General features: G+C 38.6%; 2 protein-coding genes and 1 long non-coding RNA gene across 4 annotated transcripts; 2 read left to right on the forward strand and 1 right to left on the reverse strand.

Annotated features, from left to right (window-relative positions):
• Positions 1 to 102,503: 102,503 nt before the first annotated feature.
• On the reverse strand, positions 102,504 to 159,850 carry GASK1B (golgi associated kinase 1B). Of its 2 annotated transcripts, none has more exons than XM_066279808.1 (5): positions 159,716 to 159,850; positions 157,326 to 158,353; positions 137,489 to 137,703; positions 109,783 to 110,009; positions 102,504 to 105,113 (listed from the first exon to the last, which is right to left on the reverse strand). In XM_066279808.1, the coding sequence occupies exons 2-5, from the start codon at positions 158,233 to 158,235 to the stop codon at positions 104,906 to 104,908; spliced, it is 1,560 nt and encodes a 519-aa protein (XP_066135905.1). In that variant the 5' UTR covers positions 158,236 to 158,353; positions 159,716 to 159,850; the 3' UTR covers positions 102,504 to 104,905. The 2 variants fall into 2 exon arrangements, with proteins under 2 accessions (XP_066135905.1, XP_066135915.1); XM_066279818.1 differs by lacking the exon at positions 159,716 to 159,850 and adding an exon at positions 159,170 to 159,326.
• On the forward strand, positions 157,772 to 160,490 carry LOC136337900 (uncharacterized). The gene is made up of 3 exons (XR_010731894.1): positions 157,772 to 157,906; positions 159,739 to 159,794; positions 160,051 to 160,490. It is a non-coding gene; the product is annotated as an uncharacterized lncRNA (long non-coding RNA).
• Positions 160,491 to 173,329: 12,839 nt separating this feature from the next.
• TMEM144 (transmembrane protein 144) lies at positions 173,330 to 234,050 on the forward strand. Its single transcript, XM_066252688.1, is given in 17 exon segments — positions 173,330 to 173,407; positions 183,122 to 183,265; positions 188,824 to 188,988; positions 192,727 to 192,846; positions 192,848 to 192,899; positions 194,999 to 195,121; positions 196,977 to 197,076; positions 199,088 to 199,168; positions 201,916 to 201,997; positions 212,129 to 212,203; positions 213,108 to 213,220; positions 214,061 to 214,096; positions 214,098 to 214,171; positions 216,912 to 217,031; positions 218,551 to 218,648; positions 222,545 to 222,598; positions 233,955 to 234,050. Coding segments are annotated over 17 exon segments (1,611 nt in total).
• Positions 234,051 to 288,358: the final 54,308 nt, after the last annotated feature.

The following is a 288,358-nucleotide window of genomic DNA, read 5'->3' on the forward strand; positions in this document are numbered from 1 at the left end:
ACAAAGAAGTTTGTGTTTGTCTCCTCGCCCTACCGCAGAGCTGAGAACTCTACCAAAACTTAATCATCATTTCTCCCAAATCTGTGGTAGATATTATCATTTTATAATTGAGATAGTTGACATAAAACATAGTCACAACTTGCCCAATAATACAGTCAACATTTTCAGCAAAGCTGAAGTTAGAATAAAAATCTCAAAAACCCAGAGTATATATTTAGGGTATTTAAACTTATAATAATACCCAAGTTATAAAAATTAAAATGGAGCCAAAACACCCAGACCTATGATCGCAATACACAGAAAACTGATCAATGATTTATATTTCATGATCTGTCTAGATTATATATTCCATCTTTTAGACACTGTGTGTGTCATTCACCATAAAATACCAGTATAGCATGGTACTTTGAACTGAGATGGCACTAGATAAATAGTTGAATCAATGTTGGAAATATTAAATAAAATCATGGGGTATGATTAAAGAAACCACATTTATTCCTGGCTTGTTTTTCTTTTACTTAATAAGGTTATTAGGAGAATAGATTCTAGAATCAGACTGTACACCACTACCAAGTTATCTTTGTTGCTCAGTTTCCCTATCTGGACAATGGCATAAAAACATCAAACTAATTCATGGAATATTTTTTGAGAATTAAGTGAGAAAATTCAATTTAGCCTCTTAGGTTAGTGTTAAATACATTGTAATAACTTATTAACTCTTCACTATTATGGAAATTTCCACTTCATACTGGTGAATAGCTGGGTTTTTGTTTAAACTTATGCTAAATGTACCAATCATCAATAGATATAAAGAATGGCCTGACCAGGCAGTGGTGCAGTGGATAGAGCATCAGACTGGGATGTGGAGGACCCAGGTTTGAGACCCCGAGGTCGCCAGCTTGAGAGCGGGCTCAACTGGTTTGAGCAAAGCTCACCAGCTTGGACCCAAGGTCACTGGTTCCAGCAAGGGGTTACAAGGTCTGCTGTAGCCCCCTGGTCAAGGCACATATGAGAAAGCAATCAATGAACAACAAAGGTGCTGCAACGAAGAAGTGATGCTTCTCATCTCTCTCCCTTCCTATCTGTCTCTGACTCTACCTGTCCCTCTGTCTGACTCTCTGTCTCTGTAAAAAAAAAAGAAAAAAACGAGAGATATAAAGAATGGAAATCACGTTGGAGAATATCACACAAAATATTTTCATCATAAAACAAATAAAGGACTTCACTATTATTTAGAAAATAATTTTTATAAGTGTCTAATATACATTTCATCCAGATAAGGGGCTTACTAGGTAAATGGGAGTTTCTTATTATCTTGCTCTTTTGTTCTAAGACAGGAAATTAAAGGTATGCCATATTTCAATGTTGCATATCTTTAAGGAAAATACTTGAAATTCAGCCTTCAATCCTATGACACCCATACTAGATCAAGTCCCATAATTTATTCACTACCCCTGAGTAGAACATCTATCTACTCCTCACTGTATGTTCCTCGTAAAAAATTTCACTGCCTTTTTCCTACTTTTGCTCTCTTTTGTCAATTTCATCTGCTGTAGTGTTGCAACTGGATCTAGGGGTTTTATTTTTGTTGATGGTAGTACTTTTTGAAATAGTTTCTGGCCTGACCTGCAGTGGCACCGTGGTCAGGTGGACCTGGTGCGTCGACCTGGAACACTTAGGTCAATAGTTCGAAAACCCAGGCTTGCCCGGTCAAGGCACTTATGGGAGTTGATGCTTCCTGCTTTACCACCCCCCTCCTCTTTTTAAAAAGATGTGTCTTTTAAAAAAAAGAAAAGAAACTATTTCTTTTTCTTTTCTCACTATCCTTTTACTCTCCTCTCTCCTTGAGCTAAGAAATAAAAGTACCCAGTTATACACAAGAGTCTTGCTTTGCAAGAAGAATTTTGCATTTAATCTATGTATATGACTTCCATAATTATTTGCTCTGAAGAATCTTCTTTAAAGTTTCATTTAGGAATAATCCAATATTCTCAGACATTCTCTGGTCACTGGCAGTATTTGCCATCCATCTTTAAGTGAGTAATTCCCTTGTCAAAGGCTTAGTCTCTCAGTTAATTCTATACAGTGCATCATTATTTATTTTCTCCACAATACTTTGGAATCACACCAAATAAATCATGCATTGTGGTAAGTCTTGTGTCTGGTGAAATAAATGGACATGAGGCTTTAGAGTGGCATGCCCTAGGAATCAAGGTCCTTATGATTGGATATACTTATCTTACTTGTTCAGGAGCTGACATGGGGGTAGTAACTGGAAGGGAGCATCATAATATCACAGAGGATAAATGCACTTACTTCCATTGAAAAGAGTTCTTCCTGAAGAGGGTAGTTACTTATTTGGAAAGATCTGAACTGCTCTCTTGATACAGAGAGTTTATACAGCTGTTGAGCAGTAACTTTGGTTTTTCTAGACAATCCTTCTGACCATGTTAAAGATACAAAGGACACGTTAACTCTAAAACTACTACACTGGCTCAGGTAAATATCATATTATGGATAATAATGGTATCAAGGGAATCACAGAGAATTCTTCTCTCTTCAAAAGATTAGATGGGACCTGACCAAGTGGTGGTGAAGTAGATAGAGCATCAGCCCAGGCTTTAGCCCAAAGTTTACTGGCTTGAAGCCCAAGGTCATTGACTTGAGCAAAGGGTCACTGGCTCAGCTGAAGCCCCCTGGTCACCAAGGCATATACAAGAAAGCAATCAATGAACAACTAAGGTGCCGCAATCATGAGTTGATGCTTCTCATCTCTCTCCCTTCCTGTCTGTCTGTCTGTCTGTGTCTTTCTTTCTCTCTCTCACTAAAAAATAAAAATAAAAAATAAAAAATAACATGTGGAGCTGCTTTGGAAAATATAGTTTAGAAATAACTTTTTATGCCATGATATATGTTTATGTTACAGTTATATATGCATAAGTGGAATACAAGTATGATTTATAATCACTATGACATTCTCATAATTATGCAAGTAAATCATACACATTGGAAAAGTATAGAAAGAAATAAAAAATTCTCTGGAAAATAAGATCAATTTGGGGTGACTTTTTTTCTTTCTTTTACTTTTTTATATTTCCAAATTTTCTACAATGAGTATTAATTCTTTTTATAATTGAAAAAATAAAACACTTAAAATATTTTAAATATTGTCATAACATAAAATAGCACTTTCTTCCTATTATCCTTTATTGAGTTTTCATTTAAGTTCTCTTGTTCTTTTCTCTCCATAACTTGTTTATTGTTTCAGATAATGAACATCAAAATATTACTGAATTAAAATTAGTTGAACTAATCTGCATGCTCTTAAATTATTATTATTATTATTATTATTAGTGGGGGGGAGAGATACACAGAGAGAGACATAGGCAGGATAGGAGAGAGATGAAAAATATTAGCTTGTAGTTGTTCACTGATTGCTTCTCATAGTTGCTTAGACCAGGGGTCTCCAGCCAAGCCAGTGACCCACTGCTCAAGCCAGAGACCTCGGGCTCAAGACAGCGGCCTTAGGCTCAATCTAGCAACATTAGGTTTCAAAGCAGTGACCATGAGGTCATGTCTATTATCCCGCAATCAAGCCAGTGACCTCAGGCTCAAGACAGCAGCCTTAGGCTCAATCTAGCAACATTAGGTTTCAAAGCAGTAACCATGAGGTCATGTCTATTATTCCGCATTCAAGCCAGTGACACACTCAAGCATGCTCAAGTCGGCGAGCCTGCACTCAAGTCAGGGACCTCGGGGTTTCGAATCTGAGTCCACAGCATTCCAGACTGATGTTCTGTCCACTGTACCACCACCTGGTCAGGCTGCATTCTCTTAAAAATTTTAATGAGAATTGAATAATTGGAACACTAGCCCATAACGTAGTTAGAAATATGAAAGAGGTGCCAGAACATCTGGAAAGAAAAGAATCACATCTTTGACACCTGCTATCTGGGTGACCCTAGGCAAGTTACTTAGCCTCCCTGTGTTTTATTTCCTCATATTGTAAAGGGATATGTAAGGTATTTTTCCCCGCCGAGAAGGAAGGAATGGGCCGAGCCGCAAAGTGTGTAATAATAAACGGCTTTATTGAGTACAGAGCGCACACCCCGCCCGGCAAGGTTCCCTGGCCCCGAGAAAAGAAACATGGAGGTCAGGGAAGTTGCACGGATTAAACCGGGTAGGAGATATTTAAAGGGTCCCTCTAGGGAAGTGGAGCTACTATGACATGGTGAAATTTCACTGGCTGGCAGACGATCGCTTCTTTCCAAATGGTTCCTGGGAAGCTTCCTTTGGCGGGCTTGATTGTGGGCGGTCCTAGCCAAAGTGGGCGGGTCTGAGTTCCTACGTGAACATCCCTCTATCCACCGACCTTACAGGATATATTAACAGAATTCATCTCACAGTTTGGTATAAGATTAAATGAGTTAGTCAGTGTAAATATAAATATTTAGGACAGTGACTCACACATAGTAAGTTCTATATAAGTGTTTGTACTAGTCTAAATTTCAGTGGACCTTTCCATATTGGCTCTCTAACTATATAAATAATGATCGTTTCATCTTAGTTTCTAGTGTTTCCAATAGATTCCATGATGGCAGAGAACTTACTGGTCTTATTTACTCCTGCTTTCATAGTACTATCCATACTTGACAACCAGTAGGCACTCTAGAAATATTTGCTGTCTTCATGGAAAGGAAGAATTAACACAATTTAAGTGTCCATACTACCCAAAGTAAACTATAGATTCAATGCAATTCCTATCAATATACCAATGGTGTATTTTACAGAATTAGAACAAATACTTCAAAATTTTATATGGAAGCACAAAAGACCAGGAATAGCCATAGCAGTCTTGAGAAGTAGAAACAATGTTGAAGAAATCATGCTACCTGATATCAAAATATACTACAAGGCCACAGTAACCAAAACATCTTGGTACTGGTATACAAAACAGACATATAGCTCAATGGAACAGAAGAGAGGGCCCAGAAATAAACCCACGCCTTTAAAGTCAATTAATATTTGATAAAGGAGGCCAAAACATACAATGGGATAATGATAGTCTATTCAATAATTGGTTTGGGGAAAATTGGAAAGATACATGCAAAAAAAAGGAAACCAGATCACCTTCTTACACCATACACAAGAATAAGCTCAAAATGGATTAAAGACTTAAATATTAAACTGGAAACCATAAAAATCCTAGAGGAAAATATAGAATGTAAAATCTCGGACATTTCTCGAGGCAATATTTTTTCTGATATATATCCTCTGGCAAGGGAAATAAAAGAATAAATCTGTAATGAATATTATTGTCTTGAAGCTGTGTCTAAAAATGACATTTGATGTAATCAGTTTTTAAAACTCTCAAGGTGGCCTCCTTTTTGCTAAGAGCAACTAAAAAGTGTTTCAGTTGAACTATTTTGTGGACTCCTTATGCATTTCAAGTGAGATTCTGTTGTTCTTTAAGGACCTTGCATTCTTTCCTGATAGAAAGCTTTTGCTGAATCTAAGGAAAGGGTCATGTTTTCTGAATGGGATCCACATGTGTTTACCATCTGACTTTTGTCTGTGCTGCTTTCAAAGTCCATGTATTGAAGGATGGTAGGAGTCTCTCCAGGCCTCGAGAAGAACTCACACTGAGGAGTTCCACTGGCCAGATCCCCTGACTATGAGTCATAGTCAGAACAGTGTTTGAGAATAACTTTACAAGGTATTAAAAGCACAAAAGTTTAATGACTGTCCCAAAATGGTCTGGAATTGCAAGTGCTCGCAAGAATCCACGGATGTTGTTTCATTCCATGCATTTGAAATCTAGGCACATGTGAGGGGCAGGTGTCATTTTCTTATGCTTGTGAGGATCATTTATAACTGAGTATGAGAGTAGGTTTGAAGCTCATATGTGCCTCTTAATCATGTTTAATACTTCTTAGTAAACTTTATTTTTATATCATTAAGTATATTTTAACCCTTGGATCCAGTTCAGATTGTTGAGATCTTTTCAGTTCTGATTTAGTACAATTACAGGATTGGGAGGATTTTAAAAATATTTAAGAGGTTCTATAAGCCTGTGGCTGGAAATGAATCATGGAACTATTTTTCATCTTGTCAGTCGTCGACATCATGCTTAAAGAATTCTTACAGAAAAACAAATGCTTATTCAGAGAGCATTAGCCATTCCATCCTCTGATATCAAAAGTCAAAGAAGTAGTCCTGAGAAAGAGAGTTTAAGAAGATTCAATTACCACTTCTCGAAGACAGGCATGTGTAAAATTCATTAATAATCAGGATGTTCACATCTCACAGAGATAGCTCTAAAACAGGAGCTCTAACGACCCTCACACCCTGGCCCAAAGAAGCATTAATCCAGGACCCCCAAAAATGTTAAGATTATAAAGATATTACTATGGGATTTTATCTAGCATAAAAGAGTTGTAAGTCTGAGCAGAGTGATTTGCTGTACTGTTGTTGACTTCTAGATATTCTGAGGAAAAGCTGTAAGATTTAGTGGTCAACAAGTCTTTATTCACAACTAGTCCAATATTTCTACAGCTTTAGCTGCCCTTTAGCATTAGCTGGGGAGCCTTTATAAATCTGTTTACTCAGGTCAAATCCCAAACCAATGAAATCAGTCTCCCTAGAAGTGAAAACCCAGGGATCAGTACTTAAAAAAAAAAAACAAAAACAAACAAAAAAAAAAAACCTTTATATAAAAGTCAAGGTTTAGAACCACTGCTCTGGTTATATTCTAGTGGTATGACCCAGTATAGGAGCTACCTTTGGGCATGTTGATAAGGGGCGGGTGACTCTTGAGCATTTACTATTAACACATTGGCACCTCTTTAAGTGTTTTTCCTGTGGTAACACTTAATCCATCCTAATGCGTAGAAACTATTATTATCACCATCATTTTACAGTTGAGGAAACTAAGGAAGAGGTCATACTACGAGGCTTGGTGGGGTGGTAATTCGAATCCACCATTACAAAATGGTATCTACTTAACAACTATGTTTAAGTTCATATAATATAACAAGCACAGTGTCAAAATGCTTGTTGGAGTCTCCATATGCTTAATTCAATAAACAAGGAGATGCCGTATACCAAAAACCACCTAATTTTCAGCAACTGCTTCACCATGTGTGCTGGAATGACACATGAAAAAAGTTATGTTTCCCTCAACAGTATCTTGGAAGAATTGATAATACTAACTAAACTAATAGATAAAACCAACTAAAGATGACAAAAATTCTATTTCCATTGATTTATGTCTGGCTTCTAGAACGTCAGCAAAGTAGAATAACAGAAATTGTGGTTTCAGCAACATTGAACCAGGCTGTTGTATTATTCACACATATTCAGCACCCAGATGAACAATGCTCAAGGAACAGAATTTATAAGAACAGAGAATAAATATCACAGTGTAATTTACAATTGCTCTAACCTTCTATAAATGGGGTACTGTTTAAAAGATGCCCTTTGCAGGGGTATTTGCAGGGTATTTCCAGGGGTAAGGTGGCTACAGGTAAAATGACCTCATTTATGTGCAGAACAAAAAACACATCCCCTCATCCTACATACTGATGACTTCCTGCTCTCACAAAAAGGGAAGGTGTAAGAAGACCAATAAAGACAAACTTCATTTTAAGCCATTGCTTACATAAAGAGTGTTTTCTACATTTAAAAGAATCCCATAGGCTGAAAAGCAATGGGTTGAAAAGCTCAAATATGATACATTCTTCTCTTTTATCTAGGGATGAACAAGCCAATTTACACCCCAATCTGAATAAAAATAACCTTATATAAGAAAATGTCAGGAAATTAATAAATGTGAGGTGAAAACAAACTCATTTTTCTATCCAGTGACCACCTAGAAGGGTTATTGCAGAACCACTCAAAAGAGCTAATGCCACTTTCAAAAACTTTCATTATCCGCTGTAAATCTATAACAAGATCTTCATTTCTTTAGCTGTTTTTCCATTAAAAATAATGTGTTTCTGAAGGAGTTAAATGTATATCACTAATAGTCACTGATAGTTCAGTGTGACTTAATGATTTAAGAGTAAGGATTTTTAGGAAAGAGAACATTCGGGTCCTGAGACCCGGAAATGATGGGAAGAAGAGCTAGTATTCAGAACAGGAGAAAGAGAGTGAGAGCGTGCAAACTTTGGGAATGCCAAGGCAAACCGCAGCCATTTCACAAGTTTATCTTGGAATCAGGTCAATAAGGAAACAGAAATATCTGAGAAGGAAACTAGAAAAAATAGTGTTTTTCTTTTGATAACACTTGATAATATGCATTTTCAAAGGCTAATTAAGACTATGAAATTTATAATATGCAAAGAGAGTAAAGAAATTTTAATAATAGGTAGTGTATTACTGACCAAAATTTGAAAATGAGCATATTAACATCCTTTAAAAATAAATAGAAAATAAAAGAAAGAGAAAGAGAAGAATTCAGATCCTTATCACCATTCATTGTTGTCATCCTTATGATCATTTGAGAGATAAGGTGCTTCTAACAAACAAACAAAATACAGACAGTCTCACTGATGGAGAGAAGACTGACAGCTGTTGGGGTGGTTAGGAGGCTAAGTAGGGAAAGGTGGAAGGATTAAGAAAAAAAGAAATGAAAGAGAAAACCTCAGGGACATGGAAAATAAATTAAAAATAAAATAAAATATCAACTCCCTAAAGAAAAGTAGTGTGGTCACATAAGGTAAGATTGAAAATAAGAACTACATTGAAATAAACAAAAAAGCCACTGACCATACTAAAGTGCAGAGAATTCACACTACAAAATATAGGAAAACTCAACCATGCATGAAAATTAGATCAAAATAATGAGGTTTACAGAAGTAGAGAACACAAAAATATATATATATATAATTATCTCCAAATGATAGAAATATTCAAATATATTGAAGATACTTTACACATAATATAAAGATAACTTCAAATAGTCTTCTGTTAAAGGAAAATATTGCTGATTGTAGTAACTACTAATTCAGAAAGTAATGTGTCGACCTTTTGCTGTCAATTTCATTTATGAAATTCAGATTCATTTTCTCCAAGAGAGAAGGAAATAAAGAAAGAGAAGTTAGAATTATAACTCTCACAGATTAAAGAAAATTAATACCTGGCAATAAACATAAAGAGGAAAATAATGTCAACTCTAGAAATTAAGCATATCATTCTTAAGATAATAAATGTAATCTGATATTACAAATAATTGTACTCTTTTCATTTATTGAGGAAACCTTTCAAGAAATAAATTTGAGAAAGGGTGGAAAATTTGTCATATCAGTTACTAGTTCTATAAAAAGAATCGCTCAAAAACTTAGTGGCATTAAAACAATAATAAGACTATTATTTCTCATGATTTCAATTTGTTAGGAATCCATAAATAGGTTGGTTGGGCAGATGTGGTTCAAAGTCTCTCATGACCTTGTGGTCAGATTGTAGATAAAAATGGAGCTGCTGAGGGCTGTCCAACCATATCTGTCTCTTCGCATACTATGATGTCTTTTCCGTGTGATCACCTCAGATGGGACGTCTGGGCTCCCTTACAGCATGGGGGCCTCACGGCAGTGGAAGGGTGACTTATACTGTGACTCCAGGGTAAGTGTTTCAGTAAGCAAGGCGGAAGTTGACTCCTCTTTTATGACCTGATCTTGGAAGTCAGCTAACAAAACTTATGTCAAACTTTATTAGTCGAAATAGCCTCAGCAGTCTTCTCTGTTTCAACGCATGAGATAAAAATCTAATCTCTAAATGGAAAGCATATGGAAGACGTTGTAAGAAGACCGTGTGGGAAGGGAGATGGTGTTATGACTGTCTTTGGAATGTACAGTCTGTCACAACAGTCTCTTCCATCCCACATGATCTTCCCACAATATGTCTTTCATACCCCTTCCCTTGGGAGGATAGATTTATATCGCATGCAGGTTTATTTTTATTTTACTAGATTATAGCAACAATAAAGACAATAATACAATAATAAAAAAATAACAAAGTATCTCAGTTAATCTTATTACTCCATTTTATTGTTGCAAAAATTGAGCTTCAGAGTCTACTTGGCATGCTCAAAATCACACTTCAAATAGCATAGCCAACATTTAAACATAGATTGGCTTCAAATTCCAGGTGCTTTCCATTACACGACATCATTGCACAATTACTTTAACCCTAAAATAAACAATCACCCTCTTCAATCCAGTTCATCACTGAATTCTTACTTGTAAAGATGATTTCTCAATAGCATTTTCAAGTGGAAAATTAGCACTAACCACACACCCCCACACACATACCAAAAAAAAAAAAAAAAAAAAAGAGGTACGGAAAATGTTCAGCTTGGCTCCATAAACAGTGTACTACATCTGCAAAAATTAAACCCTTGCTCGCCCATTAATACTGTCCTACAGATAATTTAACTTTACCCATATCATTTTCACATTTCATATCAGTTGTTACAATTTTGTGTTTATTTTATGTCATCTAAATGTCAGGTTTCTCACTCTTCACAGACAACTAAGTCTCCAATTTAAAGTAGAAAATATTGTCAGGTATAATTTCAGTTTTTTCCAATTCCTTTCCCTCCATGTTAAGTTTATCTTGAACCATTTTTATCTCTTTTCAATCTATTCCTACTGTGTCCAAAGCTAATTCTTTTCCCTGTACTCTGGATTCCCTCCCTTCCTCTCTGCTCTATATTTTCTTTCTTAATTATGTCCACTTATTTTACCCTCTACCTCCCTCTCATTGGTTCATTCGCTTTTAAAAACAAGCTTCATTCCTTATCCCAGGAAATACAGTCCTTCTCTGGACTGTTCCCCTCTCATTTCAGCTACTTCCTATCCCAGTTTCTTTCGAGTCTACACTGCTTATCAGAATGGTTTACGTTGGATAGGCTCATGTTATTATCTCCTACTCTATAACTTATTTTGGTCTGGTTTCAGCCTCTCATTTCCTTCAAGCTATTCTTTCAACATAGCGCTTTTTTTTTTTTTGTATTTTTCCGAAGCTGGAAAGGGGATGCAGTCAGGCAGACTCCCGCATGCGCCTGACCGGGATCCACCCGGCACGCCCACCAGGGGGCGATGCTCTGCCCATCTTGGGGTGTCGCTCTGCCGCAATCAGAGCCATTCTAGCACCTGAGGCAGAGGCCATGGAGCCATCCCCAGCGCCCGGGCCATCTTTGCTCCAATGGAGCCTTGGCTGCGGGAGGGGAAGAGAGAGACAGACAGAAAGGAGAGGGGGAGGGGTGGAGAAGCAGATGGGCGCGCTTCTCCTGTGTGACCTGGCCGGGAATCGAACCCGGGACTCCTGCACACCAGGCCGATGCTCTACCACTGAGCCAACCGGCCAGGGCTCAACATAGCACTTTAATACAACTAACTCTATGACTAGAGGTAAGATCATAGCATAAGTAACTATTGTAGTAGATGTCCTTCTCATAGTATTCATCCAAAAGTTAGTATTTGTCATGCGTAAAGATTTGGCTTCATGAGCTCCTCATTACACTCCTTTATTTCCTTTCCTTTTGGTATATACTCAGAAGTTGAATGGCTGGATCACAGGGTAGTTCTCCTTTTAATTTCTTGAGGAACCACCATACTGTTTTCCATGCTGGCTATACTAGTGTATGTTCCCACCAACAGTGCACAAGGGTCCATTTTCTCCACATCCTCACCAGCATTTGTTAGCTCTTTTTTTTTTTTTTATAAATGCCATTCTAACAGGTACAAGGTGATATTGTTTGGTGGTTTTGATTTGCATTTGGTTAGTAATGTTTAAGCACCTTTTCATGGACCTGATGGTCATTTATATGAAAAAAAATGTGTATTTAGATACTTTGCATATTTTTTATTTGGTTTATTGCTCAAATAATGAGGGTTACTGGGGAGAGTAGTGCAGGTTCCCAAGCATGTCTGAAAATGTCTTGGAAGGCAACAGGAAAAAGAGACTGGCTAGCTTGTACTCTAATGAGCCAAGTGCTGGGGTGAGAGGTCCAGCAGGCAGATCAGGGCTGTGTCTTTTAAACTGCCTGCTGGTGCCTAAGGAGAGAAAAAAACTAAATTTTCCTATCAGCTTGCCCATATGCAGGGAAGAAAAGGAAGAAGAGTGATAGGGCTTGAAAGTGGTCAGCAGTCAAATATCATCTGTAGTGTCAGATTTTTATCACAGTCCAGTATACTGAATTTTTTTTTTTTTTTTTTTTTTAATAATTTTATTTTTTTAATGGGGAAGAATTACACTTAAGGAGAATCTTATTTTTGGAGATTGTCAATGCTAAGATAATAAAGGATTTATATAGGGCTGACAATATTGTCTTCTTGAGAGTCTGCGACTATATTCTTGAATGGTGAGACATCATAGAAACATCCAATTATCTCAATTCCTAGATTAAACATAATTGGTCTCAAATGCAGAATCTTGAAGAAATATTATAATTTGCTTTGTACAGCAGCTAATACAATATTACTGTTGGGAGAATTAAATGGTAACTAAGTCGGTAAGATTTTTACCACTATTTCAGTTCCAAATCAGATAAATCCACAATGAGTTGAAAAAATAAATACACATAAATGTGAACTGGGTTTCAATCACATAAAAGCAATCTGAATAATTCAGAAATGCACTAAAAGGGAACTTTAAGTTTGATAGTTCTCAGATGTCAGTTTAAAGGGAACATTGCCCTTTCAATACCTATTTCATAATGTTTTTGAATTATTGCTTATTTTACATAATATTTCTTTTGCATGAGAAAATACACCTTTGTCCTGTAATTTTATCTGACTGGCTAAAACCTCCATGTCAAGGAGTACCAGTCAGTGCCCAGTGTACTTCCTTCTGAAAAAAAAGAAAACACAGATACATCAGAAATGACACCTGTGGCCCTGACCGGTTGGCTCAGTGGTAGAGCATCGGCCTGGCGTGCAGGAGTCCCGGGTTCGATTCCCGGCCAGGGCACACAGGAGAAGTGCCCATCTGCTTCTCCACCCCTCCCCCTCTCCTTCCTCTCTGTCTCTCTCTTCCCCTCCCAGAGCCGAGGCTCCATTGGAGCAAAGTTGTCCCGGGTGCTGAGGATGGCTCTGTGGCCTCTGCCTTAGGCGCTAGAGTGGCTCTGGTTGCAACAGAGCAACACCCCAGATGGGCAGAGCATCGCCCCCTGGTGGGCGTGCCAGGTGGATCCTGGTTGGGCACATGCGGGAGTCTGTCTGACTGCCTCCCCGTTTCCAACTTCAGAAAAATACAAAAAAATAATAATAATAAAATAAAATAAAAAAGAAATGACACCTGCTAAATACTAAATTTGAACAAATACATGTCTTTAAAACTGTTTCTATAGTTCTACCTTTGAAAAAAGTTCTAAATTTGAATATTAAGGCTAAGCCCTACCTGATTGACTCAGCAGTAGAGCGTCGGCCTGGCATGTGAACATCCCAGGTCTGATTCCCGGTCAGGGCACACAGAAGAAGAGAACATCTGCTTATCCTCCCCTCTCCCTTTCCCTTCTCTGTCTCTCTCTCTCTCTTCCCCTCACACAGCCATGGCTTGGTTGAAGCAAGTTGGCCCAGGCTCTGAGGATAGATAGCTTCATGGCCTCACCTAAGGCACTAAAATAGCTTGGTTGCCAAGCAATGGAGCAATGCCCCAGATGGGCAGAGCATCACCCTATAGCAGGCTTGCCTGTTGGAAACTGCAAGGTGACAGGGTCCTTGTGGTTTAGATTTTTTGGGATCAGAGGTGTGGGAGATTGGCAGAGAGCAGACAGGCTGCCCATTCACCTACCTCACTTACCTCATTAAGTTGGTAAAGGCTAAGATTTCCCCCACACCTCCATGTTAGCTGTAATGACGAATTGTTTCTACTCCTCCTATCCCCCATGTCCCTCAGAGAGACTGGAGGCAGTTTTCTTTTTATCCTTTGTTTTGTGAAGTTAAGATATTATGTATGGTGGGGATTTTCTGCACTTGGGAGAATTCTCAGGTTGCCTTTGAAATGTGACTTTGTATCAGAGATATCTTTGATTTGCTAATGACTTTATTCTGCTCTATAAATAAAGCAGTTTGGGGGTGGAGACTGGCTCTTGAAGCTAAAGGCATTGCAGAGGCCTCCAATCCCATTCTTTTTCTCTCTGAGTTTATTTCTCATTCTGCACCATTCTCACTCAGGACCTGGACAATTACTAGCCACATTGGTCTATGGCACTTGCCAGGTGGATCCCACTCAGGGGACATGCAGGAGTCTATCTGCCTTCTCGCTTTTCACTTAAGAAAAAAATTTTTAAATATTTAAAAATAACAAATATTAAGGCTGAATAAATGTTAAACTATGTCTGTCTGAAATTCTAGAATTGAAGGAGATTGGAATAAAAATTGACCATAGTATAAAACTGCATACTTAGTAGAAAATAGCATACTTGGATCTAGTTAGCTTATCTCTATGATCTTCTGTATTTCTCTCTCTCTCTACATATATAATATATATATATTATATATGTTTCTCTCTATATATAAATATATATATATATTTTTACAGAGGGACAAATAGGGATGGACAGATAGGGACAGACAGACAGGGAGAGAAATGAGAAGCATCAACTCTTCATTGTGGCATCTTAGTTGTTCATTGATAGCTTGTTCATTGATTGTTGCTTTCTCATGTGTGCCTTGACTGGGGCTCCAGTAGAGTGAGTGACCTCTTGTTTAAGCCAGCGACTTTGGGCTTAAGCCAGGCACCTTGGGCTTCAAGCCAGGGACCTTGGGCTTCAAGCCAGTGACCTTTGGACTTAAGCCAGCAACCATGGGGTCATGTCTATGATCCCACGCTCAAGCCAATGACCCCATGCTCCAGCTGGTGAGCCCTTGCTTGAGCCAGATGAGCTTGTGCTCAAGCCAGCGACCTCGGGGTTTTGAATCTGGGTCATCCACGTCCCAGTCCAACACTCTATCCACTGTGCCGCCTCCTGGTCAGTCTGTATTTCTCAATATTTTTAATGAGGATTAAATCAAGCATGTGTGTACTATGTCAGTAAAACTACTTGGTGCACCACTCCCCACCTACCCAATCTTTGTGATAGATCAAAATCACTTAGGTAGAAAGGCCTGACTTTTCTGACCCAATATTTCCAATGTCATTACACAGATGGTTCTCAGGAAAGTTAACAGTTTAAGGCTGTGTCTCTGTGTGACTAACACATCTCCTGTGTTGTCTTAAAGCAATCATTCAGTCCAATCACATGTGACTAAAAGAGCATCAGTGTACATAGAATACTCCAGTACACTGCAAACTGAGATGGCACAAACCAGCCCTAACAAATCTCCAGACCACTATTATTTTAAATAAGTTAAAGAAAAAATTCTCACCATATGAACACTTTGGCTAGACGTTCCCATAAGAATGTAGATCTCAACTTAATTTTCTTTATTTTTACTTAATTTTCAATTTATACTTTTAATGAAAGGTACATTTAAAGATCCAGTTTTTCTCTGCATATATTTTATTGCAAAAAATATACCTAGTGCTGTTTATTTACTGCTGCTTATTATCATTTTTATACTTTTTTTTTATTCTTCATGGTCTGGCAGTGTGGCTACTTAACCTTTACAGAGAGACCTAGAATGGTTCTTTGTTTTGTTTTTAGTCACTGCGAAGGAAGGGAAGAGATAAAAAGCAAGATGTGTGCATCTGTGACTAATCACTGAAACTATTATAAAACTGAATGCAATAAAGTGATTATAGCTTATCTGTAATCCTGCAAAAATGACAAAACTAAAGGTAAATAAGAAGTTTAATAAACCTCCTTAATAAATACCCATTATTAAAATTTTTTCTTGTATGTTCTCGGTAAAGAAACTGTACAAAATACTTAAGAAAAAAAGTTAAATCATATAATCCTATTGCCCAGAAATATCTACTTTTAACATTTTGGAATTTTACTTCTAATAAATAACAGTTTTAATGTGAGTGTGAGAGTGTATTCCTTAGAACATTGCTTAAAGCTGTATCTGTATATAAAGATAAACATACAAATAGAAGGAAGCAGTTAGCCTTAATTTTACATAGTGTTAGGCTATATTTCTCCGTGCTATAAATTTCCATCAAAATTACTAATATAATGTGACTATATAATATCCTATATTATAAATATGCTATAATTTATTTACTCTTATCTTATTATTATACATTTAGTTTATGTCCATGGAGGGGATGAAATGTCATTATCATAAATAGTATTTCAATGATCATACTTGTATATAAAGATTTGCACTAATTTCTAAATATTATCTTTAGATATGAGAACTGTTTTATGAGTCATGGTATTTTGCCATTACATTCACATATAAATTTCCTAACAAATGAGTTGCGCCAATTTAGAGTCCTGTAAGCAGTCTATCATAATGTTCTTTCTTAATATTTTTAAATTCTGTGTTCATTTGGTCAAAATCAAATGAGTTTGCTTCAAGCAAGCAATTGTAATTCTTCAATTTTGCTAAATAGGCAGAAGATCACACACAGAAAAGCAAACATCAAAAGAACAGTTCCTGCTTCCTTCTTTCATGGTGATGCCCAAGGCATATCTTTTGTGTTTGCATCTTTAACTTGAGTAGGAAACATACATCTTGCATGAGAACAGGAGTCATCATTTTTCTCTGACATCCCCTGCATCTTTTAAAGCCCTTACTCTGCATAATAGATGTGCCCACTTACACAAGTACAATGAAATTTGATGAATTGTGCAAAAGCATTCTTTTGTGGGGAAAGAGTGACACACATGTCTTTGGAATGTAAGGAATTTGACCCTAAGTAGACAGGAGTCACACTCTGTACAAATAGTCCTCTATGGCAGCAACTTTCATCAACTTGAACTATTATGTTCATTTTAAAGGGATAACGAAAAGAATTGCTAAAATTTTCATATGCTTTCATTACAGGATGGGAAGATGTTCATGAAGCAAGACTGGGTGTTGAAATTACAAATTCAACATCGTGACAAGAATTCCAAGTCCAGATTCTGCCCTCTTGACAACAGGACAGCTTTTTGACCTTTGACTTTTAACAAATTGTGGTTAAGTGAAACATTATCTGGAAATCCTCCAGTTAACATCTGCATGATACTGCAGCTATGTTAAAAAAAAAAAAAAAGGAAAGATACAAAAATATAAAAATCATTTGATCAAAATCATTTCAATTTTGTGAAATGGCTTGAGACACCTATTATATAATACAGGGGTCCCCAAACTTTTCACACAGGGGGCTAGTTCATTGTACCTCAGACCATTGGAGGGCCGGACTATAAAAAAAACCATGAGCAAATCCCTATGCACAACTGCACATATTTTATTTTAAAGTAAAAAAAAACAAAATGGGAACAAATACAATATTTAAATTAAAGAACAAGTAAATTTAAATCAACAAACTGACCAGTATTTCAATGGGAACTATACTCCTCTCACTGACCACCAATGAAAGAGGTGCTCCTTCCGGAAGTGCGTTGAGGGCCGGATAAATGGCCTCAGAGGGCCGCATGCAGCCCGCGGGCCGTAGTTTGGAGACCCCTGATAATACATTACTGGCCTGACCTGTGGTGGCGCAGTGGATAAAGTGTCGACCTGGAAATGCTGAGGTCACCGGTTCGAAACCCTGGGCTTGCCTGGTCAAGGCACATATGGGAGTTGATGCTTCCTGCTCCTCCCCCTTCTCTCTCTCTGTTTCTCTCTCTCTCCCTCTCTCTCTCCTTTCTAAAATGAAAAAATAAAATAAAATTTTAAAAAGTGTAAAAATCTGAAAAAAAGTTTAAAAAAATAATAATAATACATTACTTATAAAAGTTCACTAGTCAACCATAGACAGATTACACAGAAATATAAATAAGAATAATAAAGACTAAACACATTTTTTAAAAAGTAGATCTGATGCATATATGTTCCCTGATAATAAGCACAAAATTCTGTGTCATATGCATCAAAAAGATAATATAATAGGTAATAAAAGAAACCTCAAAAATCCAAAATATAAAAATAATACAAAAAACATTTCTTAATCATAATAGAATAAATCCATAAATTGAACCAAAGAAAAAATAAAAATTCATTACATTTGGAAACAATTTTATTTATTTGCATTTTCAAAATTCAAATATTGTCATAAAAAGCTTTTAGATCAAAAAAGAACTGTGAATAAAAAATTCAAAATATCCAGAAAGCAATGATAATGACGATACTATATATTTCAGATATAAATCATAAAAAAATGAGAGGCCCTGGCCGGTTGGATCAGCGGTAGAGCGTTGGCCTGGCGTGCGGGGAACCCGGGTTCGATTCTCGGCCAGGGAACATAGGAAAAGCACCCATTTGCTTCTCCACCCCCCACCCCCTCCTTCCTCTCTGTCTCTCTCTTCCCCTCCCGCAGCCAGGGCTCCATTGGAGCAAAGATGGCCCAGGTGCTGGGGATGGCTCCTTGGACTCTGCCCCAGGCACTAGAGCGGCTCTGGTCGCGGCAAAGCGACGCCCGGGAGGGGCAGAGCATCACCCCCTGGTGGCAGAGCGTAGCCCCTGGTGGGCGTGCCGGATGGATCCCAGTCGGGCGCATGTGGGAGTCTGTCTGTCTCTCCCCGTTTCCAGCTTCAGAAAAGAAAAAAAAATTAAAAATAAAAAAAATAAAAAATAAATGAGAAAATATAGAAATAAAAGCAAAAATGAATGAATCAGAATACAAAATGGGAATAAATATATGAAATACAAACTAGTAACAAAATTAATTAATTATAATAAAACACTAAAGGTAATAAAAATTAAGGCTGTTTTTTTAAATCAATAAACTGGATCAAAACTTTAGCTATTACGATTAAGAAAAAAATGAAGGAAGAAAGCTATGTGCACAAGAAAAGAGAGGACAATACCAATAATAAGCATACAAGGAAAGTAATTTTTTTCCCTTTTGTAATCAGAAAAAAGTATTTTTTTATTATTTTAATTTGTGTTTACATAGATTCAAGTGTCCCACCAAATATATCTCCCCCCACCCCCTTATTCCCCTTAGGTCCCCCCATGTCCCCTGCCCCCAATGCCTTCCCCCCTTCCCTCCTAGATTTGCTGTCCTGTTTTCTATAGCACTGTGTTATGCATATATAATTTCATTAATCTCTTTTCCTTCTCTGATCCCATCTTCTCTTCTACTTTCCCTCTGGTCCCTTTGATCCTACCTCTGCCTCTGTTTCATTGCTCAGTTCACATTGTTCATTGGATTCCTTAAATGAGTGAGGTCATATGGTATTTTTCTTTCTCTGTCTGGCTTATTTCACTTAACATAATAGTTTCCAGGTCCATCCATGTTGTTGCAAAAGTAAGATTTCCTTCTTCCTCATGGCTGCGTAGTATTCCATTGTGTATATATGCCACTGCTTTTTAATCCACTCATCCACTGACAGACACTTGGGCTGTTGCCAGATTTTGGCTATTGTAAACAATGCTACTATAAACATGGGGGTGCATTTCTTCTTTTGAATCAGTGATTTGGTTTTCATCGGATATATTTCTAAAAGTGGGATAGTTGGGTCAAAGGGCAATTCCATTTTTTTTGATGAATCTCATACTGTTTTCCACAGTAGCTGCACCAGTCTGCATTCCCACCAGCAGTGCAGGAGGGTTCTCTTTTCTCCACACTCTTTCCAGCACTTATTATGTGTTGTTTTGTGAATAAGCACCATTCTGACAGATGTGAGGTGGTATCTCATTGTGGTTTTAATTTGCATTTCTCTAATGATTAGTGATATTGAACATTTTTTCATCTGCCTATTGGCCATCTGTATGCCCTCTTTGGAGAAGTGTCTATTCATTTCTTCTGCCCATTTTTTGATTGGATTGTTTATCTTCCTGGTGTTGAGTTTTACAAGTTCTTTATAAAATTTGGTTATTAACCCCTTATCAGACGTATTGGTGAATACATTCTCCCATTGTGTGGGTTGTCTTTTTATTTTGTTAATGGTGTCTTTTGCTGTGCAAAAGCTTTTTAGTTTTCATATAATCCCATTTATTCATTCTGTCCTTTATTTCACTTGCCTGTGGAGATAAATCAGCAAAAATATTGCTACGAGAGATATTGGAGAGTTTATTGCCTATGTTTTCTTCTAAATTTTTATTGTTTCATGACTTACATTTAAGTCTTTTATCCATTTCGAGTTTAAATTTGTGAATGGTGTAAATTGGTGATCCAGTTTCATTTTTTTGCAAATACCTGTCCAATTTTCCCAACATCATTTGTCACATGGACTGTCTTTAGTCCTTGTACACTCTTACCTCCTTTGTCAAATATCAATTGTCCATATAGGTGGTGGTTTATTTCTGGGTTCTCTGTTCTGTTCTATTGATCTATATGCGTGTTCTTATGCCAGTACCAGGTTGTTTTGAGCACAATGGCCTGTAGTATTACTTGATATCAAGAAGTGTGATACCTCCCACTTTATTCTTCTTTTTCAAGATTGCTGAGCTATTTGTGTTCTTTTTTGGTTCCATGTAAGTTTTTGGAATATTTGTTCTGTATCTTTGAAGTATATCATTGGTATTTTAATAGGAACTACATTGAATTTATTGATTGCTTTGAATAATATAGACATTATAATGATATTTAGTCTTCCTATTCATGAACATGGTATATGCTTCCACTTCTTTGTATCTTCCTTGATTTCCTTTAACAATGTTTTATAATTTTCTGAGTACAACTCTTTAACCTCTTTGGTTAAATTTACTCCTAGGTACTTTATCTTTTTGTTGCAATAGTGAAGGGGATCATTTTCTTAATTTCTCTTTCAGACAGTTCATTGTTGGTGTATAAAAATGCCACTGATTTCTGAATATTGATTTTATATCCTGCCACCTTGCTGAATTCATTTATCAGGTCCAGTAGCTTTTTTTTTTTATTTTTTAAAATTTTTTATTTATTCATTTTAGAGAGGAGGGGGAGTGAGAGAGAGAGAGACAGTAGAGACAGAGAGAGAGAAGGGGGGAGGAGCTGGAAGCATCAACTCCCATATATGCCTTGACCAGGCAAGCCCAGGGTTTCGAACCGGCGACCTCAACATTTCCAGGTCGACACTTTACCCACTGCGCCACCACAGGTCAGGCCCAGTAGCTTTTTTGACCAGACTTTAGGGTTTTCTATGTACAGTATCATATCATCAGCAAATAATGATAGTTTTACTTCTTCTTTCCCAATTTGGATGGCTTTTATTTCTTCTTCTTGTTTGATTGCTGTGGCTAGGACTTCCAGAACTATGTTGAATAAGAGTGGTGAAAGGGGCACCCTTGCCTTGTTTCTGATCTTAAGGGGATTTCTTTTAATTTTTGCCCATTGATTATGATGTTGGCTTTGAGTTTGTCATAGATGGCCTTTATCATTTTGAGGTATGATTTATCTTCACTTTGCTGAGAGTTTTGATCATAAATGGGTGCTGGATTTGATCAAAAGCTTTTCCTGCATCTATTGATACCATCATGTGATTTTTATCCCTTCTTTTGTTTATGTGTTGAATTACATTGATTGATTTGTGGATATTGTACCAGCCTTGTCTCCCTAGGATAAATCCCATCTGATTATGATGTATGATTTTTTTCATGTATTGCTGCATACGGTTTGCTAATATTTTGTTGAGAATTTTAGCATCTAAGATCATCAGGGATATTGGTCTATAGTGTTCTTTCCTTGTAGTGTCTTTGCCTGGTTTTGGAATCAGTATTATGCTTGCCTCATAAAAGGAGTTTGGAAGTCTTCCCTCCCTTGAATTTTTTGAAATAGCTTGTGAAGGATAGGAATTAGTTCTTTGAATATTTAGTAAAATTTTCCAGTGAAGCCATCTGGCCCAGGACTTTTGTTTGTTGGGAGTTTTTTGGTAACTGTTTCAATCTTATTTGATGAAATCGGTCTGTTTAGGTTTTCTGATTCTTCTATATTGATTTTTAAAAGATTATATGTTTCAAGGAATTTGTCCATGTTGCCTAAGTTGTTTAATTTTTTGGAATACAGTTCTTCATAGTATTTTCTTACAATCCTTTGAATTTCTGCCTTGTCAGTTACTTCTCCTCTCTCATTTCTAATTTTATTTATTTGAGTCTTCTCTTTTTCTTGGTGAGTCTGCTTAAAGGTTCATCAATTTTGTTTACCTTTCCAAAGAACTAGCTCTTGGTTTCATTGATCTCTGTATTGCTTTTTTAGCCTCTATGTCATTTATTTTCCCTCTGATCTTTATTATTTCCTTCCTTCTACTTCCTTTGGGTTTTACTTGCTGTTCTTTTTCTAGTTCTTTTAGATGCAGGGTTAAATTGTATATCTGAGCTTTCTTTAGCTTCTTAAGACATGCCTGTAGTGCTATGAACTTTCCTCTCAGGACTGCTTTTGCTGTGTCCCATAAATTTTGAGTTGTTGTATGTTCGTTTTCATTTGTTTCAAGGAAATTTTTTATTTCTTCCTTGATCTCATTGTTGACCCATTCATTATTTAATAACATGCTATTTAGTTTCCAAGTGTTTGAGTGTTTTTTCAGTTTTTCTATTGTTGATTTTTAGTTTCATGCCATTGTGATCTGAGAAGATGCTTGATATGACTTCAATCTTCTTAAATTTGTTGAGACTCATTTTGTATCCTAGCATGTGGTCTATCCTAAAGAATGTGCCATGAGCACTTGAAAAGAATGTATATTCTGCTACTTTAGGGTAAAGGGTTCTAAAGATATCTATTAAATCCAGTTGATCTAGTGTGTCCTTTAAGGCTGCTGTTTCTTTGTTAATTTTCTTTCTTGAGGCTCTATCCAGTGATGTTAGTGGGGTATTAAAATCCCCTACTATTATAGCATTGCTGTTGATAAACAACTATATGTCAATAATAACCTTAAATGTAAATGGATTAAATAATGGATTAAATGCTCCAGTCAAAAGACATTGGGTAGCTGCATGGATAAGAAAACAGGACCCGTACATATGCTGTCTACAGGAGACCCACCTCAAAACAAAAAATACACATAGACTGAAAGTAAAGGGACGGAAAAAAATATTTTATGCAAATGGAAATGAAAAATAAGCTGGGGTAGCAATACTTACATCGACAAAATAGACTTTAAAACAAAGTCTTTATTAAGGGATAAAGAAGGTCGACTACATAATGATAAAAGGGAGCAATCCAACAGGAAGATATAACCATTATAAATATCTACACACCTAATATAGGAGCACCTAAATACATAAAGCAGATTTTGATGGATATAAAGGGTGAGATCAACAGCAATACTATAATAGTAGGGGATTTCAATACCCTACTAACATCACTAGCTAGATCCTCAAGAAAGAAAATTAACAAAGAAACAGCAGACTTAAAGGACACACTAGATAACTTGATTTAATAAATATCTTCAGAACCTTTCACCCTAAAGCAGCAGAATATACATTTTTTAAGGAGAGTAATTTTAAAATATTAAAAGATTACTTTTATAACTCAAAACAAAATAAATTTAAAATTTGGATAAAATAAGTATTTTCCAGAAAAATATAACTTACCAAAGTTAGTCATAGAGTCTACATAAAACCCTAAAAAATCTAAATGTTAGCTATTAAAGATGTAGCCCCCAAAATAAATAAACTAGTCCTAACAGTTTCACAGAAAAGTTTTTCTAAACTTTAAAACCACTAATTAAAATTAAACTGTTCTGGCCCTGGCCAGTTGGCTCAGCGGTAGAGCGTCGGCCTGGCGTGCAGGGGACCCGGGTTTGATTCCCGGCCAGGGCACATAGGAGAAGCGCCCATTTGCTTCTCCACCACCCCCCTTCTTCCTCTCTGTCTCTCTCTTCCCCTCCCGCAGCCAAGGTTCCATTGGAGCAAAAGATGGCCCGGGCGCTGGGGATGGCTCCTTGGCCTCTGCCCCAGGCGCTAGAGTGGCTCTGGTCGCGGCAAAGAGACGCCCTGGAGGGGCAGAGCATCGCCCCCTGGTGGGCAGAGCGTCGCCCCTGGTGGGCGTGCCGGGTGGATCCCGGGTCGGGCACATGCGGGAGTCTGTCTGACTGTCTCTCCCCATTTCCAGCTTAAAATGAAAAAAAAAAAAAATTAAACTATTCTACAGCATATTATGTAACAAGACTGCAAAATATTTTAAGAAAATGTGAGTTATATTGATATTAGAACATCAAAAAGACTGCAGAAAAATTAGCAAAAAAAATGCTGATCAATTTTTACTGTTTAAGAAATTCCTAAATAAAATAGTAGCAAGCCCATCTAGCAGCATATTCACATAACAATGCATCAAAATCAAGTGGAATTTATCCCAGGCATAAAACGATGGATGAATATTAGAAAGTCTTTTATTACATTTTAATTCTTTTTATAGATCTAATGCAAAAAATATACTATGTGATCATTATCCTGGACACTAAAATGGTATTTGCTAAATTCTACACTATTTTTTATTTACAGTTAAAAAAAGAAACACAAAAAATAAAAATCAATGAAATACTCACTAACACACACATGGGCATCATTATATCAAGCCTGAAAACCAGCATAGAAATTGAGAAATAGCACTAAGGGCAGAAACAAGATGAGAATGCTCACTGTCACCATGACTAATGAACAAGGTGCTAGAGGTAAAAGCCACTGCAATTATGTTAAAAAAAAAAACAAACAAAAAAACCAAAACACTATTTTTAATAGTTTAAAAATATGAAATAATAAAGTGAAATTAATATACATTTCCAATGATATAATTGTACAATAGGAAAAAATTCAAGAAAAGTTACAAATGGAAGAAAAATAACTGCAAAGCATTAAACCATCGAAGTATTAAAGAAAATATGAATGTATTTTTTTATAACATTGAAGTGGAAGGAAGGCCTTTCTAATCATGGCATAAAGTACACAGATCATTAAAGTAAGATTCCTAAAACTATCAGTGAGATTTTTTAAATGCCACTATAAGAAATATGCATCACAAGGTATCATAAGCAAAAGGGAAAATCTAAAAATAAAAATAAACTTTACTGTGGACATAGTGTAATATCCCAAATATGTAAATTTAAAATCAAGAAGAAAAAGGCCAACAAGTCAACAGAAAAATAAGCAAAGTCATAAACTGTTCATTAAAAATCAAATAAAAATATTACCTGAGGAATAAAAATTGTGCAGCCTTATTCATCATAAATGAAATCTTAATTACAATATAATAATATATTTTCTTTATCACAGTGGTTGAAATCTAAAATGTTTGACAATATACTTTGTTGCTGAGTTATATAAATAAAGCATTCTTGGTGGGAATATAAACTTACTTGACCCTGTGAAGGGCAATTTAATAAAATCTAACAAAATTTAAAATGCACTTACCCTTATATGCAGCAATTCTTCTAATAGAAATTTATTCTGCTGGAACACCTGAAATGATTTACATACAAGGTTATTTTCTTGCAGTACTTTTCGTTAGCAAAAGTTCCAGTTACAACTGGTCATATCCATTTAAAGGGGACTCATTAAATATGGTGTAATTACATATGTGAAGATTTTTTTAAAAGATTAAAGAAAGTTTCTATACCCTGACATAGAAAAATCCCTAAGATTTATAGTTATGTTAAAAAAACATATTCAAATGACATAAGTGTTATATCTTTCTGTGGGAAATAACAATATATATTTTCATAGAGAAACACTGGTAGGTTACACAAGAACATAATAAAACATAGTTCTGCAAGGGTGGCCAGGGACAGAAGTGAGTGGTGATGGCTAGATATCTGAATGCATATATTTCGCCTGGCCTGTGGTGGTGCAGTGGATAGAGCATTGACCTAGAACACTGAGGTCACCTGTTTGAAACCTGATGAAGTCACATATGACAAGCAACCAATGAACAACTAAAGTGAAGCAACTGTAAGTTGATACTTCTCATTCCCCACCTTCTCTGTAAAATCAATAAATATTTTTAAATGCATATATTTGTATATTTCATTTGGATTTTTTAATTCTACACTACAAACTGAAAATTTTTAAATTCAATAGATATAAAATATTTTCCCAAACTACAGAATATTATATAATAGAGAGCCTGCATAGCAGGGAATCATTGAATATTTTATTAAGAGAATAAATGATAAGAATAAAAATTATCTTTCACATAAACAAATGGAATTAAAAAAAAGAAATAGTAATAGAGTAAGAGTAATACAGTGGTGACATGAAATAGAGATGAGGAAGGGGAAAATTCCACTTGACTTTTATGTTCACACCTTTTATTTTTATTTTAGGTTAATTTTAAGTATAGTATTCATTGTCTTATCAGTGAGCATTGCATGTGAGTGCCAAAGGAGTTCCTCTTAAGTAATGCTTTATTAAACTAAAAGCATTACATCCTCTTATAAATAGATTTTGCATGATTCTTTGAGATATTATTTGAATATATATATATGTTTATATATATATGCAAGTACATTAAGGGCTTTATTCGAAGAAAATTTGAGGCAGAGAGCACTATTACGTAACTTGGAGTTTCCAATCAGGATAAAACTAATTGGAAAATTTTTAATTATTTTCCAAGAGTTGTATATCTGTTCAACTAGGCTACACATTTAAAATTTATTTCATCTTCATTTTTCATGTGATGCCTTAAGAGAATGTTAGAAATGTGTTTCATTTTTCAGGCTGGCACTATGTATGTGTGTATGTAGAGATAAGAATTATTGTATTTTTATTACTAATACTAAAAAATTTTACCCACCATAGAAAAAGTAAATTTCAGGCAGTATAATACAGTTTGAGTGAAAGATTCAAATAGTAAATAGACACTTTTGAGAAGACGAAGAATTTCACTGGTACATCATCTCAATTATGAATCTCTGCATGGGGTTAGCTTCAGTAAGCAGTTCCCAACTGAGCTTTAATCAACAAATTCAATAACTGCTAAGTGTGTCCAGCCAGGTGGGGATGGCTCTGGCTGCAGACGGAATGAGTCTGTTCTACAGACAGCACACTCTGCCCGAAGCATAGCAGTAGATATGGCAAGCAGTTAACATTCAGACCACAAAATACGTGAGTGTGTGAGGAGTGCAAGAGTAGACGGCCCTCCATGTGTTGCCCAGCAGGATGTTGTAAGGTGGTGGGCAATGGGGAAAGGTCACGTGAGACACCAGACCCAGAACCCCCCACACTCATGCACACCAAAAGAAACTTACCAGGAGTCCTTGGGAAAAGAGCGGCTATCTGTCAGCCAGTGAGATTTTGCCACGTCATATTAGCTCGACTACTTTACAGACCTTTTAAATATTCCTGACATGGTTTTATCCATGCAGCTTCCCAGGCCTCTGCCCCCAGGACCAGGGAACATCATCCAGGAAGTACTCTGTACTAAATAAAGCTTTTACTTATCCACACTTTGTGGCTACACCCCTTCCTTCTACCTCGCAGGGGAAAAATACCTTACAGATGTCCTGTCCACTGTATGGGCAAGAAGTTGGCTGTGTGACTCCCGTTCTTCCCCTATCTCACCAGGGATGTTTATCCTGAATCTGATCAGTCATTGTAAATTGAGTACATGCAAGGCAAATCATTTTTTATATCCAGAAATCTCTGCATCAAGAGGTGCCACACCTACTTATGAACCTCAGCCCCTGAGGAGATCATGCTATAAAGTACCGTTTCACCAGGTTTACGTAGGGACACCAAGTCCAATGAGTTTTAAGGAGTTTTATTAAAGGAGGAAATTTAATATGCCGGTTGCATATGGCTAACACAGGGCAAAAGCTAACCCAAATCATGTGCTCAGCATGTAGCCCTGAAGCAGGTTATATACCTTTGATTGCACACAGGTCGGTGGGAAAAGGGGGTGGAGGAATGATGACACATATACATTAGCAAGCTTATAACACTCGTCTATAGGATTTATACACAAAAATTTCTACATATTAAAACTTATAAGGTAACACCATAGCGAAAATGTTGTTCTACATATTAAAAGATATTTCCAAATTTTCTAGTGTTTATTTGCCATTCCTTTGTTTAGAGGTATATACAGATATTGATTGACTTACAACCTATGCAACTTATGACCATTCAACTTTACGACCACAATCGCTAGCCAAGACTGCTCCGCATCTGGCAGCGCAAGCGTTGCCCAGCTGGGTATACGACAGTGCGGACCAGCTTCCGGCAGCACTACCATCTCCGCGTGCATCATTTCAACTGTTATCCCAGACCCGGTACAGCAATTTGTGTTTTGTGTCTTGGATATTTTTCATAAAACCCCTCCCAAGATGTCTACCAAGAGGAAATTGTCTTTGTCTACACCTCAGGCTGCCAAGAAGGAAAGAAAGGCCATCAATCTCAACACAAAAATGAGTGCGGGCTCATCTGACTTGAGCATGGGTTCACCAGCTTGAGTGCAGGGGCACTGTCTTGAGCATGGGATCATAGACATGACTCCATGGTTGCTGATTTGAGCCCAAGGTCACTGGCTTGAGTAAGGGGCCACTCGCTCTGCTGTAACCCCGTGGTCAAGGCACATATGAGAAAGTAATCAATGAACATGTACAAAGGAGGAAAAAAAGTGAATATGATTGCACATGTTTATGAAAAAACTAACTCCAATTACCCCAACTGATGCCTCAGATGATGACATCAACGATCTGCAGCCAAGCACCAGCGGTCAATAAAATGTTTTGTACATGTTTATATATTTTGATATGTTTTGCAATTGGGAAAATGTTTCCTATAGTATTTTTTACACCTGTATTTTGTATTTTTGTATACACCTGTATTTTGTAATTTTGTATGTTTTTCAAATATTAAACCAGTTGTACTGGTAATGCAGTGTTTTACTTAAACCTGACAAATGTAAAAATAAAAAACAAAATGGTATAGAGATGATACAAATGTCATAAAATGAACAAAGAAAATTATGATATATAACAATAATGAAAGAAAATTATGATAAAATATGACTTAAAGATTTTTATAACATCATTTCACAGTAGTGTACATATAGCCTACTCAATTTACGACCAAATTGTGTTACGACTGGTCTGTCGGAACCAATCCTGGTTGTAAATTGAGCACTAGCTGTACATCAATCACACCTTTTTCAGGAGTGAAGGGGGAATTCACATGGCTCCAGGAGATTAAGCACCTGCAAATGGCCCATTAAAGAAGAAAGAAAAAGGAAAAACGGCTTGCTTTATCTCTCCCTAGCATCCCCACACCTGGCTAGGTGTTTACCCTGTTTCTCACAGAGGTGGGGGAGGGGAATCTAAGTCTCCCCAGCACAAAATCTCTTTATAATACAATGCTGTTGTCTGTCCTGAGTTGGTGCAAATCACACACAAGTATAAAAATCATATTTATAAAATCTCTCTGTATACCTAGCCTAAATTATAAAATGTCCTTTTAAGCTTCCTGGTAAGAAGGGTTTCCTACACAGTATGTCTCTGCAAGCTAGGAAACTTTCACATTCCTTTACTTTACTCCCTACAGAAAGGAGAAGACAAGAAACCTGACTTTAAAACATCAATATTAATTTTTCAATTCTTTGGTACCTTACCAGAACCACTGCACATCAGCAGAGACCTGAGCTTGACACTGTGATGGGTCTGGCTCTTGGACTGTTTCCCTTAGAGAAGTACTGGATTTTTAATATTGATCATTATCAACTTTATCCCGCATGTGCACAGAAAGTGGATGTATTCTGAATCAGGACAGACCATCATTACGTCACGTAAAAAGCAAATAATGACATTGTGGTCCCTCACACTCTGATTCTGTGATTTTCACCCTAGGGGTGACACAAGGAAAGCCAGCTAAAAGGTTGTATTTATACAAACCTCAAAGTCTGTATCTCCAAAGGAATGGAGAACAATGGATTTTTCTCTGTTTATATCCAATAGCCAGATAGCTGTCCATAGTCCCTCGAGTGGAGAAGAAAAGAAAACAAACAAACAAACAAAAAAGCTCCTTTTGACAGGCAGAGGCAAGGATTCTGGATTCTCACCCTAAACTTTTGGAATGTAAACACAATCTTTCCAAAGGACAGATAAACACTGGGTGTCACATGCTTTTGTGACCTAGAGTTGTTGCCAAGGTCTGGATTTCACAGACTTGGAATGTAAATACCTAGGAAGAGAGTTCTCCAGTCTATCTGGCACCTAAGGGCTTAACCTAGGGACCTCAACCAAATGGCCACAAATCTAATTTTCATATGTGAAGAGTAAAACGCTTCCAATGAAAGTAAAAGCAAACATTTCCTATCTTTATGCCTTATACATTTATGTCTTATACATGTCTTTATGTCTAATACATTTCCCTGTATCAGAAGGCTTTTTATAGAAGAACTGAAAAATGTAAAGTTTTATTACCTTACAAGACAGAGAAAGTATATTTTAACCAGTGGTAGTCAACCTAGTCCCTACTGCCCACTAGTGGGAGTTCCAGCTTTCATGGTGGGTGGTAGCGGAGCAACCAAAGTATAAATAAAAAGATAGATTTAACTATAGTAAGTTGTTTTATAAAAATTTATTCTGCCAAACTTAGCAAAAATCCAACATAAAGTACTTGGTAAGTAATTATTATTATATTCTTTAACTTGCTGTAACTCTGCTTTATAAATTTTATAAAGTAAAGTTACTTCCCTACTTTTTAAATCACCATTACTGTGGAACTGGTGGGCGGTTAGAAAATTTTACTACTAACAGAGATACAAAAGTGGGCAGTAGGTATAAAAAAGGTTGACTACCCCTGATTTTTAACCCTTTGAGTCTTAGGTTTCATTTCTTTAACCCTGCCAGCATGAGTTTCATTTCAGGGCTTGAGGCAGGTGACCAACCACAAAAGAATGTCCGATGAAGTCATGGACGGTTGAAACTGCTGACGATTGAAAATGCACCAACATCCATAATTGGTGAAAAGCACACCTGCACCCAGCGACAGCAATAGCCAGTCAGCAAATGCCCCGCTACCGTTCTTACTTCCCTATCCTTACCCTTAAAAAGTGGCCTAAAGACTGTAGCCGCTGCTGCTCTCCCTTAGGAGACAGCCAGACAGGTTTCCTTTCATTAAAGCTTTTACATGGGTCTTTCGGACTTCGTTTGATTCTATCATTGAGTAGTGAGTTTTTTTTCATGCTCGCTGACCCCCGGGGAGTGAGTTTTTTCTCAAAAAATGTAATTATTTACAGTTACAGTTTTACTAACTTAAAATCATGTTTGTGTTTGATAATCAATTTATGGAAACAAGAAGAACATACATTTGCCTTTTTTAATGTTGCCTTACACATTTTTAAAATAAAAATTTTTGTTATCTGAATGGTCATGAGGCACAAGGATGTACATGAACATTCGTGCTACTCAAAGGATTAATGCAACACGAATAATAAACTCAATATTTGTGACTGATATTCTAGGCAGTAGTAATCAATAGTATTGTTCATTAATATTTTATTATCACTTCTTATTCTCCTCTTCCAATCATACGGTAAAATTGTGCTTAAATGCCCCTTGAAGCTAGGCAGAATCATGTGACTATGTCAGCCAATGATTTAGAAGTGGCAGAATTTTGTGTTGTTTGCAGGTAGAAAGTTTGAAAAACCAGAGCACTATGATGTCTTTTGTAAATGGGAGACACTTTGACACCTGGCATCCCTGTGTGAGGACAATGTGGCACAGAGTCTAAAGATAATCCATAAAGCAAATAAAGAATGAGCAGAAAACTAAACTCTTTTGATATGTTAAATCACTGAGATACTGTGGTTGGTTGTGATATATACACACACAAAGTAATTGAAAACTGCTATTGATCTAAACTTCTAGAAGCTGATGTGCTTTGACCTACTTTCTCCGCTGAGATACATCACTCCCTCCCCATAAGTGGCATGAAATGCTGCACTATTTAATATTTCTGATTGCATCTCTGGTGTCAGCAACAACCCAAAGAGGCTAATCCATTTCCCATCAAAATAAAATAGATATTAAAGCTAACAAGATTTGAATTCTGTGACAACCCTATGTCAACTGATTTTCATTATATGTATACACACACACACACACACACACGAAGTAAAAGTTAACTTTTTTGCAAGAAATTTGCTAGGTTTAAGAAAATCAACCTTAGTTCATGTGCATGTGAAATTTGATACCAAACATTATCTTTAGCTTACTTAGGTAAATGGGAATTGATTTCAACATACCAGAGAGTGAATCTGAAGAGCCCATGTAACACAGCTGGCCGTTGAACAAGGCAGGAGTTAAGGGCACAGAACACACGCATTCAAAAATCTGGGTGTAACTCTGACTTCCCAAAAATTCAGCCCTCCCTGGGTATCCACCAGGCACGAGTTCCAGGAGACCCACAGGTCCTTGGCTGCCCAAGCCCCTTACATAACATGGCATTGAAGAATGCATACAAATCCGCTCTTCCCATCCGCAGATTCTCAACCTCTGAGAAAAACTATGTTTTCCATCCCACTTTGCTTGAATCTGCAAATGCGAAACGTAGGATAGGGAGAGCCATGTAATTGGGCAGAAAAAAAAATCCACATATTAAGTGGACCCACACAGTTCTGACCTGTGTTATTCAAGGGTCAACAGGATTTCTTTGGCTTTTTAATGTTCTGTAAACATGGTCATTTCAAAAGAATGGTTTTAAATATTTTAGGGGTAAAAAGTTTTTCAACTTCATGTCAAGATTCTACTTATTCACAAAGTTAACTCTTCTTCATTGGGTTTTCATCTGTGAGGTTCATTTACTTTCTTGTGACGTCCTATTGGTAATTAATGATAAGAAACCTTTTAACTGTCTGTGATATGCTTACATTTTAAACTTTGAGTGCAGAGTTTGTGCAGGGAGAAGGAAGGAGATGGGGAACATAGGTGTATAAGTCTGGTGAGCTAGAAACCTTTGATTCTAGGAAACTCGGATAAGTCAGTAGCTTTGTGAGCACTGAATGTGAGTGGGTTTTGGAGCCCAGTGTGTGTTTTTACTTGCCCACCGGGTGCAAGCTAGGATTAAAGAAGATGGCTCATCAGTTTTTGGCTCCGTTTTTCTTTACCGACTGTCCGAATCCAATGCGAACGAACATTGGCCAGGTTGCTGTGATAGTGGCCATAGCTTCTGGCTTTACATTTGGCGTAGTCTGTGGCAGGATTCGATACAAATCGGTATGGAGCCACTACCACCTTTGAGTGGTGGGGTAGAGGGCTGGCTAGTGTTATGGTTCCCCATGGCTGTCCTTTTGGGAACCATGGGCTGGCTGACTTTTACAGCCATGCGTGAGGAAACTGAGAGCTCTGTGGAAGAGGCTGCCTGGGACCTGCCTACCGAGCAGTGGAAGGAGCTGGAGCAAACGTGGGAAAAACAGATGCTGACCCTGGAGCTGGAGGAAGCGCTGGAGGAGGAGGCCGACCAGGTTTGCGAGATTTACTTGGAAAAGGAGAAGCTGCTGGAGAAGGATTTACGGGTTCGTGAGTTGCAGATTGCCCTGGACATTGTGGAGAGCCAGCAGGGGCAGGAGGCCGGAGCTGAGGCTGAAGCTGAGGCTGAGGCTGAGGCCAGGTCTGGAGCTGCAAGATCTGCTGAGCAGAAGGTGGCAGCGGTCCAGGACTCGAGCCTGGCAGTTGGAGCTGGTGTTTTCAGTTCCTGTTTGGATGATAAGGAGAATTGGGCTGGAGTTGCAATCTGCAGTCTCCATAAAATGGGAGCCCAGCTGGAAGCGGCACCTACTACGGCCCTAGTAGGTCTGCAATTTTGGGACATAGGGCTGGACAAGCTTGCCGGAGCAGAGATGGAAATGCTGACTGCCATTGCCACGTGCCCCTCTTTGGGACAGTGTAAGACCTGCCAGGATGGTAGGGATGAGGGGGGTGGCTGAGGTCTCATGTGCATGGACTGATTTCCTGGACTACGACCGGAGTGGGCATTGGCTCCTTTGTTGGATGGACTTACGGATTACGGATTTTGGACAATGTGAAATACCCTAATGGGGGTAGGGGGTGGCTTTTCTGGAAGCACTCCCCTGCCCCGGGAAGCTTTTCCGGTGGCTAGAAAAAGGCCGAGGACATTTTGCGCTTTGGGCAAAGTGCTCAGAGAATTTTGAAATGTACCTTTGTAATTGTTGAAACTGTATGATTTGTGCTGTTATAATTTGTGTAATGTGCCTAATTTCCTTGCCCAGGGATGCTGGTGATATAAATTGTGAGTAGTAAAGTGAGCATAGGGGTGGATTGTTGGGCAGATAAAATGTATTATGCTCACTTTGTTAAGGATGACGTTGCCCACGTGGAGGCCATTGCCCAGGTGATATTAATGTGTGTTGGGGGCTGGCTGTGGGCAGGCAGGGTCCTTGTGGCCTAGGGCTTGGTTTTGGGACTGGGCCTTTCCCACCCTTTTTAATGTGGGGTGGTGCAATCTCATCATGCCTCAGATAAGTAACTTTATATTAGAGACTTCCCTATTTTGTATATTGGATTAAGGGTTTGGATTTCTACACTATAAAATAGGGGCAGAATGGAAGCTTACTCTCTTGGTTCCTGAGATTATCATTAGAGGAGAGAGCAGAAAGAGGCCATGTGACCAGGAGAAGCAGCCAAGATGGTGGAGTGTTGAGTGAGAGGTCAGTTTGTGCAGAGTTTGTGCAGGGAGAAGGAAGGAGATGGGGAACATAGGTGTATAAGTCTGGTGAGCTAGAAACCTTTGATTCTAGGAAACTCGGATAAGTCAGTATCTTTGTGAGCACTGAATGTGAGTGGGTTTTGGAGCCCAGTGTGTGTTTTTACTTGCCTGCCAAGTGCAAGCTAGAATTAAAGAAGATGGCTCATCAGTTTTTGGCTCCGTTGCTTCTTTACCGACTGATCAAATCCAATGCCAACCTGCATGGGCCAGGCTTCTGTAATAGTGGCCGTGGCTTCTGGCTTTACACCACCCAATGTGGAAATCACAAATTTACATTCCTTACTCTTCTTTAACAATCATCTGCATAACAGCGTATTCTAAGCTCCCGTAGTAATGTTCATTCTGTCCATAGGTGAAAAAAATTTGATGGAACTATGTTTGTAATATTTATTTATTCCTGTAAAACTTATTATACCTTTGATGAAATACTACATTTTAATTCCCTCACGTTTGTTACTTCAGTAAACAAACATATTAGGTAAGAGAAAAAGTGCCAAACAACCAGGGGGTGACAACTTGTATTGTTTTAGACAGGTATTATTTCATATTTTTTCATTAACATTTTAAAACTCGTTTTTATAACAGAATCTAGTTTTGTGTACGTTTTTTATTATTCTTATTTAAGTATTAAGAGCATGAAATAATGAACTACCTTTCAGTATATCGAGGGGTTTTTTACACTTAAAATGGTCATTAGGGAAGAGAACCAGTTGTTAAATGATTTAAATCCTACCACTGCTATGATCCAATTATCTTTGACTACTATCTGATTAATGCTCCCTTGAAATTCCGAAACCCTTATCTACCCTTTTCTTCTCCTTATAAAAAAATTGGCTAGGGATAGGGGTTGAGAGGACTTGGAACATAACTCGTCTTTCCAGTTTGCTGGTCATCTGGATAAAGCACCCATAAAGATTCAATCTCTGCCTCTACTTATTTGCTGAATTGGTGACAGGCAGCATGAACGGTTTCAATGACACACTCGAACTGGAATCCAGGAAATAAATGTAGTGATAAGTTGAATTTCTCATTTTATAATCTCAAATTTAATACCAATGTTTTTAATTTAAAGAAACAGTTGTGCTTCAGAGAACAACAGATAATTGTTCATTTTATATCTGAATTACAGTGTAGAAAAATGGATAAATTACTATCTTTAAGATTATGACATTAAAGGGCTTGAGATTAAATGTGTATACAAAGTAGGCAATTAATTATACAATTTTAACACAAAAAAAGAAATGCCCATTATTGAATTTGAGCGTAAAGTGTCTGGGAGGCCTCCATGTATAATGTCACTGTCCACCTTGCTGTGCATTTTCTTGTTTTGTTTGCATTAAGTGAAAGAAACCAGAACTTATTTCTGATGGCTAAGCAAGCAAGTTTTGTTACTTTTACCTTCATCCATAAAAAATATATGTATATTATTTGAGATCTTGTTTAAGTTTTGATTAATCTTTTCAAAATTATTGTTTTCCTAAAATTATTTATTTTCTGAATACATCTGCAGAGTCTGAAAAACTAACTTCATTAAAGGTTAATAAGACACAAAAAGAATAAAATATTTATACCTAGAATTATATTTAATAAAAAAAGTTTTCTAAAAACCGATAGACCAAACCGATAGTTTTTGTATTTTAAGTTGGCTTTTCTTATTAAAGCTTACATAGATCAAAATATATATAAGAGGCAAGAAAAACTGTTAAGAAATAGAACTGGTCAAAGATGTATCCATTGCTCTGGCCAGTTGGCTCAGTGGTAGAGTGTCAGCCCAGCATGCGGAAGTCCTGGGTTTGATTTCTGGCCAGGGCACATAGGAGAAGCACCCATCTGCTTCTTCCCCCTTCCCCCTCTCCCTTCTCTCTATCTCTCTCTTCCCCTCCTGCAGCCAAGTTTCCATTGTAGAAAAGTTGGCCTGGGGCGCTGAGGATGGCTCCATAGTCTCCGCCTCAGGCGCTAGAATGGCTCCAGTTGCAAAAGAGCAACATTCCAGATGGGCAGAGCATCGCCCCCTAGTGGGCATGCCAGGTGAATCCCGGTCAGGAATATGCGGGTGTCTGTCTCTCTTCCTCCCTGATTCTCACTTCAGAAAAATGCAAGAAAAAAAATGTATCTATTATCAGAGATGCAAACTTGGGAAAATTGAACTTTTATTTTTAATACTATTTATTACAACTTTTTAAACATTTAATGCAAGTCAAGACCAATTTATTTTCACAGGTATATTTAGAGGTAAATTAAGATTTAAAGATATTGAGTGGGACACTTGAAACCATGTCAACACAATAAATTAAAAATTAAAATAAAAAAAGATTTAGGAATATTATGATATTAAATTTTTCCAGTGTTTACTTCTATTTTCAATCACTAAATAAATCATGTCCTGAATTATCTGAATAAATAATTGATATTTCTGAATTCTTTTGTTTTTGTCTAGATCAGTGCTATGCTTTTTTTCAGTGTTTTCATTTTTCTTTACTCAAATCTAATTGAACCAACTCTCAGTGAACCTATAGGCTACTCTGTTGATAAAAAAGGTGCTATACATTGATAATTTAAAAATAATGTATCGAATTACATAAATATGCTTTTTTACATAAAAGAAATTCATTTTGGGAATAACATTGACGTTTTTAATATGGACATCATTTTGAATTTTGAAATAATGTAGCTCAGACCAAACTGTAGGAGACTGAATTGGTGTTTGCCATCTAAAGATCATGGATCTTGTACTGTGGGTGACTGGAGAAGGGAGACTGATAGATGCCACCACCTCGTTGGTTCAAAAAAAGAGGCCCTGGCCGGCTGGCTCAGCGATAGAGCGTCGGCCTGGCGTGCGGGGAACCCGGGTTCGATTCCCAGCCAGGGCACATAGGAGAAGCGCCCATTTGCTTCTCCACACCCCCCTCCTTCCTCTCTGTCTCTCTCTTCCCCTCCCGCAGCCAAGGCTCCATTGGAGCAAAGATGGCCCGAGTGCTGGGGATGGCTCCTTGGCCTCTGCCCCAGGCGCTAGAGTGGCTCTGGTGGCAGCAGAGCGACGCCCCAGAGGGGCAGAGCATCGCCCCCTGGTGGGCAGAGCGTCGCCCCTGGTGGGCGTGCCGGGTGGATCCCGGTCGGGCGCATGTGGGAGTCTGTCTGACTGTCTCTCCCCGTTTCCAGCTTCAGAAAAATACAAAAAAAGGAAAAAAAAAAGAAAAGAGATAAAACCCTTCAGTTCCATTATGAGGCTGGGAATGACAGAAGAAATTGGAAAATACCATAGTAGAAAAATTTTGTTATATATATGTATAGTTGTCAAAAATCTACAAAGACAACAGTTTTAAATTCTAAATCATTTATAACAATTAGTACACAATTGGCTAAATATGTAATTTGGAATCACTTAACCTCTGGACCTGTGTTACATCATCAGAAATTAAACAAAAAAATCATAATACTTTAAGTAGTTGTTTGGACAAATGATCAATTCTTTTTTTTTTTTTTTTTTTTTTTTTTTGCATCTGATCTTTGACTTTTTAATGCACAAAGAAACAAAAGAGTTTGTGTTGTTTTGGGGGGTTTTTCCCCCTTATTATCTAAACTGTCATTTTTTTTTTTTTAAACTCAGTAAAGTGAGTAAGAACAGATCTCAACTTTCCCAACCCTGGTTCCCACATCATCTCTTGGGAAAGAGTTTCCTCCCTCACTTCAGTGTTCAATGAATCAAGTCCTCGCCAAGGGCCTTGGAATTCAAGCCGAAGTTATGTAATGATGCTCTGAGGTTTTGGCTCTGAGGAAGAAAGCAGGAATTTTAAGAGTTTTGACATATTGCATATCATTTTTGTCTTAGGTCTACCGTAAGTTAAAAAAAAAAAAAACTATTTAGAAAAAACTTTCCCAGATACCCTGGTAGCATTGAGATCTCTGGTAAGGGACTTGAAAGGAGCTCTCACAGCCCTGGCCAGTTGGCTCAGCCGTAGAGCCTCCACCGGCGGCATGTGGAAGTCCCAGGTTTGATTTCTGGTCAGGGCACACAGGAGAAGCAATCATCTGCTTCTCCACTCCTCCCCTTCCCCATCTCTCTCTCTCTCTCTCTCTCTCTCTCTCTCTCTCTTTCTCTCTCACTCTTCCCCTCTGCAGCGATGGCTGGAATGGAGTAAAGTTGGCCCTGGGCACTGAGGATTGCTCCACGGCCTTGCCTCATGCCTAAAATAGCTCAGTTGCCAAGTAATGGAGCAGCAGCCCCAGATGGGCAGAGTGTTCATGGATAGGAAGCTTGCCGGGTGGATCCCAGTGGGGGCACATGCGGGAGTCTGTCTCACTGCCTCCCACCTCTCACTTTAAAATAAAAAAAAAAAAGGAGTACTCACCCCCCAACCTAATCCCTGAGCTGTTCTCATGACGCCTGTATTAAAGAGCATCAGGAGGGGGAGAACTATAAGGTAACCCAGCACTTTTGCATTCCAGGAAGCTGAGATCTGCTAGGACCCCAATTCCTCACAACATTGCAAAAATGGTACCTCTCAACCTTCTGAGGGACCTTGAATATTTTAAGTTATTTCTGTTGGCATCATATAGCACAAAATAGAAGGTCTATAATAGGAAAATAAAATAGTTCTGTCCTCTCTTCACCTCGTTTCCTCACTACTTCCCAAACTAACAGCAGAACAATGTTAGTGATATTTCAGAAAAGGAATGTGACAGGGCCTGTTTCATTTTAAAACAGTAGCTGTTGAAGCTATTTCCTTTGACTAAGCATCATGGCTATCTTACATTCCTTCCAAAAAAGAGAGGCTAATATTGTTTGTTTGCTTTTTTCAATCTACTAAATTACATCTCTGAAAAGAATTTATTGCCACCCTGGCTGTAGAAAGGTCTGAAATAGTGCCTGGCATTCAGAATCGGTTAATAAATGTGCATTTTATAAAAGATTACAGAAACTATTAAACTTATTCGAAAAACAAAAATCCACCTTTAATAGTTTCTATATGCTTTAAACCAGTGGTCCCCAACCTTTTTTGGGCCACAGACCGGTTTAATGTCAGAAAATATTTTCACGTACTGGCCTTTAGGGTGGGATGGATAAATGTATCACGTGACCGAGGAAAGTATCAAGAGTGAGTCTTAGATGTAACAGAGGGAATCTGGTCATTTTTAAAAAATAAAACATCGTTCAGACTTAGATATAAATAAAATGGAAATAACGTAAGTTATTTATTCTTTCTCTGCGGATCGATACCAAATGGCCCACGGACTGGTACTAGTCTACGGCCCCGGGGATTGGGGACCACTGCTTTAAACCATTGCAATCCTAAACCTGGGTCTCCATCCATGTCATCTGGAGACTTAAAAAACAGTATCATGTTTTGCTTTAAGCAAATGACCTCTGCCTTCATCTTCAGGCAAAGTCAACTCTGCTATCCACAGAGCTGAGAGAAAGAGCTGTTGAGTCAAGGCTTTACAATATCATAGGAATTTTACATCAACAAAAGAATATGAAAATATGACATATTTGGCTGCTAATCAGTGTGATAAAAGTATATATGACTTACATGGTAACTCTTTCCTAAAAGTTGTCTTTAAATCCTATAGGAAATTAAGATATTTTTAAATAAAAGCTTGCTTATTATACAAATTTTTCATCTTATATATAATTATAATAAAATAAATGGGATACTATTGCAAATAATTTGTTTAGGAATAAAATGTGAGCTTATGTAAAGACCTTATAAGAAACCACGGTTATTATAAACATGAATACGTGAGCAATTCAATCATTTTTATCTGTCAAATCTAATCCCTGAGGATAAAGTAACAGGTTACAGCATAAAGCAATGAGTGACTGATGAAAATATACCTTACTTTGAATTACATTTCATAAATAATTAACTGAATATCAACATTAACAATTTTACCAAGATAAATAAATATATAAATGAGGGACAAAGAACATACAATGAAAGGTTTGGTACACTGTGCTCCTATTTCTCAGGATAGCACTGATGACAAAAGTCTCCCCATGTTATTTCAGAGCCTCCTAGAGGTCGGAGAGTGCTCCATGTGCTGACTGGTGTCAAGGACAATAAGCAGTTATCTCTGTGATGTGATTCAAGGATGCCAGGCACACTAGGATGCCCTTCCAAACTTTCCACATGGGCTAACTGATGCCTGACATTGCAGAATGCTTTATCCCTCAGATAAGAGGTTCTATACAGGAGTGTCCTTCTTAAGTGTTTTCAAATACTCTATTTAAAAACACAGATGTCGCCCTGGCCGGTTGGCTCAGCGGTAGAGCGTCGGCCTAGCGTGCGGAAGACCCGGTGTTCGATTCCCGGCCAGGGCACATAGGAGAAGCGCCCATTTGCTTCTCCACCCCTCTGCCGCGCCTTCCTCTCTGTCTCTCTCTTCCCCTCCCGCAGCCAAGGCTCCATTGGAGCAAAGATGGCCCGGGCGCTGGGGATGGCTCTGTGGCCTCTGCCCCAGGCGCTAGAGTGGCTCTGGTCGCAACATGGCGACTCCCAGGATGGGCAGAGCATCGCCCCCTGGTGGGCGTGCCGGGTGGATCCCGGTCGGGCGCATGCGGGAGTCTGTCTGACTGCCTCTCCCTGTTTCCAGCTTCAGAAAAATGCAAAAAAAAAAAAAATAATAAAAAAAATAAATAAAAACACAGATGTCCAGGCCACACCCAGAATTGCTAAATCAGAATATTTGAAGATTGGATAAAGTATATGTGAAAACTTTGATCTCTACTAAATACTATTTCCTCTCCCCACCCCAACACACTCCTGGCAGAGTTCTCAGTTGTCATTTTCAAGTATTTGTGTTTTAGTATGAATTATCTGAAAGAAGGTGTGGAGAGGTAAAGAGGAGGAGAGCCCATCACTCTAATTGTGGAAAGACCAAAGTACAAATTTCAGAAAAGGGTGGATTTAATTTCATGCCTTAGATCTAGCAGAAGCTTATGAGAAAATAAGATTTAAGCGGACTGAACAAAACGAACAAGCCCTCAGCTTATTTTATTTCTACAAAGTAATTCTAAAGCAGTAAATTTCTATAATAGTTTGAAAGATTTTAAAAAATTTACAAACTAGAAGAAAAATAAAAGTCAACTGGAAAAATTACCAAAACTCCCCTTACCCACAAGTAGACACAATAATATGAAGAGATAAATAATAGTTTATAGTACTTAACAGTATTTATAAAACAATACGATATTTTATAGTATTTACAAAGCACCTTTTAGATATACTGTGTCATTTAAGCATCAGAACAAGCCTATTGTTCTGTAGGATTTGGTGTAAGCAGATGGTGATTAATGTTATTTTACAGATGCAGAAACTCAAAGAAGTGGCTTTGCCAAGTCCTGTCACCAGGACTCAAGAATCTATACTTGCATCTGTTTGCCTAATGTTAAATAGCCCACTTACTAAATCACAGAGTTCCCTGCAAAATATATAGAATTTGATGGATTAAGGCACAATTCCTGTCCTTGTAACCTAACTATTAAAATATATGAGCAATGTATTTGTCAAAGGAAAAACATTCTTCTTGGGTTCCTCATCAAACCCTTGAGGGTCCTCTTGCTAACTGCTACTTTGGTAGGCTCCAAATCTTTCTTCCTGACATGGAGAATGTTTGGATGCTCTTCTGAAACTCATTGGCATTGCAAGAGGCTGGGGACTGTGTCATGTCTTCTCCACTGTTCCCATGTCATTATAGCATAGGGAATATCTGACTCACATTGGTGTTCTAAACAGAATTGAGACACTAGTGGCTTCCAATCTTGGATTTTCAAATTTATCTTGATAGTTCCATTATCTGCAATCTATATTTTGCCAAGATAAGATCAAGGTCAACATTTAATGTTTGACTCTCCTTTTCCTGCTCCAGTGTCTGTCTCTCCCTCTTTCATTTTTATCAGTCTAGCAACATATCTATTGACGGTGTTGATCTTTACAGAGAACTAACTCTTAGTTTAATTGATTTTCTCTAATGTTTTTCTTGTTTCTCTTTTGTTGATTTCCACCTTGATTTTATTATTTTCATCTTCCTCTTATTGGCATTGGCTTTGCTGCTCTTGTTTTCCTAGCTTTTTAATGTGGAAGCTGACATTATTGATTTTAGATTTTTCTTCCTTTCTAATATAAGTGTTTAAAGTTATAAATTGTCCTCTAACCACAGACTTCTTACTGTTGTTTATTTCCAATTTAATTCTATTGTGGTTGAAAAACATACTTATGATTTCAATCTGTTTGAAGCTATTGAAACTTGTTTTATTCCTCTATAAGGTCAATCCTGGATAATGAGTCATATGCCCTGAAGAGAATGTGGATTCTGTTGTTGGGTGAAAAGTTTTCTATTTGTCAGGCCATGTGGGTGACAGGATTATTCAAGTCTTCTGTATTCTTACTGCTTTTTTTTTGCTAGTTGCCTCATCAGTTACAGCAAAAGGAATATTGAAATCTCCAACTGTAATTCTTGAGTTGTCTATTTTTATTATAATTATGTAAGATTTTGCTTAATTTATTTAGTGTCTAAGTGCATTCACAGCTGCTAAATCTTCTTTTTTCTTTTTATTTTATTATATTTTTTTAGGTAAGAGGAGGACATATAGTGAGGCAGATACCTGCATGTGCCCAGACCGGGATCTACCTGGCAATCCCATCTGGTACTGATGCTCAAGTACCAAGCTATTTTTAGTGCCTGAGGCTGATGCACTCCAATGGAGCTATCCTCAGCATCTAGAGCCAGGCTCGAACCAATCGAGCTACTGGCTGTGGGAAGGTAAGAGGGAGAGAAGGGGGAGAGGGAAAGGGGAGAAGCAAATGATCACTTCTCTTATATGCCATGACTGAGAATCAAATCTGGGACATCTTTATGCCTTGCCAACATTCTATCCACTGAGCCACCAGCCAGGGCCTAAATCTTCTTGATGTATTGGAAAAGTTCCTTTCTGTCTTAGTAATATTGTCTTAAAGTCTACTTTGATACTAACACAGCTACTTCAGGTTATTTATTGTTACTGTGTGAATGGCCTAATTTTTTTTCATCTTTACCTTCAACTATTCTTTGGATATAAAATATTTCTCTTATAGAAAATATAGTGTTAGATCTTGCTTTGTAATTTGGCAATCTGTGCCTTCTCATTTGAGTGTTTAGTCTACTTATATTTAAAATCATTATTGTTAAGGTTGGACTTACATTTTGCTGTTTTTTCATATTTTTTGTTTCTCTTTTACTGCCTTCATCTGTTATAGACAAACATTTTTAGTTTACCACATTAGTTTTTTAATGTTTAGTTTTATGCACACACATGCACATAATATTTAATTTTCCATTGACCTTATTTTTCCATATCAACACTTTATATCATTGAATTGTGCCATTTGAATTTTATTTATTTATTTATTTAATTTTAGTATTGATTTTAGAGAGAAAGTGAAAGGAGAGAGAAAGATATGAACACTGGTCTGTTCCTGTGCCTGCCCTGACCGGGGATCAAACTGGCAACCTCTGTGTTTCAGAGCAATGCTCTAACCATCCGCGCTCTCTGGCCAGTGCAGGATCCTGCCATTTGGTTTCCATTGTTTTTAGTAAGAAATCAGTTGTTAATCACATTATTGCAATTCATTCTTGCAAGATTTTATTTTATTTTATTTTATTTTTTTTGCCTGTAGCTTTCAGTGGATTGTTTTGGTGTTTATCTTACATAGGTTTCATTGCATTTCTGGAATCCATGGGATTCTATTTTTTATCACATCTGGCAAGATTTTAGCCATATTTCTTCATTTTCTTTTATTTGTTTATTTTTCTATCTCCTCATTGGAAATAGAAGATAACTGGAATTTATAGTTGGAATTCACGGCATTGTGAAACAGTGCTCCGAGCCTCTCTTCATTTCTCTTCCATCTCTTCTCTGGTCTTTAAATTGCTATGTTCATACATACAAATGCTAACTCACACTCATGGGGATTTCTTTTTTTCTTTTTTACAGAGACAGAGAGAGAGTCAGAGAGAGGGATAGACAGGGACAGACAGACAGGAATGGAGAGATGAGAAGTATCTATCATTAGTTTTTCGTTGCGCTTTGCAACGCCTTAATTGTTCATTGATTGCTTTCTCATACAAAAAGCAGACTGAGTAACCCCTTGCTCGAGCCAGCGACCTTGGGCTCAAGCTGGTGAGCTTGAGGGTCTCCAACCTGGGTCTTCCGCATCCCAGTCCGGCGCTCTATCCACTGCGCCACCGCCTGGTTAGACATCATGGGGATTTCTTCTGCCAGATCACTCTGCCGTGGATGCCCTTATTTCCATTACTGTGACTCAGCAGGAGCCACGCTTCCCCATTTCTTTGCATGTCCGAGGATTTTTGTCTGAAAATGTACAGTTTAGATTATGTGTTGGAGCCACTTTGGACTTTTTCTTTTCTTTCTTTCCATTTTTTCTTTTTTCCTTGGAAGGTTATTGGACATTTCTTTAAATCTTTGTCTGGTTTTAAAATTCAGAATCTATCTGCTCCATCGTGCGAGGTTACCAATGCCTCTGCCGTGGGTTTTCGTTCTTATGTTTATATTTTTAGCCTGACTTCCTTGGTGCTGCCTCCTGTAGCTGCCAGAGAGGTTAGCTAACGCTTTGGACAGAGGTTTTGCTTAAACATCTTGAACATGTAAGGTTTCCACTCTCTCTGCTCATTTGTCTTGTGTGGTTTGAGAAATTCATTCAGTTTCACCCTGTTCTCGAGTCTTCCTAGGCTTGCTCTTTCTTTGTTTTGTGTTGTTTTGCTGGGCTCTGTTGGGTCCCCTGAACATGCAGAGGTTCCCGTCAGCCAGTGAGCATGTGGACAGCTTATCTCAGCACTTCTATGGCTTTTTATTTCCAGAATCTCCCCATGAAATGTCTGGCTGGAAGGTTTTTCCTGCCCATTCCCAAATGAGTCCATTACCTCAATTAATCAACACAGAAGGGGTTTTTGCCTCCTAGCCTGAATTGAGTCAGTCTGGCCCATTGGCAGCAAAGTCACAGGGTTTTGTACCCAGCCACAGTTTGTAAAATGAGACCTCTTGTCACACAGGCAAAGACTGGGGAGGTGAGCAGTTCCAGGGAGGTGGCCAGAGACTCCTGCTGTCCTGACTCAGTGTGCTCACAGGTTTTTAAGAATTAATGTTTCTCAAATAGTAATAGGCTTTTGTTCACCTCCCAGTGCCTTAAATGATTGTTTTGGACACTTTGCCCCATTTCTACTATTTTTTTGTAGAGATAAATTATCAAGCTATTCAGAAAACTATTACCCCATTGATATGTCAATTCTGCAAAAGAAAAAATCATAAAAAAAAAAAAATGCCACTGGTTTCCAGGCACTTAGGGTGAAGAGAAGTCCTGACTACAAAGGGGGTACAGGGAAAGTTACTGGGGTGATGGAAATATCCTTATCCTCTCCTTGGTTTGGTTACATGAATATAAGTATTTGTCAGAATTCATGAAATTGCACACTAAAAAAGGGTGAATTTTACCATGGGTAATTGATACCTTACAAAATCTGGCTTTACAATAATAATATAATCTGTGGAGTAAGACTACTCAAGTTCAGTTCCCAGTTCTGCCTGTGAATATCTATGTGACCTGGATCAAGCTACTTAACCTCTGTTTCTTATCTCATCATTACCAAATAAGTATAATAATTGCATTAGTTTCCTATCACTGCCAGAACAAATTACCACAAACCTAGTGGCTTATAACAACACAAATTTATTACCGTATCATTTATTATTAGTTCAAAAGTCCAAAATAGATCTCACCAGGCTAGAATTAAAAAGTGTTGATGTGGCTGTGTCCTTTCTGGAGCTCTAGAGAAAAATCTGTTTCCTTGCCTTTTATAGCTTCTAGAAGCTTACCTGCATTCCTTGGCTGTACCCTTCCTGTGTCTGCAACACAACGCGTGAGCAGGACCTCTTTAAATCTCTCTCTGACTCTGACTTTCTGCCTTTCTCTTTCACATTTAAAGAATGTTGATTATATTGGGTCCACCTGGATATTCCAATATAATCTCCACCCTGTAATAGCTGATTAGAATCCTTCGCTCCATCTGAAACCATTCCCCTTGCCATGTAATAGAATATATTCACAGGTTCTGGGGGTTAAGAACTGGACCACTTTGGGATGCTAGCACGGTTATATGGGTTGTGAAGAGAAAACCTAGAACAATACTAGCACACAACAAATACTACATTAGTTCTATCATTATAATCATTATTACTATTCAGCTCCTTATATTGGGGTCAGTCGTGGAGTAAGTAGGGAGTGCGGGGAGGGAGGCAATGCACAGATGAACACAATCCTCAGTGAAACTGAATGTGAAATAAACAACATCAAAATGTTCACCCAAAGACGAATTGTCATTTAGCCCTGTATCCCTCCGCCTTTTTGTCCAAATGTCAAACCTATGCATCACCAACTCGCAATACAAGTCAGCCAACTAACTGTGTGAAGGAGATCAAGTTTTAAATCCTATCTAATTTCCTGATTCTCAGGCTATCACTGAGATGAATAAAATGACTGTGTATTATGAAAAATGGGCTTCTCAGAATTCCTATAAAACTCAATTTCACTACTTTTTTATGAATCCATAGACATACACAGCCTCCAGCACTGTGGGGTCTTTGTTACACCATAGCAGGATACGTCATTCCCAAGCTCGTGGGTGCGTGTAGACTGGGACAGGAGCAATCTGGTTGTATTTTTTCAAATATCTGTTTAAAATAAAAGTCATTATTCTCAGTCTATGGATATATAAACCATGTAAGAGAACATTAATGATTCATACCCAGAACCTTTGTTTATTTACTGCTACATGATTGGTGTTCCATGCAATAAAAAGACTTTATTTTCTCAGATAGAAAAATACATTTTTTCCATGTATGTATTTGGTACCTTATCATGTTAAGTAAAAATGTTTTTATTTAGTAATTGTAAAGAGCCACTCCAGAGTAACTAAAGTACTTTAAAGCTATTTTGTTTCAGTAAAATCAAGCATTAAAATGGTATTTAGCATATGGAAATAACTGATGAAAGAAATGCAAGTTTATACTAGGGTAGCAAAATTTGATTGAACTTGTGTAATACAACTGAAGGGCTGCTCAGAGGAAAACCTATAGTTTTAAATATCACATTAATGCACAAAATAAGAAAATGAATGAATAAGGCATTTGTCTTAAGAGATTATAATAACAAAATAAACTATGGCAAGTAAATGGAAGGGATTAATAAATATGTAAACAGACTCTGACTGATTAAAATTATTAAATTAGTAGAATAAAAATAAATATAAAAATTGTTTTCTCAGCCTGACAGGCAGTGGCGAGGGATAGAGCATCGGACTAGGATGCAGAGGATCCAGGTTCAAGACCCCGGGGTCACCAGCTTGAGCGCGGGCTCATCTGGTTTGAGCAAAGCTCACCAGCTTGAACCCAAGGTCGCTGGCTCCAACAAGGAGTTACTCGGTCTGCTGAAGTCTCGTGGTCAAGGCACATATGAGAAAGCAATCAATGAACAACTAAGGTGTTGCAACGCGCAATGAAAAACTAATGATTGATGCTTCTCATCTCTCTCCAGTCTTGTCTGTCTGTCCCTGTCTATCCCTCTCTGACTCACTCTCTGTCTCTGTAAAATAAATAAATAAATAAATAAAATTTAAAAGAAATTGTTTTCTCATCTTGTGGACAAGTCCTGCTAGGGGTGGAACTACGGAGACACAAACACCCAACTCCGGGGACCAGGTTCAGTGATGCAGATTCACTTAATTCAGGAAGTAAACTAGCTTATATACACAGGTGCAGCCTATAGGGTGTTGCAGCATGTTCTTCATAGCCAATGGCTGAAAAGATCAAGGAGCTGTGTGGTTGACGCTAAGTCACTTCCTTATAGTGGGCGAGCTCCCTTCCTGGGTATGCCCAGGAGGCTTCTGGGAGTTGGAGTATTCTCACAGCATTGCATCAGCCATAGCTGCTAGGAATGCACTCTGCACTTCACCCACATCATCTGACCAGGTGGTTGCTCAGTGCATAGAATATTGGCCTGAGACACTGAGGACCCACATTTGAGACCCTGAGGTGGCCAGCTGAGCACGAGTTCATCTGTCTTGAGTGTGGGCTCACCAGCTTGAGCGTGGGGTTGCTGGCTTGAGCATAGCTATGATCATAGATATGACCCCATGGTCACTGGCTTAGCCCAAGGTCGCTGGCTTGAACCCAAGGTTGCTGGCTTGAGCAAGGGGTCATTGACTCAGCTGGAGCCCCCGGTCAAGGTACATATAGGAAAGCTATCAATGAACAACTAAAACTCCACAACTACAAGTTGATACTTCTCATCTCTCTCCCTTCCTGTCTGTGTGTCCCTGTTTGTCCTTCACTCTCTCTCTCTCTTTTAAAAAAAAAAAAGTTTTCTCCAAAATACAACAAAATAGGTAAACCATTAATAATTTAATCAAAAAGGATATTTTTGTAGAAATATCTACAGATAGAAAGGACACTAACAGAATCATGAAAGAATGTTCTGTTCATTATTCTGCTCAATGACAATGAGAACTTGTATGAAATAAATTATCTTCTGGATACATACAAATTAACTAAATCTCGAAACACTGTACAGTATTGCCAGACCAATTACTCCAGGGAAAGATAACTAGTTAGCTGACAGACAGCAGTGGAAGGGGAAATTTACATTTTACTGCATATTGTTTCTTTTAAATTTTATACTCTCTTTGCATTATCAATTCAAACAAACAAATAAAATGTGTAGTTAAAGAAAACTTACACCAATAAAATAATTGTCTACTTTCAAATTGGCAATAATTTATTATAGGCTAAATAATTGGCAAAAGTTAAAAATTTAAATATTTAAAAATATTTTGATTGAGGTGACAAATGGTAGAAACCAAAGCAGGACATCCGTGAAAGTCAGAAAGTTTAAAGGTGTTCATGATTTATTTCAAATTTATTTTATATTCAAACTCAGAAATCTTTATTTATGTCTGCAATATTATGTTTTTATAATATTTACTGTATTACAATCCCTGGAAATAAAACATTGGAAATAATGCTTTTGATGAGTCAGGATTTCATTCAGAACTCCGAATAATTAGTCAGATGCTAATAAGCCCTTCTAGAACTTACAGTGACATCTTCTATTTTAAATAGACAAGGATCACTAGATGCTAAAGAGCTCAAACAATTCCTCAGGACAATATGGAATGCACCGTACTGCCGATGTAATGGGAAGCCTTAGTATAAAGAACCTTGTCAATAGAAGAGCCAATTCCAACTCTTGTCTCTCCCTTGAGTATTTTCATTTAGATATTCACTTTAATCTCAAAAGCCATTCACTTAAATTGTCCTTGATATGCCCTTATTCACAACTCTCTGGTACTCTCTCAGACTTCCATCAACTTGCACTCAAAAAAGCTCTGAATCATTAAATTGAGGATAATTTCTTTCTTAAATTTCTCTACAAGCCTCACTTAACTGATAGGAACAGTTTTATCTTACGACAATCCTACAAAAGCTTCATAAGCATAGTCTGTATTTCTAGAGCAGAATCCATAATTAGTAGAGTCATCAAAGATTGCCTTGACTCAGGAATTGAGCATTGACTTACTCTGATCATACCATAATCTTGTCAAGGACAATAATATTCTGCATTCTGAGCTTAAGGAACTATACAGGAATAGCAGAAAGTAAGTGAAAATAATTAAGAACAACTTATTGCAGATATATACTTCCCCAGATCTGGCTACCAGAGAATTAAAATGATTAGACTGACTAATAAATATTCAGCTAAAAAAATCAGCTTATTTACTCTCAAAATGTTAGTAAAGATATTCAAATATTTCTTTGCTTAATGCTTGAGACTGTATTTGCTAACATGGATAGTAACTAGGAATGTGATTAGTATGCCATTTGTAGAATGTCAGGAGACACCTAACTTTGGTAATATTTTCTAAAAGAAATGTTCTTTTTTTTTTTTTTTAGAGAGAGAGAGAGAGAGAGAGAGAGACAGAAGGAAGGAATATTGAGCTCTTTCTGTAGGTCCCCTGACCAGGGATGGAACTGGCAACCTCTGCACTTCAGGACAATACTCCAATTAACAGAGCTATCCGGCCAGTGCTTAGTTTAGTTTTTTGTTTTGTTATGTTTTTTAATTATTTGATTGACTTTTAGAAAGCCAGAGAGAGAAAAGGAGAGAGAGGGGATAGGAAAGGGAAGCATTCATTTGTTGTTCTACTCAGATGTGCATTCATTGATTGCTTCTCTTGTGTGCCCTGACCAGAGATTGAACCCGCAACCTTGTTGTTTGGGGATAACTCTCTAACTGACTGAGTCAACTGGCCAGCTATCAAAAGGAAATACCCTACAGGAAATACTCCCATATGTTTTGTAGATAAAGTTGGAAACACAATGTTATGCCCAACTTTTGCACATAATAAAAACAATAAAAATTTAAACATCCAGATGAACAGGAACTGATCCGTATTGACTTTTTCTGTCACATAGAAGGAAAATGAGGTGAGCTCTACTGTTGTTTGTTTGATTTTTAACTACATGATTCATTTCAGGCATCAGCAAGCTCTTCCTGTAAAGGGCTGGGTGGAAAACATGTTAGGTTTTGTAGGCCACATGGTCTCTGCCACTGGAGTGCAGAAGCCGCCACGGACAGCAGGTAAATGAATGGGCATGATCTTGTTCCAGCAAAATTTTATGTATCAACACAAAAGGCAGGACAGAGTTGGCCTGCACTGTATGTTTGCCTACCCCTGATCTATTTGAGAGAAATAAATGATTCATAAAGGTATAGTGGAAAGCAAACGATAGCTTAAAGTCCCAAATCTCATCAGTTGTGTGCTTTTCGGGACTGAAATGTCATGAATCCTTGAATGCACCCCCATCTGATATGGTTTGACATCACTTACTATGACACATTAATCCTCTCTCCTTTCAGGTTCACATTGGTTATCAATGATAGAATTGCTAGATTAATTTATTTTTCATTTCACAATTTATTTTCTAATCCATTGTAAAGAATTCACAAAGAAAACCATATTGTGTTAGACAATATTCTACAGAATTCCAGTTCTGTTATAAGATAATTATAATGTAAAGGGTAAACAGATGACAAAATAGCTGAAGAAAATTTGAGAGAAGGAAACCCTTTTAACATGGTTAAAGAGATGTATGTTAAATAAATTATTAAATTGGATTTGATTCAATAAGATGAAATAAGATCCCTCAGTGCTCCATGCTTGTATCATTGAATGAATGTTTCAAGATAGCATGCTGAAATGAAAAGAATTAGTATTAACTGTAGAAATTTAACTTTTCTTTTTTTCTTTTTCTCTCTTACAACTTCCTTATTTTAGTTTGAGTCACAAGTGACAAAAGATCCTTAATTCTATCTTTATTTATTTTTTTATTGCCCAGGTTAAGGAAAAGAATCAACAAAAAGAAATTAAATAATTGAACAAAGCTCAATGTCTACATCTTGTATTTTGAATTTTCTTCTTAAGCCCTTCGAATTCTGTTCTCTCTTTTGAGATTATATGTGATACATAGAAAATGTCAAGGTAAGTGGACTGCGAGTGATATATAACAGTAAGGTGACCAATCGTCCTCTTTTAGGGAGAACAGTCCTTCTTTTGTAAGTTCTGTCCTTCCTTGAAAAGTGTCCTCCTTTTTGATATTGGAAGACTAATCTGTAAATGTCAATATTCGATTGAAACAGAGTCAACCCATTGCATGTGATGTGACATATTTGTATTTGACATGATGATTCATCAAGGATCAGTATACTGCAGTGTGACGTGATTATGAGACCCATGTGCTCCACACGGGAGACCTTGAGAGAGCGCGCTATATACCGAGCGCGCAAACAGCTTTATATACTTCTTACTAAAACACGACACGGCACATATGACATTGTAGATTCACGCTTATTTCTTTCTCAGTGAATATTCTATCATAGACAGGTAAGCACAATCCATGTTATATTAATTCATTATCTGTTTAATAATTTCCAAATATGTATAATTTTATTTACAAATATTTTTCTGAAATCCGAGTTTTAAAGTGGAAATCTAACCTCAAACCATATCTATTAATAACGCATTTTGATTAAAGAGTTGCATAAAACAGATGTTTTTTATTTAGAAAATGATAAATACACCCAAATATCACTCCAAATTAGTGGTTTTGTTTGATATTTAGTTACTAAATGAGTATTTTTTTCTTACATTATTAAAAATTAATAGGCATGTAAGCATAATTACAATATAAAATATTACAAATATTTTTATTATGCATTTATCATATTATAGTGCATTATTGTTGCAATGAATAAAATGTTTCTTTTATTTACCATATTGTTTTCTTCAACTTATTTTTGTCCTCCTTTCCATTGTAAAAAAGTTGGTCACCTTATAGTTACAAAGATAAGTTTGTGTTGTTCTAATCTTTTCATTTGTCTACCCTGGTACTTTCCCTATCTATAACAAATAACAATTATTTTGTAATAATTATACAGTTAAAATTTTTTCTCTGTGCCCTGTGTGGCTAATGAACATACCTGAATAATTAAGGAATACTTTGAGAGAATTTTAGGTAACTCATTATATTGATTAATATTTTGTGAGGAGAGACCTTTTAAATATAGCAATAATTATATGACCTATACATTAGATTCAGCCTCTGTTGGTTCTAGACTACTGTGAAATAACTGATTAGCAGTAGAAATTTTAGTCAAACTTATATAACATTTCCAAATACCCATACCATTATTATTATTATTATTATTATTATTATTATTATATTTGACAGAGAAAGAGAGAGAATCAGAGAGAGGGATAGATAGGGACAGACAGACAGGAATGGAGAGAGATGAGAAGCATCGATCATGAGTTTTTCGTTGTGACACCTTAGTTGTTCATTAATTGCTTTCTCATATGTGCCTTGACCGTGGGGCTGCAGCAGAGTGAGTAACCCCTTGCTTGAGCCAGCGACCTTGGGTCCAAGCTGCTGAGCTTTGCTCAAACCAGATGAACCTGCGCTCAAGCTGGCGACCTCGGAGTCCTGAACCTGGGTCCTCTGCATCCCAGTCCGACGCTCTATCCACTGCGCCACCGCCTGGTTAGGCCCCATACCATTATTAACATGCTTTATTCTTTAAAAATCTTTGAAGCAGTTAGAGTAGATAAAAATGTATTCATTTTGCAATGCAGAGATGGGATCTGGGGGCTAAATGATACATATAAAATCAGAAAATTGTTAATGATAGAACCTGAATTAGAATTTAAATGTTCTTCCTTTTTTATTGGATGTATTAGTCTACTAAACTCCACTGCAATGAATAAGTCATGAGATGTGTACACCATAATGTGCACTATACCTGTGAATCTAAACACAGCAAATTGAGGTATCTTCCAGCAGGGTGAGGGGAGGCGGAGGCTCAATTCAAAAAAAGCTAGATTAAGGTACAACATTAAAATCCAGGAACAGAAATGATAGAAACATAGTAAAGATAAAATAGTCTGAGCCAATTTATCTAATAATCTTAAGGACAGAAAAAATGTTTTCAAAACAAGGTTGATTTGGGGTGGTGAACACACAATACAATATACAGATGATGTATTATAAAATAGGACAACTGTAATCTGTATAATTTTATTAATCAATGTCACCTAATAAATTAAACTTTTAAAAAGAGTTGACCAGAATGAGACTGGCCCCAGGCAGGAGGTTGGGACAAGCAGAGGTCTGATCCGTATACTCTGCTTCTCTATGCCCTGCAGAGAGTTGGAGATAGCGTCCTGGCTTCTCTGTAGAGGTATTTAATGAGGCTGTCCTCTCTATCCTTCCTGAAAAATGTGAGGCTTCAATCCTCTCAGGGGAGAAAAGGTAAACTTATTCTCAACTCCTACTGCCTGTTGGGCAAAGGGGCGATCACATTGATTTATACAGGCCACTCAGTTTGACTTGTTTAGGCCAGAGGAGAGGCAAGATGATTTGCTATTGTTTGGGGATTTATTCCTAATAATTAGGAGGGAGCTAGAACATTGCTGAAAAAAGGAAAGGTGTTTAATGATGCCCCTACTAGTCTTCCATGACAAAGTTTTCTAATTTGAAATAGTTGTATCTAGCATATACTCCAGTGCATCTCAACCAAGTTATTACCTTAGTATATGGTCCTTCTTCACCAAATAGAGTAGTTTCACTTGACTGATTAATTTTTGGTTAAACTTAATAACTGCTTTAAAAGATCTGTCAAGCCTGACCTGTGGTGGCACAGTGGATAAAGCATTGTCCTGGATTGCTAGGATCACTGGTTCAAAACCTTGGGCTTGCCTGGTCAAAGTACATATGGAAATTGATGCTTCCTGCTCCACCCTACTTCTCTCTCTCTCTCTCTCTCTCTCTCTCTAAAATGAATAAATAAAGTCTTAAATTTTTTTTTTTTTTTTTTGTATTTTTCTGAAGCTGGAAACGGGGAGAGACAGTCAGACAGACTCCCGCATGCGCCCGACCGGGATCCACCCGGCACGCCCACCAGGGGCGATGCTCTGCCCACCAGGGGGCGATGCTCTGCCCCTCCAGGGTGTCGCTCTGCTGTGACCAGAGCCACTCTAGCGCCTGGGGCAGAGGCCAAGGAGCCCTCCCCAGCGCCCGGGCCATCCTTGCTCCAATGGAGCCTTGGCTGCGGGAGGGGAAGAGAGAGACAGAGAGGAAGGAGGGGAGGGGGGTGGAGAAGCAAATGGGCGCTTCTCCTATGTGCCCTGACCAGGAATTGAACCCGGGTCCCCCGCACGCCAGGCTGACGCTCTACCACTGAGCCAACCGGCCAGGGCTTTAAATTTTTTTTAAAAGATCTTTCAAAAAAGAGTTTTGAGTAAACTTTTGGTCCAATTCTTAACCACTACTCTAAATAGTTTATGTATATTATCTTATTTAATCCTCATGACAAGTTAGGGTTATTATGATTGTGCTAATTTTACAAATGAGGAAACTGAAGCTTAAAAGAAATTAAGTAATTTAAAGTTTTCACAGCTGTTAAGCAGAAGAGCAAGGATTCAAGTCCAAGTCTGTCAAGCTCCAAAAACCAAGGGTTTGCCCATTATTCCACCAGTGGCATTTATTTATTTAGAAAGTCAAGGCTCAAATACAGAAAAAAGAAAGTAATTGCAAGGCAGTGCAGTTGTCAGGTGGCATAGAGAGTACACAATTTCTGAGTTAGAAAAGGTGAGTATGATTAAGAAAGAGGAGTGAGGGGATTATGGAAATTTTGAATCTTGAAAGTTAAGAAACGTACAAGTAGATTGTAACAGTTGGGACACTTGTCACGGGGAAACGTGGAAAGGAGGTAGGATGAAGATACAAAAGAAGACTGAGAAGTAGGAAGACTTAAAGCATGTTCAAGAATAGAAACTAGGCCAGTCAGTGGAAATAAATTAATAAAAATGTACAGCCACATGCATACACATGCAATGCCAAAATACATATGAACAAGTATAACCAAGGTTCCATGCCACAGCAGAAATGTTGTGCCTTACTACCTAGAAAGCATCTGCTTCTCCTATGAGAGTCCATAAAATAATAAACCCTGCTTAGATAAAAACAAAGAAGAGAATGAACAGGCACTGGGCCCTGGCCAGTTGGCTCAGTGGTAGAGCGTCGGCCTGGCGTGCAGGAGTCCAGGTTCGATTCCCAGCCAGGGCACACAGGAGAGGCGCCCATCTGCTTCTCCACCCCTCCCCCTCTCCTTCCTCTATGTCTCTCTCTTCCCCTCCCGCAGCCAAGGCTCCACTAGAGCAAAGTTGGCCATGGCCTCTGCCTCAGGTGCTAGAATGGCTCTGGTTGCAACAGAGCAACGCCGCAGATGGGCAGAGCATTGCCCTCTGGTGGGTTTGCTGGGTGGATTCCAGTCAGGTGCATGTGGCAGTCTCTCTACCTCCATGCTTCTCACTTCTGAAAAAAACAGGCATCAGTGTGATGTAAGGTTGAATATAGAACAATATAAGAATTTATACAAATATTATAATCATAATGAACTATCAATAGATTCCAGTCAGCTACAAGGTAGGAGGTGAAAACAGCAGAGAAAGCATTTGCTTTCCATGTACAACAGGAAACTATAATGTAGAAAAAAACATAATCTGCTCTCCATGGAAAGAGTTGTAACAATAATAGAGGTGTGACTTTTTCCAGAAAAACGTGTGTGTGTGTTTTTCCCTATGACTAGGGATGGATGCTGGACACAGAGCTGTAACTCCCTTTCACATATTACCATATTTCCTCATGTACAAGATCCTCCCATGTGTAAGACGCACCTTAATTTCAGGGCCCGAAAATTGAAAATATGTGTTACATAAAGTTATTGAACTCAAGTTTTATTCATCATAAAATTCATACAACTCTTCATCACTGTCAAAACACCCATCCATTAGCTTCTCTTCATCTGTGTCTGATGATGAATCACTGTCTTCAACAATGAGCATAAAAACAAGCACGAAAGAACGGGAAACACAAGTAAAAAAATCTACAACCACTGTATAAGACGCTCCCAGTTTTTAGACCCCTAATTTAAAAAAAAAAAAAAAGGTGCATCTTATACATGGGGAAATACTGTATATTCTCAGATATCATTCTGGTCCTACAGGGAGAAAATGAAATAAAAATTAATAACATTCTATACAGATACCACGACACACTATTACAAAATAGCTTTGGTAGACCACTTTCTAAAAAAGACTAGACTTAAATAGTCTGCACAGCTACACAGAATCTAAAATCAAGACCATGATGCTCAGGCTTACTTACCTGTTACCCAGGAAGAAGCCTATTAGCATCAGCACTTGTTCACTGCAGGTCTACCTGCACAGGTGCACAGGAGAGAAATGGCTCGGCATGAAAATGATAAAATGAAATGAGAGAGCCATTCATTACCTCAACTTGCAGTCTATTCAGCTCCCTGTGTTTTCTCCACATGGTTTTATGTTCTCACATCGCTCCATGAACCTCTCAACAAGGATCTAAAACCAATACCTCAAACTTAGCAGTTTCACAACCAAACAATTAATCTTTTCATTCCCAAATCTATCCTTTTCTGTTTCCTAGTTCAGATAATGACAGTAATATCCTCCAAGGCTAGAAAACTCAATAGCATCACTGCCTTCTTCTTGTTCATTATCCAAATTCAGATGATGGTAGTTTTTTATGCTTTCTACTCCTCTGGCCTTGACCTTAATTCAAACTTTCAACATCTTTTACCTGGAACATCACAATATACTCCTAGCTTAATTTTCCAATCTCCTGTTGCCCCTTTTATTACCTTCTTCACATAACAACCACAATTGGCTTCCTAAATCTTAGATTTGATAACATTAATTCTCTCTTTTGAAGCCCTTATTGATTTTTCACTGTTTATAACAACTTTGGGGAAATTAGTTTTGACTAGAAGGCTTTCAAATAATGGGAAGGAAGGAAGGAAAAAGAAAGGAAGGGAGGAAGAAAGACATAAGGAAGAATAAAAGTCATGTGGAAGTCCTGGATTCAATTTCTGGTAAAGGCACACAGGAAAAGTTACCGTCTGTTTTTCCACTCCTTCCCCTTTTTTCTCTCTCTTCCTCTCCTGAAGCCAAGTTGGCACTGGGCACTGAGGATGGCACCATGGCCTCACCTCAGGTGCTAAAATAGCTTGGTTGCCGAGCAATGGAGCAGTGGCCCCAGATGTGCAGAGCATCATCCAGTAAGGAGCTTGCAGGTGGATCCTGGTCGGGGTGCATGTGGGTGTCTGTCTCTCTGCTTCCCCACCTCCCACTTAATTAAAAAAAAAGTGTAAAAGTATTTCAAAATCTTCAAAAATATTTTACTTCAAATTTGTCTTTGTATTTTTATTTATATTTATTGGACTTATACTGAAAAACAATCCTATTTAGGGAAATAAGAAAGCTTATATATCTGCTTATTTTTGCAAAAATAAAAAAGGAATAAATCAGAAACTAATATAATTAGTTATGTGCAAGGAGGAAATGTAGATTAGATCAAAATGTTAACTTATCTGAATTTGCTAACTGTACTTTGTGTATGTAAGATAATATCACTGTTCTTAGGGAATGCATAATGTAATATTAACAGATATGCATTCTGTCAAATGGTTCAGATAAAACAAATTATAATAGTGTGTGTGTGTGAGAGAGAGAGAGAGAGAGACGGAGAGACAGAGAAAGAGAGAGAGACAGAGAATATAATAAAGCTAGTTTTGCAAGTATTAAAAAATTGGTCAGTTAAAATCCAAGTCTTTTTTTTCTTGACAGAACATCTGTTACTTCTTGCTGCTGAACTATAAGACATTCCCCCAGTCCTAATATCTATTTCTCATCACTAATGGACTTGGACTCCTGATTATTTCCTGTTTGTTCATCTTTGGTGATGGGAGTCATATGTTTAGCAAGAGATTACTTTTTTGCATATTTTCTATTTGGTAGATGCGTAGCAGATACTTGTTGTTACTGCAATCTATTGTCAGCTTTATTTTGCCTAGTCTCTCATGTACTTGTGAAATGAACATTGCTAGGCTTAAATTTTCTCAAATGTAGAATGAGAACAGTTGAGTAATCATTAGATAATATCTCTAAGCTTTTTTCTTCCCCCCAAAGTCTCTTTTATGTTTTACTTCCTTCCTCTTCCTTTTTAATGCAAATAAAATGTAAACATCTTACCTGCTACATTTCTATATTACTAAGGAAGAAAAAGTAACACATTTGTGTTTATGATTGAGGTGAAGTGAGGTTTGTTGTCATGCTTTTTTCTTTCTATATAATTTCTTAACTGAGCCTAGACTTGAAAGAAATAATTATAACTAGGATTCTAAAAATACCAACTCATGCCTAAGATTGCTTGCATTCTCATAAGTAAAAGGAAATTGCTGAAATAATTGATACGTTGCCAGTCGAATGCTTTTAATTTTTATTATTTCTCAGCACTGGCTTGTTTAGTCATTGTTACACAGCTTGGCCGCTGTACTAATTTGGTATTTGCTAAAAATATTCAGTAGCAGGAAGAAATGATGTGCAGGACAAATGCTTTATAGTCTGCTACAATATATCCAATGGTAACCAATGTTTATCTGTATTGTAAAGCAATGGCTAAATAATGGGGAAAAAAGTAAATATATCTCCTCTTCTTTTTATTTCCCAAGGAGAACATGAAAGGAAAGGAATGCAAATTGCATCTGAGAAGCAGTGTGAGTGGCAGGCCTGTGACCTTTGACAGACCCTGGGTCTAGTTAGAATTCACAGGGTCACCAAGGTTAGATGCCAAAAGGATCAGAGACTTCTAATCCAAGCTGCAACCCTGCCTGCAAACTCCATAGATGAGCGTCTGATTCTTCTTTGCATCAGTAACGCTCATAGATACCCTGCACCATATTTGAGGGCTTACCTTAGAAAGAAAAAATTTAATGTGTAAAATTTTAATCAGAAAAGCAAGAAGGAGAAGCTGATGTTAAACTTCTGGGTCCTTGAGTCTCCATGCCTTATAAACTCGAATGACCTATGTTAGCTCCAGAAGTGCCATCAGGAAGAAGCTGACAGGGATCCAGCAGGAACTAGAAGTAAAATTTACGGGTTGGTCAAGGACCACTGCACCCTCGTAGAGAAGCTGAGGGCAGTGCCAACGTCTCCCTGGACTGCAAGCCTTTGTAAGCCTCTCTCCAGAGGACTTCCTGAAGCAGCTGGCAGACTCAGGGGCGGGGGTCCTGCAGGTGCCCCTCCTGCCCGACTGAGGGGCTGGGAGGATCCCAGCAGGCAAAAGACAGTCCCTTCACTCCAGTCTTCAAACTTCACCTGGACCTTCCACCTCGCTCCATCCCTGAAGGTCAGGCCTTTCCTAAGGAATTTTAACATCTGATTCTTCTTGAGTTGAAGCAGGCCAAGTTCTACTTCCCAGCTGGGGTGTGGGGATTGTATTTTATAAAGTATAAAATTATGTTGACATTTTCAAATAAAATCTGTTACATATTAGATTTATTTGAACAGGCTCTACATTAAAGTGGAAATCATTTTCTTAAAGTCATTTATAACTTACTAATTAAAAATAGTTTTAGTCTGATCTGTGGTGGCACAGTACACAAAGCATCAATCTGAAATGCTGAGGTCACTGGTTCAAAAACCTGGGCTTGCCAGGTCAAAGCACATAAGCAATCAGTGAACAACTGAAGTAAAGCAATTATGAATTAATACTCCTCATTCCCTTCCCCCTTCTTTCTATTCTCTCTCTGTAAAATCAATAAATAAAATCTTTTTAAAATAGTGTTTTTGGGGTTTTTTTGTGCTTTTTTTGTTTGTTTTTTTAACAGAGACAGAGAGAGTCAGAGGGATAGATAGGGACAGACAGGAACGGAGAGAGATGAGAAGCATCAATCATCAATTTTTTGTTGCGACACCTTAGTTGTTCATTGATTGCTCTCTCATATGTGGCTTGACCACAGGCCTTCAGCAGACTGAGTAACCTCTTGCTCGAGCCAGTGACCTTGGGTCCAAGCTGATGAGCTTTTGCTCAAACCAGATGAGCCCACGCTCAAGCTGGCGACCTCAGGGTCTTGAACCTGGGTCCTCTGCATCCCAGTCCGGCACTCTATCCACTGCGCCACCGCCTGGTCAGGCTAAAAATATTTTAATTAATTCATTTAATAAACATGTATTAAGTACTTATTATATGCCAGGTCCAATGTCCACAAGACTAGTATCTGCTCTCAAAAACCTTACAGGTAGGCCCTGGCCGGTTGGCTCAGTGGTAGAGCGTCGGCCTGGCGTGCAGAAGTCCCAGGTTCGATTCCCAGCCAGGGCACACAGGAGAAGCGCCCATCTGCTTCTCCACCCCTCCCCCTCTCCTTCCTCTCTGTCTCTCTCTTCCCCTCCCGCAGCCGAGGCTCCATTGAAGCAAAGATGGCCCGGGCGCTGGGGATGGCTCCTTGGCCTCTGCCCCAGGCACTAGAGTGGCTCTGGCTGAGGCAGAGTGACGCCCCGGAGGGGCAGAGCATCGCCCCCTGGTGGGCAGAGCGTCGCCCCCTGGTGGGCGTGCCAGGTGGATCCTGGTCGGGCCCATGCGGGAGTCTGTCTGACTGTCTCTCCCCGTTTCTAGCTTCAGAAAAATACAAAAAAAAAAACAAAAAACTTACAGGTAAAAAAATTAAGAAAAATTTGGCCTTTAAGTATGATTTAAAAAAATAAAAATAATGTTAATCTATGGTGGTTAAGATTTTTAATGTGCTTTACTGTGAAAGAGAAATGCGTTTAATGATGAAGATGAAAATGCCACAAATATAATTTTAAAATTTTTTTACAAGTAACAAGTGACATTATTCTTCGATATCCATTGAAAATAGCCTCAAAACTATATTAATAATACTGCTTTCTTCTAAACCTTTATTTTAGTATTTTATATACATACATTACAATTTACTGTGCTGCTCTACAAAGAGCTACCATGTTAAAATCAACCATATAATTTCAGGGATCCTCAGGATCAATATGTTAGAATATTACTGTTCTGTAGGAAATATTTTTATTTCCTGCTATATCATCCAGCCAACTTTAATTTCTTAAGAATCAGACATGTAGCTGGTATTGACAATATTGTTAACCTTTCTACATAGACATTCAGGGGAAAATTACCAAGACAGGGTAGGGAAAAGTTAACGTCATTAAATGACTTCTACTCAAACAATATTGTTATTGTCTAAATGCCAAGGTCTTCTTGGAACTGTAAAAGTTTTCAAGATATGAAGCCCTGCTGTTTGTTAACCAATAAGCTGTTCTTGCTCTCTAAAATATTCTGTTTCTTCCCTAGAAATATTATCTTTGAAAAAGAAGTTAGCATTATTCTAAAACTATTACTTAATAAAATTATTTTTCTTAATTGATTTTTAAAGATGGTATAAAAGTACATTGATACTTTTGTAAAAAAAATGTTATATATTAGGCTTACATAGAACAGGCTCTACATTAAGAGTGGAAATAATTTTTTTAAAAGTCAGTTAAAACTCACTGATTAAAAAGTAGCTTTAGGGAGGCCACCCTCATTGATTTAAAAGAATTTATAACTCAATCATGAAATGACAAATAAACCAATTAAAAACCAGTCAAAAAATGTGAAATGGCATTTCTCCAAAAAAGATATATAAATGGTTAATAAACACATGAAATTATTCTCACCCCATCAATCATCAAAGAAATATAAATCAAACCTAGAAGATACCACTACTCTACCCTCACTAGGATGACTATAATCCGAAAGACAGATTATAATGAAGTTTTGCAAGGGTGTGGAGAATTCAAGTTTTTATATACCTTTGTTGGGTACGTAAAACAGTGCAGCCACTGTGGAAAACAGTCTACTAGTTCCTAGAGAAGTTTAAATATTTAGTCACGCTGTGACGAGCAATTCAACTCCAAGGTATCTACCCAGAAAATGAAAACATATGTCCACACAAAACCTTCTATAGAAATTTTCATAGTAGCATTATGTGTAATAGCTAAAATATAGTAATAACTCTATTGGCTATCAATTGAAAGTAGATAGTTAAAATGTAATATATTCATACAATGGAATATTATTCAGCAATAAAAATGGGTGGAGTATCTATACATGCTGTTGTACAATATTGAAAACCTTAAAAATATGCTAAATGAAAGAAGCTAGTCTCAAAATATTATATATTGTAGATTTTATTTATATGAAAGTTCCAGAACAGGCAAACCTACACAGATAGAAGAGTATTGATTGCCTAAGTTCAGAGCTGGGAGTGGGGAGAAATGGTGGATGATTGTTAATGGGTATATGGGTTTCATTTGGAGTGATGAAAAGTTCTAAAAATGGTTACAGTGATTGTTACACAATTCTGTGAGTATACCAAAAACCATTGAACTGTATAATTTAAATAGTTAAATTAAATCTCAATAAACCCATTTTAAAAATATTTGAATTGGCCTGAACAGGTGGTGGCTTAGTGGATAGAGTGTCAACGTGGGACATTGAGGACCCAGGTTCAAAACCCCAACGGTTGCCGGATTGAGCTCAGGGTCACCGGCTTGGGCATGAGATCATTGACGTGACCCCATGGTTGCTGACTTTAGCCCAAAGGTCGCTGGCTTGAGCAAGGGGTCACTAGCTCAGCTGGAGCTCCCCCATTAAGGCACATATGAGAAAGCAATCAATGAACAACTGAGGTAACATAACTATGAGTTGATGTTTCTCACTTCTCCCCTTCCTGTCTGTCCCTCTCTGACTGTCTCTCTGTCGCTCTCTCACACATACTTGTTAAAAAAAAAACTGAATTGTATAAAATGTTCAAAATTATAATTTCCTAGTATATATATTATCTCAAAATAGTTGGAAAAAAATTACTAAATAAATGTGAACATTGGGGTAGCTTTAAAATATGCAAGATTCACTTATTATTAACACATTTATTTAATAAAAACTTTTCTATTAAAAACCTAAAAAATTAATCTCAAATAACAATATTTTCTGAGTGTACACTATTAATTTATCTTCATTTTCCTCTGAATCATTAAATAATTATTAATTTAGCTAAGCCAGATTTGACACAAATTTTTTAAATTTTTATTTATTGATTTTATAAAGAGAAAAAGAGAGAGAGAGAGAGACAATAACATTGATCTTTTCATCTATGTGCCCTGACCAGGAATCAACCCAGCAACCTCTATGTTTCAGGGTGATGCTCTAACCAACCAAGCTATCCAACCAGGGCTGACATAAATTTTTAAATGATGTCATGTATATTATTGGAGCTCTTTGGGAACAAACTTTTAAAATTTTTTACTTAAATGCTAAATTATTAGTGTACCTATTTTCTAATATTAGTGTTAGAACATTACAATTAGAATATTGTTACCAAAAATATTAAAATTTTAGGATAGATGTCTAAATACATACATTAGCAATAATATATGTTAAAAGTATTTTAATAAAAAATAAGGTGAATAAGAGATGTTAATATTTTTAGATACTTGATTGAAATACTTCAGTCCTGCCTCATAACTAAGAATGCCTGCCAACTTTTCTTAATTAAGAGTTTGCTATAAAGAAAAGGATAGATAAATTAATTTCATTCCAAAAATTATTTAACAAATAAGAGAGCATCTTAGCAGATGCAATGTTGAAAGTACATTTGTGTATTTGTAACTGCACTGAATAAAATGCCACCTAGAGAATGATCACTTCTGACACAGATTGTGACAGCTGTTCACTACCACCACAGAACAGAGAGGAAGCAAAGGAATTGCAAAACACAGGTGCAATGAATGAAACAAAAATTAGAAGCATACTGGCAACTAAAGAAATATAAAGTAATTAAACTCAACTGGGCACTGAATCTCAGGCGAAAACAGTTCTCAAATTTTTACACACATAAAAATTGGTCATTCAAAGTTTGCATCATTGACTGACCAGGTGGTGGCGCAGTGGATAGAGTGTTGGCTTGTGATGCTGAGGACCCAGGTTCGAAACCATCAGGTCACCGGCCTGAGTGTGGAATCATAGACATAATCCCATGGTCACTGGCTTAAACCCAAGGTCCCTGGCTTGAGCCCAAGGTTGCTGGCTTCAGCAAGGGGTCACTGGCTTGGTTGGAGCCCCTCACAGTCAAGGCACATATAAGAAAGCAATCAATGAACAACTAAAGTGCTGCAACAACAAGTTGATGCTTCTTATCTCTCTCCCTTCCTGTCTCTGTCTCTCTCTCACACTAAAAAAAAAAAAAAAAAAAAGGACCACACATCACAAACACTTAACTCATGGAGAGTTTCCATGGTGACACAGAAGACCCAAATGAAAACAATTTTTTATAGGTTCTTAACCCACATAAAGGCCAAAACTGTCTAAAATAATGGTTACACTCAAGATATAATGGCTGTAAGCAATTCCATAGAAAAGTAATTTTACTAACAAGAAGGAAATGATAAATCACAGTATTCTACGGCAATATACCACAAATATTAAAACATACACGAGTTGCAATACAAAATAACACTTTCATATTTCTTAAAGTGTAGACTATTTTTATAAAATTGTTGATTCTGTTCTTTTCCTTTTCTATATTAGGTATGTCCCACTGTGGTTGAATAAACCAACATAAGCTGTTGCTATGGTATTTATGTGCTCAGTACACATTCCCTACAGAAGAGTTCATGAAACTAAATTTATAAAGACATTTTTATTTACATGTTTGGCTACACACACAAGGAATAAACGGAGTTATTATTACAGGGCACTGATGAACTGGTATTTGATTCTAGTTACTCTTGACCTGTATTAAATTATAACCACTGCACTTTAGACTCTCCTCCTCTGTCATTTAGTGGAGAGAAAAAATTGCTGTGCTGCTTTGTGCCACCAACACAGCCCTTTCTAGGTGGGGGAATTGCTATAATTAATTTGCTTTATCTTTGGCTTTCTCTAGCTTATCTCCCCTTTCTATCCTGGAAAGAGAAGGCAGAACATAAAGAATGGATTATTTGGGTTGACACACTGTGCAACTCTCTTTACTTCGTGCCTCACCTCTAATCCTTCTGCATAAATTGAGAACTAAAATGCTTCCTAGATTTCCTTGTAGGAGTCCCAGTTACATAATTCTATCTATAAGCAGATAGGATCTAGTAGTTTATTTTACTCTTTCTTGCATTAGTCCCAGAGTGAATAAAACCCAAGGACTAGAATTATAACATTGCTTACCTTTTCCCCTGTCATTATTCTATAATGTTAAATATCATCAGGATGCTCTTTATCCCTAATTAAGTTTATTAAATAAAAGGACAGTGAGTTCAGTTCTGTTAATTATTACTTTGTAAGTATGTATTAAAAATGTTGAGTCTCTTAATATAAAAGCTGTTCAATCATGTAATGAAACATCTTTAACAGAGTTTTTTTTTTTTTTTTTAAAGCAGGCACATTCTAGCCCTGGCTGATTGGCTCAGTGGTAGAGCATCAGCCCAGCGTGTGGATGTCCCAGGTTTGATCCCTGGACAGGGCACACAGGAGAAGCTACCATCTGTTTCTCCCCTTACCACTTCTCTCCTCCATCCCACAGCCATGGCTCAATTGGAGCGAGTTGGCCTTGGGCGCTGAGGATGGTTCCATTGCCTCTGTCTCAGGCACTAAAAAAATGGCTTAGTTGTGGAGCAATGGAGCAACAGCCCGAGATGAGCAGAGCATCGCCTCCTGCTGGCTTGCCGGGTGGATTCTGGTAGGGGCACATGCAGGAGTCTGCTTCTCTGCCTCCCCTCCTCTCATGAAAATTAAAAAAGAAAGAAGAAAGAAAGAAAGAAAGAAAGAAAGAAAGAAAGAAAGAAAGAAAGAAAGAAAGAAAGAAGGAAGGAAGGAAGGAAGGAAGGAAGGAAGGAAGGAAGGAAGGAAGGAAGGAAGGAAGGAAGGAAGAAAGAAAGAAAGAAAGAAAGAAAGAAAGAAAGAAAGAAAGAAAGAAAGAAAGAAAGAAGAAAGAAAGAAAGAAAAAAGAGAAAGCAGATACATTCTTTTAATATTTGTGATAAATTTTTCCATCCAAAAGATGTTTACTGGGCTGATATTATAATCCAAAGATTATTACACTAAAAAGCTATCTAGTGATAGCAAAAGAAGTAGGTTTCCGTGGCAGCAGGGCTGCATTGTCACAATAAGAGTAAAAAGAGAAGTAAAATAGACAAACAAAAACTTCATGAAAGAAAGAAGATGAAAAACAAAACCATGGAAGATGAAAGAGAGGTTCCAATAGTGAGAAGTTAAGATGAACATTATAAAACTCTGGTAGAAGACATAATGTAATTTAGACACTATACTAATTATTAATAACTGCAAGCATTTACTTTTTATTACACATTTTAGGGATTTCCATATGTAAATGTATTTAATCCTTATAACCCACCCTGAGTGACATATGTGCACATTGTGAAGCCCATCACCACAATCAAAATAATGTGTATATCCATCACCTGCAAACTTGTCATTCCCATTTCCATTTCCATTTCCCCTGCCCAGGTAAACATTGAACTGCTTTACGTTAAAACAGACTAGTATAGATTAGATTTCTATAGATTAGTACTACTATAGTTACTATAGATAGAACTAAAGCACCATATGGAATCATATGATTCTAAATGGAATCACAAAGTATACTGCTCACAAAAAGGAGATATTTCAAAATAAATATGAAGCTATGAAATATCCCCTAATTTTTGTGAGCAGTATATTTGCTCTTTTTCTGTTTGGTTTCTTTCCCTCAGCATAGTTATTGTGAAATTCATCCATTTTGATACATGTATAACTAGTTCATTATTTTATTGCTTAGTTGTGTTCTTTAGTATGAATATACTACCACTTGTTTATCTAACCACCTGTTGATATATATTTGGATTATTTCCAGTTTCTGGTTATTATAAATCAAGGTTCTATAAACATTTGTGTAAAAGTCTCTGGGTAATTGCCTAGAAATGTAACAGGTAGATCATATGTTTAACTTTTAAAGATAGAATACTAGACTGCTTTTCCAAAGTGGTTGTATCATACTATATCTTTGGATGTGCCAGTTCTTCCAAATCTTTGCCCACGTTTGGTATGGTCAGTCATTTAAATTTTAGTCATTTTTGCATAGTCTATAGTGACACCATATTGTGGTTTTAATTTTCATTTGTTTAATAGTGAGGGAGCATCTTTTTGTATGCTTATCTCCCTTCTGTGAATCTTCTTTTGTGCAGTGTCTCTTCAGATCTCTTTCCCATTTCTTAAGGGTTAAATTCTTTTAAAAAATTATTTTATAAGTATTGAGTTTTGAGAATTCTTCATATATTCAATATACAGGTCCTTGGATATTCTCTCAGTAAATAGCTTGCCTTTTTATTCTCCTAAGTGTATCTTTTGAAGATCAGATTTTTCAAAGTTTAATGATTTAATTCAAATATATCATTTTACTCTTTTGTGGATTATGCTTTTGGTAATGTATCTAAAATATTTTTATCTAACGCTAGGTCGCAGAGATTTCCTTTTATGTTAACATCTAGAATTAGTACCATTTCAAAATTGACATTTAGGTCTATCATGTATTTTAAGTCAATTTTATATATGGTGAGATATATTATGGATCAAAGTATGTTTTTTTTGTTTTGTTTTTGCATACAGATATTCAATCTTTACAGTTGCTGAAAAGATTATCTTTTTTCCATGAGATTAATCCTTCATCTTTGTAAAAAATTTATTGTTCAAATATGTGTGGGTCGCCTGACCAGGTGGTGGCTCAGTGGATAGAGCGTCGGACTGGGATGCGGAAGGACCCAGGTTCGAGGTCTCCAGCTTGAGTGCAGGCTCATCTGGTTTGAGCAAAGCTCACCAGCTTGGACCCAAGATCGCTGGCTCAAGCAAGGGGTTACTCGGTCTGCTGAAGGCCCACGGTCAAGGCACATATGAGAAAGCAATCAATGAACAACTAAAGTGTCGCAACGCGCAACGAAAAACTAACGATTGGTGCTTCTCATCTCTCCGTTCCTGTCTGTCTGTCCCTATCTGTCCCTCTCTCTGACTCTCTCTGTCTCTGTAAAAAAAAACAAAACAAAACAAAACAAATATGTATGGGTCTATTTCTGAATCCTTCACTCTTTTCATTAATCTACTTGTCAATCTTAGGGGCAATATGACACTACATGATTGCTATAGCTTTATTAAAGGCCTCAAAACCAGTTGGTACTAATCCCTTAAATTTGTTTTTTCAAGATTGTTTAGCTACTCTAAAACCCTTGTACTTCTATACAAATTTTAGAAGCAGTTTGTCAAATTTTACAAAACATCTGCTGAGATTTTGATTAGGACATGCTTTATGAATGAAGATATAATTTATCTTGGTAAATATTCCATGTATAATTGAAAAGAACATAACCTGACCAGGCAGTGGCACAGTGGATAGAGTGTCGAACTGGGACACAGAGGACCCAGGTTCAAAACCCCAAGGTTGCCAGCTTGAGCACAGGGTCATTGGCTTGAGTGTGGGATCATGGACATGATTCCATGGTCACTGGCTTGAGCCCATAAGTCATTGGACTGAAGCCCAAGGTTGCTGGCTTGAGTAAGGAGTCACTCACTCTGCTGTAGCCCTCGGTGAAGGCACATTTGAGAAAGCAATTAATGAACAAGCAATCAACGAACAACTAAAATAACGCAATGAAGAATTGGTGCTTCTTATCTCTCTCTGTTCCTGTATGTCTGTTCCTGTCTTTCCTGTCTATCCCTCTCTCTGACTCTCTCTGTCAAAAAAAAAAAAAAAAAGAAAAGAAAAAAGAAGAGAACATGTATTATTTTGTTGCTGAGTATTTATAAATGACAAATAGATCAAGGTGGTTAATTGTGTTAAGTAATACTCTTGGTGATCTTTCTTTATACTTGTTTTATCATTTACTGAGAGAAGAGTACTGACATTGCTGACTATCAGTGAGGACATTTCTATTTTTCTTTGCAGTTATATCTATTTAGCTTCATGTATTCCAAAGCTCTGTCACTAAGGTCATAAATGTTTATAATTTTTATGTTTTTGAGTATTCCCTATTTGTGGGATAAAAATATTCATCAATTTTGGGGGGAGATGGCCATTATTTTTTCACATACCTTCTTCTTCCCCTCTACTTCTCTTCCTCAGGAACTTGAATTACAGGTACATGAGCTTGCCTGAAAATTTCCTACAACTCACTGATGTTTTTTATTTTTAACACTTTTTGTCTCTGTTTATCATTTTTAGTTGCTGTTACTATGTCTTCAAGTTCACTATTTTTTTTCTGCAATGTATAATCTGCTAATTCAACACAATATATTTTTATGTCGTACATTGTAGCTTTCACCTCTAAGATTTTGCTTTACACCTTTTCTTGTGCCTCTACTGAACACATTGTACAGCTAAAATAGTTATTACGGTTTTAACATTCTTTTTTTCCCCAATTCAAACATTTGTGGCAGTTCCAGGGCAATTTCATTTCCTAATTATTCTTATCATTAATTATGTTTTCTTACATCTTTGCATGTCCGGTAATTTTCAATTTAATAACAAACATGGTGAATTTTGCCTTGTTTGGTGCTTTGTGCAGTTAGGGTACTTGGATATGATGTGTGTTTTTTTGGATCTTGCCTTTCTGATTACTTTTTTTCTTTTTTAAGGCAGATCCAGAGACGTGCTTAGTAGAGCCAGTAATTTCCTAGGGTGGAAAGTTTCTTGAATTATGACTTTTTCTAGTCTGGCTGCTGAAAATGGCAACTATTCCCAGGCCTGTGTGAGTGCCAGTCACGGTCTCCTGTAATCCTGTTGGTTGGTTGTTTTTTCAGCTTGGTATAGTTTTTGTTTTACATGCAAGCACTGATCAGTGCTCCGCTGGTTGCTCAAGGGGGCCGTCTTCAAACCTCTAGGGATCTAACTCTGTAGCTCTCTAGTCTCCATCACTCTGTCCTGATAACTCCAGTCTCCTTGGTCTCCCCAGACCAATCCCCAAACCCAATTCCTCAAGTCAAGGAGCACCGTGGGCTCCACCTGGGTCCCCTCATTCTGTCCTCTCACTGGGGACTGTCCACTGGGGAAGAGGGGGTTTTCAGGGATCACTATGTTTCCGTGACTGATGCTCCATGTCTTGAAAACAGTTTTTCTATACTGTCTGTCTTATTGTTTTTTGTGTTTCTCTGTTATTCTGGTTTCATCAAGGAAGGGGGTCTTTTCCCAGTACCTAATATTGTTTCTTGTGCAAAAGAGGAAGTTCTTAACCTTTTTTTAAAGAAATGAATAAAAGCAAAAAAAATTTTTTTTTTAACTAAAGAAACAAAGACAAAAGCAAAAGAGTTAAAAAGAGAGCAGGGAAGGGCTGCAGAATGTCTTCTTCCTTGCTTGTTTTAATGATGTGCAGTAGCTAATGGACTCGCTTTTGATTTCTGTTGTTATTAATTACCACAAACTAGTGACTCAACACAACATGAATTTATTATTTATAGTTATGTAGGTCAAAAGTCTGACACAGGTCTCAGTGGGTTAAAATCAAAATGTCAGCAGGGTTACATCTTTTAGAAGCGCTAGGAGAGAATCCAGTTCCTTGCTTTTTCCACCTTTAAAGACCACCTAAACTCCATCTCTTGGCTTCCTCACTCTCTACAAAGCCAGCAACATTATAACTCTCTGAACATTCTTCTGTAGTCCTGTCCTCCCTCTGACCACCACAGGGGAAAGATTATCCGTTTGTTGCATCTGATTAAATTATGTTCAAATAGAGGATCTAGGCTATTTTCATCCCCCTCAAGATCTTTAACTTAATTGTATCTGCAAAGTCCTTTTTGTCATGTAAATCAATGATCCCCAACCCGTGGACCGCAGACCGGTACTGGTCCATGGGCCATTTGGTACCAGTCCTCAGAGAAAGAATAAATAACTTACATTATTTCCATTTTATTTATATATATTTAAGTCTGAACAATGTTTTATTTTTAAAAAATGACCAGATTCCCACTGTTACATCCATCTAAGACTCACTCTTGACGCCTGTCTCGGTCATGTGATACATTTATCCGTCCCACCCTAAAGGCCGGTCTGTGAAAATATTTTCTGACATTAAACCAGTCCATGGCCCAAAAAAGGTTGGGGACCACTGATGTAAGGTAAAATATTCAGGCTATCTAAGGATAAGGGGAATGGATAGCTTTTAGAAGATCATTATTATGCTAATATAGATAAGATTTTTGTGACTTAAAATGTAAATTCTGCTCACTGTTAAGCAATAAGAATGACATTTACAGAAATCTTTTTTAAAAACATTTAGTCAAACACAAAATTTTAGGAAAAGAAATTTGCCAGTTTTTGTTTTCTACATAATTAATGAAAAAAAAATGAATAGGGCCGATGGCTTTCTCCACACTTCCTGCTGGTAAGCCCTCTTTTCTCAGCCTATGACACTGGTTTCTTCTCAGTGACCAAGATTAAAATAACAAAGTCTAACATGTGATAATGTGTTCTATATATTTCAGAGTTGAATCATGCTTCTTAGCATTTATTCTAGAGTCTTCTCTAATTGTTTTTTTTTAACTTTGGTTAGTATTATTTCTCAAACCAATTTCATTAGCAATATCAGTAACATAACAATAGCCAATCCTTATTTAACACTTACTGTAAGTCAAGCACCTGATTTAATATGAATATATCCTTTGGTATATGAAGTAGCTTACGATCATTATCCTCATTTTATAAATAAACAAATGAGGCAAAGAGAGGGTAACCTGCCCAATGTTTTAGAGACAGTTTGCTTGAAGGTTGGATAAAAGCTGGGGTGATCTGACTCCAGGATCTGCACTTTTTGTTCCTATTTTTATTACATTTTATGTTGTTAAAAGACAGGACTATGCCTTAATACTTTGTTTACTCCAAAGCACCTAGCAAGTACTAGCACTTAAGCGTATAACACTTGCTTGATTGACTAATATTTATTCCTTTTATGTTTTTAACTATTGATCTATTTACATAGATTCAAAACCCCAAAAGTGTTCCCCTGGTTTAATTGGGAGGTGTGGGAACATGCTGTGAAAACATGCTGAGTGAGGATAACAATTAGAGATAGCGAGGCATCCTAGAGCAAAAGCCCTGAGCGGAAGAGAGTCCAGGGCCCTCTCTGACCCCATAATGAAAACAGTGTGTGCTGGAAACAGTAAAACAGCAGGGTAAGATTCAGCTACAGAAAATATAGTGTGTCCGTAAAGTCACGGTGCACTTTTGACCGGTCACAGGAAAGCAACAAAAGACGATAGAAATGTGAAATCTGCACCAAATAAAAGGAAAACTCTCCTAGTTTCATACCTATTCAGTGTAGTTCGATGTGGGCTCACACACAGATTTTTTAGGGCTCCTTAGGTAGTAGCGTCTACAGACTCGTCACTGACTGATGGCCTACCAGAACGGGATTTCTCCACCAAATTGTCGGTTTCCTTAAACTGCTTATCCCACCGAGTAATGTTATTCCTATGTGGTGGCGCTTCGTTATAAACGCGCCTGTATTCATGTTGTACTTTGGTCATGGATTCGAATTTAGTGAGCCACAGAACACACTGAACTTTCCTCTGTACTGTCCACATCTCGACTGGCATGGCCGTGGGCTGCTCCACTGTATACATGGTGTTACGTAAACATCTGCGCATGCGCACATGCTACCACATCATCCTACAGAAACTGGGAGGGTTTTCCTTTTATTTGGTACAGATTTCACATTTCTGTCGTCTTCTGTTGCTTTCTTGTGACCATGGTCAAAAGTGCACCATGACTTTACGGACACACTGTATTTAGGCTTTCAGAACAGAGATTAGAAATCAGCATGTTCCTTGCAATTGATTTCACCCCCTGAAAACTTTTTTCTGTCTCGAGTTATTTGTACTTGCTAATAAATATCTGAGTGAGACTGGGGACAGGGTTTCAGTTTGCTGACCAGCACTGTTGCCCCACTTGGCCCCTTAGTGCATTTCATCTGGTTTCCAAGTTGTTTTTTGTTGCCGTGACAAGTGTTACCGTGTGAGGAATGGGAAACAAATGATAGGTTTGTTACTCTGAGTAGTCACTCTCTGTGACAGGGAGGAGGTAGCAGGGAATGTAACCTATAACTACCACCACATATTAATACGATAGAAAAATTGTGTCATTTGGTTGTTATGAAAGCTAGTCAGCCTTACTAGGAAGCCTCATTATAGCTCAAAGAGATTTGTTGTTTGCCTTCATAAACATACAAATATATGTATACCTGAATCTGGAATATGGGGCATGATTCCTATCTTTTAATTTGGAAATAGTTAAACTTTGAGATTGTTTTCACTAGAATAGTAGAAAGCAGAGAATCTTTCAAATTACACTCCTTGTTGGTACTGGATATTGTTGTGAATAGCTTTTAAATGTGGTGGTGGCAGGGAAGGGACTCCCTCCCTAGTGCTTAGTGAGAACATTTAGCTCAAGGCTACAATCTTCAGGATCCTCATAATTTTGTTTCTCTCCATTAGGAAGGAAATATTTAACTGACTACCTGAGCTCATTTCCATTCCTGAATGTATTTTATGTCCCTCATCCAAGACAAAATGACTTGGAGAAGTTTCCTACCTAGATTAGTTTCCCAGGGCTGACATACATAACAAAGTATCCCAAACTGTATAAATTAAAACAACAGAAATTTATTTTCTCAAGGTTCTGGAGGCTAGAAGGTTTCATCAGGGTTGGTTCTGTCTGCGGGCTCTGGGAGAGAATCTGTCCCACGCCGCTCTCTCAGTGGCCGGTGACAGCCATCTATCCTTTGTGCTCTTTGGATTGTAGCTGTATCACTCAAATCTCTGCTTCTGTCTTCAGATAGAGTTTTCCCTTGGGTCTGCCTCTGTGTCCACATTTCTGTCTTCTTACAAGCATACTAGTCATATAGATTAAGGTCCACTATTATGACCTTAAATTGATTAAATCTACAAAGATTCTATTTCCAGATAAGATCAAACTTTAAGGTTCTGGAGATTAAGATTTCAAGATATTTTTTGTAGGTCATACAATTGAACCCATAACACCACCCTATGTGTTGAAGAATTTAAAAGTTATGCTAAAAATCACATAAGCCAGGATTCCATTTAGTATCTGGATACTTTACCAAATTCAATGCTTTGGTTTTACTTTGAAAATCATCACCTCCACTATCAAAGCCCTGATAGAAATAGAGGAAAATGCTCAGTTTAAACATTGGTTCTTAAATGTGAAATGTGTAATCCTACCTTCTTCAATGCCATTTATGGAGTGTTTATCAACCATGAAAGCTTGTATTTCTTTTTCTCTTGTATTACCTGCTTACTCCCAAGTTTCTCTGCATTTGATTCAACAGCCACTTAAATCGGCAACTATTTAGTGGCCTCCTATGTGCTTAACACCATGCTAAGAACAGTAAGGCTACCGAAAATGCAACAATATGGTATTAGGAGAGATCAACCATTCCAGCCTTCTCATTGTGCTCAGAGTAGGAAACTAAGACTCAGGAAAGGTTTATTGTTTCTGAAGTTAACCCTCTAGTCTAGTTAGTGACAGAGATATTTTCAAGTACCAACTACATCTAACTTACTCTTATTTCCAAATCATTCCTGTAGGGCGATACCTGTATAACATATCACCCTACATATGCAGTAGTGTCATTTCAGTTTTTTGTTTTCTTTGCTTTCTAACCTGGATTATAGTCAATGTGGAGGAGAGGGCTCCCAATATTGCCTCCAGAAGAGAAATTCTTCCTTCTGCCTTTCACTCTGAGAACGTAGAGTATACTATCATATGACAATATGGCAAACATTCATTATTATTACTCTTTATCTAATTAATAAACCTGCAGAAAAAGCCAAAATCTCTTCCAAGTTCTATGCAGCTGCTTCAACCATCTCAAATGTTTTCTTTATACACTTTTCCTAATTCTCAACATTTCAATTTGTTGAAAAAGCAGGTAAGGGTTTGCTTGGGCAACTGTTCTTGCTAGCTCTGAATACAAAAAAGACAGTTGTACAAAGAACAATCACATTCTTAATCAAATAATGATTTATGCCCCTGAAACTGAGCAATAAAAATTCAGATTGACTTTTTTTTTAAGTTACACCTTTCTACTGCAATTCACTTATCCTTTCTCCAATTTCCATTTTCTGTGCAATCAGAAATCCCAGGCACAATTGTGGCTTTAAACTTGCAGAAATAAATTTTAAAAGGAAGCGTGATTAATTTTGTCTCAACCTTTTTCAAAAATCAGAGAAAATATTTCAAAGTATGCAAGTATGTTTGCAGCATGTAATGTGTTCATTTATTAAGTTAGGTGTCCACCATCAATAAAAAGGGAAGGATTGAGAAGCCACGCAAGAGAAGAAAAGTAATTAATCAAAATTAGAGGTGAAACAATCTGTTTAAACTTATTTTAGCTCAGTTACTAAACCAAATATTTCTCAAGGATATTGCTAACCATAATTTTGATAAAAATTCGACCAAAAATTTTGAACAATCTAATCAATCTACATAAAGTAGCATGGAGCCCATAATTCATATCCTTAACAAAGAGACATGGTAGAGTTTTCTTTCTGGAAATAGCCAGATAATTTTATTTTTAATCTACATAAATTCCACCAAAAATAACTTCGCAGAGACACACGACTTTAGATAAAAGCCAAAATGACTTTAGATAAATTAGTTAAACTTTATAAACCTTCTTCAATTTTCTTATCTGTAAAAGAGAGATAGTAAGTAGTACCTGCTTCACAGATACGTTCCTACAGATGTCCCTCACCCCAAGCTCCTTGGATCTTCTACAATTTGTCAGATGAAGAGGTAACCATAGATGCTTTTGAAGATGACAAGTGGGGTTGTAAACACTACTGCACACAATATCGTTTTTATTCACCTGCAGACAGGGAGCACCTCCTTATCTATCTCCCTGACACATCATACTCCCAATAGTACCCACATTAGCACAAAGCACAAGTAAGCCTGGAGGCAGGGCTACCTGAGAGGTACATTAGCATGGAGAAGTGTGAACAAATAAAGTGCTATCTACTTCCTACAGGGACTTGTGATACCAACCTAAATGAAAAAGCACTATTGAAATACTATTGCTTTGGCCAGGGGTCCCCAAACTTTTTACACAGGGGGCCAGCTCACTGTCCCTCAGACCATTGGAGAGCCGGACTATAAAAAAAACTATGAACAAATCCCTATGCACACTGCACATATCTTATTTTAAAGTAAAAAAACAAAATAGGAGCAAATATAACATTTAAAATAAAGAATAAGTAAATTTAAATCAACAAACTGACCAGTATTTCAATGGGAACTATGCTCCTCTCACTGACCACCAATGAAAGAGGTGCCCCTTCCAGAAGTGCGGTGGGGGCCGGATTAATGGCCTCAGGGGGCCGCATGTGGCCCGTGGGCCGTAGTTTGGAGACCCCTGGCTTTGGCCATAATTCTGAATGTTTTATAAGATCCAATGCAGACAAGCATTAGACTGAAGATCTTATGCAGACATCTCTAGGAGGGAAGGTGAGATGAGACTTTTATGCCCGTCCAAGAAGCAAGTGTATATTTATGAATATTTTTCACTTCTCAAAATAGGGACCATGTTTTATATTACTTTTAAGTGCAAAATACTCTCAATCCCCTAAAATCCTTTTTTGAAAAGCGTTACTTATTTGCAAGAAGTTGAGAAACCGGCGCTCTGTTCTTGGCAAAGAACTTTGGCATTAGCAACTGCAGAACCAGGTGCTTGTCCAGTTATCCAGAGAGAGTAAAAAAATATCCATGGTCGGAGCTATCTGAAAATATCCAGTAAATGACAGATGAAGAAAATGACAGGAAATGAGGGATGAACGAGAAAAGCAGGAACCAATTATTCTGTCAATGACTTACACTGCACTCAGGTGCGTTCAGGAGGGAGGGAAACTCTGTGGCCAGCAGCATTTGTTATGATTCGTTTTTACTATGAGTGCCTCACCTGGAATTATAAAATTTGAGCCAACCTCTTTGTAATCCGGTGAAAGTCCGTACACTTAATTTCAGCTTTGTGAAATGTTGCAGAATTTTCCTCGCTATTCATTCAGATAAAATAATTTTTTAAAGTATGATTAAATCCAAACTCCATTCTACAAACAGAATAGTCACCCTGAGAACCAAGAAACAACAGAAATTTATCTGACGTCAACTTTCTGAAACAAAACAGGATACCTTGGCTGTCAGGAAAGATATCGCTGCAAAGAACAAGGGAAGTCTGTCTCATCTGGACAGAACTCATCTAAAGGACACACCACACAAACGCTGCTCTTTTTCTAGTTTGTTTAGATATTGCTTCCTTGTACTTGGATTTAAGGAATAGGCTAATCCTCAGAAATAAAAAATGAACAGGGTTCCTTGATATCAAGGTTATCAAGGAGCTAAATTAAAATCTATCAAGTAATTATTTACTCTAATTAAAAGTAATTCTGCAGAAGCTTTTTAGAAATTTAATGGTCTGTAAAAATACCAAATAAATGCTCCTTGATCAGCTATTACATGTGGTTTACATGATTCCAGCACTTACTCGTGCTTTTTAGTGCTTATCTGATATTGCGTATGTCAGCTGGGTAATAAGTGTGCAGGTTAATTTCCAGGTTTCAGACCCAGTTTCTGTTCTTGGAGATGAGGATTACACGAACAAGCTTACTAGCCAGGAGAGAAGCACAATTTTTATTTCCTGCTAGTAAATTCCAGGAAGCAAATCTCCTGACCCAGATTCAAGAGTTCCAGGAGGTGGTGCCCCCAGCGGGAAGTTCTAGTTTTCACAGTGAGCACAGTCCCTTTACCTCTCTCCTCCAGAGGCCTGGTGAGTGGAGGGTGTTAGGAGTACACAGGCCCAGGGTCAGAGACAGGAGCTGTTATTGCTTCACTTCTTCATACTTGCCCAGACAAAAGGGGAAGCTCATTTTCTCCAAATTGGCTGAAAAATAATTGGGGATATTCCTAAAATATTAAAGATAACTCAATCTTCAATGAGGAGGCATTTCATAAGTCAAAATGTTTGACACAAATTCAACTAATACTTCAGTCCATATGAATTAATCTCAAGTTAGAAAGCCACTTAGGTCTGACCATGCAGGGGTGCAGTGGATAGAGCACTGACCTGGCACACCTCCCTTTATGACACTGTGGTCCAAACCACCATCGTGGCTCACCAGGACCACTGCGACAGCCTTGAATTGGTCTCCTTGCTTCTGCTTTTTCCCCCATACAGGGCATTCTCCACACATCAATCAGAGTGAGCCTGTTAAAAAGGAAGTTAGGTGATGTCATCCCTGAAATCTTTCAATCTGATAAAAGCCAAAATACTTACAATGGCACACAAGTCCCTAGACCTCCCAGACCTTTGTTACTTTTCTGACCCTATCCTCTGCGAGTAATCCCACACTCCCTTTGCTCCAGTCTCGCTGGCCTTCATGTTCTTCCTAGAACAGAGGGCTGCTGCCACCTCAGGACCTTTGGGACAGATGGGCTCAGTTTGGAAAGTTCCTCTCCCAAATGCGTGTGTAGCTCAGTCCCTTGCTGTGTTCAAGTATTTCCTAATTGTCACCTTCTCATGGAGGTTTTCCCAAATCACTCAATTTAAAATTCCAACCTGCACCTTGACACTCCTGGCCTCCTTTAACTAGCTCTAATTTTGTCCCTGTTCCACTTAAAAACTTTCAACATTCAATGTCATTATTTGTTTTTGTTATCATCTGCCTTTCCTTATAGAATAGGAGCTTCAGGAGGGCAGTAATTAGTACTGTTATTTATCAATTAGTCAGCAAATACTTTTAATTAATATAATAAATGATTAATATGTAAAAATAACACACTACTTACTCATGAAAACCTGGGAAATAGTATCTTACTATGGCCCTGATCACTCTCTATTCTCTCTCTTTTCATTTCGTTCCCCACCACCTGATTTCTCTCATATCAATATTTTTCTTCCAAATAAGTGTCTGGAACGCATGCATCCGCAAAGTTTGGGAACTGCTGATCTAAAAATTTCAAGTCTACCTGACCTGTGGTGGCACAGTGGGTAAAACATCAACCTGGAACACTGAGGTCGCTGGTTCAAAACCCTGGGCTTGCCCTGTCAAGGTACATGCAGGAAGCAACCACTATGAGTTGCTCTTTCTCTCTTTCTCTCTAAAAAATCAATTTAAAAAACATTTTAAATAAATAAAATAAAAATCTACAGTCAAATACACTCTACCCAATAAAGCATTCAACTGTTTCTACTCTAACTTCATCAGGAGAGAATTTATGAATAGCTCTGTTGTGAGAAGTTTCTTTTTTTTTTTTTTTTTAATAAATTTTTATTAATGGTAATGGGATGACATTAATAAATCAGGGTACATATATTCAAAGAAAACATGTCTAGGTTATTTTGTCATCAAATTATGTTGCAAACCCCTCGCCCAAAGTCAGATTGTCCTCCGTCACCCTCTATCTAGTTCTCTGTGCCCCTCCCCCTCCCCCTAACTCTCTCCCTCCCTCCCTCCCATGTCCTCCCTCCCCCCCCACCCTTGGTAACCACCACACTCTTGTCCATGTCTCTTAGTCTCATTTTTATGTTCCACCAATGTATGGAATCATGTAGTTCTTGTTTTTTTCTGATTTACTTATTTCACTCCTTATAATGTTATCAAGATCCCTCCATTTTGCTGTAAATGATCCGATGTCATCATTTCTTATGGCTGAGTAGTATTCCATAGTGTATATGTGCCACATCTTCTTTATCCAGTCTTCTATTGAAGGGCTTTTTGGTTGTTTCCATGTCTTGGCCACTGTGAACAGTGCTGCAATGAACATGGGGCTACATGTGTCTTCACGTATCAATGTTTCTGAGGTTTTGGGGTATATACCCAGTAGAGGGATTGCTGGGTCATAAGGTAGTTCTATTTGCAGTTTTTTGAGGAACCACCATACTTTCCTCCATAATGGTTGTACTACTTTACAGTCCCACCAACAGTGAATGAGGGTTCCTTTTTCTCCACAACCTCTCCAACATTTGCTATTACCTGTCTTGTTGATAATAGCTAATCTAAAAGGAGTGAGGTGGTATCTCATTGTAGTTTTGATTTGCATTTCTCTAATAACTAATGAAGCTGAGCATCTTTTCATATATCTGTTGGCCATTTGTATTTCTTCCTGGGAGAAGTGTCTGTTCATGTCCTCTTCCCATTTTTTTATTGGATTGTTTTTTTGTTTGTTGTTGAGTTTTATGAGTTCTTTGTAAATTTTGGATATTAGGCCCTTATCTGAGCTGTCGTTTGAAAATATCAGTTCCCATATAGTTGGCTGTCTGTTTATTTTGATATCAGTTTCTCTTGCTGAGCAAAAACTTTTAATTCTGATGTAGTCCCATTCATTTATCTTTGCCTTCACTTCTCTTGCCATTGGAGTCAAGTTCATAAAATGTTCTTTAAAACCCAGGTCCATGATTTTAGTACCTATGTCTTCTTCCATGTACTTTATTGTTTCAGGTCTTATATTTAGGTCTTTGATCCATTTTGAATTAATTTTAGTACACGGGGACAGGCTGTAGTCAAGTTTCATTCTTTTGCATGTGGCTTTCCAGTTTTCCCAACACCATTTGTTGAAGAGGCTTTCTTTTCTCCATTGTGTGTTGTTGGCCCCTTTATCAAAGATTATTTGACCATATATATGTGGTTTTATTTCTGGGCTTTCTATTCTGTTCCATTGGTCTGAGTGTCTATTTTTCTGCCAATACCATGCTGTTTTGATTATCGTGGCCCTATAATATAGTTTAAAGTCAGGTATTGTAATGCCCCCAGCTTCATTCTTTTCCTTAGGATTGTTTTGGCTATTCGGGGTTTTTTATAGTTCCATATAAATCTGATGATTTTTTGTTCCATTTCTTTAAAAAATCTCATAGGGATTTTGATGGGAATTGCATTAAATTTGTATATTGCTTTGGGTAATATGGCCATTTTGATTATATTTATTCTTCCTATCCAAGAACAAGGAATATTTTTCCATCTCATTGTATCTTTTTCGATTTCCCTTAACAATGCTTTGTAAATTTCATTATATAGGTCCTTTACGTTCTTTGTTATGTTTATTCCTAGGTATTTTATTTTTTTTGTTGCAATCGTGAAGGGGATTATTTTTTTGAGTTCGTTTTCTAATATTTCATTGTTGGCATATAGAAAGGCTATGGACTTTTGTATGTTAATTTTGTATCCTGCGACCTTACTGTATTGGTTTATTGTTTCTAATAATCTTTTTGTGGAGTCCTTCGGGTTTTCGATGTATAGGATCATATCATCAGCAAAAAGTGATAGCTTTACTTCTTCTTTTCCGATATGGATGCCTTTTATTTCTTTGTCTTGTCTGATTGCTCTGGCCAGAACTTCTAGCACCACGTTGAATAAGAGTGGAGAGAGTGGACAACCCTGTCTTGTTCCTGATTTAAGGTAGAAAGTCCTCAGTTTTATGCCGTTTAATAGAATGTTGGCTGATGGTTTATCATATATGGCCTTTATCATGTTGAGATATTTTCCTTCTATACCCATTTTGTTGAGAGTCTTAAACATAAAATTGTGTTGTATTTTATCAAAAGCCTTTTCTGCATCTATTGATAAGATCATGTGGTTTTTGTTCTTTGTTTTGTTGATATGGTGTATTACGTTAACCATTTTGCGTATGTTGAACCATCCTTGAGATTCTGGGATGAATCCCACTTGATCATGATGTATTATTTTTTTAATATGTTGTTGTATTCGGTTTGCCAGTATTTTGTTTAGTATTTTAGCATCTGTATTCATTAGAGATATTGGTCTGTAGTTTTCTTTCTTTGTGCCATCCTTGCCAGGTTTTGGTATGAGGGTTATGTTGGCCTCATAAAATGTGTTTGGAAGTATTGCTTCTTCTTCAATTTTTTGGAAGACTTTGAGTAGAATAGGAACCAAGTCTTCTTTGAATGTTTGATAGAATTCACTAGTATAACCGTCTGGGCCTGGACTTTTATTTTTGGGGAGATTTTTAATAGTTTTTTCTATTTCCTCCCTGCTGATTGGTCTGTTTAGGCTTTCTGCTTCTTCATGACTCAGTCTAGGAAAGTTGTATTGTTCTAGGAATTTATCCATTTCTTCTAGATTGTTGTATTTGGTGGCATATAATTTTTCATAGTATTCTACAATAATTCTTTGTATTTCTATGATGTCTGTGGTGATCTCTCCTCTTTCATTTTGGATTTTATTTATTTGAGTCCTGTGTCTTTTTTCCTTGGTGAGTCTTGCCAAGGGTTTGTCAATTTTGTTTATCTTTTCAAAGAACCAGCTCCTTGTTTTATTGATTTTTTCTATAGTTTTTCTGTTCTCTATTTCATTTATTTCTGCTCTGATTTTTATTGTCTCCTTTCTTCGGCTGGTTTTGGGTTGTCTTTGTTCTTCTTTTTCTAGTTCCTTAAGGTGTGAAGTTAAGTGGTTTACTTCGGCTCTCTCTTGTTTGTTCATATAGGCCTGAAGTGATATGAACTTTCCTCTTATTACTGCTTTTGCTGCATCCCAGAGATTCTGCTATGTCGTATTTTCATTTTCATTTGTCTGTATATATCTTTTGATTTCTGCGCTTATTTCTTCTTTGACCCATTCATTTTTTAGAAGTATGTTGTTTAGTTTCCACATTTTTGTGGGTTTTTCCCCCTCTTTTTTGCAGTTGAATTCTAGTTTCAAGGCTTTATGATCAGAAAATATGCTTGGTACAATTTCAATTTTTCTAAATTTGCTGATATTGTCTTTGTGGCCCAACATATGGTCAATTCTTGAGAATGTTCCATGTACACTAGAGAAAAATGTATACTCTGTCGCTTTGGGATGAAGTGTCCTGTAGATGTCTATCATATCCAGTTGTTCTAGTATTTCGTTTAAGGCCACTATATCTTTATTGATTCTCTGTTTGGATGACCGATCTAGAGCTATCAGCGGTGTATTGAGGTCTCCAAGTATGATTGTATTTTTGTTAGTTTTTGTTTTAAGGTCAATAAGTAGCTGTCTTATATATTTTGGTGCTCCTTGGTTTGGTGCATATATATTAAGGATTGTTATGTCTTCTTGATTCAACTTCCCCTTAATCATTATGAAATGACCATTTTTGTCTCTGAGTACTTTTTCTGTCTTGTAGTCAGCATTATTAGATATGAGTATTGCTACACCTGCTTTTTTTTGGGTGTTGTTTGCTTGGAGTATTGTTTTCCAGCCTTTCACTTTGAATTTGTTTTTATCCTTGTTGCTTAGATGTGTTTCTTGTAGGCAGCATACAGTTGGATTTTTTTTTTAATCCATTCTGCTACTCTGTGCCTTTTTATTGGTAAGTTTAGTCCATTTACATTTAGTGTAATTATTGACACTTGTGGGTTCCCTACTGTCATTTTATAAATTGCTTTCTGTTAGTTTTGTATCTAGTTTGATTCTTCTCTTTTGTTTATCTATCATTTGTTTTTGTTTGTTCGTGTTCCATACTTCTTTCCTCTGTTGCTAACTTTTTTAAGTCAAGTGTTTTTGTGGTGGTTTTTTTAAGGGTGGTTACCATTAAGTAATGAAAAGGGTACCTACCATATTCATTGTAGTATCCTATCTTATAAGTATTTCTGCACTTCATCATCCTTTGCTACTGTTAATCTCCATCCTCTCCCCCCTTTTTTTCCTTTGTTGTCACAGTTTAAGTTTGGTTTTATTGTGTTCTTGGTGGAGCTGTTACTTGTGGTGTTGTTTTCTTTTGTTCTTTGAATCTGGTTGGAAAACCCCCCTTAGTATTTCCTGGAGTGGGGGCTTTCTGTTGATAAATTCTCTCATCTTTTCTGTATTTGTGAATGTTTTTATATCTCCTTCATACTTGAAGGATAGCTTTGAGGGGTATAGTATTCTTGGCTGAAAGTTCCTCTCTTTCAGGGCTTTAAATATTGGGGTCCACTCTCTTCTAGCTTGTAGAGTTTCTGCTGAGAAATCTGATGATAATCTAATAGGCCTTCCTTTATATGTTGTACTCTTCTTTTCCCTGGCTGCCTTGAGAATTTTTTCTTTGTCATTGGTTTGTGTCATCTTTATTATGATGTGCCTTGGAGTGGGTTTGTTGGGGTTAAGAAAACTTGGTGTTCTGTTTGCTTCTTGAATTTGAGGCTTTAGTTCCTTCCACAGGCTTGGGAAGTTCTCATCTATTATTTGTTTGAGTATATTCTCCATTCCATTTTCTTTCTCTTCTCCCTCTGATATACCTATTATTCTTATGTTATTCTTTCTGATGGAGTCAGACAATTCCTATAGGGCTTTCTCGTTTTTTATTATTTTTGAGTCTTTCTTCTTCTCTCTGTTGTGCCTCAAGTTGTTTGTCTTCTATTTCACTAATCCTATCTTCAATCTGGGCTGTTCTGTTAGCTAAGCTTGTTACCTTGTTTTTCAGCTCGTGAATTGAGTTTTTCATTTCTGTTTGATTTGTTTTAATAGTTTCAATTTCCTTGGTAATATATTCTTTGTGTTCATTGAGTTGTTTTTTGATCTCCCTATATTGCCTTTCTGTGTTTTCTTGTATATCTCTGAGTATTTTTAAGATTTCTATTTTAAATTCTCTGTCATTTAGCTCCAAGGCTTCCAATATGTTAAGTCTTTTCTCCATAGATTTTTCCACATCTATTTGTGTTACCTCTCTTTCTTTTGTATCCATAATATTCGATTTCCTCTTTCTTATCGGCATCTGAGGGTGGTCTTATTGATAGCACTAATTAGAATTAATAAAGAGTAAAAAGAAAAAAAAAAGGGTAAAACACCCCACAAAAAAAACCAGTAATAATTTATTATTTCCCCCTTTTTTTCTCTCTTCTCTTTCCCTCCTCTCCCCTCATCAGGGAAATATCGTGCCTATAATGGAGGGCCTGATTTGGGGTAAAGAGTTCAAGGGGCAAATAAAAGGGAGTAGGGACCTACTAAATGCAAAAAAAAAAAAAAAAGGAAGAAAATCTTAGACAAGCATAAGATGATTTGCTTGTAAGTGATGGTCAACTAAGAGATATAATGAGAGGGATAAGAGGGAATCAGAAAAAAGGACCAAAAAAGAATAATAAAGAAGAAAAAATAAAAATAATAAGTAAAAATCTGTTGTATTAAGTGGAGCGAAGACTAAATACAATGGAGACCTTGGGTTGGGAGGACCCAAAATGCCACAAAAATAAACAAACAAGAAAAAAAAATAAAAACAAAAGCAAAAAAGAGAAATAAAGCCAAAAAAAAGCCTTGAGTCCCAAATTAACTAATTTGTTCGTGATTGAGGATTATATGGGAGGAAAGTAAAATGAGAAAAGAAAAAACGAATAGAAAGGAAAAAATAAGAAAAAGAGAAAAACGAAGGAAGAAATAAAATAGGAGGAGAAAAAAACAAAATAAAGCAAGACAAAAAAAAAAAAAAACAAAAGAGGAGAGAGTGAGAGTTAAGTGTTTTGGAGTATAACCTTAAAGGAGGGTGAGGATGAAGAAGAAAAATAAAATGCAACACTCATGGGTAGTGTAGTTCAAGAAAGGGGAAGCATAAGATGGGCAGAGAATAGAAGGACCGAGGTGGAGGAAATAAAGGCAAAAAGATAGAAGAAACAAACAACAACAAAAAATTAGTGGATCAAGTTGTAAAGTCTGTGGGTTTTTCTAGATTTTGAGAGGTTAACTTCTTCCTTTTTCTTTTCTCTCCCTCTTCCTAGTCGGTAACTCTGTACCCCAGGCTCTGCCCCTGTGTCACTCTTAGGTAGGGATTTGCAGTTGATGGGATTCTATGGCAATGTCATATAATTGTCTTTAGTCTTGCTGGAAGTAAAGGCTTGTTGGCGTTTGCAGGGTCCAACGATGAGAGAGTTTGCTTTCCTGGATTCTCTCTCCTAGTCCCCCCTTTCTGAATTAGCAGCCTGGTGATCCAGCTATAAGGCTGCAACTGCTTCTGCCTGGGGAGTAAGAGGCTCAAAGAGCTGGGAAATCCCCACTCTATCCCCACTCAGTGCAAGGCTTTGGGAAAGGCTCTGAGAGTCAGGGCCTCCAGTGTAATCCGGTGGGGGTGGGAGTCAATTGTTGTCAAGGTGACTGTTCAGCGCCTATCATTTAGTTGGACCTCTCAACCCAGGCTTTCCACACTTTGTAGCCTGTTTTTGCAGGGAAGAAGAGGCACTAGTCTCTGCTTACGACTAGTGTAGTATAGACCTTATTATCTGCCAAGTCCTTCTTGTTAGCGTTTATCCCTGAATATGGAGGCTCTATCAATCAGAAGTTGCCCCCGCCCCTTTAGCGAGAGGCACTAAAAAATATCATGCCTCTTGTCTTGGATCGCTGAACTGAGAGAGATCTTATCAATTAGAACCGAGGGTGCGCAGATGTCATGGGTTAAGCTAATTTCAGTGATTGGGTCGCAGCTGTGCTTCCGAAGGTATTTTAGGCTGCCTGCGCGCGCCCCTCCCCCAACGCTTGATTGTTAGCTTGAATGGCTGGGTGAGGTGCCCCGCCCACGGAGAGAATCTCCCAAGCCTCTCCCGCTCGCCCCGCCGCTGGCGGCTGGACCGCACCAGGCGCAGGATAATGGAGCCCCCTGGGTGTGCGGGCCAGCAGGGCGCCCTGGGCGCGTGGAATGCCCAAGGCACGCGCGCGAATGGGGCGCTCCGGGCACTGGTGGCCGGCGACCCCCACTCGCAGTGTGCGGGCCGCTGGGAACGTCAGCGGTGCTCAACCGGACCGGGACCGGGCGCGCGCGGCTGCTCCCGGCGGCAGCTCGTGGCGGCTCGTGGCAGCTCGTGGTGGCGGCTCGCGGTTCCCAAGTATATGGGCTGACTCACCGCAGGCGCACTCCCTCGCGCAAGCGTCGCTGCTGCGGTAGCTTCCTCCACACCCTCGTCTTTCAGATTCAAGTGATAACAGTCCTTTTGCTTTCAGTTTGTGTGGAACTCCGGAATGCTCCGAGGATAAATTTTTCTGTTTCTAGTTGATAAATTTGTTGTGATTTAAGGGAGAGCTGTTGGACGCGCTTCTCACGGCGCCATTTCCGTGACGTCACTCGAGAAGTTTCTTAAATTGAACTGAAACTATGCTCCCTATAATTTCCAACCACATGGTCTGTGTTTGCTTTCAAGGCCATGAATATTGTCCTCCTTCTGCATGACATTACTTTAGATATTTGACTATGTAAGTACTTTCCTTTTGTTTCCAAAGTCTTTATTTTTTGCAAAATAGCACCCATTTCTCCTATTAAATGATTTAGAATTTTAAAACACAAAATTTATTCTAAAGCAAATTATAGCACTCAGGCACTGTATTAGTAAGCATATCAAATGCATTATCTCATTTAATTCTCTCAATAATTTAATCAGGCAGGTACTACCATTTTCATTCTCATTTTACAGATGAAGACCCCAGGGTTCAGTAGTTTGGCAACTTGCCCAAAGACACATAGCAAGGAAAATGGACTAGCTGGGATTCAGTGAGAAGCTCTGTGTAGCCCCAGTACTAGATTCTGATCTACTACACTTTGCAGTCTCTTGACAAATTACTAAACAAGTAAAACATTCAATTGCCCATTACCAATTTATAGGCTGCTCAAGTTACTGTTTCAAATGATTCTGGTCACTGTTGTAAACCAGGTTTCATGGTAAAGAAGTTGTTTATATGTTAATTTTTAATTTTGCACTTCTTTCAAAGGGGCTTGTTTTATGCTGGGGTCTACTGACAGGTTAACCTTTCCTTCCAGGGAAGTTTTTTTTTGTTTTGTTTCGTTTTTGTTTTTTGTTTTTGTTTTTGTTTTTTTACAGGGACAAAGAGAGAGAGTCAGATAGTGGGATAGATAGGGACAGACAGACAGGAACGGAGATGAGAAGCATCAATCATCAGTTTTTTGTTGCGACATCGTAGTTGTTCATTAATTGCTTTCTCATATGTGCCATGACCACGGGCCTTCAGCAGACTGAGTAACCCCCCGCTCAAGCCACTGACCTTGGGTTCAAGCTGGTGAGCTTTTTTTTGCTCAAACCAGATGAGCCCATGCTCAAGCTGGCTATCCTGGGGTCTCGAACCTGGGTCCTTCCACATCCCAGTCTGACGCTCTATCCACTGCACCACCGCCTGGTCAGGCCCTTCCAGGGAAGTTTTGTATTAATTATTCTATGCATCCAAGGGTATCACAAAGACTTTTCTATTAATATATCATCTGGGTGATTTTGGTCTTCTCAGGTACTGCAAAGTTAGACTCCAAACCAAAAGAGGACACTGGGTCAGGCTTCTTATTGCTTAGAATAGCCTTCTTCTCAGACAGACAAATATGAGTTTCCCTGTCAAACGCTGAGTCAGAGAGCAGATATTTCACACTTACCTTTCACTGACACTTGGGCTTCATAAAGTCCAGACTTTATGAAAGAATTTTTCATAAAAATAAGTTATATGATATAGATATGCACACAATATGCATACATATTATAAATGAATGTGTATATATGTTATATGCATATTTATAAATATACATGTGTGCATATATAATATATAAATAGTGTATTTATGGGTATATATGTATTAAATGTATACATATGTATATCATATATGCATACATAGTGTATACATATATAGCAATATATTTAATATATTAAATTCATATTTATATATATACTATTTAATATAAATATATTTTATCCATTATAATTTGGTTCTAATCTTGAAAACTAATATTGGAAACAGTGAAATTTTTATGTAACTGTGACACTGGGAACATCTCTCTCACATAGTCATCCAATCCTCTTACACTTTGATTGTTCTGGTCCTGAATAACTTGCTTATTTTTTTTCTGATTCAAGAAGTTCTATACATAATACCAAACTTCTTCACAATAATCAATTTACTCTTTATTTTTTATTTTCAAAAATTCAGGTTTTAAGTGTTCCTCATTTATTTATATTTTATAGCTTTAAGTATTTTGTTACTCCTACCTGAAAACTAGGTGCTTCAAGTCCTTTTTGGAATGACAGGTAAATATATTAATAAAAATAACTCAGTTGTTATACAAATGCATGTCTTCGTATATAGAATGTATGGTGCTCTGTTTTCCATCCATAGTCTCCCATAAAATGGTTTTTTTACTAACCAGTTCTTTGGGAATGACTTCTCTTTCTGATTTCCACATTATGGCAAAGGAATGAATTTGATCGAGTATCTTGGCTTTATAAGAAAGAACATTGTATTCTGAAAAAAAGCACCTCATTTCCCTTAAAAATCTGAAACAAAGTCATGAATTTCATATTACTTTCTGTGTCATGTTCTGACATATCCCATTGGCAATAAACATTGATGCTGCATAATATTTATGATGAGATAATTGCAGGGAGAATCCCAGTGTTCTTTATTTATTTTATTTTTTTTCATTTTTCATTTTTCTGAAGCTGGAAACAGAGAGATACAGTCAGACAGACTCCCGCATGCGCCCGACCGGGATCCACCCGGCACGCCCACCAGGGGCGAGGCTCTGCCCACCAGGGGGCGATGCTCTGCCCACCAGGGGGCGATGCTCTGCCCATCCTGGGCGTCGCCATGTTGCGATCAGAGCCACTCTAGTGCCTGAGGCAGAGGCCACAGAGCCATCCCCAGCGCCCGGGCCATCTTTGCTCCAATGAAGCCTTGGCTGCGGGAGGGGAAGAGAGAGACAGAGAGGAAAGCGCAGCGGAGGGGTGGAGAAGCAAATGGGCGCTTCTACTGTGTGCCCTGGCCGGGATTCGAACCCAGGTCCTCCGCACGCTAGGCCGACGCTCTACCGCTGAGCAAACCGGCCAGGGCCGAATCCCAGTGTTCTTTAAAAAAAACATACAAAAAGAAAAGCTATGTAGACCTATCTATAAAAAAATATGTGTATGTTTCTACCTCTCAATCTCCCACAATCCTCAATATAAAGTTTTGAAACTTTATATAAGCCAACCAAATAGAAACTGAGTTATTGAGCATATATAGGGGACTCAGTAAAAATTTAAGGTTGTTTTTACTCATAACTGGCAACAAGAATGCAAAAAAAAGAGAGTTTTCATCAAATCAATGGTATAAAATTTTATGAAGTCTCACTGTTTGGTTTTGGAAATAAGCTGTCTTATATGATACTAAGTGAAAGTAAATATTTCCCAGCATAGAGCTGGTTTTCTGAGTGTAATTCTGTTCTTTGTGTTTTCAATCTTTTGCTTTAAAACATACTAACTAATCTGTTGACCAAAGCTTTAGTGGCTATTATATCTATTTGCAAACTAGCAAATTCAATTTTCAACATAACAACACAAAGTAAAATGAAGTGGAATGCTGTGATTTTAAAGGGGCTTTGCCCTCTTTTGTTCTGTGAACTTACCAGCTTTCACACCATAGCAGTCTCACAGCCCTTTGTTCAAACTCACAACATTGAATGTAAAGAATGGCTTTACATTGTGATTTTATTACCCGAGGAATCCAAATGCATCAAGAAAAATGTTCATCGAGGCTTGGAACAGAAAGAGGTATTTATTTTACATGTGCCCTATTCTGGGTAACTCAGCACCAAGACAAATGAGTTGAGACTGCAACTGAGAGCTGAAATTCTCTTTGTCTCCTATGAATCATGAAGCCCAACATGAATGTTAGAAACTGATACTGGAGAACATTAAAGATTACCATCTCACATAGCATGAGTACAACCAGACATGAGAGAGATATTGTAAATTTGAGTGGCTTATGCTTATCTCTATCAAATGTCTGTTAGACAATTTATCTGCTTAAACACCTAGCCATGGTTTCTGCAATTTATCTCAGTGTGTATAAGAAATACAAATTATCTCAGAGAAGTAAGTCACTGTGACAGAGTGGAGAGAGCACTAGATGCAGTTGGGAAGGCTGTGTGGCCTAACTGTAACAAGTATAAGTTGTGAAATCCAGTAGATTTGGACACAAATATCAGTATGGTCATTTCCTGGCTGGGTGTTCTTGAACAAATTATTAACTTCTCCATTCTTCCATTTTCTCATTTGTCACACAGTCATCAGGACTGACGTAGATCATATTTTTTAAGTACATTGCACCACAATAAGAACCTGATATGGTATTATTATAAGATTAAGACATTTGCCATATTGTTTTCTATGACAACTCTCTAGCATTCATAGATAATCATTTTTTTTCTTCTTTTCCAAGTGAGAGGAGGGGAGATAGACTCCCTAATGAGCCCCGATCAGGACCAATCCAGCAAACCCCGACTGAGGCCATGCTCTCTCTGCCCATCTGGGGAGAGAGATGCTCGCAACCTAACTATTTTTAGAGCTTGAGGCAGAGGCTCTAAGGAGCCATCCTCAGTGCCCGGGCTGTGCTTGAACCAATAGAGCCACAGCTGTGGGAGGAGAAGGAAAAGAGAAAGAGAAAGAGAGAGAGAGAGAGAGAGAGAGAGAAAGGAGAGGGGGAAGGGTGGAGAAGCAGATGGTTGCTTCTCCTGTGTACCCTGACCAGGAATCAAACCTGGGACATGCATACATGGGGCCGATGCTCTACCACTGAGCAAACCCACCAGGGCCATATATAATAATTTTTAAAGTGTAAATAAAAAATTTATACCAAATGACCCTAAATAATGAGCAGATTTCCAACTGTGTCATTCCAGTTATTACTTGCCTCTGTCTCTATCTCATGCTTTTTCGGTTGATTTAAATAGTGTCCAATTCTTACATAAGAAACTTTCAAAGCATCGAAAGATGAGACAACCAAAAGGTTGGCAAAGGTGTTCAGAAACACCAGGCAATTTAGTTGTCATTAACCAAGGCAGTAGAAACAAACCTATGAATTTCTTGAGAGCAACAATATGGGAAGAAAAAGTGGATAGAGCCTGAGGGGAAGTGGGGGAAGCATGAGAATATAACAGAATATCAAAGCCCCTACTTCTGTGTCCCAGAGAAAGAGGGGAGAAATAAACAACAGTAAAAAGTGGAAAGAACTACTGGAGATTTTACAGAGATGAAATGGATGTATATTGCAGAAAAGTTATTCCAGTTGTCAGAAATTACACTGAAGGGGGTTCTAGGAAAAATAAAATAGAGGTAGTGCTTCTTCCATATACTTAAAAACAAAATGTAAAGAGGAAAAAAGATGACTAATAATGAAGAAAGGGACCTGGGATGTCGAAGGCCTGCCCTTGAAAGGGATTGTGTTGCAACAAAAGGAAGCAGTCTTCGAGAAGATGGCTTCTTGAACTTTGCTGTCTGGTTCCCATCACTCCTCTTCAAAAAGTATCATTGATTTCTTTCAGGGAAGGACATTTTGCCAAATATGCTATTTAAATATTGATTTTAGGACATTTCCTTGATTTGAAAGCACAGTACAAAGATTGGCAAGAATCCAAACTATTTCTTCCTGTGCTCTTTGTTATGATTTATACAGGCAGTTTTTTCTAGCAAAGATAAAATGGAAGAAGACCAGAATGCAAACTGTGTAAAACACACAATTCCTGATAATAAAATGCATTGGCTAGAGCTATTAAGAAGAATATATGAGCTATTACTCAAGAGATTCTGATTATGCACACAAAAATGTCTGAAAAGTAATGTTTCTTTTTTCTTTTTAACAGAAGGGAAGATGAAGGAAACTATATAAAATTAGTTTTTCTTTAGTAAAAAAAATTTTGCTAATGCCGCTGATAACGCTTATATCACATATACACAGATGTTAATTTTTACAGTTTAATGATCAAAGATTTGAATAAAGGAAGCTGCTAAAGATGAATGTACCCTTGTTTCTCTTTCTCTCTCTCTGCTCTATCCCAAGACCTAAAGCAGTGCCTGGCACATAGTTGGCACTTTACAAAGATTTGATACATGAATGAATAAATAAAGCCCTAAAGCAATTAAATTATCAAATAGGTTCTTTAATCATTAACAGCTGAGAGCAAATTGGGCCAGAAAATCCTGAGAAATGGATTTAATTTCATGGTTTTGAGCACTCCAACCTGAGTTCAGAGCCTCAGTCCTGAAAACAGCAAATAACTTGATTTATAATCAACTGTAAAAAGAAATCAATTCTTTAGTAAAAAGGGAAAGCAATCCTGCTCTTTATCTGTATTTCTTCCGTGTGTGTGCGTGTGCGCACGTGTGCGTGTGTGCGCATGTGCGTGTGTGTGTGCGTGCGTGTTTGTGTGTGTCACTCAGGTGAGTTCCTCTGCTTTAGATAGGTCTCTAGAGAACATTACCAGTGTGATGACCTTAGCTAAGGAAAATATATCTGAAGCCCAGAGAAGCCTGTTTTACATAGTGTTTCTAGAATTCCCACAGCAATATTTTTTCAGAGTGGTTAGTTAGTTCCCTTTGAATCTTAATATATGTAATGATCCACAATTATGTATGAAAAATACTTCAGACCTAGACCCATCCTACCTCATTCCGTGATTATCTGATGCCTAAGTAATTTCCAGAGCTTCCTAAATTACTCTCTCGGTCTTCCTCATTCTCTCCCCCATACACACTCCAGTCTACTTTAAGAAACACGAAGTCTGCAAAAATTATTTGATGATTAAGCCATTCGACAAAGAGGTGAATGAGATAAAACAGACAAACAAAACCCTCTGAAATGAGAAAACTCTTATCGATGATGGGCAGGAAACAGATTTAAATATGGAACTGACCACCTGTGATAAAATGGAAGCCAGGAGGTAAATATTAGGAAGATTAACAATGTAAGCATGATGGTAGCATGATGATAAATGTTTTAGAAGTTGGTTTGTGAAGGAGAAGAAATTTAAGAGCATGGGCATCTGTTAGAAAAATAAATCATGATATACCTTTTTTTTTTTTTAGCAAGAGAGAGAGGGGCACAAGGTAGGAACAAACAGACAGACAGGAAGGGAGAAAAATGAGAAGCATCAATTCTTCATTGTGGCACCTTAGTTGTTCATTGATTGCTTTCTCAGATGTGCCTTGGCTGGGGTGGGAGGGCCTCTAGCCAAGCCAGTGACCTTGGGCTTCAAGCCAGTGACCTTTGGGCTCAAGTGACAACCTTGGGGTTTCGAACCTGGGCCCTCTGCATCCCAGGCCAATGCTCTATCTACTGCATCACCACCTGTTCAGGCATAATATACTTTCTAAACATGATAAATGAGAAAATAACCTAATTACCTCAGAAACCAATTTGCAATTTTTGATGTTCCATTTGTTGCAAGTATCAGAAAAACAATCACCTAGATTAAGTTGAAGCAAAAAGATGAGATCAAAAAAGATAATGAACCATTTAAAGGATACCAAGAACTGGAAGAAACCTCTAGAGCAGGGGTCGGGAAACTTTTTGGCTGAGAGAGCCATGAACGCCACATATTTGAAAATGTAGTTCCATGAGAGCCATACAATGACCCATGTACGTTACGCATTATCCAATAAAAATTTGTTGTTGTCCCGGAGGACAGCTGTGATTGGCTCCAGCCACCCGCAACCATGAACATGAGTGATAGGAAATGAATGAATTGTAATACATGAGAATGTTTTACATTTTTAACATTATTATTTTTTTATTAAAGATTTGTCTGCGAGCCAGATGCAGCCATCAAAAGAGCCACATCTGGCTCACGAGCCATAGATTCCCGACCCCTGCTCTAGAGTAACTAACACAAAGGAATCAAAGACATGAGACCTCTGCCTCTTGCCTATCTCTCCATTCATTCACTGCAATTAACTTTCTCCAGCTCACATAGAAGAAAGTCTAACTAAGGTCTCCAGAATTTTACCCATTATGACTGTCCTGGATCTTGGTTTCTTTTCCTCTTCTTCAGTTCTAAAATTCTGAAGCAAGTTTTCTGATTGACTCGTTGAACCTATCAATTGTGTCCTGGAAGCCTAAACCAAAGTAAAATAAGGTGGGGGTGGGTGTTTTCCAGAAAGAATAAAAGGATTACTGGCCAGACAACAATAGAGTCAGGTTATACAACAGTCGTCCCTTGCCATGTCATGGTTCACTTCACCGTCTCACTGTATCACAAATTTTTAACTTGTATATATCTAATTTTGTACTGCAGATTTTTTACTATATCATAGGATTTTGTGGTGTATAGGCATGTTTATATATTTATTATTTTAATTATTTTCCCGGCCTGACCTGTGGTCGCGCAGTGGATAAAGCGTCAACCTAGAATGCTGAGGTTGCCAGTTCAAAACCCTGGGCTTGCCTGGTCAAGGCACATATGGGAGTTGATGCTTCCTGCTTCTCCCTCCCCCTTCTTTCTCTCTCTCTCTCATTCTCTCTCCTCTCTAAAAATTAATAAAAAAGTAATTATTTTCCCAATAAAATAAGCATTTTCTAGCTTAAAAATTTGAAAACAATTAAAAAATATTAATTAAAACACATTAAAAGAATATTAAGTCAAAATAAAGCCTTAAAATATATATAAATAATAAAGAATAGATAAGGTCGCTACTTCAAGATTTTCGCCTATGATTGGCAGTTCTGGAACTTAACCCCGCGATAGATAAGGGGCCACTGCATTTGCCTAAGATATAATCAGATTCACCACCTGTAGCTTTCACCATGTGCTGTAGTTACAATGTTATTTGTCATGTTGTTCAAGATTCCCTACTTGGTGACCCTAGAATCTATGTAAACACAATTAATTAAATAAAATAAATAAAATAAAATAAAGGTAGTTTTTACTTCAGAAAAAAAAAAAAAGTTTCCCTACTTTACAGACTGTGTTTTTTTAGTGAGTTATGACCAGAAGTGCACTTTCAGAACTTTCACTCGGGCACAGAAATGGAAACCTCCAGGCTACCTCACCAGCTTGAGTCTCCAGGTGTCTATGAAAGCAGAGCCCTCTCGCCCAGCTAGGATGGACGGATGCTATGAGAAATCTATTTTTGTTGTTTTAAGCCACTGAGATTTGAGGACATTTTGTTATTGCAGCATGACTTAGCCTACCTTACCGATAGCCCATCCTGTTCTATTTCCCGCTCTGATTCTGCACTCTCATTGGCTGCTAACTATATCATGGGTGAACAATTCCACTCTAATGCTTTCCTACTCTTCTTCCCCTCCTGCTCATAAAGAAACACCTTGCACTTCTTTTGACCCTCTGCCAGAGGAGGTTCCCTCAGGGCCATAGGGGTCCTGATGAGATAATGACTTCTTATCTTCTCAAAGGATGCAGATATTGGACCCTGGGACAGAGGAAGGTAAGCTTCAGATTTCTAAGCACTTTTACCTCCAGCTTCCCCCATAACAAAATTTTTGTCATAATATTTACTTTATCATAAATCCTAGATTTACTTTTCACCTAATTTTTTTTCTTAGAGCCCCAGCATGTCTCTTCCTCTTGACTCACATGTAGCGCCCTCCAATGATCCCTTTCCCCAAGCTACCAGGCCCCTCTGGGCTCTGATTGACGTCATACCATGTGGCAAAGCATTCTAATACAAGGAATTTGACAGAGAAAGTCTTCATAAATTGACTGTGAGAGGACCAAAAAAGTGTTAAAGGTTTACCTCAGGGGTAGTCAACCTTTTTATACCTACCGGCCACTTTTGTATCTCTGTTAGTAGTAAAATTTTCTAACAACCCACCAGTTCCACAGTAATGGTGATTTATAAAGTAGGGAAGTAACTTTACTTAATAAAATTTATAAAGCAGAGTTACAGCAAGTTAAAGCACATAATAATAATTACTTACCAAGTACTTTATGTCAGATTTTCGCTGTTTGGCAGAATAAATCTTTATAAAACAACTTACTATAGTTAAATCTATCTTTTTATTTATACTTTGGTTGCTCTACTACCGCCCACCATGAAAGCTGGAATGCCCACTAGTGGGCAGTAGGGACCAGGTTGACTACCACTGGTTTACCTTTTATGAAAGACTTTCTATCAATGGACAAAAAAGAGTAGTTCTCAACTAGGGCATGATTTTTGCCTCCCAAGGGTTATTTTGTAATTTCTGAAGACATTTTTGGTTGTCACAACTGGAAGGGGTTTTACTACCAGAATCTGGTAGGTAGCCTGGGCTAAAGTCAAGATTTAATTAGGAATTTGTATTTTTAATTAGAAATTTGCTACTCTAGGTACTGCCATGTCACTTGTATTTAAACACAACGTATTATCTCTACTTGCAAATAACAATAAAAGTAGGATGAATGAAATAACACAATGTTAGCAGCAAATAGCACTAACACAATAGGCACCAAAACTCTTAAGATAGTCCTTATTTTAACTGTTACTTGTTATCTGATTTTTAAAAAAAAGAGGACGATTGACTCTCTCTTAGGAGATGCTATAAATTATTTCATCATTCTCTTATGAAAGATCTGAATCTTGAAAACTTAATTGTACTGTATTCTCACAAAGTTAGAAAGCATATCTTAATTATAGCTCATTTTTTTAAAGTACTATGAAGAAAAAAAATGTTGACCTCAATTTTTAATACTCCCGGAGGCCTGAAATGAGAATACAGAACAAGAACTCTTGTTCTCCTAAACAGAAATTGAGCCAATAACACAGGGTACTTTATGAGCCAAACCATGTCTTGTGTCCTGGAGCTAAAGAAAATGTTGGCATTTTGTGCAAATTCACAGCTGTTTCAGTCTCCTTTAGTGACTGGGCCCACTCTCTGAGCCCAGTTTGTCTTTTGAAACACAGCACAGCTAGCTATTCTGCAGCCTGTGATTACAGCCACTGACAAGGGAGAGTTTCTTTATAGTTTAGCTTTTCATCTCAAAAGCTTTAGAAATCTTAACAAGTGCTGCTAAGAAATAGAGTACTATTTTAGAAAGATGATGCATGGAGATTTCTTAATGTGCACATAATTGGGCATATTTTTATCAACAAATTAAATGCAATCGTGAGGGTAAAAAGACACCTTTCTAAACTGAAAAAAAAAATAAATGAACTAATTTGACTATACACAATGCTGTTATAAGAAAGGATTTCTGTGACTTCATTCACTTACCATGTGCATTTTTAGGTTGCAAAACAGAGGCTGCCAACAACCCGTCAGAGGCAGACTCTTCCAGCAGCAAAGCCCTATCCCAGGGGACTAAAGAGCTTAAAAATTAGGGAAGATGCCATGTTTTGACTTAAAACAGCTGTACCTCAATGTGAAAAGGGATCAAAGGTGAAATGAGTCTAGACACTCAATCCTTTGACTAGCCAAAAGAACAGTGAGAAAGGGTTACAGCTATTTCCATAAACGTCAAGGAAATAATTCCACTGGGGAAAGATCATTGTTTTATAAAAAACAGAAGCATAATGTTCATGCCTAGAAAAGCATTGGTAGTAAATCAAATTATTTCATTTAATTGTATACATTAACATTTCTCATACTCTAAGACACTGTATAATAAGTGACTATCTCAGATCTTTTGTATCACCAAAAAAGTTTAAAACCGGGTAACTGATAATCTTTTATAAATTACAGGATGGAAATGAAAATAAACTCAAAGGATTTCATTCTCTAATTAAGTGAGTGGTAGTGAATTTGGATCTGATGGCTGGGCTTAAAATATTCAAGTATTACTAAAGTAAATGGTTCCTCAACTTTTATTGGTATCGCAGTAAATACTCTCAATTTTCTTTGGTTTCTCATTAATTACTTTATTTAAATAAAATTAAATAATTTTAAATTAACTTTAAATATTTTTTAAATTACTTAAATATTTTTTATAGAACCTAAGTTTCCACCTTAGTATAAAAACAAAATTTTTAAATGCATTAGAGGAAGTCTTTCTAAAGTATATGATATTATTTCCTAACTTCTTAAATATCCTGTAAGTCAAAAATCTTAACCTGGAATATCAAAGTCCTTAGAGGAAAGAATTACATGAGTGGCTGTGCAGGGGTCCACAAGCTCTCTGAGATGATGGGCAGAATTTTGTAGTCAGGCTATACTTTTAATCAACTTCTCAAAGTCATTCAGAAGTTACATAAGATAGCACATTATGGACTAATCAGGACATTCATTATGAGCATCTACGATTGTACCATCATGCAGTGATGTCCTCAGGACATATTGAAATGTATAGGTCTATCTGTGCAGCCACACACAAAAAAAGAGACTCCAAACTCTCTTTAAGCAGTAGTAGTCAACAAAAGATAAGAGATACAGTAAAATTCACTGTCAGTAAAAAGTCCTCTAAGTAAGAATTTATTTCAGTCTGACCAGGCAGAGGCACAGTGGATAGAACATCGACCTGGGATGCTGAGGACCCAAATTAGAAATCTCAAAGTAACCAGCTTGAAAGCAGGCTCATCTAGTTTAAGCATGGGGTTGCCAGTTTGAGCATGGGATCATAGACATGACCCCATGGTTGCTGGCTTGAGGCCAAAGGTTGCTGGATTGAAACCCAAGTTCTCTGGCTTGAGCAAGGGATTACTGGCTCAGTTGGAGCCCCCTGGTCAAGGCACATATGAGAAAGCAATCAGTGAAAAGTGCCACAATTACCAGTTGATGCTTCTCGTCTCTCTCCCTTTCTATCTCTGTCTTCTGCTCACTTAAAACAAACAAAAAATAATAATAATCATTTATTTCAGACATTTTTCAAAGAATTTCCTCAACATTATCCACTGAAGCTATACCTTAAAGTCTAATTACATGTCTCAACTGATGACTAACACATTAAGTTACTCGCTAATTTGTACATCCCCATTGCCCAGCCCACAGCATTGCACATAGGAGAGTCTCAATCTACTGTGCAATGTGATTATCAAAAGTTTCATAGTATGAGAAGCTTCCTGGTTTTTTCCACTCCCTTCCAGTACACACAAAAAAATGCCCTAAAATTATTAACACACATAAATATGCCTATGTGAGACCCTGAGGGTTGATTAAACTAGGGTTTTTTTATTTTATTGTTGTAGATAATAAAATTTCTGAGAAGGGTTTGGTTTTTTAACTTTCTAAATCGGTTCCGACACTGGAGATTCTAAATCAATCATTTGCTTAAATTCAGGCAAGTAACTTTGCCTCTTTAAGCTTCAGTTTCTCCATCTAAAAGATAGGGGTTGGACAAGATGCTGATTACATGGTATCTTAAATTATGAAACTATGTTTTGAAACTTTGTTAAAGTAAGTTTTTCAAAAATTTAAAATTATGTCTCCTAAGTAAATAAATTATATGACTTGGCAGTCAAAAGTGTATTACAGCAAAATTTTCAAAATGTCAAACTATAACTCTTACACAATTGTAAAATGAACACATTTTAAAGATTTAATTCAAGTAATTAATTAATGAGACAACCAGTGAAGTGGTAAAATCAGACGTGAAGAAGTGGTAAAAGTATTCTACCAGCCAATTTATATACTCAATGTTAGGATAAGATTGCTTAACTAGATATAAAACTAGTTAATGTCCAACCACGTAATAAACTGTAAAACCATTAGGGTTATCTTTTTCACCAGACAGAAATTGTTTGCACCTCTATAAAAATCTACAAGTTAACCTCTGCTCTACAACAATGTTAACTAGTCCATTCAATACAATATCAAACTCAGCATTGCACTGAAACAAACAAACAAAAAACCTCAAAAACCTTTTCTGGCTATTGCCAAGTATCAGAAAAATTTTCTGACGAGTTGAATGATCTTTCATGATTGAAAGCTCTTAATTCTTGATGATACCATTTAGTTTTTAGACAAAGATCTTGACAATCTTTATTTGACCCATGCACAATTTCTAAAACATATTTTAGACTAGTGCCCTAAATGTGCCTTACTTTGTTCTGTGTTGAGATACGCATTAGAATTTCCTAAGATGGTGCTTAGATGACTCTACATTTAGTATCTTTTATTCACTAGACATAATGTAATGTACATTTAAAGCTACAATGGAGAAAAAACAGGCAATTACACAAGTTCAGAGATTATAAATATTTTGAACATAAGTCAAAGACATTTTATATTTTGAGAAGTTCTACAAATGCTAATAAACTTAATAAATATGTAAGCAGTAAAGAAAACTTTAAACATAATTTTAAGGCTCCCCCAAAGCAGAGAAAGCCAAAAATTATTCTCTTATAGTTTATGATGTCTGTTAACTAATTTGCATACTACCTCAAACAATGCTTTATTTACACTAAGAGAAAGTATATCACCAATAATAATATTAAATATATGCCTATACAAACACAATCAATAAAATTCTTGGCTATTCAATTCAATTGTTTCTTTTATCATGGATAAAGATAGCAAACATTCTTCTATACTTTACTTCTAAAAAGTAACCCATCTACAAAAGAAAAATCATGCATTTTTAATTTCTAATATTTTTATTAGATTTTAAGATAACATTTATTTTGATATCAGCTTAAAGAAAATAAATCACATGAGAACAGCTTTTGTATGTCTACCAAGGCAAATTGTTCTATTTTAAATTTATCAAGTTATAAATAAACCACATAATGTGCTTATGTGAACCAAACCACAGAATAATCTGAGTATGATTGAAAGGCACAGAGTATTATCATTATTTCAGTAAGAGAAATGAAGAGCATTACTTATTAGAATTAAAAGCCTAGCCTTCAGCTATCTATTATTCAAAAATAATACAGCATGAATTATTCACTGAATATAAAACAAAATACATTGTTAAGAAACAAAGGTGACTAAAACTAACATGTGTCCTTGGACCTTTCGTTTAATATTAAGCATTTCAGAATAACCAAGGACAAATTAACAAAGGAAGACCCGAAACACAAAATTAAAGCTCACTTCTAAGAGCCTGGAATTCCCACCACCAATAGCACACATTTAAATGAAGACGGTATATTTCATAAAAATCATATTAAAATGCAAATATGCCACCTTGAGAAGACAAGGTGTAAGGCAGCTTGCCAAAGAGTAATTTTAAGTCAATGGCTCAAAGAAGTATTTGGATCCCCAAACTTTTATTAGGCCAATTTTTTATTACTATAATGATTAATCAGAAGAAAAACAAAAGCAAACTTAAGCCTAAATACAACAGGTAAAAGTGGAGACTCAGGAGCTCCAAAGAACGTGTAGGGCCAGCAGGAGGCACTCAGAGCAATGGAGGGAACCTCAACTGGGAGAATGGTCTGAAGACCAGCTCTCCAAAGCTGTGCTCGGGACATAAGTGTACTAAATAGTGGTAGTTGAATACAAGTCTAAAAACAGCATGATTAAATGATAAAACGATTCCTTTCACCTTGGTCTATCTTCTCCAGTACTTAACATTTTATTTTAACTTTTTGCCTCTATATACTTTTGTATAGATTAGAATTTGTAGACATGTTCCCATTGTTTTTAAAAAGCATTCTTAAATTGTTTTATAATTAAAAACATCTTTAAGTTGTATTTTTAACCTTTTAGAGAAAGGAAATGTCAGCAAATCAGCTTTTAAATAAGGGGTGGCAGTGTATGAATATGAGAGGTAGTAACTTGTTCAAGATCTGAAACCTCTATGAACATCTGTCATACATGCTGACATGGGTGTCTTCCAAGGACATAAAGACCCAACACATAAATACTGTATGTCCACATCCTGCCCCCTAACTAAAATGTTGGTAGAGAGAGTTTGGGGACAATTGTTTAAGGCATAATAATATCCAAATATGCTGTTTTGGTTCTAGTTGTGTGCTTTCTTTGAGGAGATGACCAGAGTCAAGTTTTAATTTATTTTGTTCATATTTCTCATATTGGAATAAGCCAAAAAAAATATTTAAACAGAGTCAATATCTGACCTTATTGTCAATATCTGGGCAATATCAATTAAATCAATTTAAGTATAATTACACAAAACAAATTTAAAGAAATCCACTATTATTAATAAAGTATACAGAAATTATAGTACAACCCTTGTAAAAATAGAAAAACTTTTTAAAAAGGCATCTATTTTTTAAAGGATGCTCTATAAGTACAGTTTCAAATAAGTAAGTTTAAACTTAAAATTGTTTAATTTCTAAGCCACTAGACATAAATTGGACCAAAACTGAGAGAGAAAAACTATCTAATATATAAATTGTCAAATTTGGATAGATTCTACACTGACAACAAAATTAATTTCTTAAAAAGAATGGAAAATGTGATTATCAAATGCTCAGAATCACAGAACTAGCTAATTAATTGTAGATACAACAGAATATAAACAGGTAGATCTGCAAGTAACTCACCATTTTTATTTGAATTATTGTATGCACTGATGCATTTGCTGATCATGGGCCTCAGTTTTCCAATGTAGAGTGCTTCTGGGTAAGGGTGGGGACTGCTCTGTTTTAACAATCAGCAACAACAAAAAATTTCAAGATTCATTCCCATTAATATTTGGTCAGACCAGTGGAACTGGCATAAAATATAATTTATTAAAGGAGTCAGTTTATACTGTTTCACTAAACATGAGAAATGTCTTAACAAAGCTAGCTGGAATAATAATTGCAACCATTCTGTAATTAGATGTTAGACTCACATGACAATGGTAGTAAAATTTATAAACAAATAGTTTTTCAATACATTTTTCAAGCTTTATTAAGTCTGCGTACAGTACTCTGGCCCATCATATACACTTGGTTAAATTCTTTCATTTTATGTATTCATCTACTCTGTCTCACTCCTAAAAAGAGTGGAGGCTTGTGTACTTGATTTAGAAACAATAATGCATAAGTATGTCTAGTAATCTAGCCAGAAGTTCATTTTGTTATTCGTTCATAGGTAGTACTTTGGCCCCATGTGCATTGATGTAGGTGATAAAGATTTTGGCTCTTTGTTCTATTACATCAATAAGCTTTTCAATTCCTGGTCTACCTCCTTGACTCTCCCAATAAACTCTATCAAGAAACAGAGATTGAAGGAGCTTCTGCCGTAAGTGCTGGCTCTTCAAAACAGAAACTGCAGATTCGGGAAACCTGAGAAGATAAAATGACATGATATTTCAGTCTTAGTAACAGTCTGGAAGTGTTATGCCTTACCCAACTGCTCTGCCTTTCATTAATCTGATATAAGTACACTCAAATAGTACCTTGAAAATCAAAACTTTCTGTCACCATCAAGCAGATACTTCCCTTAATAACAATATATTAGAAAAAGTGTTTCAAGAGGACTGGATTTTCTATACCACTGAGAACTGGACATAACTAAAATTTGACCTAAGGTCATTATATGTGGGCAAGAAGAGGCACAAAATTAAAAAGGTCTCTGTTAGCCTGGCCAAAAAATACTTTTCTCAATCTTAAATTCCATCTCACCCACGGAAACCATTTTAATCCGTCATGTAGAAGAGTATTCTCATAGGTGTCAATGTAGGGTTTTATGCAAGAAAATCTGAGAAACTAAATGCTCACAATTTCAGTAATGTTCTCTTCCTGAGTAGAAGTTGTATGACTGAATTTAACGTGAAATAATCCAAAATATATATAATAAAAAGAGAAAGAAATCATTCAAAAATTCCAATTTAATAAAGAATTACCTTTTAGAGTAGTGGTCCCCAACCTTTTTTGGGCCACGGACCAGTTTAATGTCAGAAAATATTTTCACAGACCGACCTTTAGGGTGGGACAGATAAATGTATCACATGACTGAGATAAGCATTAAGAGTGAGTCTTAGACAGATGTAACAGAGGGAATATGGTCATTTTTTAAAAAATAAAACATCGTTCATACTTAAATATAAATAAAACAGAAATAATGTAAGTTATTTATTATTTCTCTGCGGACTGGTACCAAATGGCCCACAGACCGGTACCGGTCCATGGCCCGGGGGTTGGGGACCACTGTTTTAGAGCATCAGCCAGGTGTGTGGATATCTGGGTTCAATTCCTGAGGGCACACAGGAGAAGCAACTATCTGCTTCTCCACCCCTCCCTCTCCCTTTCTCTCTCTCTCTATTGCCCTCTGAAGCCATGGTTCAATTGGTGTGAGCACATCAGTCTGGAAACTGAGGATGGCTTGTGGAGTTTCCGCCTCCAGCAATAATAATAGCTCAGTTGTGAGCATGGGCTCAGACAGGGGTTGTCAGGTGGATCCCAGTCCAGGCCCATGCAGGAGTCTGTCTCTCTATCTCTCCTCCTCTCACTTGAAAATAAAAATAAAAAAAATAAAAGGAAAAAATGGAGGGGGGGAGGGAGGGAGCAAAGGAATGAGGGAGGAAAGGAGAGAGAAGAGAAAGAAAGAAAATGAAAGAAGGAAGGAAGGAAGGAAGGAAGGAAGGAAGGAAGGAAGGAAGGAAGGAAGGGAGGGAGGGAGGGAGGGAGGGAGGGAGGGAGGGAGGGAGGGAGGGAGGGAGGGAGGGAGGGAGGGAGGGAGGGAGGGAGGAAGAGAAAGAGAATTGCCTTTGATTCAGATTATACTTCAGGAATTCTGAGGATCTTGGAGCATTTTATGAGACTGGAATACTAAATTTTTTTCAAATAAATGTAGTAAAACTCAAGTTTTAGAACAAGGGCATCCACAGTGAACCATCTCTCTGGAAAACCTGAGGCCAGTTTAGAAGGGTCCTTCATGAATTACCTTAAGAGTTCATTGTGCTTTCTGGTCTTCATTCAGAAAGTACAAAGCCAGGGGTCTAGCACATACATTGTCTGAAGGACTTCATAAAATTTCTGGTTCAAAATCATAAGTAATGTTTTCCTGAATCAAAACTTTGTCCTTTCCCAGATTTTATCAAAATGCTGATGAAAGAACAGTAAAAATGTTGGGGTTTAATAGTAATTTATACATAAACTTAGTTGTTCTTGAAAAACTGAAACAAGAACATATACTTGTTTTAGTAGTATAGTTTGCCAGAAGTTTCAGGACTTCTAAGCACCTTTTCCAAATTTCTTTTCTTTTTTTTTATTCAGTGAGAGGAGGGAGGGCAGAGAGACAGACTCTCACATGTGCCCTGACCAGGATCCACTCAGCAAGACTAGTAGGGGGCAATGCTTTGCCCATCTGGGGCACTGATCTGCTGCTCAGCAACTAAGCCCTTCTTAGCACCTGAGGCAGAGGCCATGGAGCCATCCTCAGCACCTGGGGCCAACTCGCTGCAATGGAGCCATGGCTACAGGAAGGAAAGAAAAAGAGAGAAGTGAGAGGGGGAGGGGTGTAGAAGCAGATAGGCACTTCTCCTGTGTGCCCTGACTGGGAATTGATCCTGGACATCCACAGGCCAGGCCTATGACATTTTCCAAATTTCATGGAACAAGGTGGGGATGGCATTCAAGGAGAATGAATGCAAGGGACTCAGGTGCTCCGCCTCTCTGATGCTGAAGAAAGACCAAAGGCCGCAGAGCTGGATGTGCTTAATGAGTCTGAGTAAGTGTGGACTTAAATAATGCTGATAAGATGCTCTGAGCTCCCTGAACACAGGTACTATGTAATTAGTGGCCAGGTATTAATTAAGTAAATATTTTCCTCCATAAGTATTAATATCCCATGCAGAAATTTTATGGCCCTTAACTAATTTAGCTGTGACAGAATGCATAAGATCAAGTTGTTTAAAGTCATGATTCTTTTCAGTGATGAATTCTTTTCATAAAAGAAAGTAAGAAGAAATACCTGTCTTGGCATTACATTAATTAATAGGACAACACTATCCATAAATCTGGGATAGCAAAATTTTCATTTTGGCTTTTCAATGTGTAAATTACATATTCAAAACAGACTTAACTTCAAACTCATTGTTCTTCATAATGAACTTAAAGTTCAATCGGACAACAGTGTGGTGATTGCGGGTTGGTGTTGAAGTGGAGGAGGGATTGGGGGGGATAGATAATGATGGATAAAGACTCGACTTTGCCGGCTGAACACACAAATATGGTGTACAGAGACGTGCTATAGAATTGGGCACCTTAAACCTATATAATTATGTTAACCAGTATCATCCCAATACATTCAACTGAACAATTCTAAAAAGCTCAATCACCTTTGAAAGCATAGATAAAACAGTATTTATACATATATGAATGGATGGACTGTATTGTCTTTGCACTCTTAATTCTAAGAGCAAATTTAGGGTTGGGGATTTAAGAAGATCCATAATATCAACTCAGTAAGTAATACCTTAGGTTTATACATTTTCCTACACATAAAATTTCCTTAGTTTAGACACTTAGGAGAGAGAATCTGCCAAATATTATATACATACTTTTAATCCACAAAGAGATATGAGGAATAGGGCAAGACTTGGCAAAACTCGTGAAATTGGGGCTTATGAAACTCGCACAACAAAAGCACTGTCTCTAGTGTTGAAAGTTCACAAAATTCACATTACCAAATCTAGCAAGATCTACTGAAATATGCTCCAGAGCATTATTTCCAAGAGTATTATTTACAGCACACACATTACAAGTTATTGCAGAAAAATTATTGGACTTGGATTCGGAAGACTGGGGCTCTTCCCTCAGTTTTAGACTGACTCATGTGGTTTCCAGCAGTCACTTAGCTTCACACAGCTGTTTAACTATTTTTACTAATGCACTTCTTTATTTTCAAGAATAAAGTCTCAGCCACAGCCCAGTTTCTTAGTCACTCTAATTTCTGACTAAGGTGGGAAAACAATGAAGAATGTCTGTAAATGGAGATTAAAATCTAGCCTCAATCTCCAGAGTGCAGGGGTCGGGAACCTATGGCTCACGAACCAGATGTGGCTCTTTTGATGACTGCATCTGGCTCACAGACAAATCTTTAATAAAAAAAATAATAACGTTAAAAATATAAAACATTCTCATGTATTACAATCCATTCATTTCCTACCACTCATGTTCATGGTTGCAGGTGGCTGGAGCCAATCACAGCTGTCCTCTGGGACAACACCAAATTTTTATTGGATAATGCATAACGTACACGGAGCATTGTATGGCTCGCATGGAATTACATTTTAAAATATGTGGCGTTCATAGCTCTCTCAGCCAAAAAGTTTCCCGACCTCTGCCATAGTGGATTGAATAGCTCGGACTTGACATCAGGGTGTCTGCCACAATTAAGTATCCTACTTTTCTTGATTTCCAATTAGAGGTAGGTTCATGATACTTTTTTCCATAATCTATGTCTGCTAGGATTTCCAAACACTCAAAACCCCTCCCACCTCATTAAAATAGCTGCTGTCCTTTGAGACTGCGTTCATTCTACTTGGCAGATTGGCTCCAATTTTCCACATTTATAAAAGTCTCTTGAATTTATTATGACTTTGGACATCCTGCCATGTCAATATCTGCATGTCTGTTGGCTTCCCTGGTCCATGGCCTAATAACAGAGCCTCTGCCACCTGCTTGTCCCTGTTCTGCCAGTTCCTATTCTAGAAATTCTTTCATGCTTCCAACCTAATCCACATAAATCTTCAGTAAGGGTCAAGCAACATGATGGATGTGAAATGGAGCGGGTACTTTGTAGACTTCATGGTTGGTGACAGTGACACCCTGGCTGCACTCTTGTTCTGTTCCACTCGGGTTTGTTTCCCTCGTTTGGGCCTCCAGTCCCAGATTCAACAACCACAATTCATTTCAAGGATTATAGTCGATCAGACATAGGATGTAAGTTTTCTCAAAACCTGACTACTCATATAATATAAATCTGATGTTATTACATTATCAAACTTACTCTTTGATGCCTTTTAACAATTTGAAGTTTAAGTTATCTTCACTTCTATCAAAGAAACCTTTGTTGTCTATAAAGACCAAATGCCTTGGGTCATGTTTTCTCTGGATAATGTGTGAGAGAGGCATGGAATCTTGGTCGTCACATGTTGGCCTCAGTCCATTCTGTACACAGACATCTTCCTTTCGAGGTCGGAACCCACAGCAATTTGTATCTAAGCGAGTATAAATCTGAAAATGGAAAACAAGAACAAAATCTAAGATGCTGAGTACAAAACAAAACGTGGGGAAGTTAGAGGATATCCAGAGAACTAGTGCTTTCTAAATAGCTGACTTGCCAGAATCTAATGGGACCAAGCTCATTTAATTAAAGGCAACTGTCAGAATAAGTCCAAGGTTCATATCCTTCTGACTCAGCCGTGGTTGTAAGCATTTCCAGCTCCTGCTAACAGCTCCGTTGGCAGGTCATCCAAGTTAGGCAACTCCACCCTTACTATTCAGAGTTCCCACTGACATCACATGTGGATGCACAGCAGGAAGAATCTTGACTCTATTCATGGCAGAAGACAGAAACTGCTACACTTTTACATATCCAGAATACTGTAGATCTTGTTTTCTCCCTAGAGTTGGGGTTACAGAAAGCCTGAGTTATCTCAGTGGCTCCAAAAGTTTACTACATCCCCTAACTTCTCTGGGCTTCTGTATTCTTATGGCTAAACCTGAAATAACATAGAACAAATCTACTGAAAATAATGATGACTAAACACATTACATGCATGGAGCACAGAACTAGATTCTAAATTAAGTGAGCAGTGAACAAAGCTGTTGGACTTATTGGGGTTTCTTATGGGGAAGAGGGCTACTGTCATACAGAAGAGGGTAAACAGAGATATTAGTTAGAAAAGAGAGAGTTGTCGAATTTCCATGTCTTTGGAGCAAGGAAGGAAATAATATTTATTAGTCAGGGTAAATTAAAGCCTGGGCTCAGATATAATATAAATTTAAAGTCAAATCTCTGCTCTCACACTTAGTAGCTCTGTGGCTTTATACAGATTCCTCTATATCACTGACTCAATTTAATTACCTGCATAGTGGGAATGATACTATCCACCTGCACAGTTAGCAGAAAAATTAATGGAAATGTTTGTACACTCTCCAGCCCTGACCCAGGCATCATAGAAGATCTCCATTTAAAAAAAGAAAAACTGAGCCTCAGAAAAGTTAAATAATCTGCTCTGGGTAAAATATTAGTATCAAAGTTAAGATTTAGACACAGTTGTGTTTGTCTCCAAAATTCCATGATTTGCCCCCAATATGTCATGCTAGATCGCTCAAGGCTAGTTGAAGACTGTACATATGCTTATGATTCCAAAGATGGTTAGACACAGACTGTCCCTTTTATTCTTTTGGCACCAATTCTCATTCTTTCTCCTCCTCCTGTGTGTTTGCATATCCGGTAGGACTGGCCACTTTAGGAGGTCAGTTGCTAAAACATGAATGCAGCAAGAACATTACCAAAACTTTGCCTACTTTGAAATCATCAGTCATTCTTCCAACCAAAGTTTATTAAATATCTTCTACTACCGATCAGTGGGCTAGGCACCAAGGCAAAACCTGGCCATGGGCAGCACCTCCCACCGCCACCAATCCCAAAGAAAAATAGTCATTTAATTTTGTCTCACTACCACAGCAACTTTAAAACCTTGGAAAATGGACTTCCTTTCTGTTTTCTGCATTCATGTGGACTTTGTAGCACATGGCATACTTTCAGAAGCAGATATCTTAAGAGAAGTTAGCCCAAGCAAATTTTCTATGATGTTTATGTAAAACCAGTCACATGGAACAGGGGTGGTCAGTGAGCATTTGGACATATCAGAGGGCGCACTTCTGGTCTAGAAACAATCTGTAGCTAAGAGAAGCCTCTGCCAGGATTGGTTCCAGGCAACTGATCCACTGGGGCCATAGTCTACTCAGTGGTTTATCCAAAGGGTCACAAGGCTGACTTCAGGAAACAGGAAGTTCTGACTGCTGTTTCAAATATATTTGTTTCACATGAAGATAGGAGAGTTTCCCAAAAGTCAGCAAGAGTGCCCCAAGCAAATCACTATAAATCAAAAGAAAAAAAGCATAAGTTAGCACTACTAGAAAAATTTATTAAGCCCTTTCTACTCCATTTCATTCATTTTATATAGTACCATGACTGCCTTTGAATGTAAGGAAAAATCAAAATGATATAAAGAGACTGTATCTGACTGTAAATTATTTAAGATCAGGGGTCAGGGAGAACATGAAAAATAACTCCAGTAGCTACTTTTAATCCAATCTCCCTTTTAAAATATATATTAGTTAATAATCCTCAAAGAATTTCTTTACCACCTTCCATCATTTCCATACATTTATATCCAGTTATAATGATATCACACGTGGAGAAAAATAAATATGTTCTATTCAATTTTGACTATAACATCAAGGTCTGTTATGTTGGATATACATGTTTAGAATTTAACCCTTAAGAAGAAATCTACCAATCACTTTCTAATTACTGTTGTAAATCCTAAATTCTTCCTTCATTGTTGATTTCACAGAAGTGGAAAAGGACTAATACATCTATAGCTTTATTTCTGCTGTTTCTACCACACAGCCATGTGAATCATATATATTAATGTCAAATAATAGGCACTTTAGAATTTATGCCCTAGCTTTCTGTATTTCTGTAAATATATACCTTTCTATTTTTAAACTACATAAAAAGCATTAAAAATTAGAGGTGGAAAAGAACAATTTAGGTCATACTTTCATTGGCTTCCCAACATTACATTGTTTCCTACAGGGTATTTTTAAAAGTGCTTCGTCTGATCTAATTTTGAATCACTCAACAGTCTGTGATGATTTCACCACTTCCCCGACAGACTGTTATGCCATTTAAGTCTAACAGACCTTATTATTGAAAACGAATGTGTGTGTTCAACCTAACTTCTCTTGCAGAAAACATTTACCACTCCTTTTATTCAGCGTGTACTTGGTGGGAATGTTTACATGCATTTTGTGTGTGTGTGTGTGTGTGTGTGTGTGTGTGTGTACTCCTACAGATAAAGAATTCAATTAAAATCTGGAACTTACTTTATTTTTCTCATCCTCCAACTATAGTGAATTATGCCTTTGTATTATTGCCCTTGTCTGTTAAGGGCTTAAACAGCTCTTAAATCTTGTTCCCTAGCTCGTCTCAGTATTTTGTTTATAGTCTTCCTTTTGAATTCACATTCAATATACCAAAAATAATTTGTCCACAAAACCATAATCTACTCTTTTTTTCCCTGGTATTTAATTTAAGAGAGTTTACCTATTTTTTAAAGACTAATAAAGCATACTCTAGATAGCTATGAATCTATAATAAGGTTCTAATACCCTTGTTTAGTGAACACATTAAAACAATCACTTCATTTAACTATAGCATGATTAGTACTTTAGTTCATGTCTATGTGTCTATGTTCTTACATAATTATCCTACAGGGAAAATTATTTGAGGGTAAATTTTATCAATGAAGCAATTGTGAATGTTGAGCATCATTACTACAGTTTTTTTCAAATTTACATCTGCTCACTCCTTAAAATAAGGAAAATCTTGCAAAATTGATTTGCTGAATCTGACGGTTACTGCCAACCATTTTCCATAAAATTACTCTTTGCGCTTTTAGGAAAAATACATCTTTTCAATGTTTACCTAACTAAAATTATACTCAGAAAAATACAGGTGTTTCAGCCAAAATTTTTTGTTGGTGAGATATTTTTAGATATAGTGCCTTCTTCTGAAGTTTCTTTTTTAGTTACATTTTCCTTAGTGTTAGTAAGTTTAGCCTGTAGGAAAAGTATCTTACAAGAGACTTATATTATTCTCACAGTGCCTCAACATGAATGCCTCTGCCGTTCTGACTCACTCTCCAAAGCCCCTGAAAAATCTACAGATGTCCAATGACTTTCCACCCTTTTATAAATATCACCCATTCCAGCTGTGTCTTCAAAAAGTGGGCCTATCAAAGCAATTGTGGTAGTTTCTTCAAATGTTCTTTTTCCTAAAAAACAATGTGATTAAATGATTTCAGGCAATACCTGAACAAAGGCAATAAAAAATTCTAAAAGTGCTAACATTAATAATGAAAAACATAATAGAAGTCGTTTATTAAGTGTTTAGTATATGCCAGGAATTATATACTTAATGCTTAACATGTAATATATTATTTAATTCTGATAGAAATGTTAAGGTGCTACTTTCCACGTGTTACCAATAGTCCCATTTGACAAATGAGAAAACTGAGGCACAGAAAGGCTAGTTGACTGAGCCCAGGTAGCTCAGCTCATAAATGACAGAACTCAGGATTCTAACCTAATGTCTGTGACTTCAAAGTCCATGCTCTTATCCATCCTGATTGTTTCTCCCAGGTGTGGCCTCCAAGGAGGCATTGCAAAAATGTAAGTGCATTTGTACAGAATATTAAATGACATTATGTTCAATAAATACTGGTTAAAAGGTTTTGGCAGAAACAGAACTTTAGTGTGAGAGAAAAGCTCATGGAGGAGAGAATGCTACAGTTGGGTTTTAAGAGACAGGGAGTATTAGCTAAAAAATATAGGCAAAGGCCAAAAGGTAGGTAATCAAAAGATATGTTCAGGGAAACTAAAAATACATTAGATCAGTGATTCTCAAATGGTCATGAAAGATCACGTGTTATTTTATTTAATTTTTTTATCTCCCCTGGCCCCACAATCTATGTGGACTGTTGCTTTCTTGAACTAAATAAGTAAGTAAGTAACTAAATAAGATAATGTGTTACTAGAGGATAAAATAGAAAATAACAATACTTTGTTATATTCTATAAACAAAATTGTGAAATTGCTATCAAGTGTTTAATGCTTACTTGTAAATTTTGTACTAAACCTGGACTAGCATGAACAGGCACAGGTCCTTGAATCACATTTTTTGTTTTTTATTTTCTGTTTTGTTTTGTTTTGTTTTTATTTTAGTGAGAGGAGGGGGGGCTAGTGAGACAGACTCCCGCATGCACCCCAACCAGGATCCACCTGGCAACCCCTGTCTGGGGCCGATGCTCTAATCAACTGAGCTATTTTTAGTACCTGAGGCCAATGCTCAGACCAACCAAGCCACTGGCTGCTGCAGAGGAAGAGGGAGAGAAGAAAGGAAAGTTGGGGAGGGAAGCAGATGGTCACTTCTCTGTGTGCCCCAACCAGGAATTGTACCTGGACATCCACACGCCAGGCTAATGCTCTACCACTGAGCCAACCAGACAGGGCTGAATCACACTTTGAATTAGCACAGTACAGGACTCTGACAATGAGGTTAAGGAAAATGTGAAAGTGTGTAGTAGAGCAAAAGGTGAATAAAAATATTTTATGTACAAGAAAAAGCTAGAAAAGGTGATCTGTCTACAAGTTTCAGTCTCATTTCCTCATGCAAAGTTGGAAGAAAGAAATAAGAGGCAAGGTAGCAGGGCATCCCTTGTTTCATGTTCCAGAAATGAAAACTGAGGGAAATTAAGGCCGAATGCAGTTGGAAGCTAAAGACAGAGGTAAATGACAAAGATCTTCTTAACACAGATGATCAATCGCCTTATCCGAACATTTTTCTCATTCAATTGTTTTAGTTAAACTACATAACCCTATGTATTTTTCTACTTTTTATTTTTTTACACTTCTTTAAGGTTCTGAATGAGAGTGAGTATGCGTGTATGTGTTTTCTGTTTGGTAAGTCAGTATCTTAGGATTCTCACCATCTCTTCTCAAGCTATTTGTTTTTGTCATTTAAAAACTGCACCTCTGCCAAAAAAAAAAAATAATTGCATTTCTACAGAGAAAGTTTAAATTATGAAAAAAATACATAATGAATGGAATTTTACAATTCACCATAGAAACTCATCCAATGTCTGGCACACAGTAGACACTTGATCAATGTTTGTTATTGAAAAAACTCCAATGAAAGTTGATATTCACATTGTTATTTGGTACCAAATACTTCAAAATACTGTCTTCTGTTGGGAAGAATCAAACTGAATAATGGTAGCATGTGAAGGTGTGGGTCTTTTTAAAGTAGCATCTAGTGAATGGAGTCGGGGAAAAAATTAGAAAGGAAACAAACAATGAAAAAGCCTGTGCTTGTCATTTGCTCTTGGTTGGCTTCTTTATATGGAGTTAATTTCAGTAACCATGAACCATATCCCATAGAGAGTCTGCCATACACCTTGCATGTAATAGGTATTTGATAAAAACACAAGAAGCATATGTAGCAGAAAGAGGACATTTTTCCTATAATTAGAATTTCTTCTGAAAGTTTCCTTTGAAAACTAATTATCTCATAGGACGACTCATTTATTTTTAGAAAATGTATGGAGAAAATGTCGTATTTTCAGCAATTAATTTATTCCAAAAAGGAAAAACAAAAGCAGTGAGAATCACTACCATTGTCAGCCCCACCCAAGGTACAGAGAAGCTCAAAAACATATGGACTTGTTTATCAGCTAATAACTCTCATTAGAAAATTCTTCTACATGAATTTGTCTGGATGTAAATCAGTGTATGGTGCCATGTTGTCAGAGACACTAGAGTTGGAATCCTGTAGTCTAGTGAATGTGAGAAGGCAAACCAGATCGTAGAGAAGGGCAACTTCAGACAAATCCCACAGTCTCCTTGGACCTTGTTAATACAGACCTAGCCTCTTACGTTCCGAGCTATATAGGACACAAGCGCTCTCACCAGCTTGCACCTGTATCACTTGGAAACTCTCACCTCATTAAACAATAGATTTCATTTCTGCTCTGTGCTGCCATGGTAACAGGTCCCTGTTAAATTAGTATGCACGCAAATGTGACTAGAGGAGCAGCTGCAGAACGATGAGGAGCATAGAATCAGGTTGCAGTACACATCGAACAGTGAGCATAGGCTCCCTTGGGCTTCCTCTGTGCGGAACAGTCATTACCCTATAGCACTGACACTTTGAAATTCCACTTCTAAAAATAGCTATCAGTGTGCACCAATTCAATGCAGAGTCGCTAGTTTCTTCCACAATACTGAACCATAAGTAAAAACAAAGCCGTGTTTCTTTATGTATAAGTAAAAACATTTTAATGGTACAATATATTTAAATCGATTCCTAGAGATGTGGTGTTTAGAACCCATACACTGTGCCTTTGAGTAATTTCAGAAGTCAAACATCTTTCTGCCATTGAAAGATCCTTGAGTCACCAGGCAAGTGACAATCTATTTTTAGAGGAAAAAAAATCACGTTCTATAATTTGCAAAAGAAGAGATGCATGAAAATAGCCTCTGCCAAAGATACACCCACCTTCCCATAAAGATTTATAAAAAGCCCTCAGACTAAGAAAAACATTAATTTTTACATTTTATTCTGATTTATAGAATGGGTTTATATTAAGCATATAATTTAAAACAGGAATAAAATAATCTTAATATAAGTAAAATATTTAAATAATTTCTTTCAATGAAATGAAACACCATTTGTAACGATTTAACATTAAACAGGATTGTAAATAAGCTTATATTGAGGGAACATTGCCATTGAAATCATTTCCCTTGCTTGAACTGATGTATATTAAGTTTTAGTATTCTTATAGAATTTCTATCAATTTCATCTTCCTCAAGAATATAACATTTTGCCTGACCAGGTGGTGGCGCAGTGGATACAGCGTCGGACTAGGATGCGGAAGGACCCAGGTTCGAGACCCCGAGGTCGCCAGCTTGAGCGCGGGCTCATCTGGCTTGAGCAAAAAGCTCACCAGCTTGGACCTAAGGTTGCTGGCTCCAGCAAGGGGTTACTCGGTCTGCTGAAGGCCCACGGTCAAGGCACATATGAGAAAGCAATCGATGAACAACTAAGAAGTTGCAACGCGCAACGAAAAACTAATGATTGATGCTTCTCATCTCTCTCCATTCCTGTCTGTCTGTCCCTGTCTATCTCTGCCTCTGTAAAAAAAAAAAAAAAAAAAAAAAAAAAAAAAAAAAAAAGAATATAACATTTTATTATAAGAAAATAGATAAAAATAAGTAAAGATAAGTTAAATGATTTTACTAAAACACAGTTCTTATAATGATGACAAACATTTTTTCTTGACCAGACTTTAGGCAGGCTCTTGAACCTTCTCCTAGTCCTGTCTGGGTGCTTCCTTATAAAATCTAGTTTCAGCAAGAACCCTGTTAAGTCATTTTAACTAGAACTGCCCCCATCCTAATCACTCAATGTCTAATCAGGTTCCTCACCTTCCACCATCCCCCTGACCTGTATTCAGCAAGAATCTGGTTAGGCCAGCTTACCCAGACCTCCCCTTACCCCTGGTATTTCCTCTTAGTAATTGTCCATCCACTGACCCCTCCTCCTTGGCTTCAAATTCTCACTTGCACATGCTGTGTTCAGAGTTGAGCCTAGGCTCTCTCGACCACTGTAAAATCCCATTGCAGTGGTCCCTATAGCTATTGTAATGGTCATAAGTAAAGTCTGCCTTAACATCTTTAGCAAGTGTCATTCAATTTTTTTTAATATTAGCACAACCTAATATAACATATCAAAAAACTATTTAAACTTTTTTTTCATGAAAATCTATCCTGTTTATAAAAATTTAATTAATTCTAACAAACTATTTTCTGGTTATTTAAAAATAATGCTTGAGAGTGTAATGATGATTGTCAGAGGTGTGGAGTGGGGGAATGGGGAGGTGTTGGTGAAAGGGTAGAAATTTCCAGTTAAAACATGAGTAAGTTCTGAGAATCAGGCTGTAGTTACTAATACTGCTCTAGATATTTGAAATTTGCTAACAGGGCCCTGGCCAGTTGGCTCAGTGGTAGAGCGTCAGCCTGGTGTGCAGGAGTCCTGGGTTCGATTCCCGGCAAGGCACACAGGAGAAGCACCCATCTGCTTCTCCACCCCTCCCCCTCTCCTTCCTCTCTGCCTCTCTCTTCCCCTCCCGCAGCTGAGGCTCCACTGGAGCAAAGATGGCCGTGGAGCTGAGGATGGCTCTGTGGCCTCTGCCTCAGGCACTAGAATGGCTCTGGTTGCAGCAGAGCGACACCCCAGATGGGCAGAGCATCGCCCCCTGCTGGGCGTGCTGGGTGGATCCCGGTCGGGTGCATGCGGGAGTCTGTCTGACTGCCTCCCCGTTTCTAGCTTCGGAAAAATACGGAAAAAGAAAGAAAAAAAAAAAAAGAAATTTGCTAACAGAATAGATCTTAGGCATTCTTACACACACACAAAAAGTACCTATATGAAGTGATAGATGAGCTAATTATATTGATTGTGGTAAATATTTCACAAGGTGTATGTATATCAAATTATCATATTATACACTTTAAATGTATACAATTGTATTTGTCAGTTACACTTCAAAAAAGCTGGGAGAAAATATAAATAAATTCTGCTTTACTAAACTAAACTTTTCAAAGATTACATTTACATGTACATATAGGATTTCACTATTTGAAAAAGATTTGTTGCTATTCTCTTTGGGTTAGCAAATAGCTACAAAATAAAGCCCTGTCTCAACATTACAGAAATAGTTTTGACTTCATTAGCCCCTGAAAGAGCCACAGAAAAGCCATTACCCCAAAGAGTCTCATTCAATCTGACCATAAGTAGTAATATTTTTTAAATTTTTACTTAGTCATTCATCAGAGTCTATAAGCAACAACTTGAATATAATTGAAAAGAATGTAGAATTACTAAAATCCTTATGAACCAGCTCTCAGTTAACCCTCTCAGAGTGAATCTTTATTGGGCAAAATAAACAATAGTTTTTCTTAAAATAAATTTTTTCACTGATTTGAGGTGGGTAAGGGAAAGAGAGAGAGAGAAGAAGAGGGAAGAGAGAAAAAAAGCATCAACTTGTTTCACTTTTCACTTAGTTTTTCCATTTAGTTGTACACACACTGATTACTTCTTAATATTAATTTTTAAAATTTATTCACTTTAGAGAGAGGAGAGAAAAAGAGAGATAGAAGGAGAGAGGAGCAAGAAGCATCAACTCCCATATGTGCCCTGACCAGGCAAGCTCAGGGTTTCCAACCTGCAACCTTAGAATTCCAGGTCGATGCTTTATCCACTGTGCCACCACAGGTCAGGCCATTGATTACTTCTTGTACATGCTCTGACCAGGGGTCAAACCCGTGACCTCTGGCATGCAGGGTCAATGCTTTATTCACTAAGCCACCTGGCCAGGGCCTTAAAATAATTAGATACAAAAATATGTTGAGTCAGATGAATATGCCTGCCCTCTCAGGTAGGTGTTCCTGTGGAAATACTATCGAGTTGACTTTTTCATATTTGCTTTCTGGCAGATTTATCTAAAGAGCCAAATCTTCCCCCTACTGTTTGAATCTCAGACAAACCTTATTCAAGTTTAGCTTAAAATTCTCTATGGTTCAATGGCATAGAATTAATGGGAAACCCAATCCTAAAAGCTAGCTCAAACAATGCATTAAACAATTTTTGAGCCCTGGCCGGTTGGCTCAGCGGTAGAGCGTCGGCCTAGCATGCGGAGGACCCGGGTTCGATTCCCGGCCAGGGCACACAGGAGAAGCGCCCATTTGCTTCTCCACCCCTCCGCCGCGTTTTCCTCTCTGTCTCTCTCTTCCCCTCCCGCAGCCAAGGCTCCATTGGAGCAAAGATGGCCCGGGCGCTGGGGATGGCTCTGTGGCCTCTGCCCCAGGCGCTAGAGTGGCTCTGGTCGCAACATGGCGACGCCCAGGATGGGCAGAGCATCGCCCCCTGGTGGGCAGAGCGTCGCCCCTGGTGGGCGTGCCGGGTGGATCCCGGTCGGGCGCATGCGGGAGTCTGTCTGACTGCCTCTCCCTGTTTCCAGCTTCAGAAAAAAAAAAAAAAACAATTTTTGAGTATCTAAAGGTTGTCTATGGAATCACACAGGACTCCCTCAAGTCCCCAATCCCTCCAGCCCCACTACCTACACAACAAAATTTAGGATTGAAGCATACTAAGTATGATCAATTTCAGCACAGGATTAAAGTTACATGGTAAGGACTGAAATAAGCAAAAATGACATAGAATTAAATAGCATATGCTACACTTTTGATTAATAATTAAATTAGAATTGACCTAGAAAACATTCACATTCAGTTGGTTGTCACTTGGCAATATAAGGTTTATGAATATACATTATTTAACCAGATATTTCCCCCTTTGATCCAAACTAATACAAGAGCAAAAACCTGTTGTCAACCAATTTCCTAACCTATGCTTTATGCAAATGAGGCTTTAGCATAACCAATGCCAGAATAAATGGAAATAACTGTTAGACAGTAAGTGTAAGGAATATACAGGGTGGGCCTGACCTGTGACGGCACAGTGGATAAAGCATCAACCTGGAACTCTGAGGTAACCAGTTCAAATCCCTGGGCTTTCCCGGTCAAGGCAATATAGGAAGCAACTCTTACAAGTAGATGCTTCCCACTTCTCTTTCCTCTTTCTCATTCTTCTACTCTTTCTCTCTCTTTCTCTCTCTCTCCCTCTTTCTCTCCTCTCTCCAAAAATCAATAAATAAAATCTAGATATATATACATACACACACACACAAGGTGGAGCAAAGGAAGGTTTACAGTTATGAGTATGCAAAACATAAGAGTTTATTCTGGTAGTATTATTTATTATTATTTATTTCCCATACAAACTACTGTAAACCTACTTTTGTCCCACCCTATATAAAATTCTAAAGGCTTTTCATTTGGAAGCAGACATCTGAGGAATCTGGATGCTTCTTAACAGGAGGGATATGATTTGAGACACAGAGAACTTTTGAATCTGGCCAGATTTCGGAAAAACATGATGATCTGGTTGTAGAGGCCAGGTAGCTGACAAGCTGTGCCTTTGTGACAAACCAGGGTCAGTGTGGCTAGATCACTTTTTCTCTTGAAAGTTACTTCCATGAAAAATCAAATAAATAACTTAAATTCTGTGAAGTGAGAGAATGTGGCCTCTAAAAGTCAGGTATTCACTAGAGAAATGACACCAAATCTTGAAAGAGAGACTCAGAGGTCCATGCCTTTGTGTATACTTTCTCGATTCTGTTGTATTCTTGCAGATAATTTTTAGCAGCAGAAATACATTCCATTTAAGGGCCATAAAAAGTGAAACTATACTGCTCACAAAAATTAGGGGATATTTAAATATGAATATGAAGTAATAAAAAAAGAAGCATTTGGTTGTTTTTTATTAAACAAGAACATCAGAAAAGTAAACAACAAGTCAAAGAAAGTTGTTTGATTATGCAAATGAGATGCAAAACCAACTTTTATTTCATTGGTGAAAATGCACTGTACAAAAGGCTGAAAGTATTGGAGTATCTGCACGTTCCCTTGTTTTTTGTGAGCAGCATATTTGCCTGTTAAAGTTGAGTCCAATATAATTCTACTATTGGTTTCTTAATATCCCCAAGATTTTGAGAAGGCCTAAAATCTCAGGAAGAAGGTCAATTTCTGCAGGAGGAGGTTTTTACAGACTTTCTAGATCAGACTGTCTTTGGAAGGGAGAATTCTGAAGGAGCCAGCCTGTGTAAATGGGAGGTACTTTATAATCAAAATGGAACTGGTTGTGTGGATCAACCAAGAGGACATCTGGGAAGGAAGGGACTGCTCTGAGAAATAAGAGGACAATAGTTCTCAGGCATGAAAATGACACTGTGTCAGTCAAGAGCCAAGTCACAAAATATCTAATAATGACTGATGGCCACAGATTGATTGGGAATTGTCTAGATAGAACACAGAATTCCCTCAATTCAAGTTTGTTGAATTTAATAAATCCCATAAACAGCATTCAGCATGCTTATAATTCCTAATTTTCTTTATTAAGTAAAATAAAAAGGATTAAGCTATGTTAACAGGAAACATGGAAAAAACAATTATAAAGCAAACTATTTAAATACTTTCTTTAAATACATAGCTTTAAAACACCTATGAAGTCAAATGTTCTGTGGTGTTTGCCACGTTAAGATTCTGGTAGCAATCTAAAAAAATTTCTTGGCTGCTGCCTTGTAGACCTATGTTCTCAGGAATAGAACCCCTGTAATATTCACCTCCCACTACATCCCTATTACTGGCATCACAAAACCACAGCCTGGCTAGACTCTGCCCCACTATAAGTGTTAAAATAGAAGTAATTGTTAAAAATAGGAGTAACAAGTTACATAAAACTATATGTGACCAACTGTACTTACAATATGTAATTTTTATTTTACTTATCTTTTTCTTTTCCAAATGAGAGGAGAGGAGATAGAACATTCCCGCATGTGCCCCGACCAGAATCCACCCAGCAAACCCCATCTGGGGCATGTGTTCTGCCCATCTGGGGACATGCTGGCAACAGAGCTATTTTTAGCACCTGAGGCAGAGGCCATGGAGCCACCCTCAGTGCCCGGGGCTGACGCACTCAAACCAATAGCGCCATGGCTGCAGGAGGAAAAGAAAGTGAGAGAGAGAGAGAGAGAAAGAGAGAAGGGAAGGGGGGGTAGTAGAGAAGCAGATGGTTACTTCCCCTGTGTGCCCTGACTTCCACACGCCAGGCTGATGCTCTACCACTAAGCTAACGAGCCAGGGCCCAATATAAAAAACACAGACAGGCCCTGGCCTGTTGGCTCCGCGGTAGAGCGTTGGCCTGGCGTGCAGGGGACCCGGGTTCGATTCCCAGCCAGGGCACATAGGAGAAGCGCCCATTTGCTTCTCCACCCCCCCCCTCCTTCCTCTCCGTCTCTCTCTTCCCCTCCGGCAGCCGAGGCTCCATTGGAGCAAAGATGGCCCGGGCGCTGGGGATGGCTCCTTGGCCTCTGCCCCAGGCACTGGAGTGGCTCTGGTCGCGGCAAAGCGACGCCCCGGAGGGGCAGAGCATCGCCCACTGGTGGGCAGAGCGTAGCCCCTGGTGGGCGTGCCGGGTGGATCCCGGTCGGGCGCATGTGGGAGTCTGACTGTCTCTCCTTATTTCCAGCTTCAGAAAAAAAACAAAACAAAACAAAAACACAGACATCCCCTTAATATACATGTAAAATTATTTTTGAATTGACTGAAGAGATGCATACTAGTCCCATGAGAGTGATAGCCTCTGGGAGAAAATGCAGGCAGAAGACAAGAAGGGTCAAAAGGGACTTTAACTTATTTTTAATATATTTATATCTTCAAAGTAAATAGTGAAAGCATATATTCCTCAGGAACAATAACAAGATAATTATAGAAGATGGAAACATGATATTATATTAGTCTTTGTTTTTCAGGATTTTATTTTTAACACCACAATAGAGGCTATGAAAACCTTGAGGAACAGAATCTTAACTAGCTTCCCAAATTCTGTAGGCTGAGAACCCTGAAATTAACAAACAACTCCACCATCCATCTATACAAAAAATGACACCCCCTCACCTCAACCTGATTAAATGGCATAGTCATGGAAACTGCCTTACCTGATCTCATGTTTCCCTACAGCACCAACGTCATAATGAGCAGCTCTACAGTACAGAAAATTCAAGAGAGACCTACATGATCTCTACCATTAAAGGCTTGCAGTATTTGGAGATGTATAAAAAAATTAAAGGTATGGCCTGACCAGGAGGTGGCACAGTGGATAGAGTGTCAGTCTGGGACGCTGAGGACCCAGGTTCGAAACTCCAAGGTCACGGGCTTGAGCACGGGATCATAGACATGACCTTATGGTCGCTGGCTTGAGCTGAAGGCCACTAGCTTGAGCAAGGGGTCACTGGCTCAGCTGGAGGCCTCTAGTCAAGACACATATGACAGAGCAATCAATGGACAATTAAGGTGTTTCAGTGAAAAACTGATGCTTCTCATCTTTTTCCTGTCTGTCTGTCCCTGCTTGTCAGTCTCTCCTTTTCTTTTGCAAAAAAAAAAAACCCCAACCCCCCCCCAAAAAAAACTATAGGTATGTTTACATATAAATTCAAGTTCTCATACATGAGTTGGTTCTAGATGATAACTAGGCTGGTCTAGTGAGTACTTGCTATCTGTGAGTGTCTTAGTCCCTCTAGCTGCTATAACAAAATACACAATCTGGGTGACTTCTATAAACAACAGACAGTTCTGGAGGCTGGAAGTCTGAGATCATGGTGCCAGCAGAGGCTGGTTCCAGTGATGTCTCACTTCTGGGTTGTAGGCTTCCCGCTGTGTCCGCACATGGCAGAAGAGCCTAGGCTGCTTCGTGGGATTTCTTTCCAAGGGCACTAATCCCACTCTTGGGGTCTTTGTCCTCGTGACCTAATCACCTTCCAAAGGGCGCACTTCTTACTATTAGGAATTTATGGGAAAAACATACATTTAGATCACAGCAGCCAGGTACCATGGTAAGTACTTCAAGTGCATTATTTCATGTTATTCTCAAAACAAATTTCCAAGGGAAGTATAATCAGTGCTATTTAAGCAATAAAGAGATTAAATATTAGCAGGATCATAAACTTGTCCAAGATTACAGAGCTGACTATTGAAGAAGTTGGGACTTGACCCCAAGTCCTGTTCTATGACATTTTTCTATAAATTTAATATACTAAGGACTTATAGAATTTTTAAAAAAGGAGAATTAATCTGTTTAAATTTATTCCCAGAAGACTTTGCAGAGAGAGGATTAGAGTTGAACTGTGAGGGATGGCTAGCCTGTACATTAGACAGGAAGGTTAGGAGTAGTGTTCCAGCAGTAAGTAGGGCATGTTCAACTGATAGTGAATAGAACAAACTACAAAGGACACACGTACACACACGTACACACACGTACACACATACACCCTGCAGTTAATAAATACACATATCTCCTTATGTATTTGTTAACTCCAGGGTTCTCAGCCTGTGGTACACAATATTGTGTGATACACAAATATGGTATGAGTGAATCGTGACAGATGAGAATAAAAAGGAAGTTAGAAGGCAAAGTTATAGTGTTTCTTATGAGTAATGTGTTGGTTTTATAAAAATATACAAACTGTACCACTAGATAACCGCATGTTATATGAACTGTACTACTAGATAACTAAATAAGAGAGGAGGGAAAATTACTCTATAAAAAAGTATTCCAACTGATAAATGAAGAAGTAATGAAAGAATTAGAATATCACCATTTTTCAATGCCTAGTGAATTAATGGATCAACATTGAAAAAAAGAGCTTTTACTATCATAAGAAGAAGTAGCCAGACATTACGTATCTCCTGGTAGAAAAATATACCACTATCTTTAAAGAAGTCATAAGAAGACAAATTAAATATAAATCTGATCAAGTCTCTAGACCTAACACTAATATAAATAGCATATCGATGACAGAAGGACACATAAAGTTGCCATAGAAGTGCAACCAGCCAAATCCAGAATCTAGAACCTTACAAAACAAGCAATCTGTTTTCTTTAATAAGTAAACTGAAAGGGAAAAAAAGAAAAGCTGATAGTAGAGTTTACAGATTAAAAGACATACCAATTGATCACAAAGTATAGGCTTTATTTGAATATTGATTTAAATAAACTGTGAGATAGATTGATAGAGGATAGATGGATGGAGAGAGAGAGAGACATTTATGAGACAATTAAAAATTTGACCACTGACTGGATGTTTCCCTGGAATTACAGCTGATTTTTCCTTTGGGTATGATAATGGTAATGTGATTGTGTGATTTATGCTCTCCTAATTCACCATACTGAAATATTTGCTGCAAGTTATTGTGGGCATCATAAATAGCTAGGAACAGAGATAAACAGGACTGGTCATGAGTTAATTGCTTTATTTGTATAATAGGTACATGAGGGTCCATTACAAGTATTCTGTCCACTTTTGTATATGCTTAATTTTTAAAGCATTAAGACATTTTAAGTTTATTTTTTAATCAAATGGAAGTCTGAAAATATTTTTTTCAAAAAGCAATATAAAAAAAGTAGGAATGATAAAATCAGCAATAATGTGCACAATATTGAACTTGGGGAAGACTAGAGACAAGGAGATCATTTAGGAGTTTCTTATAACATCTTGACCCATATTGCTAAGAGTCTGATTAGAGTAGTACTAAAAGGAATTTTAAAAAATCTGATTGGGTGATTTTGAGGAACTGTCAAAGTGTAGTACTACTCAAAGATGAGGCACTAAGCAAAAGTAGATTCAAAAGATGACTCAAATTTCAAACCTGGCTGATTTTTAAAATAGTAATGTCATGAATAGAAATAGGTAAGTCAGAATGTTAGGGAATGAGGTGACAAATTTACTTCTAGACATCAAGTTTGAGAGGCTGAAATGGCAACTTGCTATTTAAAGTGCCTTATTATTTAACTACATGTGAATAAATGTGATGTCTTGTGCATTTTCTCCCCAACTTTTAAAAAATAAAGTTCTAAGTTAAAATTCTATAATAAAATAATTAAATAAATAATATAAGTCAATTTTTTTTGGAACTATTATGATAGCCCAAATATTTCTTTAATAAAAATACTTTTTTGGCATATCTTAGTCATTTAATTTATAATTATTTTTTTGGAAAAATCTCTATGTTTTTTAAATTCAGAATCAAATATGTATGCTTCTTTACATCCCTTCCCATCTCTACACAGTTAAGCATATAAAGCAATAAAGACATTGTAGGTGTTTACTAAACACCAAGTTTTCTGACCAATCTGCTCATGTATTGCAAGCAGTACTCAGAAGAAAATGTGGTGTCACAAGATAACTGGAGCCTGACCAGGTGGTGGCTCAATGGATAGAGCGTTGGACTGGGACTCTCAAGAGGACCCAGGTTCAAGACCCCGAGGTAGCCAGCTTGACCTCGGGCTCATCTGGTCTGAGCAAGGCCCGCCAGCTTGAGACCAAAGTCACTGGCTAGAGTAAGGGGTCATTCAGTCTGCTGTAGCACCCCACCCCCACCCCTGGTCAAGGCACATATGAGAAAGCAATCAATGAACAACTAAGGTGCCACAACGAAGAATCGATGCTTCTCATCTCTCTCCCTTCCTGTCTGTCTGTCCCTATCTGTCCCTCTCTCTGACTCTCTCTGTCTCTGTCACAAAATAAAAAAATTTAAAAAAAGATAATTGGAAAGTCTTCAGAGGCGTCATTAAATAAGATAAGCCCTGTACCGTAGCATCATTAATACTGAAAATAATTTTCTTAATTCCACATATGTATAGAAGAAACTATATCACAGTCACACTTCGAAATTCATTTATAACAAAGGGCAACTTTAGTTTATACAATTAAAATTCTGTAGTAATCACAATACATTTCAGTGCTTAGCACATCTATATGTGTGAAGAGTGAGTTTGTCATCTTTTTATTGAATTTATAGAGGGAACAATGATTCACAAAACCATACAGGTTTCAAGTGTACAACTCAACAAAATGCCCAAAGCAAAGTCTCTTTCTTTCCATTCCCATTATGGCCCCTTTGTCTACCTCTACCAACTCTGACTCCCTATCCCAATGGCTATCACCATACTGTTGTCTGGGTTTTTGTTATATTTATATATACATAAACATTATACATATATGTGTACATATACACATGGTTTTTGCTTCATCCCTTCACTTTCTTTCATCCAGTCCTTCAGCTCCCTTCTCTTCTGACAGTTGTCAATCTGTTTCATGTATCTATGCCTCTGTTTCTATTTGCTTCGTCAGTTTATTTTGTTCATTAGTCTCCACATAATAAGTGAGATCATATGGTATTTGTCTTTCTCTAACTGGCTTGTTTCACTTACCATAATCTGCATGTTCATCCATGCTGTCACAAAAGCTAAGGTTTCCTTCTTTTATACAGCTGAGTGATATTCCATTGCACAAATGTACCACAGCTTTATTATGCACTCATCTACTGATGGGCACTTGGGCTGTTTCCAGAACTTGGATATTGTACAATAAATAATGCTGCAATAAACACAGAAGTACAAATACTCTTTCAAATGAGTGTTTTGAGTTTCTTGAGATATATTTCCAGAAGTGGGAATTGCTGGATCATAAGGCAGTTCTGTTTTTTATTTTTTGAGAAAATCTCAACACTGTTTTCTACAGTGGCTGCATCAATCTGCAGTCCCACTAACAGTGCATGAGGCTTCCCTGTTCTCCACATCCTCACCAACACTTGCTGTTTGTTGACTTATTGATGATAGCCATTCTCAGATGTCAGGAGATATCTCATTGTGGTTTTAATTTACAACTGTCTGATGATTAGTGATGTTGAGCTTTTTTTCATATGTCTATGGGCCATCTATATATCCTCTTTGGAGAAGTGTCTATTCAGGCCTTTTGTCCATTTTTTAATTGCATTGTTTGTCTTCTTGGTGTTAAATGTATAAGTTCTTTATATATTTTGGAAATTAACCCCTTATCAGATATATCATTGTCAAATATCTTCTTCCATTCAGTGGGTTGTCTTTTCATTATGTTGATGGTTTCTTTTGCTCCAAAAAAAAATTGTAGTGTGATGTAGCCCATTTGTTTATTTTTTCCTTTGTTTCCCTTGAATGAGGAAATATATTAGAAAAATATTGCTATGAAAAATGCCTAAAATTTTACTACCTTTGTTTTCTTCTAGGGTTTTTATGGTTTCATTACTTAAATTTAACTTTTTAATCCATTTTGAATTTATTTTTGTGTATGGTGTAAATTGGTGGTCTAGTTTAAGTTTTTTGGACATATCTGCCCAATTTTCCCAACACTATTTATTGAATAGACTACCTTTACCTCATTTTATGATCTTGCTTCCTTTGTCAAATATTAGTTGACCGTAAAGATGTGGGTTTATTTCTGGGCTGTCTATTTTGTTCCATTAATCTATATGTCTGTTCTTGTGCCAGTACCAAGCTGTTTTGATTACTATGGCCTTTATAGTTTGATATCAAGTAGTGTGATACCTCCAACTTTGTTCTTCTTTCTTAAAATTGCTGTTGCTATTCAGGGTTATATTGCTCTTAAGTGGTTCCATATAAATTCTTGGATTATTTGTTCTATATTAGTGAGCTATGCCATTGGTATTTTAAGGGGAGTTGCATTGAATCTACATGCCAACCAATATTGCCAAAGCTAATCTCAGACCTTCTTTACTACTTGAAGACAAAACTGTATCTGACTATATCATCCTTCATTGCTTGCTAGCAAATGAACAACAAACTATATCATTTTCTTGCTTGGACATTACCAATAAATAATAGTTAGAGGCTATTTAGATTGGTAATGTACTAATTCTGCAAAACAATAAAACTGACCCAAACTATCTGAAATGCCAGTGTCTGGTACCCTGGATGAATATGCCTTCTCCAATCAGAGTTCTTGCCTGTAAATGATTTTCCTCACTCATCTCTGAATGTTGATCACTGAGCAGAGGTATAAGAGAAGTAAATACTTGGAAGACCCTCATAATCTATCATGGTGGCCATAGTTGGAATCTTTCATTACCTAACCTAAAGAATATTCCTTCAGAAACAAATATTCTTTTACTGAAAAGTAATATTTCCTCATTTAGATTATAGTTAGTTAGAATTTTTAATTAACTATTATATATTAAGTGGAAAAAAATGACACAAAAACTAAAAAGTGGTAGGGAATACATCAAAGATTAACACCTATTATCCTGACCTGTGGTGGTGCAGTGGATAATGCATTGACCTAGAATGCTAAGGTTGCCAGTTTGAAACTCTGAGCTTGCCTAGTCAAGGCACATATGGGAGTTGATACTTCCTGCTCCTCTCCCCTTCTCTTTCTTGCTCTCTCCTTCCTAAAATGAATAAATAAAATCTTTAAAAAAAAAAAAAAAAGAAATACTTTAAAGAAAATTAGCACCTATTAATCTAATTCATTATATTTAGTAATCAAATCATTAGAAACCAGGTAAGAGTTGAAGAGTTAACTGAAGAGAGACAACTATAGGGAAAAAGTCATACCAATTAATTCATATTTGTTTGTTGAATTTATGAACACAGGTTTATTACTCACAGTCATCTGAGAAAAAACTACATTCATGGAACAGGAAGTTTCCACGAGCATCATTTTTCCCACTCTGAATGTTTTCACGCTTTCGGCCCCTTGTTAGAATCCCTCTCTCTGAAACTCTCTTCCTGTCTTTTTTTTCTCTTTAATTTATTGGGATGACATGGTTCTTCCTATCTTTTGTATTCAGCTGATTTTTATAGTAAATGTCACATTCTTTTACATCCAATTCCACAGGAACAAATACCATCCTATTTGTTTCTATAAGATGTTGAACTTAACTCAATTATGACACTGTATATTTTGCTATGATTATCTCTCTTTTCAAGTAGATTTCATAACTCTTGAGGGCAGGGATATGGTCTGATGCATTTTTTTTATCACGAACACTAATCCTGCTCCGTGTCTGAAACAGAGAAGAGCTCAAAATCTGTCAAATCTAAGAGAAAAGAAATATATATATATCTTCTCTTGTTGATGGTGGAAGCAAACATCTCCCAAGATACATCTCTGTTGGTCCTCTCTCTGAAAAAACACCTGAATTTCTCATCAAATAAATACTTAATCTTAGAAAATGTAGGTGCAGTAAGAACTCCACTAAATAGTAAAAACATTAAATATTCTTTATTCATTTAATTTTTTCATTTTCTAAACTTCTGCTTCTCTTTCTTTAACAAACTTTATTTCTTATTACAAGTATACTTTTATTTCTTTCACTTTCAACATTTTTAATTTGACATTTTGTATTTAATATTTTAATATAAGTAGACAGTTTTCTTTGATCAAAAAAAAATGCCCTGGGAAACTATGACATTTTAAGACATTCTGATGCTAATTGAAAGTTTACAAAGTTGAATAAGACAGGGATGGCCACTGAGAGATTCATGGTTTATTAAAAAGACAGGCTAGTCAAAAATAATCAATGTAATATGCTAAGGTCTATAAGTATGAAAGTACATAAGAGTAGGAAAAAATATGATTTGGGAATGACACATTTAATGAATAAAAATAATTATAAAATACTATATTTAATTCTAATACTGATATTTACCTCTACTATTATTTCTAGATGATCGATTTCCTAATTAATATGTAAAACTTACTGAACACCTCCTATGTACCAGGCATGTTCTAAATCCTTTATGTGTATAAAAATATGGAATCCTCTCAATAGAGCTTTACATGAACAATATTATTCCTAATTTTACAGATGAGAAAACTGAGGCAGAAAGGGGTTAATTCTCAATGTTAAAAAAAAAATAGGCTTGAGCAGGTGGTAGCACAGTAAATAGAGCCTAAGATGCTGAGGACCCAGGTTTGAAACCCTGAGGTTGCCTGCTTGAGCACAGGCTCACCAACTTGAGTGTGGGGTCGCTGGCCTGAGTGTGAGATCATAGACATTACTCCATGGTCACTGGCTTGAGCCCAGAGGTCGCTGGCTTGAGCAAGGGTCTCTGGCTCAGCTGTAGCAACACCCATCCCATCAAAGCACATACGGGAAAGCAACAATGAACAACTGAAGTGCCACAACAAAGAACTGATGCTTCTCATCTCTCTCCCTTCTGGGCTCTCACACACACACACACAAAATTAATATTGGCAGCTAAGATTCAAATTTAGAAGGCTGAGTTCTAGAACCTAGTGTCTAACCATTATACAGACTATCTCTGAAATCAAAAAGCAAGATTTCTACATTCTAAATTTTTTTCTGTTATTTTTATATATAATTTTGACAGAAATTTGACCAAACCTTAGACACTAAAATGCTCTCTAGAATACTACTCTTTGTCATCCTAATGGAGATGAATTTTTGTCTATGAAGTTCATACCCCCACGCTTATGAATAAAAGGTTACTTGTGTCTACCACATTTTACAGACCCAGTAAAATGGCATAGCCTTTGTGAATGTACATTTGTTCACTGGGTGAGACAAAAAGAATGTTGTGTGCAGAAAATCAACAACTGGGTTCTGTATTCTTTCACCCTTGCTGTAGAATCATGTAACAAGGAATTTTAGTTTGCTTCAGGCGTAACTTTTCTAAGATTGTTCACAAAGCCACTCAATACACTCCAACACTTTCCCAAACACTATTTAAATAAGGCATGCATTGACTTTAAAGTAAAAATTTCAGTGAAATTAAAGGATTATTATATAAAAGGTTATACTTATGACACTCATGAAAAAGGAACTGTTTATTGATTTATTTGCTCAGTAAACATCTCTATAAATAGTGTATGATGCTAAATACAAGAACTAAAAAGGTCAATTAAGATATGATTTATTAAAAAATGTACAATTTCTCTGGAGTAAAGTCTAAAGTAAGAAAGCAAAATCTAAAGTAAGAAAAATTATTTGAGATATATAGAATTGATTTGATATAGGCAAATTTCATGATACAAGAAATGTTTTTTGGTTTGTTTGTTTGTTTTGAGAGAAGAGCAGAGAGAGAGACAGGAACATCAAGCTGCTCCTGTATGTGCCCTGATCGGGGAATCAAACCAAATGTTTTTATAAATCAATAAGAAAATGTTATAGAATACATTATAAAAGGGCAATGATTTGCATAAATAATTCACAAAAAAGAAATATAAACAATCAATATTTTAAATTATGTCATCTTTAATCTCACTCATATTGAAAGAAATGGAAATATAAGCAAAACCCCATTACCTTCCATAAAATTAGCAAAATTATTAGTTAGTTTTTCACCTCCCAAAATTGGCAAGAAAGAGGGAAACAGGCACTCTTATCCCTTACCAGTGACATTGTAAAATGCTGCAGCCTCTAAAGGAAATTAGCTTTTCATCTGCTGTGCGGCGGGAAGTAAATAAATGTTGGATAATTGAATAAACGTAAGTCCAGTCTCACAGATGCCATCTTCATATGTATAATTTGATAAAATTTTGTAAATACTAAGCCAATTAACTCTTAACATCTTGGCTCATACAGTATGAGTGGACTGAAGGGAGTCACCCAGGTGATAGATGCAAAGGCCTGAACTAAGATGGGAACACGAGCTGTATCTAAGGGGTAGATTTCACTGTGTGGATGCACAGGTATGTATCACAAAGCATCCAGGTGACTCTCAGATTTTTGATTTAGAAAATTGGATGATGGTGGTACCATTCCCCTATAAAATGAAGAGAAGGAAGCATTGTTCAGAAGTTTGTCTCTTAAACTAGAACTCCTGAGTTTGACTCCAAATTCTACTACATTCCAACTATGTGACCCTGCCCAAGTTACATCATTTCTCTTTGTCTAGATTTTCTCAAATCTAAAATAACAATAATAATGTCTACGTCACAGGGCTGACGTGCAGATTAAATAAATTAATATTTTAGTGCTTAGTATCAAGTGCTTAGAAGAGTGACAGAAACAGCAAGTGTTATATGATTGTTAAAATATAAATAGTATTAGCCTGGTGAGGCCATGGTGCAGTGGATAGAGCATCAATCTAGGACACTGAGGACCCAGGCTCAAAACACTGAGGCCAGCAACTTGAGCATGGGTTCATCTTGCTTGAGCGCAGGCTCACCAGTGTGAGCACGGGGTCACCAGCTTGAGTTTGCGATCATAGACATGACACTATAGTCACTGGCTTGAGCCCAAAGGTCGCTGGCTTGAGTTCAATGTTGCTTCTTGAGCAAGGGGTCACTGGTTAAGCTGGAGTGCCCCAGTCAAGGCACATATGAAAAAGCAATCAATGAACAAATAAAGTGTTGCAAGGACAAGTTGATACTTCTCATCTCTCTCCCTTCCTGTCTGTCTGTCCCTATCTGTCCACCATATATTTATATATACAGCATTAACTTAAAGGTTTTAAATATTTGTCTTTGTTGGAAATTCATAATAATAATTCCTGTGCCCATATTTGTGCTCAAGACCACAGACAATGGACACAACGATGATAACAGTTGCTGATGCACTCAGAAGGAGACTGTGACTCAGTGGGAATCTGTTCTTGCTCATTTTCTAATGAACAGAAAAGTGAACAGACATCTTGTAAAAACAACTGTCTTCCTCCATGCGCTATCCGACCTTTTACAGGCAGAATGTATCACTTCTCGCCTAAACAGTTCTGCTTCAGACAAATGGTATATTTAGGATGCTCTAAATATCATATGCAAATTGCTGATCCCATGTCCCTCCTCATGTTTTGCTTTATCCTATCATTTGTAGCCTACAATCCTACTCAAACTCTTCCTCCTTCATTAGCTATTTTATGTCAAAGTGCTCACCTTCCTTTTGACCTCATAACTATAAGGACTTATATTATTTCAGCCAACCAGTCTTACAAGAAGCCATCTTTTGTTTTATACACTATATTTTTCAAACTAATTTTTTTTTAATCAAACTTGGGGTGGGATAATAGGATATAATCTTATACAACTTTGGATGAGATTTAGTCAAAGATTCCAGAATTAAAATAAATATCACTAGAAACAACTTCTAAAAGGGTTTGCCCTCTATCCAATATATATTAGCTCAGCGGTTCTCAACCTGTGTGTCGCGACCCCGGCGGGGTCGAATGACCAAAACACAGGGGTAGCCTTTCCGATGGCTTTAGGTAACCCCTGTGTTTTGGTCGTTCGACCCTCACCGGGGTCATGACACACAGGTTGAGAACCGCTGTATTAGCTCTTATGTTAAGCAGCTACAAACCTCAAGGTCATTCCTTTCTCACAGACTTCACTACCAGGTTCATAGTTTTCCTATCCATTTTCCCCCTAATCATCATCCTTGGAATTTCACCGTCGATGCTGACCACTCCCCAAACATCTGGCTTCATAGTGAGTACCTTTACTTAGAATGTTAGTATAGTACACAGCCTTGGAAGATACAAAGAATACCTTCCTCTGGGATCGAAGACAGATTTGTTTCCTGACCAAGATATTAAGGATACTGTCTCCTTTGAGACAAATTTTAAAACAGGTTTGCTAGCAGTCTCTTATTTAGATCCCAGAGAATCTCACCTCCAGCTTTTAGTAATTTTAAGAACTTGGGTTAGTTACCTAAGATTAGAGTTCTCAACAGTGATACGATGCCACTCGTATGCAGCATTCACCAGAGCCACTCTGTATCACCCCAATGGGACTTGAGGGGCAAAGGACAGTGAAGCTCATGCCACCTGTCCATGAGTAATGTGGTGATTTATGTCTGACTTTGGAGTCTTTTGTGTCTGCTAGCATCCAGGAACATGAGGCTGGCTAACTAGTTAGCTTGCAAGAAAGGTAAGACCTCATTTCTGTTAAGAGTTTTTGATAATAACTTCTTTTTGCCTCAACTTTCCTACCTAAAAAATGGAGAGGGTGTTTAAGGCCAGTCTGAACCTTGGGGCTGGGCTTTTCTACAGTATTTGGTGATTCTCGAATGCCTCCTTGCCAAACCAAATCTCATGGTTTCCAGCTCAGTCTCACTGGTGGCTCAGTATTGACACCTGAAGTCATTCTCTCCTTCTTGCCAGTTTCTTATCTGTAGGCTGTGATTCTGCACTAAACTTGTTTTCTTCCTACATTTTTGTCCCTCTTTAGTTCCTTCCTGAAATATCACAGACACACAAAAAGAGAATGTTTTGCAAATGTCCTAAGACAGTCTTAAATTTCCACAAAATACTAATTTCCCACACAACAACAGAAAACTAGGGGATTTTTTTGTGTAGGAAGGAAAAAGCAGTAATCAGAATGAGGAGGAAGACAAAGTCATGGGATCTTTTTTTTTTTTTTTTTTTTTTTTTTGTATTTTTCTGAAGCTGGAAATGGGGAGAGACCGTCAGACAGAATCCCGCATGCGCCCGACCCGGGATCCACCCGGCAGCGCGCCCACGAGGGGCGATGCTCTGCCCCTCCGGGGCGTCGCTCTGCCGCGACCAGAGCCACTCCAGCGCCTGAGGCAGAGGCCAAGGAGCCAGCGCTTGGGCCATCTCTGCTCCAATGGAGCCTCGGCTGCGGGAGGGGAAGAGAGAGACAGAGAGGAAGGAGGGGAGGGGGGTGGAGAAGCAAATGGGCGCCTCTCCTATGCGCCCTGGCCGGAATCGAACCCGGGTCCCCCGCACGCCAGGCCGACGCTCTACTGCTGAGCCAACCGGCCAGGGCAAGTCATGGGATCTTTATCAAAAGGAGTTGAGTTATAAGAACCCTATAAAATGCTGTCACTCAATTATGCAAGCAGTCAATATTTATTATTCTCCAATGCCTAATCTTCATTAAATATTTGCAAAAGGCTACAGGAAATAAAACAAGGGCAATGGTGGCGGTAAGCTATGTGGCTAAGTGACCACGGAAACACAGTGAGGAATGATGGAAAGAAAATAAACTTTTTCTATTGACAGATCCCAGGGAATCCCAGCTCCAGCTTTTAGTAATTTTAAGGACTTGGGTTAGTTAGTTAGTTACTTAGCCTCACCAAACTTCAATTTACTTACTTCCCAAATGGGGTAAGTCTGCCCACCTCAAAGAATTGTTGATGGGTTATTCCAATAAATTGTATCTATGGTCAGTATAACTATTGCAAGATTGAAATACTAAAGAACTGCTCCTTCAGAAATTAATAAAAGAGCTGAGGGACATTTCTAAATATTTCCCCGAAGGACATAAAATCATATGATGTAGTACTATACTTGCCAAACATAGCATCATAGAACTCTGGCTTCATAAAAATTCAAGGTGCAGAAAGCTCCTTAGTGTTCGACTTATAGAAGTCGGCGTCATTCTTAGAACACCACTTACTTGACTTGATGCACTTACCTGTAACAAGAAGTCGAAGAGGGCCATCTTGGACCACTCGTGGTGATGCACCTCAGTACAGCCCCAGTCAGGTCTGGGGACTCGGCCATGCTGCCAGCACTTCTGTTTTAGCAACTGCTGGTAAGTACCCCAGGTGAGCTTAACAGAGGAGTGGGTCTCATTACTTGTTGGAGATAAAGATGAGTCCCAGAGGATGACAGGACATGGGCGGCCATCTAGGGAATTCGAAAAACAAACAGGCTTTCAGAACACTACTGCTCAGTGCGTACCCTGAGGCAGCCCTACACTCTTCCCCAGTCTCCCTCTCTCACCTGTCAAACGCAAGAGTTTCATTCATTAGATGATACTTTATGATCCCTGTTTTATACCACAATGATGCTTCCTGATAAAAAGTCTTATAAAATGTAAACCTTTTTGCCAGACAGTATAAGAAAAAGAAATTTCAAACAAGACACTTCATAGATGTGGCAACAATTGGCCACTAACCACCACCAACAACGTCCTCTGGTTAATGTGGTTTTATTCCACATCTAAAAGTGGCAACCACAAAAAAAGGAAAGAATCCAGACATTTTTAATTGTCTATTCAAAGTCTGAGTGGAGCTCTCTATTTGTAATAACAACTGTCTGATTTTCTGAGGCTGCATTATGTCAGGAAGAAAAAGAATTTTTAGAAGTCACAGATTTAAAAAGTGAAATTGTATGGTTCACATCAGTCACAAAAAAAGTCTCCAAAAAAAAAAAGAAGCAAGAATGATATTTTCTTTTCTGATAGAAACATTAGTGTCCTTGGAATAGATCATTTACTCAAATATATCCTCACAAAGTATATTTAAGCAAACATCATTTTTTCAACTGCACGTGTATTGATGGTTTTTAAAAAATATCTGTCACTAGAAGTGTATTTGTCTCACTCTTGATAGTTCTGCATAAAAATGACAAGCCTAACTGAAGTCAAAATAAACACGGAAGACCATGATAGGGTGCACTGAATGACACTTCAAGCTTCAAACCAGTAACATTATTCCCAAGCCCCCATTTCTGCCAAATAAAGTCCCAGAAAGATGCTGTTGAGCAGCTGTGCTTATAACTCAAAAGTCAGAAAGATGTTCTTGGGAAAAAGAAAAGTAAGCCACAAAGATCTGAAAAAGACTACTTAACTCATTCTTAGCAGGCCTGGACAAGAGAAGCTTGTGAAATTATGACTGGAATGTCTACACACATCACAGGAATTTTTAAAAGCCCTTTGAAATAACCTAAGAGGTTCGCAAAATGTAACTGTTTTCCCTTTTCTGTCAAAGACTTCCACTTTACCATCTCTCTCGCCTGCCTTCTTGTAGAGTTCTCATCTTTGGTCTTACATACATCTTCTCTAACTACTCTTGAAGCTGGTGTTACAATGACCGCAATAATTTTAACAGCATTCACTTTATCATTCTAATCACCTGTATGCCTGAACAAAAAAACAAAAATACAAAAATACCTTTCTTTCTCCTCTTAGCCTTGAAATTTAAGCCAGGACATGGGAAAAATCCTTTAGAGTGTGAAAAATACGCACAGTCATTGACATACAATTAAAAGAAAGGAACAAAATGTTGAAGAACAGCGTTAACATTAATTACCACCCTCCATTTATTTATTTATTTATTTATTTATTTATTTATTTATTTATTTCTACTTTGTTAAATGATTTCAGGCTACTGAGACCTAATTATCTTTTAGATGTAATATAACTATAATTTTAAGTGTGTGTCCTCCAAATATTACACCAATTAAAATAATAATAATATATTCCAGGCAAGAGCAGTCCATTATGCAGTGGGAGACACACATAGATCAGTGTAACCAAATATGAACAGAAGACACAGCTTTCAAAGGCACGGGTCCTTCAGACTTCCACAGATAAACACAGAGGAGCTCTCCCAGGCTGGGTCTTTGGACACACGGACAGCACTTCGCATCCTCCGTGCTAGGAAGCATTCAAAGGCAGTTGAAACCTAACACTGAAGTTTAACAACACAAGTCAACACCTCAGGCAGACAGGCCAGCACCGTGTTCTCAGCAATTCACTGAAGACCCTCAGAGAAACAAGGAAATTATCTACTTAAATAGTTGAAATGATTAACAACCTTTGGAGAGCTGCCTGTCCTTACCTTTAGAAACATTGGTTTTTTATTTTAAAAGTAATTAGAAGTAAATCTACTCACATTAAGAAATGTGGAAAAACATTAAAATGTATACCTAAGAAAACAAAAATCATCTATAAAGTCCTATCCCAGTAATTGGTTCTGTTATTTGGATGGTTACTTCTGGTATTTTCCCATCCATTTCTTTATCGCCTGAAAGAGAGGTTAAGAAAATTATTTTTCTGTTTTTAGATATTTAAGGAGTATAGCTAATGGTTTGAGCTCAGACTTTGGAATCCAACAGACCTTTTTCAATTCTGGTCACAGTACTTCTTAGCTTTGTAATATTAGACAAGTATGCGACCTCTCCTTGCTCTTTTCTTCTGTAAAATAATGGTGATGATGTACGTTCCAAAAGGACTTTGTTAGGATAAAAGCGTTCACACACTTAAAATTCTTGACCTGGTACCTACCATATATGCATATCCCAGAAAGGTTTTCCTATGATTATTATTGCAGACATACATTGTACAATTACCTAATTCATCAGTCTTCAATGTTATTTGTTTATTGAGCATCTACCATGTACAAAGCACTATTATAGACTTGAATTAATGAATGCTTTTTTTTTATTCCATAAAGCTTACATTTCCACCAGGGGAAAGAAGCAAAAATTATGCAAAGAAAAGAAACTATTTGGGATCATCTTTTATACACAGTTTGTTGCAATTATTTCATCAAATACTATATCACAAGTATTTCTCTGATAATAAAATATTTTTAAGTTGAGTCACTTTAACTAGGATACAGTAATCTACGCCAGTGGTCAGCGAACTTGGTCAAGGGCAAACAGTAAATATTGGAGTCTCTGAGGGCCACATGGCCTCCATTGCAACCATTCTACTGTGCAAGCGCTTGACTGCTATAGCACAGAAGCAGTCAAACACTAGATCAAAACATGGCCTCCATTGTGCTCCAATATTTCAGGTATCATAGTAATATTATTATTCTTATTTTTATTCAACCATATAAAGTTGTAGAAACCATTTGGAGTTTACAGGCCATACAAACACAGGCAGTGGTCCCCGTTCATCCTGCAGACTGCAGTGTATCAACCCCTGATCTCATCTGCAACACACTATATTTCATTTACTACTTCTCTACTTCAGATCGTCACATTATTTTGGATGGTACTTTTTCTATACTATTGTTTAAAAAGTTGTTCTCCAACTGCCAAAGGGAGCTTTCAGCTCAAAGGAATAATTGATTTTCAATTAATATTGTTTTTCTCTACACCCATCCATGTTCCTTGAGGAAAATACTTGGAATACTATCACATAAAGATATCACATCCTGCCCTGCTGGCCACCAGGGTGTCTCAGGAAAAGGAGATTTCCAGACAGCAAGAAAAAGGCAGGGTGAGCAGCCGTTTTCACACAGAGCCGTGGGTGGCTAGGGGGCGTCTTCCTGCAGCAGTGCTTACGGCCTTTGAGATCATAACCGTAGTCAGTATGGCTGCAGACCTCAGAGCCACGAGTACTACTGTGAGAATTCCACTTTTTACAAAACATGGCCATTCAAAGAATTAACTAAACCCAGATACATCTGAAGGGACAGAAAAACAGCCTCTGAAACCAGGGAACTGGTTTAAGCAACTTCCCCTGAAATTGTTCAGAGATGAGGAGCATTCATCCCTCCGCACTCAGGTTTGTCAGCTGGATGCAGTAATGTACTCTCTAGAGAAAGCTTAACAGTGAAGAGAGAAAATTCTAACTGCCAGAGCAGGAAGAAAGCAGGTTTTAAGAGATATGTGGGTATTCGAGTGAATTGAAGGTGATACAGCCATCTTTAAAAATGAGACTTGCCAGTGAAGCTTTTTTTCCCCCAACTCTGAATATTTTCCCTGAATCCTGATGTTCTCCCAAGTCGTCCTTTACTCAAAAGCACAAAGAAGCATTCTTTGGAGAAAATAAATGGGAAAATTCACTGCAAAGAAATGCTACCCACAATCTACCGCGCCTGGATTTATGAAACACCCTTCACTCTGAACAATGGCTGACTGGCTCTGCTGAACCGGAGGTGGATGCTAAGCATGTGGGGAGGAGTTGGGAATGTCTGTCTGTGTTTGTCACGGAGCAAAAATAAATAAAAAATGGACTGAGCACTGAAATCAAAAACCTTTTCTAGGCCCTGGCCGGTTGGCTCAGCGGTAGAGCGTCGGCCTAGCGTGCGGAGGACCCAGGTTCGATTCCCGGCCAGGGCACACAGGAGAAGCGCCCATTTGCTTCTCCACCCCTCCGCCGTGCTTTCCCTCTCTGTCTCTCTCTTCCCCTCCCGCAGCCAAGGCTCCATTGGAGCAAAGAGGGCCCGGGCGCTGGGGATGGCTCTGTGGCCTCTGCCCCAAGCGCTAGAGTGGCTCTGGTCGCAACATGGCAACGCCCAGGATGGGCAGAGCATCGCCCCTGGTGGGCGTGCCGGGTGGATCCCGGTGGGGCGCATGCGGGAGTCTGTCTGACTGTCTCTCCCTGTTTCCAGCTTCAGAAAAAAGAAAAGAAAAAAGAAAAAAAAAAAAAACCTTTTCTACCACATGGGCCAAGTTCCAAGACTCCTTGTGAACAAGGCAAAAAAAGACAGTGACAGTCCAGCTCAGAGCCCTTCATTAAAAACAACTCTGCTCCCTGGCCTGCTAGTTCAGCTGGTTAGAGTGTCATCCGTATGCACCAAGGTTGCATGTTCGATGCCCGGTCAGGGCACATACAGGAATCAACCAATGAATACATAAATAAGTGAAACAACAAATCAATGTTTCTTTCTTACTCTTCCTTTCTCCCTCTCTAAAATCAAATAATATAATTTTTTAAAAAACCCACAGCTTCACAAGAGCTACTAGAGAAAACAAGAGCCAGTCAAATGCAAGGCTTTGTTACAGGGAACAAATTCTGTGGGGTTCCATTGCAACTCCCCAACGTCCTGCAGGAAACCTTATGCTGCAGGCGCTAAGTGATAAAGGCCATTGCTGATGCTGACGGCGCTCCGACGGTAGTGTAGCAGGTGTCCAGCTGTTAGTGATCCCTCAGGTACTATCCGCTCTATTTTTCGGCAGCAGGGTTTTGGCAATTAAAGATATTAGACTAAAGGGTAAAGGAAGGTCAGAGCTCTTGATGTAGAGTGGTTGCATGTAAGGGGGTGAGTTAGAGTGAACCCCAGCAGAACAGGAATGCAGGATTTTGCAATAGACTGAAGGAAAAAGGCACTTTGAAGGATTAGGTGAAATTTTACTTCTGGTCAGGTTTTAAATACTGTTAATTCACTTATTAAAAAAGTAAGTATTGCTCTGGCCAGCTTGCCCAGTGGTAGAGTATCGGCCCGGCGTGTGGAAGGCCCGGGTTTGATTTCCAGCCAGGGCACACAGGAGAAGCACCTATCTGCTTCTCCACCCTTCCCCTTCTCCTTCCTCTAAGAAGGGCTCCATGGCCTCCGCCTCAGGTGCTAGAAGGGCCCCAGATCAGCAGAGCATCGCCCCCTGGTGGGCATGCCGGGTGGATCCCGGTCGGGCGCATGCGGGAGTGTGTCACTCTGCCTCCCTGCTTCTCACATCAGAAACATACAACAACAACAACAAAAAAGCATGTATTTATAATTGCCCTCAAACGGTTCTGTTGGTGCCTGTGTTTCAGATAAAAAGAATTCAGCGTGAGGCAAACTAAAATGGAAGCCTTGAGTTTACTAGAAACAAATAAAGCCTCATGCATAATGACGAGCAAATGAAGTGTTTGCACGTGTAATGAGTGTTTTGAAGGGAACCAATGAAGGCTAAAGCCTGACTCAGCGTAAAGCCAAGAAATGAAGAATCGCGTTGCCCCAGAATAGTGATGTGGTGACGCGCTGGTTAATGGGGAGAAAGAACCTTTGCTGGAAGGGAGCTGAGAGTATGGGGTAGAGAAAGCAGACACAACGTTGATATATTCTTGACTCCATCACTAGTCTCCGCAGACTTGGTCCAAGCCCTTCAGCCACCCTGACAGGGCACTGAGTTCTCTTAGGTGGGAAGAGGACCTTCCAAATCTGTCTGGCGGGGCTGTGTGACACTCCAGTGAAATTCTGAAAATGCAGCTCTGTCAAATATTAAAAAGAGCCAAACGTATGTTCAGATTCTATGACTTAAAAAGGGAGTCGGTGGCAAAGAAGCAGAATCCCACGAATTTTACACATACAGATTCTGAACCTCCAGCTAAGTTCTGGATATAGGACATACATTTCTGGGTGATTTAAAATACCTTTGTTCAAACAACAATAAAAATAACCATAGTTGCTTATCTAATTGTTTTTCCGTTCAGAACTTGTTTTCTCTAGATTGGACTGAGTTAAAATAATCTCCACACTTCCTCAAGCGCTAGCTAAGTGTCAAGCTGAGGGAGCAGGCAAGGAGGGTGTCTTGTGACTTCCTCCACCACAAACTACTTGACCAATCTAAATCATCAGTTATAATTTTAAAACAGTGTCCTTTGTTCTGAACCGTTGACTAATGACAGAAACTTCTGCTTTCTAGGTCTGCCCTGGACTTCCGCTATATAAATGGAAACTCCCAGATGCTTCCTGTCTCGATATTCCATTTAATAAGACAGGAATCAAACTTGACTTCAGAGGGTGGTGATAATATGGTCATCGTGCCAGGCTCCACAAACACTCACGCTTCGCAGACGAAGTCTAGGTCACATCAGGGTGAGCCAGCCCAGGAGAATTCAGTGTTTACTGAAGTAGATGAAGGAACCACGAATTCCTGACCAGAGTGACCTTTGTACAGTGCAAAGCTCATCACTATTCTTCTTTAAAAACCCTTCAATAATTCCCCATTATCAGCAAGATACTGACATCAAACCCACCCACTCTCCACAACTTTATCTTACCTCTCCCTCGCCCACAACCCTCATCTCCTTTTTACAGAACTAGTTGCAGTTTCCTAAGTACATTCTGCCTTCACAAGTTTTTTACACATCTATTTTCCAGCCTTTCTACGCCTACCCATCTCACTCCACCCACAATGACTTTTAAGAACCAATTCTGACATTACCTCTTGCAGCAGTTTTTACAGTCCCCCCACCCCCTTCTACACACACACACACACACACACACACACACACACAGCTAAATTCTTCCCCTCTGTGCCTCCTGAAGGGCCTCCTAAAAATATCTCCAGAGGTCCTTATCATACCCTTGTGGCATGGGCTGCTTAGCTATTGCCTATCCTTCAAGCTGACAGCTCTGTGAAAACAGGGACCAGTTTTTGAATCACATTTGCATCTCCAACTTCTGACGTAATGTCTAAACTGAAGGAAGCAAGCAAATCTTAATTAATGAATGAATGAAATTTTCAGAACATCCCAATTTTCATCTGTAGCCCTTCAATTCTAAGGAACAGGCAATGAGTCATGAATAAAAGTTTGCTTTTGGTGACAGTCTCATAAGCAGTAACTTCACTGTCCCGATTCTAAATGAATTGAGAAGGATTAGAGAGAAATTTGAGAAATAGATGTGTGGATATGCAGAGATCTCCACGCCCTCACTGTACCCAACTTGTGCTCAACAACCCATACTTTGATGTCTCCATTATTCTATGATATACTGGAATGATGAAAACAGGGGTGGTGGAAACACTACTGCCTCCAACCTCCTGACCCCAAATCACTGTCATGAGAAGGGAAACAGTGAAGGCATCATGGCTACATTCAAAAATAAGACCAAAATGCGGTGAGGTAAGCAGGTGACAATCTGGATGGAGGATGAACGGGGAAAGCCCCAGGCCACAGCCACTGGAGGCCAACACGCAGTGTGATGGGCTAATGGCAGACAGTCCACACAGTGATGAGGAATGGGGTCTGGAGTCCTCCCGACCCACATCCACATCCCAGCTCAACTACACACCGCTGTGGGCCTTTCGAGGACACTTGTTACTCTCTAGCCTCGTTTTCCCCACAGAAAAGTCTGTCCAAGAATATCTGAGGTATGGGGCTATTGTAAAATTTAGCACAGTAATGAAATGCCTGGCACTCCACAAATGAGACACTAGCATTATCCACTGTCAAATCCAAGCACTTTCTTTAAATGACAGTTTTAGGTGCCTGTTTACTTAGTTCAGGTAAACATCAGTCTAGAATCCTAGATAAACAAACTAAGAAAACACATCACAAAGAGCCGAGTCTGCTTAAAAATGAGAAAAATGAAAGGTCACATTTACTGAGTGATACTATGTGTTAGGCATTATTATAAATATTTTATACCTATCAACTCAATTTTTATAACCCCTCCGTGAGATAAGCACTATTATCATCATCACTACTTTTACTACCATCATCCTTACTACACTAATGAAGAAATGAGGTACAAAGAGACTAAGTTAATTGTCCTCAGTCACACAGCTGGTAGGACCAGGATTCAAACTCAAAGAGTCTAGATTGCCTGTTGTTATGGGCGGAATTCTGTCCTCCTCAAAATCCACATGTTGAAGCTTAAACCCACAGTACCTTAGAACATAACTGTACTTGGAGATAAGTCCTTTAAAGAGTACAGTTATTAAGTTAAAATGAAGCCATTATGGTGGGCCCTAATTCAATCTGTTGTCCTTATAAGAAGCAATTAGAACACAGAGACACAGAGGAAAGGCCATGTGAGGGCCCAGCGACAAGGTGGCCATCTGCAAGCCAAGGAGAAAGGCCTCAGAAGAAATTAAACATACCAACACTTGGATCTTAAACTCGTAGCCTCCAAAATTGTGAAAAAATAAATTTCTGTTGTGTAAGTTACGCAGTCTGTGGTATTCATGAGCAAACTAATACACCCGTCCATGTTCTTAACTGCAAAGCTGTTTGAATGAAAGACTACAGCTTCTTCCCCATGCAGAGCAGTGCCTCACGCACGGAAAGTAAATGCTATCAATTACAACTGCGTTCGACTAAAATGCCAATGTTTTCCCATTAACGGAGGGAAGTGGGTGGGTCTCGAGGTGGGGGCCACTGTCTAGTCCTTCTGCACCTGTGCTGTCCTTAGGGACAGAGGCACCAATAGATTCAGTTCTAGCCTTGAGACCAGTCTGGTGTTGGGTGAACCCTGAAATCAGCAGCAATGAGGAGATTCTCTCCAGGCCACTGAACTCTCACATGGCCCACGTGTCACCTCCACAGGGGCAAGGATTCTTGATTATTTTTCTCACTAAAACAGTGGCTGGCACAGAGCAGGTGCTCAATAAACATTTCTTAACAGAAGAAGAGATAGAGGTGACAGTGCAGAAGGGAAAAGCGTGTAGCTGAGGTCCATGCATCTTTTATGCTGGGTGTCCCGTTTCAGCTATTTATTACTGTGCCTTCTCTGCCAGCCATATGTGAGAGCAGGGACATGCTGCAGAGGCACGCAGAGAAGGTACCCGGCCGCCTGCTCTGTCTAGGAAGATAGGTAGTGCGCCAACAAGCAGACACAAGAGCAGAGCTGCTTGGAGCAGATGCTCAGAAAACTTTTGTTTGCTGGTGAATGAAAGTACATATTAAGCTGGCCAGCTCTGTTTGATTGTGAAAGAAATACCCTTAAGGCTCTTCTGATTAAAGAACACAATGTGCTTTCAATCAGATTTTTAAGAAATAAAACACTAGGGGGAGGGAGGACGCAATCAGGTCAACACTAGAATCTATGTAAACAAAATAAATTAAATAAAAAGAAATAAATAAAAAGAAATAAAACACTATTCTTGCGCTCGTGAGTAAATATTGTAAGAAAGTTTGTACATATGTCCAAGGTTTCCAGAATATTTAAGTCAGTATGTTTCTAAGTCGTGAGGGCATCTGGGTTACTTTCATAACTGCCTATAAAACGCCTCTGTCCTTACCTGGGAGCCGGAAACAACATGAAATGCACAGATGCCATCCCTCCACCCTGGAAACTGCACCATCACCAGCAACTTACAGTGCTGTGCACACGGACTCTAAAAGAGAGTGGGAAATGTGCAATGTATTTCTCCTGCTTTATAATAATAAAAGGAAGAAATACAAGTTGGAAAATGGTGAGTGACTCAGGACCTACAATGAATTTAAATGGAGGCTAGTGGGATGGCTGCAGTTTGTCACCTACACAGCCTTGACATACAGAATTCCTGGAGCTAGGCTGCCTTAATTCAGCATGACAGCTCTGTGGTAATAAAGCTGCATCCTAAAAATAAAGCCTACATAATGCATCTTCCATGCTGGGCATGAGAAATAGTACAATGCTTAAATGCTACCAGAATGATGTCCCCTGGGATCCATTCACATTACGATGTGGACTGCTAGGGACAGCTTTGACAAAACTGCTAAATTGAAGATCACAGAGGGGAGCTGGGTTTTCTTGTGCTCTTGACTCTTACACAGACACAGTCCACTTTGTCTTGTCTTAGACAAACATTTTAAAATATTTTGTTAAAATAATTATCTAAATGTCTCAGCACCACACAATCTCTGGTGACCTTTGTAATGATTTACAACTTTCGCGAGACTAGTTTGGCAGAAAACATGCTAATATGTTCAGTTACATTTGCATGCTTGTGATTGTTTTTGTTGAAACAAGAAAATCTGGTAATCATTGGTTTGCATTAAAAACTAAAAACGAAACCTTGTAGCAATGTTCAGAGTAGTATGTCAATACTTCCCTTGACTAAAAAATATTACCATTGTTAATGGTAAAAGGAAGTTAAACAGAAATGTTGGCATGGTGGTAAATCAGAAATCACCATGCTCAACTTTGCGTGTCACTATCCCATAATTATGTCAAGTTATATTTGAGAGGTAGTGTGGGTAAAGTAAAACAACATAAGGAGGGTTTTGTATCATACAGAATTGGGTACAAATTCCAGTTCCACTACTTACTAGCTGTGTGTTGTTGGGCAAATTTCATAACTTCTCTGAGCCTCAGGATTGCCATATTTAAAGTATGGCTACATCTGCAGTGTAGGAGTATTAAGTGATTTAATAGAGAAAAGACAATCAAAATGTAGTATAGCCACTAAAGTCTATATAAATTCACAATTGAAGATTTTTATCATTGCAAATATAGATCATTTTTTAAAAAGTCCTTTGATGCTACATTTTAAATCATTTTTGCATTTCCTGCAAAAACATTTATAGGGTGAGACTCTGTTCCAACGATAATTGCAGGATTTTGTTTGTAGTATGGTATCCTGTAGGCACTCCTATGTAATTACAACCTTGCCCTCCCCCAACCAAGTGCAGCCTTGTCATTTTCTGGGTTATCTCTGGGATAATTAACACCTGTCAGAAAACAGTATGGTATACAATACAAAGCCAGTAAGTGCACTAATTTCACATATATTCAAGGAGAATCACCTAGAATTCATTGCGTTATACAATCAAGAACCTGTTTCAGACTAACCTGAGCTCATGGCTTTTGTGTTGATTGGATGACCCAGATCAGTTTTACTAATTTAAAAGAAAAATGAACTTTATAATTGGGACATTTTTGTCTTTGGACTGAATCAACAGAAAGCTTTATCTGAGAGGCCGGGGGCAGGGAGATGTTCCAATCATAGTATTTGATCCCCTTACATCTCCCTTTTCGTCTCGTGTACTCTTTTAACATCCAGCAATTTATATGACTTTGAGTAAGGCATTTAGTACTTTGGGCCTTTAGATCCACATCCACAAAAATGTCTCTCAGAGTGTACCTACCTCGTAGCATTTTTATGAGAAAATGAATGCACAGTACTTAAAACAGTGCCTGGTACATAGTAATATCAATATTATTCTTCCTATGGTTAAGACTGTTGTCTTGTTGAGGAAAAAAGAAAGAAAAAGGTTATCATAGCCTCTGTGTGCCAAGGATTAAATCATCTCTTTCTAGTTATATTAAAAAACTAGCTAAACTTGCTATACTAATAAACTGTGGTGTCGGAGAAAGAAGACATACCATAAGACCCCTTAAAGAATTTGTTGAGGGAAGAAGGTTGATAAAAAGTAGAAAGACTTGGAAGTTACAGACTAAACAACTAACCCACCATATGACCCATGAGCTGCCTTCATATTACTCTTCTGTCATCTCAAAATTGAGATAACAAACTCTACTGCATAGATTTCTTGGAAAGGTGAACTGAGATAAGCCAAATATCTATATTTAACTAACAACACAGACTAGCTACGTTCTTGGTACGAGGCATGAATTTACTTCCACAACATTAATCAAAAGTCAGAGAACAGAAATAACATTTAGATAAGATAACTTACAGGATTTTCTGGCTACCCACTTTCCCAGATATTAAAAAATTTACTCCTAACCAAGACAGAGCATCAGAGAAATATATATCAGAACTAAATCTTATTGTTTGAAAACATGTTATCAAATTACACTACAGTGTGAGGCCAGCAGACCATAATGAGGCTCCTTACAAAAAAAAGCTCTATAAACCTTATTATTTACATTATACAGAATTTGCCAAAAACAGCTTCATTACCTCTACAATAAGCTCTAAACAAAATTCTCCAGGAGAAATCCTAGCCTGGATTTAGGACTAAAATCAGTAGCACTTGTCCTAACTATTGGAAGCTGAAAGCAAGTACAGATTTGCGGTTTAGAGTCAGTGAAACAAGCCAAGAAGGCATTCCTGCATTACTCGAAAATATTTATTGAACAACTACTATGTGCCAGACTCTCCAGTAAGATCTCTAAATGCAACAATAAACAAGACAGGAAATGTCTCTGCCTTCACAAACCTAGAGACTAGTGGGAAGAAACAGATTATTAAACAAGAATTATAATACAAAGTAATGATACAGAAGAGCCAGAAATAAGTGCTGAGTAACCAGATAAGAGCTATCACCTCCTTAGGTGGAAAGGGAGGTGAAAATAAAGCAAAGCTTGCTTGGACAAAAAAGAATAGGAAGACCCTAAATGGAAAAGATACACTTCTGTAGAAATCAGGAGAAAAACGTCAGGAAAGACTAGAAATAGGTGGATGGAGAAAGATAACAAGAACCTAAAATTGTTTGTATATCTCCTCCCATCACCAGAAATGATCTATTTACATACTTTACATCAGCATAATAGTCTACCTAGGTAGAACTACAGCAATGCCTCGGTTTTCATTGACTTCAGTTATCATTGGTTTTAGTTTTCATCGACTTTTTCCGCGAAAAATTTGTCTCAGTTTTCATCAGTTGCCTCGCATTTTGTCGGCCTGCCCACGTGACCTCATTGCTAATTTTTCGAAAACAAAGGGTGACCCACACGTTCTCCTGCTCGGTGTGGCATTGTTTCTCATTGTGTGAGGATCACTCGGTGCATCTAGCCAAACAATTCCACTGTTTTCCTGTGTTTTTGAGCTTTTTTTTATTGATTGTGAGTGCTAATATTACAATTACATGTAAGTGATTACTTAGTATACAGTATTCGGTGAAACGTGTTTATTTTGTGTTTTTCAGTTTCAAAATGTATGTAACGCACATAAGATAAAATCACATGTGCTCAAATCTCATTGTCCCTGTTCAGTATTTATCTTACTGATGTTAACCCTTTCCTTTTAACTTCATCATGGGACCAAAGAAAGTTTCCAGAGCCAGCAGCCCTTCGAAGAAGGAACACCATCTAGTTAAAGAAGAAAATCATTGAAAAATATGAGAGCGGCTTCAAGATTGCTGAAATCGGCCACATGTACAGGAAGTTGCCATCCACGATAAGTTCCATTGTGATGAAAAAGGGAGCAATAAAGAACGCTAATGTAGTGAAAGGCGTGAATGTGCTAACGAAAAAGAGATCACAAACAATTGAAGATGTCAAACAGTTATTACTAATTTGGATCAATCAAAAATAGTTAGATGAAGGCCCTGGCCAGTTGGCTTAGTGGTAGAGCATTGGCCTGGCGTGTGGAAATCCCAGGTTCAATTCCTGGTCAGGGCACACAGGAAAAACGCCCATCTGCTTGTCCATCATTCCCCTTCTCCTTCTTCTCTGTCTCTCTCTTCCCCTCCCACAGCCAAGGCTCCATTGGAGCAAAGTTGGCCCAGGCACTGAGGATGGCTCCATGGCCTCTGCCTCAGATGCTAGAATGGCTCCAGCCACAATGGAGCAATGCCCCAAATGAGCAGAGCATCACCCCCTGGTGGGCATGCCAGGTAGATCCCAGTCAGGCACATGTGGGAGTCTGTCTGACTGCCTCCCCTTCTAACTTTGAAAAAATACAAAACAAACAAAAAAACCCAACAATTTGATGGCAATTCTGTTTCAGAGACTATCATATGTGAAAAGGCCAGACTGTTGTGAGCCAATCTTACTAAGAAAATACTTGGGACGAGTGCTAGAATAATTTAGTGATTTTAAGGCCAGCAGAGGCTGGTACAAAAAATTCAAGAGGCACACTGGCATACACAGTGTTACTAGACACGGTGAAGGTGCAAGTTCAGACAAGTCTGGGGCTGAAAAATTTGTGTCCGAATTCAGATTATGTACAGGCTGAAGGATTCATTCTCCAACAAGTCTTCAACTGTGATGAAACTGGCCTCTTTTTGAAGAAAGTCATTACACAGGAGGAAAAGGCACTGCCAGGACATAAGCCTATGAAAGATAGGCTAACTCTTTTGTTGTGTGGTAATGCTAGTGTGTGGACAAGACCTGCCAGGCGGGGATGAGGATGACGGAGACGCAAAGACTCGACTCTGGGGACCAGGTTTAGTGACGCAGATCCACTTTATTCAGGAAGTAAGCTAGCTTATATACACAGGTTCAGCCTATAGGGTGTTACAGCATATTCTTCAAAGCCAATGGCTAAAAAGATCAGGAAGCTGCGTAGTTGGCACTGAGTCACTTCCTTATAGTGGGCGAGCTCCCTTCCTGGGTGTGCCCAGGAGGGTTCTGGGAGCTGGAGTATTCTCACAGCATTGCATCAGCCACAGCTGCTAGGAATGTGCTCTGCGCTCCACCCACATTTCCCCCTTCTCTTTTAATTAGGGCCAATTGGACTTGATTAATGACAGCTTGCTGCTGTTGTCTCTACGGGCAGGATAATGCCAGGGTGGGGAAAAGCAGCCCAGACTTGGGGGTCCACCTGCATCTGGGAGTTAGCAGTTACTAGAGCACACATAAGCAGGAACAGAGTACCAGGGCCTCGGAGCCCGTCAGGGACAATTCTCTGGGCCTGAGTATCCAAGTCCCAGAAGGGCACATCCTCAATCCAGGGATTGAGACCAAAGAGAATCTCCCAGTAAGTACAGAGATCCTCTTCACAAACTTCAACTTGCCTACTCTGCAATAGGGCATGCAGGGCTCGAGCCTGTGGGGCTCGAGAATGGGGGAGAAGGTTTCCCATTGCAGAGGGTCACTCACTCGTCCCTTGGATACTGGTTAGGTCCCTGTTCGAGGCTCCAGTATGTGGACAAGGCCCACCATGGGTGAAGATGATGGAGACACAGAGACTCAACTCTAGGGACCAGGTTCAGTGACACAGATCCACTTTATTCAGGAAATAAGCTAGCTTATATACACAGGTTCAGCCTATAGGGTGTTACAGCATGTTCTTCAAAGCCAATGGTTAAAAAGATCAGGGAGCTGTGTGGTTGGCACTGAGTCACTTTCTTATAGCGGGCGAGCTCCCTTCCTGGGTGTGCACAGGAGGGTTCCGGGAGCTGAAGTATTCTCAAAGCATTGCATCAGCCATAGCTGTTAAGAATGTGCTCTGCGCTCCACTCACACTAGTGGTGATTGAAAAATGAAGCCCTTACTGGTGTACCATTCAGAACCTCCTCGAGTGTTCAGCAGAAACAATGTGATTAAAAGTAAATCGTGTGTGATGTGGAGGGCAAACAAGAAAGCATGGGTCACGAGGCCAATTTTCAGAGTGGATGAATGAAGTGTTTGGCCCAAGTGTGAAAAAATACCTCCAGGTTAATCAGTTGCCCCTTAAGTGCCTCCTGGTAATGGACAGTGCTCCCGCACAACCTCCAGGTTTGGAAGACACATTGTTGGAGGTGTTCAGTTTTATCACAGTGAAGTTCTGACCCCCTAATACCACACCACTCATCCAGCCCATGGACCAGAATGTCATTTCAAATTCCAAGAAACTGTACACCAAAGCAATGTTTCAAAGGTGCTTTGAGGTGACATCAGATACAGAACTGTCCTTAAGAGAGTTCTGGAAAAAACATTTCAACAATCTCAACTGCATTAGCCTCATAGATAAGGCTGGGCAGGGAGTTCATCCACGATGATGAACTCTGTCTGGAAGAAATTGTGGCCAGGATGTGTGCATGAGAGAGATTTTGAAGGGGTTGAGCCTTCCCTGATGACCCTACACATGTGGTGTAGTCAGTTGTTGATCTGGGGAAGTCCATGGGTCTGGAGGTGAGGGGTGAGGATATGGAAGAACTGGTGGGATGACCACAGTGAAGAACTCACCACTGAAGAGCTGCAAGACCTGCACCTAGAAGAGCAGCAGACAGCAGAGGAAGAAGCTGCTTCAGATGAGGAGGAAGAGTCAGGGGAGAGTGTGCCTTCCTCAGAGATTCAGGACATCTTCTCCATGTGGAGTAAGGGACCGTACAGGAGTTAGTGGAGAAAAATCACCCAGACAAAGCTGTCACAGGCCGTGTCTGCAACTTGTTTAATGATAGTGTCTTGCCCCATTTTGGGAAAATCTTACGAGGTGGCAGAAACAGACCATTTTGGACAGCTTTCTTGTGCAACATGGGTCCATTGACTCTGAAGCTGGTCCTAGTGCCAAAAGACCAAAAAGGGAAGTGACCCCAGATAGTGCCTTGATACCTAAGGGCCTTATGAAGGGGGATTCCCCTTCCAAAACATAATATCTGCACCTCTCTCTACCCTCCGAGCCATCTTCCATACACCAAGAAGAGTCTTCGAAAGGAAAATGCCATGTTAAATGTTTATTCTTTACATTAGTCTTTTACATTCATTTTATATTAATTTCTTATTGTTTTTAGTATTAAACACTACAATTATTCTCTATAAAATGTGTTTTTGATATGTATTTAGGAGTGTCTAGAATGAATTAATTGGATTTACATTGATTTATATGGAAATCATTGCCTCGGTTTTCGTCGGTTTTGGATTTCACCAACTGTTTTCAGACAGATTATTGACGAATACTGAGGTATCACTGTATATTGTGTGGAGTACTCATAAGTATATTTAAATCATTTCATAGACTCTTGAAGAAATTGATTTTATCAATAAAACTAAATAACTAACTCAGAGAAGGTAACAAAGAAAGAACAAAGAAAAATCTGATACTGTTTGAGATCTAATCTCAGATATTTAATTCATCACATTGAGAGTCATCTCAATATATCCTTGTTTGTTTCTTTCCATCATCACTTACTTCTGAAAGGAGGGAGGATCAGGCTAGACTGGGATTATAAACACTTCCTTGAAGTGTGATCAGAAGGTAGCGCAGTAGATAAAGCATCGGCCTGGGATGCTGAGGACCCAGGTTTGAAACCCTGAGGTCATTGGCTTGAGCATGGGCTCATAGACATGACCCAATGGTTACTGGCTTCTTCATTCCTAAAGATGCTGGATATTCCGAGTAGAGAATTAAAGATATAAGAATCCCGATAAAGATTTAAATAATCTGTCAGGAGACCTGGATTTTAGTCCTAGTTCATCATATAAAGAAATGACATGTGAAGCTTGAAGGCTAAGTGAGTAACTCGATAACTTAGTACTTCGTGTGCTTAGTGCAGTGACAGAAATAGCCAATATCTAGTGAAGATTTCCTGTGTGACAAGCATAGGTTCCATGCGCTTTCCATGTATTAACTAACAATAACTTCAAGAGGTAGGTATTATTGTTACTTTCAGCTAAGGAAACTGAGGTAGACAGAGATACTGTGACATTTGCAGGTCACAAGGCTGGTAAATTCAAACACAGTCCAGCTCCAGAGCCCAAGCTCCTACCCACTACTGTATTCTCCCAACTTGCATCCAACGACCATCTCAGGGAAGCTCAAAGGACGTACTAGGATATAGTCCAGCATTCACCTTCTTGGGATCCTATGAGGACATAAAAATGAAGGGCAATATAACAGAACAAGGGTGACCCTATGCCCTGCTTTGCCCAGGACAGCCTTGGGGTATGCCTGCTGTCTCAGTGCCCACCTAAATCTCCCCTTCCTCCAGGGTGTTCCAGTTTGAGTAATAACAAATATAGTCACCCAAACGAGTGGTTAAGAGCTTATGTTCTAAAGTTTGCTGATCCTACACTCCAAATCTATCTTAGCCATTAACATTAGCTGTAGGAGTCAATTACTTTGCCTAAATAAACCTCAATTTTCACATCTACTGAATGAAAATAATAGCAGTGCCCAACTCACAGCATTGTTGTGAGAACCATCAGAGTCAATGCATGTATGAAATACATGAATCAGTATAATGCAGACCAAACGGTGAACCGCCTCAAAAAATTAGCTTCTATCAGCATTTGATTAAAAGTTTGAAAGGCTAACTCACGTTGGCATAATCATGGTAGACTACTTTGTGAACCTGTGACATTAAAATATACCTTTGAATCTGAGGCACTTGGACACGAAGCAGGATCAGTAAGGAATGCCAAATCTTTCTCAGTAAATCACTGGTTCTTCAGGAAGCACCAATTCTAAAATTAAATTAGAATCCCAGCACCAATTCTAAAATTAAATTAGAATCCCAAAGCCACTGGAAATCCAGTTTAGTTCTTAGCCACTCCCAAGAGTTTTAATCCATCCCAGCCCAGACTCCATGGGAATCTCACTAAAATACTAAATTTCATGGTGACAAGGAATAAGGGAATATCCTCTGAGTTCATAATCTCCTTAGAGTCCTTTTTTAGCCCCTGGGGAAATCCTGGATAACCAGTGGCAATTTCTGGGATTCTTCTGCTTTTAAACACAAGCTACTGACCCCCCGTACTTTGTATTCAAATCCTAGAAGAGCCTCCAGACTCAGAGAATATCCTTTATATGGCAAGAGCACGGCCACAGCCCAGCCTCTTTGCCTGCAACGGAAGTGACTGGCTACATACTCACAGCCTGCCAAAACCTTTGTCACCTGAGAGATTCTTGGAAATCAGGCTCAATAAACCACTGTCACAGACTTGAACAACCTATATGGCTAGTTAGGATATATGGTGAGCAAATCACCTATTTTGTTTCGTTTTTTTAGTTCAACAAAGAGGAGTTAAATACATTGTGAAAAATCAAGGGGTTGAATCTAACATGGCCTGGCTCTGAGCTTCTTCAAAGCATTCTAGCTGTGAAAGAAAGATAACCCATTTCCCCCTTACTTTTAAAAACAAACAAACAAAATTTCACTTCTATAGTAATCTATCTAATAATATGCCTGTCAGCAAGATCCCTGCCTCCATCCTGGCTTCCTCTCTTCATCATGCAAATTGCCACTGGCTTTAATTAGATTTAATAAGCCACTGGGAGGTGCAGTAAGGGAAGCGGGGAGCCAAGTTTATACAGTGTAGGCTTACTCGTGCAAGTGCAGTCCAGAATTTCCCTGGAACTCTCATATCCTCCCAAAGCTGGGAAAATAAAGAATGCCAGGCATATGGAAAGACACGCTGCTGCTGCTGCTGTCCAAATGTGAAACGTGGGTGGGGAAAATCATTTAGAAAAAGAGAGTGAGGGAAAGGAGAAAATCAACCCCAATTCCCAACAGCTGCAAATAACAAAGCATATGAAGCTGTTACCTTGGATGAACTCTGATTTCCTGCTCACAGAAGGCAGGGTCCTGTTGAGCCCCAGGATCCTGTCCAGGTGGAAGGCAAACACCTCACTCATGTCCAAAGGCTGCTTGACCAGCCCGCAGGGATTGGAGCCGCAGCCAGGCACAGAGCCAGGGGTGCTCCCCTCCAGCACCAGCAAGTGCGCTTGGCTCTTAGAGGACACTGGCTGGAAGCCCACCACTGCACCATCGGCCAACAAGCGCATTCTGCGGATGTCTTCTTTGCTCAGCCACGAGGGGGCGCTCTCGCTGTAGATCCTGATGTTGCTCTCCCTGGCCTTGGGCTGCTGGAAATCGGAGCCCCCAACTCTCACTTCCGGGGCTGGGATCCATCTCCAGGGCCTTTCCCCAACCCTGGCCAGGTTTCCTCTCTGGACGTACCCAGGCACTTCGGCATCAACCGCCCTTGCAGCCTCCTGCGGCTGAAGGGAGGGTCCGACCAAAGCCTCCTGTCCAGGGGCCAGCGATGCCACTGCATACTTCCTTCTGCGCTTCGGTTTCACAGTGCCACGGATATTGGCGGGCTTGCTTCGCTTAGAACGTAGGGTAATGTACACCACATTGGGCTGCAGGGTGGTTCCATCGTCCTGGGCCTCGGGAGGGGCGAGGGTACCATCCAAGGGTATCTCAGGGAAGGGTGCCTCAGCGGTGTCGCGGCTCTGGTGTGGCCCCTTTCCCGCTGCGGGCTTGTGCTGGAGCGATGCACGCCCCACCTGGCTGACCAGGAAGCCCAGGTAAATGGCGCAGGCAGTGCCCAGCAGGAGGTTCCTCCGGGTCCTTGGACGCCGGCTGCTCCAGAGTTTACACACCCGCGGGACGCACAGGGAGCAGATGAACCAGTTTATGAGCTGCCCTGGCTTGTCTGGACAGGTCATTTCTCTGCCGCATCCACATGGTGAATAGGGTTTAAAGTCTGCAATTGTCTCCTGGTGACATGATGCATGGTTTCCTGAATTCAGCTGTCGCCTATAAACTTAGGTGTCTAAGTGGTCTCTGGTGGGTAGAGGTGGAAGTGAAAGGTTGGTGTGCAGTTAGAAATTTGTGTGACACTCCCCGCAACAAACCCTTTAAACTCCTATCACCCTCCCCAAGGAGAAGTGTGGCTTGTGTCTGAGAATGAATGGAAACAGAGTTAATTGAGTCACAATCTCATACTAGTTCAGTTCTTTTACACAAGTAAAAGAAAAAAGGATTTCCTTTCATAAATATCATCACTAAATGTTTTTTTAATGAAGTTTTAAAAAAATAGAAACAAGATGGATGTATAGATTTGCTATTCCGTTTAAATTAGTGTGAACAAGCCACAAAAATCTAAGAATATTTTATAACTTGTAGTTAGAGTCATTTAATTTGATTCTGAAGGAACAGCATTAAAATTTGACAAATTCAGGCTTTTCCTTTTCAAAATTCAGAAATAATTAAAAATAAGTAATAGATGGTTTTTAAAAATCTATAACTATTCCATATTCATTCTTAAATTTTTTCACTAACTAATGAGTTAATTAAATAACTAACATTCAAATTCAGTCTCTTAATCTAACAGTACAATTTTTTTCGTAACATAGTCCATTATCTCACATTAATAGTTATTATATTATAAAGCCATAAATGCTCATATATCTTGAAAGTAGTTACATTAATTGTCACACACACACACACACACACACACACACATAAACACAATACACAAATCCAACTGCTTTTTATTCCTTTTCTTTCCACCAAAGTCAGCTGAAAGAAAATAAAAGGATTTCTAGCTCTATTTTTTCATATTATTAAAAAGAAGGAGCAGTAAGAAACCTTACTTACACAGCTGGCCCCATGCTTGACTCCAGGAACAATGTAATCCCTGACTCTAATGCAAAGAACTTTTAAAGGCTGAGGCAAGTAAGTAGAACATATTTCATGGTCAAGAGTGTTCCACATTTCAAATATTTCAGCTCGGCTTTAAAAGCTTCCTTGAAAACTACTGATTGCAAAGCAGGGGGAAAAAAGCCAGTTACTTGCAAACTGGCAGTTTTGTAACCCAATTTTAAGACAGATAAAATTTGTTTTTAAAAAACTGTTCAGAAAATAAACTTGAATTTTAAATTCTGAAAAGGCAAATGCCGAAGAGAAGCAGTTTTCATTGAAATAATTTTGTACTTATTTTTAACCCCTGGGAGCCCTCTAGTGTCCTGTTTGGAAACAGACTCAGAATGTCCATCTCGGGGAATTCAAGAGGACGAGAGTGTTTGCTTAGCCACAGAATAAATAAATACCGTATAAAATGAGGAATGCTATCGCCCCAATGCGCTGTCCGTCCCACTTAGCTTGGGGATTAAAGCACTTCGGTTCCCAGGGACTGTGACTCACCTGACCATCTTGGCCGTTTGCAGGGGAACGTTTGTCTCCCACCACTTCTGAGAAGAGAAGGCCTGGAGATTCCAAAAAGGTGAGAAAGGGTTAACACAAATGAGGAAAAAAATAGAACAGTGAGATAAGGGTACACACAGATAGGGAAAGACTTTTGGAGTGTGCAGTTGCATGGAGCAACAGTTCACAAAAAGAAGTCGTGGATTCACTCTGATTGGAGGTTTTTTTAAAAACCTGTGAGTAATTGGCTTAGGTAGTGTGCTTGTCCTGGCACAAAGGCAGGGAGGGGTTGATGACCTCCGGGCCTTCCTTAAACTTCTGCTTTTTGCTTCTAGAGCCAAGAGAATCAGAAGTCAGGCAGGGGACAGAGCTGTTTTCCCCAATGGAAAAGAAGTTTCTGTGGGTAAGAGATCAGAGACGGTATACAACCCTAGATGTGCATTTCACAAAGCAAAAGAGATGGAGGGGCTGGAATATATGGAGAAGAAAAGAATAAACTTCCAAGTCATAAAGTGCCAAACATTATAATAGAACTGTTACATTAACTCTCAAACTTAGACCTCGCTTCCTCTGTAAACGTTCCGCCACATGGAAGAAAGAAAAGGAGCAACTCCAATATTGACTGAGGCCTAGAAGTACCGGCTGATTTGGAATAAACTTCCTAAGAATTCAAGCATCAAAGCAATTTTCTTTGGGCTCCTGCACTCTTAAAGCACACTTTCATAAGCACAGAGTTATTTTCTAGATAATGTGTTAACTTCTTAAAAGGAAACCATGGCAGAGCAGTTTTATTATAACTACCCTAATGTTTTCACATATTGAGAAGAATGAATGACCGGATTCTTCAAAAATTAAAAGGAAGTCCTGGCAGAAGCCAGGTTATAAAACGCTTCTGCTGACTGTTTATAAAGCAGCTTTTTTCTTCTTCTTTTTTTTAGTGGAGAGATGCTTTAAAATATGTAAGAATTGTGTGACTTAGTAAATTTGGTTGACTGCCTCCTCACTTCCCCCCAAATTGTCTCTCTATTAGATGAAGACCAATGCATTGTTTCCCCTTGTAGCCAGGAAAGGTATTAGTGGGAACTGAAGTCTATAATGTTTAGGGAAGAGGCTCCAGAGGAAGAAAGATTTGCTTTAAAGTTTTCCTCCTTCACTGCCTAGTTTTGGTCCCTTATGGAAGGTAATCCGACCTCTCTAATCCTCAATTTTCACCTCTAAGAGAAATAACACCACTGACCCCATCAGTTTCTCTGACGGTTAAATGAGATAGTGGTGATGGAATGATCATCAGGCAGTAGGATTTTATCCTTCTAAAAGGCGCTGGACAATTTAGACCACTAAACTCTTCTGTTTCAGCTGTAAGTGCAGAACGGCTCAATACTCTGCCTCCCACGCCGCCTCCCTGACCACACACACAGAAGCCAGGACAGACACCTGGCCCATGTCATTTTTGGCTTTAGTGTAGAACAACCCAAGCCGCAGTGGTTTTCAGCCTGGGGAGAAGAGTAAAGATTGGATAAAGCCGTCTTGGTTCGTAGGCTTCTTGCAGGAAATCAGAGCAGAGCTACAAATGATCTCTCCTCTCCTCACCTAAGGCATAGTGTGTGTGAGAGAAATAAGGCACAGAGTACATTTAAAGGAAGGAGGGACGTCCTTCACGAGATTAAGTCTGGCACCTTAGAAATGCACTGTGGTTTTAAATAAACACCTTCGAAGTATAAGAGAAGAGGAGTAAAGAAAAACTTGAGGTTTTTTTCTTCGTTTCATTTATAGCTAGTAGTTTTGAGACTCAGTTGTGTCCCCCACTGGGATTCAGACATGTGTGACATATCTGATAGTTGTTAGGGTGCAGAAGCTACACATGCATGTTTTATAAATTGGTGTAGAACCTGGATTAGAAAAAACAGACTGTGTTAATAACACATAGCCTGCCTATCCACCCATACGCACTTCCCCAGCCCGACAGATTCAAGCTGCAGGAAAGAACTCGAGCCAAACACCGACACAGATATTTGTATTATTCTGTGAGATACTGAGGCACCAGCAGCACGGTTTGGATTCCAGAGAAGGATACTGATGCAGGGTCAGGGAGCATGCCGTCCTCCCCACCACTTCCAGGTGTTGTCATTTTGGAAGCACTGGTGAGCAGCACCCCTGGCGTGAACCTCCTGGTGTTCGTGGCAGTGGCGCCGGCAAGCAGCAGCCGCGGGCTCAGCAGAAAGTTACCTTTAAGTAGCTGCACAGACAGAAAACATCCACTCGTGTGTGGTAACAAGAAACGACTGGGTTGTGGTATGTGAATGACAAGCCCTGGCATCCCAATGACACAACGGAGTGCTTTTGAGAGGTGCAGGAGGTCTTGTTTTATGAAATCGAGAACAAGAGCCAGCGCAATTTGAGTCACTCCCACTAAAAGGTGCTTGGTATCCATAGGCTGTTGAGACTGGAGAAAAATGTAGCTTACACCGCCACTCAACATTTATTAAAGACCCACTAAATGCCAGTCACGAAAGCTGCGTTCTCTGAGCATATGCAGTGTCTGAGACACTGCTTGGCTCAGTAATGTTTCAATAAATATTGGCTGAATAAATAAACAAATAAAAATATTGAGACGATAAAGCACAATCCCTAGACCAATGGTCCTCAAAGCGGGGCCCCAGCCCAGCAGTATGGGCTTCACCTGGGAATTTTAGGAATGCAGATCCTTGAGCCCCACCCAGACCTACTGGATTAGAAACTCTTGGGCCAGCGGCTCCGTAATCTGTATTGTTACATGCCCTCCAGGCAATCTGATGCACGCTAAAGTTTGAGAACCATTGCCCTAGGTAAGGAGTTCCAGAAAGAATGGGCAGGCCAGGTAGAAAATAGGAACATGTCAGAAGGGGAAGGATAGAATACAGTAAAAAGTTGGAGCTCAAAACATTTTCAATTTCTGTAAGACTTCTCTGTACCTTTCCCTTCCCTTCTTTATGAGAGTTCCATATCCTTCTCAACATATTACCCAGTGGTTGGAAAGCACAGAATACGTAAATATCACATACCCTGCAAAACCAACTACTCCTACCTATCAGCCCTAGCGAGTCTAGTCCCTTTCTCAAAGCAAGGTAACAGGAGGAATTTGATTTTCCCAGTAGATCCTGAGCTCTACATTGATCAGACATCCCTGATTCGACTTCCCCGTGCAGTGGGACACTCCTGCTTAATAGCAGGGCTGGCAGCCTCTTGAAACTACTCTTGAGGCGGCTATGAAGATGCTACTTATTGATACCAAGACCAATTGCCGCCACAGGAAAGACACAACTGACACACAAGTTAGTTTCAAGAATCATACAGGCAGTTTATTACTCACAAATCCTATGGTGTGCCTGGGTACAGCTTAATGGGGCCCCATCGGTGTGCTCCTCGGCTGTTCTAGGTCAGGGTGGTGTGGAGACAGTCCATGTTCAATGTTGGAGTCTGGACAACTGACTGCAGCTGGGGCCCCCTTGGTTTAAGTACCCTTCCTGGCATACGCCTTCTAACAAGTGTTAATCTACAGGATTATCACGTCAGGCCACTTTGGGGGAGTTCCTCACAGGGAGCTCTTTTTATCTATATGTAATTTCACACACACACTAGCTGGGCCCTGCGCAGAGGGCATAGTCTGCCTTTCATATCCCTACACTCTAGATTAGCTTCTACCCAGAGGGCGTAGCCTTATTCACTTGCCTTAATGGCTTTTAATATTATATCCTAACTTATTTCTATATATCGTCTATATTTTTCTATATTTCTATATATTTAATTACTATAACATTATATTACTGTAACATTGAGAGACTAACATTCACAACCCATGGAATAAAAACCAGAAACACTCATAGCTGGGTGTGGAGGGACCGTCTAAGGAAAATGGCAGGAACAAATCAAATCCTCTACAGGTCATTCCCAGTTCTGTACCCATAAAGATACCTTTTATAGCAAAGTCACACTGTTTCCTAAATGCAATCATATGGTTCCCATGACTACATAATGTGTATCATCCACAAAAATTATAAGCCACAATGCTTTGAGCAGATACAAAGGACTAAAACACATAGGAAATAAAATGTTTTGATAATATAATGAACATGTCTTTTAAATATAACACCCCTCAATTATTTTTCCCCCAGAAAATAACCAATGCTTTGGTTAAGAATACACATTGCTTGGCAGTTCTTTGGAGAATGAAGACAACCTTGAAATATTCCATCACTAGCTCAAAGGCCATACTCCTTGTTTTATCTTTGCAGGAATTGCTCACAATATAGAAATAGCCAGGCGATACAGTTTGTGGTAACAGAGCTGCATTTAATTCAGTTGAGTTGAAGAATTTGTAAATAAAATATTCTTACCTCTGCTAGGTGCTTTTGGCAAGTGCTAGAGACTGAACACTTGTGTTCCTTCAAAATTCACATGTTGAAACTCTTCATGGCCAATATATTTGGAGATGAGGCCTTTGGGGTAGAGTTGAAGCCCTCATGATGGAATCAGTGGCCGTGTAAAAAGAAACAAAAGAGAGCTTGCTTCCTCTCTCTCTCTCTGCTCTCTGCCCTTTGAGGACACCGCAAGGAGACACATCTGTAAACCAGGAAGAGGGCTCTCACCCAGACGCCCCCCCACCCATGCATTCTGAGCTCAGATTTTTCAGCCTCAGACTGTGAGAAATAAATTTGTGTTGCTTAAGCCACTCGGTGTATGGTAATTTATTATATCAACTTGAACTAAGACATCAAGATATTTAATTTTGCTGAGTTTTCTCATCTGAAAAGCCAAGATTTATATATCTAGTTCCCAGGGTTGTTCTAAGAACTAAATTATATGTTATATAGGAAGCACTTAGCACAGTGCCGACTTGATACACAGTAAAAAGTAATGGCTCATTCACTTGCTCTGTTTTCCTTCCCAGGAGGATGCTAATGACTAAGCACTCTAAAGAGACGATAAGAAAACACTGATGGATAAACCATGAGGAACACATAATTTCAAGTTCAAGAAATAGTTGTCAGTTGTACTTAGTTACTAAACGTAGCAAATTATTCAGCATTTGCTCCCAATCTCCTTCTATACCTAACAAGGGACTTAAAAGATAATTGAGAGTATATTCTGCATGCTACTTAGAATTCAATTCTTTGATCATTTTGCCTTGGATATTTAGAATTAGTCTACAGTAACCACTGTGAGGCCATATACATAGTAAGATGGGGGCTTGAATAATGTCATTTCACTCAATGTCATTTTGTTCTAAGGTAATGAGACACTGTAGGCATTTAACGCGTGTTATCAGTTACCCTGTGGTAAACTATTTTTCCTGTTACTTGTTTCACATAAAGTCCCAGAACTTATCTATTATATTGAGGACTCACTGTAATTACAACCAGGGGGCATTTGTCATACAAGGTATTAAGTGAAGATCACATATTGAAGAATTTTTCTTTGGTGATTTAATACCTTCAGACTCCTTAAACACACTCTCCCCAAGCCAAAATTAACTGAAGACAATAATAATATAATAGTTTAACATTAGTTTTACTATTCTTGAAAATAATACCTCACAGGGTTAGTGTGAAGATTAGATGAATTAATAAAAGCACTGGCCATACCCCCCCCCCCCAACAAAATGGTTATCTTTGTTATTACCAGGACACTGTGGTGGGGGAAAATAGATCTTAGATATAATCACTTCCTATGATCATGCCTATTTACATATCAATTGGGGGAGAGGTCACCCAATTATCAGATTAATTTAGCTAGCCAGTTCTCATGGCATTCATCTCCCTATTATGGAGAAGCTTGTAATGTGTTATCAGAGACTGAGGAACATATTGTTGTATCTTTAGATGTCCATATTATTCTTTAATTCTTTTTTTATTTAAAATACTTTGGAGCAACTACTGTCAAGGCACTATCGAGTTACTTTGGATGTAGCCATGAAAAGATATTCAATGGTCTAACAGTGAAAGAGCTTCTAGGATCCCACCTTCCAGGTTGGGCTCTCTTCTGAAACCTTCAGCTCTATTTGTCTCCATCTTCCTCTCCATCTACCACCTTTAGAACCTGCCCAAACTTAACACACGTGCCTAGTTTCAGATTGCAAGTCTTCCCATTCTGTCTTATCTCAATATAGTTGCATAGACCAGGCCTACACAGAGCCTCAAATACAAAAATTCTAACTGGGCCAAATTTGTCACCTGCCAAGTGATAGTACTAGATTGATTTGGTTAGTTTTATAGATTACACTGGGGAACAAAATTTTTGTTGCATCCACCAAAACACTTGTTCTTACCTAATTAGAGTGTGCTGATCTCAAATCTGATATTAATTTTCCTCTGAAAGCTATAATTTTTTTGCAATTCAAGATTTTAGGTTTTCATCTTTTTGTAAAATTTTCAACATTTAGTTTAACATAATGAAGTAGAATGTCTTCTTGGACATTATCTTTGTGAAAATATATAATAATTTATATAATGCAGTAAATACACTAAAAGATATGATTGCATCAGAATTTGTCTACAATTTCAAAATAGAACATATTAAAACACTTATTCTAATCATAAAATTTGCACAAAACTTATTTAAATTCTATTCAGGCAAAAATTTGCGTTTGTAGCTCTTGCATTTGTGTACTTGTTGAGGACAATCTCGTGAAGTAACCCCCCCCCCAAAATGCCACAAATATAAGTTTGAGTCCCAGATAAGATATTGTTCGTTATTGACGTTTGAATGAGAGGAGACGTAAAGGAGAAAGGAAGAAACTAATATAGAGGGAGAAAAGAAAGAGAGAGAGAGAGAAAAAAGAGGGAACCACTAAAAGAAGAAAAAAGAAAAAAGAGGAGAGAGAGACAGTTAAGGGTTTTGGAGTGCAACCCTCATAGAGAGAAAGGAAAAGGAAAGAAAAGATAATGGGAGATGTAACACTTATGGGTAGTGTAGTTCAAGGAGAGGAAAGAGTAAGACTGGCAGAGAGTTAAATGACCAAATTGGAAGAGGAATAAAAAATATCAAGAATGAAGATAAGAGAAACAAACGAACAAATATAATAAAATGGGATAGGCTATAAAGACTGCGTATTATTCTTGATTTTGAGAGGTTATCTTCTTGCTTTTTCTTTTCTCTCCCTCTTCCTGGTCAGTGACTCTGTACCTCAGGTTCTGCCCCTTTGGCACGCTCAGGTAGAGGTTTGCAGTTGATAAGTCTCTATGGCGATGTTGTGTATTGTGCTTCAGTCTTGTTGGCAGTCGAGGCTCATTAGCATTTATAGGCTCCGCCAGTGAGAGAGTCTGTGTTCCTGGAGCCTTTCTCCTAGTCTTTCCTTCCTCAATTAGTAGCCTGATAATCCAGCTATGGGGTTGCTGCTGCCTCTGCCTGGATAGTAAGAGGCTCAAAGAGCTGGCAACTCCCCACTCTATTCCCATTCAACACAGGGCTCTGGGTAAGGCTCAGTCAGTCAGAGCTGCTAGCATAATCAGGTGGGGCTTCCACCCACTCAAAGACCTCTGTCTCTGCCACTCCGTCCAGTAACACGGGCGGGCGCCCACTCCTGGGGCGCTTGGAGGAAACTCTCGCTCACTATCTGCACGCGCAGACCAGGATATCAGATCGGCAGTCTCACACTCTGAGTGAAACCCCCACCTGCACGGAAAAGTTCCAGCACTGGAATTGGCTCTGGCTCCGTCCCCGTGCGCGGCTTTTTCAAGGCGCTGGGCAGCCCGAGATTCTGCTTTTGGCCCACACAAAGGCCCCTGTCTCTGCTCCTCTGTGGGATAATACGGGCACACACTGCCGAGGCACTCGGAGGAATCTCTCGCTCACTATCTGTGCACGCAGACCAGGATATCAGACCAGCTGCCTCACCCTCTGAGTGAAACCCCCACGCGCACGGAAAAGTTCCAGCGTTGGAATTAGTTCTCGCTCCCTCCCTGTGCGCAGCTTTCCCAGGGCGCTGGGGCGGTCCGGAGATTCCCCTTTCAGCCCACACAAAGGCCTCTGACTCTGCCTCTCTGTGGGATAACAGGGGCGCCCACTCTCAGGGCTTTGGAAGGAATCTCTCGCCCACTATCTGCGCGCACCGACCAGGGGATCAGGGAAAATGGCTGCCCCACTTGTCTTTCTTTGTCTGGGTTTGGTGCGAGTGTTAGCTTGTATTGCCTGGGTTGCCACAGGAACAGTTTTTCCTCAGCTTGGATCTCCGTGCCACAGCCTGGTTCGGCCGTTTGTGCCACGGCCTGGATCTATTCACCCCCTTTGCCCGCCTTAGTTTCTATAAGTTCACTCTCAGTTCCCAGTGAAAGCCACCCTGTTTAGGTTAGTGAGGAAGGTGGAGCATTTCTTACTCCCTATTTCCTTCGGGGTTTGGTTATATATTTAGCCAATTTTTCGCTCGACCATACCTTCGGGTGTATTGCGAAACATTTGGAGGCTCCAAGGATAGGTTTTTCGGTTTCTGGTTGAAGATCTTGTTGAGTTTTGGGGGAGATTTATCAATATCGCTTCCTACCCCGCCGTTACTCTGACGTCATCTTCTTTTTCTTTAAGTAAGAAAAAAAACCTAAAAGATTAAAGCAAATTAGTTCAATTTCCACTAATGGATAAACTTTCCTCTAAAACATATAAATATTTAAAATAAATGAAAACAATTTTTAATAAGATGGGTTTGGAATTTCTGTAACTAAAGCTTTTAAATGTCTAAGAAGTGTGGTGAACCTAGGTTATCGCTAGACATTCTTATACTTTTCTAAGTTTTCTGCAGAAACCATAATGGAATATTACCATGTGTAACTTCTGCTTCAGCCATGTTGGACTAGAGACTCTCAAGGCCTTCTTTAAACCTAGACACAGGATAAACTAAGAAAAATGTATGATCCCCTGTTTATAAGTTTCTGAAAAGAAAGATTTCCAAACTTAAAACATCCACAAATTAATATCAGTTTATATGAGGTGAATATAAGAAATCACCAAGCATATAAAGAAAAACACAGAGAGAAATTTTAGAATTATCAGAATCCCAATATTAATATAATATATATATAAAATATTTAAAAGAAGGCAAAGTGAGCATGCAACAAGAAGAAATTAAAAATAATTGAGCACATGTTAAAAAGAAATAGAAAAGAACATTCAAAAATGATTTTAAAAATTGTTGAAATTAAAACTCAAAGGATAACATTTTTGGTCCTGGACCCAACAGTGTATCTTATTGAGCTACGTTTTACCAAAATTGCTTTAAAAGTTGGAAAAACATATAAACTATCCTTTGAAGGCACTGAAGAACCAACACAAGTACCATTGAGCAGCTAGAATCCTTGCACAAGAAGGCCCAGAGTTACAATACATAATCATCTCAGAATTTTCCAGAAGGCATTTTTCGAATTGTGGTGAAGGTGGGTAACATAAGCCCCAAAGGACAGCGGCAGTGTCGTAGCTCTGAGCACAAAGAGTTCAGGGATGCCAAAGGAAATGGGGGTTGAGGAGCAACAAATTGGAGAGAAAGGATCTTCAGAAAAAGTACTCAAAAATCTGCATTCAGATGTCTCTCCATCACTAATCAACTTCTGAGCTTTGACTATGCCAGGCAAGCCCCAAAAGAAATGCAGGGACCACCAGCAGACAGGAAGCATGAGTTGAACTGGATTTCAGCATCAACAGCACTGGAGTGTTAAAGACTATTACTCAAGTCAGAGGAAACTTGCTAAGTGTAGGCCTGAGACCTGGGGAAGAGCGTTGTCTAGGGTTAATGGTCACCCCTATGAGTAAAGCAAAAACCAAAATCGATAAGGGAAGTCTAAGCTTAAAACCAAGTTATGACTAGTTTTTATGATCAAGGTCATTCACTGAAAATGTTTTTAAAATCCTTTCTATTGATTGATTGATTTGATTTGATTTCTTTATTTTAAAGAAAGATAGTGTGGGAGGAAAAGACAGGGCCAGACAGGAAGGGAGAGAGATGAGAAGCATCAACTTATAGTTGTGCCACTTTAGTTGCTTATTGATTGCTTTCTCATATATGCCTTGACTGGGGGCTCCAGCTAAGTCAGTGACCCCTTTCTCAAACCAGTGACCTTGGGCTTTCAGCCAGTGACCTTTGGGCTCAAGCCAGTGACCATAGGGACATTTTTTGATCCCACACCCAAGCCAGTGAGCCCACGCTCACACCGGTGGCCTTGGGGTTTCAAACCTGGGTCCTCTGTATTTCAGGTTGATACTCTATCCCCGGGGTCGGGAACCTTTTTGGCTGAGAGAGCCATGAACGCCACATATTTTAAAATGTAATTCTGTGAGAGCCATACAATATGTTTAACACAAAATACAAGTAAATGTGTGCATTTTATGTAAGACCAACACTTTTAAAGTACAATAAGTCTCTGAATTCTTTTTAATAACGTTGTTATGCTGTTGCTAACCAATGATGAATAAAGTACTTCTTATCATTAATGTGACTTCTGGTGCTGCATGGTTTGGAGGATGGCTTTGTAGTCTGGCTGATACATGGTGAGGTTAAGCTTCATGCAGGTGTTGAGACTTTTATTCATTAAACGTGATCATAGGTTGGTCTTAACGTTCTTTAGATGTGAGAAAGACTGCTCACATGCATATGTAGAGCCAAACATTGTCAGTACAGCAATACTCACATGCTGTAGTGTGTGGTATGTGATGGGAAGCATGTTCCAAGTTTTGACAATCAGCTGGTCCATGGGTTGAAGTTTTTTCATTTCTCCCCATTTGTGTTTGCTCGCCAACTCTGCTTGCTGTCGTGCAAGTATTTCCAAATCTTCATTCAGTGACTGGAACTTATTCACCCACATGACTGAGGCCTTCAGGTCAGCAGCTTGTAACTCAAAATCTCTGATGGAGACACTGGGGATGTAACTCAAGTCAGCGCTGTCCACTGCACACTCGTGTGCATGGATGATTAACTTAAAAAGATGACTGCATTCATGAAATTCTTCAAAGCATGCTTTGAATGACTGCAGGAGATTAGATGTGAAGCCCACTAGCTGCTGGAGATCAAGATGTTGAGCAGGGTCATTTGCTGTGCATGCATCTTTAAACTCTTCCAGTTTTTCAAAGTGTAGTAAACGACCTGTTTCAATGTCAGAGATGAAGAGTTCCAGCTTGTTTTCAAATGCAAACACTGCTTGTTGAAGGGATAAGACTGTATTTTCAATGCCTTGCATTTTCACATTGAGCTGGTTCAGATGTTCAGTCATGTCCACGAGATAGTAGAACTTCAGGAGCCACTCAGTGTTAGCTAACTCAGGATGCTTCATGTTTTTCATTTCAAGAAAAGTCCAGATTTCACTCAGACAAGCCGCAAAAACGGCTGAGCACCTTCTCTCTTGACAACCAACGCACATTGCTGTGCAGAAACAGATCAGGATAATTATTCCCAACTTCATCCAGCAGTGTTTTAAACTGGCGATCCTTTAAAGCTCAGGCAACAATAAAGTTGACCACCCAAATGACCAGCGACATCACCTCACCAAGCTGCTTGCCACACATCTGAGCACAAAGCGCCTCCTGATGTAGGATGCAGTGAAAACTTAGGATCGGTTTCTTTTCATGTTCATGAAGAAGCGCTACGAATCCTCTGTTTTTCCCCACCATGCACGGAGCACCATCAGTACACATTGAAATAAGTTTATCCATTGGTAGATTTTTTTCTTTAGTGAACTCAGTGAAAGACTTGAATAAATCTTCCCCTCTTGTTGTCTCTTTCATAGGCAAAACAAGAAGACTTTCCTCACGTAGTGTGTCACCAACAACATACCTTGCAATCATGCTGAACTGGGATAAATGGCTTACATCTGTTGACTCATCCAAAGTGAGAGAAAAGAATGGTGCTGCATTTATGTCCTTCACTTGTGTTGCCTCAACTTAATTTGCCAACACGATGGTACAATCATGAACAGTTCTTGCCGACAGAGGCATGTCTTTTATTTGTTTGATTATCTTGTCTTTATCTGAAAAGTTGTCAAAAAGTTCATTGGCAACATCAAGCATGAATGTTTTGGCCTACTTCTCATCTGTGAATGGCTTTCCGTTTCTCACAATTGCTAAAGCACCAGCAAAGCTAGCCGAATTCCAGTCACCTTGTTGGGTCCAAACACAGAGTTGCTGCTGACTAGCTTGCACTCCGCGCAGTAGCTCAACATGCTTTCTCCCTGCTGTCCCCCGCTGGATATTTCAATGCAAATGTAGTATGGCATGTGTCGAAGTGCCACTTTATATTTGATTGTTTCATCGATGCAATTTTATCATTGCATATATTAGACACACTGTAGAACCTGCTCTCTCCACAAAGGCGAATTCCTCTATCCATTCCTGCTGAAAAGTACAATACTCCTCATCTTTTTTTATTTTAGCCATCTTCTTCATCAAAAGGGTTTCTGTAATTAGCTAGCTGACTGCTTGATTAAAAGGAGGGAAATTTACTTCCTGACCTCACAACAACTCGTGTACATTACGCGTTATCCAGTAAAAATTTGGTGTTGTCCCGGAGGACAGCTGTGATTGGCTCCAGCCTCCCACAACCATGAATATGAGCAGTAGGAAATGAATGAATTGTAATACATGAGAATGTTTTATATATATATATATATATATTTGTATTTTTCTGAAGTTGGAAACGGGGAGGCAGTCAGATAGACTCCCACATGCACCCGACCGGGATCCACCCAGCATGCCCACCAGGGGGCGATGGTCTGCCCATCTGGGGCGTCACTCTGTTGCAACCAGTGCCATTTTAGCGCCTGAGGCAGAGGCCATAGACTAGAGCCATCCTCAGTGCCCAGGGCCAACTTTGCTCCAGTGGAGCCTTGGCTGCAGGAGGGGATGTTTTATATTTTTAATGTTATTATTTTTTTTATTAAAGATTTGTCTGCAAGCCAGATGCAGCCATCAAAAGAGCCACGTCTGGTTCTCGAGCCATAGGTTCCCGACCCCTGCTCTATCCACTGAGCCACTGCCTGGTCAGGCTGATTGATTGATTTTAAATAGAAAGAAAGAGAGAGGAAAAAAAAGAGAAACAGTGATATGTTGTTTTGTTTATTTATGCATTCATTGGTTGATTCTTGTATAAACCCTGACCAGGGACTGAATCAACAACTTGACATATTGAGATGACACTCTAACCAACTGCACTACCTGGCCGGTACAGACATTCTTAATCACTAAAAGTCTTAACACTTTTTATTTTTTTATTTTTTGTCTTAACACTTTTTAGAAGAATATCAATATAGAACCTTTACAGTTTACCATATATAATCTGAAAACCAACTGAAAATTATAAAATATGCTAAAAATAACTGAAATAAATGACTAATATAAAGAGAAAAGGCAAGAAATGAAGAGATCCAGGAACCACAGGGCCATCAAGGAGACAGGAGTGCTGCTGACCCTAGCCACCTGGAAAAGCCCCTACCAATGCCACCCGGCCACTTCCTGGCTTTGCACATGCACGCCAGCTGCACACCCAACTTGTGGGTGCTGTGCAATGGAACTACTGGCTCTCCTGGTTGCCACACCCCACTGGCCACTGCACAGTCCTTTTCCTGTCCACCTGCACAAAGCACTGCCCTCTACTCACTAAAATGACCCATGAGGTCATCTTCTACAAAGGCATCTGAAAACATTGTGTCAGAAGAAATTTGGCTGGCATTCTCCCAGTTCTATAAGGTAAGACTTAAGAACATTGCCCCTCTCTCTGACTTGCATAAATTTTGTTTAGATCACACATTAGAAGGCAGGGGAAAGATGGCTAGTCATCACATTATTAACTGCTGATGAGGCTCTCCTGCTTTAACCAGGACATAACCTGTACTTATGAGACTCAGACATTTTAGAAAACCAGTTAGTCACTGTAAAAAAAAAAAAAGGATTAAAGAAATCATGAAGGCAAGAAATTCACCAAGTGTAGTATAGCCTTTATAGCATCCAGTATATAGAAAGTATAAGGTAAAAAGAGAATTTCAGTATCCAGCTGAAAAGAGAATTTGTAACCTGAAACATGGTTCAGAAGAAAACATCCAAACTGAAGCACAATGAAGAGAATGGGAAATACAGAGAGGAGCATAAAAAACTTGTCAGACATGATGAAAGGTTTAGAACAAGTATAATTTGAGGTACAGAAAGAAAGGAAAACGTGACAAAAGCAATGTTTGAAGAACAAAAAAAATGGCGAAGAATTTTTCAAGAATTCAAGAAATGTTACAAACCCAAGAAGGATTGATACAAGCATTTTACCTAAAGGAAACAATGGAAAGCTTGGATAATTGACGTACAGCTGTATTGTAGTCTTAGAACTGAAAGAGGTCTAAGAGATAAACCGCTTTTATACAGGGAGCAGCTTCAGAACTGCACAAGTAAATGACTTAAGGCAGTCAGACAAGGCAGAGCCAGAATCAAAATTCCTTTCTTTTTTTATTTAATGTATTGATTTCAGTGAGAGAGGAAGGGGGAGGGGGAGAGAGAGAGAGAGAGAGAGAGAAAGAAAGAGAGAGACAGGAACATAGAGCTGCTCCTGTGTGTGCCCTGATTGGGGAGAGACCCGGCAACCTCTGCACTTGCAGACAATGCTCCAACCAATACTTTTTTTTTTTTTTTTTTTTTACAGAGACAGAGAGAGACAGATAGGGACAGATAGGCAGGAACAAAGAGAGATAGGAAGCATCAATCATCAGTTTTTCATTGCAACACCTTAATTGTTCATTGATTGCTTTCTCATATGTGCCTTGATCGGGGGACTACAGCAGACTGCGTAACCCCTTGCTCAAGCCAGCGACCTTAGGTCCAAGCTGGTGAGCTTTGCTCAAACCTGATGAGCCGGCACTCAAGCTGGCAACCTCGGGGTCTTGAACCTGGGTCCTCTGCATCCCAGTTCAACGCTCTAACCGCTGCGCCACCGCTCGGTCAGGCTTTTTTTTTTAAGACCGCAAAAATGCTGGTCTTTCACCTTAACCTTTATCCTTAGCAATTATTATTTTGTGATTCTTACACTTTCTTTTTTTTTTAGTGTCTTTTTTCCAATTGTAATAAAGTACAATAAAATTGTATATATTCAAAGAGTACAGCCTGACCTGTGGTGGTGCAGTGGATCAAGCTTTGACCTGGAACACTCAGGTCGCAGGTTCAAAACCCTGGGCTTGCCCGATCAAGGCACAGATGGGAGTTGATGCTTCCTGCTCCTCCCCCCTTCTCTTTGTCTATCTCTATCTCTATCTCTCTCTGTCTCTCTTCTCTAAAATGAATAAATAAATAAAAATAATTCAAAGAGTATAATGTAATGATTTTATATACATATACATTGTAAAATGATTAACACACACACACACACACACACACACACACACACTTTCTACAGCCTCTAGTCTAGCTCAGGCATATCTCACTTGCTTTCTTCACCCTTAAGTACAAGGACGTGAGACACTAATAATCACGGAGCCTAATTCTTAGTGTTCAAGGCAGAGATGAGAGCAGGAGGAAGTTCAGATCCTTATCATTGGAGTCAAAGATAAGGTCCGAGTACCCCATGGGACTCACTGGAGGTTGTTAACTAAAGAGCAGGAAAATACAGAAATCATAGATATAGCCCACCCACACTCTACCCTCAGGCCAGAAACTCCACCAGCTTTAGAGCATCAACCAGTTGCTAATGTACTGGGGCTGCTACTGTCATCGCCAGCCCAAAGGGCTGGTGTAAGTGAAGGGCACTTGAGCTGAAGCTTTTTTAGGGCCACGATACACCCATCTCTGCACAGAGCCTGGGTTAAGAGTGGCCAATTTTGCTAGTAGCCCACAGTCCCAAAGAGTTGAACAATCAGGAGCCATGCTGCCAGCAAAGCTGAATTGTCTACCTCATGATATAGAAAACTTCTCTGGATTTTCTGCACTCCTTTCTCCAAGATACAAGTAGTTAGTAGTTACTTCCTCTCTCTCCCTCTGATTTATTCTTTCTCTGCACACTCATAATTCCCTCAACTCGTCTCCAATATTTCACTTATTCTGTGGTACAGTCTTTCACAATTAGTTGAATGGTTTTTCTGTTTATTTGTTTGTATGTTTGATTGTTTTCAGGCAACAAAAATCCTGAAAACCCAATTCAAGCTTTCAAAAGAATAAATTCTATTGGCTAGTGGCACTGAAACATCCAGAGGCAGTAGGCTTCAGTGCAGGTCAGTCACATCAAGTCAGGTTTCTCTGTTGTTTTCCTGACTTTGCCCTTGTCCAGGGCTCACTTCATCCTCAGGCTGACTTTCCAAATGACCACAGGGGGCTTCCTGAAACAACGGACTCTACATGGTCCCTCTTTTGTGTCTGGGTGAACAAAATTGGAAGCATCTGACAACCACTAAACAAGCTTTCTGAGCTTTGTGCAGAAGTCAAATCACTATAGATAAAAGAACGTCACATAGGTTTACACCTCGGTTACATGATCACTGCTGAAACAATAACTGTAGTAAATGATTTTGAATTGTCTCTGGAACTGGATGTGATACCAATCCCATACAATCCTTAACCTCCTGGCTGCTACATGAGAAAAAACAGTTAGAATGGTGCCAGGTAGACAAATAAGACATCTGTTATAATTATGATAGATTTTTTTTTCCTATTACTCCCATAAACCCTGGAAAGCCTAGAAGACAGTCTGACTTATCTCTGTATGTTGGGTCCTACCTCATAGCTGACATATAATCATTATTCAACAGTCACCTGAATAAACGAACAAACATAATAATTGATTTTCCTCAAAAATATATTTGTCGCCAACCATTCCAATAATTCTTAAAGCATATTATAGTTGCAATAATATTTGCACAATATTGTTCAATCCCACCCTGCATGGTTATAATTTTTACCTATTGAGTCTTAGTTCTTTCACTTGATTTCAACACATTAACGATTATTTTTAGAGATGCGATTAACAAAGACTTCAATTGCTATCCTGTTTTCCCTTAAGCAGTGAAGCAGTTGCCATGGAAACAGAATTTAATACCTCTCTCTAGAGCCTCACATCAATGCAATTTGATGAGAGGGACTAACATACTACCTCCTACCTCTATTTTATAAGTCTGAAGTTCTATTACTTCAAAAGATGCAAGTCATTACCGGGGAAAGGCATCCTCGATGAAATAACAGGTTTGACAGCTTGTCCCCGAAGATGTTTCAGACCTCTCACCTGGAAATAATTCCCTAATCAGACTTGGAAAAAGTTCTGAATGCTTGAATTGACAAGAAACTCCAAGTCACAAGGACGATTTTACTTAAAGGTGGGAGAAAGAATCATTTTAATTGCTACCATTCATTCAGCACAGTCATGAGCTTGTAGCCTTTTTCAGAGAACCATGCATGGTGATTAAGAGGGAAGAAACATCCTTACTCCACCTACACAAAGAATGAGCTTTGAAATATAATCGAGGTACACTGATGGCGGGGTGGGGGGAATAGGTTCCCAAGTATCTCTAGGTGAGGCAGCTCCCATTAGCCAAGGGCAATTTTCTGGACAAAGTTGTGTTTCTAAGCCCTCGCTGCCTTCCTCTCGGCAGCTGGGAGAAGGCTATACTGGCTATGTGGCAAACTGTGGAGGGAACCAACAGCATCAACTACATATGAGTAGAAATAATTCATCCCCAGGTCCCCAACTGTCAGCTGGAACAAATTTGTATTGTGTAAAATGAAACTTTGACCTTGTGAGTACTCCGGAATTTTTATTTGGTAGCTCAGTGTGCTGATGGAATTTTCTATCTTGTTGTGAGCTGTCTGCACAGTCTATCTCTGTGGGTATATCTCTGAGAGTAATCTGAGTTAGCCCAAAGAAATGTTCTTGAAAAAGCCAGGATGGGATAGATGCAGGTGACAAAGGGGCAGTGGAGGACAGATTACAATACTAGAGCCAACTGTATCAACAGGTACCTAACGCACAGGACCGAAGCAGAGCCGGTAGTGAGGAGACAAGTCAGAGCCAAGTAATCATAAAGGTATTGGATCTTAGAAATAAGCAGGCAACGATGAGTTTGTGGATGAGAAACAAAGCCAAAAGGTACATGTACTGACTGGAACAGGGTCAACAGACTGAGATCAGTACCAGAAAAAAAGGAGAGGCGGAAGTTGAGGCTGGAGTACAAGACAACACCCTGAATTTGTTGTAGAATTATTTTCTTAGTGCAATGGTTTTCAAGTGAACAAACAAAAGGTTTGCTTTTTGATTATCTGCTTGTTTGGTTTACAATCCTGGCTCTATCAAGATGATATTTTAAAGATGACACTCTCTCTCTATATATATATATATATATATGTTCTTGGTCTATGCCTTCTCCATCTCTGAAGAAAAAGAAAGGCTATCCACGAACTAGATCAAAACTGATTCTCCCAAGTGTCCTAGTCACCCCAGTTTTGTTCTTTGCAGTATGAACCCTTGCCCGCCTTCCAGCCCCATTCCAGCTGTTCCCAAGAAACATCAAGTTCTCATTAGTATTGTTCTAGGAGAGAAGCAGGTCAATATTGTTAATGGAGTTTGTTCTACATACCACAGGTTTGGAAATACTTTTTATCAAGACATGCACAGGCCTGCTAACACTGAAGACCTCTGCAACAAAGCCAGACCACACCTGCCCATTTCTACTTAGGACTCAGGCATCTTCAAGGTTGCCAGGTTCTCTGCAGGTACTAGTTGGGGCTCTTTCCTTGCCTTCTTCACACTAGGCCCATTTCCAGGTGGCTGGGAACAGATCTTGTTTTTACTTGACTTGCTCTGGACAAAATTTCTGACCTGCTGCTACTCTGCCTGATTCTGAATCTTTTTCTCTGTATTGCTTAAAGCCTACCCTCCATGCTTGCACCCATTGAATTCACTGTGGCCATTCTTGGTTTCTTGCCCATTCTTGTTTTCACAATCCTACAGTACTCTCCACCCTAACTCCATTATAGAATGGCTACAAATGCTAGGCTGGATGGAAGTAATATCACAGGAGAAAATGTCAGAGGAGAGCTCACAGCAGGACCAAGGCCTTGCAGGTAATTGTAAAGACTTTAGGTTCTAATCCTAGTAAAATGGAGTGTCACTGGAGGGTTTCCAACTGAAAAGTAAACGTGGCCTAAAAATGATAAAAAAAAGGATCACCCTGGTTGTTATTTTAGAAATAGACTACAGCCTGACCTGGGGGTGATGCAGTGGATAGAGCATCAACCTGGGATGGTAAGGACCCAAGTTTGAAACCCCAAGGTCACTGGCTTGAGTGCAGGTTCACCAGCTTGAGCACGGGTTCACTAGCTTGAGTGTGGGATCAAAGACAGGACCCCATGATCACCGGCTTGAGCCCAAAGTTCATTGGCTTGAAGCCCAAAGTCACTGTCTTGAGCAAGAGGTAACTGGCTTGGCTGGAGCCCTTGTCAAGGTACATATGAGAAAGCAATTAATAAACAACTAAGGTGCCTCAATGACAAGTTGATGCCTCTTATCTCTCTCCCTTCTTGTCTGTCTGTGTCTCTCTTGCACGCTCAAAAAGAAAAAACAGACTACAGAGTGGGTAAGGGGTGAAAGCAGGAAAACCCTCCATGGGACATCAGAACTCAGACTGAGAGGACGGGGCTTCATCCTAGATGGCTGCAGTAGACATGGTAAGATGAGGTCAGATTCAGATATGTATTTTTTAAATTGAGGGAAAAGGATTTCCTGACAGATTGGACATGGGCTATGACAGAAAATAATGAAGTCAAGGCTGACTCTAAGAGTTTGGGGCTAAGCAATTATTTAAACATATACTATTTCAGGAAACCATTATTGTGCCTGGCATTAATCCTTATCACAACGCTACAATACAGATGTCATTAGAATGCCTGTTTTATAGATGAGTCACTTGCACAGATTGCTTGGATGACTTATGCAAGGTCCCAGTGAGTGCTGTCATTAGCTGAGACGGATCGGTATAGGAGTGAAACTGATTTGGAGCAGGGTTGGGAGCTTACAAGAAACCACTAACCACCCACCTGTCCAGGCTCCGTCCACCTTTCCTTCAGCTGGTATTAGTCTATTTTATAGACTTTGTGGGGGAGGAAGAAACTTTCCTTTACCCTTAAGGTTCTTTTTGCTGGTCTAATAATTAAATCTAGATGAGACAGATTAACAAGACACCATAATGAAATTTAATTACATACATATGTATGGGAACCCAACATACACGGGAAAGTCAGAGACCCCGTTGTGAGCGGTTCTGGGACAGAGAGATAGAATGAGGTATATATAGCATCTGAGCTAAGGATGAGGTAAGACGTCTGGGGCCTCAGAGGGGAGGAGGGTCACTCACAGGACAGTAAGAAAAATGTCCAGTAATAAGGATTTTACCCTGCTCTATAAATAGGCCATAAAGAGTTGTTCCTAGTAATAACTCTTATTATGAGCAAGATCCAATTTAAATTCTTTAAGGAAGAGGTAAAAGTTCTCATGAGTCTGCAGGGTCTCAGTTGCCTTTTGCTCAAAATAATCTACATACCACACAAACACATCTTGCGGTGACTCGTTCTGAACCCCTACAACTTCTTACCAACAGTGGTTGTATCAAGTACTGTAGGCTGGCACAAGGACTCCCACAGCTGGGATTCTCCTGTGGTGTGCTGTTAAATGTTTACCAGTCCCTTAGGGGGAACAGAAGTAGTACTTGCTGACCATTTGGCAATTTCTGTGGTGGGGATATTCCCGCCATAGCCAGTTTCAAACAACTTGATTTTGTTGACTTTGGAGTTTGGAGGAGAAGCACACCATCTGCCCTCAGCAATAGTACACCACTAACTGGAACCTTTATGGTATTTAAAAGTGCTCGTGAACATCTCACAATAGTACTTTCAGGCTCCTAAATAAGAGGGAGAATTTATGGTTGAAGATGTAGCCAAAGCATTGGAAAAAATAATTTAGACTGGAACTAGAGATTGAAATGTAGATGAAAAGCAAATATAGACAGTAATTCAAAAGATATTGATTAACAAAGGGGCTATTGAACCATAGGAAAGTGAAATGATTGAAATAGTGATTCCTGTTTGATGGCACAAGGATCCAGTGCAGAGAAGACTAGGGTATAAACCTGAAAAGACTTCAAAGTCAGGTCAACTAATCAAATGTCTTAAGAGTAGGTAGAGGAAGAAGTCCAGGCAGGGCAGAAAAGAGGCATCAGAAGACTCCTTATACCTACCGATAGCAGAAACACTGAAGCAGTGTTTGCTTCTGCAAACCAGCTGCTTCTGAATCTCCAGGAAATTTTTATTTTCTATTGAAGTTATTGGGGTGACATTGGTTAACAAAATTATACAGGTGTCAGGCGCACAATTCTACAACACATCATCTGTGCACTGTACTGTGTGGTCACCACCTCAGTCAAGTCTCCGTCCATCACCATTTATCCTCCTACCCTCCTCCACCACCTCCCCACCCTCCAGGAGTTATTTTAAAAAATATTTCTGATGCAGTGGGTCCAGGATGAATCAACGAAATATGTGCTTCTTAAAAGCCCCATAGCAATTTACATATATATATACTTTTTTTTTTATTTAGTGATTTTAGCAAGAAAGAATGAGAGAGAGAGAGAGAGGAACATAGATCTGTTCTTGTATGTGCCTTGACCTGGGATCAAACCAGCAACCTCCATGCATTGGGATGATGTTTTAACCAATCGAGCTATCTGGCCAGGGTGTGCGCACGCGCGCACAAACACACACACATTTTAGGTGACAATTGGGGAGATTGTGAGGCAGACTCCCACATGTGCCCCAGCCTGGATCCACCAAGCAACCCCCATCTGAGGCCAATAATTGAATACCAGGCTATTTTTAGTGCCTGAGGCTGATGCGCTCCAATGGAGCCATCCTCAGTGCCATGCTGAGAGGACCACACTCAAATTAATTGAGCCAATGGCTGCAGGAGGGGAAGAGGGAGAGAATGGGGAACAAAGTAGGAGGAGGAAGAAGCAGATGATTGCTTCTCCTGTGTGCCCTGACCTGGAATTGAACCTGGGATGTCCATACACTGGGCCAATGCTCCGTTCACTGAGCCACCGGCCAGGGCCACATACATATATTAATAACAGGTTTGAGTACCAGGGAAATATCAATGGCTGGAGGAGTCAGAATATCCAGGAGTCCCAAGAGCAAGTAAAAGACACACAATTATGAGATTAAAGTTTAGAGCCAGAGCAGTAATGCTCAAAAGGAATAAGACAAAGGTAACACAGCAGCCAACTAAATACACAGGTGAGGACTGAACTAAACACCAAGAACGTGTTAGGCATCCTTAGCAGAAGTTCACAAAGGATCCTATACATATAATCAAGAATTTGTCAATAGGAACCAAGAGAAAGTTTTAATCAGAGAAATAACATTATTATTTTACTTTCACAGTACGGGTAGAGCATAGAATGCAAAGAGACACAACTGGAAGAAAACTAGAGGGCAATCAAGCAGAAGATGATGAATGCATGAACAATGACTGTGAGGGGAGGGACGGAATAATGAGGCTGGTTTGGGAGATATTTCAGAGTTAGAACTGACATAGGATATGTGATTATATATGGAGAAGGAGGGATAGGCAGAAACTGGGAATAAGTCCCACATTACTAGATATGGAAAGGGAAGAATGGGGAGAAACTGAAGAGGACTTCCTCATATCTAACTAGGGTGATTCAGTAAACAGTGTCATTTGGAGAAACAGGCATCTAAAGGGAGGAAAAAAGATAAGGAAATATGTATTCATCAGGACTCTTGATTGCAAATTTGAGAAAATAAGTCAACTGGCTTAGGCCAAAAAATGGCTTTTCTTGTGGCATGAAATCTAAGAAAAGATTAAACCAACAATGGGATAGTGGACTGTGGTAGCTGTAATGTTGTCTTCTCAGAATGTATTTTAATATCACTTCTAATAACATGTTCATGTTTTGAGTACAGCTGTGCCTGACCTACCCACAGATATAATGCCGGCATATGAGCTGGGTCTGGCCAATCAGAGAACATATGCTTTTGACCAAAGCGATGCGATCAGAGGTGGAGAGCAGACCTGAGCTCCGCCAATCAGGTTATGTGCCTTTTCCATTAGACCTGGCAGAGACCTTTCCCTAGAGCTTTTGTCTTTGCGGTCACTGTTTAGGAAGGATCAAAGACTGAGACAGCCTGCTACCCTCCTCCTCAGCCCCCTAAAAAAAGCCTAAGTGCATGAGGCTCAAGTAACCAAGGTAAAAGTTGAGACAAGCAGAGACGAGAGATGGATAAAAAGAGGAACCTAGCAGTTTTGAAGTATCAGTTCCCAACATTAATAGAGTCCTGGTTAATACAGCTTTTTTATTTTTTATCATATTAGTTTCTTCAATACTCTTCCTAACCATATAAGAAAAGAAACCCCATATTCCCCCTTGCTAGTTAGCAACAGGTCTCTGTAACATAAGATTCCTCATTAATACCTGCTGGAAGTCTAGAGATACAGCTGAGCCTCGGGAAAAACTCGACCCAGAGACCGGAACATCACCAGACCAGTCCTCCACCTTTATCTGTGCCTCTCCCCGGGTAACAGTTTTATTCTCTCTCACCTCAGACCACTTCTTTTTACATAGTTGGAAACGTGGCTACAGACATCAGTGATCAGAGAGAGGGCTTTTCCCCCCTCCTTAGTAATATGACAGTGACCTCTGCAATTCTTGAGAGGTACTGAAAAACTTGAAATATTTATGAAGCTTCGAAACTGCCTGCGACCTTGTTTTCTGTTTCACAGAGAGGCAGGAAGACACATCGGAAGAGAATGTGCACAAGCTCCCACCACATCTTCCCACCTTCCTCCCTGCAACTGCACCAATACCCTGTTGCTATCTATGACCTCCCTGCATCTAACAAGGGCTCCTCTCTCTGCTGTTGTCCTAGATTCCAACTGTCTGCACCCACACAAGGACAGCACGCCAGCAATTCTCTTTCTTCTCCCTAGTAGTCAGCGTCCAAGACAGCCCACAGTGATCCCAGCTCCTGGTAGCCACACCATTATGTAATCTCTTCTCACACCGAATCAGGGACGAACTGTGTGAGCAATAGACTATTGCAGAAGTGACAATGTGTGCCCTCAGAGGCTAGGTCGTAAAAGATAATGCTACTTCCACCTTCTTGAATTTATCACCCTCGGGAAAGCTTTGCCAGGTCCTGAGATGCAAGCAGTCCCCTGTGGAGGTTCATATGAAGAGAACCGAGCTCTCCTACCAGCAGCTGCAGCCAACTTGCCAGCCATGTGAGTAAGCCACCTGGGATGTGGAGCCAGGCCCAGGCACATCCTCCCCTCAATGACTGGAAACCCAGCCAGCTTTCTGAGAGATTCGGAGAACCCCTACCCCAGTTGCTCCTGAATTACTCACTCTCAGAAACTGGGAGAGAAAATAAAAATTTATGTTCTTTAAGCCACTACTGCATTTTGGGATCATTTGTTACACAGCAATAGATAACTAATAGATCTCCTGTGATCAAAATACTTCAATTGCTCCCCATTTTCTTCATAGAGAAAGCCAAGGTCCTCTTGATGGCTCACAAGCCCCTCACAAGCTGCTCACTGGCTGTAACTTCTCTAGCTAATCTTCTACCACGCTCCTCCTCGCCACCCCAGTTCCACTACAGGGACCTCTTTGCTATCCTTCAAATATGCTCGGGGCGTCTGTGTCGCATTCCTCCTCCCCTCCCCAGCTCTCTCAGGCCTCTACTCAAGTGTCTCTCTCTCTTGTGAGGCCTTCCCTAATTACCCTTCCAAAAATTCAGCTTTGCTACATGCAACCTCCCCCCACACACATTCTCCATTCTTCCTCCTCCTTTAGTTTAATATAAATAGTGTTTTTCTTAAAGCTCAGCATAGAGCTCTACTGGTAAAAAAAAAAAAAAAAAAAAATTCTCCAGTTTTGTCTGTTTGAGAAGTCTCTATTCCCTCCTCACTTAAAAAAAAATAATTCCATTGAACACAGAATTCTAAAGGTGGATTTTTCTTCAACACTAAATATTTCTCTCCATTCTCTCTTGCTTGCATGATTCCCAAAGAGAAATCTGATGTAGTTCTCACTGCTCTTTGAGAGGTAAGACGTCTTTTATTCTCCTCCAGCTCATTTCAATATTTTTTCTTTCATTCTCTGAAATTTGAATATGATAGGCCTTAATATAGATTTTATTATTATTATTTATCCTGTTTGGTGTTCTCTGAGCTATTGGTAACTGTGGTTTGGTATGTCATTAATTTTTTAAAACTCTCAGCCATTATTCAGATATTTCTTCTCCTCCTTTCTTTTTTCCTGGTACTCCCATTATCTATATATTATACCTTGTGTATTTTTTCCATAATTCTTGAATATTCCATTTATTTTCTTTTAATTTCTTTGTGCTTTTTTAAATTTTTTATTGAATTTACTGGGAAGACATTGGCTAATAAAAATCACACCGGTTCCAGGTGTATAATTCTATAATACAACATCTGTACATGTGCTGCCTTGTGTGTCCATTACCCCGTCTCCCTTCATCACCGTCTGCCCCCCACCCTCCTCCACCTCCTCTCACCCCCCTATCCTTCCTGCAATCCCCACACTGCTGTCTGTGCCTATCAGGTTTTTTTTCCTTTGCTTAATCCCTTTATCTTTTTTTAAATTCTGTTTTTACACTGAAATTTAGAAAGTTTTAATGATGTATCTTCAAGCTCCCCGATTATGTCTCAGCTGTGAAAGGCATTCATTTCCGGTGTGGTGTTCTTTGTGTTCTAGCATTTCCTTTCATTTCCTTTTGATTCTTAGAGTTTTCCTCTCTCAGCTAAGATTATATATCTGTTGTTGCATTTGTCCACTTTTTCCTAATAGAACTCTTGGCATGTTAAATATAGATATTTTAAATTCCCGGTTTAATAACTCCAAATTCCCTGCCGTATCTGACTCTGGTTCTGCTGCTTGTGTTATCTCTTCAGACTGCATTTCTTCAAGCCTTTTAAGTGCACCTTGTAATTTTTTGTTGAAAGCCAGACATGATATATTGGACAAGAGGAACTGAGATAAATAGGCCCCCAGTGTGCGGTTTTATGTTATCTGAGAGGAGTCTGGCCCTGTCTAATGTTTGCTCTATCTGTAGGCATCACAGGCCTTAGCTTCCTTTTCATCTCCTCTTTTGTCCTAGGCTTCTCCGGGGATCTCCTTAAACAGTGCATCTTACAGATCTCTCAGCTGTAATCCACTCTTATTATGCTGGTGCACCTTTACTATGGTCATAAAGTGCTGGGGAGTTTTATGATTAAATCTCCATTTTCAGTGAGCTAGAATCAATGGACTGTGACCTTCAGGAGAGTTTTATCACCATTCTAGATAGAAAGGCAAGAAGGGGCTCAAGTGGTCTAATTGCTCTTCCTCTAGGTCAGATGAAACTTTCCTGAAGCAGCTTCCCTTGAGGGCTAGCCTTTGTTTCAGAGAAATGAAGGCACTGGGGGGGGGGGGGTTCAGAATGATCCCTTTCCCTCCCCTGGCTAGAAGCAAGAGGACACTTTTCTTCTGCTCTTCACTGTGAGAACCTCAAGTGGCTCCTAAAGGTAAAACCCATTAACGTCTGGATGCTCCCCTAAGACTGGTTGCTGCTTCTCCAGGGCTTCAATGCTTAACTTAGTCCACATCAGTCTCCTGCAACTCACCAGTTACTGTTTATCTATTTTTCATTTTTAGAGTTTATTTGATTTTAGAGGAAGTGGAGGGGGGGAAGCATCAATCTGTAGTATTAGTTGTTGCTTCTGCTATGTGCCTTGACTGGGCAAGCCCAGGGTTTTGAACCGGCGACCTCTGCACTCCAGATTGAGGCTTTACCTGCTGTGCCACCACAGGTCAGGCCCACTGCTTACTGTTTAAGTGCCCTCTACCCGTTATGGGCTTCAGGGGCCTCTGCTTCTCATAAGCTGTGATTCTCTGCATTTACCTAATTCTTTGATGTTCAGGGCAGTGATTTGTAATAGGAATTATTGATTTTCAATTTGTTTAGAGATTTTTTTTTCTTATTGTGATCACAGAGTTGACAACTTTTAAGATCTTCAAATGTTAGAGCAGAAAACAGAGGTCCTGATAATATTTTATATACATGATAGTTTTTGACTACATAACAGGGTGAAGTACACAGATTTTATTATTGACATTTTACATATGAGAGAATGGAGGTGCAACTCACCTTAATCTTAGTCTCTGCTAAGGTCTTCCAAGACAGACCTTATGTTTAAGCATTAACACATTTGAAATGATCTGAAAGAAATATTTCAGTTTCAGCAGCGGACCATGTAGTTGGGCCTGAGGCATGATGTAAAAAGTACTGAACCAGGATATCCTGCCATAAATACCCTCAAGCCAGACTTAGACCCATTCTCACCTTTAGGTTTTAGGGAATTCACAACAATGAGAGTCTCAGCTTCTCAATGTGAATGGAAGCAAGAACAAACCACACAATCCCTGAGATCTCTTCAAATCACAAAGTGAAACAATTGTATTTAGACCCTATACTTTTTAAAAGAGAGAGAGTTTGTGCATATGCATAGCTGTGAGTATGTATGTGTGGCAAGGGGAACTTGACATTTTTTCCTGAACTGCTTAATTAATCCCTTCCCTTAAATGAAAAGCTTTAGCTTAACTCTTTAAAGGACACAGTACTGTATGTACCTTTTCACCTGCCTATCATACACTACAGTCTATGAATGTAAATAATTCTTAAAGCAGGACTTGCCTCCAGGACACCTCCTCTTTGGAGAGTCCTTCTGTTTTCTCCTTGTAACTCCCCAACCGTGGCTAACCTCTGTCTGGATTGTCTCAGCTAACTGCCACTTGCTCAGAAAGCCCTTTGAACTCTCAGTCTAGGAGCACTTCCCCTGGCTGAACTTATTTGGCATATCTGTGTCCCCTGCTATTCTGGAACCGACGTGAAAGGGTTGGACCCTGTATAGGTAGGTCCCTGCTGCCTCCCCACAGCTCACTATCAAGAACAGGGTGAGTCAACAGACTCTCTGTGATGGCAGAACTGTTTCTTCATCTGCGCATGCAGCTACTGAGCACTTGAAAAGTGTCTAGTACAAGTAAACTATGAATTTTTAATTCTACTATAAATTTAAATAGCTATGTGCAGTCTGTGGCTACATATCAGATAGTGAGAAACTAGAGCAATGTTTCTTTTTCTTTCTTTAAAAATTTTTTTTTATTTATTTATTCATTTTTTTTAGAGAGGAGAGGGAGAGACAGAGAGAGAGGAGAGACAGAGAGAGAGAAGGGGGGAGGAGCTGGAAGCATCAACTCCCATATGTGCCTTGACCAGGCAAGCCCAGGGTTTCGAACCGGCAACCTCAGCATTTCCAGGTCGATGCTTTATCCACTGTGCCACCAAAGGTCAGGCCTAGAGCAATGTTTCTTAAAATCTCAACCAAGATGTCTGGAATCGGCATTTTAATTCATTCTTTCTCGATACATTGATATTACTATAACGTGATAACTATTGATCTAGAATGTGATTCTCAAGAAGGAGGTTTTCAAAGAAAAATGATTCTTGAGCCATGCCCCTAGAGATGCTATTTCAGTTGATCTGGTGTGGGGTCCAGGTATCAGTACTGTAAAAAACAAATAAAATTAAAAACCTACCCCAGCAATTGTAATGTGCAGTCAAGCCCAAGAAGCTGAGAACATATGTTCTCATTGGCACTCCGTCCATATTCCATGAATACACGGATCAAGGGTCTGGTGCATTTAGAAAGGGTTAACAACTACAAGTAAAATCCTGTGATGTCATAAGAGATGTCAGTGTGACATCTGTGGTTCAGATGAATTTCTTGATAGTGAAAAAAATCAGCTTTAGATAATCTTTCACAACTGTGTGAAATTCCTCAGTTTTTGGTTTTTATCCTTGAGTAGTCCAAGTAATACCTAGTTCTGTGATGTTTAGAGGGAGTCACATACTCAGAGTTCCCTGAAAAATCACCTCTTCAAATACACAAAAGCCGTTCTAATTTGCTGGTAGATTGACAAAGGGTCTAAGGCTCCTCATCAGAATCACAGGGGCCCCACGCCATGTGCTTAAAGAAAGGTGTTCCCCACCTGCTGCTCTCTGCCTAGGCCTTCACATCTCCTGTGATAGAGACGTCCTCCTCCTCCAGCCAGATGTGGAAGGCACTGTCCCTGCAGGAAGTCAAGGCTGGCCGAGAGGAGCCTAGAGAACAGGCCTTAGTGTCCTGGCTGCAAGAGCCCTTTCCTCCCCCCTCCTACTACCCGCCCCCGCGGGTACATAGGTAACTGTCCTTGAAGGAAGTAGCAGTTGGCGAGGTTCCCCGGGCGGCGGAAGGAATGAGAACAGAGCAGGCTCGGCACCAGCAGTGCTGTGGAGGCGGATCGCGGGGGTGCCAAGCAGGTGCGAGTTTTGGCCGCTAGCTCTGAGCGCGGTGAGTACAGCTACTCAACGGAAATCCAAGTGACTTTGCAGGGACTGTCTCATGATTTTTCAAAACGTGCCCATGATTAAAAGGAAAAATCAAGGCTCAGAAGTACGTTCGAGCACTGCTAATTTTAGCAGAGACGCTGGCAGAAGTTACCAGGAGATTCGAGGAAATTAACATAAAACTAAAACTGAAATCTCTGTTGAAGTGGAAGGAGCAGTATTGATCAGAACATAGCAACTACCAACAACAAAAAATAATTTACTAATAAAGTACTACAAAAAATGAATGAATATAGTTTAATAAAATATCAGTGGACATTTGAGAGTAAACATTAAAAAAAGTACTTTAAAGTATTAAAGTTTATTTACAAGTAATTTCCGATTTGCTAAATCAACAGGTTTACAGTAAAAAGAATTGATAAAATGATACTGCTTTCCCCCCCACACACACACACACAAAAATTTCATTGACTTAGAAAGAGGCAGACTCTTCCTGAAAGGTAGTCTTGCCAATCCACACTGAAATTGCACTGTGAGCTTTCTGAAATGTACCAGACCTGTATGCAATAAATTTCATTTGTCTGCAGGAAATAACTTAAAATGAAGTAACGTTGATTAACGTTTATTCAGTCAGAATGCAGTTCTTGCACTCTGATTAGCACTTCAAATTATTCTTTCAATTGGATGCAGCCTGGGAGGTTTAGGGCTGTCAATATTCTGTAAAAGCAATTTTTTTTTTTCATGGAAGTGATCTGCCACTTTTGAATGTTTGACAGTCTCATCAATATGTTTATAAAGGTTTTCTTTCACTTTGCTTATTTTAATTAAAATGAGGAAAAATGGTTTCTTAGCTAACACCTAATTCTTTGTTTTTTTAGCCCCATGATGTTTTCCCAGGCACCTGCTACCCCTGTGACCTATAGCAACTGTTATATCTTAGTGAAATTTCACCTACCAGGCTTGAACCTTGAGCAGTAGCCCAGATAAGCCATTGCAGGGCTAAAACTTTCTTTCAGGCTAACAGTAAAACTGTTATTATTTTATTTGATTAGTGTTACAGTGTCAGTGTTTAAATATGCCTTAGTGTCTTACTCAGCTCCATCCCCAAGGAGGATGCTGTCTTACCAGCTGTTTTGTTGTTTTGTTTTTTTAAGAAAGCACGCACAATTTTAGATAGATATTTTTCTTACTAAAATTAATTTAGCAGTTTTGAAGTTATACTTATTTTCCATTAAATTATCTATAATAGTGCCAAAGGACATGTATTGTAGGTAGTTGGCTATCTAATATTGTCTGTAAGAACACATAAGGAACAACACCTAGAAAAATGAAACACTTTTTTTTTTTTTTTTTTTTTCCCTGAAGCTAGAAACTGGGAGAGACAGTCAGACAGACTCCTGCATGCGCCTGACCGGGATCCACCCGGCACGCCCACCAGGGGGTGACGCTCTGCCCACCAGGGGGCAATGCTCTGCCCATCCGGGGCGTCACTCTGTTGCGACCAGAGCCACTCTAGCGCCTGGGGCAGAGGCCAAGGAGCCATCCCCAGTGCCCGGGCCATCTTTGCTCCAAATGAGCCTCGGCTGCGGAAGGGGAAGAGAGAGACAGAGAGGAAGGAGAGGGGGAGGGGTGGAGAAGCAAATGGGTGCTTCTCCTGTGTGCGCTGGCCGGAAATCAAACCCAGGACTTGTGCACGCCAGGCCGACGCTCTACCACTGAGCCAACCAGCCAGGGTCGAAACACTTTTAAAGTAAATGTTAATCGTAAAATAACAAGGAAAAGTTACTTCAGATGTATATACTTTCAATACATATCTACAAGAAGTTATCCCTATAACATTAAATTTGGAGGGAGGAAGAAAAGACTGGCTATCCTCAATTCTATTTCAAAGGGTTTACTTACATGGTAAACCAAAAGATCAATGTTCAAAATATAAATTCAAGAAGGTATTGTGGGGAGACTCTGGTTTCAACTGAGATAAAATGACTCTTTTATGTTATTTTTTTCTCATGTAGCTTGTACAACTAAAAAGGTGACTTATTTTTAGCAGCCTTTCCCAAATGTTATCTTACAAAAATAGCCTGATTCTTGGCTATTTGTGATTTGGGCTTTTTCCTTCATAGGGTAACCAGAATTTCTTAACAAGTTTAGCAATGTTGTGCAATAGAACTTTCTGCCATGAGGAAAATGTCCTGTATCTGCCCTGCCCAGTACAGTAGCTACTGGCTATACGTAGCTATTGAGCACTTGAAATGAGATTAGCATGTTTGAGGAACTGAATTTTTTTTTCTTTTGCTTAATTTTAATTAATTTAAATGGAATTCAGTTATCCATATGTGGCTAGTGTCTACCAGAATACACAGAGAGCTGACTAGCTGCCTCGCCTTGCTCTGCTGGCTGACTGACAGTATTGTGCAACACAGCACTGCTGAACACGTTCTTGAGGATATTCTCGAAGAGAGTCCTCAGGAATCTAAATCTTGAAGAGATTTAGGAGATTCTTGAGATCTTTACGATATTCTTTTATCTGTTCATGTAAAAAAAAAAGTCATAAAGATATAGGGTTTTATGAACTATTTAAATTAATACACACTGTGAGAGTGCTACTGGTGCAGGAAAGCACATTTACTTCCAGGAGTTCCCGAGTAGGTAGCAGCAATTCAACCAAAATGTGCCGAGAGCTCAGGTCAGAAATGTAACAAGAGCCTGTGTTTTGTTAAGGCGCTGATAGTTCTCAAAGTCTTCACACGTGCTCTCTCATTTGAATATCACAACAACCAATTGAAGTAAATATAGTCCTAGTCCACAAATCATTTCATTACAACTGTCTACTTACCCAGGAGAACTTTTTCTATTAAAAAAAAAAAAAAACTCTATCTAGATCTAGAAGAAGTGAGGATTTCAAGATCTGAAGACAAGGTTTTTTGTTTGTTTATTTTTAGAGAGAGACAGGGACAGACAGACACAGACAGACAAGAAGGGAGAGAGATGAGAAGCATCAACTCATAGTTGCAGCACCTTAGTTGTTCATTGATTGCTTTCTCATATGTGCTTTGACTGAGAGGCTCCAGCAGAGCGAATGACCCTTTGCTCAAGCCAGCAACCTTGGACTCAAGCCATCAACCTCAGGCTTCAAGCCAGTGACCTTTGGGCTGAAGCCAGTGACTATGGGGTAATGTCTATGATCTCACGCTCAAACCAGTGACCCCATGCTCAAGCTGGTGAGCCCGTGCTCAAGCCAAATGAGCCTGTGCTCAAGCCAGCAACCTTGGGGTTCTGAACCTGGGTCCTCAGCATCCCAGCCCAATGTTCTATCCACTGTACCACCACCTCATCAGGCTGAAGCTCAAGGTTTTTTCTTTAATTGTAGATTAGAGATAAAAAAATTTGTTTTGATAAACAAATGAAAAAAATGGATTAATGAACATGGCATATTAGCATAATGCCTAAATTCATATTTTCCTGTTTATGTGGAAGAAGGAATCTTAGCATACTTTTGAAAAACTCAATCTCGTGTATTAATCACAATTTGTTTACAGATTCACAGCTTCTTTGTTGTTTCATTTTTATTTCTTTTATTGCAGCAGCTCTTGAAAACGACATCAAGTCTGAGGTGCAGCAGCTCACTCTCAGGCAGAACTGGAGCCGTGAGCAACAATGGAATAGACCTAACCATTGGTCTCACCACCTCTTCTGTAGCCATTCCTTTTGTGTGGCTCAAATTCTGTGCCACTTAAAAAACATAATACTGGTGATGGTAATTACTTTTCCCTCACTGTTAACCTTAAATTATTTTTAAATACAAAATTCTCTATTTGGGTCTTCTAAAAACGATGGCTACAAAAGCCAATTTTGTTGAAGCTGGCACTGAATGAAAAGAGCTTAAGCTAAAACATTTGATAATGCCAAACTCGATTATCTGAGAGTTAGTAGAGGACAACCTGATGATTGTGTTTCATGGTAAACTGAGGAAGGATAGTGTCAGGAAAGCTTTTTAGCCATACCTGCTCTGTTTCCAAAAAAAGGAGGTCAGTCCATTCTACTCATAACACCTGTTTTGAAAACACAAATTTTCAAAACAATAGATGGAATAGAGAGCAATTTGAGCATAACATGAATTTTGTATTTGCTTATGTGTGATTTTGAGTCAGACAAAACACTGGGTGAACACAGAAAACTACAGCCAGATGGATACAGATGCATACTAATACATAAAATGTGCTCACACACTCACTCCTTACACTTCCACCAGCTCCTGAAGCAGCACACTCTTCCTCATCTGGTATTAGAACCCTCCAGCCACTCTCACATAAATTTACAGGCTGCAACACTTTTGATGCCCACTTCCATAAGCAAACTCCAGGTCTTTTTAAGTTAAAGAGCCATATCTATTGTAGCATTGTGAATTTCTTAACCACTTAACCTGTGTAAAACTGCACTATCATTTTTATTAGGTCCCTAGCCTTTTTTCTAACAGGTTGCTGATTAAGTTTCTGTGTTGAACCCTAGTCCCAGTTTCTCCATAAGCTATGTGGTTTTTGTTACATGATTTTGCATAGTGCAGTGATTTTTTGGACTATAATATCACACTACAAGAGAAGTGACTATAATGTGAAGATGCAACAGCTGTTTTTTGTTTTTGTTTTTGTTCTTGTTTTTTATGTATTTTTCTTTTATATAAAAGTCAAGGGAAGGAATTGGAGATGTTATGGTGAATACCTATTAGGAAGCAGAAGTATTACCTTCCCAATTCTTAGGCACTGATACAACTTAGAATTACAAATCTTTTTGCTCCGGAGCCTTTTTTTCCCTTTGGAGTTAAGACAGGAATAGAAACTACCAGGAGAGGAACAAACAGCACACTAATGGGTAGAGGACCTGGCTTTCAGTTGTTTCACAACTGTGTGATCCTGGGCAAGTCTCATCTGGTCTTTGTCCTCAGTTTCTCATTTATAAAATAAAGAACTTGTGAGATTATGTTCCTTCCCTTTTATCTTTCTGAGCCCGTTTAATTTTTTTTTATCTTAAATATCAACAGCCATTTTTTTTCTTACCTTCAGAAAAATAAGCAAAAATCTTCGACAGAGTCAGAAGTGCTACACTGAGTTATCACTGCCTTAGTATTTCTTTCAGTGTTGATTTTTTCTTTATCCTTTTAATCCCTAAACCCTTGATGGTGCAGAGGCCTCAGAAAGGTACAGATATACCTCACATCACCCTGTGATGTTCAGATAACTGGCAAATGGCAACCCAGAGCATAGAAAAGAGAGTAGGGCTGACCTAGAAAACTAATTCTCAGGTTTGTAAGGTCTGGCTCATCACAGGCATGCATCTCTAACTGGATAGGTTCTACATGTTACCATAAATAACTTTATTTTTATCCCAAAGGTGGCATACATGATCTCCAAAGGTTTAAATCACTGTTGTGCTCTTCTGAAGTTCTTGCTGCCATATTTTTGGTGATGGACAACATTAGGTGTGGCATCTGAATAAAAATATAGAGACTCAGTCTTGCCAGTACTCTCTGGTAGAAAATCTTTGATTTGCCTAAAAGGTGGGAAAGGTGTTAATGCACTGCTTAGTAAGCTTTAGAATCAAACCTAGGTTTAAATCCCAGTTCTACAAACTGCTAGCTGTTTGGACAAGTTGCTCCATCTCAGATTAATTTTCTGTCTTTGAACTAGGGTTAATTATGATGGACAGTAATTTGAGAGTTATATTAAAAGCACAAAGTTCCTGGCATATAGGCATTCAATAAACTGTGGCCATTCCTATAATAATATCTCTCTGATATTCCTAGGCATTAATTTACTCCAATCAGTTTGAACCACTGACACTGATTTCTTTTATTTCCAGGAATGTTTATCCAGTGGGTACTGTGTGCTGCCATATGGTTGGTTGCCTTGGTGGCCAATCTGATATTACGTTGCCCTAAGTTTTGGCCTTTTGCAATGGTTGGGGGCTGCATTTGGGCAACAGGTAATGTATGAAATAATTTTTTATTTAATACTTTAATAAATTTATACTATGATCAACATAGTTCTGGCTCATAATAGAAAGAAATGCACAAACAGTAATTCTGAATAACCATTTGTCACAGACACTAGATATTGACGATTTAGTTTCTTTCATTCAGATGCTCCATAAATATTTTTGCAGTGCTTCTTTACTCCACTTAATGATTTCTTTCTCATTAGATTGCAAAAATAAATTGCAATTACTCTTTATCTGCTCAAGCACAAATAATATATGAGGTTTTTTCTCTAGCATGTTTATTAGAAAATATTTATTAAATAGTCTAGGACTTGTCTTTTAAAGTAGGCAAGCACAGATACATTATCATTTCATAAGCACTGGCAGAAAAAAAAAGGAAACATAAAACTTTCTTCTGTTGCCTTATTAATACCTGAAATTGTGTAAGTAGAATTTATCTACTTTGGCAAATCAAGAACGTATTGATATAAGTACATCCTCAGAGAGCTTCTGTTTAGCAAAGAGAATCCCAAGTATCGAGGACCTGTAGAGGTAATTTGATTAAGAATAAATAAATTTTAAAATGTTACAAATTTATTGGGTACATCATTTGAATCTTGGCAGAATAATGATTTAGTGAAGTTCATGTGTTGGAGGACAAAAAAGTTAACTTTTAAATTTCCACTAGAATTTAAATTATCTCTCACTTATTCCCATGATCATGTTTAGCATGTCTAATCAGAATAAGGGAACAGAGAAAGCATCCATTCATCCTGCAGCTCTTAATAAACACCCCATAGTATTTAAATATTTACCCCGCAGTTTCCACTAAGAGTCAATGTGGAAAGGGTCTAATTTTAGAAGTGAAGCTATAGGTCATAGTAACTGATTGGTTATGGGTAGTAGACAAAAAGGAAAAGCCTGGGATTCTACAGGAATTTTACTGTAGATCATTAGCAGGATGGTTGTATCAATGACATGGAAAATAGGGACGTGTTTGAAAGGGAAAATTATGAGTTCAGCTTGGGACCATCAGAGTTTGAAGTCCCTGATGTTTCCACGGTGGGGAACATCTGTTTGGGTATCTCTGATTGACAGTTTGAAGCATAAAACTGTGGAGAAGGTCCAAGCTAGACCTATATAACTAGGAGTATGTCTCTCTAGTTGATAGCTGAAATTATGAAATTAGCCAAGTACCCAAAGTACAATACAGCTAGAGGGAGAATGTGTTTTAGGGAAAATATTGAGTAGGTACCTAAATCTAGAGAGAAAGAGGTACAGAGTAGAACAGGAGGGAATCGGGAGATGAGGGCATCTCGGAAGTCAAGAGAGGAAAGCTATCAAGAAAAGACTGCTGGACTGAAGCCAGGCTGCTGAGTGGCTAAGAACTACAAAAACAAAGATCATGGTTTTGGCCCTGAGTGACCCTCAAGAGGATAAAATAATGAATGCAGAACGTAAATCAGTGAGGTTGGGAGGGCAAAGTCTGGGGTCCTAGTGGGTCAAAGACTTCTACCAGTGTTTGGCTCCAGTTCCAGTCTTGGAGGATGGACACTATTAATTTAATCATTGATGCCTATTGCAAAAAGAGAACAGAGACCTGCGTTAAGATTGAAGAGTATTGGTGCAGTTAGGCAAGGATGTACTCAACATTTTTTGGTATAATTTTGCTCTAAACCTAGTTCTTTTAGCAATTATAATTATGAGTTTAATACCCCAAAATTGTCTATTTTATTTTTAAAATTTACTGAATTTGTCCAAATCCCATTAAGTTTCAATTGAAGTTAAAATAAAAAATAAATTTATAAATGTATTTTCTGCATTGAAAATAATACTTTTCTTCTATATATTGCATTTGCAGGGAACATTGCTGTTGTCCCAGTTATCAAAACCATTGGTTTAGGGCTTGGACCCTTAATCTGGGAATCATTTAATGCTTTAACTGGTTGGGCCAGCTCAAGGTAACACAAAACTATTTCAACTAATATTCCTGAGCTCATACTCTATGAAAGGCTAGTGCTAGAGACTAGTTTAGCTGAAAGGAATCATATATAGTTCTAATTCTTTCAGAGATTACAGCTAAGATAAATGCATAAAATATACTACCTTAATTGTTACTTACTCTAAATTCTAAAGACATCATCTAGATAATTGATTAAGATATAGTAAAGAATTATCTCCAGGCGAAAAAGGTAGGAAGAGAGAAAAGAAGCTGCAGTTTATCTTCCCTTTCTATTATGTGACAATTTGTTGGACTTGTAGCATCATTCTTATCTCATTTTCACAAATATATGAGATAAGCATTATCTTATAGGAGAGCTGATGCACAGAAATTTCGAGCAACTTGCTAAAGGTCACAGAGCTAATAAGCCAGGATTTGAGCCCAGGCCTTCTAGTTCCGAAGCATATATTTCTCACTGTAGAGTCTGGGCCAGGGACAGCAAACCAGGGCCCAGCCTCCCAGGCATTTTTGTAGAGAAAGTGATATTGGAACAGCCAAACCAACCCATTTAAGTATTATTTATAGCCGCTGTTAGACTACAGTGACAGAGTTGGGTAGTTGTAAGACACCATCTGGCCCACGAAGCCTAAAATATTTACTCTCTGCTCCTTTAAAGAAAGAGTTTGCCGCCTGACCTGTGGTGGCGCAGTGGATAAAGCGTCGACCTGGAACGCTGAGGTCGCCGGTTCAAAACCCTGGGCTTGCCTGGTCAAGGCACATATGGGAGTTGATGCTTCCTGCTCCTCCCCCCTTCTCTCTCTCTCTCTCTGTCTCTCTTCTCTAAAATGAATAAATAAATTTAAAAAAAAAAAAAAAAAAAAGAAAGAGTTTGCCAACCCCAGTTCTAGAGCTAAGCTGTTAAATATGGTCAGCACAAGCCACATGTGGGATTTTATATTTAAAGTTACAACAGTATGGTGGTTACCAATGGGAAGGGGCTGGAAGGTATAAAGGGTAAAGGGGTCAAACATATAGTAACAGAAGATCTGACTTTGGGTGGTAAACAATGCAGTATACACATGATGTATCTTAGAACTACACACTTGAAACTTACATAATTTTATGAACCAATGGCACCCCAATAATTTAATTTGAAAACATTAAAAAATAAAAAGACCAAAAAATCTATTTTAATTAATTAAAATTTGATAAAATTCAACATTCAGTTCCTCACTTGTGCTAGCCACACTGCAAGTGCTCAGTAGCCCTATCTGCCGGGAAGCTAGCTACTGTCCGATGTCGCCAGAGGTTCTGCTGGACGGCACTGCACTGCTCTGGGTCAGCAGGAAGATCACCATTCAAGTAGTGTTTGGGAAAATGAGTAAAAGGGAGGATATTATTCTTCCCTTACTTTTTGATCTCACCTTCCCACTTAAGCACTGCAACTACTTCAATAAAAACAAAACAAACTGATCTCCAATATATTCTTTCCCATCCTTTCCCCATTTCCCACCCTGCTTTTTACAGGTACTATTTTTTTTCTCTTCTTGCCTCTTTTTCTTTCAGGCCTCTGGATGCTTCACAGTGATTGTTGGTAACGATACTACAATAAGAAGGCATGAAAATAAAAGGAGTTTAAGGTGTTGCCTAATAGTGGGAGTCTTTAACCAAACAGTATTTACAAGTCTATTTAAATACTATACAACTCTCTCCAACCAATCAGTTAGCATTCAATTACCCACTTAATCTATTATTTTGTTTTCTTTCTTCCTTAGTCTTAGTAAGAAAGGGACATTCACAGGTACTTTAACCTATACTACTTTAAGCTTCATAAGAAACCCATCTGATAAGTATAATTATCCCATTTAAAGATGGAAAAATGAAGCACAACGAAGACTACTTACCCAAGTCATAGTATGTGAGGAATTTAGGATCTGAATCTAGAATCTGACCAAAGTTCATGGTCTTACACACTATGATGAACACATTTTCAACAGTGTCGACTTTGATGTGACTGTCTCAATTTCCAGGTTTGGCTGGTTTGGAATGGATGCGGAAGAAGTAGCAAGACCATTGCTAAATTACTTCGGAGCTGGGCTATCAGCAGGAAGGTACGCAGCTGTAAGGCCGGTGGCCGTGGCCATGCAGGTTCACAATGGACACCTGCAGCCTTACACAGACTACACACACATGGCGCTGCCCCAGCCAATTAGGCAAAATACAAGCAGCAAGCCTGACACACTTGTAACACACTTGTTTGCCCAACAGCAATGATTTCTATTGATTTAGCTCTTCTCCTAAACATTTAGAATACTTATTAAAGATCCTGATGAGTTTACTTTTTTTTTAAACCCGCATTTCATAAAATGACATGGTTTTCCTCAGATCCTTCATCCACACTGACGCACTTGGCTTGAGAGGACAGACAGTGTCAGCCCCAGGGTCAGGAGGCCAAACTCTGGCTCTCAGAATCTCTGAGACCCTGGGAAAATCAATTAGCTCCTTTCAAGATCATTTTCATTATCTGTAATATTTAGAAAACTGTAATACATGGATCAAAATTAGAATTCAATAGCACATTACAGTATTTTGCAAACTGAAAAATAGCATGTAGGTAAATGCTGCTCAGGCTTCGTGAGGCCCCCAGAATAGCCATTGATTCTCTCTTATTCTTGCTCACTTACTCTGTCACCCAGATTCCATCTCCCTGTCACCTCACTCTTCTTAACCCAGTTAGATAACCCACTCGATCACCTCTGCAAACACAGCCATTTAAAGTATTTTTACATGTATCTGTGTCTAGTTGTATGCTCTCTGTGAATGAAGATGAAATGACTTTGAATTTTTCTATATGGCAGTGTACAGTCAACTCTCACAGAAATTAGGTCACCTTAAATTCAGTCCCCTGTCCTCCCCAGACTCCATTTATATTCCCTGTCAGCGCTTCACATAATGGATAGCACCGCCTGGAAAGATTTTAGTACTTTGTTTATTCTTCAGGGACAGAACACCATATTGTCCTTCCTCCTGCAATGATAGCTTTTCCCAGCTGCATTCAAAAACAATCTCTTTGTCATTGAAATGTTGCCTTAGAGAGTGCTTCCAGGCCAATTGGAGATGAAATAACATAGATTGTTCTAAAATAGCAGATTCCTGACATTTTTTGGTTAGAGGCTATTTTATGGATTTTTGTACAATTTACACAGCATTCTGGATTTGAATAGCTCCCTCAAAAACAATTCCTTTACACCCAAAATTCGTAATGTTAGCATGCTTTAGTTTGGGCTCAATGGTCATTTAAGGCCAATTTGTCCAGGCCATCAGGCATTGTTTTTCTCCATATTGCTCTTTTTAGAAAGTGCATGTTCTCTAAAATTAAAAATTACTCATGTTCTCCTAACTCTACCTGTATGCCCTTGGGGAAAATCCCTCATTTTTCTAAACTTCGGTTTCTTCATCTGGGAATGGATGAGAGATAATAATTGAACCAGCCTCATCAGATATTTTGAGGATTAAACAAAATATGTTACATGCTTTGTATAGTGCTAGACCCATTGCTCTTGCTCCATATGTTGGATAATTTTTGTCATAATAATGATTATTTTTATTAACTATTTCATGTTCAATTACTCTTTCCCTTTTGGACATGTGCTGTTCACCTCCATGGCAACCTTACCTGCGCCCCTGGGAGACCCAAGCAGCTTGGTTGGAGCTTGGTCTGTGGCAGGGGAAGGCAAGGATTCTGTAGGGTATCCTGGCTCGCTTCTGTGCTTCTTTACGGAGAGGAATCGCTTTTTTTATTTCCCCCCTTTTTTTTAGCAAGAGAGAATGAGAGGGACAGTTAGGGACAGAGAGACAGACAGGAAGAGAGAGGGATGAGAAGCATTAATTCATAGTTGTAGCATCTTAGTTGTTCATTGATTGCTTTCTCATATGTGCCTTGATGGGGGGGGGGGGGCTCCAGCCGAGCCAATGACCCCTTGCTCAAGCCAGCAACCTTGGGTTTAAGCCAGCAACCTTTGGGCTCAAGCCAGTGACCATGGAGTCATGTCTATGATCCCATGCTCAAGCCAGCGACCCCATGCTCAAGCCAGCAAGCCCATGCTCATGCCGGCAACCTCAGTGTTTCAAACCTGAGTCCCCAGTGTCTCAGGCTGACGCTCTTCCACTGCACCACTGCCTGGTCAGACTTTCTCTCTTAACTATACCCTAGAGATGTTTGCTTATCAGAGCATTGAGGGCATCATCCTTCCTTTTTTATAGCTGCATAGTATTCCATTGTGTAACCATGAAAGTCACCTCGCCTAACTATAGATGTATCTGGAACAGGACTGGTAAGGTCAGGAGTGGACACCCCTGTGGCTTTGGTATGGCCCGAGTCTCCTCCATGGGCACTGCACAGCTCTGCACTCCCATCATAGGGACCTACCTGTCTTCTATAGTTTTCCACCTGAGGATGTTATTCAACTTCGGTATGTTTTGTTTTCTTTCAATATGCTAGATAAAAACTATAATTTCAAGGTTGTTTTTATCTGTTATTTTACCATGCAATTCCAGGGTTAAGCAGGAGTGAAAAAAAGATGGAGCCATTGACTTAAACAAGAAAATGAGGAGAAAGATCTGATTTAGAGGGAAAGCTTATGAGCTTAGCTTTTTAAAACCTGTTGTAGTGAAAGACAATGAGACACCACATAGAATGGCAGTCCTGGAGAAAGGGCAGGGCCACCAAGGGGCAGCTTGAAAGTCATCATCATGTCAGTGGAACTTGATGTAAGCTGTGTTTTTTTCTTAAACTTCAGGCAACTTGAAATGAAGCAGGGTTCATGAGAAATATCACTAACATTTATTCTCTTTACAGCGCTTTCATATTTTTGTTCATCAAAAGTGAAATACCAAATAACATGTGTTCTGTGGATACCACACCATTAATGACAAAGCATGTGAGTATAGTATGAGAGACAGCCTGATTTGAAACACAAAATTAAGATAAAAGACAAATGCATAGATTTGAAACAAAGATGAAAAGGTAGTGGTTTCTGTGTTTTCTGTTTTGTTTTGTTTTTCCAACCAGGGCTATCTAAAATATTTTATTTATTACAACTAGGTCTGTGCAGCAATCACTGTTTCTCCAGGAACGCTTCTTAGCAAACACAGAAGCCTATTTATTTTTATTAACAGTAGATCCATACTAGAAGATGTATATACAAGCTCATATTTTGGAATGATTTAAGGATTTCTATTTTTGAGAGAGGCAGGGAGAGAGAGAGAGAGAGAGAGAGAGAGAGAGAGAGAGAGAGAGGAACATTGAGCTGCTCTTTTATGTGCTCTAACCAGGGAATCGAACTGGTAACCTCTATGTTCCGGATGATGCTCCAACCAAATGAGCTATCCAGCCGGACTTGATTTTTATTGATTTTTAGAGAGACAGAGAGAGGAAGAAAGAGAGAGAGGAGGCAGAAGGGAATCATTCATTTTTTGTTCCACTCAGTCATGCATTCATAAGTTGCTTCCTGTGTGTGCCTTGTCCGGAGATCGAACCCGCATCATTGTCATTTTGGGACTACTCTCTTAACCAACTAAGCTAACTGGCCAGGGCCAAGTTAAGGATTTCTACACTAAGAGAACCCTGAGTATTGTACAGACGTATGAAAGTTACTTTAGAAAGGAGGAGAAAGGAGGTTTTAAAGTAGGCCCAAGGAGGGAAGGGGAAATAGATCAGAGGAAGCCAATCAGAGGAAAGTGTAAGTCAAGTCATACAAAAGCAGGAATTGGACTTGATTTTCTTCCTATTTCTCTTTTCTGCCATATCCTGTTCCACACAGAGGTAAAGACAGGAAACATGTAAAGAGTGACTGTTTTGACTTGGATGAACCTCAGTTAATCTGGAATAGCAAATCTAGATGAAATAGGAACAACCTATAAGAGAGATCTGACACAGCAGAAGTGTCACAGCTACTTATACAAAAGTGACTTCAGGGCAAAGCCCTATTGCCAGGAGCCCAGTCTTTAGTGCTTTGCTATTTCAAGTACCTCTCCTACCTGCTGGCTAGCTCTGCCTCCAGCCTCACAAAAGCACTGACGTGCTGCCTCTACTTGAGTCTTCCTTCAAAATTAACCCTTTTTCTCCCTTTCTTCTTCTATAAAACACTTATCCGCTAACTGAAACCTCAGTTAAATTGACACTCAAGTTAAATGAAATTAGCTTAAGTGTAAGAGAAAAGAGATGTATTAATCCAGAGAAGCATCTTTGGTCAAGGAAATGTTTTCAGGAAAATGGAGGTGATAGGGTTGAGAGAAATTCTCTGGTGTTCCTGGCTGACTTTAAGGATCCAGATGTACCTACTAACCAGCCACCCTTCAAACAAAGGGACAGGAAAATAAATAGCATAATGCAACTTGGTAATAGATACAGAGTAAGCTAGGTTTTTCTGTGCATGATGGGAGGATACAAGTCAACCAAGTTTAAAGGTGCATCAACAGCATGATTGGTTAGTGTGCACATATATACCCTGAGCTTCTTTTTTTTTTTTTTTTTTTTATAATAAATTTTTATTAATGGTAATGGGATGACATTAATAAATCAGGGTACATATATTCAAAGAAAACATGTCTAGGTTATTTTGTCATTAAATTATGTTGCAAACCCCTCGCCCAAAGTCAGATTGTCCTCCGTCACCCTCTGTCTAGTTCTCTGTGCCCCTCCCCCTCCCCCTAACTCTCTCCCTCCCTCCCTCCCATGTCCTCCCTCCCCCCCACCCTTGGTAACCACCACACTCTTGTCCATGTCTCTTAGTCTCATTTTTATGTTCCACCAATATATGGAATCATGTAGTTCTTGTTTTTTTCTGATTTACTTATTTCACTCCTTATAATGTTATCAAGATCCCACCATTTTGCTGTAAATGATCTGATGTCATCATTTCTTATGGCTGAGTAGTATTCCATAGTGTATATGTGCCACATCTTCTTTATCCAGTCTTCTATTGAAGGGCTTTTTGGTTGTTTCCATGTCTTGGCCACTGTGAACAGTGCTGCAATGAACATGGGGCTACATGTGTCTTCACGTATCAATGTTTCTGAGGTTTTGGGGTATATACCCAGTAGAGGGATTGCTGGGTCATAAGGTAGTTCTATTTGCAGTTTTTTGAGGAACCACCATACTTTCCTCCATAATGGTTGTACTACTTTACAGTCCCACCAACAGTGAATGAGGGTTCCTTTTTCTCCACAGCCTCTCCAACATTTGCTATTACCCGTCTTGTTGATAATAGCTAATCTAACAGGAGTGAGGTGGTATCTCATTGTAGTTTTGATTTGCATTTCTCTAATAACTAATGAAGCTGAGCATCTTTTCATATATCTGTTGGCCATTTGTATCTCTTCCTGGGAGAAGTGTCTGTTCATGTCCTCTTCCCATTTTTTTATTGGATTGCTTGTTTGTTTTTTGTGGAGTTTTATGAGTTCTTTGTAAATTTTGGATATTAGGCCCTTATCTGAGCTGTCGTTTGAAAATATCAGTTCCCATATAGTTGGCTGTCTGTTTATTTTGATATCAGTTTCTCTTGCTGAGCAAAAACTTTTAATTCTGATGTAGTCCCATTCATTTATCTTTGCCTTCACTTCTCTTGCCATTGGAGTCAAGTTCATAAAATGTTCTTTAAAACCCAGGTCCATGATTTTAGTACCTGTCTTCTTCTATGTACTTTATTGTTTCAGGTCTTATATTTAGGTCTTTGATCCATTTTGAATTAATTTTAGTACACGGGGACAGGCTGTAGTCAAGTTTCATTCTTTTGCATGTGGCTTTCCAGTTTTCCCAACACCATTTGTTGAAGAGGCTTTCTTTTCTCCATTGTGTGTTGTTGGCCCCTTTATCAAAGATTATTTGACCATATATATGTGGTTTTATTTCTGGGCTTTCTATTCTGTTCCATTGGTCTGAGTGTCTATTTTTCTGCCAATACCATGCTGTTTTGATTATTGTGGCCCTATAATATAGTTTAAAGTCAGGTATTGTAATGCCCCCAGCTTCATTCTTTTTCCTTAGGATTGTTTTGGCTATTCGGGGTTTTTTATAGTTCCATATAAATCTGATGATTTTTTGTTCCATTTCTTTAAAAAATCTCATAGGGATTTTGATGGGAATTGCATTAAATTTGTATATTGTTTTGGGTAATATGGCCATTTTGATTATATTTATTCTTCCTATCCAAGAACAAGGAATATTTTTCCATCTCATTGTATCTTTTTCAATTTCCCTTAACAATGCTTTGTAATTTTCATTATATAGGTCCTTTACGTTCTTTGTTATGTTTATTCCTAGGTATTTTATTTTTTTTGTTGCAATCGTGAAGGGGATTATTTTTTTGAGTTCGTTTTCTAATATTTCATTGTTGGCATATAGAAAGGCTATGGACTTTTGTATGTTAATTTTGTATCCTGCGACCTTACTGTATTGGTTTATTGTTTCTAATAATCTTTTTGTGGAGTCCTTCGGGTTTTCGATGTATAGGATCATATCATCAGCAAAAAGTGATAGCTTTACTTCTTCTTTTCCGATATGGATGCCTTTTATTTCTTTGTCTTGTCTGATTGCTCTGGCCAGAACTTCTAGCACCACATTGAATAAGAGTGGAGAGAGTGGACAACCCTGTCTTGTTCCTGATTTAAGGTAGAAAGTCCTCAGTTTTATGCCATTTAATAGGATGTTGGCTGATGGTTTATCATATATGGCCTTTATCATGTTGAGATATTTTCCTTCTATACCCATTTTGTTGAGAGTCTTAAACATAAAATTGTGTTGTATTTTATCAAAAGCCTTTTCTGCATCTATTGATAAGATCATGTGATTTTTGTTCTTTATTTTGTTGATATGGTGTATTATGTTAACCGTTTTGCGTATGTTGAACCATCCTTGAGATTCTGGGATGAATCCCACTTGATCATGATGTATTATTTTTTTAATATGTTGTTGTATTCGGTTTGCCAGTATTTTGTTTAGTATTTTAGCATCTGTATTCATTAGAGATATTGGTCTGTAGTTTTCTTTCTTTGTGCCATCCTTGCCAGGTTTTGGTATGAGGGTTATGTTGGCCTCATAAAATGTGTTTGGAAGTATTGCTTCTTCTTCAATTTTTTGGAAGACTTTGAGTAGAATAGGAACCAAGTCTTCTTTGAATGTTTGATAGAATTCACTAGTATAACCGTCTGGGCCTGGACTTTTATTTTTGGGGAGATTTTTAATAGTTTTTTCTATTTCCTCCCTGCTGATTGGTCTGTTTAGGCTTTCTGCTTCTTCATGACTCAGTCTAGGAAGGTTGTATTGTTCTAGGAATTTATCCATTTCTTCTAGATTGTTGTATTTGGTGGCATATAATTTTTCATAGTATTCTACAATAATTCTTTGTACATCTATGATGTCTGTGGTGATCTCTCCTCTTTCATTTTGGATTTTATTTCTTTGAGTCCTGTGTCTTTTTTCCTTGGTGAGTCTTGCCAAGGGTTTGTCAATTTTGTTGATCTTTTCAAAGAACCAGCTCCTTGTTTTATTGATTTTTTCTATAGTTTTTCTGTTCTCTAATTCATTTATTTCTGCTCTGATTTTTATTATCTCCTTTCTTCGGCTGGTTTTGGGTTGTCTTTGTTCTTCTTTTTCTAGTTCCTTAAGGTGTGAAGTTAAGTGGTTTACTTCTGGCTCTCTCTTGTTTGTTCATATAGGCCTGAAGTGATATGAACTTTCCTCTTATTACTGCTTTTGCTGCATCCCAGAGATTCTGATATGTCGTATTTTCATTTTCATTTGTCTGTATATATCTTTTGATTTCTGCGCTTATTTCTTCTTTGACCCATTCATTTTTTAGAAGTGTGTTGTTTAGTTTCCACATTTTTGTGGGTTTTTCCCCCTCTTTTTTGCAGTTGAATTCTAGTTTCAAGGCTTTATGATCAGAAAATATGCTTGGTACAATTTCAATTTTTCTAAATTTGCTGATATTGTCTTTGTGGCCCAACATATGGTCAATTCCTGAGAATGTTCCATGTACACTAGAGAAAAATGTATACTCTGTCGCTTTGGGATGAAGTGTCCTGTAGATGTCTATCATATCCAGGTGTTCTAGTATTTCGTTTAAGGCCACTATATCTTTATTGATTCTCTGTTTGGATGACCGATCTAGAGCCGTCAGCGGTGTATTGAGGTCTCCAAGTATGATTGTATTTTTGTTAGTTTTTGTTTTAAGGTCAATAAGTAGCTGTCTTATATATTTTGGTGCTCCTTGGTTTGGTGCATATATATTAAGGATTGTTATGTCTTCTTGATTCAACTTCCCCTTAATCATTATGAAATGACCATTTTTGTCTCTGAGTACTTTTTCTGTCTTGTAGTCAGCATTATTAGATATGAGTATTGCTACGTCTGCTTTTTTTTGGGTGTTGTTTGCTTGGAGTATTGTTTTCCAGCCTTTCACTTTGAATTTGTTTTGATCCTTGTTGCTTAGATGTGTTTCTTATAGGCAGCATATAGTTGGATTTTTCTTTTTTAATCCATTCTGCTACTCTGTGTCTTTTTATTGGTAAGTTTAATCCATTTACATTTAGTGTAATTATTGACACTTGTGGGTTCCCTACTGCCATTTTATAAATTGCTTTCTGTTAGTTTTGTATCTAGTTTGATTCTTCTCTTTTGTTTTTCTATCATTTGTTTTTGTTTGTTTGTGTTCCATACTTCTTTCCTCTGTTGCTACCTTTTTTAAGTCGAGTGTTTTTGTGGTGGTTTTTTTAAGGGTGGTTACCATTAAGTAATGAAAAGGGTACCTACCATATTCATTGTAGTACCCTATCCTATAAGTATTTCTGCACTTCATCATCCTTTGCTACTGTTAATCTCCATCCTCTCCCCCCTTTTTTTCCTTTGTTGTCACAGTTTAAGTTTGGTTTTATTGTGTTCTTGGTGGAGCTGTTACTTGTGGTGTTGTTTTCTTTTGTTCTTTGAATCTGGTTGGAAAACCCCCTTTAGTATTTCCTGGAGTGGGGGCTTTCTGTTGATAAATTCTCTCATCTTTTCTGTATTTGTGAATGTTTTTATATCTCCTTCATACTTGAAGGATAGCTTTGATGGGTATAGTATTCTTGGCTGAAAGTTCCTCTCTTTCAGGGCTTTAAATATTGGGGTCCACTCTCTTCTAGCTTATAGAGTTTCTGCTGAGAAATCTGATGATAATCTAATAGGCCTTCCTTTATATGTTGTACTCTTCTTTTCCCTGGCTGCCTTGAGAATTTTTTCTTTGTCATTGGTTTGTGTCATCTTTATTATGATGTGCCTTGGAGTGGGTTTGTTGGGGTTATGAAAACTTGGTGTTCTGTTTGCTTCTTGAATTTGAGGCTTTAGTTCCTTCCACAGGCTTGGGAAGTTCTCGTGTATTATTTGTTTGAGTATATTCTCCATTCCATTTTCTTTCTCTTCTCCCTCTAATATACCTATTATTCTTATGTTATTCTTTCTGATGGAGTCAGACAATTCCTGTAGGGCTTTCTCGTTTTTTATTATTTTTCAGTCTCTTTCTTCTTCTCTCTGTTGTGCCTCAAGTTGTTTGTCTTCTATTTCACTAATCCTATCTTCAATCTGGGCTGTTCTGTTAGCTAAGCTTGTTACCTCGTTTTTCAGCTCGTGAATTGAGTTTTTCATTTCTGTTTGATTTGTTTTTATAGTTTCAATTTCCTTGGTAATATATTCTTTGTGTTCATTGAGTTGTTTTCTGATCTCCCTATATTGCCTTTCTGTGTTTTCTTGTATATCTCTGAGTATTTTTAAGATTTCTATTTTAAATTCTCTGTCATTTAGCTCCAAGGCTTCCAATATGTTAAGTCTTTTCTCCATAGATTTTTCCACATCTATTTGTGTTACCTCTCTTTCTTTTGTATCCATAATATTCGATTTCCTCTTTCTTATCAGCATCTGAGGGTGGTCTTGTTGATAGCACTAATTAGAATTACTAAAGAGTAAAAAGTAAAAAAAAAAAAAAAAAAAAAAAAAACAAAACAAACAAAAAAAAAAAAGGTAAAACACCCCACACAAAAAAAACAGTAATAATTTATTATTTCCCCCTTTTTTCTCTTTTCTCTTTCCCTCCTCTCCCCTCCTCAGGGAAATATCGTGCCTATAATGGAGGGCCCGATTTGGGGTGAAGAGTTCAAGGGGCAAAAAAAAAGGGAGTAGGGGCCTACTAAATGCAAAAAAAAAAAAAGAAAATCTTAGACAAGCATAAGATGATTTGCTTGTAAGTGATGGTCAACTAAGAGATATAATGAGAGGGATAAGAGGGAACCAGAAAAAAGGACCAAAAAAGAATAATAAAGAAGAAAAAATAAAAATAATAAGTAAAAATCTGTTGTATTAAGTGGAGCGAAGACTAAATACAATGGAGACCTTGGGTTGGGAGGACCCAAAATGCCACAAAAATAAACAAACAAGAAAAAAAAAATAAAAACAAAAGCAAAAAAGAGAAATAAAGCCAAAAAAAAGCCTTGAGTCCCAAATTAACTAATTTGTTCGTGATTGAGGATTATATGGGAGGAAAGTAAAATGAGAAAAGAAAAAACGAATAGAAAGGAAAAAATAAGAAAAAGAGAAAAACGAAGGAAGAAATAAAATAGGAAGAGAAAAAAACAAAATAAAGCAAGACAAAAAAAAAAAACAAAAGAGGAGAGAGTGAGAGTTAAGTGTTTTGGAGTATAACCTTAAAGGAGGGTGAGGATGAAGAAGAGAAATAAAATGCAACACTCATGGGTAGTGTAGTTCAAGAAAGGGGAAGCATAAGATGGGCAGAGAATAGAAGGACCGAGGTGGAGGAAATAAAGGCAATAAGATAGAAGAAACAAACAACAAAAAAAAAATTAGTGGATCAAGTTGTAAAGTCTGTGGGTTTTTCTAGATTTTGAGAGGTTAACTTCTTCCTTTTTCTTTTCTCTCCCTCTTCCTGGTCGGTGACTCTGTACCCCAGGCTCTGCCCCTGTGTCACACTTAGGTAGGGATTTGCAGTTGATGGGATTCTATGGCAATGTCATATAATTGGCTTTAGTCTTGCTGGAGGTCAAGGCTTGTTGGCGTTTGCAGGGTCCAACGATGAGAGAGTTTGCTTTCCTGGATTCTCTCTCCTAGTCCCCCCTTTCTGAATTAGCAGCCTGGTGATCCAGCTATAAGGCTGCAACTGCTTCTGCCTGGGGAGTAAGAGGCTCAAAGAGCTGGGAAATCCCCACTCTATCCCCACTCAGTGCAAGGCTTTGGGAAAGGCTCTGACAGTCAGGGCCTCCAGTGTAATCAGGCGGGGGTGGGAGTCAATTGTTGTCAAGGTGACTGTTCAGCACCTATCATTTAGTTGGACCTCTCAACCCAGGCTTTCCACACTTTGTAGCCTGTTTTTGCAGGGAAGAAGAGGCACTAGTCTCTGCTTGCGACTAGTGTAGTATAGACTTTATTATCTGCCAAGTCCTTCTTGTTAGCGTTTATCCCTGAATATGGAGGCTCTATCAATCAGAAGTTGCCCCCGCCCCTTGAGCGAGAGGCACTAAAAAATATCACGCCTCTTGTCTTGGATCGCTGAACTGAGAGAGATCTTATCAATTAGAACCGAGGGTGCGCAGATTTCATAGGTTAAGCTAATTTCAGTGATTGGGTCACAGCTGTGCTTCCGAAGGTATTTTAGGCTGCCTGCATGCGCCCCTCCCCCAACGCTTGATTGTTAGCTTGAATGGCTGGGTGAGGTGCCCCGCCCACGGAGAGAATCTCCCAAGCCTCTCCCGCTCGCCCTGCCGCTGGCGGCTGGACCGCACCAGGCGCAGGATAATGGAGCCCCCTGGGTGTGCGGGCCAGCAGGGCGCCCTGGGCGCATGGAATGCCCAAGGCACGCGCGCGAATGGGGCGCTCCGGGCACCGGTGGCTGGCGACCCCCACTTGCAGTGTGCGGCCGCTGGGAACGTCAGCGGTGCTCAACCAGACCGGGCGCGCGAGCGGCTGCTCGCGGTGGCGGCTTGTGGCAGCCGCTCGGGGCGGCGGTTCGCGGCGGCCGCTCCACTCACGGCGGCTCGCGGGGGCTCACGGCGCCTCGTGGCGGCCGCTCGCGGCGGCGGCGGCTCGCGGGGGCTCGCGGCAGCTCGCGTCGGCTGCTCGTGGCGGCTCGCGGTTCCCAAATATGGGCTGACTCACCACAGGCGCACTTCCTCGGGGTTTGAAAGAACGTCCCTGTGGTAGATTCCTCCACACCCTCATCTCTCAGATTCAAGTGATAATAGTCCTTTCGCTATCAGTTTGTGTGGAACTCCGGAATGCTCCGAGGATAAATTTTGCTGTTTCTAGTTGATAAATTTGTTGTGATTTAGGGGAGAGCTGTCGGACGCGCTGCTCACGGCGCCATTTTCGTGACGTCACTTACCCTGAGCTTCTTAGGGATTGCCCAAGGAAAACTTGACTTAGCACAGGACAAAGAATTCAAATCTAGTTTTGTATCTCTTACAAAAACAGTAGGATTATAACATCAAGAAACTTCAGCCAAGAGGCAAGGATGATTACATACAAGAATAGAAATACTATGAATTTGCTCATAATTTTTTCATAATTAGGCTTCCAGCCTAATCTTGAAACGTGGCTGGAATCATTTTATTAACTAATTTCTTTTTTAAAATCTGTCTAAAAATATGCCTATTGAGCTAAGGCAGTAAGTACATGGTAGAAGCCTGAGTTTTCTTTGGTTCTCAAATTCTGAAAATATGCAAATGAAACACAGCATTAATAACTTTTGTTAATTTTGATAGATGTATCAAAATAGCCATTTGTTAAAACTGTAAAAGAATTTACATGACAACTTACTAACTGCCAAACCTTTCTGAATTTAAAAAGGATCAGAATCAGACACATTTGAGTCTAGAGATAGCCACAGAATCAGAACACACAGTATAAAACGTTAGTATTTCAAAGTATGTTTGAGAGACTAGAAAAAAAAACACTGGAAATCTTTTTGTCACCAATGTGATTATCAATTGAATGCTGTTTTTGTTTTGGCTTGTGCTGATGTTTTCAACAGGTGACCAACAATACTCAAGATCCCTGTCCCAGTTATTCCTGGGTGGATCAACTTTCTGCAGTGCAATCCCGCCTAGTATAAGAAGAAGTCTATTATTCTGTTTTATATTTGGGGAAAGCAAGGATTACTAGAGAGAAGTTATATTCAACTGAGTTCAAGAAGAAAATGGTAACACAAGCTCTGACTTTGTTAGCTCCATGGTGGAGAGACTTTTTCTTGTCCCCCGCTGAAGTTTTAGATAGAGGTCCTCTGTTTCAGTGCTTCAGGGAATGCCTAAGCCACTGCACTATCCTGAGCCAATAAGTAGCTGACAAAAGCAATCTCATTTTGAAGACTTTTGTACCTAAAGTAAAAGAGATAGTAGTACAGGCCGCAGCACATAATGAGCAGCACGCTCTCAGCAATTACAGTTGAATTGGGCAGTACACTTCCCTAGTACTGCACTGCCCAGGATGTCCGCCTTCCCCAGGAAATCTCTCCACTCACGTGTTAGAGAGTTTTATAATCCCAAAATAGTCATTGTCAGATATAGTAGAATATTTTGTTTCTATCTAGGTCTTATCCCCTCCCCCAAATGACTTCATAAAGTATCAACATCAGCCCCTATATTTTAGGGTTTCAGGGGCTGGCAAAGAATTATGAAACTATGTAATAGTATATAGCATTTTAAAACTGATGGCTGTTTTGGACTTATGTGATGACACCTTCTTGTGCCTCAAGAATATAAAGCTTTCCTTCTGTGAACATATTCAATATCCTCTCAATGGGAAAGAAGTCGTACCTGGTGCATACTAAATGCTCAGTAAACACGTGAATAACTACAACAAATAAAAGACTTAACAAGCTTTGGAAGAAATAAATATGTTGCTGTCTCTGTCTCAGAATAAAATAGATCTCTCAAACAAAAATGTCCTTTCACAAATCATCTCCTTTGTTAAGGAAATATTTGCTCAGAAAAATGTGTTTCGTTATCTCACAGTTAGCCAGACTTAGGCGTGGTCCGTGTTGGGGACACCCCTCCAGAACTGTCACGTCCAGGCTTCTCCATGACATAGGATTTCCCGTGAATAGAGCTCATTGCTCATTGGCCCTGTGAGTTTCTACGATCTTATATTCTTTAAAGCTCTATTAAAATAGACTTTAAAATTTTGTTTTTTAAGTTTGGAATGGAATGGTTTTTGCCTAAAACCCTTTTTTGTTTTATGCCATCGTCTTTTTGTAGTAAGTTAAAGGGTGGTTCCAAAATACTAATCACACCCCTGCCACCCAAATCATTGGAAATGCCTGCTTCAGGCAGATGTCAAGTCTGAGGAGTCAACATGACTCCAGTGCTTAAAATGAAGCATTTCCTTCTTACAAAAAGTCATGTTTTTCCTGAAATATCTAGAATATTTTATTAAATCAGTATTTCTTCGTGACCATACCATGCTGAACTAAGACATAGGCAAATCTGTGGATCTCCATAGTCGTTTTGAACAAACCTGGGTTTAACACTTAGACTGTCCTAGCCCTCTACTAGATATTATATGCGATTAAAAAAACAAACATAGGGCATAGTGTCAGTCCACAAATACTTCATAATTTGATTAGAGAGCCAAGTTTATTTATGGAGACTGTATAATATGATAGCAATATTTCCATCAATGTAATAACAATTTATAATGAGACTTTGTATATAACTTCTATAAATCATGTATTTCCAAAATTAGACAGTGGAGAACCTAAGCTGAACTCTTCGTCCTGATGCCACTTTGACACTACAGGGTATTTTTTTTACTTCTGCCAGTCATAGAGCTTGAGATAGATTGGCGATTTCTGAATAATTGCTTGTGATTTATATTTTGAAGTATGCTTTAGTTATGATTCCATTTGTGTGCTTGTCAGAAATATTGCTTTCAACCAAGATTAATAATGATTTATTTGTTTTTTAAGGGGCTGCAGTCTTGCGGTGATTTCCGGAATACTCTACGTTTGTGCAAATCATTTATATCAAGGACCACAGCAAAAGAAATGATAGCATATATGCAGGGGCAAGCCAGTTTGGTGAGAATAAAAAGTTATTTTACTTTACCAAGGAGCTCAATACCTATTTTTCTACTTAAGGATATAAAAAGAATGTGATTATACTACATATTGGTACATACATTTGATTCTACTTTTTCATTTTAAGCAGTGAGTTAGAAAGGCACTGAAGACTAATAGCAATACAGAGTGTTTGAGTATTTTGATGTGATCTCTGACATACAAATATAATCAACATTAGTCAGCATTCATTTCAGCTCCTTAGATCTTAACACATGGTTTCCAGCTTTACACTACGATTTGGAGATTATTTTCTGGTTAGATGATCTCTGGGAAAATACGTATTCTTCTCCTCTTAAAAAAAAAAAGCTAAAGTTCAGCACATAGTACTTTAAAATCAAGAAAAAGGTCAAAGCATAGCCTATTTAGTCAGAGGATATTACTTTTTAAGCACAGAGTGGTACTTTGAAAGTCTGATATTATGCTCCCTAATAATCTGTTTTCAGTGATAGAATTCATTTCTGAGGTATAAATTCAGCACTATGTGCAATAGCCTTGTGGAGGCTCAAAGGAGATGAAAAAGTATCTATAGCAGAGGTCCTATAATTATGTTGAAACATGGCTTGCATCCATGACATGATAAAAAAAATGAGGTCATGGATAACAAAGTTCTAAATTAGAAGGTGCAGAAAACTGATGTGATCTATGTATACAGATAAAGGAGAAGTTTGGAGGGCAAAAGTGATGGGGGAAAGATTGATGAAAAGGCTGGGATTTTTACTTAATTTTAAATGAGTAGATAGACTGAATAGATACCATAGTTGCTTTCTTTTATATTCAGCTCCACAAACAGTAGTCAAACCTTTTATTAACTTCTTTTTTCTTTTAGAATTTAGACAAATACTGTCTGTATTTTTATTTTTTTTAATTAAAGGATGACAACTAATAAAAATAGAATAGCAAAGGATCAATTAAAAGAGAGAAACAAGAGTAAAAAAATAAAATTAAACCAGAGATGAATCTAAAAACTGGATCACACTTGGGCCTGATCCATTGGCTCAGTGGTTGAGTATCGGCTCAATGTGTGAATATCCTGGATTCAATTTCCGGCCAGGGAACACAGGAGAAGCATCCATCTGCTTTTCTACCCCTCCCCCTTTCCCCTCTCCTGTCTCTCTCTCTCTCTCTCTCTCTCTCTCTCTCTCTCTCTCTCCTATCTCTTCCCCTCCTGTGGCCATGGTTGAATTGGAGCAAGCTGGCCCCAAGCACTGAGGATGGCTCCATGGCTTCCACCTCAGGTGCTGAAATAACTTGGTTGATGAACAACAAAGCAATGCCTCAAATGGGCAGAGCATCACTCCCTAGTGGGCTTGCTGGGTGAGTCCCAGTGGGTGCATGTTGGAGTCTGTCTCTACCTTCCTTCTTAGAGAAAAAAGAACTGGACCACACTTGTATACTTGATAGAAATCAACCATAAATCTTGTTCTAAGATTTCGTGTAGCCACAAGAGAAATCTGATCAGTTCCACAATTTCGCGAACACAAGATAAAAACAACTATTTGTTTAGGAGTACAGTTATTCTTGGTACTGGGACATAATAAAAATGTCCTCAACAATTTCTTTATATAAATAAAGTTCTCAGGGACCTTTCCTATGACAACTCAAATATGGTCTGAAAGGAACACACTTTATTAAAAAATAATTCTAGGGGGACATAATTTTTTATTTCATTTGTTTAACAAACTCATAAGTAATACATGCTCTGATAGACACTGTTCTAAGCACATTACAATAATAACTCATCTGCAGCAATGTAACTGGTTGAACTCCATTATTATTCTTATTTAATAATCGAAAAAACTTAAGACAGTAAGAGATTAGGTAATTTACCCAAGTCTCAAAGTTAGCAAGTAGTGGACTGAGGGTTACTACCCAGATGGTTTGTGCTTTTACTTGTAATTTTTTGCGCTGTTTGCAGTACATGGATGGATGTGTTATTCTTATATGATCCAGAAGTAGAATTTAATATGTTTGAAGAACTCTTTGATCTTCAGATTTTTCTCCCTACATATGGCTGTTTATCCTAGTCAAATTTTAGTTGAGAGAAACATTGAGTCCAATGTGGCCTTGCCAGCCAGAACCTGTAGTATACTCTTTTTTATGGCCAAAGTACCATCTGCTTGCATGGTCAGTAGAGCTGGGGTTTCTTAGACACTGGGCCACCATTATGTGTTATTAAATTTCTCATGTAAACAATTGAATAAAACTCTGGGGTAACCTCCTAAATATTATTCTGTGTAGATGTCATCTGCAACAGAAATACTGGTCTCCAGAATTGATCAATAGACCATAGACCTTAGCAGTCCTCCCAATTTTTCACACACACCCTTCCACTATAGTCTACTGGAAATTTGCTGCAATTGCTGTAGCCATTAGTGAAATTAAGTCTGAATACCTATCCTTAAAAAGGAGATATTAACATTGTAGTCACATGGTGCTTCTTGTTTCTTGTTTAGCCTTCCAAGATAATCATAAAAAGGAGACTTTTATATTTGATTATAGTAACTAATTTGCTACTTAATATATTCAGGTTTTAAATATGTTCATTAAAATTCTATAGAAAAAGCATGTAGAAAACTAGGGTGATAAAATATAATTAATTGTTCTTTTATGTTTAAGGTTAAATTTGATGAGTTCGTTTTATTTTAGAACTCTATATTTGAAATGATACACTTAAGAGTTTTATATTCTGTATTTTCAGATTTAGACTATGTTTTTGCACACGCCAGTAACATCTTTCTTACAAGTACAGTCTACTTTCTGGCTTACTGTATAAGCATGAAAAATAATCCTAAACTATATCCTGAAGCAATCTTGCCAGGTAAGAATATTTACTACAGAAAATCTTACTCTGGAAAGTTTCATTCTCTACTCACTTAAGTAATCATCTTCTGGAAAGCAAGCCATTGTGTGTGTGTGTGTGTATTTTCATTCCCTTAATTGCTTTGGCCCAGTTGACCACCAAATATGAAAGATTTAAAAACCATGAAACTGAATATAAAATGCTAGTCATTATTAAAGAAACTAAAACTAGAACAATGACTCTAAGACCATTTCCTATGCCAAACATCCAGTGTATTACCCATCAGACTTTATCTTTTCTTCTTTACGGTCTAAGGATTCTTATTAAAAGCCAGTTCTATGGCTTTTTAAAATTATTTATTTATTTATTTATTTATTTATTTATTTATTTATTTTAATGAGAAGAGCGAGGCAAAGAGACGAACTCCTGCATGCGCCCTGACCAGGATCCACCCAGCAAGCCCACTAGGGGGCGATGCTCTGCCCATCTGGGGCCATTGCTCTGTTGCTCAGAAACTGAGCTATTTCAGTGCATAAGGAGAGGCCCTGGAGCCATCCTCAGCACCTGAGGCCAACTTTGCTTAAACCAACTGAGCCATGGCTGAGGGAGGGGAAGAGAGAGAAGGGGGAGAGAATGAAGGGGATGGAGAAACAGATGGGCATTTCTCCTGTGTGCCCTGATCGGGAATTTAACCCAGGACATCCACATGCTGGGCCAACGCTCTACTACTGAGTCAAAAGGCCAAGGCATTATTTATTTTTTTAAGTATCAATGAATAGGAATCTGCAGTCACTTGGGAAAACACACATTTTTTCCCAAAAAGTAAATAAAAATAGTTTTAGAGCTCAAAAGGTATATGTTAAATGCACATGCTTTTGAATTTAATTCAGTAGGCATGATGGAAAAAGTATATGTATATATGATTTCTCACTAATTTATGATTTTGCTACAATTAAATTTGGAATAAAAGTCCACAAGTAAAATTTTCATAGAACAAGTACGGCATATGTCACACTCATTTCTGAGTGCCAGATTGAAGCCAAACTGTGCCTCTATAACCACTATACCATTATAGAAAATGGTAAACTATTGAAGTCTTAATTAAATTATCATGAAATTTTTAGCTGGTATATTTATACAAATTCTAGGAGTTTTTTTTTCCCTTGGCTATAAGCATCATTCTGAATTTCTCATATTTGATGTTAGTGCTTTAGAGTTAATGGTATTTGCAGAGCATGTTCAGGTCCAGTGTCTTCCCTCGGCCCCACTCCACTACCCAATCTTCGCTCAGGGACTACTTTGGGTACTTTATTCATGTCAATAAAGTGAAAGGATTCATAATTATGCCCACAGCAGTCAAGAGAAATCAGTCGGTTTTCAAAATGATCATAAAAGCATAGCTCAAAAGTTCATGTTGGCCAATAACGTTGATAGGAACGCACTGATGTGTGTTTTAGTAATAATGCCTAATCTAGAGTGGGAATTTTCAAGAGAGGAATGTGACTCGTTACCTGTGTGGTCTCTGTGTGTGTTTCAGGATTTCTGTCAGGAGTACTTTGGGCAATAGCTACCTGCTGTTGGTTCATAGCTAATCACTCTCTCAGCGCTGTGGCCAGTTTCCCAATGATCACTGCTGTAAGTAGCTGAAGTTTTGTTTTCCAAATTTTTATTTTTCAAATATCAATCTAATTTTTCTGAAGCATTCTTAGTGAATCACTGAAGACTCTTATGGAATTTGATTTTTTTAAGAGGACAATTAGTATAAAAGATTCATGCAATCTTTGGTCATTTTACCTATTGCCATTTTGAATACTTACTATTTATAACAATATTTGTCTCCATATAACAGTTTTTAAATATAAAATGCTTTTGCATATATTATCACACTTGAATCACATGGCAGTCTTGTGAGATAGAAAGTACTTATTACTCCTCTTCTTACTTGGAACTTCAATATTTTTAAAGAAAGCTTTTAGAAAAGTGCTAAATCAAAGTATTGTCTCTGGATAACGCCATTTATTGTAGCATACATAATACAATTTGCCTCATCTGACTTTTATCTTTTTTTTTTTTTGTGCTAGAGAGAGGGACAAACAGGGACAGACAGGAAGGGAGAGAGATGAGAAGCATCAATTCTTAGTTGCAGCTCCTTGGTTGTTCATTGATTGCTTTCTCATATGTGCCTTGAACAGGGGGCTCCAGCAGACCGAGTGACCCCTTGCTCAAATCAGCAACCTTGGGCTTCAAGCCAGCAACCTTTGGGATCAAGACAGCAACCATGGGGTCATGTCTTTAATCTCATGCTGAAGCTGGTGACCCCATGCTGAAGCTGGTGACCCCACGCTGAAGCTGTTGAGCCCACACTCAAGCCGATGACCTCAGTGTTTGAACCCGGGTCTTTTGCATCCCAGTCTGATGCTTTATCCACTGCACCACCAACTGGTCAGGCACATTTTGACATTCTTAATCTCTGCTGGGAAAAATGTTATCAAAACCAAACATGTTATAAGGATTTCTTTTTAGGGTTAAGTCCTCATCATTAGAATAGACTTATCTTTCCATAAAGGGCTTTGTTTCTCAACATTCTGGGGATGTTTGTTGCGAGAAGTGACCATATAACACAGGGAGATAGAATAGGTAATGGTATATAAAGCTTACCAGTTAAATGCTTAAAAATAAATTTGCATAGAACAGCATACTATGATATTATCCTTAACTAAGGATGCTTTAAACAGATTTTATCATATGGGACCTTTTACAAGGGAGACTGAACAACAATAAATAATATTCTTTACAAACTTTTATAGTCGACAGAGAAATGTTTTTGCAACAACTATTTCTTGTATAATAAATTATGGTAAAGATGTAGTATAAAACATGAAAGCCGAATTCAGTGACACAAACTGCTGAGGTAGGTAGGGTGTGGGCAGAGGGGTCAGTGGAGTGGCACTGAGGCTTTTGGAGATGTGCCTGTCGAAAGGATTATTCTTGAACCCCTGTGACAGAAGCACAGTCACCCCACCAGGCAGTGTAGCTTCCTCTGGTGCTGGAGGATTATTACCTGGAAAGGACACATATTGCTGAGAGATGAAGTAATAGGTCCTTATTGCCACTAGGTTCTCGCTTGGTTTTTACTTTTGTTACTCTATTTAAGACCACCTTGCCTGACCTATGGTGGCGCAGTGGATAAAGTGTCGACCTGGAAGTGCTGAGGTCGCTGGTTCGAAACCCTGGGCTTGCCTGGTCAAGGCACATATGGGAGTTGATACTTCCAGCTCCTCCCCACCTTCTCTCTCTCTCTCTCTCCCCCTCTGTCTTTCTCTCTCTCTTCTCTAAAAAAAATGAATAAATAAAAAAAAATTAAAAAAAAAAAAAAAAAAAAGACCACCTTATCCACATGCAGAAAACACTCAGGCCTTGCCCTCAAGGCTCCTACATTCTTTTCAATTTTATTTTCTGAGCAGAGTAGATTATTTTTGAATTTTAACTTTTTCTAGTGGAAAATTTCAAATATACCCATCAATCAGCTTCAACAATTATATAGTCATTCCTATTTTATCAAAAGAGTACATTCTTCCTAATATCAGCAGCTCTGTATTTTCTATATACATATATTTCCATTTTTATGTATCTGTTGGTGACTAGACTATGAGTATCTTGAAAATCAATGAAGTAATAAGCAAAAAGAAGGAGGAGGAGGAAGAGGAGGGAAGGAAGGAAGAGAGGGAAGGAAGGAAGGAAGGAAGGAAGGAAGGAAGGAAGGAAGGAAGGAAGGAAGGAAGGAAGGAAGGAAGGAAGGAAGGAAGTTAGGAAGGAAGAAAGGAAGTTGGAAGGAAGGAAGGAAGGAAGGAAGGAAGGAAGGAAGGAAGGAAGGAAGGAAGGAAGGAAGGAAGGAAGGAAGGAAGGGATACTCACATAAATCTTGAGGAAAGGCTTGTTACCTCTGCTCCAAGTCCTCCCTATAAGTCTAAAAGCTGAATTCAACCTTACCCAGAAGGTTCATGTTCTCAGGATGGCTCAAGCTCATTTTGTTTTTAAGGACTGATTTACAAATGTAATTTGTATGAATTTACAAAAGGAAACTGTACAATCTCAATCGCCAAAATAGTTATGGCTCTTACCTAGTTTGCCTTTGCCTGAATCAGAGTCTGTGCACACTTTCACTTAAGTTTGCATTTAGCAAAGCACCCATTTCCTACAACCACATTACTTGTCACAATAAACTTTGGGTGCTGTCTGAGCAAATATTTAGAAAAGCATCAGCCAAAAAGTCACAAAGGTCAATGATACCTTTTGGTATTATCTTCCACCATGTACTGTGAAGGGAAATTACTTTTCTGATTAAAGAGGGTAAAATTCTTAAGCAAACGGCATGCTGATATTTGTATTATATCCCCTCTTCTGTTGCTTTCTTCCATCCTGTCCACAGTCAGTATAGAACTGCCTCAAGCACCCAGATGCTTCTTGTTTAGTTTGGATTTGAGGCTTAGGACCTATGTCATTGATATCAGGCAGTTCTTTGACCTAATTCTCTGGCTCTTTTGATGTAGGCTTTTCCAGATGCTGACAGAGAATACTGTATTTTTATTGCTTCGCTCACACGCCAGGAGTGGAGTCGGACACTGTTGACCCAGGCACGTAGACTTGGAGGAGTGTAGGAGGGGAAAAGCATGTTGAAATTGTTTATTTGAAACTACCAGAGTTTGTGCAGCTTGAAATGGAATCATATAAATGCTAATGCAATACATCTTCTCTACAAAAACCATGCTGAATTCAAATCCCTATTTTTTCCCTTCCCAGCTAAAAAAATAATAGACTTTAAGAGCTTAAGTTTTTAAATTGCACAATCATCCTTTTATTCCCATCGCCTTTCTTCTCATTTCCTTTATATTATTGTATTCATGTCTTTGTCTCCTGTTCACAAACCCATTGTTTATTTTTCCTTCCATGGTTTTTCTCTGTTACATAATGCTATCTTTACTTTTTATTAGACTTTAATGTTAGATGAAGTAGTATCAGGGTTTTTTTTAATTTAAAATACATGCTGCTTCCATATGTACATATTTGTCAGGTGTAAAAAAACATACCAAAATTTCTTCAGTTATAAAATTAGCTCATGCCAGAGAAAGTTATCAATTTCTTCATACACTTTTTCCAATTAATGCTATTTCTAGTCGCATAAGGAACTAGTTCACTAGAAAAAAAATAAAACTAGTTTTTTATTAAAATAGTTTATTATAAATAGATCACATTAAAGAAAAGCATTCTATGGCACAAATTTGTATAATATCATTATGATAATAAAAATGAAAACCATAAACAAAAATTTAAAAACCTTCATTTTTTTTTACCCAATGTTACTTAATTTAACTTAATGTTAAGGCTAAGATTGTTTTCTTGACAATATTGTTATACCACTTTTACAATAAAGAAGTTATTTGATTAAAGTGTCAGGTTAGTTCTCCAATTTACCATGCGAGTACAGTCACAGAAAAATAACCAATTTAATTAAATTTCTCATTTTTTTTAAGGGTCCAGGATTTATAGCTGCACTGTGGGGTGTCTTCATGTTTAAGGAAATACAGGTATGACCTGACCGGGTGGTGGCGCAGTGGATAGAGCGTCGACTGGGATGCTGAGGACCCAGGTTCGAGACCACGAGGTCACCAGCTTGAGCACAGGCTCATCTGGTTTGAGCAAAAGCTCACCAGCTTGGACCCAAAGTTGCTGGCTCCAGCAAGGGGTTGCTTGGTCTGCTGAAGGCCCACGGTCAAGACACATATGAGAAAGCAATCAATGAACAACTAAGGTGTTGCAACAAAAAACTGATGATTGATGCTTCTCATCTCTCTGTTCCTGTCTGTCTGTCCTTGTCTATCCCTCTCTCTGACTCTCTCTCTGTCTCTGGAAAAAAAAATAAAAGGAAATACAGGTATGTACAAGAAAGGGAAGAGTTCTAAAATGTGTAGATTTATGTATGAAAAGTATTTAATACTATATTTGTGTTGTTTTCTGAAAACTGCATGTAACTTTTAAAGCTAGTACAAAAACACATGAATAGAGTTGACAGGTCAGATGTTCAAATGATTTTAATCCCTAACTTGGAAAGAAAATACTAAAAATATGATAATTACTATAAAGCATGTTTCTCTCTACCCCAAACCCCAGTGGAAAAATGCTTTAGTTGACTTTATATTTCCGTAAGAGATTTGGTTACATAATCCAATAAAATATGATAGAGGGAAATTTAATTTTGTGTAAAATATGGTAGATTAACAAATAAAAGATTTTTTTAATCTCAAAGATTAAAATATTCCTGAGGCCAATGAAATATGGAAATAGATATTTCTACGGCTTCCTCTGCTTCCCAAAGAACTCCATCTCAAACCAAACACTTTACAGGAAAACAGTACAGTAATAAGTGACTCCTCCTTCCTCCCTCCCAAGTGTAATTGATGGTGACTTAGACACTATCCCAAGGCATCATAGACTTATTAGTTCTGTCTTAATTCGCAGCTGTAATAGCAAATAATTCCTGGTTCTAAGAAGATCTGATGTTATTAATCTCTGGGAACCATGAAATGAACTGTGTCCGTGGTGAATCCTTAAAATGATTATTCCATTTTTAGATTTAAGAAATCATTTCATTAATTAAATGTTTTGATTTAGAGAGCCATAATTTGATAACAAGATTCTCAGATGAAACGAATGTGTTTTAAAGATATTTGGACCATGATCTTAATTTTTTTAACTACACAAGACAACTTAGGACATTTATAGACTCATAAGTTACTTTTATGCATATGTTTCTCATTTATTTTAGTTAGGGTTGCTTTCCACAAAAAATAATTTTATGCCCATAACACGCTGTAAATCTCTGCAAATATTTCATCTGTCTCACAAAGGATAATGATTTCCATTTCAGAATTATTACTTGTAGGGAATCACCCATCTAACCTTAAACCCTCTATGACTTGGATTGGACAACTTTAGTTAAAAGCCCTGAGTGAATGTCTCTTGGATGCAAACACCAAGAAACTGTGAGAGTGGGTGACCTTTGTGCAGACACAAAGAAATGCATGTGAACGGGCTTTAGAAAATTAGCCTAGAGGTTCTAGATTGCGCCTTCCTTTGTGCTTGTTAATAAGCAAAAGATAAATAAGGTACTGACCTAAAGTAGCCCTTTCTCCATGTTAGCAAAATGGCCACTAGTCATTCTTTCCCCTTATCACCTGGCCTCCCTCCCTTGTAATCCTATTATCTCTGTTAAGGGAGAAGAACGTTCAGGAGGTCTTTTTTGCCTCCCTTGGCAGGCCTCCCCCTCTTCCTCTTGACATGAGTTTGTGTCTAGAGTAAGTTTTTTCCACGTGAAACTAGTAGTTCCCATCGAGGTAGAGTGCTGCAATTACTCAGTATAACATATTGAAGCCTTAAAAATCACGAGTTAGTGATCAGAGCTTATTTGCAATTAAGGTATAAAGAAGTATAAAGTAAGAATAAAGTTATTTTAAGCATTTGAAAATGATTTTGTTCACTACTACATTAATAATGATACTGCATTAAAAGTTCTTATAGATATAAGAACTCCCTTGAGAGAAAGAATCTCTAACCATTAAGCCTAGTGTTAATTTCTCAGAGTGCTCTACAAAGATACTAAAAGACATTCAAAAAGAGGTTTTTTAAAGATATCTTTAAAAAGACAGCTCAGACCAAACACAGGAGGAACCATTAGGAATGATAGCCGTGCCTGACCAGGTGGTGGTGTGGTGAATAAAGTGTCCTCCTGGGACACTAAAGATCCAGGTTCAAAACCCCCAAGGTCACCCACTTGAGTGTAGGCTCACCCAGCTTGAGCACAGGCTCACCAGCTTGAGCTCAAGGTTGCCAGCTTTGTGTGGGACCCTAGACATGACCCCATGGTCGCTGGCTTGAAGCCCAAAGTTACTGGCTTGAGCAAGGGGTCACTTACTATGCTGTTGCCCCAGTCAAGGCACATATGAGAATGCAATCAATGAACAACTAAGGTGCCACAACAATGAACTGATGCTTTTCATCTCTCTCCCTTCCTGTCTCTCTCTTTCTCTCTCTCTCTCTCTCAACCAAGTAGGGCTTAATTCAGGAATTCAAGAGTAGTTCATACTATGTGTAAAGCCAGTAGCCATGGCCACCATCAGAGCTGCCTGGCCTGCGCAGGTTCGAATTTGATTCGGACAGACGGTAATGAAACAACAGAACCAAGAACTGGTGGGCCCTTACATTTAATCCTAGCTTGCACTCGACGAGCAAGAAATACACACAGTAGGAAAACACTTCCTTTTCTATTCGGGGCTAACAAAGCCACTGACTCATCCGAGTTTCCTAGAATCAAAGGTTTCTACCTCACCAGCCTTATTCACCTCTGTTCCCCATCTCCTTCTCTCTGCACAGACTCTGCACAAACTGTCTTCTCCTTCAGCACTCTGCCATCTTGGCTGCTGCTCCTCTGCAATGATAATTTCAGGAACTGAGAGAGAGAGAGCCCCCAGTCTGCCCCATTTTATACTGTAGAAATCAAAATCTTTAAGCTAGTATACAAATAAGGAGGTATCTGATACAAAGCCACTTATCTGAGGCATAAATGGAATTACTCATAAGAGTGCACCACCCCACATCATGCAACAGTCAAGGGTGTGGGGAAAAGTTTAGTGTTGAGAAGATTTTAGGATTAAAAGGGTGGGAAAGGCTGTCTTAAAACTAAGCCTTAGGCTTAGGCTATAAGGACCCTGCCTGCTTACAGCCTGTCCCCCACACCCAATGCAAACTGTAAGTGAGCAAACATACATCATATTTGCAAACTTATTTGACCCACACTATGCAAATGAATTAATGTAACTTATAATATTAGATAAACAGGGAAACCATGTGATAACGTATATTCAAAAGGAATTTACTAAAATTAAAAACCAGTTTTTAATTAAGAAAATAACTTCTTAGTAAAGCAACAAATAAGAGGAAGCTTTAGATGTAAGATGTCGGCCCTGGCCGGTTGGCTTGGTAGAGCGTCAGCCTGGCGTGCAGAAGTCCCGGGTTTGATTCCCGGCCAGGGCACACAGGAGAAGCACCCATCTGCTTCACCCCTCCCCCTCTCCTTCCTCTCTGTCTCTCTCTTCCCCTCCCGCAGCTGAGGCTCCACTGGAGCAAAGATGGCCCGGGCACTGGGGATGGCTCCTCGGCCTCTGCCCCAGGTGCTAGAGTGGCTCTGGTCGCAACAGAGCGATGCCCCAGAGGGGAAGAGCATTGGCCTCTGGTGGGCGGGCCGGGTGGATCCCGGTCGGGCACAGGCGGGAGTCTGTCTGACTGTCTCTCCCCATTTCCGGCTTCAGAAAAATACAGAAAAAAAAAAAAAGATGTCCATCAAAAAACAATAGCAAATAAATAACTACAATGGTACCTTGAGATACAAACAGACCAACATATAAATTTTTTAAGATAAGAGCTGTGACTCGGTCCATATTTTTGTTCGAGATTCGAGCGAAATTCCGAGATACGAATCGTGATTCGGGAAGCTGCGGCTAGTTGGCATGTTGGCGCACAGGTCCAGTATCAGCAGTTTGATATACAAGTTGACTGACTTACAAGTTTAGTTACAGAACGAATTAAATTCATATCTCAAGGTACCACTGTAAGATGAAACAGAAGAGTTCTCTATCAATTATACCTCAATAAAACTGATAAAAAAGAGTTCTCTATAAGTTGGAAATCAAAGATTTCTCCATGACTGCCATTATTCAGTATTTTCTGAAGATCTTACTTAGCCAATGTGGTAATATAACATTAAGAAATAAGAAAAACAGGTATAGAAATAAAATGCAAAAATTGTCATTTCAATATATATTATATTCTTTAAAAATTTATGAAATTCTCTTAATTCAATAATATTATTTAGTAAAGTGCTGAAATATAGCATAAATGTAAAATAAATACTCTTCCAATATGCCACTGATAATTAACTAAAAAGTGAAAAATAAATGCTATTAATACCTACAATGATGATAAAAATATGAAAATAATTAATAAGAAATATGCTAGAATTCTAAAATATTTTACTTTACCATAAACATTTACAAGAGGACTGAAAGGAAACCCAGAACAAATGGGAATCTCACCCTGTTCCTGACGGAGCATCTTACTGCTGTTATGAGGCAGTTCTTCCCGGTTACATTCAGTGACATTCCTGTAAAATCCCAATGGAACTCCTTTTGGAATTGAGAGTAAGTGTCAAAGTTTGGCCAAGTGTGTATGTAAAAATGAAAAGGGAGGGCCAAGCTGAAAGCAAAGAGTGAGTGTTTTTTTTTAATAAATTTTTATTAATGGTAATGGGATGGCATTAATAAATCAGGGTACATATATTCAAAGAAAACATGTCTAGGTTATTTTGTCATTAAATTATGTTGCATACCCCTCGCCCAAAGTCAGATTGTCCTCCGCCACCCTCTATCTAGTTCTCTGTGCCCCTCCCCCTCCCCCTAACTCTCTCCCTCCCTCCTATGTCCTCCCTCCCCCCACCCCTGGTAACCACCACACAAAGAGTGAGTTTTGATGACCTTCCTAGAGTTAAAAAAATTTATGAATCTGTCTATAAATGAAGCTTGAAGGGCATCCAGAGGTATTTATCGTTCAATGCAGTTGCCTAACTGCCTCTCTTGACAACTGAGTTAAAGGACAGTTTCAACTACTTTATATGCCAACAAATTTAAGAAGAAGTTATCAACCAAACACTGAACCCAAAATTCTATCCGAATTTTAAAAAATTATTTTTCTTACAAACAACACAAAACCCTAGAGTAAAACAAAAGTAAACTACTTATCTTTATGACTTTTAGGTCCTATCAGTTATGTCTTGAAGGAACCCTTGAAGACATATCTTTATTTTATTTACTTACATTTTTATAAGAGTATAATGCTTTTTATTTTCTTCTTTATACTTTTCTAGATTTCCCAAAATTTCTTAACAAACTTGTTACTTTATAATCAGAACAGATAACCTAGTCTTGGTAGAATAAAGTCAGTATAATTATAATACACATTCTATTTTGTGATCTGCTTTTTTTGCTTTTAACAACAGAAAATGTATTTCCTTTTTTTAAATTAATTAATTTATCGGGATGACATTGGTTCACAAAACCATACAGGTTTCAAGTGTACAAATCAATAAAACATTGTCTACACACTGACTTGTGCACCTTTTGTCCCAACCGAAGTCTCTCACCATCCCATTCCCCCACTTTTACCCCCTTTACCTCTCCCCGCCTTCCTTTCCCTCTGGCTGTCACCACACTGTTGTCTGTGTCTATGTTTCTGTATATATGTTTTTGGCTAATTCTTTAACCTTCTTTCATCCAGCCAGCCCCGTCCCCCAATTGTCCTCCCTTTTATTTATTTATTTTTTTTTGTATTTTTCTGAAGTGAAAAGCAGGGGGGCAGAGAGACAGACTCCTGCATGCGCCCAACTGGGATCCACCTCGCAAGTCCACTAGGGGGTGATGCTCTGCCCATCAGAGGTGTTGCTCTGTTGAAACTGGAGCCATTATAGCACCTGAGGCAGAGGCCATGGAGTCATCCTCAGCACCTGGGCCAACTTTGCTCCAATAAAGCCTTGTCTGTGGGAGGGGAAGAGAGAGACAGAGAGGAAGGGGAGGGGGAGAGGTGGAGAAGCAGATGGGCGCCTCTCCTGTGTGCCCTGGCCGGGAATTGAACCCGGGACTTCCACACGCCAGGCCTACACTCTACCACTGAGCCAGCCAGCCAGGGCTCTCCTCCCTTTTGACAGCTGTCAGTCTGTTCCATGTATCTATGCCTCTATTTCCATTTTATTTAATAGATTTCACATATACATGAAATTATATGGTATATGTTTTTCTCTGACTCCTTATTTCACTTAGCATAATAATATCCAGGTCTTCCATGCTATGGCAAAAGTTAAGATTTCCTTCTCTTTCACAGCCACATTGTATTCTATTGTGTAAATCTGTCACAGCTTTTATATGCACTCATCAACTGATGAATATTTGGGCTGTTTCCAGATCTTGGCTATTGTAAACAATACTGCAGTGAACATAGGGGTGCATATATTCTTCTGAATTAACATTTCAGGTTTCTTAAAATATATTCCCAGAAGTGGGATCACTGGGTCAAAAGGCAGTTCCATTTTTAATTTTTTTGAGGAAACTCCATGCTGTTTTCCCCAGTGGCTGTATCAGTCTGCATTCTCACCAACAATGCAGAAGGGTTGGTTCCCTTTTCTCCACACCCTCACCAGAAGTTGTTGTTTGTTGACTTACTGATGATATCCATTCTGACTGGTGTGAAGTAATATCACATTGTAGTTCTAATTAGCATCTCTCTAATGATTAGTGACATTGAACATCTTTTCACACGTCTACTGGCCATCTATATATCCTCTTTGGAGACCTGTCTTTTCAGGTCCTTTGCCCGTTTTTTAATTGGATTTTTGGAAGACACATATTTAAAAGTCTACAATCTACAGCAGTAAGAACTTAATCCAAGACGCAAGCACTTTTTTTGTGTGGAAGAATTTAGTGATTTTATTTTGTTTTAATGCCATCAGTGCTCTAGTTGGATGCTTTGTATTTCTGATATTATTTTATATCTGATATCTGTTCCTTTGGGGGAAGTATTAGAATTTTATATTTAGCTATTTTAACATAAACATATAAATATTTTACATTTTTAGCAACACACCTTTTTTTAGTCAGTCTGTCTACAGTAATACCAATGCAGGGGATCATTACCATAACACTAATAGATAACTATCCCCAGATAAAGAATAAGGTGATTTTTAAAAAATATCAATTGCTATTTCAACAATTCAAGTTAAAAAACTTTTGCTTTGGGTGAAACTATAAACATCCTAGAAGAAAACATAGGCAATAAGCTCTCTGACATCACTTGCAGCAATATATTTTGCTGATTTATCTCCACAGGCAAGGAAAATAAAGGACAGGATAAACAAATGGGACTATATCAAACTAAAAAGCTTTTGCACAGCTAAAGACACCATGAACAAAATAAAAACCACACAATGGGAGAATATATTCGACAATACATCTGATAAGGGGTTAATAACCAAAATTTATAAAGAAGTTGTAAAATTCAAAACCAGGAAGATAAACAATCCAATCAAAAAATAGGCAAAAGAGGCCCTGGCCAGTAGGCTCAGTGGTAGAGCGTCGGCCTGGCGTGCGGAAGTCCCGGGTTTGATTCCCGGCCAGGGCACACAGGAGAGGCGCCCATCTGCCTCTCCACCCCTCCCCCTCCTTCCTCTCTGTCTCTCTCTTCCCCTCCCACAGCGAGGCTCCATTGGAGCAAGGATGGCCTGGGTGCTGGGGATGGCTTTTTGGCCTCTGCCCCAGGCGCTAGAGTGGTTCTGGTCGCAACAGAGCGACGCCCCAGAGGGGCAGAGCATCGCCCCCTGGTGGGCAGAGTGTCGCCCCCTGGTGGGCGTGCCGGTTGGATCCCGGTCGGGCGCATGTGGGAGTCTGTCTGACTGTCTCTCCCCGTTTCCATCTTCAGAAAAATACAAAAAAAAAAAAAAAAAAAAATGGGCAAAAGAAATGAATAGACACTTCTCCAAAGAGGACATACAGATGGCCAATAGGCAGATGAAAAAAATGCTCAACATCACTAATCATTAGAGAAATGCAAATTAAAACCACAATGAGATATCACTTCACACCAGTCAGAATGGTGCTCATCAACAAAACAACACAGAATAAGTGCTGGCGAGGATGTGGAGAAAAGGGAACCCTCCTGCACTGCTGGTGGGAATGCAGACTGGTGCAGCCACTGTGGAAAACAGTACAGAGATTCCTCAAAAAATTAAAAATGGGCCTGACCGGGCAGTGGCGCAGTGGATAGGGCGTCGGACAGGGATGTAGAGGACCCAGGTTCGAGACCCCCGTGGTCGCCATCTTGAGTGCGGGCTCATCTGGCTTGAGCAAAGCTGACCAGCTTGGACCCAAGGTCGCTGGCTCAAGCAAGGGATTACTCGCTCTGCTGCAGCCCCATGGTCAAGGCACATATGAGAAAGCAATCAATGAACAACTAAGGTGTCACAACGAAAAACTAATGATCGATGCTTCTCATTTCTCTCCGTTCCTGTCTGTCTGTCCCTATCTATCCCTCTCTCTGACTCTCTGTCACTGTAAAAAAAATTAAAAATGGAACTGCCCTTTGACCCAGCCATCCCATTTTTAGAAATATATCCCAAGAACACCGCATCAATGATTCAAAAGAAGAAATGCACCCCCATGTTTATGACAGCGTTGTTTACAATAGCTAAGATCTGGAAACAGCCCAAGTGTCCGTCAGTGGAAGAGTGGATTAAAAAGCTATGGCACATATACACAATAGAATACTATGGGGCCTTGAAAAAGGAAATCTTACCTTTTGCGACAATATGGATGGATCTGGAAACTATTATGTTAAGTGAAATAAGCCAGGCAGAGAAAAAAAAATATCATATGACCTCACTCATTTGAGGAATCCAATGAACAATGTGAACTGGGGAACGAAATAGAGACAGAGGCGGGGTCACCGGGACCAGAGGGACAGGGGACAGAGGGAAAGGGGATGTCAGAGAAGGGAAGGAGATTGGTGAAATTATACACACATAACACAACATTATAGAGAGCAGAAAAGCAAATCCTGGAGGGAAGGGGGGAGGGCGTTGTGGGGAGGAGGAAAGGGGGAGGTTGTGGGGAACACGAGGGAGGGGGATACCTTTGGGGGGGGACTAGAATCTATGTAAACACAGTCAATTAAAATAAAAAAAATTTAAAAAACCTTTTGCTTTGGGGAGAATGCTAGTGTGAGCTTTCTAAGAGCTAACATTCACCTTTGACCAAGGAAAACTATTACCCAAATATAAGCAATTTTTTTCCTCTAGGAGACTAGGCAGTTTGGCAGAATCTTGACCTTAAAGGGGGAAAACTATTTTATTCCCTGAGAACATTATTCTTCTTTCTACATAGGCAATAAAATAGAAAACTTACCAAAATAGGAACATAATTATATTGTAAAATACTGACAATTGAGGGCCTAAAGTTTTTTCTTATTTAAATAATCACTTCAAATTGTTTAAAGTACAGTTAGCAATCACATGAGTATATTCATTTTTTAAACAAATATTTATACAGTGCCCATTCTGCACCAGTACTGGTATGTAGGTAAAGGTTACTGTATTTAAAACTAAATAAAAAACATGTCAGGGAACCTTAATGTGTGTGTGTGTGTGTGTGTGTGTGTGTGTGTGTGTTGATCTGTATTGTCAAGGCTTTGTAGTACTGTCTTTCACTTGTACAACTTGTATTAGAGTGACTTCTGATAGTGTTAATGCTCACAGTGAATCAGACAGTACAACTGGCTTCAATCCAATTTACATAGACCTCTCTGGTCATCAGACAAACAAATTAATCCACTCTAACCCAGTTCTTTATTAAGTTGAAAAGAATTGTATTGTATTTGAACTAAATATATATTAATTGGCATTAATCTTGACACAAGTTAATAATAGTATTATATGACTTGATTGTCAGGAGATCACCATATAATTTTAGACCATATATCTAAAAAATTAGAGAGGCACTAATCATGTTTTACTTCATGATGTTCAAACCTCCCTTTAGAATATTGAGAACTATATTTAAAGAGGGACATGGACAACCTGGCAATCAATCACTCAGAGGGAAACAGCAAGGATTGAAAGGGAACTTGGAACCACTTATATGAGAAAATGGTCAACTAGGCTAAAATATTGACCAAAAGAAAATATGCTTCAGGGATATGAGACAGTTATTTTTTAATGTTTGAGGGATTTTCTTGTGGGAGAGAGATTAGAATTGACCTGTTTGTACACACTAGAGATAGAACGTATAGGAAATAGAATATTTCTAGTTAACACAGGAAGATATTTCTTTGTTAGTCTAAGGATGGACTGTCTACTTTCAAAAGGGATTCTCAGTTGTTTCCCATCTTTGTGACCTGTGCGCCCAACATAGCTGGACAAGCCAAACTTGTCTACTTCTTCCTCACCCTTCAGATTGATCTCTACATACTTCTCTGAACTTTTCTCTCTCCTGGAGGACCAGTTGTTGCCTCCTTATTGGTCTCCTTCCATTTATCTGGCCCCCTTCAATCTGTTCACCATTGTAAAAAAAACAAAAAAGAAAAAAAAGTGTAGGCTTTTATCATTAATGTTTTTCTATTGCTCAGAAAAATAAAACTCAAACGCATAACACTAGATCCCTGGTGGCTCAGGCCCATAGCCTTCCAAAGTCACCTTGCTCCACCTAGCTCTCGTTGCTTAGTCCTACTGACCTTCCTTCAGCCCTTGGCAAGGATCATGCTTTCTCTTACAACAGATCTTTGCCCATAATATTCTTTCTACCTGGAATTTCTACCTGCTGCCCTCTTTCCCAGCCCAATTCGCTGATACTTATAGGTAGAAACTCACCACCGCCAAACCACTTCATTAAAATTCTTTTATAAAAGTCAGAAACAAGCATGGTTGGTGTCTAATTAACACTTCTCCCATGTTGTGACATTCTTTTCTGTGATTATTTGATCGATTTGTCTCCCACATGATCTGATTGGCTAAGGGCACGTTGTGCTCTTTCTGTTGCATATTGTAACCCCAACACATGTTGATGTACAGGAGGAGCCAACCTGTATTTACTGAATAGCAAAGTAAATTCACCTGAATTAGCAAAGATCTTGTGGGTTTTCAAGGGAACCTGTATGATTTTTTACAGAAATAGCGAAACAGAATATAGGTGGATAAAGAAGACGGTTAGTAAGGTCCCTAGTAATCTTGAGAGTCTGTGCTTTTTGCATGTTTGATTCCAGTGTTCTTAATTACAGTTATTCTTTTTTATTATCCAGGGTCAGCAAAACTATCTATTAATGATACTTGCATTTTGCATCATCTTGACTGGAACATTATGCACGGCTTTTTCTAAAAATCTAACAATCACATGACCAGCAGGTGGCAGCAGTGTTCAAGAGAACGCCTCTACTGGACACGAGGCAGATTATGTTGAGAGCAGTGCTCATTTTCTTTCGTACAGCAAATGGATCTCAACTCATCTCGCGGTGGGTAAATGATTTTTCCCCACAAGTGTGAGAATGAAGAAAAACTGATTTTCAGTTAAGTATGAAAATGAAAAAAAAATTTAATGAACTATTTATGAAGACAGGCGAAGTAGTGATGGGGGAAAAACTATCTCCCAGTGGAATTAGATTCTAAAGATACCTGGATCCTTGGCTAGAAAAAGTAAATGTCAGAGTCGGTAGCTGAATGTTAAAAAGGTCATTTTATTATTTTTAGCCCAAACTTACTTTTGCTTCGAATTAATATTGCCCAACTCTACTTCACCTGCCCATCTTACTTAGCTGAAAATGTTTTTCATTATCTGCAGATAAAAATCCATCTTCAGAGAACAGAAATTTCCCACCATTGAGAGTATGTGTATAATTGAAAGGATGTGCATACATAATATGCAAGTACGTATACATACACACACATATATGCATGTATTATTCCAATCTGGGAGAATTTCTGGAGTTGCTGAAGTGAAGTTCAGGTTTAGCAGAGAAGCAGTTTAAAGAGACCAAGAGATCAAACACTCCTTGGGAGATAGATATTGCCCCCACCCCGAAATATAGTTTTCCAAAATCTCTCTTTTAACTAGAGATTTTCTTCCTGTTTTCACTGGTGGTTTTCACTAAGCAATAGAAAAGAACAGACATGCTAGTTTTATTTTTTTAAGAAAACCAAAGTGGAACTGCTAGTACGTTCATCACAATGGTTCCCAAACTCTCAAACTAATACAACCCCTGCTGAGGTGTCAGTCTCACCATGTCAGCTCACAGTGTGTTACTTGGCTGTGCAGAGGAGACAGAATAGTGTTCTGCTTAAGCACTGCACTCCAGAGCTCACAGGCATGGGTTTAAATCCCTCCCCTGCTTCTTTTTCCTTGTGTGACTGTGGCTAGGTTCTGAGCCCCTGTATTAGAGTCCTCATCTGTAAACCACGGGTAATGAGAATATCTATCTCACATGGTTGTGTTGATGTTCAAATTAATGAAAAGCTATCAAGTATGGGCATTATTGGGCACTAGGCAAATGTTCCATAATTCTTAGCTATCATTGTGTTTTTTGATAAAGAAAACACGTGTGTAGGTTGAAGAATATTTTTTAAGAGTGATTGCCCTCACCACCACCCCATCCAAACAACTACCTACTATTTCTCTATATAAGTGCAACTTAAAAATTATACTGGAGTCCCTGTTTAATTGTTAAATTGCTAAAAATAAATATTTAATTGTAATACCTTACAAAAATTCATTTTCATTTTAACCTAAAATGTTACTATGTTGATAACTTTGAATAAATTGACATGATACAAAGGCTATTTTTTCATTTAATTATATTTTAAATTTTATATAATAGCATTTAATTATTCTTTAGTTGAAACCATGCACTAGGCCACCAGTGATCTGTTTTCTGTCATTCTAGATTACTTTGGCCTATTCTAAAACTTTATATAAAAAGGTATCATATCAGTAGGTTTCTTTTTGTGTCTGACTTCTTCTGTCTTATAGCCATTTTTAAACTAGTTTTAAAGATCTGAAACAATTATAATTTATTCTCAATTATTTCCCCTAGTGGAAGAAAGCCTATGGGTATATTCAAAGTAACAACAAGGAGCAAAAATTATTAGCATTTGGATTTGTTATATTTAGGTGTGTGATGTCTCAGGTTCCAGAAAGTGACTGTTTCAAACGGATAGTGTAGTTAAGAATTCTTAGCTACCCTTTGCCTCTGTCTCCATTCTATAATAGTCTCGCTTGAGGGGCTGTGAAATTTTAAACTGCTTAAACCAGATCACCTCCATTTTCCACATGTTGAAAAGAAGTGCATATTCTTGGGTGTTCTGCAATGACCTAGTGAATTGTATAATCTCCAGCCCTGGAAAGTATGTACTTGCATTTTTTACAAGTGCTCTTGGCTATTCTGTTACCCCTGTGCTCTATAATTTTTTTGTATCTGTGACTTATACCTTGATAATTAAAAGATTTCAATGAACTAGGTTATTAGAAAACTTAAAAAGAGGCCCTGGCTCTAAAAGAGTTGGCTCAGTGGTAGAACGTTGGCCCTGTGTGTGGAAGTCCTGGGTTCGATTCGCAGTCAGGGCACACAGGAGAAAAACCTATCTGCTTCTCCACCCCTCCCCCTCTCACTTCTCTTTTCTCTCTCTCTCTCCCTCTCTCTCCTCCTCCTCCTCTTCCCCTCCTGCAGCCATGGCTTGATTAGAGAGAGTTGGCCTGGGGCATTGAGGATAGCTGCATGGCCTCTGCCTCAGCAGCTAAAAAATGGCTCTGGTTGCAATGGAGCAAAGGCCCCAGTTGGGCAGAGCATTGCCCCCTAGTGGGCATGCCAGGTGAAACCCAGTTGGGGCACATGTGGGAGTCTGTCTCTGCCTCCCCTCCTCTCACTAAAAAAATTTTTTTAAAAAATTCTATCTTCCACAACTAGAGAAAGAGAATAAAAGAATGGTTATCCATTTAATTTTGTGAAAAAATTTTAGGAGAAAAAATTGAAATGCTTAAGTCCAATCTTTTAAGTGAAATTTTTGACAAAAAAAAAAGAAAAAACCACTTATAAAAACTGTATATTATCTTCTCTCTCTTTTGGCTCAAACCACTTAACTTCCACATGTTAAATCATCTCCAAGGGGTCAGTGACCAAGTCTGTTTTTATTTCAGATCCTGCAGAATAATTACTCTTTTTCCAGTAATAAGATCTCTAACACAATTCATCCTGACAAGATCCCATGAAAACATACAAAAATTCTTAAATGGAGATTTTCCCAACGAGACCTAATGGAATAAATCACTTGAAATGAACTGGAGAGAAAGATGAGATGGTAGGCTGTAAATTAGAACCTAATTCAAAGCGTTCCTCATGATTTTCTTAAGTTCCCAATACGTTCCTCCAATTTTTTTTTCATTTTCCCTTACCAACAAGGTACTTGTGTGCTGTTTCTCATTCATACCTTACATAATGAAAGAATTTATAAATCTGTCTTTCATAAACAAAGTTTTGTTTTTCTTTGTTTGTTTTGTTTTGTTTTGCATTTTTCCGAAGCTGGAAATGGGGAGGCAGTCAGACAGACTCCCGCATGCATCTGACCGGATCCACCCGGCATGCCCACCAGGGGGCGATGCTCTGCCCCTCTGGGATGTCGCTCTGTTGCATCCAGAGCCATTCTAGCACCTGAGGTAGAGGCCACAGAGCCATCCTCAGCACCCAGGCCATCTTTGCTTCCCCCTGCGGGAGGGGAAGAGAGAGACAGAGGAAGGAGAGGGGGAGGGGTGGAGAAGCAATTGGGCACTTCTCCTGTGTGCCCTGGTCGGGAATTGAACCTGGGAATCCTACACGCCAGGCCAACGCTCTACTACTGAGCCAACTGGCCAGGGCCTAAATAAAGTTTTGATTCATGAAACTCACCTCAAATAATTTTTGTACAACAGAAGAAACTATATTTTCTCTTTCTTCAAAAATATTTGAGAATTATATTGGCTTTATATGCCTGTGATAATTAAATGCATTGTGAGCTCCTTGAGAGTAGATGTTTTATTTACCTTTATATTTCAAGAAGCTACACATGCACACATATGCAAAATACATACATGCACACACCACGCTCCCCTGCTGTCTGATAACTAAGGAGATCTGTTGGGTCCGTTTACGTTTCCCCTTCCTGCACTGCAGCCTGAACACTTTATCCGGGCAATAGACTCAATTCACTTTTCACTTAACAGGGATCACAGTTTTGTTCCACCTGTAGTCCAATGTTTCATTATCATTATACACCCACTTTAAAATTCTTGAATGTGGAAGAATTAACCTTGTTTTTATTACTCCATTGTTGCTAAAAGCAGAAGTCCTCTAATTAGTATTCTGTTAGATTTTGATTCCAACTTTTCTTGTAGCACATTTTCATGAATAACAACCTCAAAAGATAATTAAGTATTGTAATAAATTGAATATTGCCTTTTTTAGAGATTTTATTAATTTTAGGGAGAGGAGAGGGGTGAAGTGAGAAGCATCAATTCATAGTAGTTGCTTCTCATATGTGCTTTGACCAGGCAAGCCCAGGGTTTCGAACCTGCAACCTCAGCGTTCCAGACGTTATCCACTGCACCACCACAGGTTGAATATAGCCTTTTAAGAAATATGTCCAAATCCTAATTTCCAATACCTGTGAATGTGCCCTTATTTGGAATAAGGTCTTTGTGGATATAATTAAGTTAAGGATCTTGAGATGAGATCATCCTGGGTTTAAGATGAGCTCTAAACCCAATGACTGGTCTCTTTAGAAGAGAAAACAGGACAGTTGACACACTCAGAGACACAGAGAAAAGAGTCACGTGACAGTAGAGGCAGAGATTGGAGTGACTTAACTACAAGCCAAGGAATGCCAAGGATTGCTGTAAGCCAGTGGTCCCCAACCTTTTTTGGGCCACGGACAGGTTTAATGTCAGAAAATATTTTCATGGACCGGCCTTTAGGGTGGGACAGATCATGTGACAGAGACAAGCGTCAAGAGTGAGTCTTAGACGGATGTAACAGAGGGAATCTGGTCAGTTTTTAAAAATAAAACATCGTTCAGACTTAAATATAAATAAAACGAAAATAATGTAAGTTATTTATTCTTTCTCTGCGGACTGGTACCAAATAGCCCACGGACCAGTACCAGTCCACAGCCCGGGGTTTGGGAACCACTGCTGTAAGCCACTACAATCTAGGAGACAGGCATGGAAAGGAATTTTCTTTCAGATTCTCCAGAAGGAACCAACCCTGCTAAGACCTTAGTTTCAGACACTTTGCTGCTGTAACTGTAGGAAAATAAATTTCTGTTGTAAGCTATCAGATTTGTGTCATTCATTGTGGCATGCCTACAAAACTATCAATAATACAGGTGTCTTTAACCCAGTGAGTGTATAAGACACACAACAAAATCAAGTACACAAGTGCAAGCCAGGACCTTTGGTGTTGGCAGTACTACTGCTAAGATAAAGATGAAGACTAAACTGCAAAGCCAGCAGAACTAGTAGGAAAAAAAATACATGTTGCAAATGTCTCCAAAAGTGGCTTTTTTGCCTCAACAAAATTGAGCATTTTATCTTTAGAGAATAGGGGCGGGGCATACCTCTTCCTCTGTGAAATAATACACAAATGTGTCAACTTACTTTGAAATGAACCAAGTGACCCAGAATGTTATGTAAATCATTCCAGGCATCCATCTCTGTATAGAAAAAGCTGTGACAGGAATTAGATACACAAAATAACAGGATTTTTAAGAAGTGTCTTGCTATTGACATAAGATTCTTCTAGCCAGTGGGGGACATCAGAGTGAATTTGATTGTTTTTCAGCTATGGAAGTCCTCATATGGGAACTCATGTCATTTTTTTTTTACATTGAAGACAAACTAACTCTCTCTGAAAGACTATTCTACTTTAAAAAAAACTATCTTTTTAAAAATCCTGAATAAAATGAAAAATAAAATAAAACATAGTGTATGTGTTGTGACTTACTTGTCATTTATTTGTATTAATCCTGGAGTAATATATGTATAGATAGATTCATTATCCATAATTGACTTATGATTGTGGAGACTAAGAAGTCCCAGGATCTGCAGTTGGCAAGCTGGAGATAGGGGAAAGCTCAATGGTATAGCGACAGTCTGGGTCCAAATGCCTGAGAAGGAGAAGCAGAAGGGCTGACAGTGTGAATTCCAGTCTGAGTTTGAAGACCCAAGAAGCAGGAGAGCCAATGCTCGAAGTTTAAGTCTAAGTCCAGGTCTGCCAAAGGCAGGAGAAGACTCATGTCCCAGCTCAAGGATAAGTAGAGAGCGAATTCTCTTAATCAGCCTTTTTGTTCTCTTTGGGCCTTCAAGGGGATTAGATGAGGCCCACCACATTGGCAAGGGCAATCTACTTTTCTCAGTCTGCCTATTGAAATGTTAATCTCATCCAGAAACACCCTGCATAATGTTTCACCAAATATCTGGGCACACTATGGCCCAGGCAAGTTGACCCATAAAATTAACCATCCCACAAACAGTAAGCCATTTTATGGTATTTAGCGCTTCAACCATAAAAAGATTTAAAGTTTAAACTTAAATACACTGGTAATACAGTTGACACTTAAACAATTCAGGAGTTAAGGGTTATACACAGTTTAAAATCTATGTATAATTTTTGAGTTCCCCAAAACTTAACTGCATACTTGTCCTTCTGTATTCAAGGGGAATTGATTCTACGACCTCCCACAGATCTACTGTTAATCCAAATTTGGAGGGACCCAAAATATGGAAGACAGGAGCAAGGTCCGTCGTTTACATATTAAAGTTTTATTGTCTAGCTTGGCCAAGCGGCGGGAACTCCGACAAAAATCTGACGGAGAGCGCGCTGGCCCTTTGTTCTACTTAGTTTTTATAGTTTTGTAAGTGGGAAGTACAGAAGCAAAAATTGCAATTAGGAGCCCCTTACCGCTATTGGTTATAGTCATATGTCCTTTAACATGATAGGACCACGTTCAATTTGCAAACCATACATCATTTTGGAGAAAACAAAATTTGCAAGTCAACACAATGGTAGAAAGATATCTCTTTACATATTAAAAGGCCCTCCTATATTTTCTAGTGTTCATCCGCCATCTCTCTGTCCAAAGTCAGATGTATTAACCACATGCATTTACATAAGAGAGGTAGTTTCCGTGGGGACAAATGCCCGCAAATGGCTTATAGTTATAAGAAAAGGTTTATTTTGGCTTTTCCCTTCCTGCACCTGGCTAGCCATTCACTCCTTTCCCCACAGGTGTGGTGGAATGTCAGGGAATCTATGCTTTCCTTCCCTTTTCATTTACAATACAATGGCAAGAGCCATCCTGGTTATGCCAATTACACAGTACAGAGACTATTCTCACAATTTCTTTGCACACCTTAACCCAAATTAATAAAATGTTCTCCAAGCCTCCTAAAATATTAATTCTGTAGCCTTTTGGTACTTTACAACACCTGCGGGTAAAATGGCTCAGTGGCTCCTCATTCCCCCCTTTGAATGGGAAGATAAGACACGGTATCTACCAAGGGGAGAGGCTGGTAGGTAGGCTGAAACGTAGGTCGGCAGACCAGGAGGTTGACGGCCCCTAGCTGGCGTTTGACCAGGGTGGTATAAGCAATAATCAGGTATTGCTCTGTTTGTTAACTGGGTAGGTGAGATGGGTGGTTAGGCCCAGCACCTGTCCCCTGGATATAAAAATACCCTGCTTATATTTTGGTTTCTAAAAGATATTAAAATTTCAAATTTGTGTGTTGTGATTTTTACTTATTTGAATTCCCATGTTCGGATTTGAAGGCAGACTGGAAAAATACAGAACAAACACAAAATTAGTATAGCCCATGCTAACAGATACCCAAAACAAGTATACTAATACATTATAGTGATTAAAGCCTTTAAGCAAACTTTTTAAGCTAATACAACAAGAATCTATAAAAGAGTAATGTCCTTAAAGTGTTCATTAAGTCCAAGTTGGCACCAACACCATTCCAAATTTTTGCAAATGCATCCCAACCCCAGTTCAGTCCATCAAAAACTGTCCCAGGAGGAGTCCAGGAAGAGTCCACATTCAGGAAAAGTCCACATGGCACTGGAATTGCCGTTACACTTCTACACTTTGCAGTTAGCGTCAAAGTCCCAATGACTGCTGCTCCCAGCTGGCAATGACCCAGGTAGACTGGAAAAGCCACCTGCAGCACGCACGAAAACGGAGCTTCTGTTTTCTTTAAACTGGAGAGGTGAACCCAGGGTGCCTTTCTCTGGAGCTCTGCAATTATGGCATGGTGAAGAGAATCTGTGGATACACTATCCTGGGTAGCAGAGGTAAGTTCGTCTAAATTAGGAGTAAGTCCCAGCCTAAAATAGGCATGGGGCATTGAAGCAAGAGGAATAAAGGAAACACTAAATATTAAACAAAGCAGCAGAAAATAAGACTATCAACACCCACAACAGAGATCTTTGAGGGATGAATAAAAAAACTGAATATTCAGGCAAGGCATAGTAGGTAGCCCTTGTGTCCATAATAAAGGAGATTAGTTTACCTGCTACTTGGAAGAAATACCCTAGGCTTGTCCACAGCGATGTGAGATGGGGCCGATGGCCCTGGGTACCTTTAGTCTTCAGTGGCAAGCCTCAGTAGGCTGGCAAGGTTAGGTCACAGGTAGCCAGAGCAGGGCTAGAAGAGACTGAACCCTCCCTTGGAGGAGTGAGGGAGCAGCTTACCTTCCAGTGTCCCTTTTTTTCCATAGTAAAGGCATGTCCCTGGTGGGGGTTGAAAAGCCTGGCAGACTTTAGCTCAATGACCTTCCTTTCCACTCTTGAAGCAGGGCCCTGATGGGAGTCCTATGAAGTCTCTCGAGGTCGTTGGAGTCTTTATGGGTGTATGCCAAGAGCTGGTATTTTACCTGATTTCTTTTTGGCTTTGTCTGCCTTTTCTGTTCCTCTTTTGGTCATTATAGACCTTAAATGCCATGCTCAGAAGAAGATCTCGTTGAGGGGTTTGAGGGTCCCCATCTGCCTATATAAACTTTTTCCATATACCTAAGGCTGATTGGAAAAAGACAAAACAGTATTATTAGCTGGACTAAATAAAAGAAGGTAAAAGTTTGCAGGAAGAGAAAAGAAGTTTGGCATTTTTTGTAGGATTTCAGAGTCTCTCAGTTGCTGAATCAACCTGTACATTAGTATTTAAGAGAAAATTTTTAAAAGGTCCAAAACACGAAGTTTTATTGAAAACAATAAAATATAGCAGATTCTTATTTTAAAGTAAAACTGACTTTTCCCAGAACTTTCCTAGTACCGCATTATTTTGATTACTATTAAAAACAAAACAAAACAAAGTCCCAATTTTAAAATAATTAGCAAACCTGTTGGTAAACTTTCTTTTTATGGTTCTAGTTATTTTTTTCCTAAATTTTACATTTGCACCTTTTTAAGAATGAGAGTTTTTCTTTACACTAAAGGAAACAAACAGATTTATTGTAATAAACTTAAACATAAAAAAAACCTGAATGTCAGAATTACATAGACCTTTCATTCAGAATAAATATTTAAAGAATAAGCTGTTTTGATGCATCTAAAAAATTCATCCAACAAATTAAAATAAATTTTAGCACATAATTGCACAATGCATGCTTGCAGTGGTGAGATACTATTAGGAATACAAAAACAAATTTATTTAAGTAACCCATATAACAATAATAAAGTATTTAATGTATTAATACTATTAGAGAGGTATTATAAATTGGTACAGTAGCTTAGTGCCATGAAAGATTATTTCGACCGGTTTTTAAAGAGAAAGAGGTAGTCAATGTCAGACAGCTTAACTCCTGAAGCAAGTTTAGATTTTAACAGAATCTTACCTCTCTCCTATATTTACCAATGGAATTAGAGCCTTGCTTAGGGTGGCTCTTCTTTCTTCCTTGTCACCACACAGATTTTTAAGCATTTGTTGAGTATACTTTATAATATTTTTACTTCAAAATTATAAGAAATACTTGTCTTAATGTTAACTTAACAAAACATAGTGAATGCATTTTTAAGTAACATTTCCAAACTTATTAAAACAGTTCTATTAATTAACAGGCAAATTAAAGTGCACAATAAGGCTGGAAAATTCCAGTACATTATTTTCAGTGGCCATTATTTTTCTATATTATTAATGAAAATCTACATCTTTGCTAGGTAAATTCACCCTGTTTTAAGTGTTGCAGCCTGAAGTTTGAAGCAGTTTGGCCAAAATTAGCAAGTTTTAGGATTCACATTTTATTTAATTTAAATTTAAATGAGCATGCTATATTTACTCCAATTAAAATTAGAAATTTGTAGGGATGATATTATCTTTAATCCTAGCTTGCACACAGTGGGCAAGCAAAAATACACACACCAGGCTTCAAAACCCACTCACATTCAGTGCTCACAAAGCTACTGACCTATCTGAGCTTCCCAGAATCGAAGGTTCCAGTTCATCAGACCTATCCACCTCTGCTCCCCATCTTTTCCCTTCTCTTTGCATAAACTCTGCACAAGCCTGCCCTTCACTCAGCACTCCACCATCCTGGCCGCCTCTCCCGGCCTCCTTCACGTGGCCTTTCTCTGCTCTCTCCTTTAAAGTTAATTTCAGGAACCAAGAGAGCAAGCTCCGCTCTGCCCTCATTTTATAGTGTAGAAATCCAAACCTCTAATCCAATATACAAAATAGGGAAGTCTCCAACACAAAGTCACTTATTAGAGACATGATGGGATTGTACCACCCCATATCAAAAAGGGCTGTGAAAGCTTAATTCCAAAACCAAGCCCCAGGCTACAAGAATTCTGCCTGCGCACAGCCCACAGAGACACACATTAATATCACCTGGGCAACGGCCTCCACCTGGGCAGCGCCATCTTTAACAAAGTGAGCATAATATATTTTATCTGCCCAACACCTGTATTCAAGATTTGCACCGGCCGACAAGCAAACACACAGGGCTCCCAAAGCCACTGACACATTCTTTGGTTCCAAAACCAGGAAATCTTCTCTGGTATTTTCTAGAATTAAAGGCTTCACCAGTCCCAAAGCCCCAGGACGCCGACTGGGCCCTTCCTTTTCCCCCAGCCAAACACTGTCCAATCTCGCTGGGGCGGGACCCGCCAAACCCTGCCACCGCGTGCTCACACAACTTCCTCTTCCTTACGCGCTTCTCTCAAGATGACCTCGGCCTAGGGAGCACCCCACACAACCAGCCCTGGGACACCAGAGGGGGCCGCCGAACCACGGAGTGAGAGAGCAGGCGCCCTCGGGGCTAGCCGGGCACCGTGGCAGGAAGGGGCCCATAACAAGCGCATGCAGAGGAAACCAAGCACCAAGCGGGTGTGGGAAGCCCCTTGGGCAACAGGCGGGTCCACCAGGAAAACACACGGGAATTCCCAAAACCGCCACACACGGGCAGCTCCTGACGACCACCCTCTTTCTCCACACTCTAAAAACTTTGACGAACGCAGTGACAAAAACAGATAGACAAACAGCAAAAAAACAGACAAACAGCAAAAACAGATAAACAAATAGGTGCCATCAACTACTCTCGAGCTCGGAATATCTAAACTCAAACAGGGTTCCCTAAATGCGGGGTGCCCCACCAAAGTTTCCGAACCTCGCGTCCAAGGGGAAACCGGCCACCGGCTCCTTCCCGGCCGTCAGCCAGAGCGCACGTGGCAACCAAAACGGTCACGACCTTGTTTCTACTTACCCGGGATCGGACAATAAAGCTCCAATGTGCAGACCGACGCACCAAATGTTAATCCAAATTCGGAGGGACCCGAAATATGGAAGATAGGAGCAAGGTCCGTCGTTTACATATTAAAGCTTTATTGTCTAGCTTGGCCAAGCGGCGGGAACTCCAACAAAAATCTGACGGAGAGCACGCTGGCCCTTTGTTCTACTTAGTTTTTATAGTTTTGTAAGTGGGAAGTACAGAAGCAAAAATTGCAATTAGGAGCCCCTTACCGCTATTGGTTATAGTCATATGTCCTTTAACATGATAGGACCACGTTCAATTTGCAAACCATACATCATTTTGGAGAAAACAAAATTTGCAAGTCAACACAATGGTAGAAAGATATCTCTTTACATATTAAAAGGCCCTCCTATATTTTCTAGTGTTCATCCGCCATCTCTCTGTCCAGAGTCAGATGTATTAACCACATGCATTTACATAAGAGAGGTAATTTCCATGGGGACAAATGCCCGCAAATGGCTTATAGTTATAAGAAAAGGTTTATTTTGGCTTTTCCCTTCCTGCACCTGGCTAGCCATTCACTCCTTTCCCCACAGGTGTGGTGGAATGTCAGGGAATCTATGCTTTCCTTCCCTTTTCATTTACAATACAATGGCAAGAGCCATCCTGGTTATGCCAATCACACAGTACAGAGACTATTCTCACAATTTCTTTGCACACCTTAACCCAAATTAATAAAATGTTCTCCAAGCCTCCTAAAATATTAATTCTGTAGCCTTTTGGTACTTTACAACACCTGCGGGTAAAATGGCTCAGTGGCTCCTCACTACGAATCTCATAGATTCATAAATCTCTGCATGACCCCTGAAAATCAATGAATGCTCAAGTCTCCTATATGAAATGGTGTAGATCAATGCGTACACTCAACCCTCTGTTGTCATGGAGTCCCAACAATACAGGTTATTTACCAAAAAAATAATTTGCCTCTAAGTGGACCCATGTTATTCAAGGTCCAACTGTACTATTCTATGGAGATTGATTCATGAATTGTCTGGGGCTATAGTAAAAATGTGCCTATTATAAACAAACAAAGGAATATGCAATTTTGGGGAGTTTTTCAACTTTGTTCATAAAAAGTCTATACACTTAACCCACCCCCTTTGTAACAATTCCTCAGTATATACCTAAGAGGAATGAATGAATATATCCACAGAAAGTCTTATAAAAAAATGTCCATAGTAGCTGAAAACTAGAAATAGTCCCATGTTCATGAAAAAGAGAATAAATTATGATATATTCATAAAATGCAATGAAATACTACTCAATACACACAAAATGAGGCATCTTAATCATTTTCAAATTTGACCACTAGAGGTCAGTATAGGCTTAACTGTGATAGTGTTCATTTTTGTTTTGTTTTTAATTTGGGCTTCCTCTTTTCAGTTTGCATTTCTCCTCTGAAGTGACTATACGTGGCCATTTATGAATTTTTAAAATATGAGATCGGAAAGAAATGATCTTATATCTCACATGTACCAATCAAATTCTCAGTGTGATGTCCCCTTTTCAGTTACTGAGTTTTTATTACATTTTTATTTTATTATTTGGACTTTATCATTTAATTTTCTAAAAGTTGAACACATCACAAAATAAATCCATTTTCAGAGTTAAACTATAGCCTTAGAATATTCAGGACATAGAATTCTCATAGCCAGTGCTACCAATATATTGATGAACATTGCTGAATATATACTAAGCTAGAGGCCACATGTGTCTCTCACCCAGTGACAGAGACATCATTACTAAATCATTAGGCTGAATGGCCTCAGGTTTCTCTAAGATGTTCTAATAATTCTTCAGCTTTATTAGACATTTTAGGTCACAAAGACCTAGAACGATTTGCCCCGTTATTTTTGAAAACCTTTCTGCAACCAAAAAGCTAAAATGTTTCCCAATAGACTATTAAGTAATCATTTGCAGTCGTTGGATGGGTTCTGCATATGGATTCTTATGGGTTTTGCCATCACTGGTAGACTGACTTGAGGAAGGTGTGTCTTCAGTTCTATTTCCTGGGTACAGAATGTTGGTTTCCTAAAGTATATAAATGCTTGATGTGAAATGGGGTAGCAGAGGAACCTGCTGTTTGTTTCAGCTCTGAAATGACTAGTAGAAAATTACCATGACACAAATCCCATGGAACTAGGAATGTTGAGCATGTCTAAAATGCTCAGACTGTACGCTGAGATACTGTCCCGACTCTTCTTCCTTTCTCTGTACTTACACAACAGAAGCCCTCTAGAATTCTGTTTCTTCGCGTGTATCATCTTCACTTGTGATGCTTCCCATTGAGGACCTCAGGTCTGAAATTCATAATCACATGTATGTGTTGTCTTGATCATAAAACCATCAACTTTAATATAGGAATGTGATCTATTTCTTAAATGTGTGGTAAGAAAATATACATAAAACTAAATAGCACAAAGTATTTCAATACATTTTTGTGCATTTTATTATGGGGATTGAATTGATGGCAACTTGGTATTAGAAACTTTCATACAGAAGGGATTTTTCCAGATTCCCTAATGCTCTACACCAGTGGTCCCCAACCCCCGGGCCATGGACCGGTACCAGCCCACAGAGAAAGAATAAATAGCTTACATTATTTCTGTTTTATTTATATTTAAGTCTAAACGATGTTTTATTTTTTAAAAATGACCAGATTCCCTCTGTTACATCTGTCTAAGACTCACTCTTGACGCCTGTCTCGGTCACATGATACATTTATTTATCCGTCCCACCCTAAAGGCTGGTCCGTGAAAATATTTTCTGACATTAAACCGGTCTGTGGCCCAAAAAAAGTTGGGGACCACTGCTCTATACCACTTTACTTAGATACTTGGCACTATCAGCTTAATATCCTATTTTACACAATATTAAGATACATTTAAAATTTCTAGGTGGTTAGAGTTTTTACAATTTTATTTTTCTATTTTCTATATAATGTAATTTATATTCTGCTTATTAAAATTTATTGAAGCAGCTTTTGTGCATTATATTAGAATCAACTTCTGTAAATGTTTAGTAGAAGTTTAAAATAAGATGTCCTAACTGTTCTCGGGTTTTTAAATTCAACATATACTCATTAAATCAATATTATTTATTTCTTTTTTATTTTTTGCATCTTTTAAGCCAAGTAATATTTTTTTTAATGTAATCTGTCAGTTGTTTCCCAAAAGTAATGTTTTCCTGTTAATTTCCTTTTGTATTTCCTGTAGGTTTACTTCTTGAATTCTGATGTTATATTACTTAATTCAGAAAGATTTATTCCTGATAGATATTCATTACAGAAAGTAAAATGTATTTTTATAAAATTCCACTTCTGTCTTTTGAATGCATTTTTCACTTAACTTTAGATGAGTTTCTTGTAAGCAGCATATAGTTGAGCCTTGCTTTTTGATCTAGTATAAGAGTCTTATAATTTAAGTTTATCCTCTGTATAGTCACCCTTACAAGTACTGCATTTGGCTTCAATTCTTCCATCTTATTTTATGTTAACTTGTCCTTTTTAATAACTTCATTTTTTCCATCTTTTTCTATATAATTAGTATTTTCTGACCCTCTGTCTCCCTTGCAATTGAGAAAGTATTATTGGCCCACATTTTTCTAGTGTAGTCCAGTGTCAAACTATGGACTAATAGAGTCACCTTAGTCCTTGTTATACAAGCAGTGCCCAGACCTACTGAATCCAAGGTCTTGAAGGTGGAAAAGTATGGACTTCTCTTCACAAACTCAACAGGGGTTCTTTTAAATTTCACCAAGTTTTATTTTTCAGAGTTTCAAAGCTATTGAAAATTTGTGCAGCACATCTAGGCTTGAAAACTTGAAAGAATAGTAATATAAACATCTGTGTAGCCCTCATCTAATTCTAATGATGGTTAATAGCTACTCCCTTTCCATTCTCGCCCTCTCTCTCTCACCATCTCTCCCTCTCTTTCCTTCTGTCTCTCCCCTTCTTCCTCCCTTCCACCTCTCCCTAAAATATCTTAAAATTAATCCCACAAATCATGTCACATTACTTTTAACTACTTCATCCTTTATTGCTTACGACTGGAATATTGTCTTTTATGACCACAATATTATTAACATACAAAAAATGTAACACTGATTTAAAATTATCTAATATAGTATCTGTGGCTGATTGTTACAGTAATGGCCCCTGAGGACCTCTCCTCCCACTATGCCGTCATAAAACATCAACCAAGGAGCTTACTGTGAGCAGAGACTAGATAAGCATATGCATCTTGGGGCCTGTCCTCTTGGAAGGCCACTAGAACCACAGAAGCCCAGTCTAGCCTCCTTGAGAATAAAAGAGTTTATGAAGAAAGGAGTCCAGCCTTCCAGTGGTGCCTCCAGCTGTGTTGAGTGAGTGCAGGCAATGTCAGCAGAAGAAACTCCCAACCAGTCCACAGGAACCCTGAGAAACAGTAAACTATATTTTTAAGCTACCAAGTTTAGGTTTGCTGTACACCAGTAGATATCTAATACATAGTCTATACTTAAATTTCCCTAATTGTTAAAATAATGTCCTTATGGCTGCTTATCATGTGCTTTGATCCAAGATCATTCAAGACTCATACACTGGCCTGACCAGGCTGTGGCACTGTGGATAGAGCATCGGACTGGGATGCAGAGAACCCAGGTTCGAAGCCCTGAGGTAGCGGGCTTGAGTGCAGGCTCATTCGACTTGAGTGGGGGCTCATCAGCTTGAGCGCTGGGTCGCTGGCTGGGCATGGGATCAAAGACATGATCCCATGGTCGCTGGCTTGAACCCAAGGTTGCTGCCTTGAACAAGGGGTCACTCTACTCTGCTATATGCCCCCACCCTATCAAGGCACATATGAGAAAGTAATCAATGAACAAGTAAGGTGCTTGCAACAAAGAATTGATGCTTCTCATCTCTCTCCCTTCCTGACTATCTGTCCCTATCTGTCTCTCTCTGTCTGTGTCACACACATACACAAAAAAAGACTCATACATTGAATTTAGTTATGTTTCTTTAGTGTCTTTTTATTTAACTTTTCTCTTTTCTTAATTTTTTGGTCAATGCCAAAAAATTGACTTTTTTATTAAACAATTTAGGCCTGTTGCCTTATAAAATATTCTTTAATCTTGATTTCTCTTATTATTTCCATATAACCAGTTTCAGTTTAGACTTCTTGTCAGAATATCGTAGTTAATGTATAGTTTACATTGTGTCATGTCAAGAGGGATGTAAAGTTTGAGAATTTCATTAAAGTGGTTCCCATGGGTTCATACATTATTTTTTTTATTTTTTACAGAGACAGAGAGAGAGTCAGAGAGAGGGATAGATAAGGACAAACAGGAACAGAGAAAGATGAGAAGCATCCATCATCAGTTTTTTGTTGCGACACCTTAGTTCTTCATTGATTGCTTTCTCATATGTGCCTTGACCATGGGCCTTCAGCAGACCAAGTAACCCCTTGCTCAATCCAGCAACCTTGGGTCCAAGCTGGTGAGCTTTGCTCAAACCAGATGAGCCCGCGCTCAGGCTGGCGACCTCAGGGTCTCAAACCTGGGTGCTCAGCATCTCAGTCCGACGCTCTCTCCACTGCGCCACCACCTGTTCATACTAGGTTCATACATTATTAAAAATACTTTGGGTTTGTTAATATTCTGTCCCCCAATTAACTCACGCCCAATGGCTGTAACACTCCTTGATTTATTCTTGCCTGAATAAATGATTATATCAGTGATTGCAAGAATTTTATATAATCATTAATTACATATTTTCACCAAGAATTGTTCTGAAATATAAACTTTCCCTTCTTCCTCCTCTGTTTTTTGTTTGTTTTGTTTTGTTTTGTTTTGTTTTGTGGACACCTAGAAACTTTTCATTGTTGTTTAATGTGATAAAATCCATTGTCATCATGTTGTTTTGACATTTAAATTTCTTGGCCTGACCAGGCAGTGGCGCAGTAGATAAAGCATCAGTTTGGGATGCAGAGATCCAAGTTCAGGGCCCCAAGTTCGTGGCTTGAGCACGGGCTCATCTGGCTTGAGTGCAGCCTCATCAGCTTGAGTGCAGGGTTGCTGGCTTGAGTGTGGAATCATAGACATGACCCCGTGGTTGCTGGCTTGAGCAAGGGGTCACCCACTGTGCTCTAGCCCCCCAGTCAAGGCACATATGAGAAAGCAATCAATGAACAACTAAGGTGCCACAACAAAGAATTGATGCTTCTCATCTCTCTCCCTTCCTGTATGCCTGTCCTCATCTGTCTTTCTTGCAAAAAAAAAAAAAATTCCTTGCGTTGGTCAGTAGGACATCCTCAATGCATCCGTCAGTCTTTATGCACTCCCTTCCTTTCTGGTACTAACCTTGTACATCCTCTCACCCAAACCTTTATCAATTTTTTTCTCCTTATTTGGTCTTCATTTTTAACATATGAAATCCTCTTTGTACATGTAAAAATGTTAACATCAAATAAAATCTGTATGCTTTTCTAGTGTTAATCTCTTTTCTCAGTTTACTTCTTAGGCTCAGTCACAGAATCTGAGAGGATCTAGTAGAGTCTGTCTTCCTCCACAGCCCTATTTGTCATATTGATGTGCATCCCAGCCACTGTGGAGGGCTCCGGATTCGGACTGAGTCGGGCATTCTCAACCTTTGCCTCCGCTTGGTCTTTCTCTAAGCCTTCCATTATCAATCAGCTTCCTCTTCGGTTGACATAATACATGAAGAAAGGCAATATTAACTTTCAATTACTTTATAACCAAGTTTTGCAGGCTTAGGGGCCCCTTTTCCTTTTAGAATAATTTTTCCAAGTTTGTAAATTAGTACTATTATTTCTCTCCCTTCATAGTTTTTGGTATATTCCTCAGAGTCATGATAAGCATTAACTAAAATACCTACCTCATATTACCTGGTGTTTAGTAAGTTTTTGATAAATGTTAGTTTATTGATTATTTCCTCACCATGAGTTTATCCACTATGCCACATCAAAGAAATAAAAGCCAAATTTTGTCTATAACCTCATTTGTCTAAAATCTCATATTCTGCCAGCAGATGTTCGTGACCACTAAGTGCACCTTGCAGCTAGTGCTGCTGAATCAGCCTCTGAGAGGAGCACAGGCAGGTTCCCAGCTGGCTCCCATCACATTGCCGTAGGAAAGGGAAGAACTGTTGTTGCAAAGGGCTCTGTTGGAGTTCTTGCTCTAAGTAGTAATACTCCGCCTTGACCCAGAAATGTGTAATATGAATAAATATAGACATTAAAAACTTATCATATGGTAGATAGGTAGATAAATATAGACACAGATAGGTATATGAAATGGTAATGTATATTGTGGTAATACTCCCTATTCACACTATATGAACACATTCAATTTTTGGTAATTGAACTTTCCATTATGACTATTTGAAAGTAGAGTAATATATAGAAAATAGTCCAAAACCCACAATGGGTCTAAAAATTGGGGCTTGATTTCACATATATAAGCTTTTGCACTGGACACCAAGGTTGCTTAGTCTAGTTAGTCTATACAAGAATGTCCTCACCACCAAGATAGCCATAAAATTTTAAGGAAAGTATTTAGTTTCTTCAGAGTGTTATTAAAAGTGGCCTACCAATCTCTTATTCATTACAATGTACAGTACTTGCTTCAGCAAAATATAGGATTGTCTTGGCTGACCAGGCAGTGGTGCAGTGGATAGAGCATTGGACTGGGATGCGAAGGTCCTAGGTTTGAATCCCCAAGGTCACCGGCTTGAGCACAAGCTCACCAGCTTGAGTATGGGATCATAAACATGACCTCAGGGTCACTGGCTTGAGCCCAAAGATCACTGGCTTGAAGCTCAAGGTCGCTGGCTTGAGCAAGGGGTCACTCACTCTGCTGTAGCCCCCTAATCAAGGCACATATGAGAAAGCAATCAATGAACAATTAAGGAGACTAATGAGCTGCAAGAAAGAATTGCTTCTCATCTCTCTCCCTTCCTGTCTATCTGTCCCTTTATCTGTCTCTCTGTCTGCCTCTGTCAACAACAACAAAAATACATATATATGATAGTTTTTCAGTGTGTTATAAGAGATTACTTTATTTTTAATGTTGTATGATTATAACCAACCCAAGCAATTCAGTTTCTGCAAAAACATCATGGATGACAAATAACTAAACCATTCACAGATGTAACCTACTGTCTAGTGTGTGCAGAATGTTGGACAAGGCACTGTTATGTGGGAAGAAGTCTTATATTTTTTAAAATTTATTCCCAATGATTTGAACAAAAAGCAAACTGTCAAGATTTATGCCAATGGAGCAATCAATACACAGTGTGAAAGCACTTCCCAAGAAATGGAATACGTTATGGATAATGAGATGTGCTTCATTATATTTGGCAATAATTAGGTTGAAACTGGGGTAAAGTCTGAAGATAAGCAATTATTCTCTGGCTAGAAATTAGAGAAATATACTGGTTGAATATTTGAGGGAAAGAACAAAGCTACAAGTTTATCTTTTAAGTTTTAATGCCATCATAAATGTCTTTTAATATCCTGCTGAATTTCTGACTATTTAAAACCATGTTTATCGTTCCTTTTCATTATTTTAACACCATACTTATTTAAAAACCTTTGTATTGCTTCAGTAATAACTTGGTATCTTTAAATGTTTTGTCAATAACAGTATGTACAATTACTATATTTACCCATTTTAATCATTTTTGTTTATTTTATTTCCATAAATTTTTATTTTTAGTATGTTCTAAGTTATTGAGAAAAAAAAGTCATTTGGGAGGAAAGAAAATGTATGTGATTTACTTTAATTTTCATTAAATTTTTAAAAGGTAGATTATAATTACTAGAATTTTGTGATCAGCTCAGTTCATTTCTTTAAAGGTGCTTATATTGGTATATTGTATTTAGAGCTTTTATATGTTGAAGTTACTTTAATTAAAAATTTTAAATTAAACTATAAATTACTTCACATGAATCAAGAAAGCAAAACAAAACAAAAAAAGAAGGCTTAAACTAGTTATCTTCTCCCATGATGCTTCTTAGGTTCTAAAATGTTCGAAATGTTAAAATGAAATTAGGAAAAAAATTAGCAAATGATTTTAGAACTCAATAAAAGACAAATTATTGGCAAACTAGGTAAGTAAGATTACAAGAGAAAAAGGTGAGCAGAGAAGAAAAATAGGGGAGAAGGAGAAGGGGACTTGGGAGATAAAGGCTACACAGGAAGCCAGCCAGCTTCAGGGGAGATAGCATTATATTCTGATTTTGAACTTGGGAGTTACTTTACACTTCATTCAAAGAAATTAAGAGTTGGTGAGTTATTTAATAAAGCTTGATCTTCACTTCTGCAAATCAATAATGTGATAAAATTGGCCTCTACCACATCTAAGTCATTCTGGCCAAAACATACCATTTCTTCTTTGTTTGGATCCAAGGAATTCAGGACTTGCTACCCTAAAATATACCACTTTGGTATATTATTTTTATCTGAAGGCATTTGAAAAACAACAAGTTTAGGTAGAAGCTTTCTCTGAATCCCCCTTATCTCCCTAAAGAGAGAAAGGGAACCCAAGGGAACTCAATTGTCATAAATCCCCTTTCATTGACCAGGGAAGACTGACTCATTACAGGAGGGACTAGAAGTCACCACACTGAGACAAACTTTCTCACAATCACACTTCCCATGTATTCTTCTAAAGGCCCATTCGTGTCTCCTAAAAAATCATTTACTGTCCCCATAGTGGCCTAGGTCCTCTTCCCTTATTAAGATGATATATAAGTTCCCAGATCTCAGCTTTTCAGATATGTTGAATATTCACTTTTGTTTTCCTGTGATGCTCCATGCACATATTATTAAACATTCATAAGTGTGTATACCTTTTCTTCTATTCATTTCTATTTTGTCATTGTAATTCATAGACCTAGCTACCAAACCAGGAGGGTAGAGAAAAGTTTTTTCTTCTTTACACATGGAAGCCTCCATGTTTACCCTGAAATTCAGAACTATAAAATTTTTTACACTGAAATCTGGCAAAATATTTTAAAAGCATGTTTTAGTCAAAGTTTACTGAAATTTATGATAGTTACAGTGATAGATGAAAAAATAAAGAAGAGGTTTAGCACTGAAGACAAGAGCAGGAGCCAGTGAATAGGTCCCTTAAGGAAGATGTGATAAGGAGACACTGAGAGCTTCCCCTAAGACTCCTTGTGCCCTGATCATCCCCAAGTCCTGGGCCGAGCTAAAGTCGGGGAGAATCAAGCATTTAGTTCAGAGAATCACAGCAGCACAAAGTCAAGGTTTTCACATAATTAATGAAAGCAATAGACTTAAGTTGCTCATGTGATTGCCCCCCCCCCCCGGTTATTAAACTGGAGGCTATTATACCAGAGGCTATTATACCTAAGACTCAGGATAGAAGAGATGTGTGTCTTTTGGGCTGAAGAGTGGTAATTTTGAATGGGGATGTGGGGAAGAAGAATATACTTGAATAGCTGATACATTTTTTTCCCTATAATTAGCATCAATTTTTGAGGAACAAAAAGTGCAGTGAAAATTCATTGTTCGGTGTTGCACCTAATCTCTTGAGTTGTGGGTGAGCAAGCTTACCACAGTCTTCCCAAAGACTTGAGCAAGTTCCCCATAGGAGAGCAGGTCTATGAAAAGAAAGGGGCATTCTCTCCCAACCAGGAAAAATAAATCACCTAAAGCCAGTTCCAGACATGATGTCAGCTTTGTTATGCTAAGAGAAGTAGCAGGAGACTGAAGACTCTCCAAGGCATCAGATATTTCTGAAAATAGCTATGGAAGGCCTCTCCACTGGAGCCATGGTGCATAATGAGTTTCAAACTGCCCCTTGGTCAGAAACAGGCTCACACACGGGGCCCAGCAGCCTCACTTTGCCCAGTCCAGACCCTGGGTGGACATTGTATCAGTCACACAGTCTGTGATCACCTTCCAGCACACTTGACAGTGTTCAGTTATAATACTAGCACTATCATGATTTTCTCCAACTTCAAACCCAAGTTTATAGATCATATTTATATACTGAGGGAGAAAGACATGTGAGCAGCTTGAAGTCTATTGCCTTCATTAATGATGTATAATAATTATAATGCTAACTTATTCTCAAATACAATTTGAACTCCTTAAGGGGGATATTACAACTTTACTCAAAAACATCAATATTTCTAACATAAGACTAACATTTAGGCAACTGAATGAGGCAGGGTCAAAGTGAAGCAAAAAGCCAGGCACTGTCAGGCAGAAAGGGAGCCTGCTCAACCAGAAAGGCATTTGCAAAAATTGCCTAGTATATTACAGGCTTGACACATTATTTTGGGACCAGATATTTGCTTTCACTAAGGCTTTTCCACTCTTATGGTGGTCCCTTATCCCTTGTCATCTTGAAGATTGTTTTCTTTTGTGGAGACTATGGAATAACAACAAAGTATAAATAAAAACATAGCAAAATAAAAAGTGAATTTTATTAGACACAAAACCGGAGGTCCTGGGTGGTTGGCTCAGTGGTAGAGTGTCAGCCCAGCATGTGGATGTCCCAGGTTCAATTCCCAGTCAGAGCACACAGGAGAAATGTATATCTGCTTCTCCACCCGACCTGTACTCACGTCTCTCTCTCTCTTCTCCTGCAGCCATAGCTCCACTGTAGCGAGTTGGCCCTGGGCTCTGAGGATGGCTCCATAGCCTCTGCCTCAGGCACTAAGAAGAGCTCAGGTGCTAAGCAACAGAGCAATGCCCTAGATGTACACAGCATCACCCCTAGTGGGCTTGCCAGGTGGACCATGGTCTGGGTGCACACAGGAGTCTGTCTCTCTATTTCCTCTCCTCTCACTTGTAAAAACAAGAAAAAGCTTGAAAGTTGGTAAATTCATTCTGGCTTGTCTGAGATGATATGAAGAAGGAAGATGTACAATAGGCAGTCTGATAAGCGCTTCTAAAGTTAGAAAGGGCCACAGCGCAGAGTGATAGCCTGAAGTTTATGCAACCACAAAGGGAAAGTATCTACAGGGGTAAAAAACAGTGTAATAGCATGAATTGTGGGAAATAGCCAAATTTAGAGGACAGGGCAAAAGGAATGTGCAAATGGGATAGAAAATTAATAGAGGCATCAAGGAAAGCTAGGGCAATTTGGAACTATGGGGTCTATACTGAAGAAAGAATTTGAATTAGAAAGGAGTGGCAATATGAGTTCACTGAAGAATCATGAGTTACAGTGGGAGGCTCCTACAAAGTAAGAAAATTAGACGGATAGAGCAGGAAGCAGCTTTAGAGACCATCTAGTCTAGTCTGAACCTCTCATTCTGATTCAAAATTGAAATGCAGAGACATTCAGTGTCCAACTCATAATTAACTTTTTCTTTCTTTCCTTTTTTTTTTTTTAGAAAGAGAGAGGGGATATACAGGAACAGACAGGCAGGAAGGGAGATGAGAAACGTCAACTCATCGTTGTGGCACCTTAGTTGTTCATTGACTGCTTGCTCATATGTGGCTTGACCGGTCGCTCCAGCTGAGCCAGTGATCCCTTGCTCAAGCCAGGGACTTTGGGCTCAAGCCAGTAACCTTGGACTTCAAGCCAGCAATCATGGGGTTATGTCTCTGATCCTACACTCAAGCCAGTGAACCCACACTCAAGCTGGTGAGCCCGTGCTCAGCCGGGACGTCGGGTTTCGAACCTGGGTCCTCTAGTGTCCCAGGCCAACACTCTATCTGCTGTGCAACCGCCTGGTCAGACCATAATGAACTCTTATTAGCAGAGCTGGAGTAAGAGCCACATTTCCTAATAGTGAGACTGGGATTCACAAAACTATTGTTGAAGAATCATGGTTAAACTACCTGAGGGCAGTACTGCAGTAACTGTAAATTTGTATCTTTCATAGCTTTGACAGATGTTATGAAAATTAAAGATTTTAATTTAAAAAGTTGGAATATCATAAATTTTATAAAGTTGAAACATTTTAAGGTCTTTCATTTGGTATGGTATGTGTGGGCTGTTTTTGAGGGAAGTATGTGAGTTGTGTTTTTAATCTAGAGTATAATTTTAAAATATATACTGTCAAGTGAGGGTTCCATGTGAAATAATCATTTCAGAAAAGAAAGTCAGCTCTTGTCTCATGGATTCTGAAGATTTATGAAACCCAATTCACAAAAACAAACAGCTTAGTAATTTTCAGAACACAAAAACATGAGAAAGGGAGTATACACTATATTTTGCTTCCAGTATCCACTGGTAAAATGGAAGCAGCAAGAGAAGAGAGTTGTATTCTCTTAACAGGTGGTGCTGTGGTTTTTGGGAGAAGACAGGCTCTTTTTTATTTTCAATGCAATATTTACTGTGAATAAAAGTAATAGCAAACATAAACATTTTGTTAAAAATTTTTATATTCTATCATATAACCCAGATCTCTTTATTATTATTTTTTAAGATAACTATTATATGTAAAGCACATTATAATTAAGACTTAAATAGCTATTGTACAAACGCAGTACTTCCATTCTCCCAGGTATTTTTATTTAGTAAAAATAATAATAATAATAATAATAATAATAAAATAATTTACTCAATGAGGAGAAAGATGTCAAAACACTATCAATTTAGACAAGAATATAGTTAGGTGTCATAAATATATTAAAGATACCTAACTTATTTCCAAATGTTAAAATTTTTAAAGCCTAAAATAATGTTTAGCTTTTGGAGGAGTCTGTGTGCACAGCCAAGTCTGCAACTTCATCCATACAGGAAAAAAGGCAATGTCTTTAAAAATTGATTAATATACACAGATCAAACCAGATATCAAAAATAATACTTTTAAAAAAGTTTTTTCAAAATGTTACCGCATTCTTGGCATAAAATGAAATGAAATCCCAAATACAAATGGTCAAGCAGAGTAAACTAAAGATCAGTGTAGCTCCTGAACAGTTCTCTGAATTAGACAGAAAGCACCAGTGGTGTGTACTTACTCTCTAAAAGGCACTGCCTCAGATGTAACAGAATACAACTACACTCTGTACTTACAAGAGAAGCAACAGTGTGTCTCAGAAGCTAAGTGGCAATCTGAGCCCAAGCAGAGTCTCACTGCTGCCCTAATACTCATGTACTGGGTCAAATCACTTTTTCACTTACTCATGTCATTACCATTGAAAAAAAAATAGTGGTAGTACATTACTACAGCAAGTGCCACAAACATAAGCCCTGAGAATTTTCTGAGAAAGACACAAGCTCTCCTGGAATTGGTCCACTAACAGAATTCTCCTAACATAGTATTATGAAAGGCAATTTCTCTATGAACTGCTAAGAAAATGTCTTGGAATGATTAGAGATTTATGTATTTGAAACTTTAGGGGAAATTTTCTTTCCAAAGACACTTTGTTGATACTTATTTGAATAATAATAATTTAAAAAGCCCTGGTCAGATAGCTCATTTGGTTAGAGCATCGTTCGGAAACAGAGAGGTTGTCGGTTCGATTCCCTGGTCGGGGCACACACAGGAACAGATCGATTTCTCTCTCTCTCTCTCTCTCTCTCTCTCTGCCTACCTTCCTCTCTCACTAAAATTAATAAATAAAAATTATTTAAAAACAAAAAAACAGGACAAAGTAGATTTAGCCAAACTGAGGTGATGTCTTAAGTTTGAGACCATCTGTAAAATTTTGTTAAGGGTTAGCAATCTATTTCTCTTGAGATATAAAATCAGGCAAGATAAAGACTATTCACCTACATTTTTTAAATGTACCAATTAATTATCATTATTTCCTGAGATGATAAAAATATAACAATTTTTAAGAAAATTTTTAATTTTTTTGGAAGTTTAGATAGTACTAGAAAATAGAAACTACTGCTAATCTCAATTGTTTTATCAAGAAATTGTATAATTAAGTCCTGTATCTAAATCATTGTTTACTTGGTCCTCTGCTTGCAAAAAAATTAGTCTCTTGAAATATTGTCAAAAGTTTCTTTTAATGTCACACTAAAGTTGAAGCTAATAAACATTTACAACATGGCCATTTTCTTTGGCAAAAAAAATCATTGGCAATTAGCAGTGGACATCCAGTCCCACTGTCATTATAGCTATTATTTCCCCTAACCCTTTCAAACACTCAAGAAACTACACTACCTAACATATTCTCTTTCATCTGTATCCCATCCCCCACTTACCACAGGTAGAAGTCTTTGAAAATCTTATAGCTACAGCATGCTAGGGGCTATCAATATTTCACCCACCACCAATAACATCCTTTTTGGAATCCAGATGAGAGTAAGGAAATTCTATCCTTATGGTCTGTTTATAGGTCCACTTCTGGCACCAATCATCTCAGATGTGGTTCCCTAGAAGCAGAGCCTAATGAGAAGATTCTTGTTCAAGATTTATTGACTGAGTATTCTCAAGAGGAGGGGAAGTCAGGCAAGGGCAGGAGGGGAAAAAAGTTAAGAGAAAATAGTTTCAGCTAGAGACTGGTTTCAGCCTGATTTCACAAGAAAGCTCCAGAGTACAAATTACACTATGGAGTTGGCCACCCTTAAGGTAAGAAGATTGGCTTTTTGTGCCCTCTTGTCATTTAGACACTGGCCGAGGACTTGCCCATGGAGAATCCTGCATAACTTTCCAGGTAACCTGGAAGCCATCATCTCAGGGCATTTTTTTGAGACAAGAGGAGCAGTTATGAGTTGTTAGTAGCCAGCAGTTGGGACATGAATATATTAGTCAAATAAAAAGGATCTGGTAAGTACAGCATAGGAAATATGGTCAATAATATTGTAATAGTTATGGAGGATCCATACCGTAAATACCAGAGGGAACACTCTGTAAAGTATATGACTGTCTAACCCCTATGTGGTACACCTGAAAATAATACAAAGTAGTATTGAATGTAAATGGTCATTGAAAATGTTTTAAAATTTTTTAAAAAAATTCTAAGGATATTTGCATGGAAAAATGGAACATTCTCTTATATTCAAATTGCCTCATATTTGGTGGGTCACATAGATACTAAATTTATTCTGTTTTTTAAAAACAGGCAGGTAAAATATTTCAGCCCTGGTCAGTTGGTGCAGTGGTAGAGTATTAGTCTGGCATGTGGATGTCCTAGGTTGGATTCCCAGTCAGGGCACACAGCAGAAGCAATCATCTGCTTCTCCACCCTTCCCCCTTCTCTCTCTCTTTCTTCCTCTCCCACAGCCATGACTTGATTAGTTAGAGTGAGTTGACCTGGAGCACCAAGGATAGCTCCATGGCCTCTGATCAAGCACTAAAAAAATGGCTTTGTTGCTGAGCAATAGAGCAACAGCCCCAGATGGGCAGACCATCACCCCCTAGTGGCCTTGCTGGGTGGATCCCAGGTGGGGCACATGCAGGAGTCTGTCTCTCTGCCTCCCCTCCTCTCATTAAAATAAATAAATAAATAATAAAATAAAATATTTCAGAGTAATTATATTTAAAAAAATGGTTAAAATTTTAAAAATTAAAAAAGACCTCAGTAATGCACAACAGCATACATAAGCATACATCTGGCCATACTTCAGAACTGGGTCATTAGAGTTGCTACATCTTTTACAATAAAGAAGTCAAGATTCTGGGAAAATGGCGACGGAGTAGGCAGACATTACAACTCCCACCTCCCAGAACCAAAGTGGATTACAATTTAGGAACAATCATCTTGAAAAACCAACTTTGTACTAAACTTAGAAGAATCTAGAACCAAGCATCACTGAAGAAGCCACACCAAGACTGGTAGGAATGGCGGAGACGTGGAAAGGGCTGCCCTGCTCCCAGAAGCTAGAGGTGGCCCAGGAGGTCTCTCACAGTGGGGTGGGTTGCCTGGAGAGTTGTGAGTCCTCAGCTCCAGGACTGAAACCCCAGCATGGAGCCCCAGAGACTAGAGGAGTCATACAGACAGTATTTAGCTGAAAGAAGAGCCAGGTTACTGTTTGCAAGAGGGAGACAAAACTCTCAGACCCAGGCTCTATCTTAAAGAGACCATGCAGAAAACCTCATTCACAGCCACTTACCTGGGCTCCGGGAGTGGGGAGCTCTGAGATGACTGGAGTTACAAGGGGAGAGTATAGTCTTGGGGGCACAGGGAGAGACTGTGAGGGACAGCCACCCTGACCCCTGTATTGGGTTACTCCCCAAAGCTAAAGTGATCATTTTTCCTGGGAGAACCAAGCCAGCAAAGGGAAGCAATTTCCCCACCCACCAGAGCCTCTCCTGCCTTAGTCAGTGAAAAGAGACACTTAGAAGCAGGGGGCATATCAGGAACACAGATTTTGAATGCTGAGGTCTGGGACACACTGCTGAGTACTTTACGAAGGGCAGGAGGGCCTGGCTGTGGTAGCAGTCACAGTGCTCAACCCATGCAACAGCAGGAGGTAGAGCCCAGCGAGGCAGTCCATGTGAGCATCAGCTCAGGACCTAACAATTCTAGTTAAAGTGGTATCTAAAGGAAATGCTCCTCACACCTGACCCAGCTAAGACATAGAAAATGTGGACACAAATAGCAATAAGAGCAGTAGCAGCAGACAAGTAGCCCACAGTGGATTACAAACAACAGCTGAGGCCAACCCCAAAAAATCTAAAAACAACACAACTGAAAGCGGGAGGCAGACAACACCAACCCTATACTCAGCTAGCTACATAAACAACACATCCAAAGGAGCAGACTATACAGAGACAAAACAAGAAGACAGAGAAGTGCAATTGAATGAGTCAACAAGAGAAATACCCAGAAAAAGAACTGAATGAGATGAAAATAGCAAAGATACCAGATGCAGAGTTTAGAATAATGAGTGTTAGGATGCTCAAGGATCTTAGAGCAACAATAGATGGACATAACGAGCACCTAGACAAAGAGACAGTAAGCATCCAGCAAGGCTACCATTTAAAATTGAAGGAGAAATAAAAAGCTTCCCAGACAAAAAAAAAAAAAAAAAACCTCAAGGAATTTATTACAACCAAACCAATGCTGCAGGAAATGTTAAGGGGCCTGTTGTAAACAGATCAAAGTGGGAAGAGAATATAGCAAAAGAGGAATACAGCTTTAAAGAATAAAATGGCAATAAACAACTACATATCAATAATAAACTTAAATGTAAATGGATTAAATGATCCAATCAAAAGACATAGGGTAGCTGCATAGTTAAGAAAACAGGACCCGTACATATCCTGTCTACAAGAGACACACCTTAAAACAAAAGATGCACATAGACTGAAGGAAAAAGGATGAAGAAAACATTTCATGCAAATGGAAATGGAAAAAAAGCTGAGGTAGCAATACTTATATCAGACAAAATGGACTTTAAAACAAAGGATATAGTAAGAGATAAATAAGGCCACTACATAATGATAAAGGGAGCAATCTAACAGGAAGATATAACTATTATAAGTATCTACACACCTAATATAGGAGCACCTAAATATATAAAGCAGACCTTGATGGATATAAAGGGTGAGACCAACAGCAATACTATAATAGTAGGGGATTTCAATACCCCACTAACATCACTAGATAGATTCTCAAGAAAGAAAATTAACAAGGAAACAGCAGACTTAAAGGACATACTATATCAACTTGATTTAATAGATATCTTCAGAAACTTTCACCCTAAAACAGCAGAATATACATTCTTTTCAAGTGCTCATGGTACATTCTCTAGGATAGACCACATGTTAGGGCACAAAAGTGGTCTCAACAAATTTAAGAAGCATATCAAGCACTTTCTCTGATCACAACGGCATGAAACTAGAAATCAACCACAACAGAAAAACTCAAAAATTCTCAAACACATGGAAATTAAATAGCATGTTGTTAAATAATGAACGGATTAAGAATGAGATCAAAGAAGAAATAAAAAATTCCTAGAAACGAATAATAACCATACGTCAACTCAAAATTTATGGGACACAGCGAAAGCAGTACTGAGAGGGAAGATCATAGCACTACAGGCACACTTTATTTGAGCTTTTTCTAGCTTCTTAAACAACTTAACCCTGCTCCTAAAAGAACTAGAAAAAGAACAGCAAGTAAAGCCCAAATGTAGTAGAAGGAAGGAAATAATCAAGATCAGAGCAGAAATAAATGACATAGAGGCTAAAGAAACTATACAGAGGATCAATGAAACTAGGAGCTGGTTCTTTGAAAAGGTAAACAAGATAAATGAACCTTTAACTAGACTCACCAAGAAAAAAAAAGAGAGGACTCAAATAAATAAAATTAGAAATGAGAGTGGAGAAATAACAACTAACACAACAGAAATACAAAATATTGTAAGAAAATACTATGAAGAACTGTATGCCAAAAAACTAGACAACCTAGATGAAATGGACAAATTCCTTGAAACATACAATCTTCCAAAAATCAATCTGGAAGAATCAGAAAACCTAAACAGACCGATTACAACAAATGAGATCGAAACAGTTATCAAAAAACTCCCAACAAAGAAAAGTCCTGGGTCTCATGGCTTCACAAGTGCATTCTACCAAATATGCAAAGAGAAACTAACTACTATCCTTCTCAAGCTATTTCAAAAAATTCAAGAGGAAGGAAGAATTCCAAGCTTCTTTTGTGAGGCGAGCATAATTCTGATTCCAAAACCAGGCAAAGACAACACAAAGAAAGAAAATTATAGACCAATATCCCTGATGAATATAGATGCTAAAATCCTCAACAAAATATTAGCAAACCAGATCCAACAATATATGGAAAAAATCATACACCATGATCAAGTGGGATTTATTCTGGGGAGGCAAGGCTGGTACAATATTCATAAATCAATCAATGTGATTCATCACATAAACAAAAGAAAGGAGAAAAATCACATGATAATTTCAATAGATACAGAAAAAGCATTTGATAAAATCCAGCACCCATTCATGATCAAAATTCTCAACAAAGTGGGAAAACAGGGAACATAACTCAACATGATAAAAGCCATCTATGACAAACCCACAGCCAACATCATACTCAATGGGCAAAAATTAAAGCAATCCCCTTAAGATCAGGAACAAGGCAGGGGTGCCCCCTTTCACCACTCTTATTCAACATAGTCCTGGAAGTCCTAGCCACAGCAATCAGATAAGAAGAAGAAATAAAAGGCATTCAAGTTGGAAAAAAAGAAGTAAAACTATCATTATTTGCTGATGATATGATATTGTATATAGAAAACCCTAAAGTCTCAGTCAAAAACTAATGGACCTGATAAACGAATTCAGCAAAGTGGAAGTTATAAAATTAATACTCAGAAATCAGAGGCATTTTTATACACTAGCAATGAACAGTCAGAAAGAGAAATTAAGGAAACAATCCCTTTCACTATTACAACCAAAAAAATAAAGTACCTAGAAGTAAATTTAACCAAGGAGACTGAAGACTTGTACTCAGAAAATTATAAAACATTGATAAAAGAAATCAAGAAAGATACAAACAGGTGGAAGCATATACCGTGCTCATGGTTAGGAAGAATAAACATCATTAAAATGTCTATATTACCCAAAGCAATTTAGAAATTCAATGCAATACCAATTAAAATACCAATGACATACTTTAAAGATATAGATCACATATTCCAAAAATTTATATGGAACCAAAAAAGAACACGAATAGCCTCAGCAATCTTAAAAAAAGAAGAATAAAGTGGGAGGTTTCACACTTCCTGATATCAAGTTATACTACAAGGCCATTGTACTCAAAACAGCCTGGCACTGGCATAAGAACTGGCATATAGATCAATGGAACAGAACAGAGAACCCAGAAATAAACCCACAGCTCTATGGACAACTGATATTCGACAAAAGAGGTAAGGGCATACAACGGAGTAAAGACAGCCTCTTTAATAAATGGTGTTGGGAAAATTGGACAGCTACCTGCAAAAAAATGAAACTAGACCACCAACTTACACCATTCACAAAAATAAACTCAAAATGGATAAAAGGCTTAAATGTAAGTCGTGAAACCATAAAAATTTAAAAGAAAACATAGGCAGTAAACTCTCCAATATCTCTCATAGCAATATATTTGCTGATTTATCTCCACGGGCAAGTGAAATAAAGGACAGGATAAACAAATGGGACTATATCAAACTAAAAAGCTTTTGCACAGCCAAAGACAATAAGAACAGAATAAAAAGACAAACCACCCAATGGGAGAACATATTTGACAATACGTCTGATAAGGGGTTAATAACCAAAATTTATAAAGAACTTGTAAAACTCAACACCAGGAAGACAAACAATCCAATCAAAAAATGGGCAGATGAAATGAATAGACACTTCTCCAAAGAGGACATACAGATGGCCAATAGGCATATGAAAAAATGCTCAACATCACTAATCATTAGAGAAATGCAAATTAAAACCACAATGAGATACCACCTCACACCAGTCAGAATGGGACTCATCAACAAAACTACACAGAATAAGTGCTGGCGAGGATGTGGAGAAAAGGGAACCCTCCTGCACTGCTGATGGGAATGCAGACTGGTGCAGCCTCTGTGAAAAACAGTATGGAGATTCCTCAGAAAATTGAAAATCGAACTGCCTTTTGACCCAGCTATCCCACTTTTAGGAATATACCTTAAGAACACCGTAGAACTGTTCTAGAAGGAGAAATGCACCTCCATGTTTATGGCAGCATTGTTCACAATAGCAAAGATCTGGAAACAGCCCAAGTGTCTGTCAGAGGACGAGTAGATTAAAAAGCTCTGGTACATATATACTATGGAATACTACTCAGCCATAAGAAATGATGACATCAGATCTTTTACAATAACATGGAATGATAACATTATACGGAGTGAAATAAGTGAATCAGAAAAAACTAAGAACTATATGAACCCATACATAGATGGGACATAAAAATGAGACTCAGAGACATGGACAAGAATGTGATGGTAACGGGGGGTGGGGTGGGGGTGGAGAGGGGGCAAGGAAGAAGAGAGAGGGGGTGGGGGGAGGGGAGGGGCACAAAGAAAACCAGATAGAAAGTGACGGAAGACAATTTGACTTTGGGTGAGGGGTATGCAACATAATCAAATGTAAAAGTAATCTGGAGATGTTTTCTTGGAACATATGTACCCTGATTTATCAATGTCACTGCATTAAAATTAATAAAAATAAGATAAAAAAAAGTGGTGGTGCATATACACAATGGAATACTATGTGGCTATGAAAAAGAAGGAAATCTTACCTTTTGTGACAACATGGATGGACCTGGAAACTATTACGCTAAGTGAAATAAGCCAGGCAGAGAAAGAAAAACATCATATGACCTCACTCATTGAGGAATCCAAGGAACAATGTGAACTGAGGAACGGGATAGACAGAGGTGGGATCAAAGGGACAGAGGGAAAGGGGATGAGAGGATGAGATCAGAGAAGGGAAAGAGATTGGTGAAATTATACACACATAATGCAGTGTTATAGAGAGCAGGGAAGCCAATCCTGGAGGAAAGAGTGGAGGGTGTGGAGGGTGTGGAGGGAGGGGGCAAAGGGGTGGTTGAGGGGAACATGGGAATGGGGGGGTTCTACTCAGTGGGACACTTGAATCGATGTAAACACAAATTAAAATAAATTTTTTTTAAAAGAAGTCACTTGCTTCAAAACTATTTTTTTACAGCTATAATTTGTCACCACAGTGAGGAAAAGACAGCATATAAAAAGGCACCACAAATGGAAAATCCTCATAATCTTGCTATTACTATTGTCTCAACATCCAAACCAAACTAGTCCAATTTGCATCCAGAAAAAACAGATGCTCTCCACACTGCTTTTTAATATGGACCCCCTCCCCCCAAATAGCTCATGGTCCCTGGGGTCTCTGCAAACACTTAAGGGAGGGAAAGAAATTTTCACCAGTCTGCTTGCCAACAGAAGGAGCCAAAACAGCAAATCCAGATCCTGTGTGAGTGCAACTGATTGAGCCTAAATTACTGCTGGACTCTAACTCTAAAGAGCCTGGGAAATACAGTTTTATAATCCTCTGCCTCTTTATTCTGAAAGGCACACCAAAAGGAGGAAGTAAGTAGATGGGTTTGCATCAGTCCACCAAATCCATCTCTGTGTAACCTTGTTATTTAGAATCTAGCTCCCAATACTTAAACTGCCAAATAAGAACATCAATACCAACAACAGGCTGACACCACAAACAATCCATCTTATCTCTAGGAAACATATCCTCTCAATTTTTATATGGTTTAACACATTTTAGTTTTGCCTTCATTCTCAGCTGATAGGTTGGCTATATAAAATTCTAGGTTGACAATGATTTCATATTAGAGCACAGACTGTTATTTTGCTGTTTTGTGGCATTGGTTATGGCTGCTTAGAAATCTACTGCCAGTCTAATCATCTTTCCTTTATAACTTATCCGGTGTTTTTTTCTGGTCAACTAAGTTTTTGTCTTCTTATTTGATATTCTGCAATTTTACTGCATAATTTCTAGGTGTAACTTATTTTTTTTCTTTCCTGGGGGATCTTGGTGTTCTCTTTCAACCTGAGAACTGTCTTCAATTCTAGGAAGTTCTGAGCTGTTATCTTCTTAAACATCACCCTTCACCCTATTCTCTTACTCTCTTTTTCCTGGAATTTTATCAACATGTGTTGATAGATTTTTAAGTTTATCATCCATGGATCTTAACATCTTTTCTGTACTTTCCACTGCTTTATCTCTGTTTAATTTTATTATTTTCATCAACTTTTTAATTCACTATTTCTCAGTTCAAATAGTCAATTGTTCACTCTTTTAGTTGCATGTTTAAAATTTCTACAGGTTTTACTATTTTTTTAGACTTTATTTATTGATTTTATAGAGGGAGGAGTGATAGAGGTGTGGGGGGAGTGAGAAGTATCAGCTCACAGCTGCTTCACTTTAGTTGTTTCTTGGTTGCTTGCCGTATGTGCCTTGACTGGGCAAGCCCAGGCCTTCAAACCAGCGAATTGAGTATCCACTGCACCACCGCAGACCAGTAACTATTCTTAAATATGCTTTTTTGGATTTGTTTTCAGAGTTACAGAGTTACCTGTTCTCTTTTATGTGTCTACAATATGCATGCAAACTCTCTTGTTTATTGCTTTTTCTGACTCTTGTTCATATCACTTGCTTCTGCTTGTTTGTCACTTTTAGCTTTATATGGGGAGAAGATCATTTTCCAAGGGAGTCCAAGGTTCTCTGGATTGTCAGAGAATCCTACAGAGCAATTTTGAGTGCTCTTCGTCCAATGGCCCCATGAGTCTCACAAATCCAGCACCCACCAACTTTGTGTGACTTTTCTATCTTGGTGCCCTAGTCAACGAAGGACTCCCGCTGCAGGCTCTGCTGACACACGGCCCTGTCAGGCCTTCATGACTCATCTAATTCACCAGCCTGAGTCTGAATTTCCTCTGCAGTAATTTACCTGATGATTCTCACTTTCTTTGGAGCTCAAGTGTATGTTTAAGGGTTTGGGGGGGGGGGGTTGTTGTTGTTATATTTGTAATTTTTATATATTGAGACTTGAGAAGAATTTCCCATATCTGCTTAGTTTCTCATAGCAATCAAAAGTATTCTGTCACTAAGATGCTTGTCTTCTGTAAACTGAAGAAGAAGAAGAAAGGCAGGGTCAGTATCCCTCTGGAACTCGATGAACCAGAACTGTTAGGAATAGATAGGAGATGGATGGTCCATGGGAAAATAGGAGAAAGATCTCCATTACACCCCTTTTTCCCTGAAAACACTCTCAGTTGTCACTGGGGGGGAAAAAAATCTTATTTTGAAAGAAGAATAAAATATCTGTCCATGTCACAGCTGACCAAGACAAAGCAGGACGCTACCCTGCATAATGACTAAGGGTGGTCTTTGGAGGGGCCACGGGCCTGCTCCATTGACACTCTCATAAACTGGCATTGTCCCAGCTGGGCCATCTCTGTGGTATAGAACACTAAGCATGGGGACCTGTGGGAGGGGAGCTCTTCCTCCACAGGACATCAAATGGCTATTTCCAGTTCTCCCTTTGAAAAGGGGGAGGTGTCAATAAATTTGAACTCTCTTGGACCCAAAAGTCCCTTCTACCAGTTAGTCATATGTCTCATCAAGTTGTATAGACTTTGAATTGTAGACGTTTGTTTTTTCTCCTTCCTCTTCTATTCTTATTTGATTTTGATACTGCTGTTTGCTCTTTCTGTAGAAGTTAGCGCACTCTCCCTTCTTCAGTCTTTTAAAAATGCAATGTTAGGATGAAGTAGAGCAGTAAGGGTCTATGAGGGAACTGAGATTACTCTTCCAAAATTAGTTTCTTTGTTTTGATTCCAGTAAGTTACAGGCCCACTGCGGGTGTGCTGACATTCCAGAAAAATGTTAGAACATGTACTTTAGCTACTTTTATATAATATTAAATTAAGGAAACCACCACTAACACAAATGCCTTTGCAATAAAAAGGCAACATTTGTTGTTGTTCCTTTTAAAATCAACCATTACATAAAGAATGAAGCAATTATTCAGAGGAAATATTTTGTCCTGGTTGAGTGTTGAACACCAGGAATTTCTTAATAAGATATTCTCTGTATTTTAAGATTAAGTTTTGAAGCAATGCCTTTCTCTATTCTGAGGACAACAGACTAGAACTTGAAAATGGGCCATGTGCAAGTATTTTAGAGTGAGAATACGTGTTCTTTTTGAAAAACACACTTTGAATGAATGTCTCAAACAAAGTATAACTCTGCTGTTTTGGAGATTTTCTTTTCCCCTAAGTGTCTTGTGACATTGTCTCGTGATTCTACACTCAATTTTATCTTCTTGAAATATGTGTATGTGATTGGCCAAGAAATTCTCAATAGATATCAATCAAAGCTGAATCTCCTACATGGTTATTGATTCAAGCTGGACAGCAAACTTCAAGAAAGCACTGTAATGCATTTGGCTACATTTAGCATATTGACTCAGAGATGGTTCTATACAGAGTAATAAAAACTTTCACATGCCAAATATTATTCTAGGATCTGGGGTCAGTGTTGTGTTCTCACACTTGGCCTCAAGGACACTCCCTTCCAGTGAGAGAGACAGAAAATAAGCAAGTAAATAAAGAAATGCACATACCACACACAGGAATGTCAAATAGCTCTAAGAGCAATGGAGAAGATTGAACAGGTAACGTAATAATGAAAAGGTGGAAGGGGCTATTTAAATTGGATAATCAGAGAAAGACTTCCAGAAGAGGTCCTATTGTGCTGAGGCCTGACTATCAAGAAACCAGTCATGAGAAAGTTAGGGGAAGAGCACTCCAAGAAAAGTGAAGCGCAAGAGCATCAGCCCTGAAGCAGAAACAAGCTCTGAATAGTGAGCAATGGCAAGAAGACCGTGTGACTAGTGTGTGAGGGAGGGGAAAAGCGGTTGCCAATGGAGTCTGGACAGGTGGGCTACAAAGCCATGCGGGGCTTTGTACATGCTGGTAAGCACTTCAAACTTGATTGTAAATGTGACAGGAAGTCAGTTGGGAGTTTCCAGTTAAGGTTTCCTTGATTGTATTTATATGATCCCAGTATAAATTAGAATTAACTATAATCCTTTTACTTTTGTATCTTCTTCAAAGCATTTACCATAAATGTGTTTATGTGTTTGTGAGGTTTTATTTTTGTTTTTCTTACATCCATCTGCCTTCTCCCTGTAAGCTCCAAGAGAATAGGAAAGGGATTGTTTTGTTTACCACTGAATCTCTAGAAGCTACCTGAGGGTGTCCAATATATCTTAGTGGAGTAAATGACTGAATTCAATTCGTTTTTAGGTCACAGAATACTGAAATAATCCTCTCCATGTAATGACTATGAGACAGTTGCACCAGGTCAATCAAGACACATTTTTGTGTAATTTTCAATATTTGAAATCAGTGTACTTGATCAATAAGACATAAAGAACCCAAAGAATAAAAAGTATTTCTAACAGAGACAGAAAAGAAAGCTTTATCAGGAACTCTACAGGTAAGGATTTTAATAGCTATTGTTTTATGTGGTAGGAGCTCTGGAATGGTTTTAGTTATAAGCTGCAGTTCAGTGAATTAAACATACTAAAACAACATTAGTAAGAAAAAAAACTGAAAGAATTTTATGGCCATCTCCTCCAAGTAATTCTGCTCTGAATTAGAACCATTACAGCCTAAAACTCCAAAACAACAAAATCCACAGTAGTTCTGTTCAAGAAGAGACTCTTTCTCCTCTAAAGATATTTAGGACCATTTCAGTGAATCAAACCTGTGTATGTCTTCCTCAGAAAGACAGCATTATAAGAACTATTTTCAGCGCCACCGCCCAGCCTCTCTCTCAAGTGGCTATATGCTGACGCCATCCCAACCTCCAGTCTACATGTGTGTATGTCTGTGTGTTTCCAAGTTAGGATGGAGCATGCTTTTTTAGTTCCTTAGTTTTAAGAACTACCAACCATTAATTCATATTTGAGTTTGCCAAGGGTGACCACTAAAAACAAACAGAAGAATATGCACGTAAGTTTTTATCTTTTATGGTTTCAGGGAGGTAGGGAGAATTCTTATTATCAAAAATGTATCTCATTACTTAAAATTCTCTTAGAATCACAGCTTTCCATTTGTCTACTAGAATAAACACAGATTTGGTGGAAAAGATAATATACTTTCATATGTTCACATGTTCTAACTCAGATGTAAATAGCCACCTGATATCACAATGTCAGAGCCTTCCCTGAAGGAAAGTTTGGCTATGAAGAATGGGATGTATTGAGTGTCTAAAAGAGGACTTGCCTGGAATAAAGGAGAGAAGGTTTGAAGTTAGTCAAGATGGAATCTTCGTTCCCTCTCAATTTTCCTAGGACCATATCTGCTTAAAAGTTTCACTTCTTCTAAGAAATAGCATCATAATTTCTGAATTAACCAGAAGAGGAGATAAAATAACAAATGCAAAGAAAGAAACATCAAATAGAGATTGCTTTAGGGTACAAGATCATTGGATTGCATTACCTTCATCTTCAAGGTAAAACAAAACAATTCTGAAAAGGAGTCTGTCCTTTGACATGTAGTAAATTTCTCCTTGATTCAAGTTATCCTTTGGAAATTAATATAAGGTTGTATATTAGTTATAGATTGTTGTTCAGTTCCTGCTATAGCCCAGACTCTGTGCTTGGTGCAAAGGATATAAACATAATTAACATCAAGGCTCTGTTCTCAAATTTTATACTGACCATTGGCAAGACAGAGATCAAATTAACAATCGCAGTATAATTCGTCTCCTCAAGAGCAGAAACTTTTGATATTTTAATGTAATTTTCTATTTCTAGTATCTAAAATACTGCCAGGCATACAGTATATGCTCAGTAAATATATATTGATTGTTGGATGAATATAATGATTGCTATAAAGGTAGTAACATTGACAGCTACACGCAGATGATAGTGTTTGGATTGAGATTTGAAGCATTAACAGGAAATTGCCAGGTCAACAGGATCCACCTAGAGAGAGGGCATTCTCAGCAGAAAAGAGCATACCGAAGGGCACAGGAGTGTGAGAGGGCATGGTGAATTCAGAAATATAGCTGGGTTAGTAAAGATGAAGCATTAAATTCAAAAAAGGGAGTGGCATGAGATGAAACAAGAAAGCTCAGCAGAGCCATATTGACGAGATCGGGCGTGTTCAGGGTGGTATGGCCGTAGACAGCAGAGCCATATTGATAAGGGCCAGTGGATTCCTGAGAAAGACTTAAAATTGAATCTGCAAATGCAAAAAGAAACAAAAAAACCCCACAAAACCCTGAGAAACTTTGATCAAATACTATATCATAACTTATATGTGTTGAACATGGCAGTTAGAAAAGAGGGATGGGTAAATGAAAGGGTGTCAGTACTTGAGGCCAGGAGACCACCTAGGAGCCACTGCAACAGTACTTGCGATATAGACCACAATACACCACGGGCCGGAACTAGGGGAGTGAGGCTGGGGGTGGAGATGAGGCAAGAAATCCAGTCTTTTAAGTGAGACAGAGGACTTGGAAATTTGATCTGGAAGTGAAGAACAGAATTCCAGGTTTTTCTCTCAGGAGACCTAGGCAAAAGCAGTAGAATAAACGGTGAGGAAGTTAGGCCTGTTCTCTCCTTTTTATTCACAGGAGATACATGTCAAGACACTTAGCGGATGACTGAAACCATGGATAGCACCAAACACCATGAATGCTATATTTTTATATATACATACCTATGATAGTTTGATTTGTAAATTAGGCATGGTAAGAGATTAACAACAAAAAACAATAATAAAATAGAACAATTATAACAATATACTATAATAAAAGTTATGTGAATGTGGTCTCTCTTTCTCTAAAAATATCTTATTGTACAGTAAGTCCTGAATTAATGTTATGGATAGGTTCTTGGAAATTGTTACATTAAGGGAAATTATATATAATGACACCAATTGTACCACAGTCTAATTGATATAGAATTTAGTTCTATTTCCAGTCACAAAAACATTGCCAAAGTTCTAAATAAAGTCCCAAATATTAAACACTGAAATAACAGTGAGTTATGCATATATTTAAGAAAAATAAATAAAAACAAGTAGACAAATTATTTTCCAAACCTGCTCGTTCCAGTTCAGGGTCACTAGTGGCAGCAGCCTCACCCAGCAGCTCAGGGCACCAGACAGGACCACCCAGGGCAGGGCACCCGTCTACCACAGGGTGCATCACTAACACCCACACGCAGATGGGGACAATGCTGACACGCCAGCCCACTCATGTGCACACCTTTAAGATGTAGGAGGAAACCAGAGTCCCTGGAAAGAACCCCACAGACATGGGGAGAACGTCCACACTCCACACAGGCAGTGGTCGGGCCAAGAATCCATTTTTTTCTCTCAACATTATAATGAATCAACATTGAATGATATGCCATTTTTCAAGAGCCTGTTATACGGTACTCACTCTTCATGTGATGATATGGGATGATACAACAGCTACATGACAAGATAAAGTAAGCTGAATAACATAGCAATTGAGACAGGTTACTTGAACACAAGCACTGCAGCGTGGCCACAGTTGACCTGTGTAATGCTGGTGCTCGAGGCCAGGCAGGTCCACGTTGGATTCAGGCAGACGGTAGAGAAACTGCGGAGCTGGAAAGCATTGGGCCATTCAGTTTAATAAAGTCTCACAATGGCAGACAAGCACACAGGCAGGGGAAAACTGCTTCCAGGCAAACAAACAGCAAGAATAGTCCGTCATAGTGGCGGGCAGGCAATCCACCATCCCCAGTCTCCTATCTCTCTCGAGCACCCATTGCCTTATATAGGTCATACACAAGTGACACAGCTACCGCTCACACACCAATCAAGCAAAGTGCTTGCAGCTGATACACCAGAAAGCAAGCCTAACACAGCTGCCCCACAACCTGATAACAGAGAGTTGGTGAATGACAAACAGACCAGACTGCCTACAGCATAGAGACACTGGACAGAGGGATGAGTCACATTGGGTAGGATGGAGCAGACATGGCAAGATTTCATCACACTGCTCAAAATGGTGTGCTATTTAAAACTTAATTCTTTTAATAAAATTTTCCACTTAATATTTTTGGCCTGTAGTTGACTGCTGGTAACCGGGACCAAGAAAGCAAAACCATGGATAAGAGGGTATACTGTACTTATCAATAGCCCCACCTTGCAAACAGAAAGATGGTTTTTCATGGTATATCTGATAAAAACTAAAAAAGAAGCTCAAACATAGATTTCTCATGGAGTCTTTCATCATTACACTCTCAATGTAAGCTGTAGGAAGAAAATTCTTTATGCTTTTTTCCTTTACAGTTCAATATGCCCTAGAATGCCCTCCCAGTGGCACTGCCATATAATCACAGCTCATTAGAGTTCTATGGACTTGCTCGGCCAGAAGTTCCATTCAAGCCCTTATTAACATTTACAGCTTTTGCAGCTTTCCCTAGCCCTGATGTTACCACCTAATAACCCTTTTTATAGTATTTAAATAGTTCAGTTAAAAAGTCCTTAAGCAACTTGGTCTATTTTATCAAAAGCCACAAAACTTTTGAATGCTTTTAAGCTACTATTTACTGGGGTTTATTAGGATTTTTTTTTAAGTTAGAGAGAGACAGAAAGACAGAGAGAGGGATAGATAAGGACAGCAGACAGGAAGGGAGATATGAGAAGCATCAATTCTTTGTTGCAACACCTTAGTTATTCATTGATTGCTTTCTCATATGTGCTTTGACTGGGGGCTCCAGCTGAACCAGTGACCCCTTGCTCAAGCCAGCAACCTTGGCCTTCAAGTCAGCAACCTGGGTTCAAGTCAGTGACCTTTGGGCTCAAGCCAGTGACCATGGGGTCATGACTATGATCCCACGCTCAAGCCAGCAACCCCACGTTCAAGCTAGTGAGCCCACGCTCAAGCCCACATCCTCAGAGTTTTGAACCTGGGACCTTTGCATCCTAGGCCAATACTCTATCCATTGCGCCACCACCTGGTCAGGCATTATTAGAATATTTTTTAAAACAGGGAAATCATTTCTGGTACACTGCTTTAGTCTGGTTCTGATAAGTATGAGACTATTTATACACATGTGTGTTTGGGTTGCACAATGTATAACAATGCTCAGGCTCATCTCCATGCCTCTGGAAGATCCAGAGGGACCCCTGGGGCTACCCCAACTTCTGGTTATTGTCATAAGAGAAAACATAAAGGCATATGACTAAGCAGATCTTAACCAGAATGATTCAACCTTAGCAGTTGAATCAAAAAAGGTCAGGCGAATTCTTCCACCTAAATATGTGTAAACTTCAATGATGCATGCTATTGTTAATGCCAGTCCAGTCTATAAGTTAAAGATCTTTTTTTAAAGAAATTTTAAGACTTTATTTATTCATTTTAGAGAGGGGAGGGATGGAGGGACAGAGAGAGAGAGAGAAAGGGGGAAGAGCAGGAAGCATCAACTCTCATATGTGCCTTAATCAGGCAAGCCCAGAGTTTCTAACTGGCGACCTCAACATTTGAGGTTGGTGCTTTATCCACTGTGCCACCACAGGTCAGGATAGTTAAAGATCTTTATGTTCTGGTAACTTTCACAAAATTATAAAGCTTAGTACAAAAAAAGAATCCAAAAGACCTAAACTTTCACACACACACACAAATCACAGGGTCAATATACATTGCACAGATGAAGTTTGCTGCCAAATTTTAAAAAATTCTACCCTTATACATCTGGAGACCATAACCCTGCCTCGATTCTGAACATTGCACTGTTATATATAAAAAAAGTCAGTTACCTTATTTAGCATAAAAGCACATAAGGATAGCCTAAAGCATCCTTAAGGAGACCCTAGTGAAGACTCACAGTATGTCTATTACCTCCATCCTGAGTGAGGGTGTACACTTCAGAGGTTGTATTACATAGTGTGGTGAAAACGGCTGTGTTGGGCTTGCTCGCTGGTTTCCAGGCTACAAACATTTTGCCTGATTAGCATGTGAGCACATGGCAGCACCACGTGTGTATAGTCTAGGTAACGCTACGGCTGCTTTCCCTCTGGGGAGATTCTCCCATATTGCTCTCCTGACACTGCAAAGGTGCAGTTCCCAGATTCGCTCAGCGGCCACCACCATGAGAGAGTTTTCCTGATCCCTTGCCCTCCACTGTGAAAAGCAGGTTTTCTTTTGTTTATTTGCTCACCTGTCTTTGCGAGCCTCCAATAAATAATGCTGTCTGGCTCCGCAGTTCTTCTACCATCTGCCGGAATTCAAGGCAAACCTGCCTGGCCTCAACCGCTAGTATACACATAGCTAACAATTTGCTTCATTGGTGACATCATTCTAAATTGCAGCTACTCTTCATGCCTAAGCTGAAACAGTTAACTGCTTAGCATCATATTTTATACACTATATGTTTCTTCTTAAAGAAGACTGTAACCCTTTCAAAGGTAAAAGCTGAAAGTAACATCTTCAATAAAGTGTTAAAGTGACTCCAACTTTTAGCAATGGCCCACACTGCATGCAGATTTTAAGTCAACTGCAATATTGTAAAAGATCTATCATTAGGTAAAGCCAGTTGAGGTTAAAATATTTTGCCAAGCGATAAGTACAGCTTATTCTTTTTCCTTTTAATTTTGTATTTTGAAATTAAATGTAATGGGGTGACATTGATCAATAAGAGTACATAGATTTCAGGTGAACATCCCTATATCATTTAAATTGTTGATTTCATTGTGTGTCCATCACCCAAAGTCAAATTATTTTCTGTCACAGCTTATTCTAATTACTATTTATCTAGAAGCTTAAAAAAAATGAAATTTTAAAAATCCTAAAAGTTTAAATCATCCAAGGCATTTTAAACACCTATGAGACTTTTTTTTAATTCTTAATTACAATATTTAGAATGTATAGACTTTCAGAAGTAAATAAGGATTTGTTGAATTAAGCTGCCTACTTTTTTCTTGAATAGCTTAGATGCTTTTACCCTAGAATATTCAGTATATAGACAAAAAAAAAGAAAAGAAAAATTAATGCTTTTCTTTCTCTATTTTTTGAAAGTGTTTTCTCCAGCCAATGCAAAACCTGTAACACAACAATTTGCTGAGCAAAAGCAATGTGAAATGGCTTTATTTATTTATTTATTTATTTATATATTTTTTAAGCTGGAAACGGGGAGGCAGTCAGACTCCCACATGCGCCCGACCAGAATCCACCCGGCACGCCCACCAGGGGGCGATGCTTTGCCCATCTGGGGCATCGCTCTGTTGCAACCAGAGCCATTCTAGCACCTGAGGCAGAGGCCATGGAGCCATTCCCAGTGCCCGGGCCATCTTTGCTCCAATGGAGCCTTGGCTGCAGGAGGGGAAGAGAGAGACAGAGCGGAAGGAGAAGGGGAGGGGTGGAGAAGCAGATGGGCGCCTGTGTGCCCTGGCTGGGAATCAAACCTGGGACTTCCGCACGCCAGGCCGACGTTCTACCATTGAGCAAACCGGCCAGGGCCGAAATGGCTTTCTTAAGTTGCTTTTTCTACAAAAAGTAAGTTCTGTTAAATTTTAAATAAATTACTGTTGGGACTAAAGTTTATTTAATTACATGTGAGCCATTTTATCCTAAAGTCAAAGTAGAATTTTGACTAAGCAAGGTACCAGTGCCAGTTGCTGATTAAACTATCTATAGTCGTCTGAGAAAAAAACAACCAAATGTTACATCAGCAAACTCTGGCTTTCAGGTACCATAAAATTTTAAGGCCAGAAAACTTTTGTATTTGTAAGAAATGTTTTCAAAGTGAGTGGGAGCCCTAAAATGCAGAAACATGATGCTGAGATTCAAGCTGCCCTCTATGAAAAGGGCAGGCTGTTTAGAACTTTGTACTTTCATATTTGTTGGCTGAGATAAACCAAACAAGCAGCTAGCCGGCCGTACTCTCTCTTCTAGAGATGCCCCAGAATGCCTGCCACACACACAGGCTTCTCCAGCTCAATCACAGCTGACTAGAGTAGGGCTTGATGTCTGAATCCAAAACTGTCCATCCATAGCCATGTCCACTAGCCTATGACATCGTCTGTTCATAGAGGTTTGCCAAGAGCTCAATAAGTCCTGTAAATTTTTTCTGTCCTTTTGGAAGTACACTATCAGCCAAAGGAAGAAGCAACAGCTGGTAGGTTTAAAGCACTTGGATGACCCTCATCCATTAGCTCAAATATAGGACAAAGCATCTGATTAGACACAGAAAGTAGGTGCCTCTGTACTCCATAGCAAAGGAATCATCACTTCCCTCTGCAAAACTTTTATCCCCAATTTATTATCATTTCTAACAAAGATTTGGTAATTTTGTGTAGATATAATGAATATACTATATGCATAATGTATACACATTATAAAACAATAATATAATGAACACCCATGAAGCTATCACCCAACCAAAAAATAAAATGTTATTTGCTTCTATTTTTGTATTCCCTTCTCATCTCATTTTCCTGCTTCTTGACCAGATCAGCACTAATCAAGATCCTAATTTGTGATTTTCCATTAAGTTTTTAAATTGTTGAATGCACAAATATATATGCATTCAACAGGTATATGCACATATTAAGCATACACAATTTACCTAGGAGGTGGTCATGTGTTATTTTATTTTCATGATTATATACTTGATTATATTAACCACCATAATTTATTAATCAATTATATTTTTTATAATAGAAAAAAATACCACAATATGTGCTGCCATGAGTTTTCTTCCAATTACTTCTGGTACATAGGTACAAATTTTCTCCATGGTATGCCTAGGAGTGAAATTGCTGGGTTGCACTGTGTGCAAATATTCTGCCTTTCAAAGTAATACCCAATGGTTTTCCAATGTAATGATATGAATCGCCTTGATCTTAGCCAAAAGGCCAAGAAGCGATGGTTTGAATCTTCTTTAGTGAAATATGTGAAAACAGAGTTAATGGTAGCACAGGTGAACTGACATGAAGTAGAAAATCAAATAGAAGACATGTGGAAATCAAAAACACCGGCCAATGTCAGTGTAAGCCAAGTCCTGCAGTACAGAAGCAGCTGTTCCTGGCAGGATTCTGTTCTTGAGGATGTCTACAGCTGCGCATATGAGACAAACTGGACTTTAAGTTTTCTTTTTTGAAATAACCTGGATAAGTTTGGTATCAGTGTTACACTGGCCACAAAATTAATTAGATATTTTTCTTTTCTTTTCTCTAGAGAAGATTTTATTTAAGATGTTAATGAGCCTAACTTCAGTATCTGAAATATTTTTTTAGTGAACCCTTCTGGGCCTGGAATTGTTTTTGTGGAGGTTTTTGTTGCTTCTGTTTTATTTTTTTAATTTTTATTTATTGATTTTAATGAGAGAAGAAGGGAGGGAGGGAGGGAGGGAGGGAGGGAGGGAGGGAGGGAGGGAGGGAAGGCGAGGGAGAGAGAGAGAGAGAGAGAGAGAGAGAGAGAGAGAGAGAGAGAGAAAGAGAGAAGAACATCGATCTGTTCCTGTATGTGCCCTGATGGGGATCGAGCTGGCAAGCTCTGCACTTCAGTGCAACACTAACCAACTGAGCTATCCAGCCAGGGCTATTTTATTTAAATGTCTAACAGAAAATAGACGATTTTAGATTTTCTGTTTTCTCCTCTACAGTTTATGTATTTTGCCTGTTTTCAAATTTATTGACATAAATTTGTACATTATCTTTTTCTGAACAGTATCTGTGGGAATTTGATGTTGATGATTTTTATCTTCTCCAGTTTGCTTCATGCTAGATATTTATCACTATTAGTAGTACTGATTTTCTCTAGTATATGTTTATTTAAAATTTCATTAATATTTGTTCTCAATGTTTCCTTCTACATTTTTTTGAGTTTAATATTCTATTTTTATTCTAATTTTTGCAATAACTGCCTTACATAATAAAATTTTAGACTTTTCCTCTTCTACTATATGCACTTAAGATTATAAATTTCCCTCTGATCACTGATGTAGTTGAAACATCCAGATTTTGATGACACATTTTTATTATACTTTATTTGTAAATATTTTTAACTTTTATTGTGATTCCACCTTTGACACATGGGTTATTTAGAAATGTATTACTGCTTTTCCTGCTCTACCAGAGAAGAGTTCATATGACATTGTTCTGGGTTTCCTTCATAACTTAAAGGGAAACTCACAATTTCTGGAGCCCTGATGTCCTACAAACGAGAGAAGGATGTCCTCTAATTCCTTACAGCAGAAACCCACTTCAGTGGCACTGACCTAGACTGTCGAATGGAACAGTGCATTTATAAAAGGAAAAATGATGGCATCTACCTCATAAATGATGGCTTGTGCCATTGTTGCTCTTGAAAACCTGGCTGATGTCAGTGTCATGTTCTGCAGGAAGGCTGGCCAGCAAGCTGTGTGCAGTTGGCTGCTGCCACCAGACCTACTGCTATTGCTGGTCACTTCACTCCTGACGCCTCCACTAAGCAGATCCCAGCAGCCTTGCAGGAGCTCCAACTTCCCTTGTTCCCTAATCCCAGGGCTGACACCAGCCTCTCACAGAGGCCTAGCATTGATCTGTGTTACACAGCTTCTCCTCTGCACTACGTGGACATGGCCATACATCTGAGGTGTGGAAGCAGGTCCCCGAACTTCCGCCCACAAACGCCAAGGTCTCGCACGAACACGCACAAGAAGTCACGCCTCCTTTCTACATCCACAAAAATCCCGAAGAAACCGAAAAGGAAGGGCAGGCTGCTGCTGAAAGGCTGTGACCTGGGAGAAATTCCAGGGTACAGGGACTGCTCTAGCTCCTGAATTTACTGCTATTCCAGCCGAGGCTGCGGACTGGGCTGTAGGCACACGGGTGAACTGCTGCTTCGTGGGCAGTTCCCTTCTGAAGACGAGTGCTCAGCCTGCCACTGAAGACTGCTAATGGGCGGCAGCTAATGGGTAGGTCACCACTGAGTGGTCTGAAGCTGTTCTCTATACAGAAAATAGAAATAAGGGTGATGGGGAAAAAACAGCTTCTATCTAAAGGAAGAAAAGAAATACATTACTTACTTTCTAATTACAAATGTTTCTAATTACGTAAAAGAAATACATTACTTTCTAATTACAAATGTTTCTATTACGTAGGGATTTTCTCATCGTATTTTTGTTACTCATTTCTAACTTAATTCCACTGTTACCAGAGAAGATACTTTTACACTTGGAAAAGTTGTGACTTTCTTTACCGTCCAGATACATATATGATGTCTGGACGGTAAAGAAAGTCACAACTTTTCCATTTTAAGTGTTCCATGTGAACTTGAATAGTATATGTATTGTATAATACAGATTGTCCCAGTAGAGCCCGAGCTCTACGTGGATCAGCCATCCCTGATTCAACTTCCCCCTGCAGTGGGACACTCCTGCTTATCAGCAGGGCTGGCGGCCTCTTGAGACTACTCTTGAGATGGCTTTGAGGATGCTACTTATCAGTGCGGAGACCAACTACCACTGGAAGAAAGAAATGACCGACACTCAAGTTAGTTGCAAGAATCGCACAGGCAATTTATCACTCACAAATTCTTTTGGCATACCTGGGTACAGTTTATGGGGGCCCCGTCGGCGTGCTCCTCTCAGCTGTCTTTGGTCAAAGCAGAGTGGAGACAGTCCACGTTCAACGTTGAAGGCTGGGTGACTACCGCAGCAGGGGGGCCTCTTAGCTTTAGGATCTTTTCTGGCCAGTGCCTCTAACAAGTGTCAATCTACAGGATTATCACCTCAAACCACCTTTTTGGGAGTTCCTCATAGGGAGTCCTTTTTATGTTAATCTACCAAAATGTCACATCAAGCCACTTTTAAGGTGTTACTAGGGAAGCTTCTTGTTTATGTTAACCCACAGAGTTATGACCTCAAGCCACTTTTTATCTATATATAACTTCACACACACACTAACCGGGCCCTGCGCGAAAGGCAGTCTGCCTATCATATCCCTGCACGCTAGATTATTTCCTATCCAGGCAGCGTAGCCTTATTTACTTGCTTTAATGGCTTTTAATATCATATCCTAATTTATTTCTATATATCTCTCATATTTTTCTATATTTCTTTATATTTAATTACTATAACATTATATTACTGTAACACAGATGGTGAGTGCTATGGTCTAGCAGTGTGTTTTACCCATATGTGGTAAAGTTAATCAGTTGTTCCAGATTTCTACATGTCTGTTGATTGTTTTGTCTGTTTTATCAGTTATTGAGTTGGGTATATTAAATTCCATAATCTTACTTTTGCCTATTTTGTTTCTGTCAGTTTTGTTTTACATGTTTGAAGACTATGCATACAAATTTAGGAGTGTTATATATTTCTGGTGGACTGTATTTTTCACCATTTACAATGCCCTTCTTTATTTTTAGGAATAATTTTTTTTTTTGTATTTTTCTGAAGTTGGAAACGGGGAGGCAGTCAGACAGACTCCCGCATGCGCCTGACCAGGATCCACCCACATGCTCCCGACCAGGATCCACCCAGCAATGCTCTGCCCATCTGGGGCGTTGCTCTGTTGTGACCAGAGCCATTCTAGCACCTGAGACAGAGGCCATGGAGCCATCCTCAGCTCCTGGGCCAACTTTGCTCCAATGGAGCCTTGGCTGCAGGAGGGGAAGAGAGAGACAGAGAGGAAGGAGAGGGGGAGGGGTGGAGAAGCAGATGGGCACTTCTCCTGTGTGCCCTGGCCGGGAATCAAACCCGGGATTCCTGCACACCAGGCCGACGCTCTACCACTGAGCCAACCGGCCAGGGCATTAGTAATAATTTTTGTCTACCTTGTCTGTTATTAGTATAGTTCAGCAAACTTTCTTTTTGTTGGTGTTTGCATGGAATGATTTTCCATCCTTTTGCTTTTAACTTTCCTGGGACTTATATTTAAAGTATATTACTAATGTTTGTTCTTTTTTAATACAATCTTACTATCCTGTTTCTTGTGTGGTTTCCCTAGAACAGAGAAAGAATTTTAACTGGAACATTTGGTCAATGTATATGGAAATATTCGAGATTATATCTACCGCCTTAGTCTTCTTTCTCCCCATCTTGCCTTGCTCTGTTGACTAAATGTGACCAGCAAGAGGCCAAATCTAGACCACTACATTTGTTTACATATTGTCTGTTTATGACTGCTTTTGCACTGCAATATCAGAGCTGAACTAATAGCTGTTAAGTAACGAGCTATTTATATAACCATAGAGTGGTATTCTAACATATGAGAAATAAGGTTTTCTGAAAATTCTTTTGCTACATAAAATCTTATGGAAAGAAGGATACGATGTTTTAGTACATATATACAAGAAAGGACTGCTACAATCAATATGTTGGAAAAAGGAGATAAGGAAAGTAACCCCAAAATAAAATGAAGAAAAAATCTGGACTTGTATTTCATGAATAAGGATACCCAAATGGCCAATGAACTTAGAAAATATGTACTCAACTTTATTAGATATCAGAAAAATACACATTAAAACCACAATTCAGTAAAGCTCATCTACTGGAATATCTAAATTTTTGGAGGCAGAAAACACATTGGTAAGGTTATGGAACAACTAGATTATTTTATACACTGCTGGTAGGAATATAAATTGATGGTCATCTTGAGAACTCTTTGGTGGTATTTACTAAAACTGAACATGTACTACCTTATGACCTAGCAATTCTTTGCATACCAACAGAACTTCATGTAGAAAAAGAATGTTCCTAGTGGTGCTATTTATAATTGCACAAAACTAAAACTACTCAAATGACCATCAACAGCAGAATGAATAAATTGTGCTCTTTTTCCATAGTGGACTGTAAAAACGATAAAAAGAAGCAAAGTACAGCTTGAATGGATATTAAAAACATAGTATCAAGTAAAAGAAGATGTACACGAAAGAATGAGTATTAGGTGATTTTGCTTTTGTGAAGTTTAAAAGCAAGAAAAGCCAATGTGTGCTGCAGGAACTCAGGAAAAGTGGCTTCCTCCTGGAGGGGAGCAGTGACTTGGAGGGGTTGGAGAAAGACTCTGGGTACCGGTAGTGTAATGTTTCTTGATCTTGGTGCTAGTCTTAAGTACAGTTAGTTTCTGAAAATCCATCCATCTGGACACTTATGATTGGTGTACTTTTCTCTATCATGGTATTCTTTAATAATTAAAAAATGTATGGAGATTTAACTTGATTAAGAGTATAGTTCTAGATTTAGTAATTAAGAAGTCAGATGATTATTTAGGCAAAATTTTAAAATGTGTTTTTACTATGCATCTAATTTTAGTTTTCTTTGAGGCAAACTAGCATATTTAGTGTGTATAGTACAGAGTGGTTATCAGTGCAAATGCTTATGCCTGACAAAGCCTCCTCCATTTCTCATCACCGCTTTTTACTGTATTACTATGCAGTAAATATTGATTGTAAGTAAGAAAACAGTATGCTCAAAAAGATGGAAAGAGTAAAACTTTTTATTGCATCTCCTTTCTGAGAAACCAGATGTCAGGAGATATAAATTAAATACAATTAAAATAAAATTTATGGATGGGAAAAATCTTAATTCTACTATGATTGTTGAATGCATATTTGGATGCCTCCATTTCTAAAGAATATATCATTGGATTAAAATTAATTGACTATCTTTACTCAGAAATAAGTGATATAACTTTATTCAGAAATATTAAAATTAGGGGAAATTGTGTGAGACAATATTTCTTAGTTCATAATGCATAGGGAGAAATGAGTGTTTCCTCTTTGAAGTAATTAGGCTATTATTTGATCACCAGAAAGTAAAGTGCAAATAATTCAGATTTTCTTCGTTCCTTTCTTTACACTGTATAAAAGTCCATATTTTTAATGAGTGAAAATTAGTTGGACAGTAGAGTGAAAGCTATTATTGGACAAAACTATTCATTATAGCAAAATTCCTGTGACCAGAGTGTTCAATACTTTATTTAAAGTTTACTACAATTTATATTATTTGATACACAGATTATTACCTATTAAGGAAGAACACTCTTTTATCTTCTTACTTCCCACACCATCTTAAAGTCTGCTTTATAGTGTTAAATGACTAAACAACGAATTTCCATCACCATAAAGAGTTCCCTTGAGCCTCTTCATAGTTCATCCTCACCCACCACCCCAAACCCGGATAACTATTGATCTGCTTATTATCACTACAGTGGTGCTTTTTGCAAAATGTTATAAAAATGAAATCATGGAGTATGAAGTCTTAGGTGTCTGGCGTGTTTTATTTACATTATATTTTTGAGATTTATTCAGGTTGTTAAAAGCCATCTATAGTTTGCTTCTTTTATTGCTGAGTAATACTCCATTATATGGGTTTATCACATTCGTTTATCCAGTCACCAATAGATAGACATTTGGGTACCTTTTAGTTTGAAGTTATTGAGAGTATTATGTATAAAGTTGCGATGAACATTTGCACATAAGTGTTTGTATAAACAAATATTTCTATATCACTTAAAAAACTAGGAGTGAGTTTATTGGGTCATATGGTAAATGTATCTTTAACTTGATTAGAAACTGCCAAAATATGTTGCAAAGTGGCTGTACTTTTTTTGCATTCCTATCAGCAATGTATGAGTGTTATAGTTTTTTCACATACTTACTAAAACTTAAAATTATCAGGCTTTTAAAATTTTGCTATTTTAATTAGTGTATGAAATTATCTTGTGGGTAAATTTGCGTGGCTGATAATCTTATGTACTTATTTGTTGTTGTTTTTTTTCTCCTTATTATTGAGTTGTAGAAGTTATTTCTATATTCTGGACATAAGTCTTTATCAGATATATGTTTTGCAAATGTTTTTCCAGTCTGTAGTTTGACTTTAATTTTCTTAATTATGTCTTGAAGTTTTTTCCTTTGGTATCATGTTCACTAATTCATTGATTCATTGATTAATTCATTTATTTTTTCATACAGCAAATGCATTTTGGATACCTATTATGCATCACAGTACAAAACATTTTTTTAAATAAATCTTGCTCCTGTTATAGGGGGAAATCACCTTGGATTAACCATTTGTCACTGTTAACTGTTAAGTTATAAAATGCCAACTATGTTACTAGTCAATATTTTGGCAAAAATGATGCCTGGAGGACAACCGTGAACCATAAGTATCTAGTGAACAGCCATGGCTTTGTGGCTTCCCTGAGGGCAGTGCTCTTGTAATGGGTGTACTTTTTCTTGTGGCTTTCTTGTGGGACAAATAAAACAAATATTATGGGACATGGACCTTCTGAGCAAGGATAGTATGTGCATCGATCATTGGGGTCTCTTTCCCTAAACCTGACTGTCACCAGGAAGGCTAGAGAAGAGGTTCCTGATTGGCTACCGGCACTCCTGCTGGTGGTATACTTGATGTTGTCATCTCACTGTCACCCATATGTGTCTGGCAGACCTCAATGAATCTGGTGCTGCAATGGCTTTT

Source organism: Saccopteryx bilineata, chromosome 1, assembly GCF_036850765.1.
Source record: "Saccopteryx bilineata isolate mSacBil1 chromosome 1, mSacBil1_pri_phased_curated, whole genome shotgun sequence".
Lineage (NCBI taxonomy): Eukaryota > Metazoa > Chordata > Mammalia > Chiroptera > Emballonuridae > Saccopteryx > Saccopteryx bilineata.

Coding starts and splice junctions, on each gene's coding strand:
- GASK1B (XM_066279808.1), bottom strand. CDS start 158,235: ATGACCTGTCCAGACAAGCCAGGGCAGCTCATAAACTGGTTCATCTGC. Junction 137,704..157,325: donor GAAATCAGAGTTCATCCAAG/GTAACAGCTTCA, acceptor CGAATTCCCTAG/ATGGCCGCCCATGTCCTGTC. Junction 110,010..137,488: donor TCTTCGACTTCTTGTTACAG/GTAAGTGCATCA, acceptor TTCCATTTTCAG/ATTTATACTCGCTTAGATAC.